Raw genomic sequence first — 276,055 nt, 5'->3', positions numbered from 1 at the left:
ACTGTGAATAATGGAATTACTGTGGATTAAGTAAAGTGTTAGTATGACATGCGGTAAGCACTCAGTAGATCGTACCCAACATCACAGAGTTTAACTTTCCTCTGACTTCCTATCTGTCTCTAGACACTACCCTACTTCTTAGGTTTTTTTTTTTCTCTAAAGATTTATTTTGAGAGAGAGAAGGGGAGAGTGTGAGCGCATGTGTGCACATAAGCAGGAGGGACAGGGGGAGAAGAGAGAGAGAACCCCAAGCGACTCCCCACCGAGCGGGGACTCCGCTGTAGGGCGGGGAGCCCAAAACTGGGCTTGATCTCACAACCCCAAGATCGAGACCTGAGCTAAAATCAAGAGCTGGAGCCTGAACCGACTGAAGCACTCAGGTACCCCCTTAGCTCTTCTTTATAAAGAACAAAAAGTCTTTGAAAGAAAAATTGGGGCAGCTTGGGTGACTCAGTGGTTGAGCCTGCCTTCGGCCCAGGGTGTGATCCGGGATCAAGTCCCACATCGGCTCCCTGCATGGAGCCTCCTTCTCCCTCTGCCTGTGTCTCTGCCTCTTTCTGTGTCTCTCATGAATAAATAAAAGCTTTTATAAAAAGAAGAAAAATTGGGTACCCCTAGTCTTCATTTATTCTCTCAGACCTTCTCCAACCTGGCTTTCATTGTCATTATTTTTTTTTAATTTTTATTTATTTATTTATTCATAGAGACACAGCTAGAGAGAGAGAGGCAGAGACACAGGCAGAGGGAGAAGCAGGCTCCATGCAGGGAGCCTGACGTGGGACTCGATCCCGGGTCTCCAGGATCACACCCTGGGCTGCAGGCGGCGCTAAACCGCTGTGCCAACGGGGCTGCCCTCATTGTCATTATTTTTAAGTAAACTCTACACCATTCAGGGGGCTTGAACTCACACCCCTGAGGTCAAGTCTCATGCTCTACCAACTGAGCCAGCAAGGAGCCCCTCTCCTTTCTTCTGACTCAGTGGCCAAGAGCTTAAGATAGTCCATTTTAGGTCTATCTAGGATAATGGTCTGCTTCTAGATTTTACTAGACAGTAGACCCAAAAATGACTTTGAAGGGGTATTTGCACCCAGGTTTCCCAGACTCTGGTCTGGGGGAAGGAGCCATTCTGAGACCAAGTAAAAGTAAGTCAGGACACAGGAACTCAGTTGGTCTCCTCACTTCACTGCAACAAAATTCCGGAAAGAAAACAGGACACACTTAGGATTTCACTCAAGAATGTGTCTTTATTGAAGAAACTGTAAGAAAAAAAGGATGGACCCTCTGTAAAAAGAGGAGATGTCGCCTCCAAACAGCAGGGAGGAACGAGACCTGTGTGGCTTCCCAGTAGTCAGTGTTCCCGGCACGAGACTCCTCCTTCCTGGCAAGCACGAGAGTGTCACACTACAACCAGCAATTCCTATCCACCCCATGGGCCTCTCCTCCCCCGTCCCACAACCCTGGATTCTCCACAGCCATTCACCAATGGTTTCCCGAAGGCCCAGGAAAAGACGGGGGAGGCTTGCCTCTGAATGGGGTCAAAACGGGTTTTGCTTTGGAAAATTCAAAGAGGAATGTAAAACGGTTGAGCTCTTTCTAGTCCAACCAAACATGGCCTCATCCAGCCCCTCTGAAGGGAACTGGAGCAAAGAGTTTCCCTCCTGAATGTGTAGGCTTGCGCTTGTGGGGTAAACAGACTATCTCAGCCTGGAGAATGGAAACAGTTAGAAGAATATGTAACAACCATGTTAGAGAGTCACTTAGTTCCTAAAGGCCGAGGGAGCTCTGAGGCTTCGGATTCCAAGCAGTGCTCCTGCTGGCTCCCCTCCAGTCCTGGGGATGGTCACTCCTCTCCAGCTGGGAGATTGTCCTCAATTCGCCTGATGAACCTCATGCGGATTTCTGTCACACCGTCTCCTTTCAGGGTGTCCTGGACAAACCTGGCCTCCACAGCCATCTGGACCTGGGGGACAGTGGGAAAATAAAGGGGCAGCTGCCTAGCCACAGGCTCTGGGAACCATGGGGGACGAGGCTCTGACTCATCCGCAGCAGTCCCAACAAGGGCGCTGCTCTCTGGCAAGAACAAGACTGCCAATTCCAATGCTCCCTTGTAGAAAGCAGTGGCCCCGACCCTAAGGACGGATTGAGCAAAGAACCACCACAGGTGAGATTGGCCCCACATGAGCCAACCTGGGAATGGACGGTCCTGGGCTTTGGGGGCTGATGGCACCACCGTCAGGGAGGGTCATCACCACGGAGAGGCATCCAACTTGGAACCTGTGCTCAGCAGCATCACATCTCAGGCAGCCAAGTGCTGAGGTGAGCCAGGGCCTTTCTTCTCTCTCTCTCTCATTCATTCAAACATTTACCAAGCCCCTACTGCACCTCGGGTGTCCCAGAAGGGAAAGAGCTGCACTCACCATCTCCAAGGCTCCCCGCAACACCCCACACAAGAGATTGGAATAAATAAGGGATGAGTGGTTATCAGGAAGTTCCACAAAGTCCACCAAGGGGTTATTTTCCAAAATGAGGGAGAATTCGTCACCAGCTGGGCTCCAATTGGTGATGCTTGGAGTGATGCCCAAGTACATCTTGAACGCCACCTGTCAGGGGACACACAACAGCACCGTGGGGGAAGGGCAGCAGGGAAGCTGCTGGGCCTGGTGAAGGAGAGTTAGGTGGCTCGGGAACAAAACTGTGGCCTCTGCAAACACCAGGGCTTTAGGTATTCAGGGCAAAAAAGGAAAAGCATCTTTGCATAATTCCACAGCCCGCTCCTTCAAGGCCTCATACGATCAGGGAACGCGTTGACCACCTCCACTTCTGACGGGGCTGGCTTCCCAGAACCACCATATGGGAGGCCCAGCCCACTGCCCTGTCCTCTGTGCTCTCCAGAACCCTTCTTGAAAGCAAATACAGGTCACTGCGGCACAATTACTCTGAAGACACCCTTCCCTCTATCCACCCTCCTAGTAACAAATCTTCACAGAGCTGAAGCTCTCTTCACTGTCAGCCCTCTCTATGATTTGGGCCAGCTTGCTCTACGACAGAAAGAATCAACCTTTAGGTGCCAGACGCCACAAAGCTAGAGGCGTTTTATCATTTATTATTAGGTCTACAAAATGTAACGCTACTATTATCAATAGCGACCATTTCCTACAAGCGTGCTACGTGAAGTGCATTCATTTCACCCGAGAGCTCATGCTTATTATTTCATTGACTCCTTACAACCACCCTGTGAGGTAGCTCCTAGTTTCTTTTAAAGATGAGGTAAGTGGTAATTAGAAAGTTTAAAAGTAACTTACCCTTAACTAGAAAGGACTGGAGCCAGAATATGAAGCCAGGTTTGTCTGAGTCCATAGTCTGTATTCTTTACCTCATACTACCCTACTACATCTTCGCAGTCAAGATCTGGCTTTGATTTCACGGGGGCTTTCATCCACCCGGATGATTCCAACCACTCTTCCCTCTTCATAATCTGTGCTATTCCCAAACCACCAGGAAGGCTTGTTTGGCCCAGACAGCTGCCTGACTAGTCTTTCGGAATACTAAGGGCCCCTCTAAGGGAGATGGAGAGAGTGGTAAGTAGTGCCTCCCAGTGACACATCCTTCAGCATAGCCAGGTGGCCCAGGATAATGACCTTGGCGATGACATCTGCGGTTTCCCGAAAGTCATGGCACCTCCCAACATTGGACCGTGCCAAGAAATCTTCAATCAGTCGGACTCCAATGTTATAGCCCCTGGGAGGAAAATGAGAGAAGAGACCATATCATGGAGTGTGAACGTCTTATGTCTGAATGTAAGGCTGCTGGTGGTACAGGGAAAATCAGGGACAATTCTTAAATATCTCAATAAATGAGCTGAGTGGAAACTATGTCGAAAATGTAGCTTACAAAAGAGGACCCCATTCTGGGCTCTAAAGGACCTTGGAGACTGTGCCCTGGGGAGCCCCATTCTTGTCTTTCCTGCAGAGGAGCTTACTCACATTTTGTCCAGCTGTTTATTCACATCTTCATCATTTTCATAGTCCTTGCACAGCTGTGTGACCAGAGCCCCGTAGGTGAGGGTGAAGAGCTCAGAGCTCTAAAAGAGATTCAAAAGGCAGTTAGGAACAAGAAGCGCAAAGAAAAAGTTTAATGAGTCTAGGTCAGCCTCAGCGCAGCTGTCCAGATTCCAAGGAAGGTCATCTGTGTCCAATGGGAAAGAATATCACTCCGTAGGGTGGCCAAGGAGGGCAGCCCCCCATGGTCAAGGTGGCAGGGCTTCAGTCATGAAGCCAAAGTCCAAGAACGGGTTATAAGAGGAAGGCAGCCATGCTAGCCACTATACCACCAATGCTCAAGAACGGGTTGCAAAAGGCACTTCGCACATGGAGCAGTCACTCTTCCAACACATCAAGGTGGGTTTCTGCTAACCCCGGAACCCCCCATAGCCGCCATCCACTGGATACCATGAAAGACAGACCTGGAGAAGACATTTACAGATTAGCTTTTTGGACCCATGGCTTCTCCACACCCAAGCATGTCTGCAGCGTCAGGGCCAAGAGTTCAACTGCACTCCCAGTGCCCTACCCAGGACAGCAGAGGACCCGGCAGCCTGGTCTGTGGGGAGGAAAGAAGTCCTAGAGTCCACCACACTGACAATGCCCCTCCTAAGTCACCAGCATAAGGAAAAGTAATGTTCCTCTTGACACAGAGCGAAAATGTTTCCAGGAAAGGAGTAACTCTGAAAGGAAGCCAATTTTTTGTGTACCTGAAATACAATACTGATCTGGACTGGTTTCTACTATGATCACAGTTAAAATCACAGTCTTAGATAAAGGCTCCTGTCACCTACCGGCCAAGAAACAGGGGTGTGGAAGGTGACAGGATGACTGATACCAAGACTGCAGAATGAAGGCATGAAGTGTGGGGCAAGGCACCATCAGAGCCAAGTAAAGGGAGAAACATGCTATCAGCACATCGGGACCAATATATTCGCATGGAAGTAATCACTCAGCCACTTCCTCCTTGTCACACTTGGAGCAGAGCACTGTTCTGTCCTCAAGTTTTCTGGAGAGCAAAGTCCAAATAATGTTGAGGCCCAGGCTCGCAGCGTGTCAGTGCCCCTCACCTCATCCCCATGCCCTGGTGACGAGGTCGCTGCAAGAATAGTACTGGGAGTGCCTTTGCTTACACACTACGTTCTATTTTTCATGATCACATTTTCCATCCCACAAGAATTCTGTAAAGCAGAAAGCGCAGGAATTAATCTCATTTTACAGGTGAGGAAATACAGACTCAAATGATTAAATAATATGTCCAAGGACCAACAGCTAATTATTGACAAAAGTAATTTTGGGAGACAAAAGCCAAGAATTCCTAAGCCAGTGTTCATTTTATCCTCTGTTCCCTACAAGTGCAATATTAATAACCCCCGCCCCCCCAAAAAAACAAAACCACAACAACCAGCAACGAAAAACTTAGCTGTACTAGGAAGTCAAAGAGAATCAGTTTTAGAATCAGGAAACTTTTTGAACTGAGCTAAAACAGTCAGATCAGGGTGTCTCCAAGAAACCATTTACCAAATATGGCAATTAAGGGGAAGCTATTAAGGAGCACAATGATTTTTTAGTAAAGTTAAGGGTTTGTCACTAGAATGGCTTAGACGTGAATGGATGGAGACAATCCAGCAGTTACCAGTCTACAGAGTTGGCACCACTGCATTCCATCAGGAGAGCTTTCCTTCCATTATTAACGAGCCCTTGGATGGCGATTCCAACAGCCTCGACCCACCATAATGCCAAGTAACAGATATACTACAATGTTATCGAGAACTTACACATGCAGCAGCCCCCAGTTTACCAATAACAAAAATCAAGGTTCTAGACAGATCTATCCATGGTCACAGTATCAATATGCTTGGGATCCGGAATGGGATTCCTGGCCCAGGCTCTCCAGACTCTCTCCTATTTTGCAAGTCTGTTTCCGTCTCTGATTATGAACCAAGCCTACTTGAAACAGTGCGCAATGCAAATATGTAACTTAAAGATCTTTATACTTAATATATATTTTTAAAGGTTTTATTTATTCATGAGAGACAGAGAGAGAGGCAGAGACACGGGTAGAGGCAGATGCAGGCTCCCTTCAGGGAGCCTGAAGTGGAACTCAATCCTGGGGCTCCAGGATCACGCCCCTGGGCCAAAGGCAGATGTTTAATCACTGAGCCACCCAGGCGTCCTGATCTTTATACTTTAAAAATAGGAGTGGGACTGTGGTATAGAAAAGTTATTTACTCAAAGTTTACCATGTTCCAGGGACTATCTAATAGAAGAGAAACAGATAATAATTTGAATATAAGGCTTGTCAGATGATAATAAGAGCTATGGAAAAAAAAAAAACAACCACAGACAGAAATCAGGGGGTATTTACATTCATATATATATATCTCGTCACCCGGGATGACGACCTGAGCCAAAGGCAGGTGCTCAACCACTGAGCCCCCCAGGTGCCCAAGAGATCAATTTTAAATTGGATACTCAAAGAAGACCCAGTAAGGTGATATTTGTGTGAAGACTTGAAGGAGGTAAGGATAAGCCATGAAGATATCCGGGTGAAGAGATCCTGCAAAGCAAGTGTAAAGGCACTGATGTGGGAGTATGTCTGCCATGGCTGAGAAACAGCTAAGAGACCAGTGTGACTTGAGAGGAGTGAACAAAAAAGAAAGCAGAAGAGGAAGACAAGTTACTGTTGACCTGGGTTTTCAGTCCGTGTGACCCTTACAACAAAAAGTTCCACGAGACCTTAAAGGCCAGCTCATTCAACGAATGCGGTTTCTTCACTGCACATAATAACTACATTCTCCCTCCCAGAAAAACACAGGAATCTCTTCTGCAACATTCCTACTTTCAGGTGCTTTAATTATGTTTAATCATAATGGCCATAAACATTTATAAAACCTTCAGAATGCCTTCACAGATAGTTTCTCATTGACCCTAATCACAACCATGAGAGGTTAGGAGAACAAACAATATTTATCCCCATTTTACAGGTGAAAGGTTAGGTAACTAAGACTCAGTCTTCTTCTTCTTCTTTTTTAAAGATTTATTTATTTATGATAGAGAGAGAGGCAGAGACACAGGAGGAGGAAGAAGCAGGCTCCATGCCAGGAGCCCGACGCGGGACTCGATCCCGGGACTCCAGGATCATGCCCTGGGCCAAAAGCAGGCGCTAAACCACTGAGCCACCCAGGGATCCCCCAAGACTCAGTCTTCTTATAGTTGAGCACCACCCTAAAAAAAGTTGTGATCTAGGCCATCATTTAATATCTTGGATTAATTTTTTCCCATCTATGTAATGGTGACAATATTATCTGTCCTTGAGGGTTCCTGTGAGATCCTAATGAGATACTGTTTGTAGGGCACCTGCTATACAACACCTACACAAGAAGTAGATATTGTTTTTTTTTTTTTTTTAAGATTTATTTATTTATTTATGATAGACATAGAAAGGGGCAGAGACAGGAGGAGGGAGAAGCAGGCTCCATGCCGGGAGCCTGACGTGAGACTCGATCCCGGGACTCCAGGATCGCGCCCTGGGCCAAAGGCAGGAGCTAAACCACTGAGCCACCCAGGGATCCCCAGATATTGTTATTTTTATTTTACTCATTTATTTTTTAGGGGGGGATAGGGGCAGAGGGAGAAGGAGAGGATCTTAAGCAGCTGTGGAGCCTGAAGCTGGGCTCAGTCTCATGACCCTGAGATCATGACCTGAGCCAAAATTACAAGCCAGATGCTTAACCAAGTGAGCCACCCATGCACCTGTTATTTTTATTCTTTTTTTTTTTTTTAAAGATTTTATTTTTTTATTCATGATAGAGAGAGAGAGACAGGCAGAGGGAGAAACAGGCTCCATTCCCGGAGCCCGATGCGGGACTCGATCCCAGGACTCCAGGATCACGCCCTGGGCCAAAGGCAGGCACCGAACTGCTGAGCCACCCAGGGATCCCCTGTTATTTTTATTCTTAAACTAGTTCTCTGTGGTGTGGTATGAGAGAGTACCCCGAGCCGGGTTCAAGAAGGGAGATTTTAAATCAACATAAAGAACTCCGTAACAACTAGTAAGACATACAGAAAGAATACTGGGTTTGTAGTCAGAAGACCTGATTCTGAGTCTGGATTGCCACTTACTAGCCGTGAGAGTTTACTTAAGTCACTTCACTTTGCATAATCTCAATCTCCTCACTCAAATATGGCGACAGTAAAATCTGTCACACTGATTATAGGATTGTTGGGAGGCTCTGAGAATAATGCACTTAAATATTCTCTTCAGAACAACCACAGGAGTGGTTTCATACTGGAATAGGTGATCTGATCTCCCAGTCCTACAGGCACAACCTGAGCAGAACAAGTTAAGCCAAGCCGTACTTCAGGTGAGCTACGGCACTTGGTGGTTTTCAAAAGGGTTTTCAATTAGTGCCCCAGACAAACAACAAATCTCCTTAAGGGGACTGATCTTTGGAGCTAATGCTCCAAGAGTCGCATTCACTATTTTTACCAACACAAGTAACTCAGTATGACTGCCCCCAACAGCTGGGAATGAAGGTCAGTTACAGGACGGAGTCCATCCCTGTCTCAGCCTCCGGCCTCCTGTCAGGGAGACTCTGAGTGCTATTACGAAAGTAGTATCTCACCTGAGCACTGGGGAAGAGAGCTGCTGGGGTTGGGTTACTAGTAACATGACACAAAATAAGGGAAGGTTTGATTGTCCATGGAATTCAGGAACCAAACACTATACAGACCCATAAAGGCTAATAACTTTACTAACAAGGATGCCTGCTGACTTTCACCGAGTGCCAACTACGTAACATGCACCATCACACTGCTAGCTTTTCATGCATTATCTCAATTCTTAGAACAACCCCATGAGAGATACTATTACTACATCTTCTAACTTATTTTTTAAAGATTATATTTATTTATTCATTCATGAGAAACACACAGAGAGAGAGAGAGAGAGAGAGAGAGAGAGAGGCAGAGACACCGGCAGAGGGAGAAGCAGGCTCCATGCTGGGAGCCCGACGTGGGATTCGATCCCAGGTCTCCAGGATCGCGCCCTGGGCCAAAGGCAGGTGCTAAACCGCTGCGCCACCCAGGGTTCCCTAACTTATTTTTTTTTAAACGGTGGAATTGATGCTTACGACAATCAGGACACTCGCCCAAAGTAACAAGGCAAGTAAGCAGTTAAGCCGGGACTCCAGGCCAGACAGCACTATGCCGCTGTGCTATATACTCTTCTGCCTCATACAATGTGCTTCTCAAGGTTAGGGACTAGGCCTGCATCTCTCAGAGCACCTAGACAGACCTACACATACAGTCAGGGCTCAGGGAAAGTCTGCCAGATATGTGGGCTATTTCTGTTTGCCCAGACTAAAAGCAGAGGTCTAGCTCCTCGGGCATATTAATCATTTAAGTCTTGGAATGTTTTAAGTGGGAACACAGCAATCAGCAGAAGGTAGGGCCAACGGGAAAAAGGGATGCTAGAGGGGGAGACTTCCTGGCAGGAGAAGAGCAGGTCAAAACCAGGTGGCCACAAAGAGGATCATGTGACAAGCCTTAAGCAGGCGCCAGCAGGGAGTGAATGAGAGGATGCACCAAACCTTCATGTCACTCTTTCACTAAATATCGATTGCCTAGGGCCAAGCATCACTCTAGATGCTAGGAATAGAGCAGTGAACAAAACAAATCCCTCTTCTGGTGGTTACATTCTCATGGGGGAGACTGAAAATAAACAAGTATGTAATTCGTAATGAAACAGCGCTATGAAGAAAAACAGTAGGGAAAACTAGTCACGGTAGTCAGGGAAGGCCTCTCAGAGAAGGTGACATCTGAGTAACTATGAATGAGTGGGGAGTAACTAGACGAGGATTAGGGTCACTCACTGGGGGAAGGAAGGATTTTTTTTTTTTTTTAAAGTAGGCTCCATGCCCAATGTGGGGCTTGAACTCAAAACCCCTGAGAATCCCATGGACCCTGAGATTTAGAGTCGCATGCTCCAGGCAGCCCTGGTGGCTCAGTGGTTTAGCGCCACCTTCGGTCCAGGGCCTGATCCTGGAGACCTGGGATCGAGTCCCACGTCGGGCTCCCTGCATGGGGCCTGCTTCTCCCTCTGCCTGTGTCTCTGCCTCTCTCTCTCTCTCTCTCTCTCTCTCTGTGTCTCTCATGAATAAATAAATAAAATCTTAAAAAAAAAAAAAAGAGTCGCATGCTCCATGGACTGAACTAGCCCAGCCAGGCACCCCTGGGGGGAAGAACTCTCTAAGCAGAGACTCTGGGAGTTGCAAAAGCCTTGAGATGAGGGTGCTGCTGTCTTTCCCTATTTCTCCCACTTGCCAGAGCTAAGTGAACACCGGGGGTCAAGGGTGGAACCTGGGGGTTTCTGCTTCAAACAGTATTAAACATTTCAGGAAAAAAAAAAATACCAGAGTAAGATATGAAAATTAAGCATGAAGACCTCTCATATCTGCTCCTATCTTAGGAAGAGGAGAAAGAAACTTTTACTATGCCCCATACATTGTACACTGTTATGTCACTTAATCCTAAGCTGGCATTATTATGCCTAATTTATAGATAAGGAAATTGAGGACTAATCAAGACATAATTCCAACAAAGTCCATGCTTTTTTCCCTATGTGACTCTGTTTTCTAACAAAATATAACTTTTTTCTTTTAAATTTCTGGTATTGCCTCCAAAACAGGAGAGATTTTTTTTTTTTTTTTAAAGATTTTATTTATTTATTCATGAAAGAGAGAGAGAGAGAGAGTGAGAGGCAGAGACACAGGCAGAGGGAGAAGCAGGCTCCATGCAGGGAGCCAGATGTGAGACTCGATCCCAGGTCTCCAGGATCACGCCCTGGGCTGAAGGGGGCACTAAACTGCTGAGCCACCCAGAGATCCTCTAAGATTTTTAAGTAATCTCTGCATCCATGTGGGGCTTGAACTCACAACCCCCAGATCAGGAACTGCTTGCTCCTCAGACTGAGCCAGTCAGGTGCCCCCTAAACAGAAGCTCTTAAGCTGTGATCCATGTAGGATCTCCAGGGAGCCCACAAATCCCCCCTCCCCCCCAGAAATGGAAGTCAACGTCTGTGTATACGTTTGTCAATCTAATATTTCTGGGGAGACGATCCATAGGTAGCAGCTTCTCAAAAGGGGTCGGAGAGAAAACCAATACTACCCTGGAGCATCAGGGCCTCCTGGAGCCCATTTTTGATGCAATTCCTGCTGTACGATGCCAAGGTGGGAGGGATGTTTAATCACCCTTCCAGAGCGGAGCATCAACAAAGGACCTCGGAGCTGGGTCGGCCTCCCCAACCTGCAACCTTGGATATTTAGTTTCTAAATCAGAAAACAAAGACAGCATGGGGAATTTTGGAGGAGGTCAGAACGCGGCAAAGAAGGATGGCTCCGGGGTTGAGCGCCTCCTTTCAGCCCAGGGCGTGATCCTGGAGTCCCAGGTTCCAGTCCCACATTAGGCTCCCTGCATGGAGGCTGCTTCTCCCACTGCCTGTGTCTCTGCCTCGCCGTGTCTCTGATGAATAACTACTTTAAAAAAAAAAAAATGCAAAGAAACGGAACACCTGCCAAGAGGTCTTCACTTGGAGATAAACGTCATCTGCGCTACTTTCCAGGCCCAGCTGCCACCTGCAGCCAACCTTTACGCGACGACTCGGTGTCCCACTCTTCCCAGGGCAGGAAGGAAGCGCCCCTCCCCCGCAGGGGCACCGCCACTTACTGCCTACCCTGGCCCACCTCTTACTCCTCCAAATCGGAAGTTCCTTTCGGGCAAGACCAGCATCTGGGCATCTCCGGCGATGCCTAAGGGGCCTAGCGGCTCTGAAGCCCTGGAGTTAGAGACCTGTGTTCCGAGGCTCCCTCTTCTCCCTAAGCTGCAAAAGTGGGCAAGTTATGCAACCTGGCTGAGCCATAGAACTGCGGTGACGCTGTCCACCTGAGAGTCACTTTGCGGATTAAAAAGGAGCTGCTACTTCAAAAAAAAAAAAAAAAAAAAGGGAGCTGCTGTGCATCGAGTGCCGGGCCCGGGGCGGGGACCGCCGCCGCCGCCGCCGCCGCGGGTGCAGCACCCAGCGGGCCGCAGGGCCCCGGGGAGGGGTCTCTGGGCGGCCCTGCCACCGGCCTCAGGCCTGCAACGCCCCCCGCCGAGACTCTGCCCCGCTGCCCCTCCGGCAGCCCCCCTCCCCTCCCCGCCCCCCGCCGTGGGAGCCCTTCCCAGCCGCGCCCCTTCCCCAGAGCGCCCCAGTCCGCCCCGCCCGCCGAGTCACGCGCTCCCGGTTACCATTTTCTTGCTCTCGGTGCCGCGGTTCGCCTGCCTGGACATGGTGCCGGCCGCCGTCCCCCGCCTCGCCGCAGACCCACTCGGCGACCCGTCCCGACACCGCGCGGCCCCTCAGCCTCCGGGATTGACCGGCAGCAGCTCACCGCGCCTGCGCGGCCCGCCGCGGGGCACCACGGGACTCGCGGTCTGACCTACGGGGGTAATTCCCGCCCCACACACGTCGGACTACAGCACCCAGCCTTCCCCACCGGCGGCACCGCTGGACTACAACTCCCAGGGTGCTTCGCGCGCGGGTCCGCGTGAGGGCCCGGCTCCCGCCGGGGCTGCGCCCTGGCCGCTGGGTGGCGTCCGGAGCTCGCGGTGATCCCGTCCCGCCCGCACGCTTCCTTCCCCCTCCGCCCACAACCCTCACCCTCGCAGATGCTCTGCCAATTCCTCTCTCGCGGGCTTGCTCTTGGAAAGTCCCCCTTTCGAACTAGCTGCTTCCGCTATTGCTGCAATTCAGAGCCAGAAGCTCCCAGGATGTGCTAGGACACTAGCTACGGCTCATTCGCGAATCTGGCTTTTTTTTTTTTTTTTTTTTTTTTTTTTACTGCAAAAATACTTAACAAGCTCCTCTGTGCCAAGCATTTCACTAGTGGCTTTCTTATCACACTGTCGTCTGTCCCCCAGCTGCAAAGGCAGCCAGTACCTGCACCCTACCACTGTGGCCTCAGGATGGGACATCTAGTCGGTTGCCTAAAACTCAGGCCACTTTGCTCCTCTCCTTCCCCAAGAACAGCTACCCTGCCTGCTCCCTGGAAAAGAAAGATCACCAACGTCGGTAACAGCCAATCCTGGATTTTAATCTCAGCTTTGCCATTTTAGGCAAGTCCCTGGACCTCCCCCAGTTGTTGTGAAGATTGGTGAGACACGAGTGCGCGGCAATTGGCCGCAGAGTGTGTCTCCCTTTCTTCCAGCTACTCTGTAAAAACAGCCCAACAAACAGGTCCCAGAGACACCAGGGGGTGTGCTGGCCACAGCCCCACCCGTCACCAGGGGGAAGTCCTGCAGTCCCTGACCATAGCTCTTCAGTTTCAGCTCCAGCCGTCCCCTCTGGCTGGTCAACCATGAGAGGCCCGGCCTGGGAGTGCCCGAGCATCCTCCCCTCCCTTGAGCCTGGAAGCCTGACTTGTAAGCAGCTGCATTCTAGCCCCTAGCCTTCACCATGACGACCAGCCTAGCCGGGGAGCCAGCCGGGCTGGGGGAGTCTGGGGGTGGGGGGAGCCCAGGCTGCCCCAGCTTAAAGCCAGTTCTCAAGATTTCCCCCAGTCTCTCCGTCAGGGTTCAGCACCCACGGTTAGTATACCCTTCTTCCAGTGACACAGACATTTCGGGGCCTCCCTAGAGGCAGTGACCTTTGACTCCTCCTCCCTCCAGGGTCAATGCCTTGGCTGAGAGTGCTGGGAAGGAACAGGCCGGCTGGCTGGGGTGGGGGAAGGAAGCAAGGGCCGGCTAGCACCCCTGAGGCACCGCACGGCCTGGGAAGGACCTCCCGAATTCCCAGGAGAGAGGACAGCTGAGGTGAAAGCTGCAGTTGGCTGGCCTGTCTTTCAGTCTGGGCTCCTCCCTGCCGGCTGCCCTTGGCTGCCCACAGAAACCTGAGTCACAGTCAGGGCCAGCCGCCCGACCCCACCCAGCCTGCTGTCAGGCAGGGTGGTTCTGGAGAAGCTGGAGGTGGAGCCTCTCCCTACCCATCTTCCGACCTCTGAGATTCTTCCTCTGTTCGCCTATGATTGTTCCTTTTGGAGTCTTTTTCGTTGGGACTCCTTCTTGCATCACAAGTTGTGAATCAAGGACAGGGGTGGGGTCCATTTCAAGCTGACTTATAGGGTCTCCTCCTTGCTCAGATGGGAAACTAAAGCTCCTTAGACCAATGCTCCAGGGGTTCTCAGTAAGGCTTCCGTCATCCCCAAATCCCAGTCCCTCTCCACCCCTGCTCAGGGCCAGGACATTTAGGAACACTTAGGCACCCCTTCCCTTCCTTTTCTCCTTCTCTCTAGAAAGGAATGCAGCAGGGACGCCTGGGTGGCTCAGCGATTGCGTGAGTGCCTGCCTTCAGCCCAGGGCGTGATCCTGGAGTCCCGGGATCAAATCCCACATCAGCCTCCCTGCATGGAGTCTGCTTCCCCCTCTACCTCTCTCTCTCAAATAAATAAATAAATAAATAAATAAATAAATAAATAAATAAATAAATAAATAAAATGTTTGTAAAAAAAAAAAAAGAAAGAAAAAAGAATACAGCAGGGACAGCTTCCCATTCCTAGCAGGGGCTCTAGACAAAGACCCCTCCCAAAAATCCAAAGCATTGAGCCTATTTGGTCCTGGATCTGCGTTCCTCCCCCCTCCAACTGTCCCTGTTCCTTCCTCTCCCCAAGCTGGAGGGAGGGAGGCCTTATTTGCAGCTGGTGTCACCACCGCCCTTGAGGACATTCTCCAACCCCAGCCCCAGGGAGTGGGCCTGGAGGGCTCCCCAGGAGAGCAGTGTGGGTTAGAGACCCATTCACAGTGCAGTGCCTGGGGGGCAGGGTAGGAGCGGGAGGCTGGTGTCTGTTCCGCCTGCTGCCCCCACTGGGGCCCTCCCACTTCCTACTTTGTAAGTGTGGCGGCAGCCTCCAGGGCCTTGGTCTGATTCATATCTCGGATCTCTGTCTGTCTCCCGGTGATTTCCCTCACCTCTCCATCAGGTTCATCCTGGACCCTGGCTCACCAAACCTAGGTTGTGAATGCTCTTGCTCCTGCTCCCCACCCCGCCCAGGGGGATCAGAAAGGGGACATATTTCTGATCCCTGTTCAGTGACCTGCCCTCAGCCCTGGCCCAGCCTCATGGTGAGAGGAACAGCTCATTCATGCCTGTTTCCGAGGAGGAGGGGACTGCCCTGGGCGGCTGGGGGGGCACAGGGGAGCTGAGAGTTCCCTGCCCCTGACCAAAGAGGGCAGGGCATCCTGTTGGGGCTTGCGGTTGGTCCCTGATGTGACAAGTGCCTCGCTTGTCCAATATTCAGGGGGCCATGTGAGAGGCTCCCACACACGGTCACCCAGGCCCGAACCCAGAGACACATACACACTCTAAACCTTCTCCGAGCATGGGATCTGCCAGGGATCCTGGTCAGTCAGGGCACAGAAGGAAAGGAGCCAACTCCATCTGTCCATCTGTTTGCTTCAACTTAATCAATCATAGGACGCTGCTCTCCTGGCTGCCCCTCTGCCATCCTCCCCAGACTCTCTCTGGACTCCTCAGTTGTACAGAAAGCCTGGGGCTTCCAAGAGAACTGTCCGTCAAGTTGGCTAACTCCCAGATGCCTTGTTGTCCCCACCACTAGCGTCGTGTGGGGGTATAGATGCCTCCACTCTCAGTCTAGGGAACAATTCCTCTGTGTTGGCACCGTTGACGTTTTGGGCCTAATGATTCTTTGCTCTGAGCTTTGTAGGATGTTAACGGCATCTCTGATGTCCAAGCACTAGATGCCAGGGACCCCCCCACACCCAGTTGTGACAACCAAAATTGTCTCTCCCAACGTTGCCAAGTGTCCTCTCTGGGGGCAAAACTGCATCTGGTCGAGAACTGCTGACGTAGGCTAATCCCACATTGTCTTTGCAATGACTCCTCCAAGTCAATCCCAGATCATTAGACACAGTAGAGAATTTCTAGTTCTAACGCACTGCTCACCCCTCCCCTTCACAACTCCCCACGATCAAGGTCATGCAGATCATGACGTCAGTTGGCATTCAGATCTTCCTATAGAGACCATCCCTGGCCTGTCTTTTCATCTTTAGCTACCATTTATTTTCCCCTCCACTCTTATTGAGGTCTAGCCCATGAAGGTATCCCACTGTTTCCACCCAGGGTCTTCATCCTTGTAGTGATCTCAAGATCACAGGGGTGAGGGGTGGTGGAAGAACTATCCCAGAGGGCTCCCCCACCTTTTTTTTTTTAAGATTTTATTTATTAATTTGGGAGGGAGAGAGAGAGAGAGAAAGAGAGCAGAAGCAGGGAGAGAGACAGAGGGAGAGGGAGAAGCAAGACTCCCCACTGAGCAGAGAGCAGAACATGAGGCTCGATCCCAGCACCCTGGGATCATGACCTGAGCAGAAGACAGACATTTAATCATCTGAGCTACCTAGGCACCTGCCCCTGTTGGGTTCTGTTCATGAATTCTGAGTCTACTCACTGCCTGGCTCAGGATAGGGAGGTTCAGCTCTGGAAAATGCAGGCCCTGAGCCCTCTGACCTCACAAAGCACAGTCCTGGACTCTGTCATCCACATGGCCCCTTCACCTTGCAGGTGGGATGGCTGACAAGAAAGATTGGGGGGGATGTGTCTGTCCCTCCTCCTAATCTGCTTTTATCCTTAAAGCTCCATCATCATCACCACCACCACCACCACCATCATCATATTTATTACGTACTTACATGCCAGGCTCTGTGCTAAGCACTTCATCTGCATTGTCCCATTTAACTTTTACAGTGACCCCATGACACATCATGGTACCATTGTTTTCCTGATTTTATAGGTGAGCAAATGGGGTTTCAGAAAAGGTAAGATACTAGCTGAAGATCAGCAGCTCCACTTGCAGGCTTTCCATCATCATCATTTTCTAATGATTTGGGGCCAGAGGCAGCACGAATCCCTCCCCAGGCCCTTCCAAGAGAGTTCAGCACCACCACCACCCCACTCACTCCTCCTGGGGCAGGCTGCTTCCAGGTTGCCTGAGACCCAGACCCTTTTGTTCCCTCCCCTCCCCCTTGAAATGGCTGCTTTCTGGAGCTGTTCAAAGAAGACGCTAGTGCGAAATAGGGCCAGGAGCCTAGCATCTCACTGGGCCTAATCTCTGGACAATGGAGACCAGAGAAATGACCTTCTAGAGGTCAGGACAAAGGGCAGGGAGGGGTGGCAGGGCCCAGCTGTGCCTCCTCTTTCCTCCCCTCGGTCAATCCCTGTAGCACCATCATCGATCCATCTTCCCAGCAAGCTTCCCCTCCATTCCCCCACCCCCACCCCGGGCTGCCCAAGTGTCCAGACTTGGTTTGGGGCCCCACCTCCGCTGGCACTGACAAGGAGACTTGGGAAGCCAGACTACACTACGGGGAGGGAAGTCAGAAGGGGCTGGCTCTCTACTTGACAGGCCACAGGGGAGCAAAATCCTTCCGGGGACCTTGGAGGGGGTCTCCCGACGGGGGTGGGGGGTGGGGGAGGTGCAAGGCCAGGACCACCCGGTTTGGAGCTGGGAGGGACCCAGCAGATTAGAGACCTGGGTAAAGCATTGGCGCAGGCCTGTAATTACCCCGGAGGGGCAGGGAAGACACCCACCATGGAATGCTGGAGGAAGGGCGGCAGCAGCAAGGCTCCTGGGCTCTCCCGGTGCCAGCCATCACCGGGGGAGAGAAAGCAGAGCCCTTTTAGGGGTCTCCTTGGGGCCCTCCTCGCGCTCCCTCGAGCTCTCCCGGGCGCATTTGGTTTGCAGTGGGATTGAGAGAGGGTTTCGCTTTGCACCCAGCGCCGGAGCCCCCGGGTCCCAGGGTGGGATCGGGGGCTCCCGGGCCCGCTCCCCGCGGCTCCCCCCAGTCCTGGCGGCGGGTGAGTCACCCGAGCGCTCCCTACATAGCCTCCCGGCGCTGTGGCGCGTACCAACGCGCGGCCGCAGGGGGAGGCGGCGGGCCCGGCGGCCTCGGGGAGCCCCGGCGCCGCCCCCCCCGCCGCGGCCGCAGGGGAGGCGGCGCGAGCTCGGGGGCCCGCGCCGGCGGGCGGGGCGCGGGGGGCGGGGCGGGCGGGCGGGGCGGCCCGGGCCCGACGGCGGCGGGGGCGGCCCTCCCCGCGTCCGCACTTGGTACGCGCCGGCGGGGAGGCCAGGCCCAGCCCCGGCGGTACAATAGGGCTGGGCCGCGGCCGCGACGGGGCCGGCGCCGGGCAGGGAGCGCGATCGCCGCCGAGGCCGAGGCCGAGCACAGCGGGCGGCCGGCCTCTCCGCGCCGCCCTTCCCGGGGCGCCCCGGCCTCCGAGAGTTGCCCGCCGGGCGGGGCCGGCCGTGATGCGCCGCGGGACCCGCGTCCTGGCCGCCGGCCGCCGCCGCCGCCGCCGCTGAGCCCCCGGCCCCGCGCGCCGCAGCCATGGAGAGCGGCCCACCTGCGGAGCCGCGTGCCGGCGCACCCCCAGGTATGCGCGGAGCCGGCGCGGCGCGGCGCGGCGGGGAGGGGAGGGGCGGGCGCGGGGCGCGGGGCGCGGGGCCCGGGGCGGAGAGGGGACCCCCCCGCCTGCGCCCGCGCCCGCGCCCGCGCCCGCGCCCGCTGACCGCTTGCAAGTTTAAAAATAAAGGCTGCAGCGGCCGCGGCTCCGGCCCCCGACGCATCCCCTGACAGCTGCCCCTCCCCCACGGCCGGCGCCCGGCGGGCTCCCCGCACCCCCGCCCGCGCGCGCCCCCTTTCCGCTCCGCCCCAGGCCCCGGGAGCCCCTCGGGTTGGGCCGGGCCGTCTCCGCGCCCCTCCCCAGCGCTGGGGGCAGCGGCGACTCCCGCGTGCACGCGCTCGTGGGGGGCCCCGAGCCCTGGAGCCTGAGCCCCGGCGCCCCCCACGCCCCGGCCGCGACCTCGCCCCCACCGCGGCTCCCCAGCTGCCGCGCAAAGGGCCTGTTGCGGCGGCGGGCCGGCCGGGAGGGGAGCGGAGGGGAGGGGAGGGCAGGGCAGGGCAGGGCAGGGGGAGGTCTCTAGCGGCGGCTGCCAAGGAACCCGCCGGATAAAGACGAGGGGGAGGGGGAGGCGGCATTGTTCGGGGCGAGGGCGGGAGCCGGGGAGCCGGGGAGCTGGGGAGTGGGCCGCCGCCTCCGCAGCCCGGCCTGCCCCACACCCCCCCCCAGCCCGATTTGGGGAGGAAGGGGCCAGAAGCAAACGTGCCTATACGGCCACGCTCCCCCCCAGCCTCTCCAGGCCCGAGACCCCGAGACCCCGCAGAATGAGGTGCAGGCTCAAGGCCGCGCTCCCTGGACCTGCCACATCATTCTCGGGCCTGAAGCTTGGGATGCCTACCGCCGCCCCCCTACACAGGCTCCAGGCCCCAGACCATCAGAGCTCCCCTCCCCTCCCCTCACCCCACCAACCACCAGTGCCCAGCACTTCTGCAAATCCCATTCGGATCTGGGAGCAGCTGATGAGGGGGTGGGGACAGGTTTCTGGTTGGGCCTGCTGTTGGAGGGAGGGATTTCTCTTTCTCTTTCTTCCTGGAAGGGACGGAAGAACATGATTGCTGAGGACCCAAGTTCTGTTCCCACTGACTCAGGGGGGAGGCGGCCCCAACCTCACACCTCCATAGAGTCCCAGAGCCTAATCCCTGCCGCCTCCCTGACCCCTGCGGCGTGGGCTCAGCACGAAACAGTGTCTGTGGGTGCGGAGAGCCCAAGACAAGGTGGAGCTGCTTGGCTGTGGGTGGGCTCCTCCCCATGCCAGCGTGGGCGCTTCCTGGGGACCCGTGGGTGTGGGAGCTGAAGTTCGCAGGTGGTGGGTGGCGGGAAGCTTCAGACTGTCGTGGGTGGGGAGGTTTGTAGGCTGTACTGGAGCACTGGCACTGGGGTCAGGTCAGTCTGGACTCCGCAGAGCCTGAGAGGGGACACCCACGGAGTGCTAGACTGGGTCCATTTCATCTGCTTATTGGCCCTCTGCGTCTGAGGGGCGCATGCACTGGCACATGCGTCAGGGCCTGAATGGGCCCAAATGAGTGTCTGGTTTATAATTAAGGCCCTTGGGTGGGATGCCTGACTGCACGTGAGGGCATGGGGGCCTGCTTGGCTGTACTGAGGGGCCCGAGGGGACGACTGCCTACAGGGTCTGGGGTTGGGAAGACTCTTCTATACACAGGGCCCAGATGAAGTTACATGAGAGCCTAGATCAGGCTGGTGGCTGATGCCTACACAGAGCGAAGGGGAACGGGACAGGGGCTTCCTACAAGCCAAGGGCTTCCGGGGACTAAAGGTGGTGCCCACTGCAGGTATCCTGTCGAGTTTGAGTGTGGGGCTGAGACACCGAGTGCGCATGGCACAATCCCTGCCATGCTTGAGTCCCCTTTGCACCCTGAGCATTTCCAGGAGGCAACATGGAGTGGGGGACAGGTGTGGACTGGAGCAAGTGACTTCCTCCTCCAGCCACAGTTTATGCCCCTGGAAAATGGAGGTCGTGTTATCGAACCCCGTAAGGTTAATGTGAGGGTTAGAGATGATACCTAAAGGAACCTGGCACACAGACGCCCGCAATACAGTGTCATTACCATTATTGTGGTTAGGCTCATCAGAACTGGTGCCAACAGGGAGGTACAAAATATGGGGGAGGTGAGGACAGGAGTTGGGAGCCAGCTTGCTTAAGAATGTAGACTCTGGAATCAAACATAACCTACTACTGTGTGACCTTAGGTAAGTTGCTTAACCTGAGTCTTAAATTTTCCCATCTATAAAATGAGAATAATGCTAGCGATGATTTCATGGAGATATTGGGATCATGAAATTAGATGAATACATGAAAGGCTTAGCCTAGGCCCGGCACAGTCTGTGGTCAATAAACTCTATTTGTTTTTTTTTTGTTGTTGTTGTTACTGTTTTTAATTCCTTTGGAGGCCTGAGTAGGAGGTGTGACTAATTAGGATTTCAGGAGGTAAATAGGGGACAGAGAGCCAGGGGAGGGGAGTTCTGGACACAAGTGAACCGAGGTGTGTCTGAGGAACGGAGGGGACCCTGTGCTTGAGGTGGGGCTGCGGAGGTGAGTGCAGATAGTCATCCAGCACCCCATACTGATGCCTGCCATGTCCCAGCTCAGTGCTGGTATGCAGATGGCAGAGAAGTTAATCAGACGGAGTCGCTCCCCTCTGAGCACTCCTGGCCGGATGAGGGAAGCAGAGGTGTTCAGGGCAGGGAAACCCTACAGGCATAATGGGCTCTGCTTGTGGAAGGCTTCACAGAGGAGGAGGCGTTTGAAGTGAACCTAAAAGGATGACTAGAAGTTGGCAAGACTGGCACAATGGGCTATGTCTCTACATACAGCAGCCAGCCCCTCTGGTGCCCCCCACTGACAGCTCTGTCCCTCCTTGGGCCCGTGGGCCCAGTAATGAGCCTCTAATGAGCTCCTAATGTGCAGTCATGCATATGCAAACGAGGAGGAAGGGGCACCAGGCCAGTTTACTCCCCCTGCCCTTCAGGATGGCATCAGCTGTTGGTGGGGCAGGGCTGAGGGAGGGGGAATGAGCTGAAAACAGGGCCCAGGACCAGAGTGTTGGCACTTGAGGGGGGCCAGGGCAGGTCTCAGGCCTAACCAAGGCTGGAAGTTAGGCCACCAGCAGCAGGGAGCTGCGTCCCAGGGTCCCCACTGGGCCCTGGGACGAGTGAGGGAGCCAAGGAGCCAGGGCCCAGATAATGCAGCTTTGTTGGCTGTGGTAGCACCGCCTGGCACCCCGGGCACAGGCTTCAGCGTCTCCTCCACCACCTCTCAGCTGCAGCTCTGCCCCGAGGGGAGCAGAGAGCATGGTAGGGGGTAGAGAGCATGGTGCTGCTGCCTCCATCAGCACTCCTCGCTTGTAAGAGGAGATGTGGCCTCTCACCAGGGATGAGTCTAACTTATCTCCCACTCCTATTTATCAAGGGCCTTCTCCGTGCAGGCATGATGCTTAGCAGGTCATGTGCATGGTCTCATCTGGTTCTCAAAACAGTCCCTGAATAGGGCCTAATATCATCCTCATTTTAGAGATGAGGATCAGAGAGGGAAGGCCTTGGCCTGAAGTCACGCAGCCAGGAATTGGCAGATGTAGGATTTGAACCCAGGTTCATCTGACTCTAAAGCCTCCGCACCAAACCACTCTGAGCCAGCGGGTGGTAAAGTCTGATCTGCTTCCCTTCTTCTCTACGTAGCTCGGTCTTAGGGACCCTGTGATCCTTCTCTAGCAGACAGCAGAGCGCGGGTCCCCCGTGCATCTTGTCGGGTTGGAGTCTGAGTGGGTCAGACCAGAAGGAGGCCCTGGCCCCAGGCGGTGGTGACAGTCCGAGCATCCTGGGCCTAGCGTGGGGCTGAGGGAGGACCCGTGGCGGGGCCTGGGCTGCGGGATGGGGTCATTTCCTGCCGCCTAAAATAACAGGAAGTGGGTGCTCCTGATTGGAGGCTGGGAACAATGGCCACCAACCCAGACGGGAGCTCCTTCAGATGTGCAGTGAGTCCTGGTCCCGGCTTACGGCCCGCGGAGGCGCGGCCTGGCCGCCTGGGGCCTGTGGCCCAGGTCCTTAGGGGGCCCGAGCCCCTGCCCCCTCCCAGGTCACTGCCTCTCAGAGCCCGCTGGCTCCCCTCGGGCCGGGAAGTGCTGCCCCCTAAGGGTCGCCTGTGTCCCAGCCCGGGGCGCATCCCTCCCCCTCCGTCTCCATCCGCCTGGCAGGGAAGCCCACGAGGCCACCCCCTTTGGGTGACAGCACAGGGACAGACTGGCAGGCTGCCGCAGGCCCAAACCCCGGCGTCGCTGCTCGTGGCTGTGCCACTTAAGCAAGTGTCTCAATCTCTCTGAATCTGTGTCTTCAAACGGGGCGACAACGTCTGCCTCCTGGGGCTGGGGTGAAGGTGACAGGGGCCGATGGCTCTGTGGCGTGGAGCTGGGCCTGACGGCGCACTGGCTGTGCCCCGTGAACTGGACTTTCCTGGGCCCAGGGGAAGGGGTGCCCGTGGGGCCTCCTGGAGGAGGCTGTACAGCCCACTGGGGACGTCTCAGTGGGGGGGGGGGGGCGCTGAGGCTTCGCCCGCGCCTCGCAACAGGTGCCTGGCCCCGCGTGTGCGTGTGCGTATGGAGTTCCAAACCCCACGAGGTCTGACTTCTGTGTATATAGGAGAGAGGGAGGGAGGGAGGGAGGGAGGGAGAGAGGGAGGAAAGATGTGCCTGGCCTCTCACCGTCCTTCAGGCTCTGCCCGCACCGTCCGAGTGCCTCTGTCCGTGGTGTGCACCTGTGCACCGTCCCCGTGTCCCTGCCCTCCCTCGGCCCCGTCGTCTTCACTTGCCGGGCCCAGCGCCGACCCCCGACGAGCTGCTGTGAGAGCCCGAGGGCTCATCTCCGTCCTGTTTCCTCTCCCATGCCTCGGCCTCTGCTTCCTCAGGCTGCCCACCCCGGGGTGCTGTCTGTATGCCCCCCTCCGCTGGCTCTCCCCGGTCCTCCTTGGCTCGGCCCCCCTGGAGGAGGGCCGCTCACCACCCTCCCACCAGCCCCTGCCCAGGTGCCTCACTTCCTGCCTCCTGGTGGCCAGCCTGGGCAGGAGCCTGCCTTTCCTGCATTCCTGCCCTCTGAGCTCAGTGCCTGCCTGCCCCACCTGCACCCTTCACCATCTTGGGGGACACCTCCCTGAGGGAGCCACCAAGTCACTTCCTTCTTCAGGGAACAGGCGGGAGCCTGGAGGAGGGGTGATGGGACGCCTACCAAAAACAGTGTGACATAAGGCTCTTGTCATCAGATAGCCTTGGGTTCAAATCCTACCTCTAATGTTGACTTAACATGTCTGAGTAAGTCTTCCCACTTGTGAAACAGGGGCCATCCATAGAGCTTTCCTTTTAGGGCTGTCCTAATGAGATGAGATGAGCAAGAGTGCTGGGCGTATGGGTAGGTCTTTTTTTTTTTTTTTTTTTTTTTTTTTTTTTTTTTTTTTTTTTTTTTTTTTTTTTTTTTTTAAATTTTTATTTATTTATGATAGTCACAGAGAGAGAGAGAGGGGCAGAGACACAGGCAGAGGGAGAAGCAGGCTCCATGCACCGGGAGCCCGATGTGGGATTCGATCCCGGGTCTCCAGGATCGCGCCCTGGGCCAAAGGCAGGCGCCAAACCGCTGCGCCACCCAGGGATCCCTGGGTAGGTCTTTAATAAGTTACCTTGTTTCCTTCCCTGCGTTTAGCAGCTGGCAGACAGGCGCAGGGTTATGAACAGGACCTTTAGGGTTAGGGAGGCCAGGCTTTGGGGTTTGACGATGTGTTGGTATGTGGTTCCCCAGGGGCCTCCCACCCGGTCCTGCATTTAGCCACCTGCGTGTTCCTTAAACAGACCCAGCATTCCCACTCTGTGCCGGCAGGTCCTGTATAAGCCCCGGGGCTGTGATGAGAAGTGAGACCCAGTCTCCTCTGTCCCTGAGCTCTCATGCTGGCAGGGACACGGGCCAGAGGCAAACAGAAAAGCCAGACTGTGTTATCAGTGTCGTGAGAGGACTGTTTGGGCCAGCAGCAGTTGTTGGTATGGAAGCGGGGGGCGGGGGGGGGGGGACCAGAGGAAGGGACTGCCAGCACCCAGAGGGTGGAGCTGGGGAGTGAGCACCCTGAGACATGTGACAGGTCCTCATGGGGGACTTGGCCCGGATCTTCCCGCAAACCCCCGGGGTACAGTCCCTGGGGGGCTCCTGAGAAGAAGACAAGCCTCACTGCCCCCTGCGATCCGCTTCTGCAGCCTTTGCCCGGGGAATCCTTTTGGTGCCAAGAAAGAAATACAAACTATCCGTCTCTTATCCAGTTCTTAGCAAATACTTCTGGTCCATATCAGCAAAATAAAACAAAACAGCGGTTAAAACCTCACCGTTTGGCACAGACCGAAAATAAAAGGCAGCGGCATAAGGATCACGTTCGATGAGTGAAAACAAGAATAGTCCGAAATCGGTCTAACCATAGCAGATCGGTGACTAACCACGTAGTTGATTTGGCCTACTGCAGATTGTTCTGGGCGGCACGGTCCCAGTGGCGTTTCATCAGCGTTGGCATACTTCTGAGGAAAATATTTGTCTTTAGGGTCAACAGTCCACCAGGTCAAAGGAAGAGCTCCAAATGTCCTGTTTGCTTCTCGAGAAGTCTTTCTCATTGACCCGCTGGAGTCAAACATTCGTTATTATTTTTAACTTCCATCTGAGCACCTTCGCCCAGGAAAGCTGCCCAAATCCAATTGAAATGGAGTTGTGTTGCTTCCCTTCAAGTATTTATCCCTTTCATAAATTATATGGATTTACTCTTCATTAGATTAAAAAAAAATCTTCTCTCTGCACTGCTATAGACGAGGGTGGCGTTCTACTAGTGCAGGACTTTATTCTCATTCAACAGCATCTCATGACTGTCTCTGCATACCTGGCACTGCGGTAGCAGCTGGTGACGTGGTGGTGAGCAAAGCAGGCCTGGCCCAGCCCTTGTAGTGCTTCGTCTCGGGCTAAGGGGAGGCTCAACAAAGAGAAGCACACGAGAAGGTTGAATATTGTGACAGTCAACGGTGTTCCAAGTAAGAGGCACACGAAGCCCTGACTGTATGTAATGAAGGAATTTATACTTTTTTTAAAAAACGATTTTATTTATTTATTCATGAGAGACACAGAAAGATTGAGACACAGGCAGAGGGAGAAGCAGGCTCCATGCAGGGAGCCCGACGGGAGACTCGATCCCGGGACTCCAGTATCACACCCTGGGCCCAAGGTGGGTGCTCAACTGTTGAGCCGCCCAGGAATCCTGCAAGAATCTATCCTGATCAAAGAGGCCAGGGAAGGCTTCCCTGGGGAAAATGATGTCCGAGTGAAGATCTGAAGGCCAAATGGGGCTTAACTAAGACAGGAGTAGAAAGAACATGTGCAAAAGCCCCGTGGCAGGAGGGAATGTGAGTGGTTATTGGAATTCAAAGGTCAGTGCAGAAATCAAGTGGGGGGCGTGGAAAGGATACTCAAGAGGTGCAGGAGATGGGGACGGGGACTTCAGACTATGCCAGACTTGTTAGACTTCAAGAATTTTGTTTTTAGAGCAATGAGAAGCCACTGAGAGGTTTCAAGAGCACCAGGATCAGATCTGCACCTGCAAACACTTACTCTGGCTGCTGCATGAGGATCGAAGCGGGAAGGGGTGCAGGGAGAGCAGTGGGGAGACTTTGTAGTCATCCAGGCAGGAGAGATGCTGCTGTGATATCAGCCAAGGCGGAGCTCATTGACTTACTCATTTGGCAGATAGTGGTGGAGCACCTATGTGCTGCCTGTTGGCCTTAGAACAGTTCACAGAACAGACACACGTGTGCCCTGCGGAGACCATCTCCTAGAGGTGGGAGGCAGTGTCAAAACAGTGTTCACAAAATAGAAAACATACACCTGGAAAGGGGAGGGAGACTTCCACTGCAGTTTGTAATTTTGAATAGAGTCATGGAAGGCATAAGTGAGAGGTGACATTTGGAGTAAGGACCTTGAGGAGGTAATGGGGGCGGAGGAGTCTGGCAGAGGGAACCTGGAAGGCGCCTAGAAGAGACTGAGCAGATGGGGGTTGGTGGGGGGGGAGATGAGGCCCAAGAGATGATGGTCTGAAGGCAGCAGGGGCAACGGTGGTGGGGGTCCTGAAGGTCCTCAGGGCTTTGGTTTTTCCTTCCCAAGAGATGGGGCTTCTTCAGAGGGTTTTGTCAAGAGAGTGACTGGATCTTTTTTTTTTTTTAAAGATTTTATTTATTTATTCATGAGAGACACACAGAGAGAGGCAGAGACACAAGCAGAGAGAGAAGCAGGCTCCTTGCAGGGATCCTGATGTGGGACTTGATCCTAGGACTCCAGGACCATCCCCTGGGCTGAAGGCAAGCACTAAACCACTGAGCCATCCAGGGATCCCCGATCTAACTTTTACATATATATATATATATTTTTTTTTATGATAGTCATAGAGAGAGAGAGAGAGAGAGGCAGAGACATAGGCAGAGGGAGAAGCAGGCTCCATGCGCCCAACGTGGGATTCGATCCCGGGTCTCCAGGATCGCGCCCTGGGCCAAAGGCAGGCGCTAAAGCGCTGCGCCACCCAGGGATCCCGATCTAACTTATTTTTAAACAGAATCACTCAGCTGCTGCATTGAGAAAAGATGAAAAGGGAACAAAAAATGGCAGCTGGCAGTCTTTTTTTTTTTAAGATTTTATTTTTTGGGGCACCTGGGTGATGCCTTTGGTGCTCCCCAAAAAAGATTTTTTTAAAGATTTTATTTATTTATTCATAAGAAACACAGAGAGAGGCAAAGACACAGAGGGAGAAGCCGGCTCCTTGAAGGGAGCCCGATGTGGGACTCCATCCCCTGACCCGGGGTCACGCCCTGAGCCAAAGGCAGATGCCCAACTGCTGAGCCACCCAGGCGTCCCCAAGATTTTATTTTCTAAGTAACCTCTTCACCCCATGTGGGGCTCGAACTCGCAACCCCGAGATCAAGAGCACGCTCCACCGACTGAGCCAGCCAGGTCAGGTGCCCCAGCAAGGAGTCTTTCTAAGGGATGAGAGTGGCTGAACCAAGAGGACAGAAGTGGAGATGGTGAGAAGTGATTAGATTCAGAATGTACTTTGCACATGGAGCCAAAAAGATTTACTGAGAGATTAGATGTGGGATGTGAGATAAGAAAAGATTCTAAAACAACTCCCAAGTTTTTTGGCCCGAGAAACCGGGAGTTGGGGGTTGGCGTTGACTGAGATGGGGAAAAATTGGGGGAGGAGCGGGGTTCAGGGAGAAGATTAGGAGCCCCGCTTGGGTTGTGTTCAATTTGGGGTGTCTGTAGGACACGCAGGGGTGTCAAATAGGGAGTTGCATGAGCGAAACTGGAACTCAAGGGAGAGGTTTGGGCTGGAGATACAAGCTTGGTTGTCATCAGCAGAGCAATGGTATTTAGAGCCATGAGTCTGGATGAGGTCACCAAGGGAGTGCATGCAGACAGGAGAGATGAGGTCCTCCACTGAGCCTGGGGCACCTGGCGCTAAGAGGTTGGGCAATTAGAGAGGGATCAGCAAAGAAGCCTGAGCAGTCACAGGCAGCAAGGTAGAAGGAGCACCAGGAGAAGTGTGTTGTCTCCACAGCCAAGGGCAAAAGTGTTTGGGGAGCATCTGAGGATCAGCCGTGTCAAATGCAGTCCCTGGCTTAGGGCGACAAGGACGGAGAGACAGTGGCTGAGTGAGCCATGTCCATTGGTGACCTTGAGAAGAGCAGTGTCATGGAGCAGCGGGAATGAGAGCCTGACCCAAGTGGGCTCTTAGAGCAAAGATCCGGAGAAGTGGACAGATTCCCCTGGGCCGGCGCCGCCTCCTGAGCCCCTGCCAGGTGTCAGAGATGATGTACCTACTCGCCCCTGGTGCCAACCACCCGGGAAGGAAACTGAAGCTCACGCAGGCTCAGGGCTGGCCCAAGGTCCCAGATCAGAGCTGCTGTTTTCCCCTCGGGCCTGTCTGATCTGAGGCCTAGAGCCTTCCAGGCCTGATCCCTCTTCCTCCTCCCAAGCTGCACATGCAGCTAGCCGGGACCTACTTGGAGATTCGCTGTCTTGCCCGATGGGTGTGATTTACCTAGGTGCAGACAAATAGCCGCCTACCAGTTTTCCTTGCAACACCCGCAGCACGCACAGGTGCTAGGAGGACGACAATAAACAGGCCTCACCCTCAGCCTTCGAGCTTGGTGCGCACACACCTAAGCTTTTTGGCCCCAGACAGTCCAGGTTCAAATCCTGCCTCTGCCACATGTTAGTTCTATGCCCCTGGGCAAATCACCTGGGTGAGCTTTGACTGTCTCATCTGTATAGTGGGGATCAGAATCTCTGCCTCCCAGAGCTCATATGAGGGTGCAGGATGAGGACACAAAGGCCTAGCTCCGTTCCAGGTATACAGTAAACACTCACTAAAGGATTGCTGCTGCTTATGTTGCCCACTGGAGGTGGGACAGAGTTTTCAGGTGTCTGGGAAGTAGACTGGTAGTGGCCAGGCAGCCTTCTGTGGCCTGTGCGGGGAAAGCAGGGTGGGCTACTGGCTGACTTGGACGGGCCTCGGGGAGACGGGGCCTCAGCCGGGGCTCTTGCCTGGAGCCCAGGAAGCTGCAAGGGAGGGAATGAGGGAAAAACCGTGAGCCTCAGATTTCATTGCATAACACATATTACTTCATACTGCCTTAAACAGAGGCAGGAAGCTGCAACTGGGAAGAGCACGGGCTCTGGTGACAGACGCTGGGTTCAAGTCCAGGCTCCTTCAGTTACCAGCTGAGTGACCTCAAATTGCTCTTCTTTTCCCATCTTGAAAAAAAGCTGTTTATTAAGTTACTTATTTATTTAAAAGATTCTGTATATTTATTTGGGGGCGGGGAGAGAGTGCAGGGGAGAGAGTGCAAAGGGGAGGAGGGGGCAGACAGAGAGGGAGAAGCAGGCTCCCTGCTGAGCAGGGACCCTGACGTGGGGCTCGATTCCAGGACCCCGCGATCATGACCTGAGCCGAAAGCAGACACTGGACTGACCGAGCCACCCAGGCATCCCTAAAAAGGATATTTGTAGTGCCTCCTTCATAATTATTGTCAGTGGGGGCAAAGACAAATATTGTGAAATGCTTTGAATATAGGAAGCTCTTGAGGAACCTATAACTGTTAAGGGCTGTTGTCATCACTAGAATCACAATCGTCTGAGATGGGTACTGTCCCTCTCCCATGGCAGGGGGCTGTGGCACAGAGACGGTCTGTAAGCAGCCCAGGGTCACACAGGTAACAGGGAAGCCTGAATTCACATTCAGATAGTTTGCCTTCAGAGTCCATATTCAGCCCCAGGACACCTGTCTCCCCAAAAAAGGTGTGCAGAGTCCCAAGCCTGGCTCCTTGGACTGTCCTCTCCCTACACACACGCTGTCACCCACAGGGCTGGGGACTTTGCCACCTCCTGGGGGGGGCCAGATATCCCAGAGGAGAGGACTTGGTCCGGTGGAGACATCCCGTGAAAGCGAAAAATGCTTCCTTAGAGTCACCTTGCTGCGGTCCTGGTCCTGCTCCCTAAACCTGGGTGCAGTGGCAGTGTCCCCATCGTCCCGGTGGCACCCAGTAGCAGCAGACGACGGGACCAGGACTCAACATGCAGGGCTTTAGAGGACCCTCAGGCGGGGGAGTGTTGTGCGCTGGCATGCGAATCCTGCCAGTACTTCTCTGACACCCCCACCAGCTTGGGCTCATCATCCCCATTTTACAGAAGGGAAAACTGAGACTTAAAAAAAAAAGGGGGGGATCCCTGGGTGGCGCAGCGGTTTGGCGCCTGCCTTTGGCCCAGGGCGCGATCCTGGAGACCCGGGATCGATTCCCACCTCGGGCTCCCGGTGCATGGGGCCTGCTTCTCCCTCTGCCTGTGTCTCTGCCTCTCTCTCTCTCTGTGACTATCATAAATAAATAAAAATTAAAAAAAAAAAAAAAAGGTTGAGTGGCTTCACCATGGGGAGGTGTAGTGCTGGGGAGGCGTGCCTTCCATGCCCCACGTTGGGGTGGTAAAATCAGAACTGGGCCTTCATCCAGTTGACGCCAAAGCCTGGCTTTCGGCTCCCCACACATGTGCCACGTGTGTGCATAGACAGCGCCATGCCCAGCCGTGTGGTCTCCTTACTTGGCACTTTGTTGTCTTCTACAGAGCTCTCGAAATACGATTTTTTTTTTTTAAGATTTTATTTGTTCATGAGAGACACCGAGAGAGGCAGAGAGACAGGCAGAGGGAGAAGCAGGCTCCCTGCGGGGAGCCTGATGGGGGACTTGATCCCAGGACCCCAGGGTCACGGCCTGAGCTGAAGGCAGAGGCTCAACTGCTGAGCCACCTGGGCACCCCGTGAAATATTATTGTCTTAATAGAAGAAATCTGTGGGTGTTTGGGAAAGGAAGAAGGATCACAGAGTGAAAGCCACTGGCTGCCCACCCCACCGGGGAGTTAGCACGGCATTGCTGGGCCCGTGCTCGTGTCCTTCCTCCCGGCCAGTCCCCCGTGCCCAGCACTGGCTGCCTCTGTGTTCCGGGCCTTGAGCTGGGCACTGTGACCCGGTGTCGAGCAGAAAGGCTGGGGGAGGCAGGCATGGAAACCAGCCATTACCGCTCACTCGGGCACTCGTCAGTGCTGCCAACAGCCCACGGTTTCTAATACACCCTGCTCCCTTCTGCCCCTTTGCAGATGCTCTTCTTCTTTCTTCTTTCTTCTTTCTTCTTTCTTCTTCTTCTTTTCTTCTTCTTCTTCAAGATTTTATTTATTTATTCATGAGTGACACACAGAGAGAGAGAAAGGCAGAGACACAAGCAGAGGGAGAAGCAGGGAACCTGACGTGGGACTCGATCCCGGGTCTCCAGGGTCATGCCCTGGGCGGGAGGCAGGCGCTAAACCCCTGAGCCCCCCAGGGATCCCCGATGCTCTTCTTTTTTTGCCAGAACCCCATCCTCCTCTGCTCTGTCAACTCCAGCTCCCCCTCTGGCTCCCAGCTTGATTACTTCTCCAGGAAGCCCCCCAAACGTGGGCTGACCACCTCCGCTCTGTTACCCCCAGACGTAGGATCCATCCTACGCTGTGGCTGCCTAGCTGTTTGTCTGTCCACCTGCCAGAAGGTAGGCTCCACAGACGCAGGGACCGTGGCTGTTTTCTCACCGTGGTATCATTAGTCTCTGGAACAGAGCCCGGCACACAGGAGCTCAGTACCCACGCTGTGTGGATGAAGGGATGGGTCAGCGGGATGAGGGACAGAGCGTGTTGAACTGACAACACGGCTACGCTCTCTGACTCTGTCTCCTCTCTTGTGTTGCTCTTCCAGCGGTGGCAGCCAGGACCCCCCCAGAGCCCAGACCTTCTCCAGAAGGGGACCCCTCCCCGCCGCCGCCACCACCACCTCCGATGTCAGCCCTGGTCCCTGACACTCCCCCAGACACCCCTCCAGCCATGAAGAATGCCTCTAGTTCTAAGCAGCTCCCGCTGGAACCAGAGAGCCCCCCAAGGCCCGTTGGGCCTGGATCAGCCTCCCAGCAGGAAGAGTCCCCTTTCTCAGAAGGGAAGATCAGGGGACCCACCCCACCAGCCACAGGCCCACGGGATGCCAGGCCTCCCCGAAGGAGCAGCCAACCAGCCCCGACAGTGATGCAAGCGTCAGACAGCCCTCCCACCAAGCAAGGTACATATGATGTCCCTAGGCCTGGGCCACACTCCTTGGCTCAGCCTTCCAGCCCTGGATGATGCCACCGGAGGGAGTCTCCTGGTGCCCAGGAGGAGATGGGAAGAGGGATGGGGATGAGGCCTGGGGGAGGGCCCTGAGGCTGACTCCCTTTTCAAGGGGGGAGCCTCCGACCTAAGTCTGTTCTCATTCTCTTGACTTAAGATGTAAAGAAAGCAGGAGAGAGACACAAGCTGGCAAAGGAGCGGCGAGAAGAACGAGCCAAGTACCTGGGTGAGTGCTGGGCACGCGTCATCAGCCCCCCCACCCTCACCATCAGTCCTTCTTCCACAGCACTCACACTTCTGAACACTTAATTACGAGCCCTGTGCTGGGAGCCATACACACATCATCTCATTGAATTCTCTTGCTCCCCTTCTGAGGACGGGTACACAAGGGCTCAGAGAGATGAAATTACCTTCCTAAGCCACACGCAGCCAGTGGACTACCTGAGGTCAGACCCAGGAGCCTCAGCTCACCCTCAGTCCCATGCTCTTAAGCACAGTACGTGAAAATCCGCTCCAAAGTCAGACAGGGATCTGGCCCCGAAGAACCCATTTCTCCTTTAGCACCCAGAGGCCATGAGAGGCCTGGAGGGGAGAAACAGACCTTCCATCAGGGAAAGCCTCCTCCTGAGGCCTGACCCTGTCTGCCGGAAGCCCTAAGGTTTGAGGCAGGGAGTCTGGGAGCCGAGGCACCGCCCCCCCATCAGCACCCCCATCACCACCACCAAGCAGGCAGAGGAAAGACCCCCCTGAAGCCAGGATCACAGGGAAGGCCACCTCCTCTGGGGAGATGCGCTTGGCCTGGCTGCTGCGGAGCCGCTCACACCCCCCGGGGCTCCTTCCCACAGCGGCCAAGAAAGCTGTGTGGCTGGAGAAGGAGGAGAAGGCCAAGGCGCTGCGGGAGAAGCAGCTGCAGGAGCGCCGGCGGCGGCTGGAGGAGCAGAGGCTTAAGGCAGAGCAGCGCCGGGCGGCCCTGGAGGAGCGACAGCGGCAGAAGCTGGAGAAGAACAAGGTGCGCGCCGCCCCGTTTCTAACTTGGGGCGCACAGGTCTGCAGACCGGTGCGCGCACACACGTGGACCCCGGCTCCGTGGGTGCGCACGTCTGGGTCCACGCCGCTGTGGCATCTACCCGGCAATATGTGCGCTCACACCTGCAGATGCATCTGAGTGGGCAATGTGGGCATCTGTGCTGCTGCAGACACGCCTGGTGCTGTGCGTGCAGGGGGCGGGCACCTGTAACCGTGCGCTGTCAGTATGCGGATCTGGGTGTGTGTCTGCGTGTATGCGGGTCTGTGTGAGTGTGCTGAGCCCCAGCTTGAGCCCTGGGGAGGAAAGGGAGGAAAAAGTGGCCTGGCCCAGTAGGGGGGTGGGGGTGGGGGTGGGGTGCTTAGGCTGCAAGGAAAACCTAGTCCCAAGGTCAGGACCCTCAGGGCCAGGGGGACAGGCCCCGCCTCGGAGCCCCAGGCAGGGAAGGGAAAGTCCCACCTCATCCTCAGAGGAACAGCTCAGACATCCAGGAAATGACTCAAGAACAGTGCAAAGCTCCCCCAAGAACAAGCTGGTCTTTAATCATAGCGGGGATCCAGTAACCTTGGTTACCTGCAGTGAGTCAGGGACAACTTCTTGGGTGTGGCGGCATTGTCACAGGAGAGAAAAGGGCCCCTTCTCGCAGGTATGGTCGCAGGTATGGTGAGTGATTCTGAGCCCAGACCTCTCCCCCAGGAGCGCTATGAAGCCGCCATCCAGCGGTCAGTGAAGAAGACGTGGGCCGAAATCCGGCAGCAGCGCTGGTCCTGGGCAGGAGCCCTGCACCACGGCTCCCCCGGACGTAAGACCAGTGAGTGGGCAGGAGGGCCTGGTGGGCGGGTGGGCGAGGCTGGCGCCCGGGGAGTGGCGCTGGGCGGGGGCAGCTTCATGCCAGGAGCTGCCAGCAGGTGTATGCCTGGCTTCGTGCGACCTGTGTCTTCTGGAACGGGCTCGTAAACCAAGCTGTCCCTTCCAAGGGCTTCTGCTGTCAATCAAGTCAGAGGTGAATCCTCTTCATTTGGTTTGCTCTTCAAACCTCTGTCGTTTTATTTTAAAGATTTTATTTATTTATTCATGAGAGACCCAGAGAGAGAGGCAGAGACACAGGCAGAGGGAGAAGCAGGCTCCATGCGGGGAGCCCAATGTGGGACTCGATCTGGGACTCCAGGATCATGCCCTGGGCCGAAGGCAGGTGCCAAACCTCTGGCCACCCAGGTGTCCCACCTCTGTCATTTTAAATTAGGCTGACCTGTCCCTGTTGTGACTACTGGTTGAGGACACAGTAAAGAATGCTTTAATGCCCCACAGACACTGGGTACTTAAGAAAACTGTCACCCCCTTGCGTCCGTGTCTGGGGAGGCGGATTTGTGTCTCTGAGTTTTGTTCATGTAGGGCCATCAGGATTTGGGTGTGATTCTTGGCCGGCATGCACGCACCATTGTGTGTGGATGTCTTTCTGTGATGGCAAAGCTCAGTATTTCCGGCTGTGCTCCTGGTGCGTGTGCTCGTGGACCCGTGCGCTGTGCGTCTTACTCTGTGCGTGTTTGCCTCCGCGCGGGCTCCCAATTCAGAACGGGGCTAGCATCCCGGCTCTGGCACTTGTGGTGTGACCTCTAACATCTCGATGTCACTCTCTTCATCTGTAAAATGGGGATAACTATGCTACTTGCCTCCGAGGTTGTAGGTAGATGTTTGGGAGGATCAAGTGAGGTAACATGTGTGTAGTGCCCAGCACAGTGCCTGGTACATGGTAAGCATCCAACAAACGTTAGCTGTTACGAGTATCACAATGAAGTTGCCTCGATGTGCTTGTGCCTGTGTGCATCTGGGTCTGGCACATAAGCTGTCAGTGTTTGTTTCTGTGTCTGCGCATGTCTGCTCACACGTGTGCATGTGGAAGTGTACCTTTTACTCCCTGTGCCCGTGCCTGCATGTCTTTGCCTTCGTGTGCCCCTAGGAACGTGTGGATCTGTGTGAGTGACTATGGCTGTGGGTTCTTCTGTTTGGGAATGTCTCTGCATTCGTCCCAGGACGTGGATGTCATAGCCATAGCACCTTGGTGGGGCAGTGCCAGCAAGTGCCAACCCTGGGTGGCTGGGGGGTGGGCGGGGAGGGGTTGCAGCGCCCAGCCCCAGGGAATGGCTTCCTGGCCAGGAAGGTGAACGTTTCTCTAGTTCTGCTCCATCCCGTTCCTCTGTTCTTGCTCCATCAGCTCCCCCAATCCAGGCTGTCTCGGGTCACCTCTCCTCCCCCTCCCCACCCCTGCCCCAGAGCCAAGACGGCCTCCTCCTCCCCTTCCTAGCCTGCCCACTCCTCCCTCTCCCGCCCTGCCCTCGGAGCATCCTGAATGGAAGGCCTCAGTGCCCCCCCCACTGGCTTCTGTCCGGCCCGGCCCTAATGCCGTGTCTTTTCCCCTCCAGGTGGGAGCAGGTGCTCCGTGTCGGCAGTAAACCTGCCTAAACACGTGGACTCTATAATCAACAAGCGGCTCTCAAAGTCCTCTGCCACGCTCTGGAACTCCCCCAGTAGAAGTAAGAGAAGGCCCAGCCCTCCTCCCTCCAGAGCCCCTTGTGGCCCCACTCCCCCAAGCCTCCTCCAGAGCTCAGCAAGAGCCCCAGGCAGGTCCCAGGAGCCTCTCCTACACCAGGTCTCCATCCCCACTCTCCCCACCCAGCGCTCTGTGCCCCTCAGAGGAGCCGGCGGGGCGGCGTATGGGTCTGGACCCTGAGGACAGAGGGGTCCCCTGCAGGGGAAGAGAACAGAGACAAAGGGCAGTTTCCCAGCAGACAGAAAGGAAGCCTGGCTGGGGCCTCAACAGCAGGTGGAGGTGGGGGCGGGAGTGGGGTCAGGGGTAGGGGTGGAGAGTGGGACAGGCAGGCAGCCTCATCAACCACAGTCAGCTGGCTTCGGCCAGCCTGAGGCAGGTGGCCTCGCCCCTGAGTCCTGGACTAGCCTGGGTGCTGTGTGTGCAGAGGGGGGCCCTTATTCCGGCACCACCCTGGGGGGCCCGAACACCCCCACCCTCTGTGCCTTCAGAGCCCTGGCCGGGGCCTTCACTGGCTCCAGAGTTGCGGCCAACCGGCGTGGCACGGCCCCTGTGCTCCCACCGTGCCCTGGTGCTCACATGTGAAGGGGCCGTGGTAGGAGTTATTTATAAGTTTCTCCGGCTTTTATTTGGTTGTTCTGTTGCCTAGCAACCAAATCAGCTGCTGTACCAACTCCACCTGACTGAGGCTTAAAAATAACCCAGCAGCTGAGGGGACAGAGCAGGGTGGCCCAGGCCTGCCAGGCCCCCTCGCAGCCTGTGTCTGGCATGGGACACCCCTCAGTCAGGAGCACAGGGACCCTCCTTGTCCCCAGCCATGGGGTCGTGCTTCCCCAGGCCAGCCCTCTGGCAGCAAAGGGACCAGGGCTCTGTGCTGGGATGCAGAGCGGACAGGGGCTGTCACCTAGGGAACGTGGCAGAGGGGGCCCTGCGGCCTTGCGGGGCATTGCCCTGGGAAGCGTCTCCTTGCCTGCGTCTCAGGGGAGGTCAGGCCCCGGGGCAGACCAAGGCGGCCCCACCTGATGGGGTAAGGGTCCTGGGGACGCCTCTCGGGGCTTGGCACGCATGGAACCCGGCTGTCCCTCCAGGCTTTTGCCTGTTGGCCACGGCCCCCCCCACCCGCTCTAACCTGCTGTGGCCTTGTCCCCCTAGATCGCAGCCTGCAGCTGAGCGCGTGGGAGAGCAGCATCGTGGACCGGCTGATGACACCCACCCTCTCCTTCCTGGCACGGAGTCGTAGTGCGGTCACGCTGCCCCGCAACGGCCGGGACCAGGGTAGGGGCAGCGGCCCTGGGAGAGCCCCCACGCGGGGCGGGACAGGGGCCAGCCTCGCTCGCGGGCCGCACCCCGACCGCACTCATCCCTCTGCAGCCGTGCCCGTGTGCCCGCGCTCGGCCTCCGCCAGCCCCCTGACGCCGCCGAGCAGCGCACCCCGAACCGCGCACCGCTGTGGCCCCACCGGGGAGCGTGGGGAGCGCCGCAAGCCCAGCACAGGGGGCAGCCCCGCCGTGGCCCGCCGCCGGCCTGAGGCCTCCCCGGTGAGTGGGTGTGCAGCTGGGGCAGGGGGCCGCGGGGCGCACAGCCCATAACCTCCGCACCCGCTCTCCTTCCCGCCCTGCCAGGTGCAGAAAAAGGAGAAGAAGGACAAGGAGCGGGAAAATGAGAAGGAGAAGAGTGCCCTGGCCCGGGAGCGCAGCCTCAAGAAGCGCCAGTCACTGCCCGCCTCTCCGCGCCCGCGCCTATCCGTGGGCAACGCCGCCGAGCTCAGGTGGGTCCCCAGGGTCCCCAGGCCGCTCGTTCATGGGTCCGTCCATCCAGTCACCAGTACCTGTTGGGCACCCGCCCCTAGAATGAAAGTGAAAGTTCCTGGAGGACAGATATTTTTTTTCTGAGTGTTTTGACGGCCGAAGTACCCTACCTAGTATGTAGATCAGTGCCTGGCGTCTGGGAAGTGCCCACCAAATACCTGCTGATAGAATGAAGGGACCTAAGTTCTTGCTCTTACTACTCTTACCGACTCTTGGTGAGACAGACGTCAATCAAAGACTCCTAAATGACGTGTGATTCCAAGCTGGGCTTTGTGCTCTAAAAGGAAACAGAGCCTACAAGGTGGGGGGTGCCGAGCTAGGCCGCGGGGAGGGGGATACTCTCCCAAAGGAATGACACGCTCAGATGCTGTGGTCCAAGCCCAGCTTTTCCTTTTCTCTCAGTCCCAAAGCCAAGGCCCGGCCATCCTCTCCCTCCACGTCCTGGCACAGGCCTGCCTCTCCCTGCCCCAGCCCAGGGCCTGGCCACGCTCTACCCCCCAAACCGCCATCTCCTCGGGGCACCACTGTGTCACCCAAGGGGCGGGTGCGGAGGAAGGACGAGGCCAAGGAGAGCCTCAGTGCCCCAGGCGTGGTGGACAAGAACCAGAGCAAGAGCAAGAGCAGTGAGGAGAAGGAGCCAGCAGCCCCGGCCTCGCCAGCACCCTCGCCAGTGCCCTCGCCCACGCCCGCTCAGCCCCAGAAGGAGCAGCCCACGGCCATCCCTGCAGGTGGGCAGGGCCAGAGAAGCCAACTTGGCCTGGGTGGGGGGAGCTTTGGGCCTAGAGGTGCCTGGGGACCTGGGGTGGGGAGCCGGGAAGGGGGCCGCCCGGCAGGCCCAGTGGGCGACAGAGGCGCGGGCGGGTCACCCCGAGGTCCCAGAGCACAGGGGCCTGATCGTGGAGGTGACGCTGACTCCTGGGCATGGGTCCCCCACAGACACTGCGGTCCTGACCTCGCCCCCAGCCCCTGCGCCCCCCACAACTCCCAGCAAGCCCATGGCGGGCACCACCGACCGAGAGGAGGCCACTCGGCTCCTGGCCGAGAAGCGGCGCCAAGCCCGGGAGCAGCGTGAGCGCGAGGAGCAGGAGCGGAGGCTGCAAGCGGAGCGGGACAAGTGAGCGCCCGGGGCGAGGAGGTGGGGGACAGCCCCGGGGGGAGCGCGCCCGAGCCCCCAGCAAGCGTCCTGTGCCCGTGTCCCCCAGGCGCTTGCGAGAGGAGCAGCTGGCGCGGGAGGCCGAGGCTCGGGCCGAGAGGGAGGCGGAGGCCCGGCGGCGGGAGGAGCAGGAGGCCCGCGAGAAGGCGCAGGCAGAGCAAGAGGAGCAGGAGCGGCTGCAGAAGCAGGTGCCCCCCGGGGGGCTAGGGGGGCAGGTGGGGGGGCACCTCCTGGTGGAGGGCTGGGGGTGCGCATCGCGTGGGGGTACCTCCTGGTGGAGGGCTGGGGGCGCTTCGCGGGGGACGCCTCCCGGTGGAGGGCTGGGGGTCCGGCCCGGAGCAAAGGCTGGAGTCCAGCCGCTCCGAGCTCTCTGGGGTCGCTCCGAGCTCATGGGGGTCTCGGGCAGAAAGAAGAGGCCGAAGCTCGGTCCCGGGAGGAAGCGGAGAGGCAGCGCCTGGAGCGGGAAAAGCACTTCCAGCGGGAGGAGCAGGAGCGGCAGGAGCGCAAAAAGGTGTGCAGGGCGGTGCTACGTGGGTGTGGGAGAGGCTGTGCCTGGCCTGGGGCTCATCCGCCACGGGTATGGGGGCACGAGGGGGTGAGGGGGGTGGCTGGGCCCTGCCTGGGGCTGGGGAAGGGCAGGCAGGACGGAGGTGGGGGGCGTCCTGGCTCCTGGCCCGGAAAGGACTGGTGGGGCGGGAAGGGCCCTGGAGGTCCGGCAGGCAGGAGGTTCAGAACTGGGTCAGGCCGGGAGCCTAACTGACGGGCCCCCCAACAGCGCCTGGAGGAGATCATGAAGAGGACTCGCAAGTCAGAGGCTGCTGAAACCAAGGTCGGGATCCCCCAAAGATGGTGTCGGCAGTGGGGGGTGGGGGGTGAAGGAAAGGGGGGAGCCTGGGAGAGAGGAGGAGGCCGCATCCCAATGGGGTGGGGCGCAGGTAGCCCTGGAGTCTGACGACTCTTCCAATTCAAAGCAGAAGCCGGACAGAAAGGAGACAACGAAAGCTAACAACTTCGGCCCAGGTGAAGGCCCTGCTCCCCTCGTCTCTGTCCCCTTTGCCGCCCGCCCTCAGACTCCCTCCTCTCCCCAGCCCCTAACTGATGGCCCTTCCTTTCGGGTGACAGACCCTGTGAAAGCCAGGGAGGTTCGGCCCTTGGGGCTACAGAAGGAGGCAGTGCAGAAAGAGGACCCGGCCGCCCAGGAGCCTCAGTGGAGGTACCAGCCACCGATGCCGGGGCCCTGAGCAGGGAGGCAGGACACTGGAGCTGTGGGCTGGGGTGCCGGGTGGCCCTGGGCCGGGAGGGGCCTGAGTCTTGGCCCTGCATCCACAGCCTGCCCAGCAAGGAGCCGCCAGGGTCCCTGGTGAATGGCCTGCAGCCTCTCCCTGCACACCAGGAGAATGGCTTCTCCCCTAAGGGGCCCTCTGGGGACAAGAGTCTGGGCCGAACGCCAGAGGCACTCCTGCCCTTCGCAGAGGCAGAGGCCTTCCTCAAGAAAGCTGTGGTGCAACCCCCACAGGTCACAGGTAGGAGTCCCCGAGTCCCTGACCCACAGTCCTCCCTCCCAGCAGCCTTCCCCGACCCCACAGCCCTGCCCTTTCTCCCAGCTGTGCCTGAGCCCCTGTCGCGCTCTGCCCTGAAGACCCCCAGACACCAGGGCTTGGAGGCGTCATTTGCCTTAACCGTTCCCCTCCTGCTTCTCCCCCGCAGAAGTCCTTTAAGGGGTGGCCTTGGATCCAGGCGCAGCTATGAGGGCTCCTCTGCATCATCCACCAGGATGCCTGGAAGAGAAAGAGACGGATCGAAGCCGGAAGTGGCCTGGGCCCCCGGGGGTGGGTCCTCTTGTTATTTTTACTCTGCACCTTATAGACTGACGTCTCTTGGGCCGGAGCCAGACCCCGCCCCTCAGTGCATTCGTGTGCTCACGCGCGTGGCCACCCCGCTCCCCACACACACATACACTCACAGCCTCTCTGGCCTCCTCCCTCGGGGGGGGGGGCGCCTGTAGTATCTGCCTTGGTTTGGTGGGGTACAGTGGATGTGAATACTGTAAATAGCTCGTGCTCAGACCCCTCTGCGTGGAGGGGGCGGGTGCAGGAGGCAGACCCTCCCGAGACTCCCTGGGGTGATCTTCCTCTCTCTATTTAACTGTAACTGAGGGGGCACCCAGGTCCGGGGGTGGGGGGCACCTTGGGCCACAGGAGACTGGTTGCTTTCGGGGTACCCACGCCCCCTGCCCTCGCCTAGAATCAGTGTTACTGCGTCTGATCAAATGTCTCCAGAAATAAAGTGAGGATAACTCTGCTGGTCCGGTCCGATGTATCCTTGGGGCCAGTGGTGGGCGGGGGCAGGTGGCCCCTGCATCCTAAGGCCTTCGGGAGCCTACCCCGACCCGGTGCGAGTCCTAGGCTCCCGCTGTGGTCTCCACCTCGTCATGAATTCATTGACTTCACAAGTCTGCTGGCAGCCAGTGGGCTACAGAAGCAGGGAAAGACGCCGCCTCCGTTCTCGGGGACTTCACAGTGGAGCGGACGGGTGTCCGAGACACCGAGTGGCTTCCTCAACATCCATCCCCCCTTCGCCCAAACAGATGATTTCGTTTAGGCGGCCGTCTTCCTCCCGGATCCCCCCCCCATGCCCACCCCCCAACCTTCGTGCTGCGGCCGAGGTGGCTCCCAAGCCCAGGGGTGCATTGTGATTGTCACGAGGCGAAGATGATGGCCCCAAACCCCTCATGAGTGGCTCGTTTAGGTACAGGCATGTGGCCCGACTGCGACCAGAACCTATAAAGAGAAGCCTTTTGGGCTTCTCCGAGAGGCATCCTCAATTTTGAAAACCATGAGGGCCTCCCAGTGTCCCCCCACCTTCTCACCTCCTCGTTCACACCCTGTGTGGCCCCTGCCCGTGTTGGCCCAGGGCTGGGCAGAGCGGCCCACAGGACACAGCAGCCGCGATGGCGTCACACAGGTGAGGTCAGGTCCTTGAAGACGCCGCCGCTTCTGTTTTGGGGGCCCTCTCATTCTTGGGCCCTCCCCCTCTGTGGAGGAAGCAGCTGCTCTACTGCAAACAGCCTGAGGAGCCCGCACGCCAAGGGGCCTGAAGCCCCCCGCCAACAACCACACGAACAAGCCTGGGAGCAGTTTCTCCGGCCTCAGGCCTTGGGATGACCACGGCCCCAGCCAACAGCTGGGCCATAACCCCACGAGAGATCCCCCACGGCACCAAGGAGCTAAGCTGCTCCTGGGTTTCCAACCCTTGGCAGCTGGGAGATCATAAATATTGTTTTACACTGCTAGGATGCGTGAGGCCTTGCACACAGCGATAGTTAACTACGGCCCGACAAGGGGACAACTCTGCCTCTGTGGCGTGGGGTCCACGGTGATGGCTGGCGTTGCCGCATCCATCCTGCTGAGCACCCTGAGGACAAAGCCGACCTCGAGGGTGTCAGGGCAGGGAGTTGGGGAGAACCCAAGTCCTTGAGAAGACCACTGAGCTATCAACCCCAAATCCAGTCCTACCACAGGACGACTGACTGCTTAAGCCAGTGGAGCTGGATTTTCTGCTTGATGGAACCGAAAGCTTCCAACTCAGCCAGAGACGCAGCCAGTAAGCAAATATAGACCTGCATTTCCATGTCAACGAAGGGAATGAGCTGGAAGGATAAGCCATCCCAGGGAAACCTCCCCAGGGAAGGCATCTTCTAAAGGAGCAGCGTCTAAACTTGACGTGAGGGACCCCTGGGTGGCTCAGCAGTTGAGCATCTGCCTTTGGCTCAGGGTGTGATCCTGGGATCCAGGGATCCAGTCTCGCATCAGGCTCCCTACAGGGAGCCTGCCTCAACCTCTGCCTGTGTCTCTCTCATTTTTTTTAAAGATTTATTTATTTACTTATTCATGATAGAGAGAGAGAAAGAGAGACAGAGGCACAGACACAGGCAGAGGCAGAGGGAGAAGCAGGCTCCATGTTGGGAGCCTGAGGCAGGATTCGATCCCAGGACCCCAGGATCCTGCCCTAGGCCAAAGGCAGGCGCCAAACCGCGAGCCACCCAGGGATCCCTGTCTCTGTCTTTCATAAGCCCTAGAGGACTAGGAGTGGGAGCAGGGTTGCTGGAGAGGGAGAGGTGGGGAGGGAGAGGTGGATGGGGAGGGAGAGGTAGGTGGGGCCAAGTTTTGGGATCCAGAGCTAGTCCCAAGGAAGGACTAGCAGCTTCTTGCCCCTCTCTCTGGTGACAGCTCCTTTTTTTTTTTTTTTAAAGATTTATTTATTTATATATTTATTTATTTATGAGACACAGAGAGAGGGAGAGAGAGGCAGAGACACAGGCAGAGGGAGAAGCAGGCTCCATGCAGGGAGCCCGACGTGGGACTCGATCCCGGGACTCCAGGATCACGCCCTGGGCTGAAGGTAGCGCTAAGCCACCCGGGCTGCCTGACAGCTCCTCTTCATACCCCTCTCAGCATCCAGCTTGGGCCTCAGCTCATATTCACCCCGAGGTGGGGGCACCATTTCCCTGGTGAGGCACCGTGCCCTCTGAGTACTGCTGCAGGGGAATAACTAACTCACTCCTTTATTCATTCGATATAGTGCAGAGCACCAGCTAAGCGGCAGAGCAAGACGAAGGTAAAGCCAAAAAAGCCAGATGTGGAAGCTCGTGCGGGGCGGGGGGGTATTAACTAAAAACCCAAACAAACAGAAAAACAAGAAATGCCTTAAGTGCTACAAAGACAATATAGGGAGCAATAAAAGCATCTCACAGAGGGACCCGGGTTGGGGGTCACATGAGATATCCCTGAATAAATGGAGTTTAATCTGAGATCCGAAAAAAATAAAATAAATTTTAAAAAAATCTGAGATCCGGCTGGGGAGTAGGTGTTGACTGGGCAAAGTCAGGAATGTGGAGAAAGGAGAGAGAAGCACTTTCCAGACAAGGGGCAAAGCATGTGCAAAGGCCCAGCGTGGGCAGGAGAGTCTGGAGGATTGTAAGCAGATCTGAAGGAGTCTGTTTTCACTCACCACTAAATCCCCAGGCGCTCAATATTTGTTGCATTAAGAAAGATCCGTTGAAGAGGTGGAGCTTGGCATGAGGTGAGCCCGACGGTACAAGTCCTTGTAAGGCTGTGTCAAGACTTCGCGTTTTATTCCAAGGGCCACGGGAGGCCGCTGAAGGCTGTGCGACGGGTAGAAAGGGTGACATACATGGTCAGGCCGGCATTTTTATTAGACCACTCTGGCCCTTGTTGGGGAAACTGGCAGTGGGTGACTGTAAACTGGGAGACCAGTGAAGAAGTGATCACCGAGGTCCAGCTAGGAGGTGACACAGGCTCGGGTTCGGGAGACAGAGGTGGAGAGAAATGCGCAACGGTCATTTGCTTATTTATTCAAGAAACATCGAGCCCCTAGTACGTGCCAGCACATGGACACTGGACACTTCCAGTGAGTGAAAACTGACACAGTCCTTACCCTCGTGGAACTTACAGTCTAGCAGAAAAAAAAAAAAAAAAAAACAGACGTTAACTAAGTAATACTGCAAACAAATCAGCAATGACAGCTATGACAAATATGTGAAGGAGAAGTGTGTGGTGCTGGGAGAGTCAGTCCCGAGGGATCCAACCGGGTCAGGGAGGCCGTGGAGTGGGCCCCGGAGAAAGCAACGCTGGAGCCAAGAGGTCTGAAGGAGAAGGAGTTAACAAGGCAGAAAGGGGGGCCGATTGCAGACGGAGGCAGAAACAGCAGGTGCAAAGGCCCTGTGATGAGTGCGGCCCATGTAGTCGGAACAAAGAGTGAGAGGGAGGGTAGCGCCAGAGATGTAGGAAGGACCAGGCCACGCAGGCCCTGGGGCTGGGGGGGGGGGGGCACTAGAAAGATTTCAGCAGGTGAGCAGGTGAGCAGGTGAGCAGGTGAGCCACACGATCAGATGGAGGATTTGAAAAGATTAGCAGGGCTGCCACCCGGAGGAGGGACGGCGAGGGATGGCGCCGCAAGGGAGTCCAGGCAAGAGCACCAACTAGGATGGGGGATGATGGGCAGGTGGATTGGCCGTCGGGGCAAGAACAGGAAAGGCGTCAAGGATCACTGGATCTTCCCAGGTTAAGTCACCAGGTGGACACTGGTCTCTGCGGAGAGAGGGGACTCGGGGAGGGGGACCGAGCAGGAGTTCGACCCCGGGTCTTGGGTGAAGGTCTCTTGCAGGTGCTGGGGGGCGGATCCCACGGACTGGGTGGGAGGAACTGGGGGAGGGGGGAGGAGTTCAGGAGCCTGGGGTCCGGGGGCTCGGACACTGGCGGAGACTTAGGAACGTCGGGCCTGCAGCAGGCCCCGGGGTGGAGGGGTGGAGCTGGGGGGTTGGGGGGGTGGGGGGTTAGGAGCTGGGGGGCGCGCCCCGGGGCCCCGGGGAGCCCTCTCTGCCTCCAGCGCGCCCCCAGGAGGCCGCCCCCATCCCAAGGCTGACACTCCGGAACCCCGGCGCCCTTGCAAACCCGCCCCAGCACACCCTGCTCCTTTACCGGGACCCCCAGCTGCAGGGCTGCGCCCCGAGCGCCTCCTCCCGAGGAGCAGCGGTCCCCCCCCCAACCCCGCCCGCCCGCCCGCCCGGCCTCCTCAGGGGCGGGCATCTGGCGCCCCCTCCCGGCTGGACGCGCACACGACGGGCTAGAGAGGCCGGGGCCGCGCGGAGAGGCGGGCGCGGGTGTCCAGCCCCCCGCCCCAGCCACCCTGCAGCCCTGAGCACCCCGGGCTCCGTGGGCCTCCACTTCTCACTAGTGACACGGGTGACACGGTCCTTGAGGTGACGCACAGAGTGAGAGTTGTGTTGGTGCAAGGCCTCCTCCCCTGCAGGCCCCCCCAGCCCTTCCACCGACAACCCAACCCCCGCTTCCTAGGCTCCAGCCCTCCTTCCAGGCTGCTGGGCCTAGAATTGGGGGCATGGGACACAGGGGAAGAGGTCAGGGACGGAACCGGACACAGGGTCCCCTGGGAATATAAAGGACAAGTACTTGATCCACCCTCAAAGGGGGAGAGAAGGTCAGGCAGGCTTCTTGGGAATGTCCTCAAAGTAAGGTTTGGGGGTCCCCCCGGGGGGGGGGAGCCTCAGCGGTTGAGGGTCTGCCTTCAGCCCAGGGCGTGATCCCAGGGTCCTGGGATGGAGTCCCCCATTGGGTTCCCCGCAGGGAGCCTGCTTCTCCCTCTGCCTGTGTCTCTGCCTCTCTCTCTGTGTGTCTCTCATGAATAAATAAGTAAAATCTTTAAAAAATAATAATAAAGTAAAGGTTGAGAAATTAAATGTGTGCAAAAGAGCAGCCCCTGGCATTCTGCTTCGGTCCACAGGTGCCAGGTGGAACGGGATTCCCATGTTGCTAGGAGTGGCCTATGGAGTGTGGCATGACAGTGGGGTCTGCTCTACTCAGGTATGGGCAATAAAGGTGCGTTGCCTGTAGAGAATGTAAGAACCATAATAAAAATAGGGGTGCCTATTTTTAGGTTAAGTGGCTGACTCTTGGTTTCCTCTCAGGTTATGATCTCAGGATTGTGAGGTCAAGCCCCACATCGGGCTCTGGGCTGGGCACGGGCTGGGCACAGACCTGCTTAGGATTCTCTCAAAAAAAAAAAAAAAAAAAGGAGGGCTACTATTTGGTCAGCTTTTTATTATTACCATCCATCAGCAATTTTAAACAGTATCAGCTTAAAAATGCTTCTTCCTCCCCAAAATATTTTATTGGTCTAAGTTCTAAATAGTTGCTACAAGGGGCACCTGGCTGGCTCAGTAGGTGGAGCATGCAACTCTTCATCTGGGGGTTGTGAGTTCAAACCCACATTGGCTGCAGGGATTACTCACAAAAAAAGATCTTTAGATAGTGCTATATAGATATTTAGTAATGTATATGTTAGCTTCAAATGAGCATAATTTATTACTCACCTTTGAGTACACTTTGTATCCTATGTGGAAGTTAATTAGAAAGAGAAATTTCACTTAAATAGTCATCCCTTGACACACACAGACTCAGATATGCACATTCATTTTGAAATCGCTCAAGCCTGTGTTACACTCCATTGGTATCTCCAACTCTGTGACACTAAGATCTCTGAGTCTCTCATGAATAAATAAATAAATCTTTAAAAAATAAAAACAGTGGGAACTGTAAGGTATAATATTTTTGTTTGGGAAGTGCAAATTATTCAAACATGAACTATTTTGCCACATTTATTTATTTATTTTTAAGGATTTTATTTATTTATTCATGAGAGACACAGAGAGAGAGACACAGAGAGAGGCAGAGACACAGGCAGAGGGAGAAGCAGGCTCCGTGCAGGGAGCCCGACGTGGGACTCTATCCCTGGTCTCCAGGATCATGCCCTGGGCCAAAGGCAGGCACTAAACCAATGCGCCACCCAGGGATCCCATATTTTATTTATTTTTTTATTTGAGAGAGAGAGCCTGAGTCAGGGGAGGAGCAGAGAGAGCAGGACCAGCAAACTCCATGCTGAGCACAGAGCCCATGTGGAGCTGGATCCCATGGCCCTGAGATTATGACCTGAGCTGAGGGATCCCTGGGTGGCGCAGCGGTTTGGCGCCTGCCTTTGGCCCAGGGCATGATCCTGGAGATCCGGATCAAATCCCACATCGGGCTCCCGGTGCATGGAGCCTGCTTCTCCCTCTGCCTGTGTCTCTGCGCGCCTCTCTCTCTGTGACTATCATAAATAATAAAAAATAAAATAAAATAAAGATGACCTGAGCTGAAACCAAGAGTCCGATGTTTTAACTGATTGAGCCACTCAGGTGACCCAATTTTTTTTCCAGATTAAAAAAAAAAAAGATTTTATTTATTTATTAGAGAGAGAGACACTGGGAACGAGTGAGGGTAGGAGGGGCAGAGGCAGAGGGAGAAGCAGACTCTCCGCTGAGCAGGGGGCCTGATTGGGGGGGTCCATCCCAGGACCCGGGGATCATGACCTGAGCAGAAAGTAGACGTTTAACAGACTGAGCCTGGGTGGCTCAGTCCATTTTTTTATTGTCGGAAAGTATCCATAGCAAAATTGACCATTTTGTTAAGTGTATAGCTCTGGGGCATTCACTGCATTCACATCACTGTGCAACCATCGCTACCACTCATCTCTAGGGCTATTCATCTTCCCCAACTGAAATTTTGTACCTATTAACAAGGAGAGATCACTCCCCGTTCCCTTCTCCACCGGGTTCCTGGCAATCACCACCCTACTTTTTTTTTTTTTTTTTTATGATAGTCACACAGAGAGAGAGAGAGGTAGAGACACAGGCAGAGGGAGAAGCAGGCTCCATGCACCGGGAGCCCGACGTGGGACTCGATCCCAGGTCTCCAGGATCACACCCCGGGCCAAAGGCAGGCGCCAAACCGCTGTGCCACCCAGGGATCCCACCACCCTACTTTCTGTGTCTACGACCTTGACCACTCTTGGTGCCTCCTCTAAGTGGAATCCTGTATTTGTCCTTTTGTGACCATCTTATTTCACCCAGCCTAATGTTTTCCATGTTCATCCATGTTGTAACACGTGTCAGGACACCATTCCTTCTTGGGGCACGTGGGTGACTCAGTCGGTTAGGCATCCAACTCTTAATTTTAGGTCAGGTCATGATCTTAGCGTCCTGAGATAGAGCCCCTCATTGGGCTCTGTGCTTAGCAGGGAATCTGCGTCCCTCTCTCTCAAATAAATAAATAAATAAATAAATAAATAAATAAATAAATAAATACATATTTAAGAAAAAAAATTTAGGGGCACCTGGGTGGCTCAGTGGTTGAGCATCTGGCTTCCATTCAGGGCATGGCCCCGGGGTCCTGGGATCGAGTCCCACATCAGGCTCCCCACAGGGAGCCTGCTTCTCCCTCTGCCTGTGTCTCTGCCTCTCTCTGTGTGTCTCTCATGAATAAATAAATACAATCTTTAAAAAAAATAAAAGAACTTAGAAAAGTGCCTGACACTTGGTAAGTGTGCAGTAAAGTCTCAATAAAGACAGAGTTTTCATTGTTGTCTTTATGCTGATGGCTCCCAAAGAGGAACCTCCAGTCCCAACCCCTGTTCCAAGGTTGACAGCCTATGGCCCATCTGCTGGACACCCTGGCCTGGGTATTTTGCAAGTACCACCAATTGGACAAGTCCAAAAGTGAACTTAGTGGGGCGTCTGGGTGGCTCAGTGGGTTAAGCATCTGACTTTTTTTTTAAAGGGAGCCACCTAGGCGTCCCAAGCATCTAACACTTTTTTTTTTTTTTTTTTTGCATCTAACTCTTGATCTCAGCTTAGATCTCGATTTCATGGTTGTGAGTTCAAGCCCTGGGTTGGGCTCCGTGCTGGGCGTGGAGCCAACAACAACAACAAAAAAAGTAAACTCAGAAACTCCGACCCAGGCAACATCGCCAGGATCCGATAGTCTGTGAAGCCAGAAATGACCTCAGAAGTCACTCTTCACACTGCCGCATCTCTAAAATATCTCTGATTCTGTCCCCAGTGCCCTCGCACCAGCCCAGGCTATCCTGGAAAGGAGAGCAAGGCTTCTCCTCCAATCTGGTCTCTGCCCAGCAGCCACAAATCCACCCACAGGCTTCCCTGCTTAACCCCCCCACCCCAGGCCTCTCAGTGACTTCCTGGGGGCCTCTCACCCTGGGCCTCTCACATTCTTCCCCTCTTCTCTGTGTTCCCATTATGCTGCATTTCTGACGCTTCTGGGTGTTTCAGAGCCTTTGTCATAAACTGTTTCTTTGGCCTGGGACGCTGTCCCCTGTCTTCCCCAAAGTCTCCCCCCGCCCCCCACTATCGAGGCTGTCTGAGGGTGGTTCAGTTCTTAAATACTGCTTCTTCCAGGAGGCCTCCTTTGACCCCAGTGCTCTGTACCTGCCCTAACACAACAGAGGCCTTATTATAACTATTGGTCTATGAAATGCTCTCCTGTCAAAACTCGAGTCCCAGGAGCATTTTGGTTCTGTCCTCCTAGCCCCCAGTGCTGGGTATACAGTAGGTGCTGCCTGTGTGCAGGGAATGTCCAACAGGGACATGAGCGAGAGGGTGAAGCCAGGGCAGTTGGGGGAGTGAGAAGGGAGACCAGGAGGTGGGTGGTGTTTCTCTGATGCAGGGGGAGCCCGCAGGAACGGGGCCAAGTGTCCCGGAAGCCGGGCAGGAATCAGGCACTGAGCTCGCCTCATGTCCTGGTTGGCCAGGGAGTTTGTTCCTTCTCCTTCGGCATGGACAAGCACAGAAGGTTTTTTTTTGTTTTTTTTTTTAAGATTTTATTTATTTATTCATGAGAGACACAGAGAGAAAGGCAGAGACGCAGGCAGAGGGAGAAGCAGGCTCCATGCAGGGAGCCCTACGTGGGACTCGATCCTGGGTCTCCAGGATCACGCCCTGGGCTGAAGGCGGTGCTAAACTGCTGAGCCACCCAGGCTGCCCAGCACAGAAGGGTTTTAAGTTGGAGGGTAACATGTTTGGAGGTGAAATGCCAGCGGCCTACAGGATGGAGGCAGGTGAACAAGACTGGAGGCAGGAAGACAGTTATGAGGCTGTGGGACTAAGATGTCTCTGGAAGACCACCAAGGAAGGGAACCAGGTGGCCAGGGGCAGATGAGACATTTCATTGCACATTCTTTGTCTCTATGGAAAATTTGAAGCATGTGACCGTACTACTTGGTCAAAATAGAATTTCATTTCATTTTATTTTAATATTTTTATTTATTCATTTGAGAGAGAGAGACAGTACCAGTGGGGGCGGGAGGCAGAGGGAGAAGCAGACTCCCCACTGAGCTGGGAGCCCAATGTGGGGCTCGATCCCGGAGATCACAACCTGAGCCAACGGCAGATGCTTAACCATCTGAGCCACCCAGGTGCCCCCAAGATCTCATTTTAAAGAGTGAACAAAAGGAGTGTGTTGCAATAATCTAGGCAAGAGGTGCCTGAGTGACTCGGTTAAGCATCTGACTCTTGATCTCAGCCCAGGTCTTGATCTTGGGGTCCAAGTTCAAGCCCTGCCCTGGGCTTCGTGCTGGGTGAGGAGCCTACTTACAAAAGAGATGAAGAGATGAAGAAAGAATCTAAGCAAGATGTGGTGTCTATAACATTTGACTTTTTTGTATTTTTTTTAAAGATGTATTTATTTATTTGAGACAGAGACAGAGAAAGAGCCACCACAAGCAGGATGGGAGGGCAAAGAGAAAGGGAGAAGCAGGCTCCCCCAGGAGAGGGCTGGATCCTAGGACCCTGGGATCATGACCTGAGCTGAAGGCAGATGCTTAACTGATGGAGCCACCCAGGTGCCCTGATTTTTGTGTTATATATATATATATATATATACATTTTTTTTATGATTTTATTTACTTATTCATGAGAGACACACAAAAAGAGGCAGAGACACAGGCAGAGGGAGAAGCAGGCTCCACGCAGGGAGCCTGATGTGGGACTTGATCCCAGGACCCCGGGGTCATTCCCTGAGCCAAAGGCAGATGCTCACCCCCTGAGCCCCCCAGGCGTGCCCCCAATTTTTATTTTAAATCCTCATTTGGACAATTTTTACTTAAAAGCCATTCAAATTTGTTTTAAAAATTGCCCTCCAACTTTTCCGCAGGGTCCCTGGCCTGATGCAGCGCCGACCCTCCAGCAGCACTGGCCCAGCGGACTGCGGCCTGGGCGCCCGGGGTCGGCTGGGTGGGTAAATGGGGGAGCCAGGGCAGGCAGCTCTGGCCGGGCACTGGGGGTCCCGGCGATGGGCACTGGTCACTGGGCCTGGATATCGAGCACGGGCTTCCAAGCACAGGATGCCCCGGCCTGGCTCTGAGGGCTGGGCCCCGGGTCCTGGAACTCTCCGTCACTGAGCAAGGGGCGCCGGGCTCAGCAGCAGTCCCGAGTGGTGTCCCTCACCACCCAGGGCGGGGCCAGGGTGGGGAGCTGCGTCGCACCCACCCGGCTGTTTGGTAACAGCTGCTGGCCTTGGCTAGAGGGGAGATTTAAGGAGCCGGGGGTGGGTGGGGAGACCAGGGGTCGGCAGACAGGGGAAGGCCGCTCAGGCAGGCTGCCCTAGGTCCCAGGCCCTGGGGCTGAGAGCAGGCTGGGGCTCTGGGCATCAGAGACAGACAGTGGGGCCCGGGGACAAGGGCAGGGTGGGTGGTGGGGAGACGGAGCCGTCGGGCTTCCCCGCTCTCCGCCTCCCCCTCGGCCAGCCTCCTGGCCCGGCTCCCAGGCCCAGGCCGCTGGAGTGACTGGCGTGGGCCGAGGCAGGCGGAGTGCCAGGGCTTGTCTCCGGCCTCAGAACACAAGGCTCCGGCTGGAGCAGATGGCACAACTGAGATAAGAAGGAGCGGCCTTGGGGCCACCTGGGTGGCTCAGCGTTGAGCACCTGCCTTTGACTCAGGTCATGATCCCAGGGTCCTGGGTTCGAGTCCCTCACCGGGCTCCCCGCAGGGAGCCTGCTTCTCCCTCTGCCTGTGTCTCTGCCTCTCTCTCTGTGTCTCTCATGAATAAATAAATAAATCTTATAAAAAAAAAAAAAGAAGGAGCGGCCTCGAGACACACAAGGCCGGACACTGGAGACAGGCCTGAGAAGCCAAAGTGGGGGACCCAAAGCCTCCTGGAGAACCGGGTGTCAGTGACGGGTTCTGAGCCAACAGGCCTTCCTGATTCTGTTCCCGGACCCGCCGAGCTGAGCGTCTCCTCACGGTGGGCGCTACCCCAGGTTTCTCCACCTCGGCACAGTTGGTGTTTGGGGCATGAGCATTTCTTTAATGGGGGGGCGGGGGGCAGGCCTGCGTTCTGCAAGAAATTCAGCTGCTGCGAAGCCCCTTTTCCCCAAATTGCGACAACCAAAAACGTCTCTGGGTCTTGCCAAGTGTTCCCTGGGGAAGGTTGAGTCATTATACTGTACGCCGGAAAGTAATATTACACTGTGTTAACTGGAATTTGAGGGAAAACTTTAAGAAAAACAACAAAACTGTGGAAGTGCCTGGTTGGCTCAATCGGTTAAACAACTGACTCGTGATCTCAACTCAGGTCTTGTTTTGTTTTGTTTTTTGTTTTAAGATTTTACCCATTTATTTGACAGAGAGAGAGAAAGAGAGACAGAGGGCACAAGTGGCAGAGCAGCAGGCAGAGGGAGCGGGAGAAGCGGATGCTCGATCCCAGGACCCCAGGATCATGACCTGAGCCAAAGGCAGATGCTTAACCGACGAGTCGCCCAGACACCCCTCGACTCGGGTCTTGATCTCAGTGAGGTCGAGCATGTGCTGGGCCCCGCGTTGGGCATGCAGCCTGCTTCAAAAGAAAGAAAATGTTCCCTGGGGAGGAATTGCCCCAACTGATGATCTTCCCTGCTCCCAGGTAGGCATCTGTGTGCTCCCAACCCCTGGTTTCTGGCTGGTTCTCCCATCAGCCCTAGTGCCCCCTCTGCCCCCCAGCACGCCTCGGAAGCCGGGGAGACCGGGGTGCACGCTCGTCTCAACAGGAGGACGGGGAGACGAGCCCCAGCATGGGGCTGGGATCTGGAGCAGCTTATGTGATACCAAGAAATAAGTAAGTGTGACGGGTCCCCACGTGAGCATTGTGGATAACACACATTGTGGCTACAAGCACCTGGTCCAGCTACACTTGGGGGCTCGTCTCCCCCTCCTCCTGTAGAGACAAGCATACACAGCCCTCACAAAGCACCCTCTCATCACCCTAAGATGCGCTTCTGGTGCCTTTGGGGTGGGCGGGGGGCAGCAATGCAGTGAGGGCAAGACTCCTGAGCGCTGCTGCAGCCTCAGTGACTCCCCGGTGTCCCCGGCTGCGGGACGTGCGCGGGGGCGCAGGACGCCCGTCTCCACCGCTGCAGATGCTCCCGGCTCGGGCGCTGGCGGATCGCGCCAAATGCCTGGGAAGCGATGCTCTTCCAGTTACGGCCAGGAAGTGCCCGCTGTTGGCTGCAGGTTTGATAACGTCCCCAGCCCCCGAAGCACCACGGATAACCCCGAGCTGTGCGTGGGGAGGACTCTAATCAGCAGGTACCTCGGCCCGAGCCTCACGACTCCGTTGGGCCCTGGCAGTGCGGTCATTTGCTGTGACTCCCGAGCCACCACCCTGAGCACAAGGACACCCATCCCTTCCCCCAGACATGGGGGCTCCGCGGGCCCACGGGGGTTGCCGGGAGGTCTCTGCGGGCCCACGGGGGTTGCCGGGAGGTCTCTGCGGGCCCACGGGAGGTGCCGGGAGGTCTCTGCGGGCCCACGGGGGGGGCCGGGAGGTCTGAGTGGGAGTGCTACAACGTGGCTATTATTCAAGGAGAGGCAGCCGCTTCAGCCACGACGCCCAGACCCGGGTTCACGGTCCCAGGCTTGGGAGGCCCCTTCCACCTCCTCTAACGGGCCACTTCCGCCCCTCGTGAGCCTGGGAGCCCGTTGCTCTGGAATAACCCAGAGCCATGTCTCCTAGAGCCCAGGCCATGGTCAACAAAAGCCCTGGCTGAGCGATGTCTCGCAGTGCCTGGCAACCTCTGCTGTCGGCCTGGCAGCCCCAAAGCCTCGGTCCCCACCCCCAGGCCAAAAGGAGGAAGCCTGCCCACTGCAAGGACACCAGAAAGCAAATAACAACCGCAGCATCGCCAGGCCACTGTGCCCACAACAACTGCTGAGGCACTGGACTAAGCAAAGGGAAGGGTCGACATTACAGGAGAGAGTCCAGCTAGATTTCCAGAAAGACCTCCGGACCTGCCTGGACACAAGGAAACACACACACTTGTGAGAATAAGTAGTGTCCTCCCCAGGCTGCCCCAGCCACCCCTCAAAGCTGACCTCGTCTTCTGAGCTCACATAGCATCCTCCCATAGCTCCCTATCCACTTGGGATGACGTCAGACGAGGAGCCTGGATCTTGTAAGGTAGGAGCTGTCCTATTTATAGATGAGAAAACAGAGGCTCAGAGAGGGTAAGTCACTTACCTGAAGGCACAGGGCTAAATGACTAGTCAAGGCTGGAATATAAAATCAGATCCAAAAATAAAAATAAAAATAAAATAATAAAATCAGATCTGACCCCAAAGCCTGTCTTCTTTGCATTGTGTGACCTTCTCTCATCCCCATCCATCCCTCTGCAGGATCCCCCCACCACAATTGGGGAAAAGAGAGCAAGCATGAATTTAGTGATAAGTTACCGAACAACAACCTTGTGTTAGTTACTGCTGGCCAGCCCATAGAATATTTCATTCATTCATTCGTTTTTAAAGATTATTTATTATTTGAGAGAGAGAATGCAGAGGGGCAGAAGGAAAGAGAGAGAGAGAATCTCAATCAGACTCCCCACCAACCACGGAGCCCAATGCAAGGCTCAATCTTCCAACCCTGAGATTATGACCTGAGTCCAAATCAAGAGTCAGATGCCCAACTGACTAAGCCACTCAGATGCCCCCATTTATATATATTTATTCATTTAAGTAATCTCTAAACCCAATGCGGGGCTCAAACTCATGACCCTGAGATCAAGAGACACGTATCCTTCCACCTGAGACAGCCAGGCACCCTTAGACCATAGAATATTTTAATGGTTAGTGCCACTGAACTTTTTTCTAAGCGAGATGAAGGATTTCTCAACTTTGGCACTTCCAATATCTTGGTCGGGGTTATTCTTTGTTGTGAGGGGCCGTCCTGCACACTCTAGAATGTTTAGCAGCAACTCTGGCATCTATCTACCCGCCAGATGTCGGTAGCACAACCCCCCCACCCCTATCCCAGATTATGACACCCAGAAGTGTCTCCAGACATTGTCAAATATTCTCTGGGAGAGAAAAATAGCTCCCAGGTGAGAACCACTGGGTTAGGCAAAGATTAAAAAAAAAAAAAAAAAGCAGTTGTCTCAAAGAAGCAGTTCTTAGCAGTAAACACAATGTGCCAGTGAAGAGTAACTTCCCTCTGTTCTGAAGTAGCTCGGTGTCAATAGATCAGTGAGGTCCAGGCCTCTGCTTCGGATGTAAGAGAGTGTGGGGTGAAGTGGCCTCTGAGGCCTGAATTCCTGTGTCAAGCAAGGCCTGTGGTGATTCTCCGAGGCCTGACTCTGACTTTCCTGGGAATAACTGGCTCAGAGCCCAAGAAGGGTCAACGCTGTTACATTGACTGCCACCCCAAAGGAGAACTTGCTTGGAGCCAAGGGTGGGAAAAGAGGAGTGACTAATGCTTAGTGTCACATCCTACTTTTCCCTGGAACCTATTCTTTGAGACTCTCTCTTCCTTCTGTCAGCGTCTGGTTTTGAGTGCTCAGGCTCAACTGATCTGCCCGCATGAGTAGACTGAGAACTGAAATGAAGCCCTGCCCTCTGGTTTACCCAGAGGGGTGTGTATCGCATAAAGGACAGAAGTAGGAGGGTCTGAAAAGGGAAGGGAGCCCCTGGTTTTATTTGCCTGTGGAAGCTTTAACTATCCCATAGATATTCCTTCTCCTCAGAGGAAGGGCAAGTGATTGAAAAGAGGAATGATGAGGAGGTACAGAGAGGAGTTCTCTGTGGTCTCTCTTGTAAGAGAGATTGGTAAGGCTCCACCATCATGACCTAATTACCTCCCACCAAAGACCTCACTTCCAGATACTAGCACATTGGGGATTAGGTTTCAACATATGAACAGGCGGGCACATTCACTCCGTAGCAGCAGATGTCAGTATAACTGAATCAGAATCTCTGGAAGATGGGGCCTAGACTTGGATATTGTAAAAAACAAAACAAAAGTCCCTAAGCTTTTTTTTTTTTAAAGATTTTATTTATTTGTTCATGAGAGACACAGAGAGAGAGAGAGAGAGAGGCAGAGACACAGGCAGAGGGTGAAGCAGGCTCCATGCAGGGAGCCTGACGTGGGACTCGATCCCGGGTCTCCAGGATCACATCCCGGGCCAAAGGCGGCGCTAAACTGCTGGGCCACCAGGGCTGCCCCCTAAGCGGTTTAACGTCAACTAGGTGGGGAATCTCTGCTTTGTAGAAGTGCAAGCCTTGGAAACAGGAGGATGGGGGCCTTTGTTAGTGGTTCTCAAACTTGTCTGCATGTTGGAATCAGCTGTGGAAACTCTAAACCTCATGGTGCCTGTGTCCCACCTTCAATGATCGTGTTTACTTGGTCTGGGATGTGGTCTGGGTGCCGGAATTTTTAAAATATCCTGAGATGATTCCAATGTGCAGACAAGTTTGGGAACCACTGGACTAGAATATTCCCTGACGGTAGATGCTAGCCAACTGGCTTGGGACTAACCAGCTGCTTCAGCTCAGCCATGAAGAGCTTCTTTTTGCCAGTAATCGACGAGAAAACAAGCAACTGTTACCCTGACCACAATGTTCGGTTCAATTCTTCCGCCAAGCAGAGATGGAGGTGAAGGCACTTTGGTTGGTCTGAACAACAGCAAAGCTAACCGCTCCTCTGTTCCACAGGTGGTCCTTCAAACTTAGAGGGTCACACACTGGCGCTGGTCCCTTCTGCTTTCCCTTCCCACCTTCCTTTCTGCTCTGAAAGCATCTTGTAAACCAAACATGGCCTCCAGTAGCTTCTTCCTGTTAGGACTCCAGCCTGGAGCCTAAGTCAAACATTCATTTATTGGCTCAGGCTCGGAAAAGTCTAGTAGTGCTAACTTCAGGAGTGGCTGAATTCAAGAGCGCAGCTGGCCTCGTCAGTTCTTTTTTTTTTAATTTTTTTAAATTTTTTAAAATTTTATTTTAATTTATTTATTTATTTATTTATTTATTTATTTATTTTTGGCCTCGTCAGTTCTAACTGAAATAGGTCCCTCTCAGCTCACGGCTCTGCTTTCCCACCTTGTTGGCTTTATTCTCAGGAAAGCTCTCTCCAAATGGTGGCGGAGATGACCGTTAGCAAGTCCAGGGTGCTCCCCTTCTGGTCAGGCCATCCCAGAAAAAAGAGGGCTCCTTCCTCAGTGTTTCAGCATAGGTGTCAGGCTGATGCTCATTCCCTCTGCTCGCCGGGTTTGAGCCACCTGCCAATCATTGCAGCCAAAGGAATGAAATGTGCTGATCAGTCAGTCACCTGCTCATCCTGGAGCCAGTGTGGGGGTGGGAAGGCTTCTCAAAGGATTATCAGAGTGCTGTTACCAGAGAAGGAGCAGTGGAAGGATGCTGGGCAGGCATAGCAACAGATGGTCACTCTATTTGTTCCCCGGTTAGAGGAAGAATGCGGTGTACAGAAATCACAACAATGCCAGAGAGAATCTGACACATGCAGAGTGGGCGTTGGGGTACTCCTGAGGGAGGAGGACTCGGAACTGATGAGATCAGCTTTTGGTAAGTGGGGCCCTGGGGACGAAGGGCATGAACTGGCACAAGGAGGGAGGAGGCCCAGAGGAGAGCCAAGACAAGCACACATGACGAGGACATTGTGTATGACAGCTGAGGCCGGTGAGGATGTGGAGGCCAGATGGTGAAAGACCTGAGCTTGCCCTTCATCCCAATGGCAACAGAGAGCCTTTGAAGGTGAAGGCGAAGCTGCTGAGACAATAGGAGGTTAGATCACATGGACCCTTGTAGACCACATCGAAGATTTAGGGTTTGATCTTGAGAGCACTTAAGCCAGGGAACAACACCATCAGAGTTGGGCTTGAGAGACAGCACCCTGGTTACCGTCAGCAGCAGGGCCTGGGTGGAAGAGGCAGGACATAGGAAGGCCAGGGAAGAGTCCTTGATCATAGCCAACACTTATATACTCCTTACTCTGCCCACCGTTTTTTTATTTTTTTATTTTTATTATTTTAAATTTTTTATTTATTTATGATAGTCACAGAGAGAGAGAGAGAGAGAGAAGCAGAGACAGAGGCAGAAGGAGAAGCAGGCTCCGTGCACCGGGAGCCCGACGTGGGATCGATCCCGGGTCTCCAGGATCACGCCCTGGGCCAAAGGCAGGCACTAAACAGCTGCGCCACTGGACCCCCCACTGTTTTTTTAAAGATTGATTGATCGATTATTTTAAAATTTTACTTATTGGAGAGAGGGAGAACACAAAGGGAGAGGGAGGGGGAGAAACAGACTCCCCGCTGAGCAGAGAGCGCAACGTGAGGTTTGATCCCAGGACCCTGAGATCATGACCTGAGTAGAAGGCAGATGTTCATTTCAGCCAGCTGGGCCACCGAGGCGCCCTCGGATTTATTTATTTTAGAGGAGTGAGGGAGGGACAGAGAAAGAATCTTAAGAAGACGCTCTGCTGACCACAGAGCCCAACGTGGGGCTTCATCCCAGGAGCCTGAGGTCATGACTGAGAGCAAAATCGAGAGTTGGATACTCAACCTACTGAACCACCCAGGTGAGGCCCAGGCACTGTTCTAATCACTTCACAGGTGTTAGGACTTGTCAAGACCCAGAACAGGGTGGTAGGAGATTCAAAAGATGTTTTAGGAGAAGCATACCCTGGACTTTGATGGATGGCCTATGGTGGATGAGATAGAAAGCCCGGATTCCTGTAAGACTTTGAACCTGAGTGATCAGAAGATAGAGGAGCCCCTATAGGAGACAGAAAGATGTAGCGGTGCCTCGGTGGCTCACCGGGTTAAGCATCTGCCTTTGGCTCAGGTCATGATCCCAGAGCCCTGGGATCGAGTCCCGCACTGGGGTCCCACTCAGCGGGGAGCCTGCTTCTCCCTAACTGTCTCTCTTTCTCTCAAATAAGAGCTTAAAAAAAAAGGAACAGAAGTACTAAGAAAAGTCCACACTTGTTTACTGCTGCCAGTTCTGTGCCTAGACTGCTGCTGAGATCTAGGAAGATGAACAGGGCCCTGGTTGCCTTCCAGGAGATGGCCTTCGGCAGGAGACACAGCCATGTAATGGATGATTCCAGGATGTTGTGATGCATGTGGGCCGATGGGTCCAAGCTGGGAGGGAGGGAGGCAGCACTAGCACTTCCATCCACACAGCTGCTCAAGCAGGAAACCGAGGCTTGACTCCTCCTTCCCTCATCCAGTCATCCATCAAGATCCGTAGATCTGATTTCCTAAATATCTTTGGAGAATTATTTGAATCTATTTTCTCTTCATCCCAGCTGAAGACACATGAGATCAAGATTTTGGGTCTTCTCATTTGAATTACTGTATAACCTCTTGATGGGTCTCTCCATTGTCATTCTGGTTTGCCCTAATCCATTCTCACACTGTGCCAGAATAATCCTTCACAAAAGGAAACCCGAATCCCTCTCCTGCTCATAAATCTTTCAATGGCTTCCTGTTGTTCTCAGAGTAAATCCAATAATCTCAACCTGGACTATCAGACCCAGCAGGATCTGGCCGGTTAGGGCCTCACCAGGCTCACTGGGCTTTAATTCCTATTACACTCTAGACTCAATGGCAGGCCTAACATTATTTAGGACGGGCCAAGTTCCTTCAGACTTTTCCATGTGTTGTCCTTCTGCCTGGAAAGCACTTCCTTAGTTTTCCGCCTGGTTAATGACAAATTTATGGGTTACTTCCTCAGTGAAGCCTCCTCTGACCTCCTAGCCTAGGCCAGAATCTCTAGATTCCACGTCAAGACTCAGCAAACGTTTTCTATAAAGGATGGAATCTATTTTTAGGCCTTGTAGGTCACACAATGTCATGGCTACTCAATATTTTTTTAAGATTAATTTTTTAAGATTATTTTTTAAAGATCATTAAAAGCCTAGGGATCCCTGGGTGGTGCAGCGGTTTGGTGCCTGCCTTTGGCCCAGGGCGCGATCCTGGAGACCCGGGATCGAATCCCACGTCGGGCTCCCGGTGCATGGAGCCTGCTTCTCCCTCTGCCTGTGTCTCTGCCTTTCTCTCTCTTTCTGTGTGTGTGACTATCATAAATAAAAAAAATTAAAAGCCTGGGTGGCTCAGTCAGTTGAACGTCTGCCTTCAAATCAGGTCAAAATCCTGGGGTGCTGGGATGGAGCCCAGCATCATCAGGGACCTTGCTCAGTGGGGAGTCTGCTTCTCTCTCTCCCTCTGTCCCCACCACCCTGTGCATGCTCTCTCTCTTTCCCTCAAATAAATAAATCTTAAAAAAAAAAAGATTATTTACTTAATTTTTTGAGAGATAGAGCAAGCCCAAGTGAGCGCATGAGTTGAGGGGAGAAATAGAGGGAAAAGCAGACCCCCCACAACACCGCTAAGTCGGAAGCCAGATGCGGAGCTCCCTCCCAGGTCCCTGAGAGCATGACCTGAGCTGAAGTTAGACGCTCAACCGACTGAGCCACCCAGGCACCCCGTTTACTCATTTTAGAGAGAGAGCTTGTGCACTTGCAGGCACTCTCCCCCAACACACACAGGTGTGTAAGCCAGGGGAGGGGCAGAGGGAGAGAAGCAGACTCCCTGCTGAGCATGGAGCCTGGGGCATGGGTGGGGAGGCTCCATCCCAGGACCCTGAGGTCATAACCTGAGTAGAAACTAAAAGTAAGGGCAGCCCGGGTGGCTCAGCGGTTTAGCCCCTCCTTCAGCCCAGGGCGTGATCCTGGAGACCTAGGATTGAGTCCCAGGAGACGGGCTCCCTGCAGGGAGCCTGCTTCTCCCTCTGCCTGTGTCTCTGCCTCTCTCTCTCATAAATAAATAAAATCTTAAAAAAAAAAAAAGAAATCAAGAGTAAGACACTTAACTGAATGAGCCACCCAGGTGCCCTCCCTGCAGCTTCTCAATTCTGTGTCAGCAGAAGACACATATGTGAAGTTATGAATGTTGAACTTTATCTATACTTTTTTACATGTCACGTAATACTAGTTTTTCAATTAGCAATAATCGTGCCTCGGATAAACCACACTGGCTGTGCCAAGGAGAAATATTAGTTAAAAAATTTTTTTCCCAGCCATTTAAAAATATAAAAACAGTTCCTAGCTTCTGGCCATACAAAAATAGGAGGGCTAGGATTGGCTTGTAGGCTATAGTTTGCCCACGTGGGTTCTGTTATCATAGCATATAACATACTTTCTTATGTTGCACTTACCACACTGGTAATTAATCATGCATGCAATAGACTTAATTTTTTTTTGAAGAAATTAAGAATCTTGGGCAGCCCCGGTGGCTCAGTGGTTTAGTGCTGCCCTTGGCCTGGGACGTGATCCTGGAGATCCGGGATAGAGTCCCATGTCAGGCTCCCTACATGGAGCCTGTTTCTCCCTCTGTCTGTGTCTCTGCCTCTCTCATGAATAAATAAATATTTTTTATTTTTTTAAAATAAAATCTTAAATTTTTTTTTTTTAATTTATTTATGATAGTCACATAGAGAGAGAGAGAGAGAGAGAGAGAGAGAGGCAGAGACACAGGCAGAGGGAGAAGCAGGCTCCATGCACCGGGAGCCCGACGTGGGATTCGATCCCGGGTCTCCAGGATCCTGCCCTGGGCCAAAGGCAGGCGCCAAACCGCTGCGCCACCCAGGGATCCCTTAAAATAAAATCTTAAAAAAAATTAAGAATCTCTATGCCCAACATGGGACTTGAACTCACAGCCTTGAGCTCAAGAGTCACATGCTCTATCAAGCAAGCCAGCAAGGCACTCCAGCAATAGATTTCTTTCTTTCTTTCTTTCTTTCTTTCTTTCTTTCTTTCTTTCTTTCTTTCTTTCTTTCTTCTCTTTTCTTTCTTTCTTCTTTCTTTCTTCTTCCTTCCTTCCTTCCTTCCTCCTTCCTTCCTTCCTTCCTTCCTTCCTTCCTTCCTTCCTTCCTTCCTTCCTTCCTTCCTTCCTTCCTTCCTTCCTTCCTTCCTTCCTTCCTTCCTTCCTTCCTTCCTTCCTTTGATTTTATCTATTCATGAGAGACCCATAGAGGCAGAGACACAGGCAAAGGGAGAAGTAGGCGCCATGCAGGGAGCCTGATGCGGGAATCGATCCAAAGACACATGCTCAAACACTGAGCCACCGGGGAGCTCAAGATGTTCTCTTTCCTGAGGGGGGCTCAAAGTTTAGTGGAGAAAACAGACATATAAATGGTTAACTACACAATTAGGTAATGCTGTATTGGAAGGAAAAAGAATTCAGATTTCAGTAGGATTAGTTTGAGAAGCCAGTGGGAAACTCAGGGTATGGTGACTCCGGAACATCTGGAACGATATGAGTTGATGCCAAGATGTTGTTAAGGGAGTAAAGTGCACAGAAAAGATGTAGAGTTTGAGAAGCCAGTGGGAAACTCAGGGTATGGTGACTCCGGAACATCTGGAACGATATGAGTTGATGCCAAGATGTTGTTAAGGGAGTAAAGTGCACAGAAAAGATGTAGAAACCACCTGAGTTGGCCAGCTCGCTCAAGGAGCGGGGTCTCTCAGGGAGAGAGAGACTGATGAGAAGAGAGAGAGGAGGCCGGAGCTGCAGGGTGGGTTTTGGGCCAGGCAAGGAGTGGAAGTGGGAGACAGGTAAGAGCTCCAGCATGGAGTATTTCAGAAACCGGGAGGAATGATTACATATTTTTGTATCCCTCTAATTCACCATTGTGTTCCTAGTATTTTTCACTGGGCACCATGGCATACAGCAGTCCAAAAATCTGTGAGTTGAAAATGAAGTCGAGGGGCACCTAGGTGGCTCCGTTGGTTCAGTGTCCCTCTCTTGATCTTAGGATCATGAGTTCAAGCCCTGTGTTGTGGAGCCCACTTTAAAAAAAAAAAGAGAGACAGAGAGAGAAAGAAAATTAAGTTGAATCAAAACCTTTCAAGAAGCCCTACACAGCAAGCAGGGAAAGGCTCAAAGAAGGAAGAAAGAGTATGCAGCCTGGAAGGAAGGCCACTGAGGTCAGCAAGGGTGAGGGCTGACATGACATGGTCCCAGACTTGAGCTGGTGAGCTTTTCTTGCAGGAAGAACAGACTTTTTTCTCCCACCCCCTCCGCAATCTTAATTCACATGGACTTTCTTAACTTTGCTGTGGGGATGCAGAAACCCACCCGAACTAATTAATCTCTGCTCTCAAATAGCTCAGTTTGGTGGGGAAGACCGGTACAGGCCTGATAATTATAAAATCAGGCTCAAAGAAAAAAAAAATCATGTGCAAAGGTGCTGCAGGAGTAGATATGGGGATGGGAGGTGGGGGGTGTGTGGGAAGCTAGTAAAGCCTCGAAAGGCTTCATACAAGAGGAGAACATTTGGGACACCTGGGTGGCTCAGCGGTTGAGCATCTGCCTTTGGCTCAAGGCATGATCCTGGAGACCCAGAATCCTGGAGTCCTGCATCGGGCTCCCCGCATGGGGCCTGCTTCTCCTTCTGTGTCTCTCGTGAATACATAAAATAAAATCTTAAAAAAAAAAAAAAAAAAAGAGGGGGTAACATCTGAGCTCAGTCCTAAAGGTCGGAGTTCACTGGGGCAGGAAGTCCAGCGGAAAGTAGCTTGTGCACAACCCTGATAGGTGCTGGTGGCTCCCGAACCTGCAGATGCAGAAGGACGTTCGTTTATCATGCAGATTCCAAGCCTGCCCGGGGAGGGGGCACTTGTGGTTTGTTTAACTGGGCGAGTGGCATCCATTTTAAGGAGCTTCAGAGGACTACACTTTTTAGACCGTCCCTTCCTGCGCTCCCACGGTCGCGGTCGCGGGCGGGGGATGGGGCCACGCGGGCCCGGACCCACGGGGCTCCCGGGCGTCCTTAGGAGGTGTCCGATCACCGCAATGCAAACAGCTCCATTTTGAGTCGCGCTTTCAGGGCACCGGCCGCCCCCACGGGCCTCACTTTGTCGGACTCTCGCAACAACTCCGCGGCGTGGGGACTGCGGGCCGCCCGCCGGAGCGGGGACCCCGAGGCTCCCGCAGCGGAGACGCGTCGCCCAAGGTCACCAAGCGAGCGCGGCGGCCCGCCTCGCGGCCTCCCCGCCCAGGGCCTCGGCGACGACGAACGGCGGCCGCCGGCGGGTGGGGCTCTGGCCCTCCCTCCAAGCCGAGTCCAAAATGGTGGGGGCAGTGGCGTCAGCAACGCCCCCGCCCCTTCCGTTCACCTCCCTCCTTCTTCCCCAGGCCACCCAGGCGGGGGGAGGGGATGGCGACGCAGCGCCCCACGTGACTGCCGACAACCCTGCGCGTGACGCAAAGCGGCGGGCCCAACGCTCGCCTCGCCTTGTGGGAAACGTAGTTCGGCGCACCGCCGGCTGGGCTAGCAGCGGGCGGGCCGGGCACTACATTTCCCAGGAGTCAGCGGGGGCGACGCCGCCGCTGCCGCCGTCGGAGAGCGGGGACGCGGGGCGCGCTGTCGGGCGGGGGCGAGATTCGGGCCGGTTGTGCCGTTGCGAGGCTGCTGCTGCGATCGCTGCGGCGGGCCCGGTGAGTGGGGGCCCGTGATGGGGATCAGGGCAGCTCCCCCGGCTCCGGCGGTGGCGTGTTTTACCCTCTCTCCGCGGCGGCTGGGTCGGGGTCCCGGGCGGGCCCGGCGCGGGGCCGCTGCTGCGCCGCTGCCCCCAGGCCTCCTCCGAGCTGGCCCCGCTCCCTCTCCGGCTCCTCCCCCTCCCCGCCCTTCAGGGTTTCCCCTCGCTCCGGCCTAGCTCCCGACGCTCCGGGGCCGCCTTTTCTCTCTCCCCCTCCCCCCCTTAAGCTGCAAGCCTGAGGCCTCCACCTCTTCCATCTCCCCCTTTAGTCGCAGGAACCCCATTCTTTGAATTTCTCCTTTTCCCGGAACTCTGAATGCAACTCCCCCTCCTCCTCCCCCCCCCCCCGCCCCGTCTCCATTGGCCTGGTTCTGTCTTCTAGGGCGCATGTGGCTGGCACTCGGTGAATGTTAGTCCTCCTTCCCTGCTTGCGGCCAGAGGAGGCATAGTCCAAATCCAATCTGCCGCTGGAACATCTGTGCGCCCACTCCTATCTCAGCCCTCTCGGGTTGGAGGTGAGGCCGACTTGCCTTCCAGGGGGTCGCCGGCGCGCGTGTGTTGTGGCTGTAGGAGGCAATTTTTCTTTTTTCTTTTGCCTCCCTTTGCATCTCAGCAACTTTTTTTTTTTTTTTTTTTTTAAGTCAGCTCTTCTGGTCGCCTTTCTAAATCTCAGGGGGTGGAGCCTGACGGCAGGAGCAGGCGAGCAGCGCCGGTGCCCGGGAGTGCGAAGCGGTCGGTGGTCGTAGGGTGTCTACGGGGGTGGGGAGTGGGGGGGGGGTTCATTGGATCGGAAGGGGAGCCTCCGGGTGCGGCAGAGCCTTGGCGGGCGAGAGCCAGGGAAGCTTCTGGGGGCAGAACAGAAAGGCGGATGGCGGGGCCAGCTTGCCCGGGTTCAGGTTTTGGCTCCGTTAAGCTTTTGATTTTAGGTCGAGGGGCTTCTTCGCTTCCGGGTGCCTCAGTTTCCTTACCTGCAAAAGAGCGGTAAGTAGCCGTGGCAACTTTAGAGCGTTACTGCGAGGATTAACGGAGATAAAACTGAAAACTCCTTAGCTCGTTACCTGACATGGATTAGGGTGCATTGTTACTATCATCCCCGCGTGTAGGGTATGTAGATTGTGGGCCCAGAGTGCAAAGGCAGGTATTAACACCCGCATTTGTATTTCCTTTTTTTCCTTTTCGATGCTCCCCCCTTTTTTTTAAAATGTGGAAATACTGTATACCCGCTTTTCCTTTTCCCATTTTTTTCCTTTCGGATCCCCCCCCCCCCGCCTTTTTTTTTTATGTGGAAATATTGTCTGTTCGGTTATCTGGACGGCTTGATGTGTGTATCATTGAGCAGAAGCCTGTTACAAGGAGTCAGAAACGGTTCCTGCCCTTGAGCAACCTGTGGAACAAATCGAGCTCAGTTTGCTCTTTGCTGGGAATTAATGTTTTGTGAACCAAGGCGCACACTTCAGCAATATCAGAAACGGATTTATTCTGCAACCATTTGGGCTTGGTTGCATCTTGTAAAAGGTGTATTGAAGTTTCCAGAAGAAAACTGTTCCACTAAAAATCTTTGATGTCCAATGCAGGCCTGTCGCCTCGTTCTTTAACCCTTTTGACACCAGTGACGGGTCTCCGGTTTTGGAAAGACTGATTTCTAGTTCTGCAGATGTACATACAGTCCCGTTTTCCTGGTGGTGGTGATAGTGGTAACAGTATCGACAGTAGTTCTTTAGCATATTCATTAGCGTTAACACCAAGTTACAGGCATCCTTTGAATTTGGCTTAGCCAGTGAAATAATGGATTACAAAAAGAGTGTCCTGTTTTGTCCCGAGAAGTTGGAAGGAGGAAGCTTGGAATATTGTGGAGATTAGCACCCAGGTGGGGAGAGATACTGCTGGCAGAGAGGGAGCAGAAGACAAACAACTATTGTTTACTTATTTATTTTGAACGGATAGTCTCAACCACTAAGAATCTCAAGATGCTAGCCTATTTCTCGGGCGCAATGACCTCCCGAATTGAAGGCAAAGTGGTTAACGCTGTTCTCTCAAATGTTAGATTTTTTTTTTTCCCCAAATGTTAGATTTTGATGGATTGCTTCACACACTCATCCTATAAACATTTAAGTTGAGTCAGTTCAGTATTTGGCTGATTGATTCAGCAATCAGTGCCTGAGAACATGCTCTACCGCCTGGCTCCTGCACTAGGCTCTGGGAGTACGTGGTGGGGGGGTTGTGAGACCCAAGGGGTCTTGCATTTGGAGAACTTCTAGTAGAGTAGGGGAAGATACAACCGGTAAAATAAATGACAAATTGAGAAAAGTGATAAGGGAATATCAAGCAGGGACTCTAGTAGACACTAACAAGGGAGACCTAAGGTTGGTCAGAGAAGGTCTTTTGGGCATGATGACAGTTTTGTAGGAAAGCACATTCCATATGGAGGGAACAGCAAGAAGGTGGGGAGAATTGTGTGCTTTCAGAACTGAAAAGAGGCCCAAAGTAGCTGACACAGTGAGGAGAGTGGTGACAACAGCTGGACAGGTAAGGTGGTTTGGGGGAAGCCATTGAAGCCTTCTGATTTATATTTTAAAATAACCCTTGGGGCACCTGAGTGCCTTGAGCATCTGCTATTGGCTTAGGTTATGATCTTGGGATCCTTAGATCAAATCTCACATCGAGTCCTGCATCGCAGCAGCATCATCATCACCACAGCATTGGGCTCCCTGCTCAGTGGGGAGTCTGTGTTTCCCTTTGTTCCTCCCTTTCCACTTGTGCGTGTGCTCTCTCTCTCTGTTCTCAAATAAATAAAAATCTTTAAAAAAGATTACTTTTGCAGAGGTATGGAGGATGGATTATGGAGGATATCATTTAAGAGACTGCCGTACTGGTCCAGACCGGTTTTGGTAGTTGCCTGTGTATTGGTGGGAAGAAGTGGGGTGTTTGGAGACGATGTAGGTTTAATATTCTTGGGATCAGGCCATTCTTTTTTTTTTTTTTTTAATTTTTATTTATTTATGATAGTCACACAGAGAGAGAGAGAGGCAGAGACACAGGCAGAGGGAGAAGCAGGCTCCATGCACCGGGAGCCCAACGTGGGATTCGATCCCGGGTCTCAGGATCGCGCCCTGGGCCAAAGGCAGGTGCTAAACCGCTGCGCCACCCAGGGATCCCGGATCAGGCCATTCTTAATCTGTAGTCCATGGACTATAGGGAGCCCATGAAACTAAAATTTTTGTGAGCGACTGCATTTTCTCAAAGGTTTGATAACTTCAATTAATTTCATTAGTCTCAGAATTTTTTTTTTTTTAAGATTTTATTTATTCATGAAAGACAGAGAGAGAGAGAGAGAGAGAGGCGCAGAGACACAGGCAGAGGAAGAAGCTGGCTCCGTGCAGGGACTGCTGGGGACTCCAGGATCATGCCCTGGGCTGAAGGCAGCGCTAAACCTCCAAGCCCCCTGGGCTGCCCTAGTCTCAGAATTTAAGAACCAGTGTTCTAGAGCTTGTAATGCGGGTTTATAACCCATAAAAAAATAGTTGCCCATGGCTTATCAGAGTTGAGTCGTGGGTACCCTTTCTAAAAGATTGCTTTCCTTCATCTTTTTTTTTTTTTTTAGGTAAGCTCTACACCCCACGTGGGGTTAATCTCACAACCTCTAGATCAAGAGTTACTCCAAGAACTGAGTCAGCCAGGCACCACATTTCTTAGTCTTTAATGGGAACTTTTTTAAAAATCAAGTTTAGATGCTGTGCCATAGATCTTTTAGTCTGCAAGTTACAGGCTGATGCACATATTGAAGAAGTCAGACATTAGCTCAGTATCATGAAAGTCCATTTCTGAATGTTTTTTTCTACTGGAAGAAACTTAGTATTTTAAGTGGTGCAAATGGAGTACCTTAGTATATGAAGAGCAAGACCATCATCTTGCTTTTCTTCCATCAGGGGTTTCAGATGTATATTCTTTTTTTTTTTTAAAGATTTTATTTATGATAGACATAGGCAGAGGGAGAAGCAGGCTCCATGCCGGGAGCCGGACATGGGACTCGATCCTGGACTCCAGGATCATGCCCTGGGCCAAAGGCAGGCGCTGAACCACTGAGCCACCCAGGGATCCCTCACATGTATATTCTTATTTCTTGTATTATATTTTTACATCTTAATGTGTGAATGGAAACATAAGGTGTACTTTGTACCCCAGAGGTAGAGCTGTACCACTGAAAGAAAGGTGTATTTTTGTTTTTACAGCAGAGGTTGAAAACTGAAGGCTTGTGGACTAAATCCAGTCTCCAGATGTATTTTGATACAAACATCTTGTTCAATGTCTTGAACAAGGCCTTTCTTTACCACTCTATCTGTGGGGTACTCCTCTCATCAACCCCTCCTGACTCCCACATTATTACTGTGGAACATTATTTTTTTATTTTTTAAGATTTAAGGGGTTTCTGGGTGGCTCAGTTAAGTGTCAGCCTTCAGCTCAGGTCAGGAGCCCGGAATACACACAGCATTGTGAATTTGAATTAGTTGTCAGCATTTAAGAAACAAGGAGATTTTATGTAAAATTTAGATTCAGGCTACTTTTGAAAAATCAGTTTTGGCAGCCTCAGACCTGTGTTTCTGCCTCATCTGCAGCCATCTTTTATGGTTGGGCATGTCCTTTCCAGTTTGTCAGAGACCTCACTACGGCCTGACATGTATCCCTGACGTGGAACAGAGTCACTTGATATTATTTTACACCTTTAAATTACATGTCTGCAGGCAATTTAATATGGTGTCTCTTTTCTAGGTATATGATATGGGTCTCTAATGCCCTCGCTTAAAGTCTGTTTTCTGTCTTAACATTATATCACCATTAGAGATTGTTTTCTGCCTTGTTGCCTTATTTTTTGCAGACCAGTGAGAGAAATAAGCCCAAAACATTGAATTATTTTGTTTCTGAACCCAAGGGCTTTTATAAAGCATAAAGGCTTTAATCTGACCCCCTGCCCATGCCTTTTAGTTGGTGTCTGTACAGTGTCCTCATTTTTGTTTTTCCTGATTTGCTTTTTAGCATCTGGAATGTTGTAACTGCATAGCTGGGCTTGTTTCAGAACATAGAAGGCCAAGCAAAGAGAAATTGTTGAATGTCTAATTAGAAGACTTTTGGTGCTTGTCTTCAGGCTTAAGAACCAAAGTTGAGTGTGTGTTTAATATGCCTGTGTGAAGTCCATTGCTTTGCTTTCAGTAATTGTGTGTGAGCGTTTTTCTTTTCTTTTTTCTTTTCTTTTCTTTTCTTTCTTTTCTTTTCTTTTCTTTTCTTTTCTTTTCTTTTCTTTTCTTTTCTCTCTTTTCTCTTTTCTCTTTTCTCTTTTCTTTTCTTTTCTTTTCTTTTCTTTTTTGAGGAATGACTCCTCAATTTTTTTCCTCTATTTTAATTATAAAGACAGGATAAATAATTGATAGAGGCCGTCTAAGAGATGAGACTGCTTTCTAAAGCTACCCAGATTTTTCCACTCTAGGGCTCCATTATGGTAGGCCTTCAGAGAAGATGGTCCCAGTGTGTCTAAAGGATGTGTCCTACAGTCTTGACTAATACCTTTATCTACCAGACTGTGGGCTATTGGGAAAAAAAAAATTAAAAGAGATTGAGGAAGTTGGTCAGGTGCCAGATTGGGGTTGCCCAGAAGAAAAAATTGGGTAAATTTCTTAAGATAAATTAGTTTCAGTTATAATAAAGTGATGCTTTGTGTACTCTTAAGTTTGCTTTTTTTTTTTTTAAGATTTTATTTATTTGAGAGAGTAAGAGAATGAGCATGAGCGCGGGGAGAGGGAGAAGCAGACTCCTTGCTGGACCTGGAATCCAACACAGGCTTGATCTGGGGCTTCAGAATCATGACCTGAGCTGACAGCAGACACTTAGCCCAGGTGCTCTTACTCTTAAGTTCTTACTGCTTAGCCATTAAGGAGTCAAGTTGCTGAACCATTTTTTTAGGTTTGGTAGTTTTGATGGTCCTAAGTATGCTTGTATCACATTGGGAAATGTCTTGAACAAGGCCTTTCTTTACCACCCTATCTGTGGGGTACTCCTCTTATCAACCCCTCCCGCCTCCCACATTATTCCTGTGGGACATTATTTTTTTATTTTTTAAGGTTTAAGGGGTTTTGGGACACCTGGGTGGCTCAGCGGTTGCACGCCTGCCTTCAGCTCAGGGCGTGATCCTGGAGACCCGGGATCAAGGTCCGCATCTGGGCTCCCTGCATGGAGCCTGCCTCTCCCTCTGCGTATGTCTCTGACTCTCTGTCTCTCTCTGTGTCTCATGAATAAATTAATAAAAAAATCTTAAAAAAGAAAAAGATTTAAGGGGTTTCTGGCTGGCTCAGTTAAGTGTCTGCCTTCGGCTCAGGTCAAGATCCCGGAGTCTCAGGATTGAGCCCCCCTACATTGGGCTCCCTGCTCAGTTGGTAGTCTGCTTCTTCCTCTCCCTCTGCCCCTCCCCCTGCTTGTGCTCTTTTCTCTCTCTCTCTCTCTCAAAAGGGAGAGGGACAAGCAGACTTAGTGCTGAGTACAGAGCCCAACATGCAGCTCAACCTAAGACCCTGAGAGCAAGACCTGAGCTGAAATCAAGAGTCGAATGCTCAACTGACTGAGCCACCTAGGCCCTCCTGTGGGACGTTTTTAATCCGCTGTGTCTTCACCTCTTTAGAGAGTAAAGCAGGGATTTGTTTGATTCATTGCTGAATCCCCATACCTAGGATTTTCTCTGTTACATAGAAGAGGTTTAGTGAATAAATAAAGGATGAATTAATACTGGAAGAGATATGCTGACTGGTTGGCTGTCTCTGGAAGTGCTCCCACTATCAAGTTCTGATTTACTCAGATTCTGTTAAGCTACCAGTTGAAAATGATTTGTTTGGGGATAGGTGAGATTACAAAGGAGCGGGAAGGTACTCTCTGGGGTGATAGGAATGTGTATATATATACACACACACACACACACATTGTGTGTGTATACACACACACACACACACACACATATATATTTATAAAGGTTTTTAATTCATGAGAGACATCAGCAGAAGGAGAAGCAGGCTCCCTGTGGGGAGCCCAATGCAGACTCCATCCCAGGACCTCGGGATCATGATCTGTGCCAAAGGCAGATGCTCAACCACTGAGCCATCCGGCCCTTTGTGTGTGTGTGTGTGTGTGTGTCTGTGTTTGTGTCTGTGTGTGTATTTAAAGTTGAATGCAGGGCTTGAACTCCAGTACCTTGAGAGCAAGACCTGAGCTGAGATCAAGCGTCAATCGCTTAACTGACTGAGCCCCCCACCCCCCAGGTGCCTCTGAAATACTCCATATTTTGGTTGGGGTAGTGTTTCACAGTATATTTTGTCAAAACTGACCAAACTTAAAATGTGTACCTCTTTTGTAAGTGAATTATGAAGTTGATTGATAAAAATTTGTTTTCAAAAGCCGTTCTCTAAAGGCTGTTCTGTAAAACTGAGATAACTGTATAAGTAGGTTGTGATGATTTTTTTTTTTTTTTTTTGTGATGATTGTTTTTAGTAAATTTAGCCGAGTATAGATTGGACAGGAGATTTTAAAATCTTGTTTGGAGTGAGGCGGGTGCCTCAGGAACTATTGAGGGAAGAGGCTGAGCTGGGAGGACCCCAGTTCACTCAAGAGCAGTTCTATACTGATAATTTTTTTACTTTGGGGTTCTGCTTAATATATATAAATATATATGTAAAATAAAAATTTTAGTTATTTACTTAAAAATCTTTAAAGACATGTATTTTTTAAATTAAGCCCATGCCCAGCGTGGAGCTTGAACGAATGACCCTGAGATTAAGAGTCCCTTGCTCTACTGACTGAGCTAGTTAGGTGCCCTGAAATTAATTAATTAATAAAGATTTTATTCATTTATTCATGAGAGACCTGGGGTTGGGGAAGGGATAGAGAGAGGCAGGGACACAGACAGAGGGAGAAGCAGACTCCATGCAAGCAGCCCGATCCTGGGACTCCAGGATCACATCCTGAGCCAAAGGCAGGCGCCAAACTGCTGAGACACCCAGGGATCCCTTTGTTTTCAAAGTAATCTCTACACCTGGTGTGGGGCTCAAACTCATGACCCCAAGGTCAAGAAGAATCAGATGCTCTACTGACTGAGCCCACCAGGCACCCTGACGTTTCATTTTTAAAAACTTAAAACACCACTGAGTTCCCTAACGCCTTCCTGCCCCTACCCCACGATTTAGTTAAATAAGGCACAACCCGTAAAAACCCTTTTGGGCAGGTCTTTAAAAGTTTTGTTTCCTTGCTCACAGATGGTGCTGGTTGAAAAAAAAAAAAAGACATTGCAGAAATACGTAAGGTAGAAAGTAAAAGTTTCCCATAATGCCATCTGTTTAGGCCAGTGTAAGCAGTTTGGGTACATAGAAGAGATTTCTACTGTTTTGGTTTGTTGTACATGTGATTTTTTTTTCCTTGGGTGTTGGATGAAGGTATTTCTAAATAGTAAAGTTAGTAAGGAGCCATGGAGGAAGTAGAGACAAACCGCTTTGGTTTATTTATGAAAGCTGAATCCTTAAAACATTGCTCTGTTTAGAAGGACTTAAATTACAACAGTGTATTTGTGATAATCTTGTTTTCTTGGAAAATATAGAAGATGATATGTTAATGGCTTTAATGGTAAGTACTTTTCCTTTGTTCATAGCATAGAATTTAGCTTACCTGTTCTCTTCCTTTGTTTCAGGATTATTAGTTACATAAATTTTTGCTGGACATTTTACCTTCAAGTATGAGTTGTTTGACCATTCAACCAGCCATGGTAGGGGATTAAAGTGGCCTTGAATGTGGTGCCACTTTGAATGACAATATAGGATGAGGAAGGAATATCTTATTGCCTTATTCTCTTCCTTTTTTGCTATGGAGGCTACTTAACATTGAAGGATACACGTATCATGAAACTTGTTTGATAGAGAATGTTTTCTGTTCCTTTTTCAGCAAAATATTTTCAGCTACAGTGCTAAATCAATAGGGCATGCTCATGGTTGTATATGATCTTTGGTGCCTAGAGGCCTTGGTTATCAGAAGAATGTGATGAGAAATGGAAGTCCTTGCTTCCTCTTCAGAAGCCTTTTTTTTTTTTTTTTTAGCTGAGACCCTGGAGTAAGTTGCTTAAGGCTTGGGAGTGTATCTGTTCAATTTCAGATGGAGATAGAAATCTCCATTCCCAATTTTCCCACATCCTTCGCAACACTTACTTTCTGTGTGTATGTAATGTTTAATGGTAACTGTTAAAACCTATTAGAATGGCTATTTTTTTTTTCTTTTTTTAAAATTTTTTTACTTATTTTTGATAGTCACAGAGAGAGAGAGAGAGAGGCAGAGACACAGGCAGAGGGAGAAGCAGGCTCCATGCACCGGGAGCCCGACGTGGGATTCGATCCCGGGTCTCCAGGATCGCACCCTGGGCCAAAGGCAGACGCTAAACTGCTGCGCCACCCAGGGATCCCTGTTAGAATGGCTATTATGTGCTTGTGGCTATTTGTATATTTTTAGAGAAATGTCAACTCAGGTCTTTAGCTTATTTTTCATCTTACATTTTTGAAGCTTTTTTCCCCCTTAAGTAGGCTCCAAGCCCAATGTAGGGCTTGACCTCACAACCCTGAGATCAAGAGTCACATGCTCCACAGCCAGCCAGGTGCCCCACATTTTTGAAGCATTTTAAAGTAAGTTTCAGATATCAGTACATTTCACACCTAAACACTTCAACATGCAGATCATTAGCTAGAGTTCGATATTTGTTTTTGATTCCCTTTTAAGGGAGAGAGGTAAAATTTACAGACTAGAATGTGATTGTCATTTAATTTATAAGTGCTTGCTTGGATGGAGAGGTTTTGGGTACCATTTTTTAGCTGAAATAGTTTGCTTTTCCTCTGATTTAGTGATGATGTTTGTCTTGAGTTAGATTTATTTTTGTCAAATTAGCATTGTGACCACATAATTTTATTTTTTGAACCAGGAACACCACTGAGAGAGAGGATGCTGTTAATAATATGCTGGTCCAACAGGTGTAAAATATCTTGAGCAAACTTAGATGTAATGTAAGGTCAGTTTAAATATTGAAGAAGCATATTTATAGATTGAATTTTTTTTCAAAGTAAGTGCTTAGTTAAGCACTTCACATGTGTTGTCTCATTTAAGCCTGTACCTCAGGAGGTTAGTGAAGAGCCTTTTGTTTTACAAATTATGAAGCTGAGGCGCATGGGATAGCCTAGGAAGAGAGGATTTGAACCTGGATCTGCTCTAAACCTCCCTCCTCGCCGCGGTGCTGTACTGCTCAGAGTAAGAGTCCAGGGAGTAGATGGGTCAGTAAAATAAAACAGAGTCCTCAGAAGGGCCCTGGGTGGCTCCGGTAGGTATCTTCCTTTGGCTCAGGTCCCAGGGTCCTGGGATTGAGCCTGAACCTCGAGTCCCCTGTTGTTAGGGGAGCCTGCTTCTCCCTCTCCCTCTGCCTGCTTCTCCCCCTGCCACATGTGCTCCATCTCTCTGTCAAATAAAATTTAAAAATTGTTAAAAAAAAAAAGAGTCCTCAGATAAAAATCTCCATTTTGTTACTGTCATGCTTATTATATGTGAAGTTATTTAACTCTTAGAAATAATAGGCTTGAATTCAGCTGACAGACTTTGTGACTGATTCACCTTGCTGCAAATAGAATGACAAGATGTATTTCAGAATTGATAATATTTGCCTAGTTTTTTGTATGTTTTCATTTTTGAAATGAAAGTATACCTTCCTTCCTTTGAGAGACTTAATATACGTATTTGACATGAATATAAAGAATATGAGAAAAATTGTGCAGTTCAATATCTTATGAAACTTAATATAGTCCCATACTGTCATTTCTTTTATTATAAAGTGGTTATTAAATGGTTTGGATGTGTAAAAGTGATGAAAATCCTGTCTCCTACAAGTTTAGGCATGAATGGAACCAGTGATCTCTAGTGCTGTTTTGACAGTTGAGTAAACAGTGTTGGTTGAGCACACTAGAAATTCTCAGATGTAGGTGTTTTAAACTCCATTTGAGTTTAGCCATTTCAGTGAATAATCTCTCAACCAATAGGACTCTTGGCTCAGAAGCCATTGCTTTGAAATTTACTGGATGAATGATACTTAAGAGGGTCATTTGGGTCACCTGCCTGGGTGACTCAGTTGGTTGAGCTTCCTATTTCAGCTCAGGTTGTGACCTCAGGGTAGTGAGATCGAGTCCTGAGTTGGGCTCTGTGCTCAGCATGGAGTCTGTCCTCTCTCTGCTCTGCATCCGCGGTCGGGCCTGCGCACACTCCAATAAATAAAATCTTTAAAAAAAGCGTCGTTTAACTGTTGCAAATGCTTTGTCATACTAATTATGACTATTTTTTTGTATTTTTGAACATCTCTTTTGGAGAATGAAACTTAGTGAAGTTTTTTTTTTTTAAGATTTGTTTATTTGAGAGAGGGCGAGAGTGTGGGAGAGAGCACCCACAGGAGCAGGGAGAAGGAGAGAGAATGTTGCAGATTCCCCACTGAGTACAGAGATCAAGGTGGGACTTGATCTCACCACCCTGAAATCTTGACCTGAGTTGAAATCAAGTGTCAGAGGCTTAACCAGCTGAGCCACCCAGGTACCTTGAAGGCGTTTGGTTTTTTTTTTTTTTTTTTTTTTAATTCTTTAAAGATTATTTATTTGAGAGAGAGAGCAGAGGGCAGAGGGAAAGAGAAGCAGACTTCTTGCTGAGCTGGGAGCCTAAATCGGGGCTTGATCCCAGGACCCTGGGATCATGACCTAAGCCAAAAGCAGATGCTTAACTGAGCCACCCAGGCGCCCAATTTTTATTTTTATTTTTTTTACTGAAAAATTATTTAACATGGTTCATTCAAAGTGCCAACTTCCTGATAAAACCTAATACCCGCTCTCATCATTGAGTTATATTTGCATACATGAACCAGGAATGTAGTAAAAGATAACTTAGTTTCAAAGTTGTCATCTGAATTATTGCTGTGGCTATTTGGAAAATAAGATTTATGTGTTAGAGTATACATAAACTGTAACTTTGTGTACACTGTTATTCAGCTGGGATTTTGACTTGCTCTTCTCTGCTTATCTTATTCTAGTAACTAATCTGAGAGCTGCCAACAAGAAATAAAGGGTTTCTGAGGAGAGAATCTTTGGTTTCCTTGTTGGGTATTAAATATCACTGCAAAGCTATAGGGATACAGGCTTTGTCTTCTGGATTGGTCATCCTCCTTCCTTTACTCCTTTTAGTGAATGAGAAACCATTGTTCAAATACATAAATCCTGGATACACACTTTTTGTTGCATGTCTCCCATCATAAAGTATTATGTATGCAAAACTTGGCTTTTCCTATAGTAACTCTTGAGTAATCTAGTTTCCTGTTGAAAATACTCCTTTTTCCTGTTGAAAACTCATTTTATCAGGCACCTGAGTAGTTCAGTCAGTTAAGTGTCCGACTCTTGATTTCGGCTCAGGTCAGTCTCGGGGTCATGCCATCAAGTCCCCAGTGGGGCTCCCCCATGCACTGAGCTTGGAGGCTGCTTGGAGTTCTCTGTCTCTCCCTCTGCCCCTCTTCCTGCTCAGCAGTGTGCATGCATACTCTCTCTGTCTAAAAAACAAGAAACCCAAAAACTTACTTTTTCTTGGGGTGCCTGGCTGGCTTAGTCGGTAGAGCATGCAGCTCTTAATCTCGGGTTCATGAGTTCAAGCCCCACAGTGGGTGTGGAGATTACTTAAAAAATTCTTAAAAAGCAAACTTTCCTTGACTTTTATTATAAATTTCTTTAAAAAAATATTTGTTCATGAGAGCGAGAGAGACACACACAGGCAAAGGGAGAAGCAGGCTCCATGTAGGGAGCCCGACGTGGGACTCGATCCCAGGTCTCCAGGATCACGCCCTGGGCTGCAGGCGACGCTAAACCGCTGTGCCATTGGGGCTGCCCTTGGCTTAGTTTTTTGAAGATGATTCTGGAAATGGTTACCTTTATGGATTTGATTTGTTGTTTGGTGATTATGTAAACACTTTGCTGGGGGGATAGCCTCTCCCAATTTTCTGGATCCCCCCCCCCAACTAACCTTTTAGAGTACCGTGTGCAATGTGGTTTACATATGTCAGTTCATTTAATTTTACATTAGATTATAAAATTAGTGTATCTACTCTTTAGAGATGAGGAAATTAAGATTATACATCTTATCAAGCCTGCAGAGAAGTGGAGTCACGATGCTAATCCATGTTAGTCTTGTGTTTGCAAGGCTCTTATTTTGATATGCTGTATTCAACCGATAGGTGCTTATCGTTCAATAAGGAGTTGTTTCTTTGATTTGACCCTAAGAGAATTGCTTTATGAATCCTATTCAGTCTTTAGAAGTGTTTGCAAAAATCTGAATGTGTTTGACCAAGAAGTTTTTGAGGTACCTGGGAATGCATGTACTTTTCTGTCCCTATCCTAGAGAATTTTTTTTTTCCCCTGTCTAGAGACTGGGAAAGGGAATCTAAAAGGGAGCACAATCACAGCGGTTAGCAATGTATAAACCTTTTTTTCTTGCTTTAAAAAACATGCACTATGAAGACATCCAAAAGAATAATAAAAGCAGTACTCATATTTAAGAGATCAATTTAATAAATGTATGAAATAAAGCTCTCCTACCACAGTTTAATGCCTCCTAACCATGTTTCTGATTTTTTTTTTTAAAGATTTTATTTATTCATGAGAGACACACAGAGAGAGAGGCAGAGACACAGGCAGAGGGAGAAGCAGGCTCCATGTGGGGAGCCCAATGTGGGACTCAATCCCCGGTCTCCCGATCACACCCTGGTCCAAAGGCAGCGCTAAACCGCTGAGCCACCCAGGGATCCCTGATTTTGGTGTTTGTAAGATACCTGTGCATTTTTCTAGATTTCTCTTAAGTATGTATGCTTTCCTAAACAAAAGACAGTACCATTTTTGTGTGATTTTAAGCTTCATATAAGTTGTTTAAAGATTTGATTTATTTATTGAGAGTGAGAGCAAATGAGCCAGCGAGCAGAAGCAGGGAGGAGGGGCAGACTCCTGCTGAGCAGGGAGCTGGATGCGGGACTCCTCCCCAAGACTGCAGCAACCTGACCTGAGCAGACTGCAGAAGCTCAACCATCTGAGCCACCTGCATGCCCGCCCCCCCCAAGTTGCTGTTTATTACCCATTAATATTTGTAACTCTTTCTGCTCAGGCTTGTGTTTGTGGGATTTCTTTACGGTATATTTGTTCTTCATTTTCACTGGTATGTAGTATTCATTGTATGAATAGATCACTTTATCTGTTTTTCTGTTGGTGCTCAGAGAGTGCTGCCAAAAATACTTCAGGCAGACTCCCTGCTGAGCTCAGAGCCCTAAGTGGGGCCCTGCCTCAGGACCCTTGAGACTTGAGATCATGACCTGAGCTGAAACCAAGAAAAATCTTCCAGGTAACTGACAGAGCCACCCCACCCCCATTGCTCTAAAAAATAATCTTGTTTATATTTTCTGCTGGCTTGGGAGAGTTTCCCTTGGGTTTATACCTAAAAGTGCAATGGCTGGGTCATAGGATGTGCACATCTTTTTTAAGTAGGCTTTACTCCCAGTGTGGGGTTGAATTTATGACTGTTAGATCAAGAGGCTCATGCTCTCCTGACTCACCAGCCAGATGCCCTGGGATGTGCATATCTTTAACTTTATTAAATACTATCACAGTATTCTCCACAGAGATTATGCAAGTATATAGTCCATTAGAAACATTTCTGTTGCCATGAATCTTAATGACATGATATTGTTGGACTTTAAAAATTTTTGTTATTCTTACGAGTATAAAATACTGTAGTTTTAGATGGCCTTTCTCCAACAGTGAAGATTAATCTTTTCCTATGTATATCAGTTGTATAGGTTTCCTCTTTTTTGAATTGCTTGTTCATCTTCTTTTTTTTTTTTTTTTTTAAGATTTTATTACTTATTCATGAGAGACAGAGTGGCAGAGACACAGGCAGAGGGAGAAGCAGGCTCCACGCAGGGAGCCTGACGTGGGACTTGATCCCAGGTCTCCAGGATTACACCCCGGGCTGAAGGCGGCGCTAAACCGCTGAGCCACCCAGGCTGCCCCCTTGTTCATCCTCTTAGCCACTTTATTTTAACACTTATTGTTTGATATGCAATATACAGTTACTTGTTTCTATGTGTCACCCCACCAGAGAGGTCAGACTTTCTTTGTCATTGTATCTGTAGTGCTTAGGACACTGCCTGGCATATGGTAGGCATTCAGTAAGTATTTAATGAGGTAATCTTTATTTTTTTTTAACCTAAACAATTGAAATTTTTAGTGTTTATTGATTTGTAGAAGTTAGTATGTAGTCTAGAGTCTAGATTTTACACGACTACTGGTTTTCAAGGAAATAGAGGTTTAAATTTTTAGGAAGTGATGACTTGCAAGTTGGGCATAAGGATTAAAAAATGACAATTTCTACCATTTGAGACCTACAGTTTTGAGAATTACTGCTCATTAAGGGTTTATTCCTACATGGCCATTTGCACTAAATACCTTTGTTAATAAGCGAATGATGTAGAATCAGAGTTGGCAGACTTTTTCTCGAAAGATCCAGATAATTGGGGGCCAAGAGGTAAAACTGAGGTTATTATATAGGTACTTAACAATAAAGAAAACAAGTATTTATTATTGTTTACTTACTTATTTTTATAGATTTTATTTATTTGACACAGAGAGAACCTGGGGGCAGGGGAGCAGGCTCCCTGCTCTGTGCGGCCTGGGAACTTGACCTGAGCTGGAGGCAGATGCTTAACTGACTGAGCCATCCAGGTGCCCTAAAGATAGATACTTAAAAAGAGTTTTTAAAAATCTTGCTAAGTAATCTCTCTACGCCAAACGTGGGGCTTGAAGTCAGTACAGTGAGATTAAGAGTAGCGTACTTGGGGATCCCTGGGTGGCTCAGCAGTTTAGCGCCTCCTTCAGCCCAGGGCGTGATCCTGGAGTCCCGGGATCGAGTCCCCTGTCAGGCTCCCTGCATGGAGCCTGCTTCTCCCTCTGGCTGTATCTTTGCCTCTCTCTCCCTCTCTCTGTGTATCTCATGAATAAATAAATAAAATCTTTAAAAAGAAAAAAAAAGAGTAGCATACTCTATGACTGAGCCAGCCAGGTGTCCCTAGGAAACAAATGTTTTATTGGCAGAATGCAAAATGTAATAGTTGAATACAGTTTTTGTAAGGCAAGTGTGTTACAAGAGTGGAATTCACTTTGGAGGATAACATTTCACATCACTGGGGTTCAGAGTTAGCTTTTTCTATCAAAATGGATGGCAAATGTTCATCTGTTAATATTAGCTGAATTCTGTAGTGCGATTGTCAAAGATGACATATGTCATCTTTGAAATGCCTTCACACAGACTGATACTGCTGAATATTTTAATATTAATCCATGAGCACATGATTTTTTTGAGCATATGGTTTATTTGAGCACATTCATCACTTGGAAGGCATTTAAAGAATTCTGTTAGGTTCATTTCTTGATATTTGCCTTTTTGGGTACCATTACACTGCAGACTAATCCTTTCCAATGGAAGATTAGATGGAAGTTTTTTCTTTTTCTTTTTTTCTTTTTTTTTTTTAAGTAATCACACCCAACGTGGTGCTCAAACTCACAGCCCCAACCAAGATTGAGAGCCACACACACCACTGACTGGGCCAGCCAGGCACTCCTAGATAGAAGAGTCTCAGTTGCACAGTTAGATAGATTTTGAAAGATGGAGATTTATTTTGCACTTCATTAAGATTGAAAATATGCTGGAAGTGTAGTTTGAATTAAGAAAATACGTCTTTCGGGGATCCCTGGGTGGCTCAGCGGTTTGGCCCCTGCCTTTGGCCCAGGGCATGATCCTGGAGTCCGAGGATTGAGTCCTGCATTGGGCTTCCTGCATGGAGCCTGCTTCTCCTGTGTCTGTTTCTGCCTCTCTCTTTCTCTCTGTCTCTCATGAATAAATAAATAAAATCTTAAAAGAAAATACATCTTTCAAATTTTTAAAAAATATTTTATTTATTCATGAGAGACAGAGAGAGAGAGAGAGAGAGAGGCAGGCAGAGACACAGGCAGAGGGAGAAGCTGGCTCCATGTAGGGAGCCTGACGTGGGACTGGATCCCTGGTCTCCAGGATCACGTCTTGGGCTGAAGGCGGCGCTAAACCGCTGAGCCACCCGGGCTGCCCATACGTATTTCAAATTTTTGTGGGAACAGCGATCTCATTGCTTGTGTTAGCTTTGACAGTACAGGTAGTGAATAAAGTAACTTGACATTACCTGAGGTTCAAACAGTGTTTAGTGTTAAAATTTGCCATAGTCTGTTTTTCCTAAAAGTGCTCTTTTGCTTTATATTTTTTTATTGAAATCATTAGGAAACATTATCAACTCTAAAAAAAAAAAGCTAATTTCTAAAGCCTTTCAGTATTCATTAATAATGTTTAAGGGTGGGGAGCCTGGATGGCTCAGTGCCTTCGGCCCAGGGGGTGATCCTGGAGTCCCAGGATCGTGTCCCACGTTGGGCTCCCTGTGTGGAGCCTGTTTCTCCCTCTGCCTGTGTCTCTGCCTCACTCTCTCTCTGTCTCTCATGAATAAATAAGTAAAATATTAAAAAAAAAATAATGTTCTTCAGAAAATTTTCAGATTAAAAAACTGCAATAATTAATTTTGCTGCTAAGCTGTTGAACTGCTGTTTGGTAGTACAAATGAGGATGCACTTTCTATTTCTGACAAAAATCCACAGAACTGATGATGGTTAAGTCTACAAAAGTGAATTGACAGTAACTGAAGGTCAGTCTTGATAATACTGGCTCAACATGTGATTAAGTTCTTGGCAGAGTTCCTGCTGATGAATAGTACAGTGAATAACCATATGTTTGAAACACCTTACATTCCCTCCCTCCCTTCTTTCCTTCCTTCCTTCCTTCATTTAATTATTTATTTGAGAGTGAGAACATATGAGTAGGGGGAGAGGAAGAAGCACACTCCCTGCTTTGCAGGGAGCGCAATACAGCGGTTGATCCCAGGATCCTGAGACCATGACCTGAGCCAAAGGCAGCTGCCCAACTGACCGAGCCACTCAGGTGGCCCAACAACACCTTACATTTTCACAAGCTCTATCCAATTAAGCCCTACACATTCTTACCACCATCATTTGTGACACATCTTAGCAGATTCAAGTTCAGGTTGTATTAGTGTTCTAATTGAAAGATTAGAACATTTGAAAGATTCTCACCTAACGATCCACATGACTATTCATAGAGGCTAACTCTTCATTTTATTTTTTCTTTTTTTCTTTTTTTCTTTTTCTTTTCTTTTTTTCTTTTTTTTCCTCTTTTTTTTTCTTTTTTTTTTTTTTCATTTTAAACCCAGCATTGACTTCCCCACTAAACAGCTATGCAATATATCTGTCGTATCTGTTGAATCAAGAGCCAAGGAACACCACTGAAAATCATCACCCACCCACCCCCCACCTTTTAACAAATGTTCTGTTGTTGAGTGGTTTCAGATTTACAGAAAATCTGAGAAAATATGAAATGTTCCTGTGAATACCCCCATACCCATTTCTCCTGTGAACATATTAGTATGGTATATTGGTCCCAGCTCATGAACCAATGTTGATGTATTCTTTTTTTTTCTCTAAAGTCCTTGTTTTTTTTTTTTTTTTTAAATTTTTATTTATTTATGATAGTCACAGAGAGAGAAAGAGAGGCAGAGACACAGGCAGAGAGAAGCAGGCTCCATGCACCGGGAGCCCGACGTGGGAATCGATCCCGGGTCTCCAGGATCGTGCCCTAGGCCAAAGGCAGGCGCCAAACCGCTGCGCCACCCAGGGATCCCTAAAGTCCTTGTTTTATTCACATTTTCTTAGTTTTTACCTAATACTCCTTTTCTGTTCTAGGATCCTGTCTAGGATATACATTTAGTTGTCATGTCTCCTTAGATTCTTCTTGGCTGTGACACCTTTTCGGACTTTTCTTATTTTTGATGACCTTGACAGTTTTGAGGAGTGCCGGTTAGAACATCTTCAAGTGGGATTCTTGTCTTGAAAAGACTGGTGTTACGCATTTTAGTGAGAAAGACCACAGAGGGTAATAAGGTATCATTTCATCACATCATATCAAGGAATACATATTATCAGCATGATTTATTGTTGATGTTAATTAACTTTGATCACCTGGCTAGGTTTTTCCAGGTTAAGTGACTCCTTCACCTCCATACTGTACTTTTTGGAAGGGAACCACTAGACTAGACATTCTACTTCTGGTCTACCTTCTGGAGGGTGGAGTATATACATAAATTATTTGGGATTCTTCTGCATGGGAAATTGGTCTCCATTTATAACAGTATAGATTCATAGATGTTTTATACTTCAGGTTATCCATTACTACATTTTGTACTTTTTTTTTTTTTGGCTCTTGAGAACTCTTTCATTTGGACAGGAGGGTCCTTTTGACATATTCCCTTCATTGTGGTGGTTTTTGTATGTTTGTTTTTTGTACTTCCTTTCTGGCACTGCAGGATACTCAGGTTTATCCAATGTATTCCTTGCCCCAGCCCTAGAATCAGTCATTTCTCCGAAGAGGTTTGGTTTCTTTTTTTGGAGAATGTTATTACAAGTCAAAGTGTGTGGGTGCTGGGTGTGCTTATTGCTACTGGAATGTTACTGTTTATAGGTCTTCTCAGCTGACAAAGCAAGGAGATGTGTGTGTATATACATACAGGAAATATGTGTATATCAAGACATTTCATATACGTATAGAGAGATCTGTAAATATGTCTGAGGTATCCGTGTGTATCCATTTGTATTAGGCTAAACAGGAGCTTATACTGGTATATCCATTTCTAATCCAGGACCACCTGGACCATTCTACATTCTAGCCTTTCTTTTTTGTCTCTGGCTCCCCACTCCCAACATTGAGAGATTTGGCTCTTCCCATCTGCTATCCGTTTACTTATTAATTCCAGTATGCATGTATAATAGTTTCAGAATTGTTAACCCACACCCCTGTGGGAAACAAGTTTAACATCTAGGATACAGTGATGTGCATTTCCTTTTGCTGTTAGTTTTTCCTGTTCCATTCATGTCCGTGGTTGCTCATCTGCTTTTTTTTTTTAAAGATACATTTATTTGATAGAGTGCACAAGTGGGAGGGAGAGATCATCTCAAGCAGACTCCCTGCTGTGCACAGAGCCCAATGGGAACTTGATCTCATGACTTTGAGATCATGACCCCTGAGGTCACAACCTGAGCTGACACCTGAGCTGAAACCAAGAGTCGGATGACTGCACCACTGGGGTGCCCCTGCCTTATTTTTTAATTGATTACTGATGTTGCTCTCATTGTCCTCAAGTTTTCCAGTCAAGAGGCTAATAGTCTTTTTTTTTTTTTTAAATAAATTTTTATTTATTTATGATAGTCACTCTCTATCATAGAGACAGACAGTCAGAGAGAGAGAGAGAGAGAGGCAGAGACACAGGCAGAGGGAGAAGCGGGCTCCATGCACCGGGAGCCCGATGTGGGATTTGATGCCTGGTCTGCAGGATCGTGCCCTGGGTCAAAGGCAGGCGCCAAACCGCTGCGCCACCCAGGGATCCCAAGAGGCTAATAGTCTTAAATTCATTTTCTCTGTACGCTTTTCTTTGGCTGCCACAAACATTTAATCAACTCACTGTAAATACATGGCTTTCTTATTAAGCTAACAAATGAACCACTCAGAAACTTAGTTTGGTTGCAGCTTCGTTTCTATTTGTTTTTTTTTTTTTCTTTTTAATTTTTTTTTATTTATGATAGTCACAGAGAGAGGCAGAGACACATAGGCAGAGGGAGAAGCAGGCTCCATGCACCGGGAGCCTGATGTGGGATTCGATCCCGGGTCTCCAGGATCGTGCCCTGGGCCAAAGGCAGGCGCCAAACCGCTGCGCCACCCAGGGATCCCTCTATTTGTTTTTATGAAGATTTTCTGTTGTGATGAGATACTCTGTTTTAAGTTTTCTAATTTTTTCTAACAGAATCCTGTTAGATAGGGCAGCCCTGGTGGCGCAGTGGTTTGGTGCCGCCTGCAGCCCAGGACGTGATCCTGGAGACCCTGGGTCGAGTCCCATGTCGGGCTCTCTACATGGAGCCCGCTTCTCCCTCTGCCTGTGTCTCTGCCTCTCTCTCTCTCTCTCTCTCTCTCTCTCTGTCTCTATGAATAAATAAATAAAACTTTTTTTTTTTTAAAAGAATCCTGTTAGCTGTGCATATTGTGATGAGTACTTAATTTGGTAATGTTGAGGGGGCAGCCCGGGTGGGTCAGTGGTTTAGCGCTGCCTTCAGCCCAGGGCCTGATCCTGTAGATCCAGGATCGAATCCCGTGTCGGGCTCCCTGCGTGGAGCCTCTTCTCCCTCTGCCTTTCTCTCTCTCTCTCTCTCTCTCTCTCTCTCTGTGTCTCATGAATAAATAAATAAAATCTAAAAAAAAAAAGTAATGTTGATAAACATTCTTGGCACAGTTTCATTTTTTTCATAATAGAATTTTGCCACCTAAATCATTAACAAAATAATCTACACTGTTTCTTATTCTTTAAATGGGTAATGTTCAAAGTTCGCTTCTTGTTTTAACATACGGACATATGCTGGTAATTTAAAAATAGTAATAAAATGACAGTGCATGGTACTTGAACTATGGAGCTTAACTGCACCACTGCAGTCTGTAGCAGTGCAAAGTGATGACCACATGCAGTCTCTTTCGCAATCTCTCAACTCTGCTGTTGTGTGAAAGCAGCTATCTGTAAACGAAGGAACATGGCTGTGTTCCAATAAAACTATTCATAGATACTGAACTTGGAATTTCATAGAATATTCACACATTCTGAAATACTCTTTTGATTTTTTTTCGACCATTTAAAATTATAGAAACAATTCTTAGTTCATGGGTGGTAATAAAAAAAAATAGGTTGGGCTAGATTTGGCCTGCGTGCATCATTTGCTGACCCCTTAATGTAGAAGGCCCTGTATTTGTGACCGACTCATTTGGAAGTATTTTTTTCTCCACAAAGCCATTTGTAGTAATTTCACCAGCTCTGGATTCAGTGTCGATTCCTGTTGATGCCATGGAAGAGACTTAGAACAGACATTGCACAGTTTTTTGTGGTAAAACACTAAAGGTTTATTTGCCTTGCTGTCATAATCTCCTCAATCCCTAGTATTTTTTTCAATGGAAGTAGCTATGGTTGAAAAAAAATTTTTTTTTTAAGATTTTATTTATTTGAGAGAGGGAGTGTGTGCAGGATGAGGAGCAGAGGGAAGAGATGGACAGACTGTGCTGAGTGTGGAGCTTGACTCGCGGCTTGATCTCAGGACCTCAAGATCGTGACTTGAGCCTAAACAAAGAGTCAGATGCTTAACTGACTGAGCCACCCAGGCACCTCTAAATTTTGTTTTTTTGGTGGATATTTTGGGTTAACTTGAATAGAAGACACTGTTCTTTTATTCTCTTTTATGGGTATCTTACTGTTGACACTATAACACATTAGTCTTTTACAAGCAAGTTATGCTTGGTGGTTTAAAGAACTAGCTTTGAACTCAGGTTCATAGGAGCAGGCAGGGTCATCATTCTTGACTTTTCCTCATGTTCTTTATCTCAGGAAAAGATTACTGTGGGTTCTTGAGGTGAGATAAAAAATTCAATGGGATACCTGGGTGGCTTAGTGGTTGGGCAACGCATCTTCATTCAGTTCAGGGCGTGATCCCGGGGTCCTAGGATTGAGTACCCATTGGGCTCCCTGTGGGGAGTCTGCTTCTCCCTCTGCCTGTGTCTCTGCCTCTCTGTGTGTCTCTCATGAATAAATAAACGAAATCTTTAAAAAAAAAATTCAAAACTTTAACCATAGGGGGGTACAAAAGCTATGGTCCTAGAATATTTAGGAGCTATGTTGTCACTTAAGGTCTGGTAGTATTTAAAACGTGGGAGTATTCCGAGGTACATTGTGGTCTAAGCCACTCCTTTCCTTTACCTGGATTATTATGGGCAATATGTACCATTTTTTTCTGATTGTGCCCCATTGAAATCTGTTCTACACTCAGCAGCCGAAATGATCCTTCTAAAATATAATTTTGGTCATGTTACTCTTCTACTGAAAACTCTCCATTGGCTGCTCACATTTCCTGAAGAAAACCAAAGTCCTTAAGATGGCTTGCAAGGCCGTATCTGTTCACTCATGTCTCTGTACTTTCATCCTCCCCCTAGAATATGACCTCTAGGAATGAAGAGATTATTCATGAGAGAGATGGGGGGGGGGCGCAGAGACACAGGCAGAGGGAGAAGCAGACTCCTTGTGGGGAGCCCGTTGTGGGACTCAATCCTAGGACCCCAGGATCATTCCCTGAGCCAACTGCAGACACTCAACCACTGAGCCACTCAGGCGTCACAAGAGATTTTTAAATTAGTGAACCACCAATTGTCTAGAATAGTACCTGGCAGTGTGGTCGGTACTTAATAAATTTTTTTGTTGAATAAGTGGACAGTTAGAAGGGAAATTATGTAGAAAGGGAAAAGCTATATTATCAGCAGTGCCATGGTATTCTTGTTAATAATCTGGTATTTGACCAACCGAGGTTTGGAGACAGGCTGAAAAGTATGCCTATAACTGTCCAGATGACACAGGCAGGACAAGTTGGGGAGAGTGCATAAGAACTAGTGGAAGGGTTGACTTGGCTTTAGGAGTCTCCTTACAGTCACAGAATAACTAAGGGCTATATCCTCTGATTTGCTTCTTCACCCATTGCAACAATGGAAGATTGAAGACTTGTAGGGTGATAAAATTTTTGCTAGTCTCCAAGAGGAGATTAATTAATAGGAAAGAAATCTAATGGAGTAGTAAAATGGAAGGTTTTGTGTGTGTTTCCTAGCTATCTGGTTAGAATCCTAAGAATGGGTGTATCAGAATAGTTCATTTCTTTAATACAGTACATTGTAGAATAAGTGGTTCTCAGTCCTGGAGTAGTCATTGGGACTTCGTCCAGCTGACATGAGCCCCTGCATCTCCACAGTGAGAAACACGGAAAAAAGTTTGGGTTGATGTGACCTAGGTTATGTTCTAAGAATATGTGGAAAAATATTTTGCAGGAAAGATTTTGAAAGTCCTATATTTTTACTATTTATCAACTAAGTAAATGTAAACACTGTCATCAATTTGGTATAGGGTCTGACCAAATACTAATGTTATCTGGATAAAATAGTCTTACCCTGTTAGTTTTAAGAGTAGGTTTTTATTGCCTCTTCCTAATGTTGATTACCTGATTACCTTTGGTATAGGTCAAGATTTTATTGCTTGGGTTTTCAATTTACTTAGCAAACACATATCAGCATTAGGTATATAGAGTTTGCAGTCCTTTGAGGGAAATTGACCTTAGTAGATACAATGAGTGTAAGGAGAGACGTGTCTAGGGCAACATCAAGAAGTAGTCCTGAACTCAGCCTGTGTGCACAGGGACAGCTTGCTAGGGAAGGAGATCCCTGGAGGAATGAGTAGGCGTTTGCTTGGTGGGAGGAGAGGAGGCATAGGCTGATGGTTCACATGTATCAGGACACCGTAGCTTGAGGAAAATACAATCCTTTTCCTGGTTAGGTGGGCAAGGTTCAGCTATGTGCAAACCACAGATTTCAGGGAAAGCTAAGATGGGTGTTCTTAATTGAGTAAATGAGTAAATTGAGTAAATGAGTGAAGAGAGATTGTTAAAACCGCATCTTGATACTATTTGAATCTTGGGTACCGTCCTACTGTAGAGCAATATGAATGAATGGTACAGCTTTAACGAGCTAGCAGTAAGGACATTACATACTTGGTGATCTTGGAACTTTGTGTTCCTATTTGTTTTGGATAACACTACATAGCTTTGGTGAAAAGCCATGTTAGTGGTGTTTAGGTCTGAGAATATTTAAATAACTGGATCAGAAGGATTATTTAGTGTCTTGAGGGATTGAAGTTGGGGAGTTGTTTTAACTTGAAATGTGTCTGTTGAATTCAGTTCAGCATACCTCAGTTACATTTTTTTGTTTGTTTGTTTGTTTCAGATCTCTGATTCTTCTGAAGTAATTGTCCAGGTTAAATTATGGAGTTTGTGAATTAGTCTTGCATAATGCAAACCGTAGCACCTGAAATATTGCCAGTGAGAGTATCAGGTTATAAGAGGAAGGTTTTAGCTTTCCATTCTGCAGCTTTACTGTAGGGAGTTCGATGGATAAAAAAGTGTGAGACAGAAGATCCTAAGGTCAATATGCTTTGAGAGAGAAGCCTCTGTCCACTGGAGTGAAGTTGAGGGTTAAAGTGGAGTTTTTGCTTAGAGATTTCAAGCATCTATATTTCATGATACAATTTGCAAGGTTTGGGTAGTTGTCTTATCACTGCTTGTTTCTTCTCGTTCCAGAATTGTATCCTGACTTTGTAAATTGGAGAAGCCAGTAACACTGCCAGTGTTCTTTTGTGGTGGTGTCTGGGATCCGGTGCAAGTTGAATCATTGTTCAAATAAGGTAATTGCATGGTGGTAAAAGGACCTAATAATAACTTCATTGGCTTATAAAACCAGTCTTAGGTTAAGGGTTGTTTATCTAGAAGATTCCTTAATGGTCATTCAGGGTTCTTATTAAGTGATGTTTATTTTTCAGTTAAATAAACAAACAAGATGTTAAAGTAGCCCTCTTCTCTCTAATTTTCTTCTTAAGTTGTAGAATCAGCACTTACCTTTTTTATTTTAGCTGACTTCTGAGTTCTTTAATAACATGTTTTTTCAGTAGGCAGTATTGAAAAGATCATCCATAAACTTGACATATATATAGGCATCATTAATATTTTGGTGAATAGTCTCTTCATGCCTGTGTTATTTGGATATGTGTGTATTTAATCAAAATTGGGGCTAGACTTTATCTTGCCTGGTTCTTGTTCACATTCCCTGTTTAGATTTTTTCTTTTTTTTTTTTTTTTAATTTTTATTTATTTATGATAGTCACAGAGAGAGAGAGAGAGAGAGAGAGAGAGGCAGAGGGAGAAGCAGGCTCCATGCACCGGGAGCCCGACGTGGGATTCGATCCCGGGTCTCCAGGATCGCGCCCTGGGCCAAAGGCAGGCGCCAAACCACTGCGCCACCCAGGGATCCCCCTGTTTAGATTTTTAAACATGGCATTTCCTCATGGATGTGGCATGTAATTTAAAATAATCTAAAAAATAAAAATGAAAAAAGTTATTTAAGATCCTTTTTGGTAGACATTTAGGCTCTTTTGCATATCTCCCTGTCTGGTAATGATGTGATAGACATGAATAAATTTATGTATACATTTGATTTTCCCTCAGTGTAGTTTCTTAAAAAGCATTTTATGTATTGTGTTTTGTTTTGTTTTACTTATTTTCTTAATACATGTACTAAAATCTTTCCTAGTCCCTTAGAAGGAATCATTTCCAACTCAGTTGCTTCTTTTGTTACTGCTTCTATGTACTCTTATTTTCCTACTTAATGATTTTCTAGTTTTTAAGATTATCTCTTTATTTCCCACCGTGGATGGTATTGATTTTCTGATAGAATTCCTGGACCATCTCACATGCTTCTATTTACTGTCACTGGTTATAATGTAATTCTGGTTAGTGCAGTATTCACTGTTACAATGTTATGACTGTGTACAACTTACAGCCAAATTGTATTACGTGTTATGGTTGATTTTCCTGTTTTGCATGGCTTTTTATCTTCTCTGTTGTTAATACCTTTTTTTTGGTCTGTCTTGCTTAATTTATTTGAGAGAGAGAGCGTGGGAGAGAGTGAGAGCACAGGCAGGGGGAGTGGCAGAGGGAGAGGGAGAAGCAGGCTCCCTGTTGAGCAGGGAGCCTAATGTGGGGCTCAATCCCAGGACCTTTGGGATCATGGCCTGAGCTGAAGGCAGACGCTTAACCAACTGAACTACTCAGGTGCCCCAGTAATTAATCTTATTTTATTTTATTTTATTTATTTATTTTTTCAGTAATTAATCTTTAAAACTCTATCCAGAAGTGTAAATCTTCTCAATACTTTAAAGATTTTAGCTGTTAGTTTTATTTTCCTGGAGATACCTTCTGATCTGTTCCATTTTGGATGTTCTCTAGGCAGCTCCCCGGTTGTCACGCTTCTATTTCAACAGCAGTATGCTCATGACTTTTTTCCTATGTCTCTTGTACTAGGTCCTGTTCTCTTTTCCCATATCCTTTCCTTTTTTTTTTTTTTTTTTTTTTTATATCCTTTCCTTCTTGATTGAATCTCTTGTTTTGGAGGAGCACATTTCTCCCTTGGTTTCCTTAGAAAAGGATATGCAAGAGGTGTAAATGGTTTAGACAATCTTTGACCTCAGAAACTTTAGAACTTCTCTTTACCAACATTCTGAAATTTTATTTTATTTTATTTTATTTTATTTTATTTTATTTTATTTTATTTTATTTTATTTATTTATTTATTTATTTATTTATTTATTTATTTATTTATTTATTTATTTATTTATTTATGATAGTCACACACAGAGAGGGAGAGAGAGGCAGAGACACAGGCAGAGGGAGAAGCAGGCTCCATGCACCGGGAGCCCGACATGGGATTCGAACCCGGGTCTCCAGGATCGCGCCCTGGGCCAAAGGCAGGCGCCAAACCGCTGCGCCACCCAGGGATCCCTGGAATTTTATTTTATTTAAAGATTTTATTTATTTATTCATGAGAGACAGAGAGAGAGAGAGAGAGAGAGAGGCAGAGACACAGACAGACGGAGAAGCAGGCTCCATGCAAGGAGCCTGATGTGGGACTGGATCCCAGGACTCTAGGATCACACCAGGGCCGACGGCAGGCGCTAAACCGCTGAGTCACCCAGGGATCCCCCTGGACTGATCTTTTAAATTTATCTTTTTTCTGTTTCCATCTCTATTTTATGGAAGATTTTCTTGGTTGCATTTTCTAGCAACCCTCCAGCCCTGTGACAACCACCATTTCACTCTGAATCTATGAGATAATCTGTTTGTGATGCCTCATGTAAGTGGAATCATGCAGTATTTGCCTTATTGTGACTGGCTTATTTCACTTGGCATCATGTCTTTCAGGTTCATCAGTGTTGTTGCATGTTGCATAATTCTTTTTTTATTAAGGCTGAATAGTATTCCATTATGTGTATATACCACGTTTTTTTTTTTTAAAGACTTTTAAATTTATTTATTCATGAGAGACACAGAGGCAGAAACACAGGCAGAGGGAGAAGCGGGCTCCACGTAGGGAACCCGATGTGGGACTCAATCCCAGGGCTACAGGATCACGCCCTGGGTCAAAGGCAGCGCTAAACCGCTGAGCCACCCGGGCTGCCCTACACCACGTTTTCTTTATCTATTCTTCTGTTGATTGACATTTAGGTTCTTTCCACATCTTGGCTATTGTGAATAATGCTGCAGTGAACGTGGAAGTGCTAATAATCTCTTTGAGATCCAGATTTCACTGCTTTTGGATAAATACCCAGAAGTGGAATTGCTGGGTATATATTCTTTTATTTTTAATTTTCAGGAGCTCCCTTTTGTTCTCTGAAGCAAAGAGGTGAAATAATAGAGTATTTAAGATTGTGGATAGTTTCTTAATGTGTAAAATGAGAGTAGTAATAGTGTGTACCTCCTAGCAGGGTTGTTGCTTAAGTGAATTAATGTAGGTGAAGCATTTGGAGAAGTGCCTGGTATTACTATATTATTATGTTGCTGTCCTTTTATGATGGATACAGTATCTTTTATCTCTGAGAAAAAAAATTTTATCTCTGAGAAAATTAATAAATAGGCTCTCACAGGCCTGCCAAATAGACATTAATATTTTCTTTTTCAATGGCTTTTTATCATTTCTTTAATATATCAGGAATTTTATTTTGTTTATGGTAAGAAGGAATCTAACTTTCTGTGCCAAATTGTTTTTTCTAATATTTTATTTATTCATGAGAATACACAGAGAGGAGAGAGAGAGAGGCAGAGACACAGTCAGAAGGAGAAGCAGGCTCCATGCAAGGAGCCTGATGTGGGACTTGATCCCGGGTCTGCAGGATCACGCCCTGGGCTAAAGGCGGCGCTAAACCGCTGAGCCACCCTGGCTGCCCTGTACCAAATTGTTAATTAGTTGTCCTGACTACTGATTTATCCTTTTATCTAGTGATTTGAAAAGCCATGTTCCGGGAGTACCTGGGTGGCTCAGTTGGTTAAGTGTCTCTTAGTTTCAGTTTAAATCGTGATCACATGGATTGTGAGATTGGGCCATGTGTAGGGCTCCATGCTCATTGAGGAGTCTCCTTAAAGATTCTTTCACTCTGCTCCTCCTCACAACCTGTCTCTGTCAAATAAATCTCTAAAAAATAAAAAATAAAAGGGTGCCTGGGTAGCGCAATTGGCTAAGTGCCTGCCTTTGGCTCAGGTCATTATCCCAGGGTCCTGGGATAGAGCCCCATGTTGGGTTCCCTGCTTAGCAGGAAGTCTGCTTCTCCCTCTCCCTGTGCCCTGCTTGTGCTCTCTCAGTCTCTCTTTCTCAAATAAAATCTTAAAAAAGAAAAGCCACCTTTGTAAAATGTGTCTTACAGGATATTTTTTGGAAGGGTTATATTTCTAAACTTTATATTTTATTTCTCTAATCTTGTACTAATACTGTGTTTTTATTGTAGCTTTTATTTCATCTTTTACTTAGTGATGCAAGCCTTTCTTTACTTTCCACCCTCAGCAAACAAAATATAATTATTTCCATACTTTGTATTTTCATCCATAGGGAAATATGACATTTCTTCAAGAAACTTAAGTATTGGTAATAGAAAATAAAGACTAAAAGGATATGTACTTAGGAAATCAATTGCACAATTTTTTTTTTTTAAGTTTATTTATTCATGAGAGACAGAGAGAGAGTCAGAGACACAGGCAGAGAGAGAAGTAGGCTCCTGCAGGGAGCCTGATGTGGGACTCAATCCCGGGACCCCGACCTGAACCAAAGGCAGACGCTCAACCACTGAGCCACCCAGGTGCCTGCACAATTTTTTTTTTTTTAAGATTTTATTTGTTCATGACAGACACAGAGAGAGAGAGAGTGGGGCAGAGACACAGAGGGAGAAGCAGGCTCCATGCAGGGAGCCCGATGTGTGGGACTCGATCCGAGGTCTCCAGGATCACACCCCAGGCTGAAGGCGGCGCTAAACTGCTGGGCCACCAGGGCTGCCCCAATTGCACAATTTTTAAAATAACCATACTGGATGTTAACCTTTTAGGATTATTATCTTTGTCTTTGAAGGCTGCTTTTGATTTTTTTTGATTCTTTTGATTCAGTCCATAGATGTTTGAATCCTTGTTACTGTGTCTCCCCTGTGTGTTGGGGATACTGGCTGTGAGCCGGACAGACAGGACCTGTGTTCTTGGGGAGCTTACTTTCTAGTTTGGGGAGGCAAATAAGATGATTTCAGATTATCCTAAGTGTTCGGAGAAAAATAGAACTACCAGAGAACAGTGGTGGGGGATCAGTGAGGTTTCATTAGACAATACACTACAGGAGGCCTTTTTAAGTAGCTGAGATTAACAGGATGGGAAAGGAGCCAGCCATGCTCAAGGGTGCAGAAGAGTATATTTGGAGACAATGGCAAGTGGAAAGGTGCTGAGACCATAAATGCCTTCCTTGTTCAAGGAACAGAAAGAAGGCCATTGTGGCTTGGAGAGAGTGGCTTGAAATGGTGTTGGACAATTGGGCAAGGACCACATCAATCACTTCGTATTTTGAAACTATTGCAAGCCAGATCTTTCATATATAAATCTGATGAAATCAGTTTGTTTGTTTATTAAGGAATATGTATGTATATATACATGAAAATGATGTTCTAGGGAATAGATTTGTTTCTACAGATGGTTTATATGCTGTTGCTGAAGGAAATCCCACAGAGGAGCTGCACTGCTCACATATATCTGAACTTAGTTCTGGTTGAGTATTTGGATCTAACTGGAGTTGGAGTAGTTGTGTCTTTAGATGTAGAGAGCTTTGAAGAGTACTTTAATTAATTTTTATAATTTTTTTTTACCTTAATTAATTTTAAACAGAAGTGACAGGTTGGGTTCTTCTTGGTTTCTTTTGTAGATTCAGGGTCTTTTATAGGCTCAGGATAAAATCCAGAATGGTAGATCTTGAAATCATTTTTGGTTTCTTATGTAGAATTGTGTGTATATTTAAGACACTTCTCTTTTCCCCCTCAATGTGTCTGGTAAAGTGCAGCTACAAATGGAAAGCCATCAGGTGGTTATATGAACAGAAAAATCTTAGTAGATAGGATCTGTAAACTGCAAAAATAAATGATAAATTTATTTTTATTTTATTTTAAATATTTTATTTATTCATGAGAGACACAGAGAGAGGGAGGCAGAGACACAGGCAGAGGGAGAAGCAGGCTCCATGCAGGGAGCCTGATGTGGGACTCGATCCCGAGACTCCAGGATCGTGTCCTGGGCCGAAGGCAGGTGCTAAACTGCTGGGCCACCCAGGGATCCCCATAAATGATAAATTTAAAAGTAACTAAATAGGGGCTCCTGGCTGTCTCAGTCAGTAGAGCTTGCCATTCTTGATCTTGGGGTTGTTTGAGTCTGGTTGGGCATAGAGGTTACTTTTAAAAAAAGTAAATAAAAATAAAAGTCGCCAAATGATATAATATTGGACCAGGTTTAAAACTTGACCATTCAGGGATCCCTGGGTGGCGCAGCGGTTTGGCGCCTGCCTTTGGCCCGGGGCACGATCCTGGAGACCCGGGATCGAATCCCACGTCAGGCTCCCGGTGCATGGAGCCTGCTTCTCCCTCTGCCTGTGTCTCTGCCTCTCTCTCTCTCTGTGTGTGACTATCATAAATAAAACAAAACAAAACAAAAAAAAAAACAAAAAAACAACTTGACCATTCAAAAAGACATACATAATCATTGTTGTCCCATAGGACAGCACTGTCCAAAAGAAGTCCAGTATGAGCTATATGTAATTTTGGATTTTCTAGCAGCCATGTTACCAAAAAAAAAAAGGAAATGAAATTAATATATCCAATACTTTCTCATTTCAACATGTAATATAAAAATAACTAGTGACTTTACTTTTTTTTTTTTTAAAGATTTTATTTATTTATTCATGAGAGAGACACAGAGAGGCAGAGACACAGGCAGAGGGAGAAGCAGGCTCCACGCAGAGAGCCTGATGTGGGACTCGATCCCGGGTCTCCAGGATCATGCCCTGGGCTACAGGCGGTGCTAAACCGCTGCGCCAACAGGGCTGCCCTGTACCAAGTCTTTGAAATCTTGTATTTATTTTCTTCCTGTGGCTCATCGCAGTCTGGACCTGTGACATTTCAGTGCTCAGTAGCCACATGTGTATTGGACCATACGGTTCTGAAATCTCATACATCTGAGAGAACGGAAAAATTAATACAATTTAATTATTGAATTATACACTCCCATCTTCCAAATATAATTTAAAGCAGTGAAAGAATAACATAATGAAACACACTTATTATGACTTATTACCGTCATCCTACTCCTTGTAATCTGCAAAGTGTCCATAGACCACTAGTTTTGAATCCCTTTCCAGGTATCCTCAAAAAGAATTTTGGATAAATTCTGGATTTATCCAGAATAAAGAATGGATTGCTTTAAAGGTGATTGCAGTGTGTGCCACTGGTTTCGCCCAAAGTATTAGTAATGATAATTTCATTTTAAAAAAATGGTTAAGTGTCACAATTGGATGTTCAGCTTTTAAAGAGGTTTACCATAATAAGAGCCGAAGGAGGCTTTATGTCATTAGTCAACATAGACTATAGTGTCTTTATTGAGTTAGAAAAGCTGAGAGTTCCTCTAAAAAGTAAAAAGATACTCCCCAGTGGCAACACGTACTCATTTAAAACTGGAACTAAAATTGTTGTTAACCCACCTGAGGGATAGAGGAGAACAGCCTCTGGGGTGAATTGGAGATTATTTAAGCTGCTGACTATGCTATGCTATTCATTCTGTTTTTCTAATGATGAAAGATTAATTGCCTAGATGGTCCTGAGCTTAGTAGACCCCCACTGAGAAAATTCTCAAGAGAAGATGCCGTATGGATTGCCTGCACTGGGAATATTGTGATGAACAAGTTCCAAATGAATGGCCCCTCAACTTGATGTTCCCTGCTAACATCCAGCAGCAAAGGGATTCGTTCTCCAAAGGTCATGACCTGAGAATGTGACCTTTTCTTGCTTCTGTATACCTCTCAGTGCAACACATGCTGATTTAGCTAATGAAGATATAAAACACTATTGTTCCGTGTAGGAAGATGTCTGATTATTTACTACTAATGGCAAGAAAATAGAATTCAGTGGTGAAACCTATTTGCTCGCTGAGAACTTCCTCAGTATGTCCTCCTCACCACTCTGGGGTTGTAGCTAAACATAGGTTGTGGTGTGAACCCACCAGGCATATGCCAGGCAGTTAATGTGCACTTACCTAGCTCCTATGGTGGTTTTGTGAGTGGTAGGTTACTTTTGGAAGATTGGGAATGGGAAGTATCTTACCCAGCTAATGATTGCAGGAGCCAAGAACCTAGTTCTTTTTTGATGCCAAAGTCATGACTCCCTCCAGAACCTGGCCCAGTATTAGAAAGTGACTCTCAGGAGTGCTGTCTTTTTGAGACAGGCATTTTGTTTATTTATTTTTACAGATTTTTTTCTTTTCTTTTTTTTTTTTTTTTATTTTTATTTTTTTAAATTTTTTTTTTTTTTAATTTATTTATGATAGTCACAGAGAGAGAGAGAGAGAGAGGCAGAGACACAGGCAGAGGGAGAAGCAGGCTCCATGCACCGGGAGCCCGATGTGGGATTCGATCCCGGGTCTCCAGGATCGCGCCCCGGGCCAAAGGCAGGCGCCAAACCGCTGCGCCACCCAGGGATCCCCTTTTTCTTTTATTTTTAAGTAATCTCTATACCCAGCGTGGGGCTCAAACTTACCACTGGGAGATCAAGAATTGCATGCTTTACTGACTGAGCCAGCCAGGTGCCTGGGGATGGGGCATTTTATTTATTTTTTATTTTCTAAAAAAATTTGGGCAGGCCGGGTGGATCAGCAGTTAAGTGCCTACCTTCGGCCCAGGGCGTGATCTTGGAGTCCTGGGATCGAGTCCCATGTCGGGCTCCCTGCATGGAGCCTGCTTCTCCCTCTGCCTGTGTCTCTGCCTCTCTCTCTCTCTGGGTCTCTCATGAATAGATAAAAATAAAAAAAATTTTTTTTAAAGATTTTATTTTTATTATTTTTAAAAAAATTTTTTTAATTTATTTATGATAGTCACAGAGAGAGAAAGAGAGGCAGAGACACAGGCAGAGGGAGAAGCAGGCTCCATGCACCGGGAGCCCGACATGGGATTCGATCCCGGGTCTCCAGGATCGCGCCCTGGGCCAAAGGCAGGCGCCAAACCGCTGCGCCACCCAGGGATCCCAAGATTTTATTTCTTTTTTTTTTTTTTTTTTAATTTTTATTTATTTATGATAGTCACACAGAGAGAGAGAGAGAGAGAGGCAGAGACACAGGCAGAGGGAGAAGCAGGCTCCATGCACCGAGAGCCCGACGTGGGATTCCATCCCGGGTCTCCAGGATCGCGCCCTGGGCCAAAGGCAGGCGCCAAACCGCTGCGCCACCCAGGGATCCCAAGATTTTATTTCTTTATTCATTTTGTCGCAGGCCCTGAGCTCAGGGCCCCATGGGGTTGGGCTCTATGCCCAGCGGGGAGTGTGCTAGAGAGTCTTTCTCCCGCTGCCCCCTCCCTCCCAGCGAAAATAAATAAATCTTTGGTGGGGGGGGGAAGCACTTTTGGGGAAAAAATGGCAGTGTCAAATATTTCCCTAAATGCCGGATAGGTGAAGTGAGCTCCCAGTTCATACAGTGAATTTTGGACTCTTGTCGACTTAGAATCAGCCTTAGCTTTTGGGGTTGCTAATCAAACGCATAGTTTGTTAATATGTATTTTCTGCTCTCTCACAGTGATTCTGTCAGCTGTTAGAAAGTATTCACACTTCTAAAAACAAGTTGATGAAACAGCCCACAACGGGAATGGTATTTTGGACTACTCACATCCTGGAATCAGGAGATAGCTTAGGGTTGCACTTTGGAATTTGCTTTAAATGTGTTTGAACGTAAATTGGAGTGATTGTTGTTTGCTGATAAATAGTTATTCCTGTGGACTTCTTTGCAGAGCACACATGGAGAAGCATGTAGAGGTGAGGGATTTGGGTGTCTTCATTGCATATCTGAGTTTGATTTTTTTTTTTTAACATTTTATTTTTAAGTGGGGCTTGAACTCCCAACCCCTAGATCAAGAGTGCATGCTCTACTGACTGAGCCAGCCCTGTGCCTCTGGGTTTTGTGTTTTTGTTTGTTTTGTTTATTGAGGTATAATTGATATACTAGATTCAGGTGTACAACTTAATGACTTGATATTTGTTTCTGGGTTTTTTAATATAAGGAATCTCTGCTTTTTTATGTTTTTTGTTTGTTTTTTAAGGAAAAAGATAACCGAAAATAGCTGCAGAGACTGGCTGTATCTACCCTTTATTAGGATTTTGACCGTAGAGCCACGTGCAGAGAACTGATAGGTTTGGAAGCTGGATGATTGATACACTTGGGTTCTTTACGCTCTTCATTTCTAGAATTGTGTATGAATCTGATAATAAATTAATAAATGCATTTTGAAGAAGTAGAGCACAGTTGGTTAAAAGGCTGACCTTTCTTAATCTTCTTTTAAGTTTTTTTTTATTTTTTAAGGTTTTTTATTTATTCATGATAGAGACAGAGACACAGGCAGAGGGAGAAGCAGGCTCCATGCAGGGAGCTCGACGTGGGACTCGATCCCTGGTCTCCAGGATCACACCCTGGGCCAAAGGTGGTACTAAACCACTGAGCCACCCAGGGATCCCCTTCTTTTAAGTTTTTTATTATTATTTATTTATTTATTATTATTTATTTATTATTATTTTTTTTTATTTATGATAGTCACACAGAGAGAGAGAGAGAGGCAGAGACATAGGCAGAGGGAGAAGCAGGCTCCATGCCGGGAGCCTGACGTGGGATTCGATCCCGGGTCTCCAGGATCGCGCCCTGGTCCTAAGGCAGGCACTAAACCGCTGCGCCACCCAGGGATCCCTTCTTTTAAGTTTTAAGAGTAAAACAATCTCATTGTAATAAGGTTTCTCCAAATGGACTTTCAGTAATTACAACACAGCTTTATTTATTTAGGGTCATGGAAGTTACTATTTTAGATTTTAAAAGATATCTTAGAAGAAGGCAGAAGGATGTTTGATTCCACATTAAATATAAAAGAATCAACCCATTAACTCTGGAATGTCAACAACTTTTATTTTTAGAATATAGAGGGAAGTCATCTGTAAAATGAACAGCTAAGAGAATTATATGTAAAGTAAAAAAGCTGTCATCCCGTCTCTCTCATTTTGTGTCTCCTTTCTCCTGCCCCCTTCCTCTTGATATCTTGCTTCCTGCTCTGTAGATGTAACCACTGTTAACGGTTTGCTGCATATGCTTATATAGGGTATGTCTTATATGTACATCTGTACCTAAAAATTACACATTTATAAAGCAGTTCTATAGAATTCAATATTTAAAGTTTAAAAATTTTTAATATTAACTTCAGAATAGATTTTTTATATTTTATTTATTCATTATTTTTTTTGAATTTATTTATTCATAGAGACGGAGAGAGGGAAAAAGAGGAAGGGAGAGAGAGAGAGAGAGAGAGGCAGAGACACAGGCAGAGGGAGAAGCAGGCTCCATGCAGGGAGCCCGACGTGGGACTCGATCCAGGGTCTCCAGGATCACACCCCGGGCTGCAGGCGGCGCTAAACCGCTGTGCCACGGGGCTGCCCAATTTTTTTTTTAAATAAAGTGAGCTCCATGCCCACATGGGGTTTGAACTCATGACCCCAAGATCAAGAGTCTGTGCTCTATTGACTGAACCAGCCAGGTGCCGCCAGAATTATTTTATTTTATTTTATTTTATTTTATTTTATTTTATTTTATTTTATTTTATTTTATTATTTTATTTTACTTTATTATTTTATTTTTGATTTTATAACTTAGGGCAAGGCCAAGCCTTTTGTTTATTATATCTTTAAATTATTCAAACAATAATTGCCATTTTCCCCACCTTTAGGAAGGTGTTTAATATACATGTATTTTTATAAATTTTAGGACCTCAGAATTGAAATTAGTATTACCTTTACTGATTTACTTAATAATTTATGAGAGCCACTTAACAATGAATTATTAGAGAAATGAGTGAATATGTTAATTTCAGTTTTGAATTGAAATCAGAGACCCCTACATTGTCATTCTCCCCAAAGGCCTCACCCCCATGGAATTTCAGTTTCTTTAGGGATCTGAGTGGGGTGTGAAGCCTTGGCAAAGTGGTACCTTAGACCCCCCAGCTGCTCTTGATTCTGTTTCCCTCTTTCACTCAGGAGACGGATAATCTCCAGAGAAAAGCATAAAATAGTAAACATGTTTAATATTTCACCTGAGTTTTGCTTTCCTACCCTGAACTTACCCAGAGGTATACAGAGTACAGATGAGGCCATGGCTTTGTCCATAACGGATTAAGAATGGTGAAATTTCTCTCTCGGTATTTTTGCATCTACCTTTTCCTTATTTTGCTCATTTTGTGTCTAGTTCACCAAGAATTTTCTAATTCTTACCCTAGTGACTTTTGAAAGCATGGCTGCCTTGACTGAACGTGGCTCTGGTGGAGTTTGACTCTAACCTGGTACTAATGAAGTGTGAGTGTCTCTCTAGCACTCAGTCAGTTAGTTTGGCCTTCTGTGCATTGGTGTAAGTTGTAGAACAGACGAGAGTGATCTCAACTCCCAGTTTTGCAGGTGTGATTAGAGCTGTGGTGCATACTGAGTTCTCTTCCCGGATTGTGTTGTTAATATTTGATGAACTGGTCTTTTATTATTCCTGCTAGTGTAGTGGAGAGGAGAGCATGGAGAATGAAGAGGAAGTTTGAAAGAGACAGTTCATTTAGCGTGTGAAGTGTCCATTCTGTGGCTAAGCACTGTGCAGAGTGCTGAAAATACAATGGAGAGCAAATCAGATGTCGTCTCTCTCTAGTTCATTTTATAGCCTCCTGGTTTTGGTATCCTGAATTGTTAAACTAATTTGGTTAGCACTCTCATGATACCTTACGGTCATCAGATGTAGTGTCATCTGATCTGACAAAGTGTGCTGTCCTCTTGGCAGAGCAGTGACTTAGGCCAGGAGCCTGCCTGGGCAAAGGACTGCCAGTGCCGGGCCATGTGGAGTCAGTCTTCAGGAACTTTTCCCATTCTTTTAGGGTTATGGTAGCGATCCATAACCAGCTAAGGTTAATTTTAAGACTTGTTTTAAAAGCAGGTGTCTGACAACAACAGTTGAAGACCAATTAATGTAATGAACCATATAAATAGAATAAAGGACATGATCTCAGTGACACAGTAAAAACATTTGAAGAAAAAATCCCACACACGTTGGTAATAAAAATATTCACATTAGGAATAGGAAGAGACTTCCTCAGTCTGATGGACCCCTGTGGAAAACCTGCAGCTATCATCATACTTAAAAGATGGATGGAAGCTCTATAGTAGAGAATCCTCCCAGAAAGAGGCTGGTGTTGAGCTGCACCTTTCCAAGCAAGGACCATTTTTTAAAACTCTTTGGTCTCATACTTTCAAGTTTCTTTAGATGATTGTTGTGGGTCATTAACTCATAGCTTTCTCTGTCTTTGAACTTCAAGAAGATAAATTCCTATGTTGCAGTTTCCTGCTTTCAGTATTTATTCATGACTAAAACTGGGCTTATAAACTTAAATCCTAGATGTTTTATGCATTTCAATACTTCAGTGTATCATATGGTGTTGGCATTTTTTATTTTTTATTATTTTTTTTTTTTTGGTGTTGGCATTTTAAACTAGGGATGTAACCTTAAAGAATTCTAATAAACCTTAATGCTAGTAAGATTCTTGCATTTCTTTTTTGGAGAACTGGTTTTGGGGAAGATTTCCATAGGTGAGCGTTCTGACCATTAGTTTTGACCATTAGTTTTCCATAGGTGATTGTTGTGACCAATTGTTTTGACCATTAGTTTTCTCTTAGTTTCCACTGAGAGGGTGATTTTTATTGAACCTGTGCTGAAATTACCTAGGTTTAGCGCTTACTTGGGTCCTGTAACCCAAATTAAACATTAAAATAAATGCTCATTTGTGACACTCCTGCTTTCTTGAATCAACACTTGGCTTTTCTGTCATGAGTAAGGATTAGTAATGAAAATTTTATGTTGTTAATAAATTCTAATAATCTAGGAAAATAAGATATCCCAATATGCTTCATTGCTGTAGGGAAGCTGCTGGTGCTAGAAAAAGAGGCTGGTTTTTATCAGGAGAATACCTTGTACTTTGGTCTTGTAATTGGTTGTAATGTGTACATTGAAATGAGAGTTCAAAACCGTGTGGAATGTTGACTATGCTTTTTAAGGTACGTGAGATCTCTTGAAGAAATTGAATATCTTGTGAGATAGTAAGTTTGATATGGAAGTGAGAAAAGAAAAGGTGTAGTCTGCTCAGCACAGCCGTGGAAGCATTCAAGCAGTTTGGGTGCAGATATCCAGAGATCAGACTATTCATCATAGGCATTAGTCTCTCGTGCACCTCCATTTTCGTATCTTTCCATGGGTTTAGAAAGCTTTAAAGGATTTAGGTTTGAATTGTTTTCACATATCAGGAAGGCTTTGGGTCTGCTTCATGTTACCATTTTGTTTTCAGGTTATAGCATATTTGTCTTCTGTTTTTGTTTGCTTGACTAGTAAATTCTCTTTCTATAAAAACAAAGTCTAAGAAGACCTTTTTTTTTTTTTTTTTTTTTTTTTTTAAGAAGACCTTTTAAAAAATGAACCGAGTATTTATGGATGAGGGATAGTTGTGTGGTTTATATGTAGCTGGTCATTTGATGCTGCCAAGATCAGAGCCCCAGTGTGGCCTTTTGAGGTTATATATTTGGCACTACTTAAGCTTTAGTAAGCCAGTCTCCTGCTGGACCTCTTGGTAGACTGCCCACAGGGTTCTGGCTGGGGGTATATACTCCCATAATGTTTGTTCTAGTGAGTTCAGCAGGTACCTAACAATTGCCAAGATAATACTGGCATAATGACTGCGGACACTGAGAAGAAACCTAATCTGGGGTGAGAAGGGAAAAGGAATAATTGAATTCTTCCCTCTCTTGGAGAGTTTTAGATTTAGAGAAGTTTGCTTTGGGTTTGTCCGCCAATATTATTTCTTTTTTTGGAGTTGAGAAGTAAGATGTGTTTTTAATGATATAAAAGCCATATAATTACATATCTTAAGACCTTTGTTTTAAGTAAAATGCATCTGTTCTCCTAAGACCTGTTGTTCTGCTTAGTGATTAGAGAAGTGTGTTGTGGGGAAGAAAGCTTGGGCTTTGAAAAAGCTGATGGCTTTGGGAACTGTACTACTCTCAGGTGGCTCTGCAGGAGTAGTGTGGAAGTGCACCCTTGCTCCAAATGACAGATCGTATCTGAAGTAATTTCATTTTTTTTTTTTTTTTTTTTAATTTTTATTTATTTATGATAGTCACAGAGAGAGAGAGAGAGAGGCAGAGACACAGGCAGAGGGAGAAGCAGGCTCCATGCACCGGGAGCCCGACGTGGGATTCGATCCCGGGTCTCCAGGATCACGCCCTGGGCCAAAGGCAGGCGCTAAACCGCTGCGCCACCCAAGGATCCCCTGAAGTAATTTCAAAAGGCGGTTTAGGACGCCCGGGTGGCTCAGCCGCTGAGCATCTGCCTTTGGCCCAGGGCATGATCCTGGGGTCCTGGGATAGGGTCCTGCATGGGGCTCCCTGCGTGGAGCTTCTCCCTCTGCCTGTGTCTCTGCCTCTTCTCTGTGTCTCTCATGAATAGATAATTAAAATCTTAAAAAAAAAAAAAAAAAAGACTTTGAAATTCTTCTCTTGGGTTTTCAAGAATATGTAGGAAAAAAGAACTAGAATAATAGTTGTATAAGTACAGGATGGTTGAGGAGGACATCTCACAGCCGCAGCAGGGTGTATGAGGAAAGACCTGGGTCGGGCTTAGTGACTTCAGGCTCACTCCCAAATCAGCGTGTGCTTGGTATGGCTTTCCAGAAGGAGAAATTTTCGGGTGCAGTAATACCATCTAAAGAGTTCTGTATTAGCCACATTTAGAGAGTTACTTTCAAGTTCTGAGTATCCCAGTGAAGGAAGACAAATGAATTGATTTTGGGGCAAACATGTTTAGGTAATAATGTGGGTAGGATACCCACATTATCTGAAGAATGTTGGACAGTTGAAGATATTTGGAATTTAGGAACCAGGTCTTCTATTTCTGCATCCTTAACATGCCAGGCACATAATAATGACCATTGATTGCTACTTGTTTCAGTTGGTAGATTCTTTTATAATGATGTAGGAGGATGACTGCCTTACCTTAATTGTGAGAAATTTTTACCCAAATTGTGTTTAAGGGGACATGTTTTTAGCTGAGGCACATTTCATAGTCATGAGCTATTATGCCATAGTTCTTCTGTAGGGACTGGACTCATTTAAGATATTCTAAATGAAACCTCCTCTCCAGGAAGAGTGGGGTTTGTTGAAGAAGCAAAACTTCTTTTGGGGAAAATTTTAGTTTGAACAGAAATCAAATGCTAGGTACTCATAACATGTAAAAAGGTGCCACATTGATTTCCAAGATAGTGTTGGTCTTTCTCACTTCCCAATATATTTGTAAAACACGTAAAACATGGACACAGAAGAAATGGTAGAAGTGGGAAGAGGTATGTGTAATCACAGTGAAGTCTAAAAGTCATCAAAAGAGAATTGATAGGATGCGGATGCCTGAGTGTGAGTGGCCTTGCGGTTGAGCATCTGCCTTTGGCCCAGGGCGTGATCCCAGAATCTGGGATTGAGTCCTGCATCAGGCTCCCTGTGGGGAGCCTGCTTCTCCCTCTGTCTCTTTCTCTCCCTTTCTCTATCTCTCAAGCATAAATAAATAAATCTATAAAATAAAAATAATTGAGAGTTCTTTTATATTTTGAATATAAAATAGTATATGTATGTATATCAAGAGAAGAAACTTCTCAATCTGGGATTGAGTCCTGCATCAGGCTCCCTGTGGGGAGCCTGCTTCTCCCTCTGTCTCTTCTCTCCCTTTCTCTATCTCTCAAGCATAAATAAATAAATCTATAAAATAAAAATAATTGAGAGTTCTTTTGAATAAACGTTGCTTATTTGATAAAATGGCTTTACTTAGGATTACTAAATAGTATATGTATGTATATCAAGAGAAGAAACTTCCTGTCTTTTAGGCACTTCTTTCCCTTTCTCTTCAAAGTGTAACTTGCCCTTTTTTATGTCTTCAGGTGACAGCTTAACTGCCACCTCTTGACTATCTTATCTAAATTAGTCACTACTACACTCTATAGATTGATAAACATTATATGGTCTTTTTCTTTGAGTACCTACCAGAATTTGTGATTACATTTTTGCTTGGTTGCTTATTTTATTTTTCCTCAGCACCTCTAGACTATAAGCTCCATGAAGGCAAGGATTAAATCTAAATTTTTTTTTTAAGGCAGGAGGTGGGTTGAGGGTAAGAGAGCATCAAAAGTAGGCTCCATACCCAGTGTGATCCATCTCAGTCCTGAGATCATGACTTGAGCTGAAATCAAGAGTCCAGCTCTTAACTGACTGAGCCACCCAAGCACCCAAAATCGCTTTAATTTTAACTATTTATCCACTAGCTACCATCCTCTCGAATGAGTTAAATGAATCATTGGTTTATTTCCAGCTGTGTTTTGTTTTGTTTTTATTTTTTTAAAGATTTTATTTATTCGATAGAGAGCACAAGAGCACAAGTGAGGGGACAGGGAGAGGGAGAAGCAGACTCTCCTCGATCCCAGGACCCTGGCTGGGATCATGACCAGACCTAAGCGACTGGGCCACCCAGGCGCCCCTCAGCTGTGGTTTTGTATCATCCAAAGTTATCCCATTTATTTTTTAGGGTATAATTTTTTTTTAAGATTTTATTTATTCATGAGAAGTACAGAGAGAGAGGCAGAGACACAGGCAGAGGGAGGAGCAGGCTCCACGCAGGGAGCCTGACGTGGGACTCGATCCCGGGACTCCAAGATCACGCCCTGGGCCAAAGGCAGGCGCCAAACCACTGAGCCACCCCAGGGATCCCCTAAAATTGAAGATTGGGTAGAGATGTTATGAGGCAGACAAAGATAGCCCTGAACTTGTGACAGAAAAATACCATTTAGGAACACTGAATCTAGGAAAACCCAATATATTTTGAAGGCCAACCAGAAAAACAAAATGGATTTTCCATACTCAATTTCTGTAAATTGCTCAGTTGCACCTCCACCTCCTATACCTGAATAATTTAGTCCTCTACCCTGGCTTTGCACAATGACCCTACTGCCAAAAATCAGCTTCCAATGGAAATCTCTTTGACCTGGCTGAAGCACACAACAGTTCAGTACCTTTGGGAGGGTCTAGGCTCTAGGTTTATTTGGATGGCATCCTCATTTAGGAGTCTCTTATTCATTACCATTTGTCTTTGGCTTCCTAACAGTTTCTCCATCCTCCTCTTAATTTAGACCTAATTTGGTGTCCTTTTCATGGTTATGGCTATTATCCCTTTGGCGTGGAACTGTAACAGCTTCCCAGACTTCCGTGCCCTTATAAAAGCTCTTAAAATTCATATCTAAAACTTGGATATAATTATTAGAAACAAATACCACCTTTCATCTTGTCTGTATCTTGGTTGTGTGGATTTGTGTTCATTCATTGCAAAGACTGTGAATGCTTTTTGTGTGGCAGACACTGCTCTAGAGAGACCGTATAAGAGGCAGTGGTTAAGAACGCTGGCTTGGACCCAGGTGGCCTGGGTTCAGATCCCAGCCCTGCCGCTTAAAGCTGCCCTTGGACAAATTTGTTACCTGTCTCAGATATCCTCATCTGTAAGATGGGAAAGAACAATGCGCTCCTTGAGGGTAAGATAATAAAAACACTGTTTAAGCTTTCGCTGTTCTAGGCATTGAGAATACAGAGATAAGAAAGATGAGATTTCTGCTGGTGCGAGCTTACAGTTTAGTTGGGTACAGATGGGATAACAAACAAGATAGCCTCAGGAACTAAATGGCAGTTCTCTGATTTAAAAAAATAAAAGATTATGATACTGGACTAGACTCTAAAGAAAGGCCTGGGTAGCTACTTTTGATTGTGTGACCAGGCGAACCTCTGAGGAGATGGCTTTTGAGTTGAGAGCTAAATAACAAAATCCGAAAAGGGAGGATGAAATCTCTGTTGATTAACATTTTCCCCTCATAAGCCAAGGGCAGCAGCATAAAAGAATCTTCAGGAAAGCAGTGAGGCACTGAGATGTGATAGAATAAGCCTTGGAATTTTGGCCTGGGTTGGCTATTAACTAGCTTTGTGGGTTTTGACATATCTCTTGTTTTCCTGGTCTTTGATAGACACGCGCTATAGCACTTCAATTTTTTGCTCCTTGGAAGATGTCCAAGATCGGAGTAGGGTTTAAAGGAAAATAAGTGAGTTGGCTTGCCTTGCACACTTCATAGACCAAATCCGGCAAACTTGTCAGGGCAATGCTTAGGCTCTCTATTCAGTATTGCAGAGGAGGAAAGCAAAGGAAAAAGACAATTTTGTTTTTTCATGGGAAAATGACCCTGGAAGAAGGTGGAGTTTTCATGCTAAAGAAGAGCTAGCAGATGTGACAGTTGTTTACTTTGTAAATTACTTTAGTGCTGTGTTTATGGGTTGATATCCTGTATTTTACAGGATGTAGTATATGCCGCCAGGGTATTAGAGTATTTGAGAATACCTTTTTTAAAAAGATTTGTTTGTTTAGGAGAGGAAGTGGTTGGGGGAGGGGCAGGAGAGGGGGAGAGAATATCAAGCAGACTCCTCGCTGAGCACAGAGCTCAAGACCTGAGCCAAAAATCAGGAGTGGGACACTTAACCAACTGAGCCAAAAAAATGAGAGGCACCTTGCATTTTTAAAAAAATTCCAGTATAATTTACCTTCAGTGTTACATTACTTTCAAATGTACAACTTAATGGTTTCAAAAATTCTCTTTCTCAGTGCTCATCATGATAAGTGTGCTCCTAATCCCCTTCACTTATTTCACCCATCTTCCTACCCACTTCACCTCTGGTAACCATCAGTTCTTTGTAGTTAAGAGTCTGTTTTTTTGTTTGATTTCTTAAATTTCACATGGGTGAAATCATATGGTATTTGTCTTTCTCTGACTTCTTTCACTTAGTATTCTCTAGATCCATCCATGTCGTTGGAAATGGTATGATTTCACTGGCTGAGTAATACTCCTTTCCACCACATTTTTTTAAAAAGATTTTATTTATTAGGGGGAGGGGGGCAATGGGGGGAGGGGCAGAGGGAGACGGAGAAGCAGACTCCCTGCTGAGAGCAAAGCTCCACATGGGACTTGATCCCAGGACCCCAGGATCTTAACCAGAACTGAAGGCAGACACTTAACCGACTGAGCCACCCAGGTGCCCCATCCAGCAATCCTCTTTATCCATCTGTCTGTGGACACTTGGGTTACCTCTATATGTTGGCTATTGTAAATAATGCTGCAATAAACATAGGGGTGCTTATGGCTTTTTGAATTAGTGTTTTTATATTTGGATGAATACCCAGTAGTAGAATTACTGGATCTCATATGGTAATTCTATTTTTAATTTTTTAAGGAACCTCCATACTGTTTTCCACAGTGGCTGCACCAGTTTGCATCCCCACCAACTGCACACAAGGGTTGCTTTTGATCCACATGCTCGCCAACCATTATTATTTCTGGTGTTATTTTAGCCATTCTGACAGGTGTGAGGTGATACCTCATTGTGGCTTTTGATTTTCATTTCCTTGATGATTAGTGATGTTAAGCATCTTTTCTTGTGTCTGTAGGCCATCTGTGTGTCTTCCTTGGAGAAATGTCTGTGTCATCTGCCCATTTTTTAATGGTGTTTTTTTTGTTTTTTACCTTTTTTGATGTGGAGTTGTAGGAGTTCTTTATTGCATTTATCATTTGCACATATCTTCTCCCATTCAATAGGGTTGTCTTTTTGTTTTGCTGATTGTTTCCTTCACTGTGCAGAAACTTTTTATTTTGATGGAGTCCCAGTGGTTTACTCTTTTGCTTTTGTTTCCCTTGCCTCAAGAGGCCTATCTAGAAAATGTTGCTATCGCCAACATGAAAGAGATTACTGTTTGTGCTCTCTTCTAGGATTTTTATGGTTTCAAGTCTTACATTTAGATTCTTAATCCATTTTGAGTTTATTTTTGAGTTTGCTGTAAGAAAGTTGTCCAGTTTCACTCTTTTGCATGTAACTGCCCAGTTTTCCCAGCACCATTTTTCTGTCACACTTTTTAAACCATTTTCTTGGAATTAAATATTAAGAATTTGCCTCATGACTAAGTAAGGCCCAGAGAGTAGAAAATGGTCGGATGTTGCCATATATTCAGTAACCAAGATACCATTGCAGAGAGTTTCTTTTCTTAGAATTGGGATACCTGCCTCAGGTCTTCTCAGTACTTTTAGCAGCTGACTTAGTCTGAAGAATTTCCTTATTGAGAAAAGACTGTATGCATCAAATTATTGGTAGCTCCCTTCACTTTTGTCAGTGTTTCATTGTGTTCTCAGGTCAGGGCTACACGTCAGATTTTCCATTTGCTGCTGTGACTTGGTCTGTTTGGGACTGTAGTGTTTAGAAATCCCTCCTTTATTTGTAGTTTTCTTTTTTTTAAGATTTTATTTATTAGAGAGCATGAGCGGGGGGTGGGGGGGGAGAGGGGCAGAAGGAGAAGTAGACTCCCCGCTGAGCAGGGAGCCTGATGTGGGGCTCAATCCCAGGACCTTGGGATCATGACCTGAGCTGAAGGCAGATGCTCAACTGACTGAGCCACCCAGGTGCCTCAGAAATCCTCCTTTAAAATTTTTTATTTATTTATTTTTTTAAAAGTAAGCCTCCATTGCCCATCACAGAACTCACAGCCCGGAGATTGAGAGTTGCATGCTCTACCAGCTGAGCCATCAAGGTGCCCCTGAAACATTTTTTTAAATTAAAGTATGATTAACATAGAAATTCATCTTGATAGAAGGGCAAAGTGTTTTTATCAGTCATTTTATCTTTTTTTTTTTTTTAAGATTTTATTTATTTATTCCTGAGAGATACACAGAGAGAGGCAGAGACACAGGCAGAGGGAGAAGCAGGCTCCATGCAGGGAGCCTGATGGACTCTATCTTGGGTCTCCAGAATCATGCCCTGAGCTGAAGGCGGCGCTGAATTACTGAGCCACCCAGGCTGCCCCTCAGTCATTTTATCTGTTTTTTTTTTTTTTTTTTAAATTGTTTCTAAATGTCCAGAGAAGCTCAAGTTTGCAAAAGTATTCTCTCATCTGTTTGAATCTGTTTTCTTATTTTAGGTATAATTGAAAAGTGACCCTCTCTTCAGAGATGTCAAAAACAAACAAATCCAAGTCTGGATCTCGATCTTCTCGCTCAAGATCTGCATCAAGGTCTCGTTCTCGTTCATTTTCGAAGTCTCGGTCCCGAAGTCGATCTGTCTCTCGTTCAAGGAAGCGCAGGCTGAGGTAAGGGGTTTGTAATTGCATATCACAATAACCATTGCACTGGTCATTGTGGGTCTCTGGAGATCTTTTGCTAGACTCTCTGTATCAGCTGGAGTGAGTTGACCTAAGTTAGAGGGTTGGGCTGTAAGATATTACGGGTCTCTTCAAATGCTGCAAATCCAAATTACCTTTGATTGCCATGCTGTTTGCCTAATTCCTTTTTTCCTCTGCCAGCATGTACCATTTCTCATCTACTTTGGAAGACAGTATTTTGTTTTTTTATCTGAGCTGCTTGCTTCAAATCTTCTACACCCGATTGTTTTTTCCTGAAATATTTTTGGAGGCTTTGGACCAAAGTTTATATGCATCATCGGCAAAGAAAGAATAGCTAAGAGGATAATAGTATGATCAACATTGCGAGGAGAGAAGCCTTGTTAACGCTACCATAATTAAACCTTAAAAACTTAACGAGAGTCATTTGTGTACACCTGATGTGCCAGTTACTAACAAGCTCTATTTAGTAAAATTCGGCAAAGCTATCTAGAAATCACTCTTGTAGACATCACTGTGCCTAAGTGTACAAATAATTCTTTTAAACTGATTATCACTATTCATTAATTCAGTCAGAATTCACATCTTCAGCTGGATTTCTTGATTTCAGTTCTGTTTTAGAAGAAGATGCTGAACCTCCAGTGCCTTTCCTCTTTTGATGTTTGGGAGTTGGGGTTTTCTTTCTTTAAAACTGTTTTAATTTTCCTTTGTGAGTAGACAAGAGCTTTTTAGTATATACAAGTTTCTACATGTGAATGTCCGTATATTTAAATGGGGGTAACGTGCATAGTTTTGTTCCTTTCGTCATAATTGCACCAGGCAAGGAGATATACTTTGTCCAGTCTCTCCAGTTTCACCACTTGGAAACCACCCCCTGCTCTTTATTTCACCTGAGTATCTAGAATTTTTTTGTTAAATGAACTGATTATGAAATTTAAACCTCAGGAAAAGTAGTTATTAAGCTGCATTCTTTTTCCCATAGTCCTGTGTAGTCCTTCTAAAACATCTTAAAGAGATGTTTGGTGGGATTCTTTTTTTTTCTTCCCGACAAGAACAAGGTAATTCTTAAATGGAATCTGTGAGAGGCCTGGCTAAAAGTTCATTTGAGACCAGAGAGTGAGTAAAAAGTTGGCATGCACAAATATTAATGAATCTGATATAAAGTAGAATATAGGGAGTCTCTCCCTCAAACAAAAACACTATAGATCTTTTTATTTTTAAAGATAACATTACACCTTGAGGATAATGAGTCATGGCCTCTTCTGTTTTTTGAGCATGCGTTTTTATACCAAACTTAGTTCAAGCCGTAGGCTAGAGATTGTTGCCCAATTATGTGAGAGTCTATATAAGTAAAAATCTATCCCACTTTTCACCTCCCTGAAAAAAGAATAGCGAAACCTACTAAATATATTTATATCTATCTTAGGAAGTTGCTATCAAGATATGGAGTTGAACAGTGACTTGTAGTAACTCCTCCTCCCTTGCACCCAGAGTCTTTGGATTTGGGCCACTTAAATTTCAGGTTAGCTGAGTTGGTTCTGAATGGTAACACTGTAAAACTTAATCGAGTAAATGGAAATTAAGTAATTGACTCAAAAACTAGAAGCTATACAACCAAAACTGAGTGACAGAATTGAGTGGACACAAACCAAATTGAATAATGCCAACCAGCTCTGAAGTATCTGTGATAACTGGAATTCTGGGCAGATCTGTCTAGATAGATCTCTTCTTATTCTACAGATTATTTGGCATGGTCATTGACTTGGCAAACGAGGGAAAAATATCTTGGGCAGTATGTGTTGGGGTAGTTCTTAGAGCCACTTTACATGCTATCTTATGCTGAGAAGACTGTTATTTTGGAGGATTTTCTCCACTAGAAAACATGTTTTTATACTCTAGTCTGACATCTCTGTTTTTTAGAAACAGATAAATTTGCCACTGGATGTTCAATTTTTATTTTGGCTTATCTGTTCCATGATTTTTTTTTCTTTTGTTTTCCCTCTCCTACAAGGAAAGTATACTATCCAGAGTTTGAGAAACCATGCCTTTAAATTTACTTAACTGCTGAGTTCTACAGAATTGGAGAAAACTGATTGTTTTCCTTGTATTTCACAGACTGTATCCTTTTAAGTGACTTCTCGTAAATAACTTCATTTGCAATCTGCAGAGACTCATGTTCCTGCATCTGTGCAATGACTGCGGGTTTTGGATGCAGTATGCCACAGGGCCCTCACTAGTAATTGGTGACAGAAGCAGCAGTAGCCTCTGAGGATGGGAACATGAATTAAACCCTCCTTAGTGCTGGTGGTGCATCACCTCCCTCAAGTATAGCCATTTAATCGGGTCATGGTCAGTTTCATAGCCTGCATCTGCCTCTTCCTTCTTTTCTTATATTGTTACTGTTTTCGAATGAAAAGTATGGAAGGTAAGTTTTTTTTAATTGTACTAAAATAGCAACTGTTAACAACCAGCAGTAGGATGCATTTTTTTGCCAGTGTGACTGAGCACCATGGGTAATAAGCAGTGGAAGATCAATCCCACTTTGTCTCCTTCAGATTAAATTAAATGTAAATTTCTTCATAAATAATAAACATCGTTTGTTAAGATCTCTCACATGTGCTGAATGTAGTTATTTATAAAACAAGCAAACAAAATGTAACATATGTTTTTAGGTCTAATACTAAAATACATTAGATACATTAGTTAGGTCTAATACGAAAAGTTCTGATTAACCGAAGGATTTTTATTCTAAATGTGAAAAAATATTTTTGGAAGGAAGTAATTTTTACGTAATTACTCAGGAAGAATGGTTAACGTGAATGATCTGTATCATAGTTGACAAGGCACATCAGGTATCCAAAGACCCCAGGAGATTTTTATACCAACAAATAACAGTTTTTGGCTTTCTGATGGAAACAAACCTCCTGGTCATTGACAGGCCTAGCGTTCATAAACATGTAATTTTTACAATGTTAGGTCACTGCTGAATCCTGGTGGTCCTGAAAATGTGCCTTTGCCCAGTTATAGATCCATACTGTTGAATGAAGAACACACCACTAGGCCTTAGGTTGACTTGAAGAAAGATGTGTGGGTAGTGATATGGGAAGAGGGGTGATTTTGTAGTTTCTTTGGTGAATAACCTGGTGTGTCCTTGGATGTCTTATGGTCAGATGGTGCCCTCTTGTGGCACCTAGGTAGGATCTTATAGATCAACAACAGAAACTTGACCTGAGTGGTGAGACCATTTCCAGGTCTTCAGTCAAAAACCATTATTTCTATCTTTTGCTGACTTGATTACAGTGAATTATTTTAAGCTTTGAGCAGTTGCATTGTCCAAGTTCCTACTTAAGTGTTCTTTGATTAGAACTGTGTATTTACAATCCTGGGTCTTAGTGGAATCTAAGAAAGTAACTGCACAGACAGGGCCGAATAGGATGAGGAGTAGGGTGTTACACCAGTATAGAGGCCAGAAGACCTGCACAGTCTGCAGCTGTGTCTACGGACCCATGCTTGTATTCTTCTGACTTCAGTGACCAAGGGATGTGTACAGTCCTCTGTGAAACTAAGCAATTTGTATAAAGTGGTTTTACTTACTTAGCTACATTAAGAGCATTTGATATTCTTTTAGTCACTGTAGAAATATATTTGTTTAAAATGTGCTACAGTATTAATGAAGCAGTCTCAGTGAATCATTTGTTTAAGTGATTCTCAATCTATATTTTTGTACTTAATGTGGGTCAGCAGTGGGATTAAGTATTTAAGTTTGTGCCCTTTCTTTGAGAACAAAACTGGAAATATATAAGGACAAGATTTCAAATTATTATATATCTTTGTTGGCAGGTATTTCTTAAAAGGCTTGTGTCGAAAATTCAAATATTTCCCCCATTCCCCTTTTCAGTTCTAGGTCTCGTTCCAGATCATATTCTCCAGCTCATAACAGAGAGAGAAATCACCCAAGAGTATATCAGAATCGGGATTTCCGAGGTCACAACAGAGGCTACAGAAGGCCCTATTATTTCCGTGGGCGCAACAGAGGCTTTTATCCGTGGGGCCAGTATAACCGAGGTGGCTATGGAAACTACCGCTCAAATTGGCAGAATTACCGGCAAGCATACAGTCCTCGTCGGGGCCGTTCCCGATCCCGGTCCCCAAAGAGAAGGTCCCCTTCACCAAGGTCCAGGAGCCATTCTAGAAACTCCGATAAGTCTTCCTCTGACAGGTCAAGGCGCTCCTCATCCTCTCGTTCTTCCTCCAACCACAGCCGAGTGGAATCTTCTAAGCGCAAGTCTGCAAAGGAGAAAAAGTCCTCTTCCAAGGATAGCCGGCCATCTCAGGCTGCCGGGGATAACCAAGGTGATGAGGCCAAGGAGCAGACGTTCTCTGGAGGCACCTCTCAAGATACAAAAGCATCTGACAGCTCGAAACCATGGCCAGATGCCACCACTTACAGTGCTGGTTCTGCATCACGGGCCTCTGCAGTTTCTGAGTTGAGTCCCCGGGAGCGAAGCCCTGCTCTCAAAAGCCCACTCCAGTCTGTGGTGGTGAGGCGGCGCTCACCCCGTCCTAGCCCTGTGCCAAAACCTAGCCCGCCACTTTCCAACACATCCCAGATGGGCTCAACTCTGCAGAGTGGTGCTGGGTACCAGGCTGGAACACACCAAAGTCCATTCGATCATGGCTCTGGGTCCTTGAGTCCATCCAAAAAGAGCCCTGTGGGTAAGAGTCCACCGGCCACTGGCTCCACGTATGGCTCGTCTCAGAAGGAGGAGTCTACTGCTCCAGGAGGAGCAGCCTATACAAAAAGGCAAGTATCTCTTTTCCCTGCCTGGTTATGTTTTTATCTCACCAGCCGGCAGTTTAATTGTAATGTGATCTAAGTTAGAGTTCTGATTAATGGTAATAAGGTAATCCCCGTCTCCTAAACTCTGCATTAGCAAACTTGAAAAGCACCACTCAAGGAAAACTTTAGCTTAACACTAGCTTTCCTACCTTCCTGAATTTGTATTGCAGCATAAAGTTGCTTTAGACTGCTCTGCAATGATGTTTTCACATTTAAAATTTGCCTTGGATTCTACCAATGTAAGCCAGAGAACAGTAGAGATTTGTGGGTCAGCTATCAAAAAAAATATGGTCTTTGCCAAAATGAGTGGCCATTGGAGCTGTTAGACCCTGTAGACCCACCATCTACTGTGATCGATCTGCATCAGCCCACCATGGTGAAGAGCTACACCTCGTACCCTCACACCCTCCAGTTGAGGAGACTGGGCAGAATGGGAAAGCCCGAGGCTTAGTCCAGGAAGCCCTTGTTTTAAAATCACAAGGTGGGTGTGTGTCCCAGTAGAAGCCAACCAGGCTGCGTGTTAGGAGAGGACGGGACCGTGCTTCTGTCTTTCTGCTCTGGGGGACACGGTGAGTTGGAACCTGAATCTTTGTTTGTGTGGTTGGATGGATTGGGATGGCAGAGATGGAACAAGGAAGTTGCATTGGGACCAGGTTGGCAAGAGGGATTTACGGGGCAGGTGGTTCCCCTCCCCTTATTAGCATATTCTTTGATTCCCTCCTATCCCTTGCCATAGTAATGCAGCTGTAAATTAATTTGACTTTCTTCATTATGGTACAAATGAGATGTTCAGCCTCTGAACTTTTGAGCCTTCAGTAAGTAACTCTGCGTTAAAGTGTAAGTGTGGTTCCTTCCGGGACGGGAGTCTCATTAGGAGACTCGGGCATGAGCTCTGCTTTTCCGTAAGAACGAGTAGGATGGTTTTTGCCCCCTTCCCCCATTAACTTGTATTTTGTTTTTATTTGTGTTCGCAGTATATTTCATATTTAGATCTTCTAGGTGACTTGAAGCAAACATGAAGTCTCTTTTGAGACTTGTATTTCCAAATGTGAGTTGTATAAAAGCAAAAACAGTCCAAGGTTGAACATTCTATATTAACTTTGCTGAAAGCAGATTTTAAGTGACTGAGTGAAGGTTGGATAAGACCTTAATTTTTTTTTTCCTAGACCACTTACAGGTAAGTAGGTTTTTGTTTTTTAGTATCCTAAAAGTTACATTTGCTGTTTTCTTTTTGGTTGCTCTTGAAAGACAACTCCGCGGACCATGTATTTTTCTCTTAAATGGCATCCAAGTTCATAGATCTGTGGAGGACCACTTTTCAGAAATTACTAGAAAGTAACCAAGTAGAAAATCCTTTGGTAACATTGGAATCCACAAGATGTTTGTTCAGAGAATCAAAAACACAAGACCAAATGGTGCTGTTTTAGATCAGGTGCTGAAAGAGCCTCTTTTGTGTCTCCCTTGTGTTTTCATAACTAGGTACCTAGAAGAACAGAAGACAGAGAATGGAAAAGATAAGGAGCAGAAACAAACCAATACCGATAAAGAGAAAATGAAAGAGAAAGGGAGCTTCTCTGATACAGGCTTGGGTGATACAAAAATGAAATCTGATCCATTTGCTCCCAAAACTGATACCGAGAAGTCTTTTCGGGGTAGCCAGTCTCCCAAAAGGTATAAGCTTCGAGATGACTTTGAGAAGAAGATGGCCGACTTCCATAAGGACGACATGGATGATCAAGATAAGGACAAAGCTAAGGGAAGGAAGGAATCGGAGTTTGATGATGAACCCAAATTTATGTCGAAAGTCATAGCAGGTGCAAACAAAAACCAGGAGGAGGAGAAGTCAGGCAAATGGGAGGGCCTGGTGTATGCGCCACCAGGGAAGGAAAAGCAGAGGAAAACAGAGGAGCTGGAGGAGGAATCTTTCTCTGAGAGATCCAAAAAGGAGGATCGGGGAGGGCCCAAGAGAACCGAAAGTGGGCACAGAGGGTTCGTGCCTGAAAAGAATTTCCGAGTGACCGCTTACAAAGCAGTCCAGGAGAAAAGCTCGTCACCTCCCCTGAGAAAGACCTCTGAAAGCCGAGAGAAGCTAGGAGCCAAGGGAGACTTTTCCACAGGGAAGTCTTCCTTTTCCATTACTCGAGAGGCCCAGGTCAATGTCCGGATGGACTCTTTTGATGAGGACCTTGCAAGGTGAGATGTAGTCCTTTACCCTTGGGGCTTTAGTGGTCCAAGGGGCATCTCCTAACCCCTCTCCCTGGGGATGTTCTGGAGCCAGGCCAGGTCCCCTCCTGTATTTCCCCTACTATCCCAAGTTTCGGTGCTGATAACGTCCACCTGTTTTCAGTGGAGGAGTGCATGTCACTGAGCAGTTACATGTCAGGGGCAATATCCTGGGGATGGTAAAGCACCTTTCAGTGTTCAGTGCCAGGCTTTCTGGCTGTTGGGTCCCCACCTTTATCCACTACCCCACTCCCTGTATCATCATGCGCGCCCCCCCCCCCGCCGCCAAGTGCTTAAGGTGATTTTGCCTCTGGAGCCTTCCAGAATCTATTTCTCCATTCTTAGCTAGGTTACCAAAGTCTATTATTATAGACTCCCATCAAATAGCATCCCAGTATTAACGTCAGGACTGAGGGGGGGAGGGGTACGTGGCCAAACTTGAGAGTGTTCGGGCGCAGGCTGACATCCTGTTGGAAGTCCACCCAAGCAGCATTCTGGTCATGTCTCACTCCACTGTGTCCCTTCACTGAGCCAGTGACCCTGGCTGGCCAAACTAGTTGATCTTTAAAATACTTTTCCGTTTGTCGTGTGTGTTAAAACCGCTGTGACTTTGAAAACAGTCCTTGAAGTTCAGCACTTTGCCCAGCCTGTCTGTTCCTTCTAAAGACTCCCAGGGGGAAAAGGAGGGAGAGAGATTTTGGATATCTTTTCCTACAGTTAATGGTCCACTGAGGTTACTTTGAACTTGGGTGGGAAGTAAGAAGCAGCTTTGGGGATAAGTTTAAAACTCAGGGAAAAAAAGCATTGCATTTTTAGGGTTTAAATGTTTTGACTTTCTGTATATCTTGTTACACTGGGCCTCCCTATGTTTCTTTTTCAGACCAAGTGGCTTATTGGCTCAGGAACGCAAGCTTTGTCGAGACCTAGTCCATAGCAACAAAAAGGAACAGGAATTTCGTTCCATTTTCCAGCACATACAGTCAGCTCAGTCTCAGCGGAGCCCCTCTGAACTGTTTGCCCAGCATATAGTGACCATTGTTCACCACGTAAAAGGTGAGTGCAGACCCAGCCTGCTGCCGGCTCCCTCTCTGTGGCTGGCTTCCTCTGCCACAAGCAGAGGGATGAGTGGCTGCGTAAGGGAGCCTTTGGGGACCCTTTATCTCATCAAAAAGGCCTTTGAAGCCAAGGACTGGCTCAAAGGAAATTCCTTCCAAGGAGTTGTTTCCATTTTTTTAATTACACAGTTGAACATTTCGAAATGCTAGTAACCTGTGATCATGAGAATAGGTAAAAATCCTTCACATAAGGTTCAAAATGCTTGAAGAAGGAAGTATGAAAAGTGACATTTCCAGCATCTCTGTCTTTTTTCCTGTCTAACAGCTGGAAAGCCTCTAGAGGTCTCTCAGAGACCTTGTGTGAATTTTTTCTCCACCTTATCCTACCATGTCCTGGGCACAACTGAGGTGGGCAGGTTGGGGAGTGGTGGGAAGAAGTGATAACAGCAGCCGGGTTGGGCCAGTTACAGGTTCTACCTGAAACTTAAACTCCAGTGGGAGGTGGTGCTGTGAGTCACAGAGAAGTAAGCTGTAGGTTTCCTTGTATCCACGTCCTAAGACAAGGGAGCAGCAATGGAAATCTAGTGGCCGATGCTGGATTGTATCTGAGCCAGCCGTTTCTCCTTCCTTTTTTCAGTGTGTGTGTGTTACATGGATTTGACTACTGGAGTCACATCTCTGTGGCTGCAGGTTCATGCAGAACAGTTGAATATTGTGTCTGCCTTTGGTAGCATAATATGTTCTTTGAATTCCCACAGAGCATCACTTTGGGTCCTCAGGAATGACATTGCATGAGCGCTTTACTAAATACCTAAAGAGAGGAACTGAGCAGGAGGCAGCTAAAAACAAGAAAAGCCCAGAGATACACAGGTGAGGACTTTGGCCTTACAGTGGAGGTAGCCACAAAAGATTGCTCATTAGATAATAAACTCAGCTTGTTTTTGTTAATGTGAGGTGCCTTAGCAGCAGAATTTAGGGTAAACGTTCTCCAGACTTTAGGATAGCAGTGAGCGTTTGTAGTTTGAGTGGAAAGAACATGTCAAAAAAAGAAAAAGAACATGCCTTGATGACTAGTTTCCCACTTTGGGCCTGAGGAAGACTGGCCTTTTGATATAGATGAATCCTTGTATTCTTGGGAGCTGGCAAATGGTAACCTGAGACCACTGTGAACTTTCCATAGGTGGAGTAAATGTTAAATTTCTTTAAGCAACACATGTGTTCCATATACCAGTTCTTCCTTTGGAAGAACTCCAGTGGGTGGGAGAGCACGTAGGATTTTTGTCTAAGGGTTCAAAAGCCCAGGAGATTTAAAGAATACCACCGCCGTTCAGTTGTGTGAGGGTTTTCAGCAAACAGGGGCTTTGTCTAGAGACACACTTGTCTCTATCTTTAATTTCGTAATAGTCAACTATTAGACCTGTTGGCAGTAGGTAAGAGAACCATGTTTCTACAACAGTCTTGGGTTTAGGGTCTTTGGGATGCATGTATGTGCCAGGCGATTTTCTTACCTAGGCCTTATCTCACAATAAATAATGGGCCATTATATTCTTATGCCCAAGACGAAAACTACTCTTTGAGGTTAGCAGGGCATGGATAATCTTGATGTGAACTTGAGATTATAGGCGTGGGTGTAGGTGAGTCCTTCCTGGCTGTAACAGTGCTGGGAAGGAGTAAGAAGTTCCTTCAGTTTGAATTTGACTGAGAAGTTGGGGTGTGTGTGCACACAAACATGCCTATGGGAGAGTCTAAATATATAAGCAAAGAATGTAAGTTATGTGTACGTGTATGTGTGTAAGTTATGAAACATAATCAAATGGAAAACCAAGGATTCTATTACCCTACTGAGGAACTAAAATATCACCAGTAGTATATTCACATTATGGGATGTTAAACAATTTTTCTGTTTTCAATTTTCAGGAGGATAGACATTTCTCCCAGTACATTCAGAAAACATGGTTTGGCTCATGATGAAATGAAAAGTCCACGGGAACCTGGCTACAAGGTGAACTGTTGCTTTGATCGTAATTCCAACAAAATGAGTGCGTTGGGCATGAACTTGACAGAAATGTGTTTGTTTAAATTACTCTCTACTTAAGTTTGTGTTTTTCTTTTAAGGATGGGCATAATTCTAAAAATGAACTACAAAGGGTTAATTTTTATTAAATGTATCAACAACCTTTGTGAAGTGGTTAGAATATGGTAAATGACCCCAAAGTCTATTGAGGTGAGCTTGAGAAAAAAAAGAGAGGAGTTTTGGAACAAGTGCCCATGATGAGAGAAGAAACTTTTTGTGATATTTTTCTGCTTGTAAGTATTATCAAATCAACTATATTACATGCACTATTTCCAACCATGATTTCAAAAAGACATGCATGTCAGAGGAGAGTGAAATATTCATATCTTAACATGGTAGACTGTTTTAAACAGCTAGTCCAGTTTTTTTTTCTAACATTGTACCATATTTATCATCTGTCAGTTACTGTTACTTTAAAGCTAAACATTATTTTGATAGCCCAGCTACATTTGCAGTGATGTGCACGCAAAACATAGTTATTAAGAGGTTACAGCTTGTATGCAATCTTTTACTATGAAATAATAGATTTGGTTGTTTTTTTTAAGTCTCTTAGTATTTATTGACTTTCATTTACATATGCAGTTGAAACTTAAAATTAAAGATGGCTCTTGCAGTGCTGCTAAAACCTTTTCTAAAGAAACTCTTCAGGTCTTCAAACGAATTTGTCTCGATAGTTGAATGTGATGAGAGGCCCTCTGCACAGTCTCTCTTCTCTCCCGTCCCCCTTTTCTTTTTCTCCACGTGCCCACCAGGTTGGCACTGACCCTGTGAAATGCAAGGCTTTGAGACAGCAGAAAAGCGCTTACCCTCTGAGCCTCCTGGGCCCTCCTGGGAGTAGGCACTCCATAGAGGTGCTGTGGGTGCACGGCCTCAAAGCAGCACCTGCCCCTTTTCTGGGTCTTTGGAGGGTACAGAGTCCTCATTCCTTCTCAAAAATGAACACGATAAAATTAAACTTTATTTCATCAAAAAGCTTAGTAGTTTGTGTGAGATGTTAATATGGAGTGAACTGCCCATTCCTTCTTCTTTTAGGGAGGTTTTACTTCTTCTGAGGCAAGTCCTCGTGCTTAATGTCCCTGAATCCACCTGGCCTTCTGAGCTCTGAGTGTCCCTAGGGCTGTGGAAAGCACTCGCTCTGGTTTGGGGCACACAGTGCTGCTGTTGCTGTATCCGCAATGCACAGCCCTGGGGGGTTTGACTTACTAAGGAAGTCAGCAAAAAGAGAGTTTGCTTTCCCTTTTTTGCTGGTGTTTTTTTCCTTTTTAAGACAAATGTCAACCTGGATTGCCACTTGTGAATTCTCCCTTGTGATTTTTGAGATTCCCTGTTTTCTAAACCAATTTCTCAACATAACTAAGTATTTTGGAAGGTTGCCAAAGAGTCCCACAGTCTGTTGCAGAGCTAATTCCAAGGAGAGGATAAACCCATGGTGGTTGCCACAGTGTAGGTAGGGAAGGATGACACGACACCAACATTTCCACTTTTGGTGGTGACTAGGCCTGAGTCAGCCTAACCAGCCACCTTCTAAAGCTGATTTTGGCCTACTCAGCGTGTAGGCTAGCCAGTGTTATCACTGGGCCACAGAGGAAACCAGGCAAGATCAGTGTCTTAGCATTTTCAGAAGGCAGTCATCATCATTTTAGAGAACTGGTTTGGATTCTGTGAGGGACCTTCAGGAAGGGACATCTATGGGATATCTTGTATCCCTCCCAAGCTTGGGTGAGGTGTTTCACACTTGTAGTGCTTCCTTTGCACCGCTCCATTGGAGTAGAAACCACAACTTGTAGGGTGGTTGAATTGGCAGTCCTGAATCCCAAAAACCTTAATTTTGACGTCTCTTTTGGCAGGCTGAGGGAAAATACAAAGATGATCCTGTTGATCTCCGCCTTGATATTGAACGTCGTAAAAAACATAAGGAGAGAGATCTTAAACGAGGTAAATCAAGAGAATCAGTGGATTCCCGAGACTCAAGCCACTCAAGGGAAAGATCAGCTGAGAAAACAGAGAAAACTCACAAAGGATCAAAGAAGCAGAAGTACGTAAGCCCCTGTTACTTCATTCAGACTCCTCCTGAGTGAGTTCTCTTGTCTGCTCCTTCTGGGCTGTGTAGCAGACCACCCAGGCCAGAGAAGTTCAGGGTTAGGGATGATAGCAGTGTCTTCTTTTATACCATGTACCTGTCAAGTAAGGTTCCTGCTTGAAAACAGAACTTCTGCATCAAAGTAAGCCCCCTAGGAGATGGGTATTTATTTATTTATTTATTTATTTATTTATTTTTAATGATAGTCACACACAGAGAGAGGCAGAGACACAGGCAGAGGGAGAAGCAGGCTCCATGCACCGGGAGCCCGAAGTGGGATTCGATCCCGGGTCTCCAGGATTGTGCCCTGGGCCAAAGGCAGGCGCCAAACCACTGCGCCACCCAGGGATCCCGGAGATGGGCATTTAATTTGGCTATAGGGACAGAGTGGAAAAACACTTGGGCATTTCTTTTGGGTTGTGTTAGACATTTTCTTTGATAGGTTCTTTTTCATCACAAATCTTCACGGGGAGATTGTTTTAGAAGTGGCTCGATGCTGTTGGCTAGTTAATAACATTGTTCTGTCAAAGAAATAGGATGAAACTAAATAGGAAGATTGGTCATCTTTTAAGAACTAGTTTCACAGACACTTCCAAGTGAGGTGTTCCAAATATTTTTTAAACAAAGGTAGCATTGTCGAAGTTCATAGGGCAGCATTCATGCCAAGGTCTTGTCATTTCTGTTTATATCTGTGAACATGCCATGACTTTTCAGTCATGTCTCATTAAACGTGGAAGAGTTGAAGCCCTACACTTTGAGTAGTGTGAAGCAGCACCACTTTTGCTGTTTGTGAACTTCGGTCGGAAACCACTTTCGTGCCCATTTCCTGATAACAATCCTTTGAGATAAGTTGGACACTTGGTGTGGTACCCATTTTGCCCATTGGAAAGATAAGCTCATGATGATTTCTCGAAGATGACACAATTCTCAGCTGACATAAAACACAGATGTTCTGTTCCACTTTGTCTCCCTGTCTGTGTTGTTCCTTGTACCTTGGGAGCCCTGGCAGCTTTCAGGGCTGTCTGTTGATAAGGAACCTGATAATGGTCAACAGGGAGCGGAAGTGGTGGTACAGTAGTCCTAAGCGCTGCTTTTGGTGGAAAAGAAGCAGAACCCCACAAACATCTCCGGGTCGGGTCTGGATTATTGATCCTTATTCCTTTCCCTGAAACACTTGCCTCTGCCTCTGACTTGCTGTGTAACCTTGAAACCTTAGTATTCTCTGATTGGGGCAAGAAGAAAGATGATAGTTCTCATCATGGGTCATACCTCAGTTTACAAGAACTGTTTCTCATATGACTGAAGAATAATTCAACCAAGGTCACACAAGTAATAAAAGGTGGTGCTGGGACTCAAATCTAGGGCCATTTGGAGTCTTTTTTCCCCCTTTCTTTTAAGATTTTATTTATTTGAGAGCAAGAGCATAAGCTGCGGGGAGGGGCAGAGGAAGAGGGAGAAGCAGACTCCTTGTTGAGCAAGGACCCCAACTCGGGGCTCAATCCCAGGACCCAGGGACCCCGGGATCATGACCTGAGCTGAAGGCAGACGCTTCATGAACGGAGCCACCCAGGCAACCGTGGAATCTTCTTTATTAAAACCTCTTAAAATAGCACTGATTTATAGGGGTCAGGAATTCCACATCTGAGTTATAAAAATCCTATGACAATAACTTTGAATTCCCCAGTTTGTGAGAAAATGCTAGAAAAAACCACTAGGGTTTCAGTATTTAAGTTCTTGAGTTTCTCAAATGCCGGGGAGTGTGGTGGGAGAGAGGGCTGGCAGGATGCTTTGCATGATGGAGGAGGACGGTGAGAGAGAGAGAGGTTCCTGGCACTTGGCCAGCTTCTCCCTGTACGTCGTCCTCTACTGCTGGGAGCTTGGCCTTCCTGCCACCTTACAGGCCGCCAGTAACCTCCATTAGCACATGGCAGGGCTGGCACCGACTCTAGTACATAGACAGTGACTCATTGTAATAAGCTCATTTGCCCTAGTCTGTAATTTCTCTCCGATGAAGGGAAGGGAGGGAAATCTCTCTGGGAAGAGTTTGGCCAGACCCGGTTTGAGCTCAGTGAGAGATGGTATGTGGAGTCGTGGTACAATTAGAGCAAGGTCTGAACCCGGGCTCTCTCTGCTCTGCTCAGCTCTTATAAATACTGGATAACCGTAGTTGCCGTTTACTGCCGGCCTGCTGTGCCACTGTCCTGTGTCGGAGCATGTCGTTGCTTCAGTCCTAAGGACAGGCCATCAGGCAGATAGTGTTCTGTCTATGAGAACTAAAGTAACAAAGCACAAAACAAGTGGCAGTACAAGTGGTTCCAGATACATCGTGGCTCCTGATGCAGTGTTAGCGTCCTTCTGCCTTTCTGGTTCATGCGTGTGTATTCTACGGGGCCGGGTTGTGTTCCTCTTGCTGTGCATGTCCCATGTTCACCGGCTGACACACAGATGCATCACGGGACGTGACTCAGGATTGAGAGGGTGGGTACCCTGGGTGGGTGAGTTGGGGGTTAGTTTGGAGATTGCTCGTCCTCAGTGTCCTCATCACAGATGTGCTCCGGACTGTCCTGTGCGGCTTACCAGCGAGGCCCCGACCCCGACCCCGACCCCAGGCTGTCCCCTAGCACCGAGTGATTCCAATCCCTGGCTCTTCTCTTATAGGAAGCACCGGAGGGCACGAGACCGGTCCAGATCATCCTCCTCTTCCTCCCAGTCGTCCCACTCCTACAAAGCGGAAGAGTACACTGAAGAGACGGAGGAGAGGGAAGAGAGCAGCACAGGCTTTGACAAGTCAAGACTAGGGACCAAGGACTTCGTGGGTCCAAATGAAAGAGGCGGCAGGGCTCGAGGGACCTTTGTAAGATCCTGCCTCTCCCTTCTCTCAGCCTCTGCTCCTCCCCACTCTAGTTCTGTGTCTGTCAGATGACTAGTTTTGTTCCCCCTGTGACAAGGAATCCACGCTGTAGATCCCAGAATCTGGTGCCCCCTCTTCCCCAAACTTTCTGTTGGTAGTTATTTTTCTGTTCGTAATGACTTAACCTAGAAAGCCTGTTTGGAGGCTTTTGGCCTCCAGATTTCCCCACTTACCTGACCGTTGCTACCTCTGTGGCGAGGGCCTTGTGCCATCTCGTCCTCTGTCTGGGCTACAGACTTGAGCCGATAGGGAATGGCTAGAAGCCAGTCGACTAGTAGATCGACTAGAGGACCACTGTTCTGTGCCAGAAAAGTATTTGAACAGAAGGCAGGAGGTGGTTTTTGTCCATTCCTGACACAGTCCTTTCTTCTTTTCCCCACTTCTTGCCACAGCAATTTCGAGCCAGAGGGAGAGGCTGGGGCAGAGGCACCTACTCTGGTAACAACAACAACAACAGCAACAACGATTTTCAAAAGAGAAACCGGGAGGAGGAGTGGGACCCTGAGTACACACCCAAGAGCAAGAAGTATTACCTGGTATGTGTCTGGGATAAGCAGGAGGGGGGCCAGAGGGCCTCAGGCGCACACCGTGGCTTGATCCCGAGGCCCTTTACTAGGTCTGTCCAGAGCCGTGATGAAATGCGTGTGCAGGTGTATTGCACTGGGGGTGTGTACTTGTGGGACAGTACAGTGCTGGCAAGAGGAACGTTCTCCTGGCAGGTGGTAGCCGGGCCTTGTCTGAGACGTGTATGGATTCCAGGACACAAGAAGGGTTGCTCTGGCATTTTGAGCCTGTGAGCTTGTCTCATTGCTAATCTGCCCTCGGCCTCCCTCCAGCCTTTATCCAGGGATGGAGTCAGAACCCTCCCCCATGTCCCCAGTTTACTCTGTCACTCCCTAGTGCCAGAGTGACAAAATAAGACCGCTCTGGATCTGTTCGAGGGAGGGAATTTATCTCCAGAATAGAAGTCACCAAGGCTTCTCTTACCTGAGCTGCTGATCACTCCAGGTAGCAGGCACTTCCTGCCCCCCCCCGCCCCATGTTGGGGCTCCTCTAGGCTCGGCTGACCTTGCCAGTGAGGAAGTCCTCTGCCTTACTGTATCAACAAGCAGGCTCAGGTCCAAGCAGATGGGACTCTGAGTGTTGTAACCAAGGTAAACTTGCAGCTGAGCCTTCCTCACCCACAAGAAGGGCTGGTGTGGGTCTGTGTTGTCAGTTGCACAGCTGGGAAACCGGTTTTGTAGACGACGGCACGGCCACCTTCACTTTTCTGGGGCGGCTGGAGCTGCTCTGAGACTCTGAGAGGACCCTTGGCCCTGTCTCTGGGGAACAGTTGGTGGGGCGCAGGGTAGGTGCCAGAGTGGCACTGCCACAGGGGGAGACATTAACGGCCGTGCTGCTCCTCCTGGTCCCCGTCTGCCACCCGAAGGAGCGTTGGCGGCCTCCTGCCATTTAGGCTGTTGAGCAGCGGTCCTGGTAGGAAGCGGCTGGCCCTCTAGCTGAGTTGGTCCCTGCAGCCTGAGGGTATACTTGGGTTGGTCTAGAGTTTTTGACGGGCTGACGTGGTAACAGCAACTCCTAGTTTTTAAAGTGCTTTCTCATGACTCTCATTCTCTCGTCTCTCTGATGTGCCCATCGGAGCAGGATTGAGGTGCAGGCTGGGTATTTTTCCACTTTGCCACCCTACCTCTTTGCATGAAATTGCAGAGGGGAGAGCGGAGATGGGCGGCTAGCTTCTGGTCCTACCTTTGCCACTCCTGGGTCTGAGGCCGTGACCTGGTTATTTGCCCTTGGTCTCACTGCCAGTTGTTGGCCGCGGGGATGTGAAATGACGTGGAGTCACCCGAAGTTCCTTTGCAGAGTGGAGGGTGACGATGATAGGGTGGTAGATACGAGGATTACCGGAGAGAGTGCAGGTGACGGCCTGTCAGCGCTCGGCGGTTTTACCATGGTTGTAATGCCCACGCTACTGCCTTAGGATTCTTTTTTTTTTTTTTTTAATTTATTTGTGATAGTCACAACACACAGAGAGGGAGGCAGAGACACAGGCAGAGGGAGAAGCAGGCTCCATGCACCGGGAGCCCGACGTGGGATTCGATCCCGGGTCTCCAGGATCGCGCCCTGGGCCAAAGGCAGGCGCCAAACCGCTGCGCCACCCAGGGATCCCCTGCCTTAGGATTCTTAAGGCCTCAGTGGAATATTCTCTTGGATCTGAATCAGTAGCATTTTTGGAGTAGGGACCCGGGAGGACAGAAAAGGAGCAAAAGGTGGGGTGGGGAGCATAGGTGGGTTTGAGAAAGTCCCATTTAGAGGAGAGGAGGGTTCTGGTTATGCCTGTTCACTCGGGGATTGATGGCAGTTTTCTTTTCTCTCAGCATGATGACCGCGAAGGTGAAGGCAGCGAGAAGTGGGTGAGCCGGGGCCGGGGCCGAGGAGCCTTCCCCCGGGGTCGCGGCCGGTTCATGTTCCGGAAGTCCAGCACCAGCCCCAAATGGGCCCACGACAAGTTTAGTGGGGAGGAAGGGGAGATTGAAGACGACGAGAGTGGGACAGAGAACCGAGAAGAGAAGGACAATTTACAGCCCGCAACTGAGTAGGGGCCACTCTGATGGGAGCCCCTGCCCAGGGGAAAGAGGGCGCTGGGAAGATGGCTGGTGAGGAGCAAGACAGAGGAGCCTCAAGATTGCAAAAATCCCACCCCTACCCCCACCAGCCAGCCGCGCAGAATCCTACTCCAGCCGAAAGCATCCCTGGCGCTGCGTCCCACTGGACAGAGGCGGCCGGCTGAGGAGCCTGGGGTCAGGCCCAGCTCTTGAGCAGAACACATTGGGCTTTAGCTGTGTTTCTCATTTGTTGTTGGTGTGTGGGGTGGGGGCTGGGGTAGGGAGGGGAGAGCGATACTTGGATTTTGGTTTGTTCCCTATTAGAAACCACAGTTTTGTTTTTATTTTCATTTGGAGCTAAGAGGACTAATTTGATAATTTTCGATCTCTTCTCCCTTATCCAGATTTTAAAAGCCCTTCTTCTTCTTCCCTCCCCCCCCCCTTTTTTTTCGTAGGCATATGTAGTAATAATAGAAAGATTTAATTTGGGCAACTTTGATTCTTCAAAGAGAAAACAAAGCATGTGAATAAACATTGAAGTGTTCACCTCAGTTTGGGACCAAACTGCTTGGATCTTTGTAAAAATCGGTTTTGTATGTCGAGGAGGAGTTCAAGGCCTTTCTGACCACCTTGTGTTCCCCTTTTCTGCGCAGCCATGTATCCCATGGTGTGCTGCTAACCACACCCCACGTGCCCCCCCACCCCAATATTTTCTGAGTTCTTCTGGGCTGGGCATCCCATTATCCACCAGCAGCTCCAGTATCCCAAACTTTATAGTCCTGCTGATCCTCTCAGCAACAGGGGTGGAAACTGGACGGCAGTTTCTGGTCTGTTTTCTAAGAAACTTCTGAATTCTATTATCTTTACAAATATAAGATGAGAAAATAATTTTTTCAATATTTTTTATTAATCTTTTTATAAAATGAAAAGAAACTCCTATGATCGATTAAGGAAGGTGGTTATGGCTGGGTGGTTTGTGGGGGTTTGTTTTTTCTTTTCCTTTTTTTTTTTTTTTTTTTTTTTTTATTAACCATAAGCTTTAAGTTGAAACATTCTTGGATGTTTGGGGGGAAAACATCCTCTTAAAATGGGTCCTTGTGCTTGCCTTCTGGGGAGGCGGTCCTGAGCAGGTGAATCATATGGCATTTATGCATATGTTATATGCGGACTGCACCCACCTCTGCCCCCCCCCCCAACCTTTGCCTCTTGGGTTGTTGTGCTTCTTTCCCCTTACTTTGCTACATTTCTATAGTTAAGTTGGTTTTACTTGAATGATTCATGTTTAGGGGAAAAAAATGAAAACACCTTTAAAATTTGTTTCAACTCCTCCTGCAAATAAAAAAATAAATGAAGAAGGCAGATGTAAATGGACTCTGGTCATTGTCACCCTTAGCATGTGTGTGTGTTGGGGGGGTGGGGTATTGGCATCTACTGGAGCAGCTTCAGGAAACCTGAAAGCAGCTGGAGCAGCTTCAGGAAACCTGAAAGACAAAATGTCTCCGAGAGCTGTTGCTTAGTCCTGTCCTCATCGATGCCACACGCAGTTCTGGGAGGAGACTGAGCCACCCCAGTGATTTCGCTTCATCCTGTATCTTTGGACGCCCCGAGAGAACCAGATCCTTTCACTGTTGGGTTATGGGCAAGGACTTTGGCTTCCAGGGTGGTGAGGCGCAGGGGTCAAGGGTCGTGGATCACAGGCTCTGCTCTGCTCTGCCTTCTGTGTTCACCACTGGGCAAAAAGAGATGACCAGAAAGCCCAGCCAGGATGGGACTGGCCTGGATGGGCCCTAAACTTCAGGCCTTGCCAGCTCTGCCCTTGGCTGTGAGCAGGAGCCTTGAAAGGTCCTAAAGTTACTTTCTCTTGCCCTTTCCCGAGGGTACTGTGGATGTATTATGAAATCACACACGGAGGCAGAGGTCTTTACACTCCTGATGACCTGGGGGTGGGGTTCTAGGGAGAACGTGCTTTCCAGGGGGAGCAGAGATTTGGACTCTGAGTAATCGCTTTGAGCGCCCAAGAGCGGCCGCCCCTCCACCCAGGGCCTGCCTCAGAGCAGCTGCTGCCTGCTAGGGGCCCCGCCCAGGTATGTGCCTCTCCCACTTCTTCCCCTGCAGCTCGAAGCTTGCCAGTCAGGAGACAGACCAAGAAAGACTGTGCCAAAGGTGGGTGGGAGCCTTAGGGCCTAGGGCCGCGAGAGGGAGGAGAGGCGGCCAGACTGGAATTTAAGTGACTAGGCCAGGAGGAGCGCGTGGGGGAGCTGGGCCCCGGCACTGGCCTGAGACCCTGGGATCTTCCTCCCGGGGCTGGGGGCCGGACCTGCTGGGCCGGGCCACCCCTCCCACACCCACTCCAGCACCTGGGGCCGACCTATCGGCTGGCGTCTCCGCCTCCTCCGCTTCTGGGCCTCGCAGCTCGTCCCAGCCCACCCGGGCCAGTGCTCGGCCGCCCGCCGGACAGCGCCGAGCTCCCAGCCCGGCCCCGGAGGAGGCCCGGAGCTATGGGTATGTGCGGAGGGCCCGGCGTGGCGGGAAGGGCAACCGGGCCTGCGCCCCCCCCGCCCGCCCGCCCGTCCTCTACGCGGAGCCCGGGACTCGCGCCTAGGCCGGGGTGCCCAGACCCGCCCTCCGCCCGCAGACGTGCTGGTGCTGGCCGGATACCGCGCGCAGGAGGAGGGCGAGCTGAGCGTGGCGCCCGGGGACGTGGTGCGGCAGGTGTGCGAGGGGCCCGCGCGGGGCTGGCTGCGCGGACAGCTGGGGGGTCGCTGGGGTCTCTTCCCCGAGCGCTCGGTGCAGGTGAGGCCGGGCCCCCAGGTCGCGGGGGGGAGGGTGTCTGCGCGCCCCCAGGAGCTGAGAGCCGGCCCGCCCGGGTCGCCACCGCCTGCGCTCATTTGCAGGAGATCCCGGAGTCTCTGCGCGGCGCGGGAGGGGCGCCGAGCCCGCGCTGTGCGCGCCGCCGAGGTGAGCGCGGGGCCGGCCGGGCGGGGAGGGGGGCTGCGGAGCATGCGCGGCTCTGGGCGGGGCGGGGGCGGGGCGGGGGGCGGGACCGCGGCGGCCCCGCGGCCTCTGATTGGCTCTCGGGTACAATGCTCCGCCTCGGGGGCGGGGCCTGTCCCGCCCCGCCCCTCGCCCAGCTCGGCGACCCCTCTCTCCCGTCCAAGCGCAGGTCGCCCCGCCAAGCCTCGGGGCCCCCAACGATGGTGCAAGGTGAGCTTCAGCTACAGCCCGGAGCAGGCGGACGAGCTGCAGCTGCAAGCTGGGGAGATTGTGGAAGTGATAAAGGAGGTGAGGGGACAAAGTGATGAATGAGGCTTGGGGCAGAGATGCTGGAGCCCGTCCCCGCTTGAGGGGTGTGCGGAGAGAGGGGCGTTGGCGCTGGTGGGGGGCGCAGGGATGGGAAGTTGAGGGGGCAAAGGGGAGGGGGGCCATCGGGCCGAAGCGGGGCAGAAGCGGGGGAAGGCTTCCCGAGAGACCCTTGGGGCAGAACCAGATGGCCCTGCGTCCTCCTCCTCCCCAGATTGAGGACGGCTGGTGGCTGGGGAAGAAGAACGGGCAGCTGGGAGCCTTCCCATCCAACTTTGTGGAGTTGCTGGACAGTGGGCCCCCAAGTGAGACCTGCACCCTGTGACCCCGGGAACCCCTGTGACCTTCCCGGTGGCCTGAGCCTGCGATCCACTCATCCCGACCCCGCGACCCCGTTGACCTCTCCCGTGATCTAAACTGAACTAGCCCGCCCCCCTAACCTCCCCACCAGGCCTCGGGAGCCCGGACATGCCTGCAGTCGGCCCTGGACCCCAGCGGCCGCCCAAGGTAAACTGGGAAGGGGGGGCACGGGCCTGGTAGGTTCCCGTTGAAAGGCGGGTGGAGGCTCAGCTTGTTCCTCTGCGCCCCCCCCCCCCCCCCGTCCCCACCAGCTGAGCAGTCTGACCTATGACAGCCCTCCAGACTACCTGCGGACAGGTGAGCACCCCGCTGGAGGGTTCCTCGGAACCCCCTCCTGTGAGCCTAGCCCACTGGGGGCAGGGGGACACCCCACTGAGCGAATGGGGGAGGGGGTCCCCAGCTGGCCTGGGGAGAGAGAGGCCTTGGCTTCAGCGGACCCACCGGCCCTGCAGTCTCCCGCCCTGAGATCTACAGAGTCCTGTTTGACTACCAGCCTGAGGCCCCGGATGAGTTGGCGCTGCGGAGGGGGGACGAGGTGAAAGTCCTGAGGAAGGTACAAGGCCCGGGGCAGGGAGGTGGCTGGGGGGGGGGGGTGCCTGGGCCGCAGGAGCACTGGCATCTGGCCCACCTCCCTGTGCTGTCTTGCTCCCCCAGACCACAGAGGACAAGGGCTGGTGGGAAGGAGAGTCTCATGGCCGAAGAGGCGTCTTCCCAGACAACTTTGTGCTCCCCCCGCCCCCAGTGAGTATGGAGCTGGGGGCGGTGGTGCTCAGTGGGCAGGGAGGCCGCCCCCCGGTGACGTGGGCCTGGAGACGGGGGACCCCAGCTTCAGATTCTGATCACTTTCTTCTTCACAGATCAAGAAGCTGACCCCACGGAAAGTGGCGTCTCGGGCATCAGGTGGGTGCCCGGGGAGCCTGGGATGCGGGCGGGCGTGGGTGGGGGCCTGGGGGATGGCATCTTGCTCTCTGGGTCGCCGCCACTTTAGTTGCCCATAAACGCCCACAGCTCCCCAGTGGTGCAGGACGATAGGTCCCTCAGCGGGCACCTCTGCGAGCGTTAAGGACCCGGTAGGTACGTGTGGGTCTCGGGTCAGTTCATGCGTGTTCCTATTGCTTTGTGTGGCTGAGAACGTGGCCATCCGCACGTTTAGACTTGTTTCATTTTCTCAGGAAGTTTGTGGATCACGGTGTCTGTCTTTGACGTGGTGCTGTGTGTTCACGGGGCATATAACCCTGTCGGTGAAAACTTTAATATGATTTTAAAAGATGAATGAAACTTCCAGGGGAATGTTTCATTCATCTTTTAAAATCGTATTTCACACATGCGAAAACTGTACATAAGTGCTTTGTAACTTATAATGGGGGGGCGCCTGAGTGGCTCAACGGTTGAGCGTCTGCCCTGAGCTCAGGGCGTGACCCCGGGGTCCTGGGTTCGAGTCCCCATCGGGCTCCCTGCATGGAGCCTGCTTCTCCCCCTGCCTGTGTCTCTGCCTCTCTCTGTGTGTCTCATGAATAAATAAATAAAATCCTTAAAACAAAACAGCTTAATAATGGACACGCGTGAACATTCATGACCTGTCACCAAACCCAAGAACTGCAGTATTGCTAATGGTTTACGTAATGATCCTTTTCTTTCCCATTCTGCTACCTACCCTCCCCCCCAAAAGGTAAAGGCTATTGGGAATTTTGTTTTTATGGTTCCCTTGAGTTGTTACATTCATTTACTTATGTGCCTAAATAATGTAGCAAATGATTTTTGCTTGTTTTTGAGCTTGATAAAAATGGTATCATGTTTATAGGCTTTTGGGACTTGCTGTTTCCAATCAACATTATATTTCTTTTTTTGAATTATATTTCTAAGATTAATCCATGTTGTATATAGATGTAAGCTCATTAGTTTTTCTCTGCTGCATGATATTCCTGGCAGGGAATTTACCACAGTTTATGTATGTATCTGGTCTTCTCCTGATGTTAGACATTTTCATCGTTCCTAGTTCTTGGTTTTTGTTTTGTTTTGTTTTGTTTTTTGGTTTTTGTTTTAAGAATTTATTTATTTATTCATGAGAGACAGAAAGAGAGAGGCAGCCCGATGTGGGATTTGATCCCGGGACTCCAGGATCACGCCCTGGGCCGAAGGCAGATGCCCAACCACTACCCAGGCGTCCCTGTTCCTGGTTTTTGTTACAAGAAATATGGCTGCCGTGAACATTCTTGTGTTCTGCTGTGCACGTCGAATCATTTCTCTATCCTAGGAGTAGCATTCTAGATTATAGGGTATGTGAATGTTCAACTTTTATGAGATCTAGTCAGTTTGGTCTTCAAAGTGATCATACACTTTAACATTCCACCATCAGTGTAGGAGATCCTATTATTCCAATCCTCTTCAATACTTGGTTTTATAGATTTTACTTTTTTGTGTTTAAGATTTTTTAAAAAATTGTATTCATGAGAGATACACAGACACAGGCAGAGGGAGGAGTAGGCTCCATGCAGGGAGCCCGATGTGGGACTCGATCTTAGGACCCCAGTGTCATGCCCTGAGCCCAGGGCAGACGCTCAACCGCTGAGCCACCCAGGCATCCCAGATTTTACTTTTTTTTATATGTGAATCCAGTAGGTACAAAGTAGGATCTCATTGTGGACTTCATTTGCATTTATGTGGTTGGTTATAATTAGTTTGAGTTCTTTATATATACTGAATACCAATCCTTTGGAGGTTATATGACTTACAAATGTTTTCTCTCATTGTGGCTTGTTGTCTTTTTGGTGTAATGGTGTTCTGTGATGAACAGGAATTCTTTTTTTTTTTAATTTTTTATTTAATTTGGATTTTATTTTTTTAAGATTTTCTATTTATTCATGAGAGAGAGAGAGAGAGAGAGAGAGGCAGAGACACAGGCAGAGGGAAGAGCAGGCTCCATGCAGGGAGCCCGATGTGGGACCTGATCCTGGGACTCCAGGGTCACGCCCTGAGCCCAAGGCAGACGCTTAACCGCTGAGCCACCCAGGGATCCCATGAACGGGAATTCTTAATTTTAATGTAGATGTGTCAGTCTTTCATGGTTAGCAGGCTTTTCCTTGTCTAAGAAATCCTTCCTGCTCCAAGTTCAGAAAAAGTCATATTTTCTTTAAAACTTTTAAAGTGCCTTTATCTTTGTGGCATTAATTTTTTTTTAACATTGATTAATTATTTGAGAGAGAGAGTATAAAAGAGCAAGCATGAGTGAGGGGCAGAGATGGAGGGAGAGGGAGAAGCAGGCTCCCCACTGAGCAGGGAGCCCAATGCAGGGCTCGATCCCAGGACCCTGAGATCATGACCTGCAGGCAGACACTTAACCGACTGAGCCACCCAGGAGCCCCTGTGGCATTGATTTTTAGTGAATGACCAATTATACCTTTTCTATAGGGGCAATGAATTGTTCCAACACCGTGTATTACTTTCTGCTTGTGAGTTTTACACAACTTTTTAAAGATTTTCTAAGATTTATTTCTAGATACCTCAGATTTTTGTGTCGTGTCTTTTCAAAAATAAGACAGAGGCACCTGGCTGGCTCTGTCGGTGGAACAGATGACTCTTGATCTTGGGGTTGTGAGTTTGATCCCCGTGCTGGGTGTAAAGAGTAAAACTAAAACCTTAAAAAAAATAACAATAGAAAAGTATGTATCCATTTGTTTATTTCAGGAATATAGAAGTGCATTGGTTTTTGTATATTGATTTTATAGCCACTCATGGTGCTAAATTCTATGTCTATTTATTTATTTATCTATATAGCTTTTTTAAGATTTATTTATTTTATTTATTTTTTTAAGGTTTATTTTTTCATTTATTTATGATAGACATAGAGAGAGAGAGAGGCAGAGACACAGGCAGAGGGAGAAGCAGGCTCCATGCAGGGAGCCTGAGGCAGGACTCGATCCTGGGACTCCAGGATCGCGTCCTGGGCCAAAGGCAGGTGCCAAACCGCTGTGCCACCCAGGGATCCCCGGGTTTATTTATTTTAGAAAGAGCATGAGCAGGAGGGGCAAAGGGAGAGGGACAGAGAATCTCAAGCAGACTCCATGCTGAGCGTGGAACCCAATGCAGGGCTCGATCTCACAACCTGAGCTGAAGCCAAGGGTCAGATGTTTAACCGACTGTATCACCCAGGCCCCTCTATCTGTAGATTCTTATTAAGTTTTCTACGAAGCCAGTCGTGTTATCTGTGACTTACAATAATTTTGCTGTATCTTTTCCACTTTATAACATTTTTTTATTTTATTTTTTCATTTTACTATAGTGGCTAGGGGCTCAACCCACTCTTGAATAGAAGTCGTGTTGAACATCATTACCATGTTCAGTGGAATGTTCCCAACTTGTCTCCTTTAACAGTGATACTTAGATCTTTTCTTAGATGCTTTTTTGTCAGGCTAAGAAAGGTTCTTTCTTTCTTTTTCTTCCTTCCTTTCTTTCTGATTTTATTTATTTATTTATTTATTTATTTATTTATTTATTTATTTATTATTTTTTATTTTTTTAATTTATTTATTTATGAGAGACACAGGCAGAGGGAGAAGTAGGCTCCCTGTGGGGAGCCCGATGCGGGACTTGATCCCAGGACCCCGGGGTCACGCCCTGAGCCGAAGGCAGATGCTCAGCTGCTGAGCCACCCGGGTGCCGCAGAAAGGTCCTTTCTATTTCTAGTTTATTTAGAATTTTTATTAAGAGTGTGTGCTGAGTTTTTTCAGATTGTTTATATGAATCTTTTGAAATTATTCTCTGGGTTTTCTCCTTTGATCTGTCAGTGTGATAAATGACATTTGTAGAACTTTCTAATATTAAGCCACCCCTGCATTTTTGGGATACATTCAAATTGGTCATGGTTTTATTATCTTTTTATGTGCTGTTGGAATATTTTCCCAGTTTTTCTTCAGATTTTTGCATTTATTTCTACTGTCCTCATCTGATTTTGAACATTATACTGGCCCTGTACATGAGTTACGAGGTATATATTTAGTTTTTAAATTATCTGGTAGATCTTATATAAGATGGAAATCATTGTGGGGGTGCCCGACTGGCTCAGTCCATAGAGTGTGTGACTCTGGATCTCAGAGTCATGAGTTTGAGCCCCATACTAGGGGCAGAGTTTACTTGGGGAAAAAATAAAGAAGATGGGAATCATCTTTCCTTGAGAGTTGATAAAACTTGCCTGTGAATCCATCTGGCCCTGTTTTTTTCCCTTACGGGAAGATTTTAAACTATTTAATTTCTTTAATAGTTATGAGAATGTTTGAAATTCTTTTTCTTCTTGTTTTGTTTGGCTTAAATCAAGAGAAGTGTAATCTCTCACAGTTCTAGAGGCTAGAAATCCAAAATCAAGTTGTTGGCATAGCCATGTTTTCTGTGAAGAGTCTAGGAGAAGCATCTTTCCTTGTCCTTTAGCTTCTCTCTCTCTCTCTCTCTCTTTTTTTTTCTTTTTTTAAGATTTTATTCATGAGAGACACAGAGAGGCAGAGACACAGGCAGAGGGAGAAGCAGGCTCCCTGCAGTGAGCCCCATGCAGGACTCGATCCCAGGACCCCAGGGTCATGCCCTGAGCTGAAGGCAAACCCCGTGAACCCCCCAGGTGCCCCTGTCCCTTAGCTTCTGGTAGTTCCTGGCAGTCCTCGGCTTAGGGACAGATCTACCGCTCTTCTCTGCCTGTCTTCACATTGTCTTCTGCACTGTGTGCCTCTGTCCATATTTTCCTTTTCTAGTAAGGTCACCGGGCATTGGTTTAGGGCCCTACTAGAGTGTGACCTCATCTTAACTTGATTCCATCCACAAAGACTCCTTTACAGCTGCTGTTCAAATGGCTTTACCCTGGAACTCGGAGGAGGAAATCTTGCACTTTGGGAGTCTTGCACAGACAGCCTTCTGTCTCCTGGTCCCTGGGTAATGATAGCTAGCCAAAAATCTGGCTAAAATTCTTGATCCCTGGGTGGCTCAGCGGTTTAGCGCCTGCCTTTGGTCCATGGTGTGATCCTGGAGACCCGGGATCGAGTCCCACGTCAGGCTCCCGGCATGGAGCCTGCTTCTCCCTCTGCCTGTGTCTCTGCCTCTCTCTCTCTCTCTCTCTCTCCCCCTCTCTCTGCATCTCATGAATAAATAAATAAAATCTTTTTAAAAAAAATAAACAAAATCTTAAAAAAAATTCTTGAATCCATTTTATCTTCGTATTTTATTTTATTTTATTTTTGCTTTATAGTTACTTTTATGTTTTTTATTTTTTAATTATTTGTTTTTTAAAGTAATCTCTATGCCCAGTGTCGGGCTCGAACTTAACAACCCAGAGATCAAGAGTCCCACGCTCCACTGACCGAGCCAGCCAGGCACCCCTAATGAATTCTATTTGTGATTATCCATTTCTTCAATGTTTTCTGATTATTTATGTAAAGTTATTCATAACATTCTCTCATAATCTGTGTCTGTACTTAGTCTATTTTTTATTTTTAGTAATTATTTGTCCTCTCTTTTTTCTTATTCAGTCTCATCAGAGTTAAAATATTCAAATACATATATATTATTTTTTTCTTTTTTAGAGAGAGGGAGGGAGGGAGAGAGAGAGAGAAGGGGCAGAGGGAGAGGGAGACAAAGAGTCCCCAGCAGGTGGCTCGCCCAGCATGGAGCTCCGTGCAAGGCTCAGTCTCATGACCCTGAGATCATGACCTGAGTTGAAATCAAGAATCAGTTAACCAACTGCGCCGTCCGGACACCCCTGAAAAAACAAAACCTTTCTATCTTACCTTCTGTTTTGAAGACTCATCCAATTTCTGGTATGTGTTGTGCTTCATTCCTTTTTGTTGCCCAATAATATTTCCATTGTGTGAACGAACCACGTGTTACTCATCTGTTTGCTGGTGGACACATTGGGTTGGTTTTACCTTTGGGGGCATAAACTCTCGTGTACAAGATTTTGTGCTGACGTGTGTCCATGTCTCTTGGGTGTGTGCGTGGGAAGGGGTTTCTGGGTGCCGGACAGCTCCGTTAGCGTGGGGAAGAGCCGTCGCACTGTTTTCCAAAGTGCTGGTCCCGTTTTCTCCTCCCACCAGCGATGCGTGATGGTTCTGCTTCCTCACATCCCCTCCAACATTTGTCACTTTTTTATTATAATTATCCTAGTCAGTGTGAAGCGGTAGCTCATCATGGTTCTGCTCCACTTTCTTGGACGCCTTAAATGTTGAGTGTCTTTTCGTATGTTTATTGACAATCTGTGTGTCTTCTTTTGGAGAAATGTCTATTTGGATTTTTTGCCTATTTTTTAAATTGGGTTATTTGACTTCGGACTATTGACTTGTAGAGTTTCTCGTATATCTTGGGAAAAGTCCCTCACGGGGCATATACTTTTGCAGATATTTTCTACCATCCCATCTGTTGTCTTTTCACTTTCTTGTCCTTTAAGGCCCCAGAGGTTTCCATCTCAAGGAGGTCCCATTTTTCTATTTTCTCTTCGGTTGCTTGTGCTTCTGGTGCCCTACCTATGAAACCAGGGCCAAGTCCAATGCTATAGCCCAGATCGAGTGACCTCCCTTCCACCGTGGCAGAGAAGCGCCAGTCTTTGCAGCCGGCCCCATGCTGCAGAGCGTCTGCGTGGACCAGGCTGGCAGGGCAGGGGCGGGTGCAGGCCTGGGAGACGATGCCATCAGCACTTCTCAGGTTACCTTCTGCCTTGGGTCAGCTTCCAGAGCACGGAAACGGTGGTTTTGTCCAGCTTTCTAGTTGCAGTGCCAGGTAAGGATTTGTCAACCACGTCGTCGAGCCATAGTCACAGCCCCTGTCACCATCCGCTCTTCTTAGCGCCGCTTTCAGGGTTTCGGCTCCTTGTCTCTGTGCTTTCAGCCTGCCACTTCTCTGGCTTTTGGCTGTGCTTTACCTGCTACTTAACCTGTATCACATTTGATTTCTTTCTAGAATGCTATTTTTCATCTGCAGTCATTCAGTTTTCTCCTCCGCCCGGATTTGCCTGTTGATTCCCGACGGGCCCTGTGTCGCAGGCTTCTGTCGCAGGCTCGGGCCCCGATGCCACCCCGGGGGAGCTCACGCCTCGTCCTCCAGAAAGGACTTGCTTCTGCTTCTGCCAGGAGCCAAAGGGCGCCGGCCAACAGACTCCACCGCAGGCTTCTAGAAGAAAGGGGTGTGCAGGGTGCAGGGCTCGCGCTGCTGCGCAGTTTCCACGCGTGGGGCCTGCGGGGGGCTAAGGGGGGTCGCCCCTCATCATGGGCCTCAGTAGTGCAGTGCTGTCCTCTCGCCGCCTCTCTGGCCTCCGTTCCTCCTTTCTGGTGGACCTCCTCCCGCCTCCGTGAGGTCCGGCAGGGCCTCGAAGTTGGGTCCCAAGGAGGATGTACTTGCTCCCCGACCGGGCACCTGATCGGCCAGAGCACAGGAAGCCAAGGTCAAAGTTCCCTTCACTGAGCCTTGACCATATGCCCCATAGTCCTCTGAGCACCTCACATGAGCAAAGTCACTCAGAACTCGCAGGAGCCCCAGCAGGTCTCACGGGTGAGATTCTGGGGCACAGGGAGGGGACGTCGTCGCATTGCTGCACGTGGGCAGCAGGACGTCGGAGCCTTGCATGGCTGCAGGACCGACCTGGCCTGCGGTGCAGATGCACCAGCAGGTGCATTGAGTGAACAGAGTGGCCCTTCGTGTGCCCACAAATACGAATGTCACCCAGTGTGACTGTTCGCTCTGATGTCACCTTCTCTGTGGCCTTCTGTGGCCCCATTTAAAGTGGACAGTCCCCTGCTTATTCTTCCTCGGCGACACCCACTATATATTCTGGTTTTGCCTATGTCCGCTTCCCAGTAGACCCTGAGCTCGCGGCGACTGCGGGGGGGACGTGCCTGCAGGGGGGGAGCTGCTGCCATGGTCCACATGGTCCCGGTGGAGATGCTGGTGCCTCGCTCCAGTGCTTAGTGGCAGAGGGGGTGACAGGTGGCGGAAATCAGGCCCCGTCTGAAGGTGGAGCAGTCAGGTTACTGCAGGTTTGGATGTGCAGCACGAGGGAATGAAGGGGGTCACAGATGACTCATTTTGTCATCTGAGCAAGTGGGTAAGTGGCTGAGGTGGGGAACGCTGGTAAAGAGGCGTTTTGGCGGGGGTGAGAGTGCAGGTTTGGGTATGTTCGATGTGTGAGGCCAGTTAGCTCCCCAGGTGGGAACAGAGGACAGAGATGAGCGTGTGGGAGTTGCTGGCGCACTGGTGCTAGTTAAACCCGTCACACGGGGTGAGATCTCTTAGGGAGTACGTGGGGTAGAGGAGGCCTAGAAGTTCTAGGGCAGGTGACTGGCTTGGGGAAGGTTACTGGCGTGGTCTAGGGAAAAGAGGAGGGTCTGAACCCCGGAGGCAGCCACGGGCACTGAGCAGGGGACAGGTCGTAGAAAAGTCTGGGCAGGGGCACCAGCTGGCTTAGTCCGGAGGGCATGCAACTCTAGATCTCAGGATTGTGAGTTTGAGACACACGTGGGGCACAGAGATTACTTTTGAGAAGAAAAAAAAAAGGAAAGAAAAAAGTATGGATAAAAAAATCCTGGCAGGATTTGAAGCCATGTCCCCTTCAAAGCCTTCCCTGACAACGGTGTCCTGCTAGGTGTCCCCTACTCGCTCCCACAGTTCCCTAGGCCCATGCGGCCCGAGGGCGTTCGGCTTCCCCAGAGTTCGGAAGAGGCAGAGTCAAATGTTCATCTCCTGTCCCCAGTCCCCTCTGCAAGGACAGGGCCAGCAACTGTTGGACGGATGGATGCCACACTCCCTTCTCCCCTCCCAGCTAAGGAACCAAAAAAGATGATGGCCAAATCAGCCCTCCCTACAGTCAGGAAGCTGGTGACAGCCCCCAGTGGACCCAGTAAAGCCAAGTAAGGAGCTGGGGGAGGGGATGAGGAGGGGGGAAGGAGGAAGGCACGAGGGAAGTGCTCCTCCCCGCCCCCCACCTCCTGGTCTGATGGGGGTATGTTCCAGGCCCTCTTGGACACCCGGCGGAGACAGTCAGAAGCGCCCCTCTCGAGACCTGGGTAGGTCTCCTTGCCTCCCTCCAGTGGGGCAAGGAATGGGGCACGGGGATAGGGTGGTTGTGCTGAAGGACAGAGGTGGGGAGAGACCCGGGGTCAGAGTAGCTTGGACCCCTGAGGTTCTGCTCTCATAGGCTCTGGGAGCAGCTTCCTCAGCGGGGGTCCGGGCCACCCTGGTAGAAAAGGATCGAAAACCCACGCTCCTCGGCAGCGCTCTGCAGCTAGTCAGGTAGGGGGCCCTGCCTGGTTCCTGGGGGGTATGGATGGTGTACAAGGGTGAAGGCCCCCAGGTACCCATCCCTCGGCTGAGACCTCGTCCCCAACACCACAGGAGGAAGAGCAGAACAGCCTAGCAAAGGCCTCTCCTGTGAATAAAACCTCCACTCCAGACAAGACCCCCAGCCCAGAGAAGACTCTATCTCCGGATAAGGCCTCCACTCCAGAGGAAGCCCTGACTCCGGAGAAGGCCCCCATCTCAGAGGGATCCCTGACTCTAGAGTTCAAGGTCCCAGCCCCAGAGAACCCCACCCCAGAAGAGGGCCTGACCCTGGGCAAGGCCCCCAGCCCAGACAGCGTCATTTCTGGGGAGGAGGCCCCTGTCCCTGAACTCCCACCGGAGGATGAAGTCCCTGGCCCAAAGACGGTCCCTCCTGGGGATGAGGCACCCACCCTAGGGAAGGTCTTGACCCCTGAGCAGGTGCTCTCTCAAGAGGCCTCCACCAGGGACATCACTCAGTTCCACTGCTTCTCTCTGGAGCAAGCCCTGCTGCCGTTCAAGTCTCTTGTGGCCAATGAAGCTCAGTCCCAAGGGGTCCACACGCCAGAGGAGCCCCATCTCCATCAGAGGGGCAGCTCCCCATTCCAGTCTGAGTCTGAGTGCAAGTCAGGGTCCGTGCCTGCCCTTGCGAAGGCGACAACCCCCCTGGAGAAGGCACCTGGGGAGCATGAGGGGACCCAGGAAGAGGCAGTACTCCCCAAAGAGGAGGTGTCCCCCAAAGAGGCAGCCCCTGCTCAAAAGAATCCTCAAGCTGTCAAGGCGACTCCAGACCCCCAAGAGGCTCCCGCCCTACTTTCCCTGTCTCCGCAAAATCTCACGGACAGCAAAAGTGACAGAGGCGACATAACGAGGCTCCAGGACGAGTTGGAGTCTTTGAGGAGGTCGCTGGAGCGGATGGGGGTGCAGCTGGAGTAAGTGGGGCGGGGCGGGGGGGGGGGGCCCGGGCTCGGCCTGCACAGCCCACCGCTTCCCCTCCGTCCGCAGGAGGAAGCTCGCCGACCTCTGGGAGGAGCTGAAGAGCGAGAAGGAGAAGCGCCTGTCGCTGGAGGTGGGTGGGGTGGTGCCCCCAGGGGCGGCGGGCTGGCCCCCTCCCCCCCCCCCGCCTGCCCTGACGCCCTCTCCCGACCAGGTGCGGATGCAGCGGGGGACTCAGGAGTCCCGGACGCGGGGCTCCATCCACGCGCAGACGCAGACGCACTGAGGGGGGGCCCGGGAGGGACTGCGGCGGGGCCTGGGGGCGAGTCGGGCTGCGGCCACCCACGTCCTGGCACACGACTCCGAGAAACGCAAGAAAGTAAACTGCGGTGTACGCGCCCGCCGCGCCTGCCTGGTCCGTGCGGGGGCGGGGCCGGGGCCGGGGGGCGGGGCCAGAGGGGGCGGGGCCGGGAAATGGTCGGAGGAGGGGGCGGGGCCCAGGGGCCTGGAGGGAGGGCGGGGGCGGGGCCTCCGCATTCCTGACGGTCTCTCCCGGGCACATCTGGCCGACATGTGGCTCCCATTACCGTTCCCAGGGCCCGCGCGCCGCTATTTTTACCCACCGGATGGCGGGGGCGGGCGGGGGGCGTCTCCCTCCGACGTCTGCCGGGGCCGGGAGCCCGGAGCCCGGAGCCGGGAGCCCGGAATCCAGCTGTGCGCCCAAGGAGGTGGGCGGGCCTGCCCTGCCGCCCCGACCCCTCCCGGGGGCGCCCGCCTAGCCCGGGCTGTCGTGCCTTAGCGTCGAGGTCAGGGCCCCGGGCCTGGGGCGCGCGCGCGTGACCCCGGAGCTCCGCGGGGAGCGGGCGGGGTGCGCCGGGCCTCGCGGGTGAGGAATGCGTGTGGGGAAGGCCTGCGAGTGACAGCTTGCTCTGCTTTCAGTGTGAGCGGGAGGAGGCCTGTGTGCGGAGGGGCTGGTGGGTCGGGACGCCGGGGGTCAGCCTGGTACACGAGTCAGGGGGCATCTCCATCCGGGGCCCCTGCGTGGCAGGAGCCTGGGGCGCACGGGGGGCAGAAGCAACAGAGGGACACTGAGTCATTGGAAATGCAGTTTTCATTGGTCCCTTCATCTCTTAACCGATCCCAGGAGGGGGGCTGGGGTCCCCGCGTCCGGGCCTTCCCCGCCGGTTTTCTGGCAGGACTGGGGAGCCCGGAAGGTGGGGGTCCAGACCCCGGAGCCCTGGGGTAGGGGGGAGGCGGTGGGGCGGGGCCGTCCCAGTGGCCTGGGGCCGCTGTGAGTTGGCGCGCAGGGTGCAGTACGCAGAGCTCCTCGCAGCGGGAGCGGGCGGGTCAGTAATAGTGCATGCGCCCCAGGGTGCCAGTGGCCGTGGGGCCGGGCCCCAGGGTGCCGGAGCCCAGCAGGTCGGGCTGCCCGGTGCGCCAAATCTCCCGCAGGATCCGTTCGCGCTCCTCCAGGCGCTGCGCCCGCTCCAGCTCCTCCGCCGACGTGAAGACGTTGACGCTCAGGGGCCCGTCGGGCTCGGCGCTGAGCTCCGGGCCGGGCAGCGTGTCGTCGGGGCCCAGCCGCGTCACCGTGTCCTCGTCGTCGTCGTCGTCGTCGTCGTCGGGCTCCAGGGCGCTGCTGCGGGGGTCCCGGCGCGGAGCGGGGCCGCGGGGCCGCGCGCGGGGCGCACAGGAGATGCTGATGACCAGCAGGCACAGGGTGAGCAGCAGCCCGAAGCAGACTCCCAGCACGAAGTAGAGGCCGAAGCTCTCGGGGTTAGCTGCGGGCGGAGGGCGCGCGTCGGGGGGCGCCCCGGCGCCTGGGGGGTAGTCCCTTCGCCCAGGAGCCCGGGTTCTAAGGTGGGGGGGGCGGGGGGAGGGCGGGACTCCTTACCTGCAAGACCCAGGTAGCCGCTAGCGGGGGGGGCGGGAGGGGGAGAGGGGAGGAGGGGCTGGGGGCGGGGGGAGGGCGGGACTCCTTACCTGCAAGACCCAGGTAGCCGCCAGCGGGGGGGGGGGGGGAGGGGATGGGGGCGAGGGGGAGGGTGGGACTCCTTACCTGCAAGACCCCAGGTAGCCGCCAGCGGGGGGGGGGGGATGGGGGCGGGGAGGGCGGGGGAGGAGGGGAGGGAGGGGCCCGGGCCCCGGGCCCGCCCTCACCGCGGATGTGCGCGTAGGCCGCCAGGCTGTTGCTGAGCAACTCCATGTCCCTCCGTGGGGCGTCCATGCCGCTCTGGGGGCGGAGGGGCAGCCCCCCGTCAGCCTGCGGGGTCGCAAGGTCGGACCCCCCCCAGCCCACGGCTGACCGCGACCCCGCTGCCTCCGGAGCAGCTGACCCCGCTGCGCGCGCTCCACCCTGCAGACGGCGGCTCCCTAACGTCGTTACGGCCCCGGGCCCGGCCTGGGGGGCCTCTTCCCCGGCGCAGACGCCCCTCCAAGCCGCGGGAGGCTCCGCCGCGCGCCCGGGAAGCCGCCGCGCCCCCCGCCCCGCCGGGACCCACCGCCCGCAGGCCCCGCGCTCGCTCACCGTCGGCGCCCCGCTTCCCCGCTGCCGGCCCCGGCGCGTCCGGCGGCCGCATACACCCGGGCCCCGCCGCGCGCGCCCCGTCCGGTCCCCGCCGCCCCCTGCCCCGCTCGGCTCCCAGGCCGCGGCAGCGCGGGCCGGACGCGGGCCCAGGACCAGCCGCGGAAAGTTCCTCGGAGGAAAGGGGCGGGGCGGGGCGGGGCGGGGCGGCGGGCGGGAGGGGGAGGCGCGGAGGGAGGGGGCCGGGGAGGAAGGGGAGCGGCGGGGGGGCTCGGCTCTCCCACAGGAAACCGCGGGGAGGCGGGCGCAGCGACCCGCCCCCAAGCTCCTAATAACAAAATAATGATAATAATAATAATGCGGATGAAGTTCCGCTTCGGTGCCGGGCAGCGTGAGTGCGGGTGCGCGTGCGGGTGAGGGTGCGGGTGTGGGTGAGGGTGCGGGTGAGGGTGCGCGTGCGGGTGAGGGTGCGGGTGCGGGTGTGCGTGCGGGTGAGGGTGCGGGTGAGGGTGCGGGTGAGGGTGCGGGTGTGGGTGAGGGTGCGCGTGAGGGTGCGGGTGCCGGTGAGGGTGCGCGTGCGAGTGAGGGTGCGGGTGCGCATGCGGGGGAGGGTGCGGGTGCCGGTGAGGGTGCGCGTGTGGGTGCGGGTGCGAGTGCGTGCCCTTTGAATATTCTTTCCTTTAACTCTAACACCCCTGCGACGCGGGCACTGTTGTTGCCACTTGGCAGAGAAGTAAACTGAGTCAGGGAGAGGAGGAGGGGCCCAAGGTGGGCGACACGCTTGACCAAAGGGTCAAGATTTGAACCCACTGCCCTCTGCCCCTAGAGCCCGTCTACACCTTGCTTTCCTCCCAGGGGCGCCTCCCTTGGACCCTCAATTCACAAGGGAGGGAACTCCCCTCCCGGGGCATCCAGCTGGCAGAGCTCTGTCACACGGGGTGACTGAATGTTAGAGCCCTGCAGGCCTCCCCCCCCAGCTGCCCCCAGCTTCTGCGGCCCCTGTGCACCCCACACCGCCCTGCACCCGCACCCCAGCCACGGCAGACGTGCACTTTGCTCCAGGCTAAACGTGCCCAGCCCTTGCATCCACCTCCCCCCAGGCTCAGGGCTCACGTGTGCAGTGTGTCACAGGGTCCACGCGTCTTCCTGCCCGACTCTCAGCCCCCACCCCTCCCGGGCCCCCCTTCCTGCGGGGGCCCTGGGTGAGGGGGAGGCCCTCTTGGCGGGAGCCTCAGAGAGGAGGAGGGAAGGAAGGGGGAGAGGAAATTGCAGGCATAGCTGAAGGCGCGGCCTGAGGCCTGTGGGCCCGTGACCCCCCCTGTGTCCACGCCGGAGACCCCCACTCCCAGGGCTGAGCCTGGGTTCAAGCAGAGGGCAGATCTGGAAGGAGAAAGGCAGACTGGCCCGGGGACAAGCAGGGACTCCCAGTGTCTTGGGGATTGTTGGGTCTGTTTTGTGCATGCGTGTGCAGGCGTCCCTGCCCCTCCGGGTACTCGTGTGTCCACTTCCATGTCGCATGGGCCGCAGCAGGGGTGTGGCGGGTGCACCAGGACAAGCCGCTGCGCATCGGGTGCTACCCCAGGGCCTGGCCTGGGCCCCCGGGCATGGGCGCCCCTGGTCCGAGCGGGCCGAGCGACAACCCTGCAGGGGGAAGGGCCGGGTGCTAAGCGGGGTGTACGCAGCGGGCTTGATCCGTGTGTCCCGGGCTGTCGGCTCGTGTATGCAGCACACTTGTGTCTGCCGGACTGTGTCCCGGGACCCATGTGCCCCGGCTGTGGGCCTCCCCCCGCAGCACGCCCGTGTGCCCTGGGACCCGCGAGCCCTCCGTCCTTCTGAGGGCGGGCAGGAGTTTGGATGTTTGGCTTCTGGTACCGCCGCCTGCTGACACGGGTGTCCGTCTACGTTGCTGTGTCACGCGTGCTTGGAGAGGGCCAGGTGTGACTCGGCCCCGGTGAAGCTGGTGGCCGCGCTGAGCCACGTGGGGGTCGACGTGCTTACGTCCCTTCAGAGAGGGGGACACATAGTGGCCGGCGCGTTGCCTTCCCCTAGGGGCTGCGTGTGGCCAAGCCCTGGACGGTTGCAGAGAGGCGGGGGGCGACTCCTGGAGGCCCTGGGTGTGTCCCTCTGGCCCACCAGGGCGGCCGCCACGGGCCTCGTGACCGCCTGGCCACCTGTTGCCTGTGGATGTCCCCGCTGCCGGCCAGCAACGGGCCTGCTGCCCGTCCAGCTCCCTGCCCCCTGGCTGGCCGCCTCTCCGCTCTCCTGGCCTGTGAGACTAGACATCTGTCATCTGGGAGGCACAGAGAGCGACGCTAAGACAGGAAAGACGGGTCTTTGTTCATGAGAGAAGTTAGGACACGTCTCGCTGGGAGGTCGGGGCGAGGGGCCCAGCGCCCCTGGGAGGCTCGGGGGGTTAGGCTCCGGGCCCAACGCGGAGCCAGCTGTGCTCCCCATGGGGGCTTCGGTGCCGCCTAGGTCTCCGATGGAGGGAAGAAGGCGACACTCGTGGCCTCCGTGGACCTGCCGCCACGTCGTCTGAACGCTCCCAGCCCGGGCCGGCCGGCGACACTCCTGGACGTGGAGGGCCTGCTGGCGCTGGTGCCAAGCGTGCTTCCCCCGCAGCCCCTGCCCGTAACCACGGCGTTTGTAGCGGGACTCCCACCTCACGGGGGAAACTGAGGCTCAGGCTGGGCATGTGCGCGCTGTCTCGTGGAGGTCAGGGGCGCGGCCCGGATGTGACCTGAGACCGGAGTCCCCAGCTGTCTCCCGGCGGCGCCAGGCCCGGGGCTCCTGCCGCTGGGCCCAGAGCTGCCCGGCGGGACACTGTCGTCTCCTCGGGGACTGACGCCGGCAGCGCCCTCCGCAGCTGAGAGTGGGGGCGCCTCCAGCCCAGCCGTGACCCCGGTCCCCGCAGGGAGCCGCCTCTCCTGCCGCTGTCTCCGCCTCCCTCTGTGTCTCATGAATAAATAAACACAATCTTGACAAACACGTATATAAAGGCAGGAAGGGCCAGGGCGCCGCTGCAGGCGGCAGGCGGTGGCGGCTCCGAGGGTCCTGGATGCCCGGGGTCTGCGTTGATGCCCAGGTCGGAGCTGGATCCCGGCTCCGAGGCCACAGGCTCCTCGGACAGCGCCCCCGTTCTGATGGGCTCCCCCCCCCCGCTCCCCCCCCCCCCCCCCCATCCCCGCCCGGCGCCCGGGTCCTGCCCCGCGGACTCGTGGGAGGGGGGGTGCGCCCAGGCCAGAGGAGCGCAGAGCTGGCGGGAGGCGAGGCCAAGGGTTCAGGGCCGGCCGGGAGGTCACAGAGGTCACGGAGGTCACAGAGCCCCAACACCAAGGAGCCTTCCAGAAGGCCTGGAGGCAGGCGGCCCGCGGGACTTCCTCTGGTGAGCAAGGTCCCCCGCGGCGGGGCTGGGGCGCCTGCGTGTGGACATCGGAGGGGCACCAGCAGGGGACGCACGGGGCCCATCCTGCTGCCCTGTGGCTGTTTGTGGGGGGGGGCCCACAGGCAGGGGAGCAGGGGGGTGAGAGGGGGCAGCGGGGGCTCAGGCAGGGTGGGAGTGGGGAGGGGGGCTCAGGCGGGGTGGGGGCGGGGAGACGGTGGGGGACTTGGGGGGGTGGGGAGGGGGTGCTCAGGTGGGGGGGAGACGGTGGAGGGGGGCTTAGGCGGGGTGGGAGTGGGAGCTGCCGGGTTTGCACGTGAGGTGGCAAGAAGTCAGGCCCCGAGACTCGGTCCCCCGACCCCCACCCCTCCCGCCCCCACACCCCCCGCCGAGAGCCGGGCAACTCCAGGGTGCTTCTCTCCCTGAGGCTGCGGGGCTGGTGGAACCGTCTCAGTTCATGTTTGACTGCTCAGGAGCGGAGGACAGAGGACACTGTTGATCATCCCCTCCCCCCACCTTTCTGAAATGTTCCCCTTCCGTGGCTCATAATAGAAACTAAAGAGCAGGGATGCCTGGGTGGCTCCGTGGCTGAGCGCCTGCCTTTGGCCCAGGTCGTGACCCGGGGTCCCGGGGCCGTCCCCCATTGGCTCCCTGATGCTTCTCCCTCTCCTGGGTCCCTGCCTCTCTCTCTCTCTGTCTCATGAATAAAATAAAATCTTTAAAACCAAAGCTGAAGAGCCGTCTAGTAAGTTGAGCTCAATAACCCCCGTTCGGTGGGCGAGCTGCGTGCCCCGCAGGCCCAGGGGTGGAGACGCGCCAGCCAAGCGGGTGGCCGGGCAGGGAACAGAGGGAGCAGAGGCTGCTGGGCGGTGGGGGTACCATGGGGGGTACAGTGGGGGTAGGGAAGGAGGTGCCGCCACTGGCAGGTGGCAGTGCCGGGGCCCAGTGGTGGTGCCCTGGGGGTGAGGGCGCCTTCTGGCTGGGGATCCGGGGGGCTCCCATATCAGGGGTGGGTCAGTGAGGTGTGACACGCGAGTGTAGACTTGGGGGGGCAGGGAGGCAGGGCCCACCCGGCTGCTGGGTCGTGAGGAGGTGGGACCGGGCAGCTCTAGGGCCCGTGCAGCCTGGGCTCCCTGTGATCCGCGCGTGGGTCCCCGCACAGGGGCGGGGTCCGCGGGGCTCCGTGCTGCACCCAGGGGTGCCCGCCCACCTGCAGCGCCGCCAGCGTCTATATTTAGGCGAAGGAAGGAAGGGAAGGCAGGCGGCTGGCAGGCTTCCCAGGGGGCGCGGGCGCGTGGGCACGGGGGCAGTCGGGGGGAGCCCAGGGCCCCGACCCCAGGTTCGGCTTGCAGGGAGAGGGGGGCGACACGCTGGCGGCTCCGGTGCCTCCCATGGGCAGGGCTGGCTCAGCGGCCACGTGGGAGGCCCCCTGGGGGTGCGGGGTGTGGGGAGGGAGGTGCGCTAACGGGTTAGGGGCCTGCTGGGTAGGTGTGGTCCCTCCCCCGGGTGGGGGGCTGGGGGGCTCCCAGGGGGCAGAGGCTGAGCTGCAGGAAGCCTGTCCTGCGGGCAGGGGCAGGACGGGGACACACAGAGAGAAGGGCAGGAAGAGGCCACACGGGCTCCAGGTCAGGAGTTTTATTGCTGACATGCAGGAAGAGTCCCCATGTAGTACAAAAATAGGTCTTTATACAAACTTTTTTGTGACTTTTTGTTTCGTTTTGTTTCTTTACAACAGGACCTCTCAGTGTGACACCCGGTGAGGACAGGCCCGACCTCCTTTTTTGCTTTGCCGCAGGCGTAGGGTCAGAGCGGGCCGATGTGGGGCGCAGTGCCTGAGCCCACAGACCCCCCGCGCGGACCCCCGAGGGTATTGCTCTGAGAAGGAGGGGGAAGGCCGCCCATGGCCGCGGGGCGGGCACAGCTGAGACCTCAGGGAGGACAGCGGGCTGAGCCCCGGCCACACTGTGCTTTACTCCCTCGGGAGACTTCTTTTTGAAATAAATATAGAAAAGAGGACACCCCGGCCCCCGCGGCCCGGCACCCCGGCTCCCCGCGGCCGCCACTGCTGCCAGGCCGCGTGTGGTGCTCCGGACAGTGAGCGCTGGGCTCAGGCGGGCTCCCGCGGCCCCACTGAGGCAGAGGCATGAGGCGCCCACGTGCTGGGATGGGGGCACGGGGAGGAAGGGGCATGGGCGGCCCTGCTACTGCTGGCAAGAGGTGGCCCCATTTTTTCAGATGGGGAAACTGAGGCACAAGGAGGTTTGGGAACTTGCCCAAGTCACTCACAGTGAGTCAGCTTTTGGGGAGGGGGCAGCTCGCACTCTGGGAAACTAGGTCACACAGGCCTCGGTCGCCTCCCCACCGGGGAGCAAGGACAGACGGGAAGGGGCTGAGGGCCCAGGGCTGCCTGGAGGGGAACACAGCCTCTCCAGGGGGGCCGGGGGGTCTGCTCGGCACCGGGTAAGGCCAAGTCCAGTGAGGGAGGGGGGCGGGGAGCGCATTCTGGTGAGAACAGTGTTTCTGGCAAGACCGGCATCCACTTCAAAATCTCGGCTCGAAAAGGGCAGCGGGGCTGTTCTCAAGCCAGGAGTCCTCCCCGCCAGCCCCGCGGCCCCGAGGAAGGGCCCTGGCCGGGCTCTGGCGGTGGGGACCCCACATCCACGAGGCGGCAAGAATGGGGGGGGTGGCCCAGCCTTCGGTGAAACCGGGGCGCCCCGCAGCCTCCACCCCCGCCGCCCCTCAGGCACCCCTTTCACATCTTTGTCAACATCACCTCGGTACCGCGGCGTGGGGTGCAGAAAGAAACCAGGGTTAATGCGAGGGGACAGCACCTCAGAGAAGCCCCTGAGATGGGAGAAGGAGAGCCAGGTCTAGGAGGGCCTCCCCATCACCAGAGGCAGGGGGGCCTGGTGCTCTGGAGCTGGGGGGCCCGATGTGGGCGCTGGGGGCAGGGGGTGGCCGCGGGCCCAGCCACCTGGAGATGGGGAGAAGTTGGCTTCAGTACAAAAATAAATATATTTGAATTCTGCTTAAGATGAGGTGAAGTCTTCCAAAGCTCAGACTGCGGGGGGCGCGAGGAGGCCCCTGGGGCTGGGGGCGGGGCAGGGTCCTTCGGGGCCAGCAGGCGGCCGGTCAGCTTATCGGTGAGCGCCCCAGCGGCCGGGCCCTCCTCCCGCTTGGGCCAGAGACCGCGGGGTAAAGCCGGAGGTAGATTAAAACGTCATGATTAAAAGCAGATTAGTTATCTAGGCTTCTCAGATTAAAAAACCAAACAATCAAGCAATCATTACCCAAGTAGCTTCGTGGTACGTCCGCTGACCCCGCGTGTGACCTGCGCTGTCCCTGCGCTGTCCCTGCCCCGGCCGTCGGGGGTGAGGGGGGTGGGGGCCGCTACCTGGGGGCTGGAGGAGGTGGCGGGCGGCCCGGGCGATGGGGCTACTTGCGCAGGTAGCGCTGCGCCAGGATGGCCGCATCCAAGGGGTTCATGGGCTGCGCGTCATGGCCGAGCCGCCGCACGGGGGGCACGCTGCCCAACTGCCGCTTGGGCCCCCAGCTCCGGGCCTCGTGCACTGAGCTCTTCTCCTCGGCCAGCAGCAGCTGCTGCCGCATGTAGTTCTCAAACTCGTACTGGGAGCACTCCTCCGTCACCTTCGCCTGGGGGGGAGGGGGGAGGACACAGAGGGGGAGGGGAGGAGGGAGAGAAGAGGGGAAGGGGGAAGGGAAGGAGAGGAGAAGGAAAGGAGGGAGGGGGAGGGGAAGGAGGAGAGGAAGGAGGGTGGGGGAAGGAGAGACAAGAGGGGGAGGGGAGGGAAGAGCAGGGAACCAGTGTTAGGTGATAGGTGGGTGGGCGGGCTCTAGAGGCCAGTGGCCCAGAGCGAGGACCCCAGCCCCCCAGCCCCCCAGCCAGCAGGGACCTAGTGCGGGCTGCTCTGCTGACCACAGGCCTGGGATGGCGCGCACCCCCCTCCTGAGCACTGGCTCCGAGGGTGTTCGCAGGACCTGGAAGCCTTGGCTCCCTGGGCAGGGAGGGGGGGCAGTCATCTCCCCTGGGCCGGGGCAGGGTGGAGGCTGTGGCAAGCAGACCAGGGAGCTGGCGCAGGCGTGCTCACCGTGGGGCAGCAGGCCTGGGTGCTGACCTGGGAACGTGGGGGCACCTCCCTGAACCTGTCTCCTAGCGAATGGAGGCTGCGAGCTGTGGGGTGGTGGGGGCCCCCCCGGGGGCCTCCTGCTCCCACCTGCCCCGGGCTGGGGAGGCGGTCCCTCCAGCCTCCTCCCAGTCGCAGAAGCCCTGCCCTCCAGGGGGCGCCCTGAGATCACCTGCCAGCGGCTGCCCCCACCCTAGGCCGGCACTTTCTCCCGGGCAGGGAGCAAGAAACGAGAGAAAACTGGGAGAAAATGAATCATCTGGAAAAGGACGAGCAGAAAGGCTGAAAGCGCCCCAGTGAGTCAGAGGCAGGGCGAGGTGGCTGTTAAGAGGCCAGGCCAAGGCAGGAAGCGGCAGCTGGGAGGGGGCCCCCCAGCACCCCCAGGCCCCCTCAGCACCCCAAGCCCCCAGTCCAGCCGCCCCTACTCACCTCCTGGGAGCTGTCGGCGCTGCTCATCTGGTCGTCGATGTCGGGAACCACCTGCAGAGGCCCGCTCAGTGACGACAAGGACTGCCTGCGGGGAGGCGGAGAGTCAGGCCACCCCAGGCCCCGGACAGGAGCCCCAGGACAGGAGCCCCGCGCCGCCCTGGGGTCCAGCAAGCCCCCTCCTGACAGGAATGACTTAGTTTTCTCATCTGATGATGGGGACGTTTCTACCTCGCGGGCTATGGTGAGAGAATGCCAGCCCCACCGTGGGCATTGACTGGCATGCGCGGTGCGCGACCCTGAGTTCTCACCATCTCGCCCGTGGAGAAACCTGGGAATTGGAGTCTGTCTGGCAAAGGAAGAGCCGAACCCCAGACCGCTTCCTGGGTGGGATGGGCGCGGGCGGGACCCAGCCTTCCACCCAGCCCGGCACCCGCCCACTCACCACGACGCGATGATGGCGCTGAGGGCCTCCAGGACGTCGGCGGCGGCCAGGCGCTGCTGGGGGTCGAGGACCAGCAGTTTCCGGATGAGACACACGGTGTTCTCGGAAACCCGGCCGTCCCTGAGGCGGGAGAGGCACGGGCTCAGGGGCTGCGGGCTCTCCCTGGCCCCCCTGCCCGCCCCCCTCTGCTGCGTCCGTCCCTGCGGGGAGCGGGACTCACTCGGGGATGGTGTACTCGGCCGCCTTGATCTTGCGGAAGAGCTCCTGCGGGATGCTGTCGTAGAAAGGGAACTGGCCGTAGAGCATGGTGAAGAGCACCACGCCCAGGGCCCACATGTCGCTTGGCTTGCCCCGGTACGGCCGGCCTGTGGGGCGCATGGACACACACACTCAGCGGGCCGGGAAGAGCGAGGCCCCGGGGTCCCCTCGGCTGCCTGCCCACGGGACCCCGTGCCTTGTCCCCCTGCCCCACTTCCGCCCAGGATGACGCCCCACCACGGAGGGACCTTGGCCCCTGGAGGACCCATGGAGGATCCATGAAGGAGAAGGGTCCTTGGCCTCGTGCAGGTCGGCCACCCGCACACCAGCCCTGCTCCGCCACACGTGAGCCCTGCGCACTGGGCCTATGCTTGTGGCCCCAGCGGCTGGCAGGCAGCTCGTGGAGCCGGTGCCAGGAGCGTGTACGGAACTGAAGAGCTAACCGGCTCTGGAACACTCAGCCACCCCTGCCCCTGTCACTGTCCCCTTGCCCCCAGGGCCTCAGCCCAGTCTCTGCTGCCTCGCGTCTCCCCTACTGGAGGGAAGTTCTCAGAAGCAGGTGCCTCTCTGCTGGGCACCCTGCCGGGCTGGGGCGGCCTGGCCTCAGTATTTGCAGCAGGAAGGACCACCCATGGCCGACACCCTGCGCTAGTTTCCTCCCCTGCAGATCGGAGGGCAGCGTGCATGTAGCCAGGCGGCCGCGCTGGGACAGCACCCATGTCGTTACGTGCCCACCCAACTCCAATTAGATCCTTTCTGTTTTTCTGAAATGAGGCACAGGGATGGGAGTTGTCCAGGGCCGCATGGCTGAGTGGGGCAGCCCCGCTCCTCCCACCCCCAGGGCACCGTCCCTCTATCCATTTGTACTAGGGCTCCTCGGGCACGCCAGCCCCTGCCCAACCCATTCCCACAAGCAAAGTGGAGCAGCTCAGCCCCTTCGAAGTTGCCCGCCCGGCCGGCCCCCAAGCCACAGGTGTCTGGCCTGGCAGCAGACGCAGCAGCGGCCAGGTCCCAGGATGTGACCCATGCGTGTGGGGCAGATGCTGCTGGGCACCAGGCAGGGCCTGGACACCAGGATCCCTCCTGTGGGCCCCAAAGCCGCCTGGGTGACCCCAAAGCCCTTGGGGTGGGGGTGCCTGTTCTAAAGGGCTCTCCAGGCCCACTGGAGGTCAAGCTGCTTGACCAGTGGGTGTGCACAGCACACGGGCGTGGACGTTTTGCTACAGGCCTTAGCCGGTGCTTCCAAAAGGTGTCTCGGGCCGCCTTCACCTAGCCTACGACGTCCTCTGTGACATGGGGCCGGGACGTTGACCTCACAGGGCTGCTTGGGGCGAGAGCTGCCTTTTGCCCCGGCTGGTACAACAGGCCATGTTGTGCAGCTGACCCCACGGGCAGCCCTGCTCTCCTGGACCCTGCTCTACCACGTGGGGTCATCAACAGAGCCCAGGGGGTTCCTGCCGAGATGCCCGGGACAGACCAGGGGCCACGTCCTGCAGCCTGAGCCCCAGGACGCCTGCCCCGACCTGGATGGGGGATGAACAGCCCCCTCTAGCAGATAAGCCCCCCGGGACCTCAGCCTGCGCAGGCCATCCCGCCTGAGTGCTTCGAGCCTTCCTTTCCGCACCAGTAATGCCAGCTAGCTAATTAGCCAGACAGCAGGTCAAAGGCCTTTCCAACCCACAGGACCTCATGAAGCGGAGGCTGTTACCATCCCTGTTTTATAGATGTGAAACTGCAGGCCCAGAGAAGTCACTAACTTTTTCGAGGACACGGTTATTAAGCAGACTATAAACTCTATGCGGGCAAGGTCCTGTTTGCCTTTCACGGCTCCACCCCGACACCTGAGGCTGTGCTTGGCGCATAGGATGACCAAAGTGGCAGACCTTGGCTCAGAGCCCACACAGCGGGACTTGTCATTAATCATCCCGCTGCAACCTCGTAACCATGTGGGGAGGCAGCCACGCGTCTGCTGTTAACCCGTGAGGCAGTGGGTTCCTCTGTTTCAGCCTCTAAGACTGGCCTGAGTCTGGAGGAGCCAGAGACAGGCCACAGGCAGCAGCAGGAAGAGCACAGGGAGGCTCCCCGAGCCTGGCGTCCCGAGGCGCCTGACCAGAGCCAGCCTGGGCAACCCCAGCTCGCACAGTCATGGGCCCCACCCACAGGCCTGGGCTGGGGGAGGAGCCTCTGTCACCCACAGGGATGCTTTGGGGAGTATGTGGAGGGGTTCCTGGCTGGGCTGGTCCCTGGGGAGCTGGGGTGCAGCCCTGGCACCTGGATCCCTCTCGCAGAGGCCACAGTGACTCCAGTCCTGGGGAGTGGCCCCACCTCAAGGGGTGGCAAAGGCGCTGGTGAGTGACCGCAGCCTGCTCCCCCCGGGGCTGTGCTGCCTCTGTGCGCAGGGGTGCAGAAGTACATGCTGGGGATGGTGGCAGATGTAAAGCCCTCGGCCCCCTAAGGATCAGGACAGAAATACCCAATTTGGCAAAAGACACAGGGAGAGGAAAAAGCATCCTGGGGAACTGCCGGAACATGGGCTTGGGCGGGAGGCGGCCTGGGCTGAGCCTTTGTTCTCAGGTTTACTATCAGTTAGGACTTTGGGGTTTTGTTGTTATTTTATAAAAGATTTTATTTATTTATTTGAGAGAGAGTGAGCAAGTGTGGGGAGGGGGTCGGGAGAGAGGGAGAGGGAGAAGCAGGCCTATGCGGGACTCGATCCCAGGACCCTGGGATCATGACCTGGGCCGAAGGCAGATGCTTAACCACTGAGCCACCCCGGTGTCCTCACCTATGGTGAGAGATTTGATCTGTCCCAGCCTTGCTTTGCTCACTTGCACCCAAGGGACTTCAGGTCTACCTCAAGGGTGTCCCGCGCTCTGTCCAGAGCGGGGACTCGGCATGAGCATCCCTGGGTGAGCTGTACAGCTGCTCCCCCCACCTCACCGTCAGCCCGCCGCCTGTGGAGGTGGCTACGTCTGTCTGCCTGTTCACTGCTGTATTCGAAGCGCCTAGAACAGGGCCTTCTACACGGTAGCCCTTGATAAATCCAGGCAGGAGGGAGGGAAGAGACGTTCTCAACGGCGCTTCCCTGGGCCTTGCTGGCCTGGCCGCTGCCCACCCTGTGGCTCCCCTGCACCAGGCTCCCTCCTCCAGCGCCCAGCCTGGCCACACCCTTGTCCAGGCCTTATCTGTCCTGCCAATCACAGCTCAAATGTCACTTCCTCAGGAAAGTCCTTCAAGTGCCCATTGTTCACACTCACAGAAATACTGTCAGAGAGGCCCAGCCCGCACCGGTGTGAGGAGGACCTCCGTTCCCCAAAAGACCCCAGATTCTGCACACAGAGGGACGGCGCTGGTCTGGACCAGCCCTGCAGCCCCGTACCCAGGCCAGGCCTGCCCCGGACACGCTCCGCCCAGCAAGTGAACTGCTGGGGGCCCGCCGCACCTACCGCTCAGCACGTCTGGGCTGATGTAGGCGGGGCTCCCCCTCTGGTCCTTCAGAAGGTCCCCCTCGCTCACGAGATGCTTCCCGAGGCAGAAGTTGGTGATGGTTATCCGATGCGTCCTGGGGGGGGGTTGGGGAGAGAATGAACAAACCGCGCGTCTGCACCCGCGGGCGCCCAGCTGCCCCCCATCTTCCCAGGGAGCAAAGGGATCACCCCCACTTCCCTTTCTGCTCCCCGGCTCCCGTTGCCTGCCCCGTGGCTGATGCTGGCCACCCTCGGCTGCCACCACCCTTGGTTGCTGCCTGCTGAGCTGTCCCCTCAGCACCTGGGGTCGGAGGAACCTCAGTCACTCAAGAGGGGCTCCCGGAACCTGCCGTCCTGGCTGAGCCTCGGGGCCACGGCTTAGAACGCAGAACAACGTGCAGAGATTTCCCAAAACCACCTCGCAGAACACCTATGTTTGGAATGACCAGAGACCTAGCTCGGCCCCTCCCTGACCTACAAGGAAAGTCAGCCCAGCAGGGCTCCAGGGCCCACACGTGGGAGTCGCTTTTGTCCCCCTCGGCCGATGGCTTTGGCCATCACCCTCGTTGCTGGTAGGCAGCGCCCTGGACTAGAAACGAACGCTTAGGGCACCTAGCGGGTGCGGACCCTGCCCTCCGTGTCTGATGCAGGCTGTCCGCATTCGAGGGCGGCTTTCTGACGGCCCTGTTTTCACAGTGATGGGTTCAGGGACAGAGAAATGGAGGGACTCGCTCAGGGCCCCACAGCCAGTGAGCAGGATCTAGGCTCGGTCAGTGCCCAGCCCCTGAAGGTCCCTTCGGCTCCAGCGAGGCCAACTCCACCCTGCGCTTCAGACTCTCCTGGCCCAGGAGGCCAGAGACTCCCCCATCTGAGAGTCACAGTGCACGTGGCTTAGGGATCCGATCCTTTCATGCAGCTCACAACGTGCACAAGAGGAAGCAGCCCAGGGTGGATGCCTTACTCCACACCGGACGGGGTGGGCGGCAGGGGGCAAGGCCCCCTGGGGAGGGCGGGGGCCACCCACCAGGCTGTGTGTCATGTCGGCTGGTGTCAGCTGGCCAGGCAGAGAAGCAGGAGGATGGCGGGAAGGCAGCCCCTCGAAGAGCCTCCCACCGCCTCCCCTGGCTGAGGCGCAGGGTGAAGAGGGGGTCGGCTCGGCGGCGTGGGCTGCGGGGCCAAGCGTGGAATTCCCCAGGAGCCGTGACCAACGGGCTCCGCGAGCCCGTCAGCTATGTCGGGGAATTCTGCTGGCAGAGGGCTTGGTGCGAAACAAAGGTTAGTCTGTCCTGTGCACTCCGAACGGAAACTCGACTGGCTCTGCACACAGGCCTGCCCTGTCAGATGCCAGTCTGCCCGGTGGCCCCAGGGCAGTGGGGGCCTGAGCGGGCAGGCAAGGGGCCTGGCCGAGGACAGCATGGCGAGAAGCCACGCTCCGGCTCCGAGCCGCCCGGATCACCACCCTGAGTGTGGGACTGCGCATCTGCAAGGCCCCACCGGGTGGAGGCACGGCACCCTCGGCGCCCTCCCCATCTCCCCACCTCGGACGGCTGCCACAGCTGGCAGGGTGTCCCGCGGCACTTCCCGGGGCGCAGGACGCTGGCAGGGGACGGTCACGGCGGGGTCCCGTGGGCTGGGGACTTGGATCCAGCCCACGGGATCCAAGTTCCAGACCCAGCTTGGCCATCCCTTGGCCTGTGACCGCGGGCACCTTTTTAAATCTCTTATTAAACCTGTTTCCCCATCTGTCAGACAGAGAATATCAGCACTCAACTCCTGGGACTGTGTGAGGACGTGACAGGAAGATGACCCCAGGGAAGGCAGGGCCGGGTCCTGGCGACTGGTGACTGATGGCTAACCCCACACCAGGGGGCGGGGAGTGGGAGTCCCCAGGAAACCCCATTGAGGGTGGTGGCCACAGGCCCCAGAGCATGCAGCGTGGGCTCTGCTTCCCTCCCGTCAGCTGTACTGCCGGCCTTGTGGTCCAGGGCACTGTGTGTGGCCAGGCGGTGGGGCCTGGGTGGTGGGGCCTGGATGGTGGGGCTTGGGCGGCAGGGCCTGGGCGGCAGGGCCTGGGCGGCAGGGCCTGGGTGGCAGGGCCAGGGCAGTGGGGCCTGGGTGGCGGGGCCGGGGGAGCAGGGCTGGGGCAGTAGGGCCTGGGCAGTAGGGTCTGGGCGGCAGGGCCTAGGCAGTGGGGCCTGGACAGTGGGGCCTGGGCGGCGGGGCCGGGGGAGCGGGACTGGGGCAGTAGGGCCTGGGTGGCGGGGCCGGGGCAGTGGGGCCTGGGTGGCAGGGCCTGGGCGCCGGGGCCAAGGACCCTGGATGCTGTCCCACAGGAAACCCACACGGTCAGCTCCAACACCTCCCAAAGCTTGGCTCCACTCCCCTGCCCAGCCACTACCCCCCAAGTCGGTGGTGGCGCCCAGAGCCCCGGGAGCCCCAGACCCCCCGGGCTGGTCCTGGCGGCAGGGGGCAAGGGCAGCGGGGGTGAAGGGAGGTGGCTCTGTGTCAGCACGATCCGCTCCGCATGAGTCACTGGTTAGTTATGGCCCTTTGGGCGACCAGCATTTTTCTCCTTTTCTAGGAACTTGGTATGCAACTTGCTTACCCAAAAAGAAAGAAGGAAGGAGAAAGAACCCACAGGAGACCTCACATAACCCCAACAGGGTATTTCACATTTTAACCCTTGCCATTTCTCCCCAGCAGGGCGAACTCCAGGAGAGCGGCCTTGCAGACACACCTCCGTGTGTCCTCCCGGGCCGCTCCGTTCCCCAAGGGGCAGAGTCAGCCCTGCAGCTGGACTCGGGCCGGCCCGGTGGGCAGGCGGGGGCTGGAGTGCCGCCAGGCAGGCCTCCACCTCTGCAGGGGTGCAAGCGCGGAGGGAGGGGGTGTGACGCGGTGTGACGTGGGCAGCGGGGCCTGTGCCCCCACCTGGAGCACCTGGGAGTCATGCGAAAGGAGTCAGAACCTCCGTCTATCCCAAGACCCAAGAGAGGGGATCATCCAATGAGAGGCCATGCAGCGAGACACGGGGGTTGAGTGGGGTTCTGGTGTTCCTCAATCCGAGAAACACCTCCGTGGGCACACCCGCAGACACACGGAAATGCACAGGCAGACCCCGGAGCTGCGGGAGAGACACTGTCGTTATTCAAGAGCCGTCTGACTTCCCGACTCTACTACCAGAGCAGGGTGGCCTGCAGGAGTGAGGGGAGCAGCCCCGCCACGGGCACCCGGAGGCCTGGGGTCCTTCTGGGGTCAGCGGCGCACAGGTGCGCTCCCACAGCCACCGTCAGGCTGCTCCGCGCGGAAGGCTGGAGAGGACCTGGGCTCCGCAGCCAGATGAGCTGAGGTGGTCCAAAAATAGGCCCTGCCGACCAGAGCAGGATGGTCCCGGGCCAACGTCCCACAGGAGGCCAGGGAAGACGGCAGGCTCTCAGAGCAGGCAGGGGCACAGAGCTGTAGCTCGGAGCTGCAGCCGAGGCCCTCTGCACCCCTGGGTGCACCCCTGGGGCCCTCACCTGCCACCCAACCCCCACAGGCCTCGTCTCCCAGGAAGCGGGCCACGGGCCTAGCAGCACGGGGCACACGTGGGTGGGCCCAGCCTCGGGGGCGGTTCCACATCTCAGGCCACTGTCTGCAGGGAGGCTTAATCGCCTCCACTGCCCCGAGGAGACGCAATCTCGGGGAAGCCCTGGCTTCTGCAGCAGTCCCTCAATATGCTGCAGCCCCTCGATTCGCAGCAGCCCCTCAATACGCGGCAGCCCCTCAATACGCGGAGGAGCCAGCCAACCAGCACACGCTCTAGTCAATTCCCCCAGCCTCCAGGGAAATGAGGGTGCTGGGCTCTGAGCCGGGTCTAACCCCAACTCCTGCTCCTGCCCGGCCTCCCCAGCTCCCTCCCTTGGCCTCAAGGGTTGACAGCCCTGAACTCTGGCTTCCTTCCCTCCTCCCCGTGGAGCAGGACAGGGTCAGGTTTTCAGGGCTTCACTTTCTCCAGCTGGCAAATCTTGACTCACCCTTCAGGGAACTGACTCAGACGGCCAGTCTCTGCCCTCACCCGCGGGCCCCCAGCCAGGGCTTTCTGGTCGGCACCCCGTCGCACAGGGGCTCTGGGAGACTGTGTCCACGGCACGGGTGCCAGGTGGTGTTGGCAGGAGGGCGGGGATGGGCTGAGCTGCTGGGTGGGGTGGCACCCTCCCCCTGGCATCTCAGGCTGGCCCCCCACACCCTTCCCAGGGCCTAGCTCCCTGCAGCTGCTTCTCCTCCCAGGCCCCTCTTGAGCTGGTGCCACATCATGGAGCAAGTCACTACCATGCCACTTCTACCGTGAGATGGGGGCCTGCCCTCCGCGAGGCCTCGGAGCCACTTCTACACCTGGAGGCGAGGGGCTGGCAAGGGTGAGCTGGCCAGGGACGGGGGTTGGCGGCGAGCCCGTCCCAGCTCTGTATCCTAGGGTCGTGGGGGTGCCTGCTGGCTGTCCTGGGCCCTCTCCCCTGAGGGGGGTGACCTGACTGTCCGAGGGTGCTAGGGTGAGCCGCCCAGAGCCCCTCCAAGATCGATGCACTGTCTCCCTCGTGTCACACTAATGGCTTCTGACCCCTCGTAGCTGCACCCTTTTCCAGGAAGCCCCCTTAGCCACAGGAAGCTGCCCTGGCCAAGACTACCCCACCCTGGCCCGGGCACAGCCTGCAGTCTGAGGCTGGTTGCAGTGGGGGGCCAGGGCCATGCACCCCGTTTGCCTCAATCTGGGACATGTGAAGGGCCCTCTGGCTCTCAGGTTTCCAGACCGAGGCCCCACTGTGGCTGCCCCACAGCCGCACTTCTCCCTTGGCCCGATCCCACCCTTCTCCCTGACAGCATTTCCTGGTCAACCTTTTCTTTCTTTTTTTCTTTTTTTAAAGATTTTATGTATTTATTTATGAGAGACAGAGAGAGAGAGAGAGAGGCAGAGACACAGGCAGAGGGAGAAGGAGGCTCCATGCAGGGAGCCCGACGTGGGACTTGATCCCAGGACCCTGGGGTCACGCCCTGAGCCCAAGGCAGACGCTCAACCACGGAGCCACCCAGGTGCCCGCCTTGGTCAACCTTCTGCACACACACCTCAGAGTCTGGTTCCTGGAACCCGACCTCTGACGAGGCCTCATTTTGCTCACCCATCATTCCTTCACTCACTGAGCCCCCACCAGACACATCAAATGAGTGGCCCAAGGAGGGTCTCTGGAATCCTTCCCAGAGCTCCCTTTCTGCGGCCTGCGACCTTTAGGAATCCCCTTCTCCTTCTTCTTTTTCTAAGTAGGCTCCTCACCCAGCATGGCACCCGACGTGGAGCATGAACTCATGGCCCTGAGATCACACGCAAGCCGAGCTCAAGAGTCAGACACTCAACTGACAGAGCCACTCAGAAGGCCCTAAGATGCCCCTTGTAAGCAAGCACCTTATTCCCATGCGGCAAAGGGCAGAGGCAGGCATCCCATCCCCCACCCCTGGGATTTCCGGGGGACCTGGGGGCGCTGGGTAGTTGTGGCAGGTAGCCTGTGCCAGCTCCGAGGTTACATCGTTGAAGAGACTCTTACCTTTTATTGAGCACCATGTTTCCAAGCTTCAGGTCCCTGTGCACGATGTTTTTCTGGAAGAGCAACAGGCACATGGTTCGGACCGGGGACGACAGAGCCCGGGTGGGGCCCAACCTGTCACACGTGGGCTCTCCGGGTGTTTGGGAAGGCAGGGAAGACTCTGTCTCGTCGGCTCAGGCCTGGACTGCTCAGCCACCCGAGGCCTCCCCAACCACGGCTAGGGATGGGGCAATAGGTGAGCCCAGGCGGTCTCCGCCCCTCTCGGGGTGGCTTCCCCAGCTTTCTCCCCTCAGGGCAGCAGCTGGTGGGGAAAACCAGTCCTCACTCCCCCTCCAGCAAACATCCTGACAAAGCCACTAGCATCTGCCTGGATCTGCTGTCAGAGAGGAACCGTCACAGCTCTGGTGCTCGAAGAGTACAGGTTCTGCCCAAGGAGTTGCGTGCCCAGAAGAGGCCCTGGCTCTCCTCCCCTGTACCTCGGGGTGCCTGACACCCCAACCCTAGGAGGAGCTCAGAGACAGGCGGGGGCTGCCCCGAGGCCTCACTGTCATCCCCTCTGCTGGGAGGCTACGGGGCAGCCTCTAGACAGCCGGGCAGCTGCCTCCTGGGCCCTGCTGGGCCGCCCGGGCAGCCCTGTGCCTCTGTGGGTGCTCAGGTCACCCAGCCACTTTCCTGCAGGCTGCTGTGGCTGTGCAGCACACCAGGGGAGGTTGCGGGGCCGGAGCTGCTTGCACTGAGCAGCAGCACGAGGGTGGCCTTCCACGGCTGCAGGGCCTGGAGGCCCCTCCGTCACCGGGAGCCAGGATAGGCCAGCCAGCGGCGGAGGACGTGCAGAAGGGCAGACGTCACCTGGTGCAGGGCCTCCACGACGCGCACCACGTCGTAAAAGATGACCACGGTCTCCCGCTCACTGAGCCGCTTCTCCTTGATGACGTAGTGCTGTAGGTTGATCAGGTCGGCAGTCTTGTCGCTGAAGTCGTGGGCACAGAGGCAGTCGAGGACAAGGCAGATGCGCTTCTTCATCTTCTTAACCATCCGGCTGGATTCCGTGTCCTCAACGATTTCACAGGTGCGGTCCTGCGAGGCAGGGGCAGACCAAGGCTTGGCTGGGGCCAGCGGCGCTGGGGGCTCGGGACGCCCCCCCCCACCCAGAGTTGGAGGCCTGGGGCCTGGACCTGGGGTCCACTGCGGAACACCCGGCTTCCTCCGTGCCAGGGCCCAGCCCAGCTGAGGCCTCAGATTAAATGCCTCGTGATCTGGTCCTGATGCACGGGGTTTGGATCGGGGCTGAGCATGAAATGCCAAAGGGACGCCTGAGCCCAGGGTGCGGGTGGCAAGCCCAGGGCTTCCAGTCGTGACCCAGGTCCCGAGATAATAGAAGTCAGGTGTCCCATGGGCCCAAGACAAGTGCTTTCACACAGATGCAGGACCCCTGGGCAGCCGCGAACCGTGGGTCTGTTGGGGTTCAGGCTCCGGCTTGTTCCAGCTGTGGGACAGGGGGCAGTTCACCTCACTTCTCTAAGTCTTTGGTCCCTCGTCCGTCAAAGGGAGCTAGCACCCTCCCTCACAGGCTGTCCAGAGCAGACAGCAACCCGTGCCTGTGCTCAGGATGTGGGTCCTGCCACCAGCATGTGTTGGGCCCATTTTCCTTGCCAAAAAGATATTTCTTTTTCTTTTCTTTCTTTCATTCTTTTTTTTTTCTTTCTTTCTTTCTTTTTTAAGATTTTATTTATTTATTCATGAGAGACACAGAGAGAGAGAGGCAGAGACACAGGCAGAGGGAGGAATAGGCTCAATGCAGGGAGCCTGATGTGGGACTTGATCCCCGGGACTCCAGGATCACGCCCTGGGCCGAAGGCAGGCACTAAACCACTGAGCCACCCAGGGATCCCCATCTTTTTTTTTTTTTTTTTTTTAAGATTTTTAAGAAAGTAATCTCTACACCAAATGTAGGGCCTAAACCTACAACCCCTACTGATGAGCCAGCTCAGGGAGACTCTCAGTGTCATCCCCAGCAGACCGATGCTTGGCTCTGGGGGACTGCGGGGGGCTCTAATCACCCACGTTCTGTTATCCAAGATGATACGGGGGGCGGGGGGCAAGCTCTGGCAGGCATCAGAGATCATGCACTGTGGACTCCCCATCACCCTCGGTGTGGTTTCACGTGGAAGGGAAACACTGATTCTCAGAGTTGGCTCTAATCGCACACCTAACAATAAAGCCCTCGGTAGGGCGTGTGGGGTCGGGGTGGGTTGGGTTGCATTTTGCCTCGATTTTACCCAAGAACTCAAGCTGATGGGCAAGTAAGTGCAATGAGCACGTAGGGACAGCTCGGGCCGCGCACAGGCATGCTCACCCTCCCGAGCCCCCTGCGAGCGAGCAAGGCAGGCATCCGTCACTGCCTCCATTCTACGGATGAGGAACCTAGGGACTGGACGTGACTTGCCCCAGGTCACACAGCCTGAATCTGGGGCCGCCGGCGCTGAACCTCTGTGCCTCCTGAGTGCGGGTCCATCTGGCGAGAGTGGCCCTGGCCAGCGAGTCTAGCTGGGGGCCCCGCGGAAGCTCTGCTGGGGGCCTGAGCGGGAGGCCTCCCGGGCGCCCTGATGCGGGCCTTCCTCATTTCTGGAGACACCAAGTCGGTTCAGCCCCGAGGAGGGCTCTTCGGGCTGGGAGTTATTCACTAGTGCCTTCCCTATGGGACCTGGGAATCCGGGCACACTGGGCAGGAGGCTCGGGGATACTTCTCAACAGCTGGTATACCTGGGCAGGCCGGAGGATGGCTGGCACCCAAACCAGGGATCCACGGGTGGCCCTCAGGGCACGTCCCTCCTCGTCGCCCCTCCCACCCTGGCCTGGCCCACTCCTGACACGGCAGGAAAGGGCCCGGGATTGACATAACGTCATGCTTTCCCCCTTTCTGAGGAAAGTGACCCTGCCAAGAAAGGGGCACTCCCAGCAGGCCGCGAGTGCTACCGCAGGAGAGGCCAGGCCTGACCTCCAGCCCCCCACCCAGGAGGTCCTGGTGCACCCGGCGTGCCGGGCGGGCTGCTGGAGGGACCCACCCCCCGGGGATGGCCCCTCTGCCACTCACCTGGAAGAGCCCGTGGTGGTGAACCACGCCGTCCTGCGTGTGGAGGAGGGAGAGCAGAGAGTACTCGGTGTGTAACAGCATCTTGCCTTGCCTCTCCTCCTGGCTCTCTATTCCTTGGTCCCCCCTCTCCTCAAGGGTGAGGATCTTTAGGGAGGCACACACGCAAAAAGGCCAAAAATCCAAAAAAAAAAAAAAAAAATCCTGACTTTACAAAGCTGACTAGAACAGGATGAGCCGGGGCGGCGGGGGTGGGGTTGGGGGGGTGCTCAGGTCTGGTACATGACACCTGCACGCACACTCTCACGGGCACGCACAATGTGCAGGGCTTTTCTCAACGTGACAGCAGTGTGACTCTCGCTCATCGAGCTCTCGAAATCAGGCGTGTTCGCAGCGAGACTGCGTGAGCCCGAGTGAGCACTTCCCGGGAAGAAATGCTGCTACTTTGGTTTGCAGGTGGTGTGGGTGTGAAGCTGGGGAGGGGAGAGCAGCCAGCGGCCACCCAGGGCGCCTCACTCACCTTCAGCTGATAGAAGTCATCCGTGCCGTCCTTCCTCGCCAAACACTGCACGATGCTGGGCACCGGGGAGTTGCCCAGGCGAGGGCCTACGGCACACAGAGCTGGGCTCACTTCTACCCCCCCGCGTCTCGTGGACCACGTGGTCTTTCTGCACCCCCCACAGCAGCTCACGGCCACCAAGCTGCCCCCGCCCCCAGGTCTCCCGGGAGATCCCCACAGTCTCCCCTCCAAACATGGAGGAGTGTGTGCGACCCCCCGAGGTCCACCTGGCTTCTACGGGCATGTTTCTCAAACATGGGGGTCTCCGACAGGGGTGTGCACCAGCACCTGAGGAGCACGTGTTCACAGAAGGGGGCCCAGCGGCCACCTGGAGCCTGAGTCGGCACCTCCAGGGCGGGGCGGGGGGGCGGGGCAGGGGCGCTACAGCTTTGGTGAGACCCCTCGCAGCGTGGGGTGGCCGCCGGGCCCCCCTTGGACAGGCCGGGGAGCTTCTGTACTTCAGAGATGTCCATGCTCCTTTTCCCTTGCCAGCGTCCCACCCAGGGCTCAGAGCAGAAGTCACGTGAGGTCACTGTGTCACTTCACCGTGCGTCACTGCTCTTAACATACAGCCAAGGGCCGGTAGGACTTGGTTCCTGCCCACCTCCCTGGTTACGTGTCGTGTCCCCCCCCCCCCCCCCGCCCCGTGGCCATGCTCCAGCCACACAGGGCACCTGCGTACTAACTTGGGAAGCGCTTTCCTGCCTCTGGGCCTTCGCCTTTGCACTTCCTTCTGTGTGGAATGCTTTTCCCCTGCATTCCCCACGGCTGGCTGCTCTGCAGCTGTCAGCCCAAACCTCCGTCCTCGGACAGGCCTTCCTGGTCTCACATGGTCTTGTTTACCTCCTTCAAGGCCCTTACGGCCCTGTTGGTGACCGTGTGCGTTGTTTACCCTGTTCCTTTCCCCCAATAGCCTCTTAAGTTCTCTGCGGGCAGTTCTGGTCTTTCTTGTCCACGGCTGCGCCCCTAGCGAACAGCCTAGGCCCGGCGCATGGCCGATGCCACCCTGTGTCCCTGAGTCTGAGACGCCGCCTCAGGGCGAAATTCACACTGGGTCTCCGGCTGATGGAAGGGTCAGGGTCCTCAGAGCCCACTTCACCCCTGCACCCTGAGCACAGCAACCCTGGTTCCTGGGGCCTCCAAGGCCTACGGCTCTTGTGGACCACAGGGCACACCCAACTCCACAGGACTTCTGTGCCTTATATAAGAAGTCTGGAGGGCCGCACCAGATGCCGGGTGGAATGAACTGTGCCCTCCAAGGATGGCCAGAGGAGTGCCTTGGATGATGGGCCGTGGGTTCTGATGCAGCTCGTGTGCCTCCCCTGTGCGCCATGGGGGGCGGGTGCAAACGGGGTGCTCTGGGGGAAGAAACAGCCTAGCTCTTGGCTGGAGCTGGTCGGGACTGGGGAGGCTACAGCAACAACGGCAACTCGGGCGCAGCAGGACCTTGAGGCTCCAGGTCCCCCACGGGCACAGCGGGACCACACTCAGAGCAGCAGGGCTCGGGCCGCCCCACGCTGGGGGCTGTGGCACTCCCCCTGCACCTGCCCCCCGCGCCCCAGCCCCCCGAGGCTTACCCAGGATGAACGGTCCAGCTCTCTTTGCATTATTTCCGGAAATGCCACCTCCTAGAGCCTTGGCCCTGGCCGACGTTTCCCCAGCTCCTCTGTCCGATGCTCTCCGCTTCATTCTCAGCTCTAGACAAGAAGAGGAGGCCTCCTCACTAAGCAAGGCAGCGAGTTTCCCCACGCGAACCCAGCCTGCGAGCCTCTGACTTGGGGATGCGTCACACAGCTGCGGCTGCTGTTCTCCGCCTGCCCCCCTCCCAGAGGAGCATCAAAGGTTCCCAGTGACAAAGAGCCACAGCTCCTTTCCTGGCATTAATCAGGGGCTCGGGGTGGGGGGGGCGTCCTTCCAGGCAGCATATACTGGCTACCGAGGTGGGCAGCCAGCCTGCGTTAATGGGGCCAGTCAAAGGCAGAGGGGACGACGCTGCTTTGTGCAGAAGCAAACTGGGGTCCCCAACGGACCACCCCAGAGACAGAGGAGACATGGCCCGGAAGCTGTTCCCAACACGAGGCCTTCCCCCGAAGTACCTGCAGCTGCGTGGCCTGAAGTAGTGAATCCTGGGCCCTGTATGCCCCCACTGATCCCTGGGGCGCTGCGGGGAGGGGGCCGGGGACTTGCCTGCCCCCCGAGTGGGAGCGGATGGCTGCCTGAGGGTCTTCTCCCTCAAACTCCCCTAATGAACACCCATAAAGTGTCAGTGGGGTGGCGGATTTACTTTCTCTTCCCTTTCTCCTATTTTCAACTTTTTCTTTAATTACTTTGAAAGAAGACACATTGTACATTTAAGAGCCGGTGAAAGGATGCTGATGGAGGTCACTGAGTGCCTGGGTCTCCCCGGAAATCCCTGTCCCCTCCAGGGTTAAGATAAAAGATGGACACAGAAGCCAGATTCTAGAACATAACCTCTGGATGTGGAGTAAATACGACAAGAGAGTTGCTCCTTTCAGCTGCCTACAATTCAGGGCTCGCGGAGGCTGTGTCCTGGATGTGGGGCAGGGACACGGAGGGACACAGAGGAGATCCACACAGGGAAGGCAGAGGGCCACGGGCTGCCAGGGGAAGGCCAGCTGCCCAGCCCTGAGGAGGGCCCTTGGGCTTCAGGCAGCTCAAGGAAAACTTCCCCGAGGAGGGGATGGTGGTGTGGGCCGGGGGAGGGGCAGGCCACTCCAGGCAGGAGGACCTGCTGAGCGAACCCGTCACAGGGAAGCAAAGGCACGTCACAGGGAAGCAAAGGCACGTAAGCAACAATCTCCAAGGACTTTGTGTTGCTGGTGGGAACAGCACGAAGCAGGGAGGGGTGGCAAGACGTGACCCAGAGGGAGGGACAAGGGTGGGATCTAGGGGACCTGATGGCCAAGTTAGGAGTGTAGCTTGGGGACACTGAACCATAAACTTCTATAATTCTTTTTCTTTGTACAGAAGTAACTAGCATTCCCTGCAGTAACATTAGAAAATGCAGATAAGCAAAAATAAGAACACAAGGTACCCATAATCTCAGCATCCAGATGTAGTCACTGTTAACATTCGGGCAGGCTTTCCTGTATGTTTACGTGTGCACGCTTCTAGTGTTCATTATTACAAACATTTGGACCACACTGTGATACCATTTTGTAAGCTTCCTTTTCTCCCACCTAAAATACATGATGAGGGTGAATTTTACGGTAGGGGAAATATATCTCAGTAAGGCTGTAAAAAAAAAAAATCATTAACATCCCATCCCTACATAACAGTATCCTGCAACATCACCTGAAATACCTACGCAGTCTCCCTGGTAAGAACAGATCATGATTTAATGGTCCACACACCTATCAGGGACACCCGGATTTTTTCTTTTTTTCATCCATCCATCCATTCTTTTTTTTTTTTTTAAGTAGGTTCCATGCCCAGTGTGGGGCCCAATATGGGGCTTGAACTCACAGCCCTGAGATCAAGGCCTGAGCTGAGATCAAGAGTTGGATGTTTAACTGACTGAGCCCCCAGGCACCCCTTTTCTATTCTTTATTAACTGTTACTCACAGACATCTTGACATACTTGTCTCCCTTCCTCAGGACAGATTCCAAGAAGGGAACCACCAGGTCAAACAGAACCCACACTTCCAAAGGTATCTGACATACACTGTGAAGCTGCGCTCAGAGAAGCTGTGCCCATTTATAACCCCTCTTCCTCATTTCTAGAAACTGCCAATTGATGGGTAATAAAAAGAATTATTGTGGTTTAAATACTCAATTCCTTCACTATTCATGATGCTGAACTTGTTTCACAGACTTACTGGTTGTATATATTATTTCTCTATGAATTTCCAGTTTATTTATTATTTAAAAAAGATTTTATATATTCATGACACAGAGAGAGGCAGAGACACAGGCAGAGGGAGAAGCAGGCTCCATGCAGGGAGCCCGACGTGGGACTCGATCCCGGATCTCCAGGATCACGCCCTGGGCTGCAGGCGGCGCCAAACCACTGCGCCACCAGGGCTGCCCTCTTTTTCCATTTCTTTACTGCTTTGTATTAGGTCTTACTGATTTTTAGGAACTCTTTACATACTAAAGTTACATAGATAACATAGGATGAAGATTTTCTTAATGTTTTAATATTTTGCTAATTTATTATTATTATTAAATATATTATTATTATTTGGGGGGGGATGGAGGGGCATAGGGAGAGAGAGAGAATTTTAAGCAGGTTCCACACCCAGGATGGAGCCTAACACAGGGCTCCATACAACCCTGAGATCATGACCTGAGCCAGAATCAAGAGTTGGATGCTGAGCAGCCCGGGTGGCTCAGTGGTTTAGTGCTGCCTTCAGCCCAGGGCCTGAGCCTGGAGACCTGGGATCGAGTCCCACATCAGGATCCCTGCATGGACCCTGCTTCTCCCTCTGCCTGTGTCTCTGCCTCTCTCTCTCTCTGTGTCTCTCATGAATAAATGAATAAAATCTTTAAAAAAATAAAATAAAAAAATTAAGAGTTGGATGCTCAACCGACTGAGCCACTGAGATATCCCCCTAATTTTTATTTTTATTTATTTTTTTAAAAATTTTTATTTATTTATTTATGATAGTCACACAGAGAGAGAGAGAGGCAGAGACACATAGGCAGAGGGAGAAGCAGGCTCCATGCACCGGGAGCCTGACGTGGGATTCGATCCCGGATCTCCAGGATCGCGCCCTGGGCCAAAGGCAGGAGCCAAACCGCTGCGCCACCCAGGGATCCCTCCCCCTAATTTTTAAAAAAAATTATTTTTAAAAATAATGTCTACCCCCAAAGTGAGGCTTGAACCCATGACCCCGAGATCAAGAGTCACATGCTCTACTGACTGAGCCAGCCAGACACCCCAACATTTTGCTAATTAAAAAAAGGCTTAAGTGTTTACGTCGTCAAATAGTTCTCTTTTCCTTTAGTTTTGCTGTTATTCCTGGAAGGTCTCCCCTTCCTACTCTGAGACAGGTGCATATTCGCTAGTTAGCTGAAGTCCCCACGGGCTGCCATCCTGGTGCTCATCCTCAGGCCAGGAGATGGGCTCCGGCGGTGACACGGCAAGCAGGAGAGCCGGCCTGGCACACCTCCGTCCCATCTCCCAGGCTCGCCTCTTGTCGAGACCCCATGCGTTCTCAGAGTCGTGGCCCCAAGTTCACCTGAGAGTAACGAGGACCTAGTCCCTCAGTCGGCGTGACAGGCCCCATGACTTCTGCCAAAGGGGCTTACGGCGGAAGCAGTTCAAAGTCATTCATATAAAAGCAGGGAAGAATGAAACTGCTTCTAGACAAATCTTAAGAAGCTGGGCAGCAATGTGTCCAGAACAGCGTTCCCTCCCTTTGCCTGCTTAGCTTCTACTCATCCTTCTCGATTTAAACATCCCCTCCTCAGAGCAGCCTGCCTTGATACCTCTCCCAGCGCTGGGTCCCAGTTACCCTCACTATCATGGAATTTCCACTCATAGCCCTTTCCGTGTTTTGTGACCATGTATTTGTGTGTTCACACGCTTAATGTCTTTCCCCACCACTAGACTAGAAGTCTCACGAGGAAAAAATATCATGTGTCTGAAGCCCCTGCACCCCCAGCTCCTGGCCCAGCAGGTGCTCCAGGAGCGGCTGGACGCCCCCACTCCGGATGGCGGTGTTTCTCACTGGATCGGCAGGCCTGGGCCCCTCCCGACACAGAAGCCAGTTTCTGACCCTGCTCGCCATCTTCCCTGGAGCACTACGCCCCCCTCGTGCTGGTTCCCTGGAGAGCACCACGGAGCCTCCTGCGTGTCTGTGTAGACGCTGCCTGGACGCCTCCGCACAGGCATGGTCTAGACAACAGTTTGTCGGGAGCAGCTGCAGCACAGACAATGAGTGGGCTCGGCCTGACCCCACCCACCCCACTCAGGATTCAGCTCAAGCAAATGGCTCGGGAACTGCTCCAAAATGTAGGCTGACAGAAGGATGGGAGCAGACGGGCAGGGAGAGGGAGAGATGCTGGCAGGGGAAGCGGTAGCGAGGCTGTCTCCCTTCCTGAACACGCAGGGCTGGGGGAGAAAAGGAAGCAGAATGAAGAGGCAGGCCTGGCAAGTGGAAGCTGCTACAGGCTCGCCAGAGGTGTGAGCAGAGACAAATCCCCAGGGGACAGGCCCTCCTGCCCCCCACCCCCTGCTGACGCACACGGAGGGGATGACCCACCCTCAAACCATCCTGGTGGGTCCTCTTCCAGAGACACACCTGCAAGTGGTCCTCTAGTGCTCCCACAGGGGAGGCTGCTTGGAGGGATCCCGGCCTCATGGTGAGACCTGCCAAGGAGAAGGTCTAGGCTACCCTGGTCTAGGAGGCCTTGGGGCCAGGCCCCTCCAGAGACACTGGTCCTCAGGCTGAGGTGGAGGGCCCTGGCCCAGTCTGGCTACAGGGCAGCCGTGTGCCTGGGTGTTTCCTGGGCCTCCGGCTCAGCTCTGCAGGAACTCAGCCATCCTGGCTTGGAAGTCTCTGGAGCTTTAGTCTGTCAACTACTCCGTGTGCTACCCTCCTAAGTCAGCACCAGCTCCCTTAGAACCTGCACTCAAAAAAAAAAAAAAGAACCTGCACTCACCAGGAAGCTCAGTGAGGCAACAATAGGGGTGAAGGGAGGAGGCTAGAACCAGCCTGGCACCCCCCTCCTGCCCCCCCCATCTGCCAGCTGTGGGCCTCCATCCTCAAAGCTGAGGGTTCACTTGCTGGACCCAGCTGGGGAGTGAGTCGGCCTGGGTGCTGGAGGGCCGAAGCTCTGTGACAGCCACCGTGCCTGCCCAGAGGAGGGGGATGCCTACTGTACTGTCAATTTGGGGTTAAGGTCACTTCAACCCAAAGCTGCTGGGCGATAGGAGCCCAGCTTTGCCAGAAGGCAATGAAGGCTGGGCTGTTAGCAACACATAAGTTTCCAAGGCCTGTGATGCCTAATCGCAGGGGTGCAGCGTGGCACGTACAGCACAGCTGGGCAGGAGAGGGCCAGGCAGGACATGGTTCAACATGGTGGACGTACGTCAACCACGGAAGGAGGTGGGCAGCAAAGAGAGATGGTGCTGGGCCCCCAGCCCCACCCCGCCCAGCTCGGCCTTCCCTCCGATCCACCCCCTACAAAGCAGCTGGACCCTGGCCGGACCAAGGAGAGGCTCATAGCTGGCACCCAGGAGTATATCCTCCACAGAGGTACCCGACGCCCCGGGCAAGGACACACATGCGGAGCCAGAGCGAGCCTCCCACCTCCACAGGCACGAGGGGCCGCGATGGAACCAGCCCTCTGTGCAGAAAGTTCTGTACTCAACCCCATCTGGGCTTCCTGCTGCAACCTCCGGGGTCCTGGAGAGGTGGGTGACCCTGCACACGGAACCAGGGAAGGCAGGGGGCAAGGTCAGTCTGCGCAAGGAGCCAGCAGCAGACCCCAGCTCGGTGCGCTGCTTGCTGTGTGTGTCTGCATGCGTACGATGACAGTGGCAGCTGGTAGCCACAACGCGTCAGCAGCTTCCAATGGAGCCAAAGGACTGTGTCTACACTGCAGGGTCAGGCTGAGCCGATAGGGTCAAGATTCAAGCTGGCCCTGTCAGCAGCCCCTGCGCCCACCCCCATGTTTCCTGGCTCTGTCAAGACAAAATAAAACCAACCAACCAACCAACAAAAAGTCCCCAAGTGGTGCAGACTCTGTCTTGTGGACTTTACCTCTGGCCGGGCCTACTGAAGGCAGGGACCCTGCACCTCTGCTCAGCTCACATGCACCTGGAAGTGAGCACGGAGCTCCCCCCATCTCTGGCCTCGACATGAGGGGCCACACGAGTGTTAAGGGTCTGTGTGCCCAGACCCACACCAGACCCCAGGAGGGAGCAAAGAGTCTCGGCTGAGAGGACACTAAGGGAGCACAATGATATGGTTAGAAGAACCGGCCTCGGGCTTCTTCACAGCGCAACACAGACACAACCGTTTGTACGACACTTGGGAGTACAGGAGCAGGGGCCCCCGGCCATCCTGCGCTGGCCCTGTCACCTTCAACCTGAAGGGATCACCATCTTGATCCACATAACCCACGGAAACCTCTGAGTCAGAGCAAGCGTTCTGGAGCAAGCCAGTCCCCGGTTCCAAGGCCAGCACCGTCACTTGGTGGTGATAAGATCTCGGGCAAGTTCCTTGTTCAGCATCTACAGAATACAGAGCACAACACCTACCTTCCGAGGCTGGGCCAAGGATGAAGTAATGACCCACGCAGAGCACCTACCGGCACACGTAAGCACTTGGTAGCTCATGCTACTACCAGCTTAAACACAGCAGCTATTTCTCCTGCCCACAGGGAAGGGGACTGTTACTCACTAGGCACTAACGGGGGGGGGGGGGGGGGGGGCAGACCAAAGAGGGCACCTGAACTTGCCACTGGGCTCTGGGCCTGGAGGCCAGGGGTCTCTGATGGCCAGCTTCAGCGACAAGCTCGACAAGCTCGGCTCAGTGTGGGGAGGGGAGGCGGCCCAGAGGGCTAGCCAGCCGAGCTGGGGAGGAGGGGAGGAAGGGAGGAGGGGGTGCGGGGCGGCAGGAGAGGGCAGACGCACCCAGCATCTCACGCTCTTGCTCTGCTCACAGGTCTGGGGGAAAGCAGAGGCTGGAGCACCAGCTGGCAGCTACTGACCTGGGCCACAGCGAGGGACTGCCCGGGAGCCCAAGATAAAGACCTGGTGCCTCTAGGCCGGGATGTGCACTTGACAAAATGACTGAATTGTCTAATTAAAGGATCTGTGGAACTCACCGTATCGATAGCTCAATTTTTTTTTTTTTTTAAAAAGCACATTTGGCCTTAACCAAATGGTCCAAGTTACTATCACCAATAACAGAACTGACATCATATTACGCCGGATAGAACACTGACTTACGTTATTTGGCCCCAAGTACAGCCCGACTGTGGTCCTGAGACGAACACAAACTGAGGAACACAAAACAGGCCTGTACCCTTCAAACCAATAGTGACGGATGAAGACTGAGGAGCCAGTCCAGATTAATAGAGATCAAAGACATAAGACAAGCAAATGCCACGTGTGATCGTGGGGTGGGGGAGGCATAACGGATATGGCTGGGCAGCTGACAAAATCTAGATACGGACCATACGGATGTTACACTTCCTGGGTTTGAAAACTGCACTGTGGCTACGTGGGGAGCAGCTGCTTGCTCTTAGGTGACAGGTGCCGAAGGGTTTGGGGGTGAAGGGTCACGATACCTGCAATGGACTCTGAGGTCAGACGGGAGAAAGTGTAAGCTGCTGGGGAGAGCAGCTCCAAGGCCCTGGAGGAGTCACGGATTCAAAGGGACTCCTTGCGGGCGTCAGTGCACAGTGGCAGGATGGGGGGGGCTCATCCTTGTTGGGCGGAGCCAGGCCCGCAGGAACAGCAGTTGGGTCCTGAATGCCACCCCCCACCCCACAGGCGGGCTGAAGAGCATCCATGCCAATGACCAGGTCTGCCACCTGGTGGCGTCTTTCTGCAGCTCCCGTTCCAAGGGTTCTCCCTGCCCCAGGTGTGTGGGGGCGACCTAGCTCTCCCTGGTTGATGGGGAAGGATGCAGGGCCACAGGGCCACTCCGTAGAAGCCCCCAGCTCAGCTACCTTGGTAACTGGGGCCTGGACCTTGCACTTTCTCCTCTGTTCCGGGACCTGGGCCTGCAGTGGCTCTGTCTGTCTCCGCGGTGGGGGTGCCTTTCTGGTCTGCAGGGGGAAGCCCTAACCCCTCCGGGAGCCAGGCCAGACCCAGGCTACCTGTCCAGCCTCACCAAGTGACTCACACAGTTCCCGGAGTGTGCCGGGAACACGCTTGCCCTGCCCCCGCTCCTGGCTGGCTCATCCTCTTCCTCAGTCCTCACTCCAGCAGCCAGGGCACCTGCGTGTACCTCTGTCCCCTCCCGTTGTCCCTGTCCGGGAACCACTGCTTTATCTGACTTCCCCAACACCGAGGGAGCAACTCCAATTCACAGCTGCTTCCCTGCACCCTGCCCAGGGCCTGGCACACTGCTGAAGGGAAGACCGAGTGTAGAACTGTTTGTTAGGCACCCAGAATGCATTAAAGCCATACCGCGGGGTGCCTGGATGGCTCAGTAAGTGTCTGCCTTCAGCTCGGGCGCTTGGGTCATGATGTCACAGTCCTGGGAACCAGCCTGCTTCTCCCTCTCCCTCTGCGCACCCCACCCCCTCGGATGCACAGTCTCTCTCCCCTTGTCAACTAAATAAAATCTTAAAAAAAAAAAAAGCCATATTGGGGCAGGGGACGGAGATCACCCAAGTAGAGGCCAGGGTTGGAGTGGGGTCCAGAAGGAAGGAGGGATGGACCACCACCAGCTCATGGCAGGAGACACAGTCCGGGATCAAAGAGACAGGGGATCACAGCTATAGGTCACTGGGCTGCAAGAACGCTGGGAATCATATGTCCAGGCAAAGTCCCATGTCAGAAATGCTGGGATGCCTGGGGCAGGGAGGGTTCCAGGCTGGCTGATCGCCAGGTGTTGTGCTTAGACAGTGTCTGCTGCCAGAGAGCAGCCTCCACCGAGGAGTGACTCTCATTCACAGCGCGCCTGAGGCTTGGGCCCAACCTCTCACTGGCAAAGGGGCAGGCTGGCCCCCTTTTGGCTGAATCCGGCAAAAAGATCTGCTTTCCTGCAGCAAGATGTGGGCACATGTGAATGATGGCGTGGCCTGCCCCCTCACGCCAGCGACGGGTCCTCTGGGTCACTCCAGGCTCATAGTGGGAAGGTCCTTCTACTGGTCAGATATAGTCCCAGCACTCCTGCTGCCCCCAGAGAAGAGCGGCTCTGGCTCAACTCCGAACGCTGACTACCCCTGGAAAGAAGCGCCAAGGCCTGAAGTGAGCAGTGTGAAATCTGAACACATGACCCAACTGAGATCCGCTTTGTAGACCAGACCCCTCCACACTAGAGGTCTGCCAATTCCCCCGAAGATTCCCCAGGCTCATTCCTGGACGGTGAATTTTGGACTCAGAGCCCTCAGAGGAGGCCCACACCCTCACCGGAACTCCCACAACAACTAACTTTTGCACACAGCTCTCTCGCTTACAAGGCACTTTCCAGGGGCACCTGGGTGGCTCAGTCGGCTGGGCGTCTGCCTTTGGCTCAGGTCATGATCTCGGGGTCCTGGGATGGAGCCTCAGCATCAGGCTCCTGGCTCAGCACGGAGTCTCCTTCTCCCTCCCCCTCTGCCATTCCCCCTGCTTGAGCTCATCGGCTTGATCTCTCTGTCAAATAAACAAATAAAATCTTAAAACAAAGCACTTTCCAAGACATAATTGTAACTGATCCCCCTACCCTCACCCCGCCGCTACCACTACCAAACATAGCATTTTCTAGAAAAAGAAACTGAGACTCAGAGATACTGAGAACTGCCTAAAGTTACCTGACCAGTTGCACAAAGAGGGGGGATGTGGACACAGGTTTCCCTTATTTTTTCTACTTGACCACACTGCTTCCTCGACTGATCCTTCCCCACCTGATGATGGCTACGGTCCTAGGAAAGTCAACCGCAGAGAGGACCCTCTGAATTTCCTTATAAGCAATCATTCTCCTGGAACCGAGGAGCTGCTTCAGCCCCCAAGCAGGTCTCTTTGGAGAGAGGGGCCGACTTGAGGCGGGGTCACTGACATATCCTGCCACCACCCAAGTTAGTGACCCAGTGACTCACATGCAGGTGTTTCTGACAGTGCTCCCACCTTCTCTATAGACCTGCTCTCCAACCACAAAGTCAAGTCAGGGAGCCAAGAGGGATTAGCAGCCCAGGGAACCAAGTGTTTCAGACCACAGACCAGTGACCCAGATGCCAGTTGGAAGAGCAGGATGGATTTGGAGGTCGAGGAGGTCTGGGTTCAAAGTCCAGCTTCTATCACTCACTTGCTCTGCTTCCCTGAACGAGTCACCTACCCTCTGTGAGAGCGAAGCCTAGGCACCCCGGCCAGTTTACCAGGCCCAGAGGAGGCTGCCTGAGGCCCATTCTCTTCTACTCCTGCCAGCTGGAGGGAAGGGGGCTGTTTGTCAGCTTTTCCTTTGAGTTTTCATGACAGCCACCCCCAAAGTAGGCCTGAACCCTGTCCCTGGGAGCCTGAAGGCTATAAGGAGCCTCTCCAGGAGCCCACTGGAAGCCATTTGCTTCTGAGCTCAGGATGGAGCTGGGGGATGGGGAGGCGGATTAGTAATCCCTTGGCTTCAGCCAGGACTCCCTGATGACAAAGATTCATGCATGCGCTGTCATCTTCACTGTTCCAAAACAGTGTGATGATTTTGCTCATTTTTAAAATGCAGGATATGTATAGCTCCAATTTGTCAAGAATACATAACATCACATCATTCCCTAAACGTCGTGCTTTACTGCCTCGAGGGTACCGAGTGAAGCGGCTTCTAACCGAGCCAGCGTTGCCCAGGGTGAACCCCACCCCCTGGAGCCGTTCTGCGCTCAGGCATGTGGGAGAGTACCTGCAGCAGCCAGAGAGGAAGTGACTCAGCCCAGTGGGAAGTGGGAGGGGCGGTCAGAGAGAGGGCCCTGGGCCCAGCCTGCTCCCCCTCAGCACATCCGCCCCAGACCCGTCCTCCGTCCTCGTCTCTCCCCAGTAGGCCTACAGTGTGGCCAGCACAGCAGTCCTGGGGGCCCCAGGGGCTCCGTGACCCCATGGCTCGTGGGAAGCCCAGGGCGTCTGCAGTTCGGAGGTCTAGCTCTGGTCTCCTTTAGGAGGCAAGATTCACATACAAGGAGATTACGTAATCAGTGATGTCCTTCTTCACCCAGCTGCCCTGAGGAAGTCCCCACCAGGCTCCTCTGTGGCCTCCATGTGGCCTGTGGGGGAGGGGTAGGGGAGGGGGGGAGAGCCTGGAGGCCAGAGGCCCCTGGCCAGAACCATGTGTTCCCCAGTGGCTCTGGGAGAGAGGGCTCTAGGGCTGTGCACAGAGGTGGGCCCGGGGCCCCTCTGGGGAAAAGACAAGTGGAAGAGAAACCAGTCCCTGCAGATGGGACGAAGGGCTTCACCAGCAGCTCCTCTGAAAGCCACCAGAGCAGAATCCAGGGCAGCAGCGCCAGCCCCGCCACCAGCTCACCCCTCCCAAGGGCCTCCGGAAGCAGCTGATGTGACAACAAATAATCCGTCACTGTGTGTGGGTGTCAGAGGAGGAAGGGACAGACTTAATAGCTCTTTCTTGGGCCATGCTGCTCTGGTATCTCCTATCCAGAGAAGGAGCCTGGGGACGCAGCCAAGCACCCTGGCCTGGGAGAGATTCCTGGTGGCTCCGCAGCTCTGTGGGGGTGGGGGGGTGGGGGGCCTCTGCCTTGTGCAGTGAGCCCAGACCAAGTCACCAACAGCCCTCCCCGGTCATGCCAGCCTGCCCTGCTCTAAGGGGACCCCCCCCCCAATCAAACCATCAGTGACTGCCTCGCACAGTGACTCAGCCAGGGAACCAGGCCTGCTGCAGAGTCCCACATGGGGATTGGGTTCTTGCCGCCCACGATGGCCCAAATCACGCAAGGAGAAAAGAGCAAGTGACTGAAGAAAGACTGGCTGAGTGTGAGAGCCGCGTTTGTGTCCACCGTGCAACCTGAACACATGTTTCTCCGGCCGCTCACCTAGCGGGGAGGGACTGCGCGGCCCCACGTGGGGTTCCTTGAGGACTGCTGGGAGCCTGCGAGGGGGAGGCGCTAGACAAATGCTGGGTTTCCTTCCTTCCACCCCAGATTTCCAGAGCGACAGACAGGAAAGCCTGGGCCAGGCCCAGGTACATGTGATTCCTCTCGCTTTATACTGTTGTTGTTGTCGTTGTTGCTTTGCAGGGGGCGGGTGTGCAGAGGGAGATGGAGAATCTTAAGCAGGCCCCATGCCCAGCCCGGACCTCAATTTCATGACCCTTGAGACCACGACCTGAGCCGAAGTCAAGAGTTGGATGCTTAACCAAGTGAGCCACCCAGGCACCCCTCTCTTTTTATACTGTTTTTAACAGCAAAAATCACTATACCACCATCCCGTAAGAAAGGTACTTTTTTAAAAATATTTTATTAAAAAAAAAAGATTTTATTTATACACGAGAGACACAGAGAGATAGAGGCAGAGACACAGGCAGAGGGAGAAGCAGGCTCCATGCAGGGAGCCTGACGTGGGACTCGATCCCGGGTCTCCAGGACCATGCCCTGGGCTGAAGGCAGGGGCTCAACCGTGGAGCCACCCAGGAATCCCAAGAAAGGTAATTTGGACTGGGGTCAGCAAACTGCCTTTCCTTAACTGCCTCTATAAGAAATTAAATTCAATTAAATTTCACAATTTTGACAATGAACAATACAGTTTACAAAGGCTGCTGGCTGGGGCTGCTCGGAGAGGCAGGACTGCAGACGCTGATGGCAGGCACAGCCAGCACAGAGCCCCTCAGGGAGCCATTCAGAGGGTAGGCCTACACCAGGATCTCACCTGTTCTGAGCCTCTGAGAGGCCAGTCAGGGCCAATCCTGAGGTCCATGAGCCACCAACGACAGACACTCGGGGCACGCATGGGCAAGAGCATGCTCATCACATGCCTGTGTCTCTTGAGAGGGTTAGCTCCTAGGAGCAAGGCCTGGGCCTGGGCCATTTCAGAATTCCCTGCACAGGCCCGGCAGGTATACGGAAAGTATCTGTTGAGAGCTACCAAAAGCCAATAAAGTAAAAGAAAATGCAGGCCTCGAGCCCAGCCCTTCATTTCTAGGGACTTACCCGACACATATACCCACACAAGTTCACAAAGATAAATGTGCTCAACAAGGGTCCCCGTAGAACCATGTGTAGCCAAAAAAAGAAACACAAAAGATAAAACCTCAAAAATCAAAACTCTCTCTCTCTCTCTCACACACACACACACACACACACACACACACACAGATATCCAGACAGGAAACATTCTAAATGTCCACCAAGAAAGGACTGGTTCACTACATCATGTTCCATCCCATGGAATACTGTGCAGCCTAGAATTTGAGGTCAACACCTGTGACAAAGATGCCTAGGATATATTACGGTTAAAAAAAAAAAAAAGCAAACCAGTACTATTTGTATAATATGATCCCATTTGGGTAAAGGAAAAAAGACAGGGGATCCCTGGGTGGCGCAGCGGTTTGGCGCCTGCCTTTGGCCCAGGGCACGATCCTGGAGACCCGGGATCGAATCCCACATCAGGCTCCCGGTGCATGGAGCCTGCTTCTCCCTCTGCCTGTGTCTCTGCCTCTCTCTCTCTCTCTCTGTGACTATCATAAATAAATAAAAAAATTAAAAAAAAAAAAAAAGGAAAAAAGACAATACACACCCTCAAATAGGCAAAGGAAATTTCTAGAAGAAACTCAACGGTGGATACCTCCAGGCAGGATGCGGGGCCCAAGGAGGGGAGGGAGAGTTTTATTTTATATTCTTCTATATGCTTAACTATCTTACCATACACTACTATAACAATACACTTTTTTTTTTATCTAAATTTTTTTTTTAACCCACTAGAATCGTTAAGAGTAGTAACGGGCTCAAGGGAAGACTCAGGTGAGGGAGCACGACACGAGACACGTGTGGAAGTGGAGGTGTCCCGAGCGTCCCAGCCTGGCCACCTCTGCGAGGCTGCGTCAGCAGAGTCTGGCGAAGGGACAAGACCACCACTCCTGGTCCTCCTAGGCTGTCTCAGGGAGCTCGCAGACATTCCTATAAGGAACCTCCTGCTTGCCAGCAGGTACCCACATAGGCTGGGGGGACCACCAAAACGTTCGCCCTGGAGACCTGGAAGCTGGCTCTGGATGCCTCTTTCAGAACACGCACAGACCTGCTAGCAAAGAGGTTACAGGACCTGGGTCCTGACAGTACACCAGGCACTAGGCTGGACCTGCCACAGACAATAGCACCTGCTGTCTCACCCCCATTACTATCTGAGGGGCAAGGAGCATTGTGTTCATTTTACAGAGGTGACGAGATGAAGACAGGCAGTGACTTGCTCAAGGTCACTCAGCTAGCGAGCGGCGGACGCGGGTTTTGAAGCCAGGTATGATAGGAGCTTAGGCCCTTCACTTCTAGGTCTTATGGCTGAAGGTCTCCTTCCCCACTACCCACAGGGCAGGAGGGCGGGGGACCTGCCTCCCAGAAGCGGCAGTTCCATTCTTCTGGCAACAAAGGGACTGCTTCAGCTTTGCCAAAGACCCTTCCAGCTCCACAACTCCATGAGTCCAAGATTCCGTGTGGGCTGGACTCCTCGGGGCCAGAGCTGGCCCGGCATGAACGGCATGGCCCGGACTCCAGAGTGACACAAGTGTAGGTTGGAAGTCTGGCTCTGCTCCTGCTTGTTGTGAAGCAGCAGGCAGGTTACGTAGCCCCTCTGGGCCTGGGGGTCCTCCTCTATAAAACAGAGGCAGCCCTGAGAACTCCTTCAATTCTGAGAAATAGTCAGCATGTACTGCGCAGTACTTAGCAAAGGACCTGGAAGGTGGTGGTAATCTGCCTTTTCTGGCTGGTTTCCTTCCTGTTCCTTCAGGAGGGACGTCGGGAGAGCGGTCAGGAGAGAAAGCACCCTGTAGAACTCACTCCCTACACGTAACTCCAGGAGCTCCAAACCTACTGCAAAAAGTAGCTGGACTCTTCCTCTCTGGAGCTGGAAGATGCCAGAAACGGGGTTCCAAAAGCTCCACAGGATTTTGGGCTAGCTGGCCAGTCCTAAGGTCTCCCAAGGACCCAAGCTTTTCCTAGAAGTACCTGCTGTTCCCTCATCACACCCCAAACTAGCTCTGGCCCAAATCCAAAGACAAATGACAGGCCCATCAGTCCTGCTCTTGCCAATCTCCGCTACAATGTCGAGGCCCCCTTTCCTGGATGCCTGGGTCACAGACTCCTCAAAAGCTAAACATCTTCTCTTTTGCCAAGTAGGTGGCAGTCTGTAAACACAGAGGGGATGGCTTCATTCTGAATGACAAGAGCCCTTCTCAGTTTTCTCTGGGGCTTTCCAACAAACAGTTCCTCTGAAATCAGGTTTGTGTATTACTGGGCTGTGTGAGCTCTGGGGAGCCTGAACTCATTCCCAGGGCAGACTGCCATGAAGAGGATGCCCACCACGGGGCTGTGGCCTCTTAAGGGTCAGGGGTCCTCAGTGCCCCCTCAGGAAGGGGCACCTCAACCCAAAAGGATACCTTTGTTTGCTGGAGCAAAATCAGAGTGCTCCAGGTTATTAAAAGGGGACTTATAAATTCTTTAACAAATAAAAATAATAAAAGGTACTCTCTTTGAAGCAGCAGCCTCTCTTCTAGAATCCAGCAGATTCCCAAAGATCCTTAAGGTGGGCAAAATCATATGCACGCAGATGGTCACTACAGCTCTGTTTGGAGAGCAAAAGACAGAATGACCGAAGTTCATCAGTACAGAGCTTGCTGAATAAATCATACACGCTCATAATGAAAAATGACCCAAACATCCACAGGCCAGAATGGAATCACCTCTAGGGCAGTAAGTAAATCAGAGCAAGCAGTACCATCCTCTCCCCTCCCAGATCTTATTACTGATCCTGGGAGGATATGCAGGGTTGCTGTGGGTCCTGGGCCACCCACAAGGCCCCAGTCTCACCTGAGCAGGTGCAGGAGGAAGAAATGCTCTTGTTTCAGGCCACTTTCTCTTCTGCCTTCTTTACCCCACAAACCCAAGGACAAATCCTGTGAAAATCTCCGCAAGTTCTAAAGGGCTTGTTTGGAACCCCGTCCCCCAGCACATCCTCTCCACAGCAAGTCAGATTCCGGTCTAGCTCTGCACTCCCACTGGGCTCGAGGGGACAAGGGCATGGGGGCAGCTCCTTCTCACCTCTCTGGTGGCTCTGAGTCCTAGCTGGCCTCTGGCAGACACCTCTCCTTGAGAAGAGGGATGAAGTGCCAACCCAGCTTAGGAAGTCAGCTCAATCTCAAGTTCTCCTCTCAGATAAGATCTCCAGGGAGCACTGGGACAGCCCTCTCTCCCCTGAGGGTGAGCTGCCCTCCAGGACCCCATCAGCTGCAGCAGCGTGGAGGAGAGCCGCTCTGTAGGGCCATCTGAAGGCTGCAGAAATCATAGGAGCTTTGCAGTTGAGTTTCTGAAGCAGTGCACAAGGTCACCTTCCTGGGCAAATCTGGCCAGAGGACAGGTGAGGGAAGGGAAGCTGCCTTTCCCCCAGATGCTGACTCAGGCATCTGGGAAGGAAGCCTGGCCCGAAGCTGGACAGGGTGCCACAGACTCAGTAACTGATCCTCTCCCGTGAGACGCGCTCAGGTCTTACTGAATGGAGCCGGCAGATGTGACCGGCCACTGTCTTCTAAGCCACCCTACCTCTGCACTGTCATTCGCTGTCACCCAAACCAGGAACTTCCCGGTCACCTGCCATCGCTGCTCCTCCATCAACCATCGCTTCCAAACATTGCCGGAGTCCAGCTGATTCCTCCCCAAGCAGCTCCGATCTCCACCCTTCCTCTCCATCCCAACGGCCTCTGCCCTGACCCAGGCCTGTGCTAGCGTTCACTCTGATTATCGCAACAGCCTCCCACTGGACTCCAGACTCACTCTCCCCAGCCCACCCTTCCCCTGCAGCTAGAGGGCTCTTGGGAAGATGCAGATCTTCTCAAGATGCAGAATGAGAAGTTCAAGCATCTTAGACTGGTGCCTGCCTCCCCAGCACATCCTGCGGCCAGGTCCCTTCACACTCTGTGCTAGAGCCCCTGTGGCTCCTAAAGCTGCACACACACCAGCACGCAAAGGCAAAGGAAATCCCAAGCCTGTGCCAGGCTGCTCCCCTGCCTGGGGTGCCTTGGGGGCGCTCGGAAAACTCTACTCACCCTTTGGGAGCCAGTTAAGCTCTAAGTACCCTCCAAAGTTCTCCCCAATCTGCTCCTCCCGCTGTGGAACTGCTCCTTCCTCTTGGCCCCACTACCTGCTACGCGGACTTCTGCAAGAGACTTGCCAAACTTCACAAGTGTTAAGTGGTTAGGAGGCTGCTTCGTCCCTGCTGGACCACAAGTTCCTCTGGGGCAGGGGCTGCCTCCCCATTCTCCTTCTGCCTCTGGCACCCAGCACACCCCCAGCCACAGATGTGTGTGCTCATGGGTGTGCAACGCGGGGCTCCGGATCTCGAGCTACTACACACATCAGTGTGTGTGACGCTTCTCGATGATACTGATTCAAACACCAGGCAAGGGTCACTAATAGGGGACACACACAGAAGAAACTCAATACCTTCTCTCTTGTGAATACTTTAAAATATGATTTTTTTTTTCCTCAACACTCCTTCTATTTAAAAAAAATAAAAAAGATTCTTTTAAAGAGCTGAGCTGAATCATCCGCATGGCTCCCATACAGACTGGGTAAACTCCCCACAGATTTCCTTTTCAGAAAGAATACAATAAAATGCTGTGATCTTGTGATCCCTCAGGACACTTCTCTGACAGCTCAATGGGATGCAGTTCCAGTTGAGACTAATTGCTTCAGGTCTTTCTTGGAAGTTCTTTCTTACAGTCTGTAATAACACTTAGCAAGTGTTTCTTGCTCAGTGTGTGCTAGATGTTCAACCTGCAGCATCTTGCTCAATCCTCCCCACTGCCCTTCTAGGGAGGGACCTTACTGGTCCCACTTTACAGGGGAGAAAGCTGGGCATGGAGAGAAGTCCCTCTAGTGACCAGCGGAGCTGGGACTGGAACTCAGACGTGTCTTACTGCAGAGCCAGGCAGGCTCTTAATGACAAGTCTGCTGCCTTCCCAGGTTGAATGAAGGACATGGGGGAGCAAGTGCAGCACCCCCGAAGACAAGCCTGCTGAGAGGGTAGTAGCCTTAACTCCCCAGCTGCTCAAGTGACCTGCGACCCCAGGAAGAGAGAGGCATGCACACCAAGCACTTCTGTGTTAGGCTGAGGAGCTCAGAGCCACGCAGGGAGCTTGACACCTGCCACCCTTTGCATATGGTGCTTGCTCAGCAAAGGTCCACCACCTTGGCACCAACTCTCCCCGCTCAGGGGCCCGCAGTGGCCTCTTGAGAGGACTCCAGTCCTTTAGCTACCCCCTCCTCTGCTGGAGTTGACTCCAGATGGAACATTCGAAAATACGGATCCAGTCATATCACTCCTCTGCTTAAAAACCTTTTCACTGCCCTTGGCATAAAGTCCTAACTTGTTAACGCAGCATTTCCTCGTCAGCCTAGATTGCCTTACCTTGCACCAGGCTGACTTGCATACCACCACACGGAACAGTCTGAGGTTTCTGGAATAAACTATGGGTGTACTCAGGGGTACCTGGCCAGCTCTGTCGGTGGAGCCCACGACTCTTGATCTTGGAGTCCTGAGTTTGAGCCCCATACTGGGTGCAGAGATTACTTACATAAAACTAATTAAAACTTTCAATTTAAAAAACAAACTATGCGTGTAGTTGTCTCTAAGCAGAACACCTTACCCCTTCATTCCTATTGGCTAAGCCTTCCCCTCCTTCTAGACACAGCTCCAGTGTCATCGCTCTTGCCAAGCCTTCCCAGGACCCGCCCCCCGCACCCAGGCTGGGCTCCCGCAGCCCTCTGTGCCTGCTGCTTCTAGCTTTTTTAGCTTCCTTACACCTTATTTCCACTACTTGTTTATAGGTCAGTCTCCTTTAAGCAGACCACAGGCTTCTTGAAATAAGAATAGGGATCTCTGGGTGGCTCAGCGGTTTAGCGCCTGCCTTCAGTCCAGGCCCTGATCCTGGAGACCCGGGATCGAGTTCTGCGTCGGGCTCCCTGCAAGGAGCCTGCTTCTCCCTCTGCCTGTGTCTCTGCCCCTCTCTCTCTCTCTCTCTCTCTCTATCATGAATAAATAAATAAAATCATTAAAAAAATAATAGCTAACATGTATCATGTGACGGACATGGTTCTGTGTTTCGCATGTATTAACTTTCTTTTTTTAAGATTTTATTTTAAAGTGATCTCTACATCCAGTGTGGGGCTTGAACTCACAACCCTGAGAACAGGAGTCACGAGCTCAGGGTGCCTCGATGAAGCATCTGCCTTCGGCTCAGGTCACGGTCCCAGGGTCCTAGGATGGAGCCCGTTGCATGGGACTCCCTGCTCAGCGTGGCGGCCTGCTTCTCCCTGTCCCTCCACCTGCTGCTCCCCCTACTTGTTCACACACATTCTCTCTTTCAAATAAAATAAAATCTTTAAAAAAAAAAAGAGTTGCAAGCTCCACTGACCAAGCCAGCCAGGCACCCCTACCTGTATTTACCTACTCTGCTGCAAAAACTCTTGTGTTATTACCCCCGTTTGACCCATGAGGACGGAGTGGCACAGAGAGGTCGTACCAGGCGCCTACTGTCACACAGCTAGAAGGCTGCAGCACCAGGATCTGAACTCAGGGAGTCAAGGCTCCAAAATCCACTCTTCACCACCGTAGCAGGGGGTACCTGCCTCTTCAGGCGAGGACACCGTTGCTGTCATGTGTGGGAATGAATGAATAAATGAGGCCTACCTCCGCAAACCACCGGCCTGGCAGGGCGGTCCGGGGCCCTGCAGCGGCTCACAGGCACTGTTTACAAACAAGGGTTCCATGTGGCCTTACAATGGCAGATGCTGCTCCCCCTTCCCTCCTGCACAACCACGCCAGGGGGGAAAGAAATGTGCGCGGCCCGAGCGCCTACCTTCTTCCCCACGGCTCTCGCCGCCGCCCAGCGAAGCCAACCGGGTTCTCCCGTGACTTAGAGCAAAGTCTATCCCGCCGCCAAGGGCAGCTGTCATCTCTCTTCCTTCCGCCAACAAACGGGCATCGAAACTCGGGAGTGGGGGGTTGGCAGCGGCTGCGGCGGCGGCGGCGGCGGCGGGGATGGGAGAGATGGGAGACGCCAAGCTCTCACCTGCCGGCCCCACGGGGTGGCCCAGCCAGCGGCGCGGAGATGGGCGGGCCCGGGCGGGCTCGGCAGGTGAGGCTGCCCCTGAGGCGTGCCCCCTTCCGGCCCCGGCCGCACCTAAGCGCCTCCCCCATGCCGGGTGCCCCCGGCGACCACGGGAAGCCCCGGGAGCCCCGGGGTGTCTTCTGGGGGAAACCCGGCTGAGCCCGAAGGCCGAGCCCTGGCGCACCTGCCGAGCGGCCCCGGGCGAGGCTGGCAGGCGGCACCCGGGTCCCCGCGGCCCGAGACGCGCAGCCCCAGCAGACGGAGCGGCGCTCGGGCTGCCCCGGGGCCCCCGCCCCGCCCCGCGACCCCCGCCCTCACCTTCCCCCGGTGCTCAGCGCTGCTCGCCCATAGTCCGTAGCCCGGAGCCGGGACTGCTCGGCGCTCCGTCCCGGCGGGGGCCGGGGCCGGGCCGGGGGCGTGGGAGCCGCTCACCGCCGCCTCCCAGCGCAGCCGCCGGAGCCGCCGCCGCCGCCGCCGCCGCCTCCCTCCATGGCTGCGGCGCCGCCACCTGACAACGGAAGTGACGCACCGCCCCCTCCTCTCGGGCCGGAGCCGCAGCCCCACCCCTCTCCGCGGGCCCCGCCCCCTCGCCCGGGGCTGCGGCCTCCGGATTGGGGCGCCATCTTGAGGCCGGGCGGAAGCCTTCGGGCGGGAGGCCGGAATCCGGGGCGCCGATTGGCTCGGGGCGGGGCCTGGGCCGAACCCTGGCGAAACGATTGGAGGCCGAGACCCTGGGGGGGCGGTACTTACCGCTCATCTGCGTCCGCCGCGAGGCTGGGACGCGCACACCGCCCCCGCCCAGACTCCGCGGGACCTCGCGCGCCCTACGCCCGCCCCGCCGGCCTAGGAGAAGCCTCCCGCCGTTGGAGGGTCGGCCGGTTGTGGCGTATTTGTTAGAAAAGTGGCTCCTCCTCGATCCCCATTTCTCGGTTTCTGGAGCTCTGGGCGGAGAGCGCTGCAGCTGGGGGTCAATAAAGCGACAGGGATTCCTGTCCCAGCCCCTCACAGTGTATTTTGCGCCGGACCCCTCTCGCGCGTGTAGCGACCCCGCTTCCACCCGAAGATCCCTGCAGCCTTGCCCGAGGAGGTTTACAGTCGGGAGGTCCCATTAACGATTCCAGCCCTGTAACCTCTCAGCCCCTCCTGCTGCAGTTTCGGTCCCTTTCTCCTCCTCCTCCTCCTCCTCCTCCTCCTCCTCCTCCTCCTCCTCCTCCTCCAGCAACCACGCCCTCCATGAATCAGCTTCTTGCACCAGCAGATGAGCCCTTTAAAGGGATTGCATCAGGCGGGTGACTCACTGGGGCCCTCTGAGCCTGGCTTCCCTCCTCTGGCATCCAGAAGCAGCTAGAAGGGCTCGGTGGCAGCGGCGCCGGTGACCGTGGCCCCACTCCTTTGTCTCGGGGTGTGCACCAGTGTGCGGGCCGCGTGCGACTGTAACTCCCGGGTGTCCTTCCAGCTGCCGCCTGCGTCACGCGGTATCCGAGTGTGGGCGCCCGTCCCCGAGCCTCTGTGCGCTGCTGGGTTTTCCTAGGGGCGTGTGGCCCGGTGCTTCCGTGTCTGTGCACTTGTCATCCCCACGCAGGCAGTGCCACGGCAGGAGGATGGGTGTGAGTTGAGTCTGGCTGCCTCCTCCCGTGTCCACCTCTTTGTCTCTCCGAACGCCTGGTGGGTGAGCTGCTAAGTGACAACAGGAATCAGAACGGCTCCCTGCTGTTGTCACATGCTGCGTTCGGCACTCGAGAGGCCTCAGTGTTGGGAGTCTGTTTGCAGAAGCAGCAGCTGCCAGAGCTCTGAGAGGGGAGGTGTCCTCTCCCGAGACACACAGCCAGTGACCCCGTGGCTGTGATCTGAACCAAGTCTGGCAGATGCCAGGAAGGTTAGATCTGAGTCCTTGCTGCGTCTCTCACAAGCCGAGTGGCTCTGAGTAAGTTCCCTGACCTGGCCGTTGGGTCAAAATAGGGATCCCCTTTTTGGGATCACTGTGAGGACCCCGTGGGGATGCAAACAGCTTCTCGAAGGCCGGCCAGACAGAGTGCTCACGCGCACTCTTGTTCAGGGCTTCAGGAAAGCTGGGCGCTGGAAGGCGGGGACAAAGCAACCAGGCCACGCGGCCCCCCAGCTTCTGTCTCTGACAAAGGGAAAAGCCTAGGGATTCCGGAAGCCCCGACGCTGCCAGGAACGGGTTTTGGGTTTTCCAGAGCTCTCTAATTGTCAGCTAGATGAATCACTTGGAGCTGACACCGCCATCCGCGGCCCCCAGACACTTTTAGTTGCTTCACAATATAGGATTTTAACAAAGAAGAGGAGGAGGGAGAAAAAGAGGGGAGAAGAGGTAATGAATAGAAACAAAAGGTGCCAGCCAGAGGAAGTGGAAGACTGTCGTCTGGACACCAACACGAGGAGACTGGCTGCACCACACACACACACACACACACACACACACACACACACACACACGGTGACACACGTTCCTGCTGCCGGCTGGCTCTCCAACTTCGGGCACCCTGGCAGATGGCACTGCCATAACAAAGTGACGCCTGTCACAACAGCAGGGATGCTTGCTTGACGAGGTCTAGGCAGATCCGCCTGTCACAGAAGGAGAGGGAGAAACCTTCAGCCCTGAGTTGCTTCCTCCGGCGTCTGTAACCAGCACGCGGGCCTTCCTGCTGCCTCCGGCTTCTCCTTGTGCCCAAGCCCCTGGCCCGGCACGGCCAAGTTTTGGGTGCCAGCCCCACACCCGGGGGTACCGCCACCGAGGTACGCCGCCGTGGGGCGTCGGGAGCACTGGGAAGCAGGGCAGTGCAGTCGTAAAGGTTTGAGTCCTGCACACTTGGGTTCAGATCCTTACTGCGCTGTCCCCTCCCTGGCTCCTGGGTCTCGAGGTCTTGAGCAAGTCACTTAGCCTCTCTGGGCCTGGTGGCCCCTGTAACATGAGGCTCCCTTCCCTTTCTCCTTTCCTTCCCCTCCCCTCCTCTCCCTTTCCCCTTCCCTTCCCTTCCCCTCCCTTTCTCCTTCCCCTCCCCTTCCCTCCCATTCCCCTTCCCTTCCCTTTCTCCTTCCCTTCTCTTTCTCCTTCCCTTCCCTTCCCCTCCCCTTCCCCTTCCCCTCCCCTCCCTTCCCCTTCCCCTCCCCTCCCCTTCCCCTTCTGTCTCCTCAGCTGTAGAATGTGGAGTTAGATCAGATCAGTAGTTCCCAATCTTCTCCCTGTCAAAGCTTCTCTTAGTATTTTCCCTCCACACGAGCCTCGTGTTTGGTAAGATTTTGTCTCCCATACAACCTACATCAAGTTATTTCTTCTTTTTTATTGACTATAAGCCTCGTTTTATTGATGCTAGGGCTTGTGATAGGAGCAAGCCAGCGTGACCTCTGACCGCTCTGCTAGTGTAATTCCAGCCCGAGGCAGAGGACACACCGGGCTTGGCCACCCTTCACGTGCGGTGCGGTGTGCGGTTTCTGTGGGTCCTTTCTGCAACATTGACAGGAGCTCAAGGGACCCCAGCTGCCCTTGGGCGGGGGCCCTTCAGCTGGAAATGCCAGACTAGAACTCCGCGGGCTGGATGCTCTTGTCCCTGTCCCCCAGGGAGCTCTGAACTTGGAGCTGTGCGCCCACCCCGGCCGTCCTCTCACCTGAGTGAAAGACACCCCCTGTGCTCTTCGCTCTAGGAGGGCAGGCCAAGATGAGACCCACCGGGGCCACCTGAGCCATCAGAATTTCTGGGGCCTCTCTTATCAACGGGGCCCCCCATGTCAGCATACACTAGTGCTTGAGCAAAGGCCATGGCCACGAGCAGCAAAACCCCATGTCCAGCGGGGCGTTAACATTTGGAAATATGTTTTTGGGCAGCCCGGGTGGCTCAGCGATTTAGCACCACCTTTGGCCCAGTGTGTGATCCTGGGATCGAGTCCCATGTCAGGATCCCTGCATGGAGCCTGCTTCTGCCTGTGTCTGTGCCTCTGTGTGTGTGTATGTGTGTGTGTGTCTCATGAATAAATAAATAATTTTTTTTTAAAGGAAATGTTTTCATCTTTCCCTGGGTGTCCCTCCCTTCCCTTATGCGGACACTCAGGTTACTCTGCCTTCGTGACTTTGACTTTGGGAAATAAACCATAAAGCAGAACGCAGAGCTCATTTTTAGCTTCTGAATTCCAAAAAGCTTAGTCTTCAGGGAGGAATGGAAAGAATTTCTGTGCACCTACAAATTTAGAAAACTGTGCAACAAGGGGGATCCGGGAGACTGAGAATTGGGTTGGGGGAAGGGGGTGGTCCCTGAGAATAGATGGGCTTCTCCTCAGCCTGGGGGCTGGAGGGGGTCAGCCGGGTCTAGGGCCTGGGCAGCACCAGGGCTGGGCTCCTGCCCCAGGGGTGCCAGCAAGTAACAAAACCCTCTGAAGAAACAGCTGCGTGCTGCATTTGGGCGCACACGGTCTAACCAGGCCAGGAGCCGAAGAGTTTCCTGGGCCAAATACGGGCTGGAAAAGTAGGCTAAACATCTGAACGCCGAGAGGGGCGTGGGTTACTCCTGCAGGGGTGTCAGGTCAGGACACCTCAGCGGCAGCCTGGGCGGGCTGACCACAAAAGGCCAGACCACCGGGCGACCACCTTCCCCACGCAGGCCCCCTGGAAGGGATATGCACTAGAATCCAGGGAAGGGGCAAGCTCCGCATGGGCAGCATTGAGTTTCCGCCACTCTGGCTGAATGGGCTGAAGCAGGAGCTCGGTGGAGTTACGACGAATTCAAGTTCTATTTCTCATGCACTGGAAACTGGGACCAGCTACACTCCTCACCCTCAAGGCCTGGTATCGTTTGCCCCAGCCCCATCCCTAGCCTCATCTGCCTCTCTCCCCTCCCATGGTCACAGTGGTCCACCCCCAGGGCTCCCACCCCAGGACCTTTGCACTGGCAGTTTCTTTTTGCCTTCTCTTGGCTCTTTAAACGACAGCCTCCTCCTCGGCTTACATTTTGCTTCTTCAGACCACACTTTCCGGAATAAAACCACCTCTGTGTTCTCTCTCAGGTACCTTGTTTTTTTCCTTCACGACATCTGGAAGAATTATCTTTTTTTTTTTTCCACTTTTTTAAAAAAGATTGTTTCCCCCCGTGAAATGCCAGCTTCCCGAGGGCAGGACTCTGGTCCATCCGGATGTTCTGGGACTAGAGATGCATAGTGGAGTGGACGGTGGGCAGCAGTTGGGGAAATTGGCTCGCCCCGGGCTGGTGGGCGCTGCGCGCCCCCACTCTTCCTGGGCCCCGGCAGCCTGTGCCAGCAATCCAGGACCAGGTGCCAAAAGACCTGATCTCTAGGGCTTGAAGATTTGGCTGCGCTCTATGCCGGGGGTTCACCGTCAGTGTGTCTCAGGTGGCCTGTCTCCCCTCCTCCTGCTCCATCCTTCCGGCGCCTCACGTAGGGAGGACTGTGGGCCTGTGGGGCCTGCCGCGCGGTGCTTATGGAGTCAGGACTTGGTGCTGGGGTCTCAGCCATCCACGCTAGCCTGATGGCTTCCCTCCCCAGCCGGGGGGGTTCCCTCCTGCTCCACTGAGGCTGCAGAAGCCTCTGGCACACCATTGACAGGAGCTGAACCTCTGCTTCAGCTCCAGACCAAACCCCCAGCATAAGCCCTCTGCAAGTTCGGAAACACCTGCAGGCAGTAGGGGGGGGAACGCCTGCAGTGGGTGCCGCTGTGGGACTCACTCCAGACAAGGTGGCCCTCCCCGCCTCTTGCAAGTACGCTGACCTCTCCATGGTGAGGACTTCTTTTCCGTGTCTGCCCTCTGGCCTCTCTGAGCGGCCGTCACCTTGTGGTGTCGCTGCCCTGAACTGTAGCTGTCAGAGGGGCCTGGAAATTCCAGACTTGGTTTTTTTTTTTTTTTTTTTCAGACTTGTTTTCGCCCCGCGAGGACCCACTGTTCTCTCCTGAAGGCAAAGGCCAAGTCTCAGGGACTTCAGGGACCTTTAGGCCAGGACATCAGCAACATACAACAGAATTGTGGGGTGTGGGAGGGTGCGTGGGGGTTAGTGAGGCAGGTTCCTGGGGGTGATTCTGCATCACATCTAGGGAAGGGGGAGCCAGCAAAGAGGCGCTTCCAGACACATCCTGGTTGGTTCTGATGAGGTGGCCCAAGGACAATACTCAGACAAAGACCAGGAGGGAAGGTGACCTTTTGGGCAGCTGGTGCCCAAGTGGACAATCCTCTCAAGTCTCCCCGGAGAGGTGAAAGGCCTGCCTTGCTCGGGACTCTAGGGCGGCAGTGCTCAGGCTGGATTTCAGCTCGTTGGTCCTTGACCACCTCCTCCGCTAGACCGTAAGCCCCCCTCTGAAGGGACCAATCTAACTCGACAGCGTGTGCTCCGCAGGCCTGGCACACGGCCACCAGGCCACTGCTCTGTGGATGTTCGAAGAGGGCACAGCCGCTTTCGTTGAGATTGTTGTTGCCCAAGGCAGGACTGGTATGGCAGCAAGGCAGCGATGACAGGGACTTGGGTCCTACCCCCGAGAGCCCCTTCTTCTCTGAGGACCCCCAAACTCCTCAGAACCGGAGCCGGGTTTCTGGCTGTTGGGTGGCCTCCTGGAGGGCCCAGGATCAGCTCAAGCTCTCTGGTTCCGGGAAGAGCAGGGAAGCGAGCAGCCTCTTCACCAGGGAATCTGAACAGAAGAGCCACTTCCCATCCGGCCAGACTGAAGCACTCACCTACAATTCTCAAACTTTTGCTGCCTATTAGTATCACCTGAGACTTACGAGAATCCCAGTGCCCAGGCGACACCCCATACCGATGAAATCTGAACGGCTGATGGCAGGGCAGGCGGACTGCAACGTGCGGCCAAGTCTGTGCATCACTGCGCTTCTGCGGAGGACCCACATGGAGCCTGGCACGCATCAGGGAAAGCATGAGGCATGGACTTGTTTGCATCCAAGTTTTATCAGAAAGCAAACACAATTGTGAGACAGCACGACACTCCAGGGTGGCTTCAGTGGAGCACACTTCAAAAAAAATTTTTTTTAAAGATTTTATTTATTTATTTGAGACGGAGAGAGAGACAGAGAGACAGAGAGAAAGGGTACACCGAGGGAGAGGGAGCAGACTCCCTGCTGAGCAGGGAGCCCCAATGTGAGGCTTGATCCCAGGACCCCGGGGATCATGACCTGAGCTGAAGGCAGACGCTCAACCAACTGAGCCACCCAGGCGCCCCACGCTGGGTACACTTGATAATCCTCACTGGGAGAGGGCTGAAGACTATTTGGCAGAGTCCCTAAATCAGTAAATCAGATTCTATTTGGCAGAGTCCCTAAATCAGTAAATCAGATTCCGACATAAACGATCAAGGCCACGGACAGGTAAGTAGGATCCCAGAGACAGTCTAGGAGATGGCACCCGGTGAAAGGCAGCTGTGACAGGGGGTGTCTGTGGGAGACACTGGTTTCTGGGCTGGCCCCGCTCACTCTCTCTCCGGGCTCAGGGCAGGGAGGGTAGCAGGCAGTTGACTCAGTAGAACTCTGGGGAAACCTATGCGGGGACAGGGGCTCGCTGGGGAAGAGGCTCATTTATACTTTTTGGACGGAAATTCACGCCGGCCTTGGCCCTTGCTGCCGAAGTTGCGCACCCGGTGGATGACCTGCAGCTGTTGCTCAATTGTCGCCGTGATGTTCACATCATCGGGGATGTGGACATAACGGACATTACGGCCCGTCACGAAGAGGTCGTCCAGCTCAACCTGGTGGCCCCAGCGGTCTGTGTAGGTGACGTTGGCCAGGCGGATGTTCATGAAGGCATCGACATTGTCTATGCGGCCGCGGGCCACGCTCTCGTCCCGCAAGTCCACGGTGGTCACCTGGCCCTGGAGGCCCTGCAGCAGGATAATGAGGCTGTTCTCGGAGATGGTCCGCTCCTTCACGGAGTGGCTCACTGCCATTCTTCCACACCGAAGGGCAGGCGGCTGTGGGAGGAGCACACAGACGGGGGCTGGAGCAGGTCGGGGCGAGGGCCAAGTCACCTCCTCCAGGCTCTAGCACAGACTTCTCCAAGTCAGCCTACCTCCCCAGTTTCTGCGTCTGTGGAACACCCTTTGGTGCCAGCTGATGGCACAGAATCCTTACGCTACACGGCAAGGCAAGAATTATAGTCATTCTATAAATGAGGAAAACATGACCAAGAGATGTTAAGGGACTTGCCCACGGTCACACAGTTGACAAGTGGAGCTGCCGGACTTCAAACCTACCGCTGCTACCCAACCCTCACTGCACGTCAGAGTCACCTGGTGAGTTTCTACCCGCTGCCACCGCCACCGCCACCCCCACCCCGCCCCAGAGATTCTGATTCATTTGGTCAGGGGTGGGGCCCGGCTGCCTGACTTTCACAAGTTCCCCCAAGTAATTCTGATGTGTGTCCAAGTTTGAGAACTGCCGCTCTACAGGGCGTAGCTTACACCCTGGCGACTCAAAGTCCGGTCCGAGGGGCAGCGCCTTCACCGGGGCACCTGTCGGGAATGCAGAATCTCGGCTCTCACCCTGCATGGGCCGCAGAATCTTGCACTTTATCGCGACCCCTGCATCAATCACCAGTTGCCCTCAGACCTTAGTGGGCCTCGGAATCACCGGAGCACCTGTCAAAGTGCAGGATGCTGGGCCTCCGACCCAGATGCAAACTTGGTAAGGGTGCCGTGGAGCCCAATCATGCTCGTCTCTAACGTGTTCTCCGTTAACACGGATACTGCTGGCCTAGGGCCCATGCTCCCAGGATGACTGGTCTACACCAGGCGGCTGTCATCCATGTAAGTGCAAATTCTGGTGAATTGGGAGAAACCCCCGTCACCACCCACCAGGACAGCGTATCCAGCACACAGGTTTTGAGGGGAGAGAGAAATCGGTTGGACTCCTCACTCCACCCACAAAGTCGGCCAACTACAGGACAGTTAGTTAACATCTCTGAACCGGTTTGCACGCTCACGGAGATCAAGAGAGTCTCCCCACACGTGATGCCCTCGCTTTCACTACCTCCCGGGGCTGCATCAACACGACTGGTCCCCGAAGAGCTCGCCCAGTCGCTGCGCGGGCCGGCAGGGCGGCGTGAAGCCTGGGGCACCGCAGGGACCCCACCCCCGCTTCACCCGAAGGCGCCCCGGCCAGGGTCCGGGTCCGGGTCAGGGTTGCCCGGCGGCTGCACAGGGGCCCACCCGGCTCGAGGCCAGGCTGTGCCCCACTCCCCAGGAGGGTGGCCTGGGCGAGCGGCTCAGCTCCCCCAAGCCACGGGGAGGGGGAGGACCTCATGCTCCCAGGGCGGTGGGGGTGGACGCGGGGAGACGAGGAGGGGGAGGCCCCCGTGCTCCCGGGGGTGGGGTGGGGCGGGGAGGGGGAGGCCCCCGTGCTCCGGGGGGGGGGTGTGGGCGCGGGGAGACGGGCTTCCCCCCCACACACCCGGCGCCCCGCGCGCGCCCCGCCGCTCTCCCGGACTCGGGGCTCCAGGACCCACCGGCACCGCAGTCCCTCCGCTTCCCGGGCCGCCTCGCCGCCCGAGCTAGCAGCCGCCTGGCGAGACCGCCCACCTCCGGCCGCGGGCTCCGGAAGCCATGGCAACAGCTGCGCCGCGCAGGCCTCTCGGAGCACAGGGAGCGTGGCCGCCCCAGGCCCGCGGCCGCCGCGGCGCATCCGGAACTACAATCCCCAGAATGCCTCGCGGGCGGCGTGCTCGCGCTCGGGCGACCGCGCGCCGTGCGCCGTGCGCCGTGCGCCGGTGGGGGGGAGGGGGCGGGCCTCCCGGGCGGGAGTGGTCCATCCTCCCGGAGCCTCCGCCGCCCTGCGCGGCCCCGCGGGCTCCAGACTCCCAGCGGCGGCCCAGGACGCTGGCTTCCCGATCTGGAGACCCGTACGTCTACTTGGGGGCGGGCGTCCGTGAGAAAACCAGCAGGAAAGTGAAGATACGTGAACAGTCCTTCGGAGCATTAAAATAGGGAGGTTAGGGGGCGTGACCCCTGAGGCCCGGGTCGAGTCCCGCGTCGGGCTCCCTGCATGGAGCCTGCTTCTCCCTCTGCCTGGGTCTCTGTATCTCTCATGAATAAATAAATAAAATCTTTTAAAAAATAAAATAGGGAGATGAGGGTGATGGGATGGGTGGCTTTTTATGGGATGACCAGGAGTGTCCTGAGAAGGTGACAGCTGAGCTGAGGTCGATGGCATGGAGACAACCTTGTGCAAACCAGGGGAGGAGCAGGTGATCAGAGGGGACGGGGTGTGCAAAGGCCCGGGTTGCACGTGCGCTCGCCCATCTGGGAAAGCGGAGAAGCCGGTAAGCACGCTGGCAAGCCGGGAGGTGGGCGGGCAGGCGAGAGCCCGAGCACCTGCGGCCCCGCCAGCCCGGCTGCAGGCTTTGGATCTCCCGGTTAGGGACGCCGGGCCCGGCTGCGGATCTCTCTGCCAACGGACTTTCCACGGGTGACTCGACTATTACTAGAAAAGTGCAAAGATGGGTTATTAAGGGGTGGGGGTGGGGAGAGAGTTGATGTCACCTGATTTACCTTTTTTTTTTTTTTTAAAGATTTTAATTATTTATTCATCGGACATACACACAGAGAGGCAGAGACACAGGCAGAGGGAGAAGCAGGCTCCGTGCAGGGAGCCCAACGCAGGCCTCGATCCCGGGTCTCCGGGGTCAGGACCTGAACCCAAGGCAGGCGCTTAACCACTGAGCCACCCCGGCATCCCCGATTTCCATTTTTCAAAGGTCACTCTACAGCCTTGGTAAAAGCCTCAATTTCCTGTTTTCGTTTTCGTTTTCTTTTTTTTTTTTTTTTTTAAGGTAACGTCTGTCTCAGAGAATTGACCTTCATTCCTATGTGAAAGCACCTGGCTCCACAAAGAGGAAGGCTTGTTTCATTCCTTCACTCTCTCCTTCATTGATTTCCAGTTCCGCCAGGAGCCTTTCTTTCCCTTTTCCAGAGGATCATAGTTGGTCTCTTCGCATCCTACAAATAGAAACTGCCTCTGTTCTCCCTGCAAGCTGCCCTTGTAGCTTCTCCAGGAGGCCACTACCCTTGTGGTTCTCCTTTTTCCGACTTCATATCTGTGCGAGGCTGGGTTTTCTTTTACTTCAACCAAAACAGCAGGTCACAAGGGCTGAATGCAGAAGCAGATATGAGAATCTGGCTGATTTCCATTATGACAGGCATTACAGAGATTTGCAAAAACATAAAACAGTGTCACTCTTCTCATCAAATTTTTTCTTTTGGAAAAAAAGTATTTTTAAAAGATTTTATTAAAAAAATAAAAGATTTTATTTATTTATTCATGAGAGACAGAGAGAGGCAGAGACACAGGCAGAGGGGAAAGCAGGCTCCATGCAGGGAGCCTGATGCGGGACTCTATCCTGGGTCTCCAGGACCATGCTCTGGGCTGAAGGCGGCGCTAAACTGCTGAGCTACCCAGGCTGCCCTGGAAAAAATATTTTTATATAAAAATATGTTAATGGGTCTATTATTGTTATTTTATTTTATTTTATTTTATTTTATTTTATTTTATTTATTTATTTTATTTTATTTTATTTTATTTTTTCAGGATTTTGGGAGAGCCTGTGGGGGTAGAAGGACACAGGGAGAAGGAGACTCCCCACTGAGCAGGGAGCCCAATGTGGGGCTGGATCCCAGGACCCTGAGATCATGACTTGAGCCGAAGGCAGATACTTAACTGATTAAGCCATCCAGGGGCCCCTATTGTTATCTTTTAAAAATGAATTAATATTAAAATTTTATTTCAACTTCATATATGTGTGAGATATATATCATAACAAATGCTTTTTGGGTTTTTCTGTAATTTTCAAGAGTATAAAGGATTTCTGAGATCAGAAAGTTTGAGAACTGTTAGTCTATCCTGAGAGCTCTCATCTACTCACCTCACTATAATCTGGCTTCTGCTCCCAACACCCCACTAACTTCTCTGGCAGGGGTAACTGATGGTCCTTGCTCATAAGGAGAACCTCTCTCTCCCCTCAGTCCTTCATTATCCTTCTTAGTGCTTGACTATATTGACCATTTTCCTCCTTGGTAGTTTTTTTTTTTCCCCTGGGGCATTGTATTATTTGGCTTCACAGATTTCTGATTTTGTCTTCATCTCCCTCCCTCTTTCTCTCTCTCAGTCCCATTTCATTCTCCTGCTCCCTAACATGCGTGCCTTCTCTGGGGCTCTGTTCCCGGCCTCGACTCTACTTGGTCAAATCTCCGCTGCCTGCTACTACATACTGAGCTCCGTGTCTAACTTACCAGCCCAGGCTGATCTATGGAACTCTGTTTTCCAACTCTCTGTTGCTTATTCCCACACGTCTTAGTGGTGCTTGAAAGTCAGCATGTCTATGAGGCAGATTAGGTCCTTCCCAAATTTGTCGTTGCTCTAAATTTTCCCATTCTGTAGTTGCTACCATTTTTCAGCTACTCAAATAGGGCATCTTGAATAAACATAACTCTGATTGTTTCTTGATTCCCTACACCCGTCAGTCACGGAGCCCTGCAAATTCTTGGAAGAAGGGTCTCCCACCCTTCACTTGCCTTTTCTTTCTGACTGCCGCCAACCCAGTTGAGACCTTCTTTCTCTCAGTTGATTCATTATAAAAACCATATTACTGGTCTTTGTGTCTCACGATCCTTTGCCAACAGATTCAAAGTATAGTTATGATATTATTTACCTGCTAAGAAAACTTTTGATTCACTAGTAGAATAAAGGTTCCAGTGCTGACATTGATCTGATTCCAACTCACGTTCCAGCTGGATCTCTTTCAGGTTCTCTACTCTTCCAACCAGCGTTTCTTAAATCATGGCATGGGAACAAGTTGCTTTAACAAAAGGCTTTGTTTCACGGAATCAAAAGTGGAGCTCGGAAATCTGCACATCCAATCATGAACGCTCAATTTTGAAATCCAGTGCCCTCCTCTCTAGTTAGACCTACCTGCTCAAAAACTCAGACAAGTCCCGCACTCTTGCCTCTGCCTTTGCTGTCTTGCTGCAAAGGCTTGGATCCTCTCTTGTTTATCTTTGGATGTTAAGTCCAATCTCTCTGTCAAAGCCTGCCTCAATTGCCATACCTTTCTGAAGTCTTCACTGATTATCCCATTTGGGAGGGATGTCTCTCCCTTAACCCCATAACATACTGCTCGCTGTATTTTTGCTTGTCCTCTGCAGATTCAGCATCCGGTGACAGGGATCTGAATGAAGATGGTGGCAGTAGGAAGGGAAAGAAGGGCTGAATATTAAAAGAAGGAAACAAGCTAATCAGACTCCCTGAAGACTGATTAGATCTCGAGTTGGAATGGGAGGAGGAGGAATCAATGACTAACATTTTTTTTTTTAAGGTTTATTTACTGGGGCAGCTGGGTGACTCAGTCGGTTGAGTGTCTGCCTTCCGCTCAGGTCATGATCCTGGGGTCCAGGCTCCCTGCTCAGTAGGGAGTCTGCTTCTCCCTTTTCCCTCTGTTGCTCCCCCTGCTTGTGCTCTCTCTCTCTCTCTAATAAATGGATAGATTGATTTATTTATTCGAGAGAAAGAGTGTACACGCTCGAGGGCAGGGGCAGATGGAGAGGAAGAGAGAAAAACCTCAAGCAGATTCCCCACTGAGATCATGACCTGAGATGAAATCAAGAGTTAGATGCTTAACTGACTGAGCCACTCAGACATACCTAAAATAGTTTTTTAAAAAAGATTTTACTTAGAGAGAGAGAGAGAAAGAGAGGGCAGAGAGAGGGAGAAGCAGGTGCCTGGCTGAGCAGAAAGCCCCTCGATCCCAGCCACTCAGATGCCCCAAGAATTTTTTTTAAGTTCATTTTTTTAGTAACATCTATACCCAGCGTGGGGCTCGAACTCACAACCCCCAGATCAAGAGTTGCATGCTCTTCTGACTGAGCCAGCCAGGAGCCCCTCAGTGATTTAAATTTTTTTAACTCTGGGTATCTAGAGAGATAGTGGAATGACCCTGTGGGGGATATCTCATTTTTTTGGCTACTCAGCCACATTTGGGGGAAGTCTGACATTCTATGCATTTCGGTGGGAAGTGGGGGTTCTGCTTTGGATGATTTAAGGGCCAGATATGATCTCTGATCCATGTCAGCTATGGCTGTGGGCTTGTGACCTAAACTCAGGCATTATCGGGCCCTAAATCTGGAGCAAGTGACACAAACCAGCAGGGACTGTTTAGGCTCCATCCTGGTGTCTGCACCACCGAGGCCTCATGGCTGGGGCTGCTGCTGGGGCTGGAGTCCTCTGCGGTTCTGTCAGCCTCCCTTGGCTCCTGGCTCTTCTCCCACATTTCCTGTCTTCCTGACAACTGTGAATTGCCTGAAGCCCTTTTAAGTAGTTTTTCTCTAGTTAAGTAGCCAGAATTGGTTTCTTTCTTTTTTTTTTTTTCAACAAAAACCTCACCTTAGTACTGGGCCCACTTGAACTGTGTTGATTTCAGGAGCCTGGCATTTTCCTGGTCGCTTTAGATGAGCGGTTATGGCTCAGTTCTCAATCGTCAGAGGATCACAGAATCCCGAGAGGGTAATTCCCAGGTCACTTGCTCCAACTCAGCACCCAGGGCCCAAGCCCCGCTCCAGTCACTTGCTCCCAGGCGTTTGACTCCATCGTTAGCATGTTTTTGGTGACTCTTACCCATTGCTTCTAGTTCCTTTCTATGGAAAACTGTCCCAGTCTGCATTATATTTAAAGATTTCTTTATGTTAGAGAGACAGGGAGAGAGAGCATGCTAGAGCTGGGTGGGGGGCAGAGGGAGAGGGGAGGCAGCCTCCTTGCTGAGCACGGAGCCCCACTCAGGGCTCCATGTCATGACCCTGAGATCCCGACCGGAGCCGAAACCAGAAGTCAGATGTTAATTGACTGAGCCACCAAGGTGCCCCTGTGTTATATTTAATTTTAGAAGTTTAGGGCAGCTCGGGTGGCTCAGTGGTTTAGTGCCGCCTTCGGCCCAGGGCGTGATCCTGGAGACCCGGGATCGAGTCCCACATCGGGCTCCCTGCATGGAGCCTGCTTCTCCCTCTGCCTGTGTCTCTGCCTCTCTGTGTCTCTCATGAATAAATAAAATCTTAGAAAAAAAAAAAAAAGTTTAGCCTTTTGAAAGCGAAGAAAATGTACCAAATAAGTAAAAATGTTGTGGGTGTTGGACATGGAGTAATGAGGTGATGCGGGCGATCGCAAGGAAACTGAGCCTGCAGTCCCGGTGAGGAGGGGCCATAGTAATAGTTGAAAAGAACAGTCTGTTGGGAAGAAAGTGATGCCAACACTTCTGGGTGCTGCAGGGCGCATGAGGGCCTGTGGTCTGTGGGGAGAGAAGCCAGGGGCAAAATAGGGACCAGCTGGCAACTGACTGGCCATTTTTAAAAAGATTTTATTTACTTGAGAGAGATTGAGAGAGAGTGAGCATGGGATGGGGGTGAAGGGAGAGGGGGCGCAGACTCCCTGCTGAGCGTGGAGCCTGCCCTGGGGCTCCAACCCAGGGCCCTGGGGTCGTGACCCGAGCTGCAGGTAGACGCCCAACCGACTGAGCCACCCAGGCCACCCCTTGACAAGACTTCTAAAACTGGCTACAGCACCATCTGCACCACGCAGGGCACTCCGCAGTCAGGAGCCACTGAGGCAGGGAGGGGAGGCGTGGTCAGAAGGGAGGAGGGGAGCCACCGTGGTGACGGGGGAGAGAGTTTTAGGCAGAAAATGGACTTAGGCCAGGCCAGGAGCCTTCCAAAGGCCCAGGGGCCTGGGGAAGAGAGCAGGCCTTTGCGTGGGGCCGAGTCGCACAACCCGCACAGCCCACAGAGAAGGCAGCAGGGGCCTGCGTAGTGACTCTAGTGACCGGAGCTGCGTAGACCACTCTAGTGCATGGCTGGGGGCAGGCGGCCAGGGAGCCGATGGAGAGAAGCAAGGACGGCCTGCAGAAGTGGAGGCCCCAGCTGTGGCGGGAGTGGGTGGGCTGGGAGTTCGTCCTCCGCAGGTTGGGATTCAAGTCTCAGGTGCAGAAGGAAGGTGTGATGGAGGGGAGGAAGGGTACAGGTAAGAGGTGTGCTGAAGTGGGCAGGGGATGAGGGCAAGCACACGAAGAAGCTGTACCTGAAGCTGAGAGGTAGGTCTTCAGGACAGGACATCTAGGGGCAGCCCAGGTGGCTCAGCGGTTTGGTGCCGCCTTTGGCCCAGGGCGTGATCCTGGGAGACCCGGGATCGAGTCCTACATCAGGCTCCCTGCATGGAGCCTGTTTCTCCCTCTGCCTGTGTCTCTCTGTGTCTCGCGTGAATAAATAAATAAAATCTTTAAAAAAAGAAAAAAAAAAGGACAGGACATCTAGGATGACCACCTGCTGCAGGTCGGGGGGTCCTGGGCTGACACCATGGCTCCCCCTTGAAGACCCGAGAAAACAATGGCCCCAACGCTTCAAAAGGAAGTTAGAGAGCTTTATAAAGACAACCGAGGGCAGAGTGATCAGAGGCTAATGTGGGCCTCTAGGATTTAGGAGTCCTGGGTCTGTGCTGGCGGTGTGGCTTCCTCGTGACTGATGCAGTTGGGGTTTCGTGGAATTTGGGGAATTGACAAAGGAGGTAATGCTGTTTGTGTCAGCAGAGGCACCGCTGGTAGTGCATGTGTGCGTGTGCGCGAGTACTGGATGGGGTTGTTGATCAAATCATCCAGAGTAATTTCCGTTGGCGCTGGATTCCAAGGATTTTGACATTCACATTTGAAAAGGGGGAGTTCGGATCTGAGAACTCGCTTCACACTCAGTCACAAAGCTATGAGGGGAGGATCCAACTGTGATGGGGTTTCCTTAATGCAACCCCCCCCCAACACCTCCTCTAACCCCCTCTACCGCCAGCTGTCCAGGAACCCGGCCTGAAGAGCCAAGGCCTTGTTACCCAAGGCTCAACACAAAGGGAGTGAAGGTGAAGTAGAGAGTGTAGGAGTTTTCAGATCTTAACTCGGGTCTTTAGGATGAGGTACTATGGCAAATCAGTATGTTTTCTGAAGTTTGCGCTTCTCTTTCTGTGGTTTCCCGTGGCTTCAGTTGGCCTCTGTCCTGGATAAGCCGGGGATAACCCAGTACAAGTGGATGAGGGAGTGTGACCCTGTTTAGACCTGGGGATCTCCAGGACCTGGTTACCGCACTGGGGCGGGGGCGGAAAGTGAGTTTACCTTTAAGAATCGCTAGATACCTATGTGGACGAGGGTGGGGTGGCTTTCCTCTTAAAACTGAGGGCTAAATACACTTTCCCCCCCTTTTCTTTTTCTCCTCCACTCTCACTTTTTATACCTTTCGTCTGGGAGCCACTAAAGAACTTCCATCCAGAAGACTTTTCTAGAACTTTGCCTCCTATAATCTGTAGGGCACGCCAACACTTTATGAACACAGTGGAACGTTTTGAAACTCAGTGGAGAAGACGTTAGTCAGTCCCAGGAGAGCTGGAAGACAGCCAATGTACCCCCAAAGCATGGAGTGGGGTAGTGGTGGCATGGGTATAAATCCCAGTTCTCAGCCCCCGCTGGGGTAGGGCCTGCAAACTCAGCGTCGTATCCGGGTAAGCCGGCTCTGAGCCCGTGAGCTAGTTGTCGTTCTTCCAGACGAGGGAACTGAGGCTTGGGGAGAGTGACTGCCCTCGAGGCTGTGGGGCCCGGGCCCAGGGGCCTGACTCTGACACTGACGCAGCCTTCGTCCCCAGCCCACGTTCTTGCCAGAGCCACCCCCGTCTTCTGTTTTCCTCGCCTCCTCCTGCCTCCCCTGCTCTCTCTGCGTGCCCTCAACCACTGGGCAGGTACACTTGTTTTTCTCAATATGTGTGCAAGTCTAGAGACATGAAAGTCAAAGGTTGCTTCATCACAAGGCGGCCCTAAGGGAGATCTGTATCTTGTTTGTTTACAGAGGGAACCGAGACATGTTTGAAATCATCCGCAGGGCTCTGGGATAGGCGAAGGGAGGAGGCTGCTTCTCAGCAGCTGGAGGCCCACGTCCAGGGCCCTAGGACAGGCTCGGAGCAGGCCGTGAGGTCTGGGTTTGCAGCGGTGCGGTGGGAGCTGACTTAGCACAGGACTGAGCCTTTCCCTTTATCTGTCACCCTTTCAGACCACCCCAGCTGGTGGCCAGATTGCTCACAGGAGACCAAGACAGAGGGCCCTTTGTAAGCTGTGAGAGGAGCATACCGCGCCACGGGCCTCTCCTCTGGGGGGTTCTGCAGGTGAGGAAATGACAATTGACTTTCCTTGGTAGGAAGCAACATAAGTTCATCTGCTCATTTCTCTTTCCGCATCCAAATGCCCTGACTCGGGCAGGCTAAGGACGGCTTCCTTGACCCTCGCCTTCCAGAACCATGTCTGCCACCACTCTTGCTGCCGTGTGAGGAGCCACAGTGGTCGCTGGGGTTGGCTCAATCTCGGGCAATGGCCAGCTCAGCTCCGTTTCTCTCGTGCCTTCTGCCACTCGGGATATTCCTTCCGTGGGACTCGGTGGACCTTGGCCTCTAGACGTTGGCCGGCTCTGAGCCTGCCAGTTACTCAGTCCATGGTGAGCACGTGGTGGGGGGCTAATGCTCCTTCCTGAAGTAATTAGGACAGCCCTGGCCTGAGATATTTTACGTGGATCTTAATTAGACGTGGCACCCTGCCAAGGGAAGTACCTCCTCTGGTTCGTGGAAGGGAAAGTGGCACACCACGCATGCCACCTACGTATCCCCCTCGCTTAAGGCTCTGCCCGCCACTGAGGATGAAGTATAGATGGAGGAGGGTCTCTAGAGGCAGGAACTCTAAGTGGCAGAGGAAGACTCTGGGGGTGAGGAGTCCGTATCAAGCAAACTATATCCTCGGTACAGGTTTCCATGTGGGATAAGCCCACACCACATATGGGACCAGCCAGAGGTGCAGAGGACGCCAGACCCCTGCTTGCTCTGCGTGGAGCCCAGCTGCATGTTCCCTGTCATGGCCTTGCTTGCTCCACCCCTGCGGTTACAATTTCCAGGGTGCCAGGCTGAGGAGGACTGTCTGAACTGGGCCCCGACCACCTTTCCCACCTGTTTCAAACTCACTCACAGGGCCGCGTACATCCCAGGAAGCTCTGAAGTATCGTGATGATTCACAGACGGGCATCTGTGGGCTACATGTGTCCACGGGAAAGCTACAGGTGAAAGCAGCAATGAGGGCACCCCCTTAGTGACTCTGGGGCTTGAACCTGCGGCCTGGGAGGCCTTGGATGGTTGCCGTAAAGCCAGAAGAAAACGGAGAAGGTCCAATTGAAAAGCTGAAAACATGTATATGTGTGCGCCTTCCAGACTGGAAGGAGCCTCGCATGGTTCTTTACAACACAAACAGGAATGGGAGGTAACCACTCACTCAGTAGAAAACTAGCAGCAGCCTCGCTCGGTTTGCTGCCTGGGGCATCCCCGGGGTCCTTATGGGGCGGCCCACCCCACAGGGACCGCGGGGTGGGGGTGCTCGGCCGGCACAGCTATAACTCATCCATCATGGCCAGCAAGTCATCCCCCTTGCTGGTGCTTGGCCTCGGCTGCTCGGTGACCTCAAACTCCCCCATGATGCGAGCCAGCTCCTCGTGCCTTTGCTGGTCCTGGTGGAGAAACAAGAGGGCAAGGCAGTGAAGGGGACGGGTGGGCACAGCTGCTTCTCCGCGCAGGGGGTGTAGAAGGTTTGTCCCCCGTGGTGCCGTGTGTCAGAGCAGGGGCTCTGGGTACAGGCTGATTAGAGAGAAGGGGGGCCTGGGGAGTTCAAAGTTAGCAGATGAGGAGGGGACCGACACGTGGCTTGTGGGGTCACCCACTCACACCCACCTGAGTAGCCTGTATGTTGATCACCTCGTACGATAGCTCCTCTGGCCTGGTGAGCGCCGCTTGTCTGCAGGAGGCGGTAGAGAAACGGGTCGAAGGTCAGGGCTGTCTCCTTGCCAGCGTGGCAAGCTGGCACATCCAACAACTTGGCAGCCTATTTTTTATGCCTCGCCTCCTGCCCCTTCCCTTCAGCTTTCTGTTCTCTCCCCAAGCAGCGCACCCTATGCTCCAGAAAGTCAAGTCCTTTTACGTCTCTGCACCTTTGCATGTAGCTGCACTTGGCCAAGACTGTTTTTCCCCCTTCCTCTCCTTGGCAGCCTCCGAGACCAAGCCCGGATGCCAGCTGCCTCCATCTGCTGGTGCAGAGTCAATCCCCGCGTCCTCCGTCAGAGCGTTTAGGACCCGGCACTGAAGGGACTTGTGTCCGTGTGCATTCCCTGCCTCCTACCCTACGAGCTCCTGGGCACAGGCTCTAGGTCTTACCCTCCATCTCTGTGTCCCCAGCACTTACCATGGCACCTGTCGCACAGAAGTGCACAAAAGGTTAGGTCCATGGATACGGAAGCAGAAGGCGGCCCTCGCTGCAAATATTTGGTTGCAAGGAGGATCACAGGAGACCATGGTGTAAAAGTGCTATACGAACCATCAGGCTCTGGACAAATCGGGGTGGATTACTCTCCCCGTTGGTTTTGGGGGAAACTGGTTTATCCCAAAGTCATCATGCTCTGGCTTCCCTCTGGTTTCTTAACAGACTTTTCTCACTATGATTATCTTGACTTCTAATACTTCTTTGTTCAGCTCTGCTTTGCTAAAGTAAAACCCTAGAACTATCTCTTGAATGAATCCAGAAGGTTCAGGCCATTTAATACTGGTGGATTCCTCTTTAACTAGGTTATTGAATTTGCTGGGTTTTCCTCTGTGACCTTTACATCTATATAAGTGTTACTGGCTTATCATGGCCATTTTTGGGTTCTTTTCACGGTTAGGATTTTTTACATATGCCTTGTAAGAAACAGGTTTAAAACGTACTCCTCCTCTTCATCGGTGGTGAAGAGATTCAACCGGAATCCTGGCTCGGGGCCACTGGCTTTCTTAATCTCCATCCCTCCCATCAGCCTGGCCAAGAGATTCAGCTCTTCTTTAGCAAGAGGGTTTGGAACAATGCTTTCCTGCAGAAACAATTTCAGGATTTTTAGCCAGGTGCAGGTGATCACATTTCCTGCTGAGACCCCAGAGCCCCAGGGTGGCATTACAGAACAAGGCAAAAACAACAACCGTTTAAGTTATCCTGGGCAGGACTGTGTCCAGATAAAGTATTAGAAAACATGCTTAACTCAAACAGAAACCATCCACAATCAGAAGCAGAAGGGCTCTTAGCAAACCCGAGATTCTCACACTTTCAGGATGAGTGGAGGGCCCCAGGCATCCCCGTTCTCAGGAGAGCTTCCTCCTTGGAGGGGAACACTGCTTCCTCTTCCAGGAGTCTAGGTCCTCAGGCCACTGCAAGTAGCCTCAGCAAATGCCCCAGGGCCAGGGGCACAGCTTCCACAGGAGCTACCACACTGCCCTCAGGTGGTGCCTGTGGCGAACACACCGGGGAAACTGCCTCCCAGGGGTCTGGCTCCACTCAGCCTCCACTCCTCCCCTGTACCCCACCTCCAACCCAGCCGCCCCCTGCCCTCCCCTCCTGCCGTCTTGGTCGGTCACTCTGCCACCAGTTATCTAAAGTAGAGTCCTTCTCTCCCTCCTTCCTCGCTTGGGATAAAAGCCCTCTGACACTTGCCTAAATGGCGAAGTCTAAATTGCTTAAGCTTCTTTGGAATCAGTCCCCAGGGTCCTGGTGTGGGCAAATCTGGCCACCAGGCCTCAGTGACTACGGTCTAGTGGTGTGGAGAGAAGCTGCCTCCCTGCTTCCCCCAAATGCCGCCACGCTCTTCCATCCCTTGGTGCCTTTTGCTTCTACTGACACTTGGGTCTGCGTGCCCACCTCTCCTTGTAAGCCAAGCTTTGTGTCCCTGGGTTCCCAGCCCATAGAAGTAGTTCGATCAACGTGTGCCAAATCACTGAATATTTCCTGGTCTGTCCTATAGCTAGCTGCCGCTAATTCTGTGCAAATTTAAAAGATGGAATTCAAAAAATAGGGATCCCCGGGTGGCTCAGCGGTTTAGTGCCTGCCTTTGGTCCAGGGCGTGATCCTGGAGTCTCGGGATCGAGTCCCACGTTGGGCTCCCTGCATGGAGCCTGCTTCTCCCTCTCCCTCTGCCTGTGTCTCTGCCTCTCTTTCTCTCTCTATGTCTATCATAAATAAATAAATAAATCTTAAAAAAAATAAAAATAATAAATAAAAGATGGAATTCAGAGAATCTAAACCCCCCTTGTGACCTTAGCTAGCGCGTCGTTGTTCGGGTAGCAGTGTAAAGGGATGCTGTAAGCATCACGATGCACAGGAGTCCTAGACTCAGCAACCGCAGGCCTAAGTGGCGCTGGCGCAGCACTGTTTCACGTGTCCTGGTGTGAGGTTCCAGCTTAATTATGGTGGTTGAGCCAAGCCTAAAATTACCTAATTAGTCAGATCACTGCAAGTCTTCATGAGAAACTACAATTAAAAACCTTTGTACTTGTAAGGCCGAACCGAGAAAATTGCAAACAATGAGGGAAGCGCTGGCTGGCTTTGAAGTCTAGAGTTTCCACCCTCCTCTCCATCTAGATTTCTGTGTCTAGAAATAAGCTCTGAAGATGCAGAAGGGTGGCAGAGGCTCACCTGTGTACGTGAAGCCAAGTTTTTTGATGCTCCAGACATATGCGTTTCCACGGGCCGGTTAATGCTGTACCTGGTATCAATGGAAAACTGTGAAAACACCATCTAGGGGATCCCTGGGTGGCTCAGCGGTTTAGTGCCTGCCTTTGGCCCAGGGCGTGATCCTGGGGTCCTGGGATCGAGTCTGGAGTCAGGCTCCCTGCATGGGGCCTGTTTCTCCCTCTGTCGTGTCTCTGTCTCTCTTTCTCTCTCTCATGAATAAATAAATAAAATCTTTAAAAATAAAATAAAATCCCATAAAAGAAAAAATCAGTAGTAGAAACATTAAAAAGAAAAGAAAACACTGTCTAGCCTTTTTACACACAGACTTCCTCTAACTCACAACTACAGCACCTAACTTTTATCTTGAGATGTTAAAAAGCATCCAGAAATGTCCTGGGAGTACAAAATTTAACTAAGTGAGTGTCAGCATTCAGATTTCACGTTTTCCCAAAGAAAAATACCTGTGAAGCTGTGTGGCAAAGGCTCTTCTCGCAAAGTAGTTACTGAAGAAACTGTGAGCGATGCGTGAAGGCCACACCTTCCTGTGTCTCCACCGTGACAGAGCTTTTGGCTAGTTCTCGTCCATGGTTAGTTAAAATGATTTATCTTTTCAGCCTGGTGAGTTGCCTTATGTTTGGAAATCTTGGGGGCCCTTTGAAAATGTCAGGGCTCACTAGAAGCCCAGGTGGCTCAGCGGTTTAGTGCCACCTTCAGCCCAAGGCCTGATCCTGGGGACCGGGGATCGAGTCCTGTGTTGGGCTCCATGCATGGAGCCTGCTTCTCCCTCTGCCTGTGTCTCCTTCTCTCTCTCTCTCTCTCTCTCTCTGTGTCTCATGAATAAATAAATAAAATCTTAAAAAAAAAAGAAAAGAAAAGAAAAAATGTCAGGGCTCTGCATGCCTTCTACCTGAGGGGAAGTGATTCCCCTTGTCTGTAGAGGTTTCCGTAGAGGAGGACATCAAGCTGGTTTTTTAAATGAAGTGACCGCCCTTGGACTTGAATTCATTCAGAGAGGGAGGATTTGCTTACATATTGGTTCCCAGTTTCAGGACTCGGTCTCCACAAAGCTCAAAAGAACCTTCTTTGGGGGCAGTGACATAGTGTCCACCGTGCTTGAATTCCACCTTCTTCACTTCTTTGCCTTTGTTGTTGAACATCCTAGAATACAAATATAACATGATGGGATGTTCTCCAAGCTCGGGGGAGTCCCGGAGGCTTCTTTATTCTTTGTACTAGGGGACAAAAAGGAATCCGTGCACTCCTTCAAGGTAAAGATGCTGGTTGAGGCAATAATAATAATAATAATAATAATATTAATATTTACTAACTACATGTTATGTGCCAGGCGCTGAATGAGCACTTCAGAGCATTAGTATCTTATTCATCCTCACAGCAGTCATTTAATAGATGAGGAAGTGAATCCTGAAGAACTGGGTGGTTGGCCTCAAGTGTCTGCTAAGCGGCACAGCTGGGATGAGAACCTGGCCTTCTAACTGCTGTGCTTTACCGAAGGAATTGCGGGGGGGGAACCCAGCAGTGCCATATTCTCTCTGGTGGCCCACATGGTGGTTTCCTGGCACCCCCGAATGCTGGTCTGACAATTACAGTTGAGAATTCACCTGATGAGTCCAGGAACTTCAGTTCCCCAGGGAACAGGCCCGGACACCGGCAACACAAAGCGACCATTAGAATTCTGAACTCTGTCCTTTAGAAATATGGATACCTGGAAAAAATATATATACTTATTGTTATTTTTGGGGGGTATATTTTCCTAGACACAAGCACTCTGAGGATGGAAAATGTGTAATGGCTTCGGGATACTACCTAGTAAGTCTATCATAATGAGAGAGAAAGGGACGCCTGGGTGGCTCAACGGTTGAGCATCTGCCTTTGGATCAGGGCATGACCCTGGGGTCCTGGGATCAAGTCCCCACATCGGGCTCCCTGCATGGAGCCTGCTTCTCCCTCTGCCTGTGTCTCTGCCTCTCTGTGTGTCTCTCATAAATAAATAAATAAATAAATAAATAAATAAATAAATAAATAAATAAATAAAATCTTTAAAAAAAAATGAGAGAAAGACTCAGCATAACTAGCCCAGCAGAGCTACAATGTTTTCACAAACATACCTTCTTTTGAAGAAGCAAGTCTTCCAGGTGAACTGTATTACCCCCATTTACTTCTATCTATCTATCTATCTCTATCTATCCATCTATTTATTTAAATTAAAACAATTTCTAACATTTAAGTTCAATTTGCCAACATAGAGAATAACACCCAGTGCTTTTCCCACCAAGTGCCCTCCTCAGTGCCCATCACCCAGTGACCCCATCCCCCCGCCCACCTCCCTTTCTGCACCCCTTATTGTGTTTCCCAGGGTCAGGAGTCTCTCATGGTTTGTCTCCCTCTCTAATTCTTCCCCACTCAGTTTCCCCTCCTTCCCTTATGGTCCCTTTCACTATTTCTTATATTCCATATACAAGTGAAACCATATGATGATTGTCTTTCTCCAATTGACTTATTGCACTCAACATAACATCCTCCAGTTCTATCCACGTCAATGTGAATTATTACTCCTATTTTAAAGATGAGGAAGCCAAGGCTCCCACAGTGAGGTGACTTGCCCAGAGAGAACAGTAAGAGATGGGGCCTGGATTCAAAACCAAGGCTGACTCCAAATTCCACACCATTCCTAGGTTCCCTGCTGATTTCCCATACAGCTGTGAGGCCTATCAGAACCTCCATTTTACAGATGAAGAATTGGTAGCTCAGAGGTTGAGATACTTTCTTAAGGGCAGCTAGTTCGTAAGGGGCAGAGCTGAAGGTTCAACCCTTGTGTTTCTGGCTCTGCAGCCCAAGCTGCAGGCCATGTGCTGGACAGGTTGGTGGGAAGGGGCCACAGCAGGTAGATCTGGTTGGCACTAGAGTTTGAAAGTCTTTTTTTTTTTACTTTTTTTTTATTTATGATAGTCATACAGAGAGAGAGAGAGGCAGAGACATAGGCAGAGGGAGAAGCAGGCTCCATGCACCGGGAGCCTGACGTGGGATTCGATCCTGGGTCTCCAGGATCGCGCCCTGGGCCAAAGGCAGGCGCCAAACCGCTGCGCCACCCAGGGATCCCGAGTTTGAAAGTCTTCTAGGTGACTGCAAACACCACATTATGCTTATTTCTACTCCCTGGTTTACGTACTTTTTTTTTTTTTTTTTTTTTTTAAGTAATCTCTATATCTATACCGAACTTGGGCCTCAAGTTCAAAACCCGGAGATCAAGAGTCACATGCTTTACCAGCTGAGCTAGACGGGTACCACTGGTCTGTATACTTTGTGTGGAGATCAGGGTCTGATTAAATCTCCTACAGGTTGTAGCAGTTAATCAGTTTGATTAGCTCTTAGCTTCCTCATCTGTAAAATGAGATAAATTTGAAGATCCCTTCAAACTCAAAAATTCTACAAGATTATATTCGTAATATCCTCAAAAAGAAGCATCTGTTGGGCAGCCCGGGTGGCGCAGGGGTTTAGCGCCGCCTGCAGCCCAGGGCGTGATCTGGAGACCCTGGATTGAGTCCCACGTCAGGCTCTCTGCATGGAGCCTGCTTCTCCCTCTGCCTGTGTCTCTGCCTCTCTCTCTCTCTCTCTCTCTCTCTGCATCTCTATGAATAAATAAATAAAATCTTAAGAAAAAACCCTCAAACTTAAAAAAAAAAAGAAGCATCTGTTGTGTGCAAACAAGTGACAATGCAAACCAGTAGGAATCCATAAGCTGACAGCTTGGCATGCTGATGTGAGACTGTCTCAGCTCATGCTTCAGCTGGGCCACTTCTTGGCTCTGGGTTTAGGGGCAAGTTACACAACCATTCTGTGCAATTAGTTTTCTCTTTGGTAAACTAGGGGTAATAATTGCATCTATTCAATGGATGAGCGTTACCTGTTAAATCAGATAATGAAAAAGTAGTTATCACAGAGTCTGACACATAGTAAGGGCTCAGTACCCGGCAGCTAATACTCTCAGGATTTACGTTCTAATTGGACACAGGAACCAAGCATGAGACGGGGAAAAGGAATAGGATAAAGCAGGAGATGCTGGTAGCAGACGCATTGTTGAGTAACCTACTGAAGAGAATGACCAAGGCATGGGGGTAGGTAGGTAGGGGTCTGGAGCTGGGCCTAGAGGGAGGTGGGTATGGAGACACTTTAGAAGCAGAGACGGAAGGGCACAAGGCATGTTTTGGGGGTAATGTGTAACCTGAAGCGTAAACGGATTTGATTGGACGGTTTGGCAGGACAACCCTTAAGGAATTCTTAACCTTGAGATTCTGTGACCAAGGGATGTGAATGCAAGCACGGAGAAAGAAATCCGAAGTGGGAATATGTATATGTGTGCCGGACCCTCTGTGAGCGTACTTCTAACAAGGCTGACTATGTCACAGCTGGTCTGAAATGTCCACACTTCAGTTAAGTGTGTGGTTGTGTTTCGCTCAACAACCTGCCCTCGGCTGGACAGGACTGTGGGTCTGTCTGCTTGCCCGGCCCCTCTGCTCACCTTCTGCTGTAAGCGTGACTCTCCCCTTCCTTCTCCTCTGATTCCCCACTCTTTTCTCCCAGGTGATCTCGTCTGTTCCCAGTGTTCACCTCTGTGCTGATGGCTCTCAGATCTCGAGTTGCCACTTAGCCTTCTTCCCCGGGCATCCGATGCATCTATTCCATTGCCTATTAGACAGGTTCCAATGGATGCACCTCAAGTTCACCCTGCTCAGAACAGGGGGTCATCATTTGTCTTCCCAAACCTGATCCTCCTCTAGTGTTCCCGATTGATGGTAGTGGAGGACACCACCAGGGCACCAAGCCAGTGATCAGAGTTTCCCTGACCCCCACTTTCCCATGCAGTTGCCCAGCACCACCTCGCCAGTGATCACTTCTTGTATCTGGCCCCTCGTCTCCACCCTGGTCCCTAGTGCAGACCTTTGTCATCTCTAACTTGGCCACTGCAGGTGCCTCCTAACTGGCCTGCCTGCCTCCCCTCTCATCGGCTGTGATGCATCCTCCAATCTGCTGCTGAAGAGACTCTTCTCAACTTATATCTGATCCTGTCCCTCTCCTGCTTCAAGGACCTGCCAGATAATGTCCAGTGGGCCCTTGTTCTTCTCTGCAGCCATGTTCCTCCTTAAGTCCTATGTTCCAGCCATACCCAAACGCTTGCAGCCTTCCGCACCCCCTGCACCACAAAATACACTAGGTGGTTATGTACCTCATGTCTTTATTGAGATGGTGTCCTCCACCCAGGTGTCCAGGTAACCCTTCCCTTTATTTCCCTTGGGCCTGGTAAAACCCATTTAAAAAAAAAAAAATATCAGGCCCTCTATGAAGACTTTTTTTCTTTTTTAAAAATTTTATTTAAATAATCTCTACACCCAGTGTGGGGCTTGAACTCATGACTTGTAGATCAAGAGTCACACGCTCCACTGACTGAACCCGCCAGGCACCCTGACTTTTCTAATTCTCTTAGGGTAGAACTGACCGCCCTCCCGTTTTGTGTCCTCTCTCTTTATACTCTTCTGTTTTTAAAATCAAACATCTGGGGGCACCTGGGTGGCGAGCGGTTGAGCATCTGCCTTTGGCTCAGGTCATGACCATGTCGTTTTCCCACAACCCCCCAAGCCTGCTCCTCCCTCCGCCTGCATCTCTGCCTCTCTTTGTGAGTCTCTCATGAATAAATAAATAACATCTTTGAAAAAAATCTGTAAGGCACTTAGTGCATTCTCTCCTCCTCTAATGAGTTCCTGAGGGTAGGAATCATGTTTCCTATGGAAAGAGGAAATGAAGGTCATAGAGCTGTGTGGGGTCGGAGTGCTGGATGAGGCGGGGGGGGGGGGGGGGGGGGTCCTAGAGCATTCACGTTCCCCAGGGTGGTGGCAGTTCTCTGGTGGCCAGGAGGAGAGTGAGCCCAGGATATAAATGCTCCGGGAATACGGGCGAGTGGCTTGGCAGTCAGTTTTAGCAGTGAGTGATGAGCGCAGGGCTTTGCGTGGTGCTTGGTTGCTGGTCTGGGCTCACTAGAAGAGGGCCACGTTGACGAGGGCAGGAGAATAATGATCTGAAAGTGAGGGGGGAGGTGGCAAAATGCTGATGGTGCCTCAAACACCCCACCTGGGGATGAGGGAGAGTGCCCAGCCTCCACCAAGAGGCCAGAAGACCTCAAATGCCATCTCTATCATGTGTGCAGATAACCGCTCCCCTGGACTCTCGGTTTGCATATTCAGTTGCTTATTTGACATCGCTACTCGGACGTCTAATAGTCAAATCAATGAATTTTTCTACCCAAATATATTTCCCTTGGTCCTTCCCCTCTCGGCCAATGGCACTGGGCACCAGCAGCTGCTCAGGCCAGAAGCATAGGAGCCCTTCTCCATTCTTCTTTTCCTTCCTCCCCATGTTCAGTGTCTCAGTAAGTCTTCTGCTCTTGCCCTGAAGGGATTCCCCAGACGTGGCGACTTCTCACTCTCTACTGGCAGCACCAAAAACTTTCATTTTCTACCTAGATTTCTGCAGTCATGTCCTGACTGCTGTCCTACCTCCACCCTTGCCCCATACTGTTCATCTTCCAGATACACATCAGATCATGTTACCGCTCACCTTAGGATGCTTGAGATGTTTTCTTTACTCTTAGAACCAACTGCTCACTAGGTATGGAGCTAAGTCAGCGGGTAGGTTATGACTGGCACCTGTTCTGGTTGGTTAGTGCCCGTGCTGCACTGCTTGTCAACCGCATCATTCCTGCCTAGGCAGGCTTCACCCACACCGGTTTCCTCTCTGTCCAAGGAACGCATCGTGCTTTTTCCATCTCAGGGCCTTTGAACTTGCTCTCCCTTCTGTTTAGATGCGCTTCCCCGAGATCTTCTTTAGTCACATTCTCAATAAAAGGTCTATCCTCAGAAAGGCTGCCCCATGGGGCAGAAAGAAAGAAAGAAAGAAAGAAAGAAAGAAAGACTGCCCCTGACCCTCTCATCTAATTCCATCCAGTAGCTACTAGTCAAGGGTGGAGATTAAAATTAAATTACAAATTCAGTTTCTCAGTCACGCTAGCCATATTTTGAGTGCTGCATAGCCACATGTGGCTAGTGGCTATCATATTGGACAGCACAGATATAGAAGATTTCCATAGACAGAAAGTGCTATTGGACAGCGCTGGTCTAATGCAACATCCCCTCCCTGTTGCCCTTTATAACTTTACCTAATCTTGCCATCTTTCTAGAGTTAACAGAACAAGAACATGACTTACTTATCCTCCCTGTCTCTTCCTCCTAGTGTAGAAGAACCTCCTTAAGGCAGGGCCTCGGTCTTGTTCACTTACGCATCTCAAGTGCTGAAAACAGTGCCTGGAATGTTTTCATGGCACACAATAAACATGTGTTAGACTGACCGGGTCTTACGGGTTGAAATATTTCCAGGCGGAGCAGATGATGGAGGGGAGGTATAGGGAACATTCCATGGAGAGGTGAAGATGGAATGATGTTTTCCAACAATGGAAACAATGGGAAGGACACGAGGGCAGTCCACGAGGGAAGGTGGGAGAGTGAGTACAGGAGAGGGTGGGGGACCAATTGGAAGAGCTCGGGAGGGCTGAAGGGGCTGTAAAGAGCACTCAGGATCCCAAGGGGAATGGGTTTTCAGGCAGTCTCTGGCCAGGCCTGAGGGCAGGTCAGGGCCTTGAGCCCATTAAAACCATGTCAGGTTGTTTCTTGATACCACAGAAAGCTCTGGATATCCAGATGAGGCGTTTTGTATTTGCTTTGTCTAAACAATAAGCAAGGGAGTGTTAGATCAGACCTATGCTTTCTTGATTGAATTAGTTGGTTTTACTAACTAATCTAAAAACTGTTAAGGCTCTTTTGAACACAGAGAAAATCCGCATAGGCAATCACAAACTGCGGAATTACCATTAAAGACCAGACTCGAAGCCCAGCCAAGCGTGACGGAACAGTGGCTGAGTATCGTCAGGATATGTGATTCCTATTTTTCTTCATGAACATCCTGATGTTTCACTGCTGACCTATGTAGCAATTAAAGCTTAATATATTTTGTAGTTTAATATATTTTAATGATTTTGTTATGAACTTATTATTGAGAGTGTCTTTTCATTATAATGAATTTTATCTGGTCAGAACTGGGAAATCAATATAGCTGCTCCTATCACTACAACCCATAAAACAATGTCCAGATAATCATCGTCTTGATAAGAATCTGATGCCGAGTTTTCAATATTTTAAAGCAATACAGAACTTGATGTCATTTGTACTTCATATATTTTATTTAATCAATGTCTATTAGAGATCCTAATTTATACTGGTGTTATTATTACTCGATCCATAGCAAATCAAATTATTCATGAGGGTTAAAAATTAAATTGGCTTCCGAGTTGAAATCTATTTGTCTTCCCTGGCCCGTAAAAGGGAAATAATAATCAGGTACTAAGCGCATCCTACTGCTTCCTTTTTTTTGAATTTTATTTTACTTTATTTTTTAAGATTTTATTTATTTAATCATGAGAAACAGAGAGAGAGAGAGAGAGAGGCAGAGACACAGGCAGAGGGAGAAGCAGGCTCCCTACGGGGAGCCCGAAGTGGGACTCGATCCCAGGACCTCGGGGTCATGCCCTGAGCCGAAGGCAGATGCTCAACCACTGAGCCTCCCAGGTGTCGCTGTTTTGAATTTTATTGTGTGAATACGTTACACCTGCACAAGTACAAGATTTAAAAGGTTCAGAGGGTATACAATGGAACACAAGTCTCTGTCCTATTCCCATCCTCCTTGCAGTTGTCTACAGCCAGGAGGTAATCACTGGGACCAACTGCTGGAAGGAAGCACTCTCGCCTGTACACATACAAGCAAATACACACGTATTACACATGCATCGGCTATTACTCGGCTATACTCATGGCATTATCATGTCCAGTTTTCAGATGAAGAAGTAAGGTTCAAGAGCGGTAATCTGCCCCAGGTCACAGAGCTGTGCTGGAGCTGGGATTCAAATGCCAGGATGTCTGACTCCAGAGCCTGGGCTCATTTTGCCCTATCACCCATCCTTCCCATAGCAGGGAGTTAAGTTATGCAGAGGAACAAAGTGCTGCCCAAGAGAGACGGGCCCCACATTCAGAAGCTCAGCAGTTAGGTGGAGAATTGTCCCGAGCAGGCCTGAAGGGAGGAGGCAGGGTCAGTTGGGAGCAAGAGCCGATAAGCAGAGGAGGGCCCGAGCCAGGCTGGGACCAGCAAGCAGGGAAAGGAGGACGTGGGCCCTGGCAAGGCAGGCTCGGTAAGGCCGTCAGATGAAGATCAGAGAAGGAGAATCAAACTGAGTGAATGAAGACGGCGCCTTCAAAAGCAATCGGGAAGTCAGCAGCGGGGCAGGACTGGAATTTTGGAGATGATTTTCACTGCAGACCTGGCGCCTCCTCAAGGAGAGTTCAGCAAGCAGGTGGAGCTGTGGGTCTTGGTGGCAGGGCTGGGGCAAGGGGAGGGTGTAGGTTAGACTCCAAAGTCCCAGGTGGAGGTGAAGGGGGGAAGGACTGAGGGGGCGCAGAGCCAGGAGGCTGTAGGGCAAGGCCAGGAAGGTCTGGGGCCACAAAAGGCCAAGAGAGGGGCTTTGTGGGGCGGGAGGGCAGCCTCCCGACATTGTCTGCTACTGGAGAGGTCAAGGATGCTAAGGTTTGAGAGAAGGCCTTATAACTGAGATCAGGTTGGGACCCTTGGGACCCCATTTCCTCCAGAGAAGAGAATAAATCATATTTTAAAGAAACATGGGACTCCTAGGTGGCTCAGAGGTTTAGCACCGCCTTCAGCTCAAGGCGTGATCCTGGGGTCCCGGGATCGAGTCCCACATCGAGCTCCCCGCATGGACCCTGCTTCTCCCTCTGCTGGTATCTCTGCCTCTCTCTGTGTCTCTCGTGAATGAATAAAATCTTTTAAAATGGGTCAGCCCGGGTGGCTCAGCGGTTTAGCGCTGCCTTCAGCCCAGGCCATGATCCTGGAGACCCGGGATCAAGTCCCACGTCAAGGTCCCTGCGTGGAGCCTGCTTCTCCCTCTGCCTGGTCTCTGCCTCTCTCTCTCTGTCTCTCATGAATAAATGAATAAAATCTTTAAAAAAAAAAGTAGAGAAACATAACGTAACCGGGAAGGAATGGTGGCATTGTTTTCTTCCTTGGTCCATTTACCAACTGCTGAGATTTGTTATTGGGAAATTTATGGTCATGGAGCCAAACTCGGGGGAGTCACTCCCTGGGCACCCTCAGTCCTCTTCTGCTGGCCGCTTGGCCCCCCCTTGCCCCAGGACAGTGGTGCAGGGTGCTCCTGGGCCGCCCACTCACTCACCCGGATGTGCAGGTCCTGAAAAAAGCTGAGGAGCGTCTGGCGGATCAGCTGGAACTCCCCCGCCGAGAGGCCCCCGTATGTCTGCCGAGACAGGGAGAGGCTTCAGCGAGACAGGGAGAGGCTTCAGCGACAGGCAGGGCCAGGCGGGCACCCGGGGGACAGGGCAGCAGGACAGCCAGCGCGGCTCCCTCCCCAGGGGACAAAGCCCCAGCGTGGCCCACAGGAGCAGGGGACACATCCACTACCAAGTCCCTTTCAGAAAAGTCAGGAAGAAATGGCTGGGCTCCGTGTCTATGCTTTCCTGACGCCAAGGTCGACAGTAGGAGGGTAGATCCATTACGTGGCCAAAAGGGATACTTGGAGATTTCTAGAATTTTGGGGGAGAGTGGCAGGCTTTGTCATCCCTCGTCCTGTTCTATCTGTCATGAAATCTGGCTGCTGTCAGCAGGGGAATGAGAATAAGAATGGGGCTGGGATCTCATGGGCTGGTGACCCTCTTACTTCAGTCAGCTGCCGGAAGGTCTCCTCCACCTGATGCAGGATGGTTGGGGAGTCTTGGATGAAACCCTTGATGGTGTCTAAATGATTGAAGGTGACCAGTAACACATCCTTGGGGCGGGGACACAGCAAGACTTGGTACTTGAAAGCCATAGTCATCAGGTCATAGAGCTGAACAAAATAAACAGAAGCAGACATCAGCACTTCCATAGGATCGATCGGCCAAGCGTTTCCAGAAGACCAGTTCGGGGCATCTCCTACAGCTCGCGTGACCATGTCAGTTATCCCTCAACCCAAGAGTGTAAAAGGGGATGATATGAATAAATAAGCCAGGACAGCAAGAATAAACCAGGGTATTCCTGGGAAAACCAGGATTTCCGGTCAGCTTACATGTGTTGCTAACGGAACATGTTTGGAATGGTGTCAGCAACCGTGGGGTCCTGGACTGGGTGCTGGTCTCACAGAGCAGAAATTCAAAAACCAGCCCTCCGCTGCTGCGGCTCTCGTGTTGTGGATGGCCCTGGCCATGTCCCTTTGCCTCTCTGAGCCTGAGTCTTCTCATCTGTAAAAAACTCTCCCTGGGGCGGCTGGTAGCTCAGTTGGTTGAGTGTCCGACTCTTGATTTTGGCTCAGGTCATGATCTCAGGGTCATGGAATCGAGCCCCATGTCGGGCTCGGTGCCCTAGCAGTGTGGAGTCTGCTAGAGGTTCTTCTCTCTTCTCCGTCCCCCTGTTTGAGCTCTCTCTCTTTCTCTCTCTCTCAAATAAGTAAGCAAATAAATATAATCTAAAAAAAAAAAAAAACCAAAAACAAAACCTCCCTAGCTTCCGGTCATTGCTTAACTGCTAAGAGGAGTCAAGGAGAGAGTATGCGTGTGAGTGGCAAGTGTGAAGTCCTACAACTGTGTAAGAGCAATTTTAAATGCTGAACCATACTTAATGAGCTATCAGCAAGCCCCATGTGTGGTCTGACTGTCCACGAATGATCAGAGATAAGACACTGGTGAGGACTGAAGTGGTCAGGATAGGTTTTGTGGGAGCAGAAGGCTGCAGTCATGGGCTCACACTGACTGAAGGAGGGGAAAGGCGTTCTAGTTGAGGGGAACAGCATGCAGAGGCCTTCAGGCAGCAGTGAGCAGGCTATTTTCCTGGGACAATGAGGAGAACAGCCTTATTAGAGAGGGTGGCTCGTGTTGGGGTCTGTGGGAAACATGGTTGGATACGTATGGCACAGTTAGAATATTAAAGGTTTTAGAAAGACAGGCAAGGGCAGCCCAGGTGGCTCAGTGGTTTAGCACCGCCTTCAGCCCAGGGTGTGATCCTGGAGACCCGGGATGGAGTCCCACGTCCGGCTCCCTGCATGGAGCCTGCTTCTCCCTCTGCCTGTGTCTCTGCCTCTCTCTCTCTCCCTGTGTGTCTCATGAATAAATAAATAAAACCTTTAAAAAAAAAAAAAAGAAAGGCAAAATAATTTAGACTAGATGGTGGGGTTTGGAGGGGCTACTAAAGTTTTCTGAGCTGCCGTGATGAAGTGGTGGTTAAGCCAGATTAGTGAGTCTGGCAATGATGAGCTGGGATGGAAGGGAGACTGGAGGTGGCGAGATTAGCTGGTACCTGGTTCCTGACAGGTGTGTAATGACATCTAGTGACTACAAGATTGAGAGAAACTCTGCTGGAGTAATCCAGAAGTAAGGCCAGGAATGAAGACGGAGGGCAGGGAAAAGGCAGGGAAAAGAAGAGCATGTGATTCTTTGAATGAACAACTGTCACATATGGCATCTGCCAGACTAGGTTTGGGGCCGAGGATGAGAGCTGTCCAAAACGATCAGTGTTTTCCACCTAGGGCGTGGGAGAAGGCTGACACTCTCAGTGGCAGGCCAGCCTGGGGGTGGGGGGACATGAGGAATCAGTCTGGCACAGAAGCTGTGGGCACGTCCGAGGCAGGATGGAGACTATGGCCACGGATGTAGTGCTGAGCACCACTCTCGTAGATCACCTGGTCTGGTCCCATGTAATGTTGACGGGGACTCTATGATGAAGATGCTAGCCTCAGTTTAAGAATGAAGAGACTTGCCTAATTCCACATAGCTTGTAGTAAGTGGCAGGGTGAACTCTGACCTCAGGATGGTCAGATCCTGGCATTTGCTAGAACCTTCTACATGATCCTACTTCTCCAACATGCAGCTAAACATTCCATTTAGAAAGCGGCATACCCAGGACCTGGGGTGTGTGTGTGTGTGTGTGTATGTGTGTGAACATATAATGCTAAAAATTTAGATCTGGGACTCTCTGCCACCTTTATCAGATGCTAGGCACTTGATGTGGATAGGACACCGTGAGAGGAGTAAAGGATAAAACCAGGTAAAAGATAAAGACAGGAAAGTTCAGAATTAGTAAATTGAGTCTGCAGCTAATAACTGGTAGAGCTAAGACCTGAATCTGTTTTATTTTTTATTCTAAATTCTGTGTCCTTTCTCCGTGGAAACCTAAGCCTTCTTAAAGGTAGAGGGAGGAGAGAGCAGAGATGATTAATGTTGACTGAACATCTACTATGGATCAGGCCCTGGTGTACTATGTTATCTCACTTAATTCTCCCAGAACTGATGAAAAACTGTTATTATCCTCATTTTATAGATGAGAACATGGAGGCTCAGAGAAATAAAGTAACTTTCCAGAAGTCAGTGAGAGGAGGTAAGGGCAGAGTTAAAGGCAGCCCATCTCCCTGAGGTTGTCGGGCACCAGCTGGAAGGGAGTATGGATTTTGAGCGCCTCCGTTTGGCTCAGGGCGTGATCCCGGGGTCCTGAGATGAGTCCACATCGGGCTCCTGCATGGACCCTGCATCTTCCTCTGCCTATGTCTCTGCCTCTCTCTGTGCGTCTCTCATGAATAAATAAATAAAACCTTAAAAATATTTATTTTAAATTCCTTTAAAATTATTATTATTATTAAAAGTAACTGAAGTCTATATTTTATTCAGAGTTCATTAATTTTCCCCTAATGTCCTATTTCTAACCCAGGACCCCACGTTACACGTGGTCATCAGGTTTCCTTAGGCCTCTCTTGGCTATGACGATTTCCCTGTTCTCCTTTTTGGTGGCCTTGGGAGTTTTGAGTCCTGGTCAGATACCAGGAATATGACCTCCAACTGTTATCTGTCTGATGTTTTTCTCACTGGGGTTATGGGTTTCAGGGAGGAAGACCACAGAGGTAGAGTGCTATCCTCATCCCACTGTATCGGGGTACATACGATTGACATGACCGTTGATGTTGACCCTGTAGTGTTTATCATTTCTCCACTCTAAGTTAGCTGTTCTCTCCCCTTCCATACTGTCCCTTTGGAAGGAAGTCACTGACTGCCGCCCCACACAGGGAGGGGGGAAGTAACTATATTCTGAACAGGAGAGTCTTCTGAACAGGAGATTTGTCTATTCTCCATAATGATTATTATTTTTAAAAGATTTTATTTATTTATTCATGAGAGACACAGAGAGGAGAGAGAGAGAGGCAGAGACACAGGCAGAGGGAGAAGCAGGGTCCCTGCAGGGAGCCTGACGTGGGACTCCATCCTGAGTCTCCAGGATCACGTCCTGGGCTGAAGGTGGCGCCAAACAGCTGAGCCACCCGGGCTTCCCATAATACTTTTTTTTTTAAAGATTTTATTTATTTATTCATGAGAGATACTGAGAGAAAGAGACGGTCAGAAAGACAGGCAGAGGGAGAAGCAGGCTCCATGCAGGGAGCCCGACGTGGGACTCGATCCCGGGTCTCTAGGATCATACCCCGGGCCGAAGGCGGCGCCAAACTGCTGAGCCACCCAGGCTGCCCCATAATTATTTTTTTAAAAAGATTTTTATTTATTTATTCATGAGAGACACACACGGAGAGAGGCAGAGACACAGGCAGAGGGAGAAGCAGGCTCCCTGCGGGGAGCCCAATGTGGGACTCGATCCCAGGACCCTGGGGATCACGCCTAGAGCCGAAGGCAGATGTTCAACTGCTGAGCTACCCAGGAGTCCCTATTCTCCACCATTATTTATTTGGATTCGTTATTTTAAAAATCAGAGTGGCCCAATCATTTGTTTCCCAAAGAAATAGGTATGTTCATGTTCTAAGTAAAGACTGAGCAGTTTTGAGTTTGCTTTCAAAATTCATCACACAGGCAGCCTGGGTGGCTCAGTGGTTTAGTGCCGCCTTCAGCCCAGGGCCTGATCCTGGAGACCTGGGATTGAGTCCCATGTTGGGCTCCCTGCAGGGAGCCTGCTTCTCCCTCTGCCTGTGTCTCTGCCTCTCCCTCCCTCTCTCTCTCTCTCTCTGTGTGTGTGTGTCTCATGAATAAATAAATAAAATCTTAAAAAAAAAAAATTCATCACAGGAGGGCAGCCCAAGTGGCTCAGCAGTTTAGTGCTGCCTTCGGCCCAGGGTGTGATCCTGGAGACCCGGGATCAAGTCCCATGTCGGGCTCCCTGCATGGAGCCTGCTTCTCCCTCTGCCTGTGTCTCTGCCTCTCCCTCCCTCTGTGTGTGTGTGTGTCTCTCATGAATAAATAAATAAATAATCTTCAAAAAATAAAAATAAAAATAAAATTCATGACACAGTTGTGTTTAAGAATGAAGTATAATTAAAAGTTTTTAAGGGTTTGGCACTTGTATTGGTTTGAGGTGTGTGTTCCTACATGTGGGCACCAACGCCAGCTGCCCATATGGGCAGGTGGAATGACACAAACATCAGAGGGGCTGGGATGCACGACTTGAGGTCCCTTCCAACTCCGAAACTCAGTACCAAGAACTGCTACCTACAAGCGCCTTTTTCTGGGAAGGCACCAGTGCATTCGTCATCTCATTTGACCCAGTCTGTGCTCATGTGCCAAAGGGACAAGAAATGCAACCGAGGGGAGGAGGCAGCTGTCTACTCACCTTATCCATGCTGGCCTGGTTCAGTCTCATAATGGAGGCATGAGCCAGGCGGTCGTAGACCGTCCGCAGGGCCTTCTTGGAGTAGAGCTCTTGGGGTTTGAACAATTCCTCCATAAACTTTCGATTGAACATGGTGGAGATGATGTCATTCAGAACTGTAGGGACAAGAGAGAACAGAGCTGAGCAAGGGACCGAAGGAAGCTTGGATCAGGAGATGCGGGCTATGAATGGAATGGAGGAGCTGGGTCCACGCGCAGTGGGGATGCTGACGTGCCGGTGAGATCTGCTCCCTCGGGAGAACCCACACAGGTGTCCCCAGAGAAGGCAGGGTCCAGGGTGCTTTATGAGGCTGTCTCAGAGCAGACATAAATGTGACAATGTATGAATGTGTTGTGCTCCAGAGGTTATTTTTATTTTTTATTTATTTATTTATTTATTTATTTATTTATTTATTTATTTATTTTTATTTTTTTTTCTCCAGAGGTTATAAACCACTTTTATACATATGTTATCTCACTTGATGATAGGGGAAATGTATCTTTAAAAAAGATTTCTATGAACATTCTAGATTAGATCTCCTCTTTAAAATGAGAAACAGCAAAATAATAATAATAATAATAATAATAAAAATTTAAAAAATGAGAAACAGCACTGCTCTTTTTGTGGTCTTTTTAGCTAATCTATAACGTTTTTACACACAATTTCATAAAAATGGGACCATTAATGGTGACTGATTCTTTTTAAAGAAAAAAAATTTTTTTAAAGATTTTATTTATTTGAGAGAGGGAGAGAGAAAGAGTGAGAGCATGAGCTGGGGGGAAGGACAGAGGGAGAAGAAGCAGGCTCTTCACTGAACAGGGAGCCCAATCCCAGGACTCATGACCTGAGCCAAAGGCAGACGCTTAACTGACTGAGCCGCCCAGGCGCCCCAAGAAAAAAACATTTTATGAAAATAGACAAGTTTACCCACTGATTAGAGATGAAAACATTTCTAATGTTTCTACAAGACATGTACTTCAGATTAGCACCATTTTAGAATGCCTTAATTTCTATACTTGACCTATAATATTGATGATGTTACTCTGTGGTGATATGTCTCATATTGTTGTTCGATTGGAAAATTTCCATCTGGTGAGAATAAAAATCCTAAGGCGTGTGTAAACCAAAGTGTCTGTAATTCTAGTTCTCCATTCACTCACTCATTCAGACATTTTGTGCTACTGAAATAACATTAGTTGAAGGCTAGGAAAGCTCTTTGGTACAAGAGATAGGAAGAGGTATGTATGAACACAGATTATGCTTTTTTTAAAAAAATATTTTATTTATTCATTTGAGAGAGAGGGAGGGAGAGGATGAGTTGAAGGAGGGGCAGAGGGAGAGGGAGAAGCAGGCTCCCCACTGAGCAGGACCCTGGGATCATGACCTGAGCCGAAAGGCAGACGCTTAACTGGCTGAGCCACCCAGGCGCCCCAAACACAGATTATTCTTAATTAAGCCAGATATATCCTGGCCTAAGGGTGACAGTATATGGACGCGGAGAATATACATTCATAGTTAATTAAAACTTGAAAGAAAACTGATGACTTACAATAATTATACAAAATCAATCATTGTTTAATGAGTGACTCATGTTTATGAGTGGCTATCACCGAAGGATTCAAATGCCCCTTTCTCTTGCCAAAGGTTGCTGGCACCAGGTGATTGGTTGTGATGGTGTATTTTAGAGATGGAAGACAAGGTAGCTCATTCAGGTCATGGTTTCAGGCACCCTCTCCAGCTTTAAATAATTGACAGAAGTAGAAGTACCCTGGGGTGAGGCCAGCATCAGGGTGCCTGGCTGGCTCAGTTTGTAGAGCATGCGGCTCTTGATATTGGGGTTATAAGTTTGAGCCCTACTTTGGGTGTAGAGATTACTTAAAAAAATAAAATCTTGGGATGCCTGGGTGGCTCAGTCAGTTAAGCATCTGACTCTTGATCTCAATTCAGGTCTCATGAGTTCAAGCCCCAAGTTGGGCTCCATGCTGGGTGCAGAGCCTACTTAAAACAAACAAACAAACAAATAAAATCTTAAAAAAAAAAGGCATCTCAAAGAGCATTTTGGGAGAGAAGGGTGAGCTGAGGGCTCGTTGTATTTAAATCTTACATGGGGGACACCTGGGTGGCTCGGCGGTTGAGCGTCCGTCTTCGGGTCAGGGCAGGATCCTGGAGACCCAGGATCAAGTCCCACATTGGGCTCCCTGCATGGAGCCTGCCTCCCCCTCTGCCTATGCCTCTGTGTCTCTCATGAATACATAAATAAATGAAATCTTAAAAAAAAAGAAGTCTATCTTATAAACAAATAAAAAATAAATCTTAGGGATCCCTGGGTGGCTTAGCGGTTTAGCGTCTGCCTTTGGCCCAGGGCATGATCCTGGAGTCCCGGGATAGAGACCCACCTCGGGCTCCCTGCATGGAGCCTGCTTCTCCCTCTGCCTGTGTCTCTGCCTCTCTCTCTCTGTGTGTCTTTCATGAATAAATAAATAAAAATCTTAAAAAAATAAAAATAAAAATAAATCTTACATGGAAAGGCTATGGAGCGAGGGGAGGGGATCCCCCACATTTAGACACAAAAGAACTAAATGACTGACTCCTTATAGAAGTGTTGAACTCATACTTGCCCTTTCAACTTTACCTGAGGCTCCATCCTCTTTGTGAGCAAGAACCAAATCCATTACCAACCCAGGGTACCTCTCACATCTGACAATTTGAACCCATTGCAGCTTGCCATTAATGTTCACTAACATTTCCCCAGTGTGGACAGCTTGGAGACATATGAGCTTCTCTGGGTTTGTTTCATGAATAGTCTTTTGTCTCTGAACTAAGCAAGCAGGTGGGTTTTCTCCCTTTGTCTTAGGATAGCCTGTATCAAATGCAGAACTTGCAAGGAAGTAGGTACAAACGAAAAGCCACACATAAGGCCTTGAGAGAAAGAATTTGAAGAATTTTCCATGGATTTATATTGGGCAAGGAGGAGTGCCAAAGAGGAAGGGCTCTAGTGGAAGGATCACATCAGCTCCCATTATGTCAATGCTTAAGGAAGCTGCCATTTGCCTGGGTGCTGAGCCATTTCTCCAGGGTCTTTGAGTCCCTAGCAGTATCAAGGAAAATAGCTTAGACCCAAATACATCAATTCTAAGAGAAAGAAAATTGCAGGGTGATTGTTAGTCACTCTGGCAAAGTTAAAAAGGAAAACGAAGCCTTTCCCCCTGGGAAGTGAACAGGCTATATCACCACGGCTCCCTGCCCCCTGACAACCAGGAAGCTTACCTGTTGTTAAGAGTACAGCACGCCCTGTCCCTGTGGGCAGAGCAGTGACACAAGTGACCCCAAAGAGAAAAGTGGTGGTTTTATGATTGGACCCTGGTACCCAGAGCTCCCATCTCTCAAATGTGAGTCTGTGGAAGGAACATGGGGGCAAATGCTGACAAGGTGTATGTCTCACATCGTGCTTTACTTAGCACTTGGTTGAGGTGGCCTAAGTCTCTACTAGACGGGAGATAGACACCAGGGCACAAAGAGGACGTGACAGCTGTCCCTGCCCTGCAGAAAGCATCCCACTTCGTATTTCAGTTCAACCTGAGAAATGATTTTAAGCAGACCTGCTGGTCAGCCTTGGGGTTAGTTTTTGGCACTCATGGGAGCTTTGCATGATTTCATGAGGCAGGGATGCGCTGGGAGCCAGGTTTCTGCGGGCAGAGACTAAGGGCAGGGAAGGATGTAGTTTTTCACGGGTGCATCAGAGGCGTTAGTAACTGAGTTCTTAACATACCACGTTGCTCGTCCTGGTCCTGACTACCAAGTCGGTTTCTGCTCATTATTTTGTAGTGTCTAAGTTCAAATAAATTCCAATGATTCAATTATGTCTGCGAACAGCCTTCATAATCCACACTTCTTGCCTGAAATTCCACCCTGCGTCAGGAGGTGGGCCAGACGTTGCTCACAAGAGGTGATAAAATATAGTTAAGGGTGTATCAGGCACTTCGGTTGGGTTTTCCTTTGAGCCTGGCCTGATGAAAGGATTCTCTTGATGCAGGCAACTGAGTTTTTACCAACTACCTCTGCTATACGTTTGTTTCTTGGGAACATACAACTTGGAACCAAGGGTAAAAGGGAGAAGCTACTACTTCTGGATGGTTACTACTTTTGAATTCTTACTATGTTCCAGGCACAAGGCTTAGAACTTTCCACGCATTCTCTCATTTAAATCCCTCGACAACTTTGATTTACTCTCCTTATCCTGTCAAGGAGGAACACTGGGTTTTAGAGAGGTTAAAGTCCAGGGTCACACGGCAGGTGGTGGAACTGAAATTAGGATGGGGTATTGGATTTTAATGCCCATGCTCTTAAATATTACATACGTCATCTCCCCAGCATACTTGGTATACCGAGAGCATGGAAAATATTGAGGACGATGGCTGGTGACATGTGTAAACAGTACCCAAATGTCAAGTGATGGAAGGAACTTGTGGCATTGAAGGGTAAGAAAGGCTAAGGTTTTATTCTGAGGAACTGGCCAAATTTTCAGGTTTGCTGCTAATTGTGGGTAAAGGGGAAACTGAAGATTTGGCACAATAAGGCCACAGTACATGCATGCTTCGGCCCACAGGTCTGGCAGCCAGGCAGCCACAGGCTTCTAGTTTTCTCCACTGCTCAATAGAGATCTCTGTGTGCTAAGGAGAATGGCTCAGGGAGGAGCACTGGTGTCGGAGCACAATTCTTTGGCTGCATGGTACTGTCTCAGAATTGTTTGGACTACCAAAGAGGACGGCCACCCAGAAGTGTAGCCGTTAACCCCGGCGGTCCCTGCAAAACTTGGAACTGATGAAGAGACAGATACCTCAGGTGCCATATGATCCTTTGGCCAAAGTTGGCTTGGTTTTCATCCTATATGCTGCATTTATTTAAGTAAGAGATTCCAATGTATAACCAGTCTCTTGGCTAAAGAGAAACTCAATGCCTAGGTTTTTCCTTGGAAATAACTTAGAGAGGTCCCCCAGTAAGCCCAATGATGAAGGACCGAGTGAGCCTGTGGATGCAGACTGAACGCATGCAGCCCAAAGATAGCATACCTCGTTTTCTGTCCACCTCTGTCCATTCATCTACATGAAGCATATAAAAAGAAAACACCAGTTCATGAAGCAAGAACATTCTTTTCAAGAAGGCTTTAAAAAACACCAATTCCAATGACCTGGGCTATGGTACTCCACTTTGCATGTTTGCATTAATGTCTAATGCAAATCCTCTGCCTTCCACCTGAACCTTTGAAGAGGATGATGCGTAAATAACAATTTCCAAAAAAGCCCTGGAGAGGCTATACCTTCCAGAGAGGGGCCTTGTGGGAGGGAAATGCAGGACTAGCTCCCCTGGGGTTTATCCTGAAAGTCCCGAGAAGCTATGAGAACACACATCATTCAAAATAAGGCTTTACAAGGGGACCCCGGGGGGCAGGGTCAGTTGAGCATCTGACTCTTGGTTTCAGCTCAGGTCATGATCTCAGAGTCTTTTTTTTTTTTTTTTTTTTTTTTTTTTTGATCTCAGAGTCTTGAGGTCGAGTCCTGCATCGGGCTCCACGCTCAGTGTAGAGTCTGCCTGAGTTTCTCCTGCCTTCTCTCTCTGCCCCTCCTGCTCCTGCTCTCTCTCTAAAATAAATGAATAAATCTTAAAAAAAAAAAAAAAAAAAAAAAGACTTTACAAACACTGACTTCCTTGAGGAAGACTCCCAAGAGCAGGGAGAGAGAGGATTTTCTTTTTGTACCACCTGGATTTTTATTAATGTTAGGATTTCCCTTTCTAGAGTACAGATTGAACTGCTCCAGTTAGAAAACCTGAATTTTTTTTAAAGATTTTATTTATTTACAGGAGAGAGAGAGTGAGAAAGCAGGTGAGAGAGAGCAGGAGCAGGGGGGAAGGGCAGAGGGATAAGCACAGTCCCGGTGGAGCAGGTACAAGGGAGCCTGATGCGGGGGCTTGATCCCCAGGACTCCAGGATGGAAACCCGAGCGGAAGGCAGGTGCTTAGCTGACTGAGCACCTATTGCCCAGAAAACTTGAAACTTGAAATAAAAGGAAAAAAAAAAGTTCATTTGTTTCTGACTTACTTTTCTGATATACTGATCACTGTAAAGAAAGCCCTTGAGGACAGAGGCAGCGAAGAGGAGAGCAAATGAAGGAAAATGTGCTTGGCTGGAGGAATCTGTGAGAACCAAGACCCTTTGTGGTTTGGGACCTGGCTCTAGCCTTTTCCTAGCTATGTAACTTCCAGCAACTTGTTGGACCTCAATTTCTTCATCTGTAAAATGGGGATCATCACTGCATCTCTCTCATGGGGTTGCTGTGGGGGAGGAAATGGATGACACACACTGAGCACTTACTTAGCTGGCCTCACTTAGCTGGCTCTGCTTTCTCTACATCACAGCTTTGGACCCCCTCCATAAAGGTTGAAATATGGTCTTTCTTTCTTTTCTTTCTTTCTTTCTTTCTTTCTTTCTTTCTTTTTCTTTCTTTCTTTTTTTTGCGGGGGGGGGGGGAGAGATTTCAACCTAGAACACCAACCCAACCCCATAAATAGGGTTCTAAACACAGCCACATTTTAAAAACATTTTGGGGCAGGGCAGCCCGGGTGGCTCAGCGGTTTAGCACCTGCCTTCAGCCCAGGGCGTGATCCTGGAGACCCAGGATTGAGTCCCACATCAGGCTCCCTGCATGGAGCCTGCTTCTCCCTCTGTCTGTGTCTCTGCCTCTCTCTCTCTCTCTCTCTGAGTCTCCCATGAATAAATAAATAAAATCTTAAAAAAAACAACAACAAACATTTTGGGGCAGCCCAGGTGGCTCAGCGGTTTAGCACCACCTTTGGCCCAGGTCAGGATCCTAGAGATCCGGGATCGAGTCCCACTTCGGGCTCCCTGCGTGGAACCTGCTTGTGTCTCTGCCCCCCCCCCCCATGTGTGTGTGTGTGTGTCTCTGTCATGGATAAATAAATAAAAATCTTAAAAAAAAATAAAAACATTTTGTAGCTAACAGTCCCTGGAAGCAACTGCCCTGGATTGTTTCGGAGGGGGGTTTCTGAGGTTGTAACCAGGTCAGGCATCCGGGCGCCTTCAGTACACCTGAGACACCTGTCTGAAAGCCCTGCCCTGCCCTAGCTGGCGGCAAAGGCTTCCCATTGCCAGGTCAGGGGCTTTTGGAGAGGGAGCCCTGGGGAAGCTGCAGCAAGGGCCAGGCCTTCTTAGAGCAGGTGCTGGATTCTTTGGCATAAAATCCACAGCTTCTGATTCGGGTGGAGTTTATTTTACAGGCGGGTCCGTGGGAATTCAGAGGGGTGCTGCCACAAGGGGCTGCCGGCGTGGGGTGCGGGGACAGGGGCTCCCCGCCAACGACCGAGGTCCCCCAACGCGCTCCTGCGGGCAGTGACGCTCAGCTCCGGCAGAGGGCGCCGCAGCGCCGCGCGGGCCTCCCGGGGCTCCGGGGCTCCGGGGCAGGGAACCACGTCCCGCCCTTCTGTGCTGGTGCCCCGGGGGACTTGCCTAGGCCCGCGTCGCTTTAGTTATATTCCGAGTGGGAGGAAGGCCCAAGGCTGCCCAGAGCTGCCTGTGAAGCTGGAACTAGAAAAATAAAAACTGAACCTCACCACCGTGTTTGGGGGCGTTCAGGGCTTCACTGTGATGTGCTCGTCCTGGGGTGGCGGGGGTGGGGTGGGGGGTGGGATATAAATCACTTACCGGCTGGGTGTCTCAGGTTCCCCTTCTGTAAAATGAGGAATGTAAATGGAATGTAATAGGGTCTTATTTAGGAGGATTTCTGAGAGGCCACAAGTGAGGCCTGAGTGAGGCAAAGGCCGCTCTTATTATTCTTGCTATTGCTTAAAAAAAGGGAGGGGGGGGACGACATTCCTATGCAACACTCAAAAGTTGCCCCACGCGGAGAGAACTTCCTTTCTGTTGAATGCTAAACTAGAGGCTGCACTGTGGTGGAAACGGCAGGATCCTCACTGGCCTTGTGGGACAGGCCTGGCCTCCGGGAGACCAATTAGTCCTGTAAGATAATGAAAACACCTAGAAAAGATATGATTTCCATTCACAGTATCGACAAGGACTTGCTTACCCTGTTTGGTGTTTTATAGGCCTCTGGGCACACTAGCAATTGTCACAGTGACTCCTGCAACTACGCCAGCTCTCAGGGGTGGGATAGATGGGGGTTTCTCAGCTTTCTGAAGCCTACACCCTGGACCCTGTTTTCTGTCTTCTGCAAGTCCCCATGAGCCGCTTACTTTCTGTCATTTCTTTCCTGAAATCAGTGGGTCCACTGGACGATGTTTTTTCAGAGCTCTCCCTCTCTTTCTGACCTCCCATCCCCCTCGCCCTCAAAGATTCTGATACAGTCCCCCCAAATATGGAAGTAGGGTCCAGTGGTGAAGGACATATCTGCTAAGAGGATGAGCTCTGGAGCCTGATGACCTGGGTTCAAATCCTTTACTCTTCCTCTCTCTCTGGCTATGTAACCCCAGGCAAATTAACTTCAGTATCCCCATCTGTAAATTGGGGATAGTATGACCCACATGATAGTATAGTTGTGGGGATTAAGGTCGTCAGAGGAGTCCTTGGTACACATTAAGTGCTTAATATGTTTGTTGTTGTTGTTAGGAAGGTATGTCCCCCACCTTGAGAATCATTACTAGATGACATGGATCCAGAGCCCTACTTCCAGTGAATGCACAGAAGGGCTGCAGCAGGCTCCACCCAGCATCTCACATCATGTCTCACACTCACCTACACTACAGAAGGGAGGAATGAGTGTGTGAATGTGAATTTCTAAAAATGGTCGAAACTCCCTAAAGTGGCATTTAGCAAACCCAGAAGGACTATAGCTCCTGAAGACAAGGGAAGCCAGTCCTTTCGTATTCACAGGGTCTTGCTCAGATCCCCTCTTGAAAGCCAACACCTCTTCATCGTGTTAAACATGGTGAATACATTATCTCATTCAATTCTTACAACTTTGCTGTCTGTATGATGCCCATGTTATGGAAAAAGAAGCAGGCTTATCGAGGGTTTACACTCCAAGGTCCCACAACTAGTAAAATGGCAAAGCTGTAATTGGGACCCAATGGTACGACTGCAGAGTATGCTCTTAATGGCTAACTTAACGCCGCTTTCCAAGATGCAGACCGCTGGTGCAAGGACTACCTGCCGGCTCACTGGTGCCGGCCGTTAGCCTGAATGAAATCACAGAACATATGTACCAAGGAAAGCAGAACCCTCTTGAGGACGAAACGGCAACATCATATAAGACAGCCAGTTTGGATCATCAGTTGAACAGACATTGACTGGACATCAATTTATTCTGGTCTAGGCACTGTGCTAGGTACAGGAGGACGAAGCTGAGTAAGAGAATCATGGGCGGGGGAGACACCCACAGACCAGTGAAAGGTAGGGAGAGGCAAGCATGGGGTGCTATGGGAGTATTCTCAGACCCTTTCCTGGTGTGGGGAGGCTTCCTTGAAGGAGCTGATTCTCAAGCTGAATAATGCAGGATGGAACGGGAACTATTAGCACCGAAATGGGACGTTTGGGGTAGAATGGGGATTATTAGCACGGAAACGTGAATGAACATGTTTACATGTAGACCTACAAGCCGTTTGGTGTTATTTTTTTTTTTAATTTTTATTTATTTACTTATGATAGTCACAGAGAGAGAGAGAGAGGCAGAGACACAGGCAGAGGGAGAAGCAGGCTCCATGCATCGGGAGCCTGATATGGGATTCGATCCCGGGTCTCCAGGATCGCGCCCTGGGCCAAAGGCAGGCGCCAAACCGCTGCGCCACCCAGGGATCCCCGTTTGGTGTTATTATGATACAGAGCAGGAGGCAGGCAGTGGTGGGAGGTGGGACTGCAGAGGTGGGGAGAGATCAGGTCAGCAGGGGCCCTTAAACGTCCTGCCAAAGACTTGGTCTCCATCCAAACAGCAGTGAGAGCTGACAAAGGGTTTTGAGTAGCAGGGAGTATGGACAGATTTGCATTTTAGAAAGCTCGTGGGCAGCGCTGTGCAGAATGGGGATGGTGGGGGCATTCTACAGGGAGTGCTTTTCATCTCTTTGTGCGTGGACTTGGGCTCCACCGCACAGACACAGCAGTGATTATCTGAATATGTATGCTTAACATCTGAATGCGTTCGTTTAACATCAGTTGAGCGTGCGGACTGCTGGAGAGGATTAAAAGTTTAATGTGGGGTTGTATTAGTTTCCTTTATACCAAGTTCTCTTTCTCTACCTTGGAATACATAGTTCTGGGGCGCCTGGGGGGGGGCTCAGAGGTTGGGTGTCCGCCTGCAGCTCAGGTCCTGATCCTGGGGTCCTGGGATCGAGTCTTGCATGGGGCTCTCTGCAGGGAACCCAGTTCTCCCTCTGCCTCTCTCTTTCTGTGTCTCTCATGAATAAATAAATAAAATCTTAAAGAAAGAAAGAGAGAAAGAAATGTAAGTAGTTCTTTCCTACTTCATTCATCCCAGGAGGCTTGGAGGAGGAAAAGGCGGCAGAGTTCTGGGTGGTCATTTGAACCGAGGGTTAGGTGCGGGGGTAGAGGGGGCGACGCATCTTGCGTTTTGGAAACTCTCAGAGAATTATCTCCAGAACTGCCTTCTCTTCCAACCACTATGAAGGGAATAATGTGACTTTCGTATGTTTTCTTATTAATCTGTTATTTCAGAGCCCCACCTTTCTAGAAATGGCTTCTGAGATCAGCAAGCCTGGCCTCCAGCTCGGGAGGAGGGTGGAGAGGGGAGGAGGACGGGGGGCTCGGCACCTGCTGGGGGGTGTCGGCGGCGGAGGCTGCTTGCACTAGCAGCGCGGGCCGCCCGGGGGTGGGTAGCTCGGTCTCCTACACCGGGGGGGGGGGGGGGGGATCGGTGGTCGAGGTGGGGGGTCATCCCTCCAATGCGAGGCGATGGGGAAATAGACGGGGTGGTGGTCAGGTCCCCTAATGACACACCGCAGAGCGGGCATTAAATCCTTCTGCTGTGAAAAAACAACCTTTTGGGGCATTTGAGCCCCGAGGGGCCCGCGGCTTTGTGAGAGGTCCCCGGCTGCGGGCGCGCGGGCGCAGGGGTGCCGGCCGGTCCGCGGGGCCAGGGGCGGGGGCGGGGGCCGGGCGCCTCTCACCTTTGTGGGCCTTGTCTCCCGGGATGTTCTGGGCCCGCAGCCGCTGGTCCAGGATGTAAAGCATCTCCCCGCCCAAGTTCAGGAAGAGCAGCGGTAGTGTCCGCACCGACATGGTGCCAGACGCCGGCGGAGCCCGGGACGCGGGGCGAGGCGGGGGAGCCGGGGGCCTGGTTGCCCCGCGGTCCCGCCGTCGCGTCCGATTGTCTGGTTGCCGGGGCGACGCGGCCGGGCGGCAGAAGCAGCCAATCAGCGGGCCGTTTGTTGGGAGGCGCTCGGGGGCGGACGCTGATTGGGCGGGCGGGAGGGGGCGTGGCCTCCGCCGGGGGTGGGGCCGCTGGTGGGAGCGCTGCTTGTGCCTCCTGCGCTGGCTGCAGGGCCAGGTCCCGGCCCCGGCTCCGGCCCCCGGCCCCCGGCCCCCCGCCCCCCCCAGGCCCCGGCCCTCCAGGCCCCGGCCCCGGCCCCCCGCCCCACCAGTCCCCGATCCCCCGGCCCAGGCCCTCCAGTCCCCGGCCCCGGTCCCTCGCTCCCCCAGGCCCCGGCCCCGGTCCCCGGCCCTCCGGCCCAGGCCCCCCAGGCCCCCCCAGGCCCCCCGACCGGCCGCCCGTTTCTCCGCTCCCCCTAGGTCCTGGCCGCCCAGACCCCACGGTCCTCCCAGTCCCCCGGCCCCCCAGTCCCCGGCCCCCCAGTCCCCCCATCCCCGGCCCCCCAGACCCCCCAGTCCTCTGGCCCCCCAGACCCCCAGTCCCCCGGCCCCCAGACCCCCCATCCCCGGCCCCCCAGTTTCCCGGCCCCCCAGACCCCCCCGGTCCTCCGGGCCCCCGAGTCCCCGGCCCCCCAGGCCCCCCATCCCCGGCCCCCCAGACCCCCGAGTCCCCCGGCTCCCCAGACCCCCCAGTTCCCCGGCCCCCCAGACCCCCGGCCCCCAGACCCCCCAGTCCCCCGGCCCCCCAGTCCCCCGGCCGAGAACGGGGAAGCTGGAGCAGGACTCCGCCCGTCCCTAGCGGCGCGGCCCTGGGGCCCTGGGCAGGTGGTGGAGGCCGGTCCTCCCACGCACTTAGGTGGAGGGAGCCCCCCCCGCCCCCCCCCCCGGACTGCACGAAATGCCCCGAAATGCTCCATAAATTGGTAACGGACGTTTCTTTGGAACCGGGAAAGGGCCCGAAGCCCTTGACCTTGCGTTTCTGCCCCAAGAGCTGCTTGGGGTGAAGCAAAGCCGGCGGGGGGCTGCCGGCGCCCCGTTACTGCCCTGCTCGTTACTGCCCTGCTCGAGGGCGGCGGCCCCTCCCTCGCCGCCCGGAGCCCCGCGTCCCCTCCCGGGCGCCGGCTGTGCGGTTCTTCTTGGACGAGCAACCATTTCTGCGGATTTCAGTACTTCTGAAACCTGCGAATCCTCCCCCTCCGGGCATCGGGGCGACACCTGGGCCTTGGCTCCCAACTCTGTTTCCCCGGGCGCTGTTACCAGTCACCCCTTCTGCTCCCCCAAATCGTTCTCACATCCATCTCTTCTGCCCGCGTTAGGATGCTCCTCCCTGCTCCTGCCCTTTCCCTCCAGCACTGGCTGCTCGGATGAATTTTAGCAGTTGCCGTGGTCGATGGGAAGCATCCCTTGGGTGGCTCCCAACTGTCTGCGGGGTCACAGTCTAAATGCCTCAGTGTGGCATTCGACGCGCTCTACTCGGCCTCCAACTCCCCTTCTATTTACTTTTTCTTTCCTTTTTTTTGTTATTTATTTATGATAGTCACACACACACAGAGAGAGAGAGAGAGGCAGAGACACAGAGGGAGAAGCAGGCTCCATGCTGGGAGCCCAACGTGGGACTCCATCCCGGGACTCCAGGATGGCGCCCTGGGCCAAAGGCAGGCGCTAAACTGCTGCACCACCCAGGGATCCCTATTTACTTTTTCTTTAACGTTGCTTCCGCAGCTATTGTGGAGCCCAACGTGGGGCCTGAACTCACAACCCTGAGATCAAGACCTGAGCTGAAAGTTGGATCGCTTAACCAGCTGAGCCACGCGGGTGCCCCTCCAACTACCTTTCTGGAGATCATTGCCCCTAATCCAGCGAAACTCCTCTGCCTCGTGGGCTCTGCCTCCTCAGTGGCACATCACCTCTTCCCACCTTGCCTACCTCGGCAGTTTTGCCCTGACGTTGCCCAAGCTCAAGTCCTAGCACACCTTCTCTGGTCCCCTCTCCTTCCCAGCCAAGTTTTTAAGGGCAGTCTACAGTCACCACCTGCGTTTCCTTAACACCTTCACTTCCTACCTCACTGCAACTAGGAGTCAGCGCGCTCCATCCCACCGAAACTGCTTTACCACGAAGACCTTTTGGTCCTTAACCATCTCAGCGTTAGATGCTATACAGTAGTTGAAGGCCGGCAGTCCAGGGCTTTAACTTGATTTTGCCTGGTCCATGCGGTTTTGAAAGGGACAATAACGGGGATCCCTGCGTGGCTCAGCGGTTTGGCACGTACCATCGGCCCAGGGCGTGATTCTGGAGTTCCGGGATCAAGTCCCACATTGGACTCCTGCATGGAGCCTGCTTCTCCCTCTGCCTCTGTCTCTCATGAATGAATAAATAAAATCTTAAAAAAAGAAAAGAAAGGGACAATAACTAGGATAGGAATGTATCGAGCAGCCCGGGTTCACACTTTAGGTTAAGCTGCCGATAGCTCGTTGCTATGCTATAGTACAACTCCTCCCATAGCGGCTCAGGCCGCTTGTTGCCCCCAGGCAGTGTGGTAGGATGAGCAGAATGCAGGCTTGGAGTAAAGACAGGTGCGGCCCAGATTCCTAGGTCTGTCTCTAACCAGCTGTGTGAACTTGGACAAGTTACCTAACCTGTGAGCCTCAGTTCTCACACGGTAAACTGAGAATAACCATGCCAAGAGGGGGTGGATGGGGGAGGAAGGTGGCCTTAAGGATTAGAGATGCTGTGCCTAAGGCAGCCCTTACGATGCCTTTCCTGTAGGGCCTGCTCCATGGGATCCCTTTTCTCACCTTCCCTAGCACCCACCCCCCCACGCCATGATGGCACCTGGCCCTCCAGTGTGGGATCTCCACATAGCTGCGTCCACTCAAAGGCCTGCCCCATAGGCCTTCCCTAGTGTTCCTGGAGGTGACATCCGAACAGCGAGGCTGGTTTTGAGCCGTTCATCTCACTTCTGATTCCACAGGACCCCAGGCTCTGTTCTCGTCACATCACCTCCCCCCGCCCCCAGCTGCTCCAGAGGCAGAATATGCCTGGAGATCATCCTACCCATTCTGACATGGCCCTTTCTTCCTTTACATGCTCTCCCTGGGCAACTTCACTCAACACCCGTGGCTTCAATCACCATGTAAACCCAAGCCCTGAGCCTGTCTCCAGCTTAGGCCTTGCTGCAGTCCTGGATGTTTCCAACTGCTCTTTGGATGCCACTTTAACACATCTTCCCCTTATTTGGGCTTTCCTTTAAGAATGAAGTCCAAAGTCTTTCCCCCACTGTTGTGACTGTTTGTGTACATCCTCAAATTCATGAATGGAAGCTCTACACCCCAACATGATGGTATTTAGAGGCCTTTAGAAGGTATTAGGAATTAGGGGAGGTCATGAGGGTAGGATCCTCATGATGGGATTAGTGCCCTTATAAAGGGAAGAGATCTTGTCTCCCCTTGCATGTTGAGGACATAGAAAGCAGCCACCTGCAAACCAGAAGATTCCTCACCAGAAACCGAATTGACAAGCACCTAGACCTCGGACTTCCTAGCCTCCTTAAGCCAGTTTTTTTTTTTTTTTTTTTTTTTTAAGGTTCTGGAACAGACTGCACATGTGTGAATTGTCTTTTTTTTTTTTTTTTTTAAGATTTTATTTATTCATGAGACAGAGAGAGACAAAGACACAGGCAGAGGGAGAAGCAGGCTCCCTGCATGGAGCCTGATGGGCTCAATGGATCATGCCCTGAGCTGAACAGGGTGCTAAACCGCTGAACCACCCAGGGATTCCCCACCCCCCTTAAAATATTTTATTTATTCATGAGACACACAGAAAGGCAGAAACATAGGTAGAGGGAGAAGCAGGCTCCCCACAGGGAGCCCCATGCAGGACTCGATCCCAGGACCCTGGGATCACGACCTGAGCCAAAGGTAGACACTCAACCATTGAGCCACCCAGGTTCCTCGCCAGTTTATGGTTTCTAACGGCAGCCTGAACAGTCTAATACCTCCAGAAAACTCTATATTCCGGTGTCTGCTTTCCCCTCTGACTTCATCTCTTCCTAACTCTTCTCTTGTTCACTCAACTTTAGACACACTGTCTTCTTTGGGTTCTTCAAACACGCCAAGCATACTCAGACACCAAGGCTTGGACACTTGGTGTGAACGGGTGAGCTTTGCAAGAAAAGAGGCATCCGGAACTCCCCAGAATTTATAAGGAATGTTTTATGTGTGTGCAGTTTCTTGTGGGTAGGACTTGTAGCTTTTTATCAGATTCTCAACCTGAACATCAGTACCCCTGAACCCAAAACAATGTCTGCTCCTCCCATCTACCCTACACTGCTGCTGCTTAACCATCTAAAACAGAGACTTGGTGCAGTCATCACTCCTTCTGGAAGGTCTCCCCACTCCCTAGAGGGCAGCCAGCATATCGAGCCTCTTGCACCCAGCTTCGGCTTACCCATCAAGCTTTATTTCCTCTTCCCTCTGCCCCTTGGATGTGCACCTGTTGACGTCTTTGCCTTTGCACTCGCAATGCCCTCTGCCCAGGTTGCTTTCCCATCCCATTTCTGCCTGCTGAACTTCTACTTGTTCTTCAGGGCCCAGTCCAGAAGGCAACTCTTCCAGCTGGCCTTGTCACCCGGCAGCCAGGCCACAAGCCGGCCATCTTCCTCCGTGCTGCTAGGCGCTCAATCTTACTTCTGCAGGAATGTCACTTGGACGACAGTGTGTTTATGCATGTGTAAGGTGTGTTGTGAGAGTGTGTCCTCTGGTGTGAGAGGGCAGAGGCTCTGCCTCCCACAGCCTGGGACCCCAGAGCTGAGTGAAAGAACGAGTTCCTCTTCCTCCTCCTCAGGCCACACAGAGCCCCACCTGCTCTCCTATTATCTTTCAATGCCGGAAGACAGGACTCTAATCAATTTATTGGTTTTCTTTGACTGCTTCTGGTTCAGCTTTGGAAGGGCTCTCTGGGTTCTTCTGGCCTTGTTTCTGGGCTGCTGCTTTAGCTTTTAAGGCCCTTTTTTGCTTCTTGAGCTTCTGTGCCTCCTGGAAAACCTGGAGATGAAAAGGGAGCAGGAAGAGACTATAATCTTGTGCAAAAACCTCAGGTTTGGAGCAGGTGGGGTGAGACGAGACCTCCCTGGATGGTCAGGCCAGCCTGTCTCTGTGAGGGTGATGGCCTGTGAGCCTCCTCAAGGCCTTGGGGCTAGATCCTTGCCTAGGCAGGAACAGACAACCCTCCCTTTCCCTCTCCCTACCACAGTCCCAGAGCGGAGCCAATCAAAGCAGCAATTCTGACTCGTACCCGAATGCACAGGGCCTTCTTGGTCACCCAGCGTTGGTGGCCTTTCCGGTGGTACAGAGGGGGGAAGGTGTACTCAATCCCTAGCTCCTTGCATGTCTTCTCGAAGACGCTGTAGTTGGTCTTACGGAGGTTTTTGAGCAACTTTTTCCTTTGGTCGATGCTCATCAGCAGATAGCGCTTGTGCACTTTGTCCTGCGAGAGAGTTGGTGTTACTTTCAGTGTTATACACAAATAAGCGGTGTGCCACTTTACAGCAAAGGATGGTCGCTTTATCATCTCACCGAAACCTTCCAACAATCTTATACAAATATTAGTGCAATTCTGAGGTGGGTATTGTCTTTGTTATCCCATTTTATAGATGGTGGGGGGAAAGGCTCAAAGATGTCACTGAATTCATAGAAGGCTCTAGAACTGTATAGGGTAGGACCTTGTGTGAGGTCAGGTCTTGAATCTGTATCTATGGGTCTCCCTCCAAATCTCATGCTCTTTCCCCTACACGTTCAGCCTCCCCAGAGCTCAGCACACTGTCAGCTGAGGTGGAGAGAAGGGAAGGCCTTGGGCTTCTCTGGGAGGATTCTCTGCAGTGGGACTGCTGTTCCACAGGCCGAATGAGCGAAAATCTCATCTCCGAAGAACAGGCTCAACTGGCTCCAGGAACTCTGGGGTGCCACCCCTGCATAGTGCTGGACTAGTCTGTATTTACCATGATGTGTTTATATTAAGAATACCCGCAGTTGCCTAATTACGGCAGCTCTGTGCCCAGTGCTGTGCTGGGATATGGCATCATGGTTGAGAGTATGGGCCCTGGAGCAAGACCACCTCATTTCAAGTCCTAGCACATCATTTCCTAGTGCTGTGCTCTGAGGAATAACTTAATTACCCCCTGCCTGGATCATTCATCTGCACAACGGAACAGAAAGATGGCTAGAAGGGCTAAATGAGCTGATGTATGTGAAGAATTCAGCACAAGGCCTAGTACTTCACATGACCGTGCTATGCTGGTGCTTTCATATTTTAGGTAGTCCTTGCTATCCTGCCAGCGAGTCCTGCTACGATCCCCACTTTATAGACAGGAGAACTGAGGCGTGGGCACGTAAAGCAACTTCCCCAAAGTCACACATCTGTCGGTGGAAATGGCAAAGCTGAGGTTTGAACCGAGGCCAACGTGACCCCATTTGTGCATTCAAGAGATACCTACTGAGCACCCGCTATGTGTCAGACACTGGGGGCACGCCTGAGGTTTGTGTTCGTGCCCCCTGGTGACCACTCAGCGCAGCCCTGTAAGGCTCCCATTTTTCTATTGGAGGCAGGAGGGAAAGGTTTTTCCCACTGCAGCTGAGGGGTGGACACCCTGGTGTTGTAGCCACTTGGCTTCTCCAGCTGCTCCTCTGGACCCAGAGCCCTTCACCCCTCAGATTCCTGTCCCCTCCGCTGCTGTAGTAGCTGTGAGCGATGCCCAGGGTTTACCTTTCGGTGTTTCTGCATGTGTTCTTCAAAATTGCGGATCTTGACAGTCAAGGCAACAACTGAAACCACAAACCACAGAGGATGAGAGCTGGCACAGAGGAAGGAAGGGCCTGGGGCCTGGGTTATGTTTTAAGACCTCAAGGAATAACAATCATCAATGCTGTGGTGCAGCTCTCTACAATTCCCAGAGCACTTGGAGTCCAAGATCTTAAAAGACTTTGGATTATCTTTCCTTTGGAAGGCAAAACCTAAGGAAGGCACGTTCCTGAATCTTCTAAAGGAATCCTGTCCAAACCATAGCAAGTAGCCTTCTTTTTTGTTGTTGTTGTTTAATAAAAGCTTTTACAGTGTTATTTATTAAAAACAAATACCTGATTATTGAAATTTTATAAAATATACATCATCATGATAGAGAAAAGATACACCAAATATCACCTTTGAGGAAAAAAATAACTAAATTCTTCCTAATGCGCGTTTTCATGTATTTGTGCTTTCACAAGAATAGAGTTCATACTACAGCAAACGGCATTCTTAATGGCAAAACTTCAGAACGTTCCTATTAAATTCAAGGATTAGTCTAGATACACACCGTCATTGTTAATGATTCAACACGGCGCTGGCAGTCCTAGCCAATGCAGGAAGATTAGATTCTAGAACTGTGAAGGGTCTACCCCTTCCTCTCCCTTCTCAGCTGCCACCCTTAACTCTGTGTTTTCCCTAATAAGTTTTCAGAATATCAGCTCCCGCTCATCTCCCAAAGCCCTGCAACATCCTTCCTGGGGAAGCCTCTTGTTTGATTCCTGCCTGTGTTGCAGACATGGGGGCAAAGAAGAGGCCGGTGGCCCCAGAGAGACGCTCACCCCACTGCAGGCCCTTCCTGCACACACAGTTGAGTTCTGGCAGCATTGCAGAGAGCGAGGTGGAACCTTGGCCCTGACCTCCTGGCCCCTTCATACCACCTTAGCTGCAGAGTAGAGACATGGAGACAAGCTTTGGTTCCTGAGGACACTTGCCTGGGCTCACCACAGAGATATGAGGTGGGACCTGGATGCTGACTCCAGCCTCACAGAGTCCAGTTTTTATTGTCCTGGGTCCTTTTTGCCTCTTGCTTCATCAAACCACATCTAATACCCGGTACCCTTGTAGACAAGGCACCTGGGCCAAATACCAGCTAGTTGACTCCCTCGCACTCCCACTCCCCAAGGGCCCCGACCAACTTCGAGCCTCTAGGGAGCTGGTGTCCTCAGGGTTTGCCACAATCTTGCTCATCAGCTGCTGGTGCTTGATTTTTAGCTTCTCCTTCTGTTGAAGATAGAGACAGAGAATCCGTGAGGTCTGCTGCTCCCTAAGAACTAGCTTTATACCTTGAAGGCCCTGGCTGCAGCCATAGAAATGAAGCCATAAAGCTCCGCACCTGGCTTCACTCTGTTCACCAGGCCTTGGCCATTGGTCAGCATATGGCCATTCACGTCTAGGTGAGCCTAAGGCCAATGACAGGTGACACAGCTTGTTAGATGAGTGTCTCCAAACGGTGCTCATTCATTCAGGCATTAGATCATTATTGAGTACCTACTGTTTGTTGGGTGCTAGGGATACAGTGAGAGAGCAAGACCGTCCCTGCCCTAGAGATAGATGCTCGGTCTGGGGGATGGACAAATGGACACAGAATGACAGCGGGATAAATATTGTGACTTGAGAAGCACAGGATAAAGTGTTACCATAGTAGGAGGGCATCCCAGAGGAGAGGACTGGGAGAGGCTGAGGTTTGGCACAGGTACTCACCTGGCTGGCCATTTCTAAAGACAAGAGTCTTCTCACGACATCGTCAACCCTGTGGGAAAACCAGAGCAATGAGACTTGTGTGGGGGAGAGGGAAAGGGGAATCAGCGCTGTTTCCATTTCAGTTTGAAAAGCAAGGATGACTGAAAATTTCTGTTGTAACACAAGAGTCTCTGTGGAAGTGGGAGCCCCTTCCCAGGGCTTAGAAGTCAGCACGAATTGGATTTGCTGTGCCAAGAACATGGGAGTGATGGGACAACTGCACAGAATTGGGGCTGTCAGCCTGACTGTTCCAGGCTCCTCACAGGGAGGGCAGGGGGAGGATTTTCATTTCGGCTAGAATATGGTTCAGTCTGTCTTGAGACATTTCAATTCTAGAATCATTGTTTTTTTTTTTCTCTCCTGACACTGTACAGTGGAAGGGACTGCCCAGTTCCCGCTGTACAGGGCAGGGGCTGAGCAGAAGGATCCTGGTTTTGGTGTCTTTCAGCCCTGGCCCCTAGAAGCCGTATGACATTGTGCAGACATTAGTCATCTATAAAATGGGGACACTGTTTCTTCTCTCACAGGCCTTTTGTGAAGATCAAAAGATGAGACATCTTCAAAGACCCGTGAGGCACGTTCCCTCCGTATAAAAACAAAACAAAACAAAAAAAGGCAAGCCGTTGAGCTCCACAAACTCTAATCTGCCCCTGCTGCCCCGCACCAAGCCTGGGCTTGGGCAGCTCTCGGCCCGATTCTATCACCAAGCTCCAGATACAGTGCGCCAGGCCTCGGAAGCTGCTATCTTCCCTCTCTCCTTCCCAATCCTCCTAGGGCCCCCTGCTTACTTCTCAATATCAGGAACATTCTGGTAGTCTTTGAGCAGCGTCGAAGGAGGTGGGTCATCTTGGGTGGGCTGGACTGTCAAGCGTAGGGAAGGAAAACACCCAGAGTCAACTCTCACTGCCCATCCTCCCTGTCCTGGCTCTTGTCACTAACTGTCACAGACACCCAGAGCCTCAAGCAAGGCACTAGAGATCTCCGCGCTCTGCCTCTCCTCTGCAAATCCTGCAGGCAACGTCTTGATAGTTCACGTTGGGAGTAGATGACTCTCCTAAGATCCTGTAATTTGTCTTTAAACTTCTCACACCTCTTAAGATCCCCCATTGTGATGGGTGCTCTTGTGGATGGCCTGAATTTTCCCCTCCCCCCTCCCCCCCAATCTGGTCCATGGCCTCTCATAAAACACTCAACAAACACTTGCTGGCTGACAGCATGAATGAAATAAGGGGTTGAGGAGGAAACCCTAGTTTTAGGACATGGTAAGCACCGAGCAGAGACCCCATATAGGAAACCCTCAGCCTTGGGACGCCCCGGTGGCTCAGCGTGTGAGCGTCTGCCTTCGGCTCAGGTCGTGATCCTGGAGTCCTGGGATCGAGTCCCACATCGGGCTCCCTGCTTTTCCCTCTGCCTCTCTCTGTGTCTCTCATGAATAAATAAAATCTTAAAAAAAAAAAAAGGAAAACCCTCAGCCTTTGTGTGCGTCATACTCCCTTGGAGGTGAGAAGAGGCACGAGGAGGGATCAACTGGTCCTCTCCACTCTGACCCTGCTTTGCCTTTAGGGAAATCACAGCAATACCCGCTGATAGACACACGTGTGGCACCCGGTGCTGAGTGTGCTCCCTTCTCGGGTTATCACTGATTCCTAACCCCCAGGCTCTCTAGGAGACACTCCTAGGAGTGTTTAGAAGAGACTCAAAAAAAAAAAAAAAAAAAAAAAAAAAAAAGAGACTCTAAGGTAATCTAAGGTAAGGTAAGTAACCTGCCCCCCATCATTACTCAGAAGCCGGGCTTCCACCACGCAGGAGGCCCTGGAAAGGAAACCAGCCCCCCAGCTCGGAGCAAGTGTCCCCCTGAACCCCGGGTCGGCCTGCGCATCACACCCAGTGCGCAGGCTCTAGCGCCCCCCCCTCAAGCTCCAGCACACTCCCCCCTGCAGGCTCCAGCTCCCGGCCTCCCGCAGGCTCACGCTCCCCCCCAGGCTCCCGTCCCACACCCACCACAGGCTCCAGCTCCCGCCACCTCCACCGCCCCCCCTCCGCAGGCTCCAGCCCCCCCCCCCCCCCCCCCCCGTAGGCTCCAGCTCCGCCCCCACGCAGGCTCCAGCTCCTCCCCCCCGTAGGCTTCAGCTCCCCCCCCCCCCCCCCGCAGGCTCCAGCTCCTCCCCCCCCCCCGTAGGCTCCAGCTCCCCCCCCCCGTAGGCTCCAGCTCCCCCGCCCCCGCAGGCTCCAGCTCCTCCCCCCGTAGGCTCCAGCTCCCCCCCCCCGCAGGCTCCAGCTCCTCCCCCCCCCGTAGGCTCCAGCTCCCCCCCCCGCAGGCTCCAGCTCCTCCCCCCCGTAGGCTCCAGCTCCCCCCCCAGTAGGCTCCAGCTCCCCCCCCCCCGCAGGCTCCAGCTCCTCCCCCCCCCCCCGTAGGCTCCAGCTCCCCCCTCCGCAGGCTCCAGCTCCTCCCCCCCCGTAGGCTCCAGCTCCCCCCCCCGCAGGCTCCAGCTCCCCCCCCCGTAGGCTCCAGCTCCTCTCCCCCCCGTAGGCTCCAGCTTCTCCCCCCCCCGTAGGCTCCAGCTCCTCTCCCCCCCGTAGGCTCCAGCTTCTCCCCCCCCCGTAGGCTCCAGCTCCCACCCCCGCAGGCTCCAGCTCCCCCCCCCGTAGGCTCCAGCTTCTCCCCCCCCCGTAGGCTCCAGCTCCCCCACCCGCAGGCTCCAGCTTCCCCCCCCCGTAGGCTCCAGCTTCCCCCCCCCCCGTAGGCTCCAGCTCCCCCACCCGCAGGCTCCAGCTTCCCCCCCCCCGTAGGCTCCAGCTTCCCCCCCCCCCCCCGTAGGCTCCAGCTCCTCTCCCCCCCGTAGGCTCCAGCTTCTCCCTCCCCCGCAGGCTCCCGCTCCCCCCTCCCCCCCCCCAGGCAGGCCTTCTCCGCCGTCCGTCCCCCACGAGGGCTCCTACCTGCCTTCTGGGTGGCATATCCGTGCCCGGCCGGGACGATGACACCTGCGCAGAAGAGCGAGGGCCGAGCCCCGAGTCCTTAGAGCCCCGGCTCGCGCCCCTTCCTCCTCCCCCCGCCCGCCCCCCATCATCTGCCGCCGGATCCCCCGCGTCCGCCCGCCCCGCCTCCCGACGCCCCACCTCGAGGACAGGGAAGGCCCCAGCGGCGGGAGGGAGGCCTGGGCGCTCCGCCCGGCAGCCCGGGGACTGAGGCCCGGGCCACTGCCGGGGCCGCGAGCGACCGCAGGGCCCTCCACGCCGTCCTCAGCATGGCGACTCGCGCCCCGCGGCCCGGGCCCGGCTCCCAAGGGCGCCGCCATGCTGCCCCAGGCTCGACCAATGGAGCGCGGCGGCGAGGCCGGAGCAGCCGATGGCCGAGAGAATGGATCGGGAGCGAGAGCCGCGGCGTGGGGGCGGCTCGGGCTGCTCCGGCTGCGCGGGGCGGGGGGCTGCGCCCGGGTTCGCGGCGTGCGGGGCTGCATACCTTCTCAGAGGTCGTTATTTTCGTGGGCCTGCGCCCCCCCCCCCCCCCATTACTCCCGCTCTGTGCTCCTGGCCTGGAGCCCTGGCCTTTTGGAGGCTTTTTGCAGGGCCTGCAGTAGCCTTCCCCCCCTACCTCCTCTTCCTCCATCCTCCTGGATGAGGCTCCCCTGAGAGCTGCTGGGTGTCAGCCCCGTAAGCCTCGAGCTGAAGGTCGCGGATCTTGGAGTGGGACAGCCCTGGGCTGGGATGGAAGCTCAGCCATTCATTTACTCACTGTGACCGTGGGCAAAGCCAGTCCCACCTTTCTGGGCCGCGTGTACTCGTTCATCAAATGGGGGTGGTAATAGCAGTATGTGCTTTTTTTGTTTTTTGTTTTAATATTTTGTGTATTTATTCATGAGAGACAGAGAAAGAGGCAGAGACACAGGCCTAGAGAGAAGCAGGCTCCATGCAGGGAGCCTGATGCAGGACTTGATCCTGGGACCCCAGGGTCACCACCTGGGCCAAAGGCAGACGCTCAACCACTGAGCCACCGAGGTGTCCCCAGTATCTGCCTTTTAGGTTGTTGGAGGATGAACCGAGGTGAAGGATGTGCTATATGGTACACACTCAACAAATATTTGCTGTGATGATTTTTGCAAAATGGGGGGATGTAAGGACAAGGACAAATGCAAAGCAGGAAAAGTACATTTTTAATGAAATAAAAATAAAATTTTAATTTTCCCTTGGTGCAAAAAGGGAAAAAAGCTCTCCTCCCCCTCACTCTTCTTAAAGCATATACTTTTGGAAAGTTGTCATTGTGAATTCTTTCTCTGCCCTTTTGAGACAGATGTAAATCTTTTCAAAAAGCTAAATATGCCTCTTGCCAGTTTTGCAGCACGCTGATATTCTCAAGGATCTAGGATCTAGGAGCCATCTCTTGAAATGCAGTGATTAAGGAAGACAGTTTCTGCCTCACTCTAAGATGCGAACCTACCTCTTCTCATAAAGAGAAATTTAGTTTTCTTTGGGATAAAGACAATTAGCAAACAGGTGTCTACCCCGTTTACCAGGTGAATTTAGGATGAACTCTGTGTGACGGATGGTGCCGTGATGTCCTTTTGCTTGAGGACTAGGTATCATTTATCTTGCGAAAATGTGTGCAGTAACCTGTATCTGCTTGGCGGTAAACAAGGGTAAAGTTTCTTTCTGTCTTTTCAAGGTTTTAGGAAGGTTGGTGATGATGCCCATCACATTTTGGTTAATGTTCATTCAGTAATAAAACTGATTTCATCCTCTTCCACCCTGGTGGAGAGGTTTTCTAGGTTGGCAGGAGATTTTGTTTTTTAATGTTTTATTTATTTATTTAAATTTTATTTAAAAAAATTTTTAATGTTTTATTTTTAAGTAATCTTTACAACCAGTGTGGGGCTCAAACTCACAACCCCAAGATCAAGATTTGCATGCTCCACACACTGAGCCAGCCAGGCGCCCCAGTAGATGGTTTTATTTGTATTTCTCCAACACAGCAAGGATAGTCTTTTCTGAGGTCTCTTCTCCTGTCCCACAGCACTTTGTGATCCCTGCCTCAGTCCTGGCCACTCTGCCCTAATGGGCAGTCTTCGAGTCTCTACCACTAGAATGCGAACTCTTTGAGGGCGGACTGAGCCAAGTCATTTTTGAATCCCCGCTGCCAGCACAGGGCCTACATGCTGGGTGAGGGCTGGGGGGATTAATGAGCAAAGGAAGGAATATGCAAATGAACACTTCTGATAAGTACCCCCATCACTGCTAGGGCCCTAAAAAGGAAAAGGACAGAGGTGCGGGCGTACTCAAGAGTTTCTCAAAATCAAACCAAACCAAACCATGAACCAGTTTAAGAGACTGAGATTACAGGAAATAAGCACAAGAGGCTAGTGGGCAGGGTTGGACGAAGCATTCCGTGGCCACTAAATTAAGGGCCCAGCCTGTGGGGACTGGAGAGAGAGACGAAGGATGCTGGGGGCCAGAGATGGGGAGGAGACCCTGTAGCCTTACTGCCCTTCTGGGACTAGGTGGTTTTTTGCATGATGGGCTTACTAATACTCTCCTCTCCTCTGGATGGCCCAGACCTCTCAAGAGACAGGCCCAAGTGGGGGTCCCAGGGGATGCTAGATGCCCCCCAGCCCCTCCACCCCATGGACCTGGAGCCCTTGCAGGAGGGGGAAGTCAAGCAGTGGCCCAAAGACACAGTCATCCTCCTGGTTTGGGACGAGGGGCTCTGGGGTGCCCAGGGGGCTGGTCTGGAACCAGAGGTTCTCATAAAACTTGGGACTGGGAGTAAGGCCCCCTAAGAGGGGCTGAGTAGAGTCACAACGGAGGTAGTGCCCTGGACCTGGGCTGGTGGGGCTGCCCAACACCTTCCCGTAGAGGACCTGGTCACTGGTGCCGGACTGGGGCTGGGTCTGGGTGGAACATGCTCTTGGGTCCCCCTGGAGCACGTAGGCCTGGACCAGGGTGGGGAGGCCACAGGTCCCTGAGCTGTCATTTGACTCCCAGGGCCCTGGCTTCTTCTCCTCTTCCTCCAGCACTGTGATCTTGGTGATGGGTGGCATGCCAGTGTCCCGAAGGCTGGGCAGCTGGAAGGTCTCCTGGACACAAGGACGGGGGGTGAGGACGTGATTCATCTGAGACATTCGTCCCAACCAGTGTCCCTTCCTGAGTTGGGGACAGTTGAGATATTCCTGCTGCGCTCTGCTGGAACCCCTGAGGATGATGCTTGTGAAGCACCTCATGCTTTTCTGACACCTGCTCTGCACTTCAGACTTAGCTTAAGGTGCTTGTCCCCAAGGATTGTGTGGGAGATATGTCCCATTTCACAGTGAGATGGCCGAGGCTTTGAAATGGGTAGAGTTGGGATCCAAAGTGAGATTTGCTTTACTCCGGAGGGAGGGGACCTTGCTAGGAAGTGATGGGAAGGCCTGAGTCCTCATCCTTGGAGGGGTTTCCTTTCACTTGGATCCTGGACCAGCACCCCCCGGCCCCATTTCCCTCTCCCTCTGGGGTTCTCACCTCCACCATGATGCTCGGCACCCAGGAGCCCAGGCTGCTGTGGGCTGGGTCTGGGACACTTGGCCAGAGAGGATTCTTTCTGCTGCAAAAGAGGACAGGAGAGGGCCAGGTCAGGCTTGCCCTCCATCTTTCCATCCTTTCTCTCACCCACTCCCAGCAGCGGAAGGCCCCTTGGGCAGAGAGGAGATGGTGCAGTGCCTGATCCAGACGTGGGCCCTGAGGCCTGTGAGGGCGAGGAGGGACTTGGATTGGCCCACCCCAGCCTGCAGTTCCCTGTGGGCAGGGGCAGGTAGGTATTAATTCTCTTAAAAGGACTCACCTGAAAAAAAAAAAAAAAAAGGACTTACCTGGGTCTGCAGCAGAGCCGGGCAGCCCCGCAGAGACAGATGAACAAGAGCAGGAATCCAAAGAGGCCCAGGAGGACATGCAGCTCAGACTCCTCTGGGGTGAAGGGAAAGCCAGAAGGGGTTAGAGTGCACGCAAGGAAGGCTGGGCCTCTTCCGTCACACTGGGCTCTGAGGGCAGGATTGGGCCTCCTCCCTCAGGCTGAGCTTCATGGGCAGGTCTGGGTCTCCTCCCTCAGACCAGCGGATCCAGGCAAGGCCTCAAAATGAGAGATCCGTTGGCCGAGGAACCTTCCCAACAACCTTGTCTGGCCGGCCCCCTTCTCGCCTTACCTAGGGCCAAGGTCATCAGGGTAAGGCTTGTGCTGTTGGTGGCGCCGGCCTTACTGGTAGCCCTGAGGAGGACGTGGTACAAGCTGGCGGGCTCCAAGCCGTGGAGGACCAAGCCGTGGGAGGAGGCATTGAGCACAGTGGCTGGGAGTAGAAGAGAATGGTCAGCCTGGGCCCAGATGCCGAGGCTCCCTCTGCGGCTGCTGAGCGCTCCCCCCGAGGCCTTCTGGGGCTGTGGGGTACTGAGGATAGACTCACAGAAGGACTGGCCCCGAGCAGAAGACGTCCAGAAGACGGTGTAGTGGGTAAGGGGGCTCTTCCCTAGCTCAGAGGGCAGGGGCACCCACTCCAGCCGGGCCCAGGTCTTGCCAATGTGCTTTAGATGCAGCTCTGGGGCGCGGGAGGGGGCTGCCGGGAGAGAGAGAGGTACAGGGGCTGCCGGGGAGCTGGGCAGAGTGGGGAGCCCAGCTGGACACCTCGCGACTCCCCAGACCCCAGAACTGAGACACACTGTGCTGAGGAGTAAGGAAACGGCCCCCCTGGTGTTGCCGGGACCTTCAGCTGCATTCCATAGACTGCTAATAAGTGGCCAGGTCGGGACTGGAACCCGCTTCTCTTTGCTTCCGAAGCCTCACCACCCCACGTCCACCGGCTTGGTTTAGTTGGGCTCGCTGTCTGATTTCTGCCCCTCGCCCTCTGACTTTATGCCAGGCCCTCCGTCTAATTTCTGCCGCAGCTGACACTTGATTTCTTTCAAGGGTGATTGATGGACTTTTGCCAGACCTGCTGCCAAACTCACTCCCTAGTTTCTGTCACCCGGCCGCCTGACCTGTCCGGCTGCAGAGGTCTGGGGCTAGCCTGGGGTAATGTTGGGGTTGGGAGAGAGCTTCTTTGGGGCCAGGGGTGGGGGGATGTTCCCTCATAGTCCCAATGGCCGGGGCCCCAGCAGGCACTGAGAGGAGAGGGTTCTGGGGAGGCCTGGTGGCTGACGCACCCATCTCTTGGGAGTAGGCATAGATGTGTCGGGAGGGCCCCACGCTGTCCTGGTATAGGGGGGTCACAGTGATCTCGTAGAGCTGAAAGGGCCTGATGTTCTCTGTGGAGAGAAAATGGGGTAGGGCGCCCCGGTGAGGGCCTAACCCCCCCGTGGATGATCAGGAGCTGACCCCAGACCCCCCAGGCCTCAGGCTGCAGAGCTAGCTGCTTCTATCTCTTCTGCGGATCATTTGATGGGAGGGAGGGCAGAAAAGTGGGGAGAGCTAGAAGGGTGGGAGGGTCAGGGCTGTGAAAAGAGAAGATCTGGTTACGGGTTACGGTGAAAGAAGAACTTCCTGATTCTGGGGATGGGAGAGGACAGTAAAGGATCAAGAAAGAGTGAGGAGTCTGCTTCTCTAGGGTGGTTCGGGTGGCCCCTCGCTTCCCGTCAGACAAGTGTTGCCTCCCTGCTTCCCAGGCCCTGCTCACCTGCCCGCTCCATCCCCCCGGCCTGCCTCACCCTGCAGTAGGGTCCCAGAAATGCTTCCGTTATGCTCCATCTTCCAGGTCTTATTGCTGCCGCTGGGGCTGGGGGGACCCAGGCCCCACTCAATCACATAGCCCTGAGGTTGAGGGCTGGGGGGCTCCCAGCCCACCCAGAGCCTGTGGGGATCTTGAGCCATGGTGTGGAGTCCGGCCAGGGGCGGACCTGGAGACCGAGTGGGAGGCGAAAGAACAAAGCGAGAGGAATGCAGGTGCCAGAGCCTGGAGCCTGGGTTCAAATCCTGACTTTGTTACTTACAAGCTGGGTGGCCTTGAGTGAGTCAACCTCGGGACCTCAGTTTGCTCATCTGGATGGGTTCTCTGGTGCAGATCAAATGAGATGACGTACAGGATAAGCCTAGCACAGTGCCTGGGCGGAGGAGTGCCTGACAGTGATAGAACGAGTGCCTCTCTCGGGCCTCTTGGTGGACCCAGTAAGGTAACACGTACCAAGGACCACGACGGCACATGCCACAAACCACATGATGTTAGCATTGATCGCCATCAGGCTTTCTTCCTGTCTTTCCGGCAGAATGGGCTGTGTGTGTGTGTGTGTGTGTGTGTGTGTGTGTGTGTGTGTGTGGTTCCTCCACCAGCTTAACTTGGTTCTGGCTCAGATGATAATAGGAGCTGATATTCCGCCTGTTGAGCAGGAACTTGGTGCCAGGCCGTGTCTGAACGCACATACAAACCTCATAACAATGCCTCGAGCTCAGCAGCGTATTGTTCCCCTTTGCTAGGCCAGGGAGGTTCGGTCACTGGCCCTGGTTGTGCCGTCAGCAAGTGACAGAACTAGATGTGAACCCGGGCAGTCTAGCTTCTGAATTTACATGCTTACCCACTGTGCTCTGCTAGCCACCGGCCCCCCTTACCTCTGCTCTCTAGGAAGACCACTGGGGTGGGATGGGAGGTCCCGGCTGTGTTATAGGCCACAAGGACCACCTCCCGGGCTTCTGAGGGCAAGCGGAAGGTGCAGCTCAGCTCTGTGGTGTTGCAGAGGGGTGGGCTTGCCCCTGCCGGGCCTGCTGGTCTGACCAGGTATCCCTGGATCTGCCCGCTGTATCTGTCCAAGGGCGTTGGCTGCAGCGGGCACGGGAAGAAGGTGGTCAGAGGGATGGACAGCTCGTCCTAAGTGGGGGAGGGCTTCTAGATGGCGGATGGGTCACACGAGCTGAGCCCCACAGGCTGGGGGCCAGCCTTCCTCCCTCTCTCCCTTCTTTCCCTATGCCAGGTCCTAGGAGGGAGGAAAGGAAGAATCCAGTTGGCACTTAACTATTCCCTGAACCGACCCTTTGCCTTAGGCGAGGCCTCCCTGTCGTCTCTCCTGAAGGGCACTACTCAGCGGCCTGCACATGCAAGGTGCATGCAAATCACCTACAAATGCATCCACACCTTCCAGACCCCTCGGAGTCCTGAGCCCCAGACCACAGGCATGTGTCTGGGTTGGAAGAAGTGTCAGGGGTGGAGGGAGGTCAGGATGGGTCACCTTCCAGAAGAGCTGCATGTCCGCCGTCCTGGGGTCCAGCTGCCTCTGCTGCCACCACGTGTCCAGTCTGACGATGGGGGCTGTGGAGGGAGGGAGAAGAGGGTCAGGGGGAGCCCCAGATGCTGGGCTTTGTCCTGATCGCTGCTCCCGGCCCCTCGCCCCCCTGCTTACCCCGTTGCGCGGTGGTCAGCGTCAGGCTAGGGCTCCAGTCGCTCCACTGGCCAGGCAGGGGCCAGCGGGTGCAGCGCATCTGCAGGGCGTAGGCCGTGGATGGGAGGAGCCCGCAGAGCTCGTACTGGAGGGTCTGGGAGAGCAGGGGGCCCACCTGGTGGGGCGGCCGTGGCTCTGAGCCTGTACCCCGTGGCCTTGAGGCCGGCCCAGCCGCCCTCCCCTCAGCCACCCCCACCCCAGGCTCTTGGGCTTGACCTCCGCCTTACCAGATCCCAGCTGGCTTCCCCCAGCCGTGGCTGGTGGCGCAGCTCGCACTTCTGCTCTATGTACAGGCTTGGCTTCCATGGCTCCCAGCGCAGCAGCAGGCAGCCAGGCTGGGGTGGGGCTGCCTCAGGACTGGGGGGCAGGGCCCACAGCGTGGGGGGCTCCAGCTTCACTGCAAGGAGAGGGGCTCTCAGAAACCTGCCCTGCCCCGTCCCGGAGGGGCCTGCCTTACTCCTGCTTTTTTCCCAGTCTCTGCCCTGGGTCGCCATCCCTGTGGGTCTCTGTCAGTCTGTCTCTCTCTGTCTCTGTCTCTCTGTCTCTTCATCTTCACGTCATCACGTCATGTTTCTGCAGGCCTGTCTCTAGGTCTGGGTCTCTGTTTCATCCTCTTGCCCCAGGGCCTTTGCACTTGCAGTTCCCTCTGCCTGGCGCTCTCACTCTGCAGGTACCCAGGTAACCTGCCTCCCCTTTGCTCGCCCATCACCCTTCCCGTCGCCTGACATCCTATTTTATCTTTTCTGCCGGCTGGAACGTAAAGCTCCAGGGGCAGGACTTTTGCTCGTGCGTTTAGTGCCGCATCTCTGGCACCTGGAGCAGTGCCTGGTGGTTAGCGGGAGCTGCAGGAAGCTTGCCGGAAGAATGAATGAGTGAATGTGCCTCCTTGGCTCTGTGTCTCTATTCCCACCTGCAGTCCATCTTGTCCCTGTTGCTCTTGTCTGCCTGGGTCTTCCAGTGTCTCTTTGTCTGACCCTGGGTGTGTGATTTCCTCTCTGTGACTCTCTGAGTTTGCCCCTTGTGGGGGGGCCTGTCCTGTCCCCCAGGCCTGGCATCACGCACCGACATCCATGGGAACGAGGCACAGCTGTGGGGACTTTGTGGTCCCTAGCGCGTTCTCCGCCTGCACCCAGATGCCCATGTTCTGGTACAACTGCAGGTGTCTACGTGGGATGGAGCAGTGGTTCTGGCCGTCGCTAGGCACGCAGTCGAGGATAGAGTCCTCCTGGGTCTGGCAGTTGCCACGGCTCCTGCCAGGCAATACCAGGCTTGGGTGTCTAGCATCAGTGGAAGAGAGCGAGGCTCCCTTCTCCCTCCTGTGCTTGCCTCTGGCTCCCCCACCCCCACAGTCCTGCCCCCGCCCCCACCCCGGGACCCAAAAGAACGGGGCTAGCACACAGACCCTTACTTACTTGAAGCTCTTTAGGGTGAAGTTGGTGGGCAGGTGGCTGTTGGGTCCCGGCTCCCACTGACAGATGAGGCTGTTGGTTGTGAGGTTCATGAGGCAGGACAGGTTGTGGGGTGCGGCAGGAGGGTCTGCACATCGGGTGGGGAGAGTGTGGGCTTTGAGTAGGACCTCTCTGGAAGCTCTGATTGGAACCAGTTAGCTTCATTTCCTTGCTCTGGGTTGTTCCTCCCCGGAGCTACCCTATTTGCTCGTCTCCATATATATGTAGGGTGACCCTGTGGGGGCAGCCCTGGAGAAAGTCAAATGCAGGCCTGCACGGGGGGGGGGGGGCAGCATCACAGAGTCTCTGACACTGATGGTGTAGACCTGGCTTTCCAACCTGGTTCTGACAGGGATTCACCGTTGTGATCTTGAAGTCACTGAACTGCCCTGTGCCTCAGTCTCTTCATCTGTGAAATGGTGTGATGGCCACATGCTTACTCCCCTGGGTTGAGAGGGCCAAGTGACTTACTGTGCACACAGTGCTCAGAGCAATGCCCGGCACCTACTAAGTGCATTAGCTCTACTGGCGACTCTTAGACTCTTAACAAAGAAACTTTGTCTTAAGGGTTTTTCTTAGGCGTTGGCTTGGCATAAAACCTGGCCCCTCGGTTTGAAAGAAGGCTGAGACTGGGGTGGAGAGAAGCTAGGAGCAGGCCCAGGGGGTGAAGGGTCCTCCCCGGGGACACCCCCCAGTGGCCGGGTAGTTGGGCTTGACTCGGCAGCCCTATGGAGTGATGGTTACGACGCTGCCTGATATAAACCTTGGCTACACCCTCAGTTTGTGACCTTCACCGTATCATGTAGTCTCTTGAGCCTCAGTTTCCTCGTCTGCAACATGGGGCTAAGTAGCATGATCCACTGGTAGGGCGGATGGTCTGATAACCAACCATGCCCAAGACGAGCTTACGGAGCACGAGCTCAGTAAATAACAACAGGTCTTATCGGTGTTGGCAGGAGGGCAAGGACAGCGGGTGGCTGGCGGCCGGGACTTACAGCCTGCCTGCACCTCGGCCTGGTCCAGCATCTGCAGGCTGTGGCCCCAGCGCAGGTAGCAGGAGAGCAGGACCCGCGGGCTGCTGAGGCGGGGTATGGTGACCGTGAATTCCTGGCTTCCGTCTTCCAGCCGCTGTTGCCTCTTTCCGGGTTGAGACTCTCTTCCTACTTTCCAGACAATCTGTGTCTCGGGGCCCAGGTGGCTGCAGTTGGGGCTGATGATGCAGGAGGCTGTGAGGGGATCCCCCAGGTGGACGGTGGGGGTTGGGAGGTTGATGCGTCCGCACTCCTCCCGGCCTGGGGTGGAAGAGAAGGGGCGGCGGAGCTGAGCTCTGCACCTCGGCCTTTGTGCTCCTAGCTTGAGCTCGAGGCCCTTACCTTCCCACCAAGACTGGTTTTCAAGCTACACCAGTGGGACGTGAACGTGACCTTGGGAGGACAGGTGTGCACCGAGGTCTCGCGAGCCAGCCCCAGCACCCCACCAGACAGAGCCCAGTCCCCGCCGCGGCGCCCTCCCCTGGGGTGGCGAAAGCAATGGTTGGCATGATAAGAACCCTGTGGCCACAGCCCTCAGAGTTCAAATCTGATTGCGTTACCCCATCTGTACCACAGCCCTCCAGCACGTCGGCCGTGTGGTGCATAAGGCTCGGATGTTGGAACAGACGGCTTGGGTTTACAGCCTGGTTCTATTGCTTATTATTTTACTTTTATTATTCTATGAGTTTGAGAGAGAGAGAGAGAGAAATAGAGAGGGAGAAGCAGACTCCGTGCTGAGCAGGGAGCCCGACATGGGACTCGATCCCAGAACCCCGGGATCATGACCTGAGCCGAAGGCAGACAGTCACCCGACTGGGCTACCCCGGCGCCCCGGCACCCTGGTTCTATTGCTTATTAATCACGTGACCCTGGTATGTTAGTGAGGCTTCCTGTGCCTCGATTTTCTCATCTGTACGTGGAGGAGGGACGAGAACTAGTCCCCTCCTTCCTGTGGCGGGAGGGATTAGATGGGCTAGTGCGGGTAAGGCACTTAGCACAATGCCCGGCATGTTAAGTATCTGCTGCCCTAAGATAAAGACCCGGGTCCGGAGCCCTGTGACCTTGCCCACGCTGCCCCTCCCAGTTCTAGCTCAGACCATCCTTTCCCAGCTTCGTTGCTCTGGCCCTCTTGCCAGTCCTTGAAAATGCTTTGATCTCTCCAGCCTCCAGGTCCTTGGACCTGCTGCTGTCCCTTTTCCAGGGGCTCCTTTTCCCGGGGTGCCTGGTTAACATTTAGCATCTTGGGGGAACCAGACCGGACCCTGATCAACCAGACCCAAGCCAAGTGCCCCGAACTTTCCCAAAGCTTTTATTATCCCTCATCATTACAGGCTCATGTGACCAGGTGCTTGTCCGCCTCCCCAGCGAGACCAGAGGTTCCGTGGGGCTGGAGAGCTCGGCTGTGTGCCTCCTACTGTCTTCCCCAGAGCCTAGCGTGGACTAGGCCCTTGGCGTGTGTTTAGTGTGTAAACATTTAAGTAAGCAGTGAACTTTGCCCCCCGCGCCTCCTTTCCTCTGTCTCCTGTGTTCTGAGGCCTGTTTTGCTGAGGCCGAGGCCCCAAGAGGAGAAGGAATTTGCCCAGGATCACAGGGCGGGGTTCACAGCTTTTAATGTGGGGCTCCTGTCGCTTCCCAGACTCAGAACTTCCGACTGGAGGGAACCTCGCAAAACTGTTTACTTCAAGACTCCCCTCTAATCCTGCATCCTCTTTAGCCGGGCCCGGGATGGCCCGTTTTTCGTACGGCCTGCCGGCTAAGAATGGGTTTTAGATTTTTAAAGGGTGACTGCGGAACAGAAAATAGGTAAGAACACGCAGCAGAAACCGCAGGTGGCCCGCAGAGCCTAAATGTGACTCTATCAGGCCGTGTTTGCTGACCCCGGCTATGCAGCATCCCTGTCCGCCCCGGCCTCAGCTTGCATACTCCCAAAAATGGGACGCTCGGCTCGAGCTTCCTTATTCCGGGATGAAGCCTGCCTCCCCGGGGCTCCCACCCTGATCCCTCTGTTGCCCGTGAAGGCTGCACAGGGGACCCAGAGCTTCCTTCTGATAACCTGACGGGGACCTGCGGACAAGACCTGGGTCCCCCGGCCTTTCCCAGGCTGAGCAGCCCAGGCCCTTCCGCATTCCTCCCGGGTGGTGCTGTGCCCACAGAGGTGTGTGGGCAGGGGCCCAGCGACCCAGCCACCCCTCATCTGTGGCCCAGGAGCAGTGAGGCAGGGCAAATGGTTCCCTCCTCCCCCCCCTCTCTCTCCCTCTCCCCCCAGCACCCCTATGGCCATACTCACTTCCGGGGAGCAGCAGGGCGATCAGGGCAGCTACGCTCAGACTCCAGGATCCTAGCCCTGCCATTGTGCCTGTTTGGTGTTCACCTGGAGGCAGAGGGGGATGGTGAAGGTCATGGGCTTTGGAACCAGAACTGAGCTTAGCCCTTGCTCTGCCTCAGCGTGGCTTTGGCCAGGTTACTTGATCTTGCTGAGCCTCAGTTTCTTTGTCTGCAAAACGGAGGCAACGAGAGTTGATACTGCACAGGACTTTGGGAAGAAGACACAAAATGATGCAAGGCACACAGGAAATGACTCTGTAAGTGACGGCCACTGTTGTTATGTTTGCCTTCCAGGAGAGAGCAGCAGGAGCATCAAGGAACGGCCTTCTTCCCCCTTCCCTTCTATCCTAGCCGGGCTAGCATGCAGATGGCTTATTTTGGAAAGATCCCAGGAACAGACTGAAGGGGTTGGGCGGAATGGACAGGTGAGGGAGGAGGGAAAGCCAACAAGTGTGCGTCACGGAGTTGGTCATCTCTATGGACAGCTTGGGCTCCCTCCTTCTGGAACCTTCCAAGGAGCTGTGAGAAACATGCCTCAGGACACTTGATCCCTTGAACAGGAGGGAGGATGGCAACGTTTATCTACCGACTTCCGTTCCCCATGGGTCAAGGGATGTTCTTTGGGGGTACTAGCTTCCTGACACATCCAGGTTACACACGCATGCCTGTGAGGCAAGTTCTCTGGGGTGAGCAGGGCCTGAAGGGTCAGAGACGCTCCCTGGCAGAAAGGGATAGCTCCATGGGGTAGCTGGGCCAAGGGGCTCGGGCAGCTGGCCTCCATGGTGATGGCGGGAACGGGAGGGCGCAAGGGGTCCGACACCCCATCCCCGCCCCCTGTTCAGGGCTCGGGCCTCCAGAGGTTTTTCTGGGGTCAGGTGTCCTGTAGTCACGGTGACAGCATCTGGATGTGGAGAGCGGTAGTTCCTGCCTCAACACCCATGCAAAATTGTCCCACTGGGGTGGGCTCTGGCCTAACCCTGCCTCCTGCTCCCACCGGGATCTTGGGGACCAGGCACCAGGGTCTCTGGCACTGATTGGCAGTCTTGGCAGCTGATAAGTGTACACAGGAGCATGACGTGTACTGGTGCCCTGTCCTTGGATGGGGAAGGCTGCTCTCCCTTTTCTCCCCGGGCTATGCACAGGTGTGAACAAGAACTGCCTGACATACAACCACTGTTCCCTCTCACGGGGGCCGGACCCCAAGCCCTGGGCGATGATCCATCTACATTTCCGGATCAGGATGCCAGGGGACTGCTCGCCTGTGAGTCACATTTTGGCAAATCAGGAAAAAAGTGCCCCTTCCTCTGGACAGTTGCAGCCCCACACCAAGACCTGGCAGCTGAAGAATAGGTTGGTTTCAGCCTCCACTTGCTCCTCAGCTGGGCAGCTTTGTGCAGTGAGAAACCCACACAACTGTTCAGGGCATCCCCGTCTACCAATCAGTGGTTGGCAACTGTCTTACTGCTGCGTACCAGTTTGATCGTCCCCCATGCACACTGGGTGGGGAAGATGTGGCCTCCTAGGCTCAGGCTTTGAGGCACTGGTTTCTATTCCCATGTGCTTTGGATCATACCCCAGCCCTGCTGCCCCAGTGAGGGTCAGCATGGGGCCCAGCCTGTGCCCTGCAAGGTACTGCTTCATCCCTCTCCTCCGGCTCCTGTCCGGAATAGGCAACCAGACCCCCCCACTCGAGAGGCCCCTGCGTTCTCCCCCTGGGATGCTGAGCGATGGCATGTTTGGCACCAGTTCCTGGTCGCCCACAGCAGCCCGGGGCGCCCCCCACCCCAGCTGGGTGTGCTCGGGGGGACGTGTGGGAGCAGGGCCTCGCTGCGGGCTGGCTCTAAGCCAGACCACCTGCTCTGAAGCCCGGCTCCACAACTCACCAGCTTCGTGACCTTGGATGAGTTACTTCATCGTTCTGAACCTCGGTTTCCCCATCTGTGAAAGGGAGAGGACGTGAGCACCCAGTTCCCGGGGTCGTAGTGAGGAGGCACCCAGGTGGGCTGGGACGGAGGTGCTCAGCACGGAGCCTGCACGGCAGGAGCTCTCAGTGACCATGAGTGCTTTCCACGCATGACGATGTGGGTCGCCGTGTCATGGGATCCAGCATGTGGCCTCGTCCCCTGCTCCTGGCCTCCTGGGACAGCCACCTTGCTTCTGTCTGTGTCACGCTTCATGGCTTCAAAGTCCTGTTCTGGGGTCCCCTGCTTGCAGCTCCTTGCCCCCCACCCCGGGTCCCCTTGGCTCTGGCCATCTCCTCGGTTCTCCCGCTCGGTCCAGTGGAACCTGCTGCCTCCCGGAGGCCATCGCAGGCCTCTTCCTCTCTCCTCTCCTCTCCCTGCACTCTCCCCTGCTCTCCCTGCCCCAGCTCGCACCCTCTCTGCCCTGTCGGGTCTCCTCTCCCATGGCGGGGGGACGCCCACCCCACCGATGTTGGGCCGTGAAAGGGGGCGCACAGCCGCACAATGAGGGAGAAAGTGAAATAGGTGTGCGGGCGGAGAAGGCTGGGCAGGACAGGTGCACAGGGAAGAGCCCAGGGGGAGACACAGGTGCTCGAGGCCAAGAAGCCAGAGGTCCCCAGGAGAGTTTAGGATTCAAGAGAAGGAAACGTGAGAGACGTGGAAAGGCACAGAAAGATTCAGATGCAGGAGAGGGAGACCCAGAGTCTGGACTGGCCAGGGAGAAACAGGTGTGGGGGTGGGGGACGCAGAGAGGGTTGGTGATTATGCCCGTCCCAGAGCCCAGCTCCATGTCCCCAAGGAGATGGCTGGCTGTTTGTGACCTCCTCGGTGAGTACCCCCCAAAGTGGGGGCAGCCCTGCAAAGGAGCCTCCGTGTCCCGGGCTCCTGGTTCCCAGGGACCAAGGCTAAAGGCAGGAGCCCTGGTCCCGGGCCTGCACACGGGCACTCGGCAGAGCTGGGGCAGTGGACGTGGGGTCGAGGCCCTGGTGCAGCACCCCCCCCCGCCACGGATCCTCTACTCACGCTGGAGGCTGGAGCCCGTGGGGCCCCTGCCCGGCCTCCCCGGCCTCTTCTCTCCTCTCTGGGCCAGTTCCTGAAAACAGCCACCGTCGGGCTTCTCTCCCCAGCCCTGTCGTTGATGGCTCTGGCTCGGCCTGTGACAGGCCCAGGGGCTGCGGATTGCAACACCTGCCCAGCCTCCTTCCCTCCCTCGGGCTGTCACTCAGGCGCCAGGCACAGGGCAGCCCCTTCCTCCCAGGAAGGAGCCTCAGAGGGAAGCCGGTGAGGGGTGAGGCCGGGCAGCCTTCCTGCCTCGGGGGTCTCATCGGGGCTGGGGGATGTGGCAACGGTGTCCCTCTCGCCCGCCTCCGGATTTCCTGACCTCAGAGCTTTTGAGTCTGGCCAGGGCCCAGGCCTCAGGGCACTGGGGTGCCATTCCGTGCCCCTACCCCTGGGACAGCATGGGTGGGACACAGACCCTGGCTCGAGTAGCCTCGGGGCCCTGACCTCACGGGTCTCAGGGGGAAGCCTCCAGGTCAGGGGAAGGTTTGTAACACGTACCTACTCGCCGGGCCCCTCATCACCGCATGTCTTCCACCATTGACAGGCGATGGAGAAATGGGGACTCTGGGAACAAGCCCCGGGGATGACCTGGGAGGCTCGGGGTCTTCGAAAGCAGCCTTGAAGTTACTTAACTCACAGCGCTTCTGCTACCCTGACCATGTTCTGACTGAGTGCACTAGGCTACATTGTGTCTCTCCTTGTCTGTATCCATGAGTTCCCTGGAACGGTTTATAAATAATTTTCTGTGCATTTTTTTCTTTTTCTGAAGATTTTATTTATTTATTCACAACAAACACGCACACACAGAGGCAGAGACATAGGCAGAGGGAGAAGCAGGCTCCATGCAGGGAGCCCAATGCGGGACTCGATCCCAGGACCCCGGGGTCACACCCTGGGCCGAAGGCAGACGCTCAACCACTGAGCCACCCGGGTGCCTCTGTGCATTTTTTTCTGAAGAAGGTTCAGACTGTCCATAGTCTGTTGGATTAATGACCTACTAAGGTTAGGTACCAACCAACTAGCAGAGTGTCCATAACATATGATCCTTTTTAGTGAGAGATGGCTTCCGAGTCTGGTGTGAGGGGCAGACCTGGGTTGCCCTTGAGGGTCCAGATGCAGATATCTACCTGTTTGTGACGACCTCCCCAAGGTGTCCCATAGGCCCTGCATGCTCAGCATTCCTGTTTCAAAATATAACCAGAATCTTGGGTAGGCAGGTATTCCCCTTATAGTTCAACTTGGTTGGCTCTGGGTTTCAATGTTTTCATGATAAAAAGTTAAGAAAATAGAAATATCACTTAAATCAATACCAGTCGGGGCTACACCACCATTATCTCGTACATAGATGGTTGCAGTCGTCTGCTTCCTGGTCTCCTACTTCATTCATCCCGGTCCCCCCGCCCATCTGTCTATTGTACCTTCAGCAGCCAGTGTGATGCTGACCAAAAAAAGTGAGTTCATGTCAAGTCAGTTCATGTCATCCTCTGTCCCAAACCCCCAATGGTTCCCATTTCACTCAGAGTCAAAGTCAAGGCTCTTTGGGATGCCTGGGTGGCTCAGTGGTTGAGCGTCTGCCTTTGGCTCAGGGCGTGACCCTGGGGTCCTGGGATTGAGTCCCCACCGGGCTCCTTGCAGGGAGCCTGCTTTTCCCTCTGCCTGGGTCTCTGCCTCTGTATGTCTCTCATGAATAAATAAAATCTTTAAAAAAACCCCCCAAAAAACAAAGTCAAGGCTCTTTGGATGATCTACAAGTCCCCACTCAACACCAGGGCCCCATTTCCCCCCCACCCCTCTCCTATTGTTCTCCCCCTGGCTGCTCTGCTCCAGCTACTCTTTTTTGTTGTTATTGTTGTTCCTCAAATTTGTTAGGCTCCCTCCTGCCTCAGGGCCTTTGCACTTGCTGTTTCTTTTGCCTGGATACTCCCCCTGCCCCCCAGCCCCAAATAATAACACGGGTCCCTCCCTCTCCTTCTCTAGGTCTTTGCTCAACTATCCACTTCTCATTGAAGCTTTCTCTGCTCACCCTTTACAAAAATTGCTCCCCCTAACCCCATCTCGCTTTTTCCCCCATATCCCTTTTCACCATCTGTCACTGCTTTCCCCACCCCCCTACCTCCCACCAGAATGGAAGCTCCAGGAGGGCGAGGGTTTTAGTCTGTTCTGTTCAAAACTATCTCCGCTGCCTACAGCACTGCCTGCCACGGAATGAGCCCTTGGCACCTACCGAATGAAGGATCGAATGGATGAGTCTTCCCCCCACTTTGCCAGACTTGTCCCCGATCCTCACAGGCCTCATCTGGTAAAGGGTATCACCATCCACATTCCCCCCCGAGCTCCCCCATCGCAGGGGCCCAGGAGTCCTTCCTCACACCCCCTTCTCCACTCCCACATCCAACCAGTCCACGATGAAGGAGAATGGGCCTTGGGTTCATCCTGCAGAGAACATGTTCCCAGAGCAGGTATGAGGGTGCCATGGTAACCAAAAGCAGTTTTCTTTTTCTTTTTCTTTCTAAAGGTTTTATTTATTCATTCATGAGACAGAGGCAGAGACACAGGAGGAGGGAGAAGCAGGTTCTGTGCAGGGAGCCCGATGCGGGACTCGATCCCGGGACCCCAGGATCATGCCCTGAGCCGAAGGCAGATGCTCCACCGCTGAGCCACCCGGGCTGCCCCCCAAAAGCAGCTTTCATTCCTGTCTTTGTGGAGCTCTCCGTCTTGTCCACAGCTCTCAGATTCATCTGCTCTTTGTCAGGTCTCCCCTCTGTCGCGTGCTCCCCGTGGGCTCCCCGCCCCAGGCTCTCTCCCTCCAGCCTCTGTCACCACCCAGCAGCGTGAGCTTCCCTACACACAGGCGTGGCTGACCACGCCAGTCCCCTTTCTTCAGCAGCCCTAGGACGCACCCCAATCCCTTAACATCACAATCAAGGTACCCCACCAGCTCCCCCGCCTCCCTGTCCTGCCTTGTCTGCCTCTACTTCCCCAGACACACTTCTTCAGGCTGTAGTCACGCAGGCGGCTTACGTGTGCCCACCCGCCCCAGCCTCTGAACACTGACCCCAGTGCCTCCGGCTGGCCGGTTCTGCCTCGGGCCCGGCTCAGACTTCCAGCCTGCCCTGAGCATCTTTCCAGGGGGGCCAGGTGCCCCCCACCCTTGCGATCCTGGACTCCCATAGCGGGCTGTTGGCTGCCTGCCTCCTCTGTTGGCCTGTGGACTCCTCGAGGGCAGAAACCACGTTCTCCTCGCTGCCTCCAGCCTCTGCGTGGAGGACCTCCGGGGCCACCGAATCTCCCTCGCAGGCCTCCGTCCAGTGCCCTGTGGGCCACAGGGCTAGTCACCCCTCCCAGGGCTCGTGGGGACCCTGTGAACTCTGGGAGGTATGAAACCCAGCATGGTAGGTGCTCCATAAAATTCCTTTCCTTCCCCCGACGCCTCCCAGTGAGTAGTTCAGTATTTCTTTTTTTTTTTTTTTTTTAAGATTTTATTTATTTATTCATCACAGACAGAGGGAGAGAGAGAGAGGCAGAGACACAGGCAGAGGGAGAAGCAGGCCCCATGCAGGGCCTGATGGGGGACTCGATCCCGGGTCTCTAGGATCACACCCTGGGCCGAAGGCAGTGCTAAACCGCTGAGCCATCCCGGCTGCCCAAGTTCAGCATTTCAGAGCGAGATTTTACTGATCTCCATTCTCCACCAAGGACCTGCTGCAGGAAGCCAACCTGCAGCGGCTGACATGACAGATTTAAGAAAGGACTCTCTTTGTGTGTGTGGAGAGACGTTAGAGACCTTATATAGAGACCTTATATTGGTGTTGAGAGGTTAAGAGTGGGGCTGAGCGGTCAGGCTGCTTGGGTTCGCTGTTTACTCGCCGTGGGCTGCTGGGCAAGTTGCTGGGCCTCCCTGAGCCTTGGTGTCGTCATCTTTCAAATGGTGATAGTAGTGTTCGCCTTATGAGGTTTTTGGAGAAATCGGTGAAATAATGCGTGTGGGGCGTGTGGCACTGAGCCAGGCACAGAGTAGATGCTCACTAAGTGTTTACTCCGGTGAGCTGGGAAGCACGAGGCAGATGTGGTCACCCCCTCCATCACAGCCGGTGTCTGCCCCACGGGGACTTCCTCCTGCAGCTCTTCTGCCCCTGGCCCCCTGCTCTAGCCCACGGAGTGCCCTCTGTGGCCTGGAGGGCCGGGTCAGGGAGCCCGGGTTGGGGGGACCCCCTTGCTGAGGGCCGGGCCGTGTGAGCCTCTGTTGCGGCCTGTGGGGCTCCCGCGGGGCTCAGGGCCTGCCGACTCCCGGGGGGGGGGCGGGGGTGGGTGGGCCAGCCGGGCCGGTGTCCGGAAGCCCAGGCTGTGCTCATCTGCCGCGGGCTGGTTTGGCTGGAATATAGCAGTCGGCTGAGATTGTGCAAACGGGTCATTGTGCAAACACGTCCCTGTGTGTGACCTCGATTGTGCAAATAGGTGTTTACTGGAGGCTGTCCGGCTTGGACGGCCGCTTACAAAAAGTGCCTGAGCTGTTGACTCAGAAAGAAACCAGAATCTGGACACTCCTTCTTCCTTGAACACACCCTGAACTGCGTGCCTCCCGGCCTTTGCGGGGTCCTTCCTGCTGCCCGTTCCCGCTGCCTGTTCCCGCTGCCCGGACGGCCCCCTCCGGCCTTGGCTCCATGGGCTCGGGCTGTCCCCAGTCTTCAGGGCTCAGAGGAAAGACCCTATGCCTTTCCCCATAAGCTTGGTCCTGGTCTGCGTGCTCAGGGGCTTCGATACACCTCGAGATCAATGGTCCTGTTTTACCTTGTGGCCGTTTCTAGACCTTGAGCTCCCTGGGGACTTGTTCACCTCAGACAGGTTAGGAAACTGGCACCCAGAGAGGGAAAGTGACCTGCCCCGTGTCACACAGCCACCGGGTGGCAGAGCTGGGCTCTGAGTCTGCTCTCTGCACTTTTTGTCAATCCCCATCGGTCCCTTTTTTAAATATTTTATTTATTTATTTATGAGAGACAAGGCAGAGGGAGAAGCAGCCTCCCTGCGGGGAGCCTGATGTGGGACTCCATCCCAGGACCCCGGGGTCACGCCCTGAGCCCAAGGCAGGTTGAGCATCTGCTCAACCACTGGGCTGAGCCACCCGGGCGCCCCACCATTGCTCTTTTGAACTGCACTCACCTCTGAGGAAGGGGTGCTTGGGGCAGGGGAATGGCAGGACCAGAGGCACGGAGGCTGGAACAGGAGGAGGGTGCATGGAGGCCATCAGCGAGCAGCGGGAGGCAGCGGTGGCCCAGGGACAGTGGCAGGGCAAGCTCTCACTCTGGACACCGAGGGGGATCGTCTCTGTCCACCCCGGGGCAGCCCCTGATGGACCAGTCCCCTTGGAACTGCCCCCCGCGCAGCGCCTCCACTTTCCCCTGACCACCTGCTTCCCTGTCCTGGTGAACGGCGTGCAGACACCTGGCCCTGGCCGGGAGCCCTCGCTGTCCCTTTGGCCCCACATGCAGCCCGGCAGTGGGGTTGCCTAGTGCGGGTTGGCCCCTTCCCTCCGGCCCCCCCACCACTGCGGGGTCAGGACCCCCACCTCCAGAGTGTGGCTGTCCGCCTGTGCATCCCCGTTCCCGTCCTGCCCTGCTGCCCTTGCCATCCTCGGCTGGAGGGCTGCTTCCAAAACACAGCCCCGGCTGGCCACTGTCCAAGTGAAAACCTGCCACTGGGGCCTCCTTGCCCATGGGATAAAGTCCCAAGCCCTCCTCGTGATCCCTGAGGCCCTGCAAAACCTGCCTCTAACCCTTCCTGGTGCTGGAGCCTCATGTCTTCACGCTCCCTTCCTTTTCTTTTCTTTTTCTAAATATTTTATTTATTTATTTTAAAGATTTTATTTATTCATGAGAGACAGAGAGAGAGAGAGAGGCAGAGACACGGGCAGAGGGAGAAGCAGGCTCCATGCAGGGAGCCCGATGCGGGACTCGATCCCGGGTCTCCGGGATCATGCCCTGGACTGAAGGCAGGTGCTAAACCGCTGAGCCCCCCAGGCTGCCCTAATTTATTTATTTTAGAGACTGAGAATGTGTGAGCGAGGGCAGGAGTAGAGGGAGAAGGAGAGAATCTCAAGCGGACTCTATGCTGAGCCCAGAGAGCCTGACGCGGGTCTCGATCTCACACCCTGAGATCATGACCTGAGCTGAAATGGAGAGCTGGACGCTTAGCTGACTGAGCCACCCAGGCGCCTCCTTCATGTCTCCACCCCACCCATCTTATTTTTAAAAAGATTTCATTTATTTGTTTGAGGAAGAAAGTGAGTGAATGAGAGCGCAAGAGTGTGGGGGGGAGGCAGAGGGAGAGACAGCCCCCCCACCCAGCAGGGAGCTGGTCACGGGGCTCGGGCCCAGGACCCCAGGATCATGACCTGAGCCGAAGGCAGCCACTTAACCAACCAAACCACCCAGGAGCCCCTCATGCTCCCCTTCTAAACCTCCTTTTCCCCTTCACGGACCTGACCCCCCACCCCCTGCCGCCTCAGTTATCAGCACTGTCCACTCTTGTGCTGTTTTCTTCAGCTCCCAGACTTCTCCACGCTGTTCCTTCTGCTTGGAATGCCCTCCCCCTTATTTTTGTGTCTGAAGAAATCCTTTGCATCCTTTAAAACCCCGTGGAGGGGGATCCCGGGTGGCTCAGCAGTTTAGCGCTGCCTACGGCCCAGGATATGATCCTGGAGACCCGGGATCAAGTCCCACGTCGGGCTCCCTGCATGGAGCCTGCTTCTCCCTCTGCCTGTGTCTTTGCCCCGCACCCCCGTGTCTCTCATGAATAAATAAATAAAATCTGAAAAAAAAAAAAAACCCTGTGGAAATGCCACTTCCTCTTCGAAGCCTCCCTGAATTTCCCAGGCCGGGTGAGCTGCTGCTCACCTGGGCTCCGGGTGTTCTGTGGGGGCAGGGGGCTTGATCTGTGGGGACTCCAGTGCCCCGCGAGGGACTCGGCATCTGTGAAAGGATGCCGGATGATTCGGATGCTGGCCCTGGGTCTTCAGGTCTGAGGGCTCCCCAACAGCTATCAGGTTTCCTGCCAAGAATCCAGAGGAGTCTCCTCCACATGGTGGTCGCCAGCACCCCACTCTCCTGCTTCCCCGGGTGCTCAGATTCACAGAATTGTCTCCCTCTGACCGGTGTCCCCCAAATGAGAAAGGAGTCAACTGGACGTAACCAGCACTGGATGCAGGAGGGAAAAGTGCGGGGCGCGGGCTGTGGAGGGGCCGGGGTGGCTGGCCAGGAGCTCCCCTGGGGCCCGCCTCTAGGGAAGGAAGCGGGACTCAAGCTCTGGGTGGGCCAAGGGGAAGAGCTCCCCCAACCCCCGTTGTGGTCTGCTGGCCAGGACAGCTTATCTCTGCTCTCCACCGTGTGGCTGGGGAGGGGGTACAGTCCTGGGGGCTGCATGTGGGGGGATCAGAGGCTGAGGGGAGCTAAAGCTCAGATACTTATCTTCGCCTGGAGGAAACCTATTCCTTCTGCAACCCTGTGGCTGGCAGGCCAGTCGGGGGGCAGCCAGGCCCCGGGCCGGCCTAGCAGCGGCCCTTGTCGTGGGCTTCCTTGGGTGGGGGAGCCGGATCAGGCCGTTGGGGTGGGCCTGTGGGAAGGACGAGACAGGGGCATTTGTCCTAAACATCTTGCCAGGAAGGGTGTCCAGGAGAAACCGGATGACTTGTTCCAGGCGAGAGAGAAGAGAGGTGAAGGCGGATCTATAACTTCTGATGAGAACCGGGGTCTGTGCCCTCCCCTGCTTCCTGGGGTGCGAGAGCTGGATCCCGAGAGTGAAGAGGGGTCCCCAGCGATATTCTGTGCTCTCGTGTGCCGTGGCCCCTGCCCCACCGGCCTAGATGCAGGGGGCCACCGATGGGGGCTTCTGGCCACGGTTCCCTTTGGGCTGGGGGGGCACTAGGGAGCAGAGGGATGGTGGCTTTTGCGACCTCCCTGTGCTTATGATTGTTCTTAGGAGGGGTTTGGACTGCTGGGGAAGGGCCTGATGGGTCACCCCTGTCACCTTTCTGACCTCCCAGGCTGGCCTCTGCTGTTTCCTGAAATGCCCAGTTTATTCAATCCGTGCATTTGTTGATTCACTCACCCCCGTGCCCCACCTTCTCACTCTTTTTTCTGTTCATCCCCTTACTCACCGACCCACCCACTCGCCCGGCTCTCCACTCACCTCTCGCACTTACCTATCCACCACCCACCCATCCGTC

General features: G+C 52.3%; 10 protein-coding genes and 4 long non-coding RNA genes across 46 annotated transcripts; 6 read left to right on the top strand and 8 right to left on the bottom strand.

Moving 5' to 3' along the window:
- Positions 1-1,224: 1,224 nt before the first annotated feature.
- On the bottom strand, positions 1,225-17,979 carry TRAPPC3 (trafficking protein particle complex subunit 3). Of its 3 annotated transcripts, XM_049093894.1 has the most exons (6): positions 12,330-12,479; positions 11,786-11,922; positions 3,984-4,081; positions 3,639-3,738; positions 2,418-2,600; positions 1,225-1,960 (listed from the first exon to the last, which is right to left on the bottom strand). In XM_049093894.1, coding segments are annotated over exons 3-6 (405 nt in total). In that variant the 5' UTR covers positions 3,986-4,081; positions 11,786-11,922; positions 12,330-12,479; the 3' UTR covers positions 1,225-1,840. The 3 variants fall into 3 exon arrangements, with proteins under 3 accessions (XP_048949851.1, XP_025275715.1, XP_025275714.1); XM_025419930.3 differs by lacking the exons at positions 11,786-11,922; positions 12,330-12,479 and adding an exon at positions 17,680-17,979; XM_025419929.3 differs by lacking the exon at positions 11,786-11,922 and having other exon boundaries at positions 12,330-12,539.
- Positions 17,980-18,246: 267 nt separating this feature from the next.
- On the top strand, positions 18,247-41,126 carry MAP7D1 (MAP7 domain containing 1). 7 transcript variants are annotated; one of them, XM_025419923.3, is made up of 18 exons: positions 18,249-18,522; positions 31,895-32,248; positions 32,453-32,521; positions 33,141-33,304; positions 34,016-34,130; positions 35,740-35,850; positions 37,017-37,139; positions 37,236-37,402; positions 37,487-37,632; positions 38,075-38,400; positions 38,609-38,786; positions 38,875-39,013; positions 39,232-39,336; positions 39,601-39,654; positions 39,800-39,845; positions 39,948-40,038; positions 40,155-40,348; positions 40,533-41,126. In XM_025419923.3, exons 1-18 carry the CDS (start codon positions 18,477-18,479, stop codon positions 40,541-40,543), a joined length of 2,439 nt encoding a protein of 812 aa, XP_025275708.1. In that variant the 5' UTR covers positions 18,249-18,476; the 3' UTR covers positions 40,544-41,126. The 7 variants fall into 7 exon arrangements, with proteins under 7 accessions (XP_048949847.1, XP_048949848.1, XP_048949850.1 ...); XM_049093890.1 differs by having other exon boundaries at positions 18,247-18,522; positions 34,016-34,121; positions 37,017-37,402; XM_049093893.1 differs by lacking the exon at positions 35,740-35,850 and having other exon boundaries at positions 18,248-18,522; positions 34,016-34,121.
- A 23,741-nt stretch (positions 41,127-64,867) lies between these two features.
- Positions 64,868-132,012, top strand: THRAP3 (thyroid hormone receptor associated protein 3). 4 transcript variants are annotated; one of them, XM_025419900.3, is made up of 14 exons: positions 64,899-65,005; positions 65,429-65,561; positions 65,688-65,778; positions 90,507-90,610; positions 112,662-112,829; positions 116,758-117,663; positions 119,179-119,892; positions 120,803-120,975; positions 121,736-121,847; positions 122,895-122,979; positions 124,899-125,086; positions 127,790-127,985; positions 128,435-128,578; positions 130,418-132,012. In XM_025419900.3, the coding sequence occupies exons 5-14, from the start codon at positions 112,693-112,695 to the stop codon at positions 130,637-130,639; spliced, it is 2,877 nt and encodes a 958-aa protein (XP_025275685.1). In that variant the 5' UTR covers positions 64,899-65,005; positions 65,429-65,561; positions 65,688-65,778; positions 90,507-90,610; positions 112,662-112,692; the 3' UTR covers positions 130,640-132,012. The 4 variants fall into 4 exon arrangements, with proteins under 4 accessions (XP_025275683.1, XP_025275685.1, XP_025275684.1 ...); XM_025419899.3 differs by lacking the exon at positions 65,688-65,778; XM_025419898.3 differs by lacking the exons at positions 65,429-65,561; positions 65,688-65,778 and having other exon boundaries at positions 64,868-65,005.
- Positions 131,827-132,608, bottom strand: LOC112642400 (uncharacterized). Its single transcript, XR_003125227.3, has 2 exons — positions 132,127-132,608; positions 131,827-132,096 (listed from the first exon to the last, which is right to left on the bottom strand). It is a non-coding gene; the product is annotated as an uncharacterized LOC112642400 (long non-coding RNA).
- Positions 132,609-132,629: 21 nt separating this feature from the next.
- Positions 132,630-145,926, top strand: SH3D21 (SH3 domain containing 21). Of its 11 annotated transcripts, none has more exons than XM_025419908.3 (17): positions 133,008-133,147; positions 133,281-133,357; positions 133,540-133,603; positions 133,809-133,927; positions 134,160-134,250; positions 134,397-134,452; positions 134,557-134,602; positions 134,758-134,858; positions 134,960-135,046; positions 135,163-135,205; positions 135,314-135,379; positions 144,021-144,177; positions 144,281-144,333; positions 144,465-144,559; positions 144,662-145,518; positions 145,592-145,655; positions 145,737-145,926. In XM_025419908.3, the coding sequence occupies exons 1-17, from the start codon at positions 133,144-133,146 to the stop codon at positions 145,806-145,808; spliced, it is 2,052 nt and encodes a 683-aa protein (XP_025275693.1). In that variant the 5' UTR covers positions 133,008-133,143; the 3' UTR covers positions 145,809-145,926. The 11 variants fall into 11 exon arrangements, with proteins under 11 accessions (XP_025275690.1, XP_025275689.1, XP_025275692.1 ...); XM_025419903.3 differs by having other exon boundaries at positions 133,281-133,438; XM_025419905.3 differs by lacking the exons at positions 133,008-133,147; positions 133,540-133,603 and adding an exon at positions 132,630-132,808 and having other exon boundaries at positions 133,281-133,438; positions 144,662-145,488.
- Positions 145,927-146,615: 689 nt separating this feature from the next.
- Positions 146,616-148,226, bottom strand: EVA1B (eva-1 homolog B). The gene is made up of 3 exons (XM_025419919.3): positions 148,050-148,226; positions 147,683-147,755; positions 146,616-147,303 (listed from the first exon to the last, which is right to left on the bottom strand). The coding sequence occupies exons 2-3, from the start codon at positions 147,747-147,749 to the stop codon at positions 146,870-146,872; spliced, it is 501 nt and encodes a 166-aa protein (XP_025275704.3). The 5' UTR covers positions 147,750-147,755; positions 148,050-148,226; the 3' UTR covers positions 146,616-146,869.
- Positions 148,227-153,048: 4,822 nt separating this feature from the next.
- STK40 (serine/threonine kinase 40) lies at positions 153,049-192,996 on the bottom strand. Of its 6 annotated transcripts, XM_049094127.1 has the most exons (12): positions 191,637-191,845; positions 172,445-172,589; positions 170,967-171,086; positions 169,351-169,436; positions 168,834-168,977; positions 166,589-166,816; positions 165,740-165,792; positions 160,149-160,264; positions 156,665-156,809; positions 156,445-156,564; positions 156,003-156,087; positions 153,049-155,082 (listed from the first exon to the last, which is right to left on the bottom strand). In XM_049094127.1, the coding sequence occupies exons 2-12, from the start codon at positions 172,446-172,448 to the stop codon at positions 154,864-154,866; spliced, it is 1,320 nt and encodes a 439-aa protein (XP_048950084.1). In that variant the 5' UTR covers positions 172,449-172,589; positions 191,637-191,845; the 3' UTR covers positions 153,049-154,863. The 6 variants fall into 6 exon arrangements, with proteins under 6 accessions (XP_048950084.1, XP_025275702.1, XP_025275699.1 ...); XM_025419917.3 differs by lacking the exons at positions 172,445-172,589; positions 191,637-191,845 and adding an exon at positions 192,617-192,996; XM_025419914.3 differs by lacking the exons at positions 172,445-172,589; positions 191,637-191,845 and adding an exon at positions 192,069-192,460.
- Positions 175,319-178,190, top strand: LOC118350682 (uncharacterized). The gene is made up of 2 exons (XR_004804937.2): positions 175,319-177,680; positions 178,029-178,190. It is a non-coding gene; the product is annotated as an uncharacterized LOC118350682 (long non-coding RNA).
- Positions 192,997-198,310: 5,314 nt separating the features above from the next.
- Positions 198,311-200,976, bottom strand: LSM10 (LSM10, U7 small nuclear RNA associated). Of its 2 annotated transcripts, none has more exons than XM_025419897.3 (2): positions 200,784-200,976; positions 198,311-199,251 (listed from the first exon to the last, which is right to left on the bottom strand). In XM_025419897.3, the coding sequence occupies exon 2, from the start codon at positions 199,225-199,227 to the stop codon at positions 198,856-198,858; it is 372 nt and encodes a 123-aa protein (XP_025275682.1). In that variant the 5' UTR covers positions 199,228-199,251; positions 200,784-200,976; the 3' UTR covers positions 198,311-198,855. The 2 variants fall into 2 exon arrangements, with proteins under 2 accessions (XP_025275682.1, XP_035554647.1); XM_035698754.2 differs by lacking the exon at positions 200,784-200,976 and adding an exon at positions 199,822-199,846.
- A 72-nt stretch (positions 200,977-201,048) lies between these two features.
- On the top strand, positions 201,049-203,065 carry LOC125752536 (uncharacterized). The gene is made up of 3 exons (XR_007402319.1): positions 201,049-201,176; positions 201,846-202,048; positions 202,862-203,065. It is a non-coding gene; the product is annotated as an uncharacterized LOC125752536 (long non-coding RNA).
- A 7,479-nt stretch (positions 203,066-210,544) lies between these two features.
- OSCP1 (organic solute carrier partner 1) lies at positions 210,545-241,076 on the bottom strand. Of its 3 annotated transcripts, none has more exons than XM_025419894.3 (11): positions 240,852-241,067; positions 229,665-229,819; positions 224,755-224,922; positions 224,254-224,353; positions 218,431-218,597; positions 215,513-215,616; positions 214,923-215,051; positions 213,855-213,924; positions 212,123-212,262; positions 211,097-211,160; positions 210,545-210,876 (listed from the first exon to the last, which is right to left on the bottom strand). In XM_025419894.3, exons 1-11 carry the CDS (start codon positions 240,961-240,963, stop codon positions 210,760-210,762), a joined length of 1,326 nt encoding a protein of 441 aa, XP_025275679.1. In that variant the 5' UTR covers positions 240,964-241,067; the 3' UTR covers positions 210,545-210,759. The 3 variants fall into 3 exon arrangements, with proteins under 3 accessions (XP_025275679.1, XP_048950119.1, XP_025275681.1); XM_049094162.1 differs by lacking the exon at positions 218,431-218,597 and adding an exon at positions 234,773-234,802 and having other exon boundaries at positions 224,254-224,334; positions 240,852-241,064; XM_025419896.3 differs by lacking the exon at positions 218,431-218,597 and having other exon boundaries at positions 224,254-224,334; positions 240,852-241,076.
- A 4,866-nt stretch (positions 241,077-245,942) lies between these two features.
- Positions 245,943-252,933, bottom strand: MRPS15 (mitochondrial ribosomal protein S15). The gene is made up of 8 exons (XM_025419893.3): positions 252,751-252,933; positions 252,571-252,615; positions 250,422-250,494; positions 249,595-249,643; positions 249,030-249,114; positions 247,813-247,871; positions 246,346-246,537; positions 245,943-246,095 (listed from the first exon to the last, which is right to left on the bottom strand). The coding sequence occupies exons 1-8, from the start codon at positions 252,878-252,880 to the stop codon at positions 245,961-245,963; spliced, it is 768 nt and encodes a 255-aa protein (XP_025275678.1). The 5' UTR covers positions 252,881-252,933; the 3' UTR covers positions 245,943-245,960.
- Positions 252,934-254,424: 1,491 nt separating this feature from the next.
- On the bottom strand, positions 254,425-267,938 carry CSF3R (colony stimulating factor 3 receptor). Of its 4 annotated transcripts, none has more exons than XM_035698752.2 (17): positions 267,799-267,938; positions 266,698-266,752; positions 264,777-264,983; positions 262,454-262,750; positions 261,423-261,546; positions 261,073-261,260; positions 260,238-260,407; positions 259,972-260,125; positions 259,801-259,880; positions 259,187-259,394; positions 258,292-258,480; positions 257,791-257,931; positions 257,055-257,204; positions 256,800-256,940; positions 256,470-256,563; positions 256,123-256,204; positions 254,425-255,701 (listed from the first exon to the last, which is right to left on the bottom strand). In XM_035698752.2, exons 3-17 carry the CDS (start codon positions 264,838-264,840, stop codon positions 255,222-255,224), a joined length of 2,562 nt encoding a protein of 853 aa, XP_035554645.1. In that variant the 5' UTR covers positions 264,841-264,983; positions 266,698-266,752; positions 267,799-267,938; the 3' UTR covers positions 254,425-255,221. The 4 variants fall into 4 exon arrangements, with proteins under 4 accessions (XP_035554645.1, XP_025275675.1, XP_025275676.1 ...); XM_025419890.3 differs by having other exon boundaries at positions 264,777-264,860; XM_025419891.3 differs by having other exon boundaries at positions 257,791-257,892; positions 264,777-264,860.
- Positions 255,624-267,802, top strand: LOC112642389 (uncharacterized). The gene is made up of 3 exons (XR_003125223.3): positions 255,624-255,886; positions 256,280-256,411; positions 265,109-267,802. It is a non-coding gene; the product is annotated as an uncharacterized LOC112642389 (long non-coding RNA).
- Positions 267,939-276,055: the final 8,117 nt, after the last annotated feature.

Source organism: Canis lupus, chromosome 15 (assembly GCF_003254725.2).
Source record: "Canis lupus dingo isolate Sandy chromosome 15, ASM325472v2, whole genome shotgun sequence".
Lineage (NCBI taxonomy): Eukaryota > Metazoa > Chordata > Mammalia > Carnivora > Canidae > Canis > Canis lupus.
The sequence above is the reverse complement of the archived record's forward strand: the minus strand, read 5'-3'. Positions and strand labels throughout refer to the sequence as shown.

What these genes read in the sequence shown, in the direction of transcription:
- TRAPPC3 (XM_025419929.3), bottom strand. Translation starts at nt 12,371, where the DNA reads ATGTCCAGGCAGGCGAACCGCGGCACCGAGAGCAAGAAAATG. An exon ending in GCACCGAGAGCAAGAAAATG is followed by an intron (nt 4,082 to 12,329) that starts GTAACCGGGAGC and finishes AATCTCTTTTAG; the next exon opens with AGCTCTGAGCTCTTCACCCT. An exon ending in TGCGGGGAGCCTTGGAGATG is followed by an intron (nt 1,961 to 2,417) that starts GTGAGTGCAGCT and finishes ACTGTCCCCCAG; the next exon opens with GTCCAGATGGCTGTGGAGGC.
- MAP7D1 (XM_025419920.3), top strand. Translation starts at nt 18,477, where the DNA reads ATGGAGAGCGGCCCACCTGCGGAGCCGCGTGCCGGCGCACCCCCAG. An exon ending in CAGCCCTCCCACCAAGCAAG is followed by an intron (nt 32,249 to 32,452) that starts GTACATATGATG and finishes TCTTGACTTAAG; the next exon opens with ATGTAAAGAAAGCAGGAGAG. An exon ending in CAGAGGCTGCTGAAACCAAG is followed by an intron (nt 39,655 to 39,799) that starts GTCGGGATCCCC and finishes AATTCAAAGCAG; the next exon opens with AAGCCGGACAGAAAGGAGAC.
- THRAP3 (XM_025419898.3), top strand. Translation starts at nt 112,693, where the DNA reads ATGTCAAAAACAAACAAATCCAAGTCTGGATCTCGATCTTCTCGCTCA. An exon ending in TCAAGGAAGCGCAGGCTGAG is followed by an intron (nt 112,830 to 116,757) that starts GTAAGGGGTTTG and finishes TCCCCTTTTCAG; the next exon opens with TTCTAGGTCTCGTTCCAGAT. An exon ending in AAAGGATCAAAGAAGCAGAA is followed by an intron (nt 125,087 to 127,789) that starts GTACGTAAGCCC and finishes CTTCTCTTATAG; the next exon opens with GAAGCACCGGAGGGCACGAG.
- SH3D21 (XM_025419902.3), top strand. Translation starts at nt 132,732, where the DNA reads ATGTGCCTCTCCCACTTCTTCCCCTGCAGCTCGAAGCTTGCCAGTCAG. An exon ending in GCTGGACAGTGGGCCCCCAA is followed by an intron (nt 134,251 to 134,396) that starts GTGAGACCTGCA and finishes CCTCCCCACCAG; the next exon opens with GCCTCGGGAGCCCGGACATG. An exon ending in AGCGCTCTGCAGCTAGTCAG is followed by an intron (nt 144,560 to 144,661) that starts GTAGGGGGCCCT and finishes CCAACACCACAG; the next exon opens with GAGGAAGAGCAGAACAGCCT.
- EVA1B (XM_025419919.3), bottom strand. Translation starts at nt 147,749, where the DNA reads ATGGACGCCCCACGGAGGGACATGGAGTTGCTCAGCAACAGCCTGGCG. An exon ending in GGCCTACGCGCACATCCGCG is followed by an intron (nt 147,304 to 147,682) that starts GTGAGGGCGGGC and finishes CTCCGCCCGCAG; the next exon opens with CTAACCCCGAGAGCTTCGGC.
- STK40 (XM_025419913.3), bottom strand. Translation starts at nt 191,163, where the DNA reads ATGACAGCTGCCCTTGGCGGCGGGATAGACTTTGCTCTAAGTCACGGG. An exon ending in ATGACTTCTATCAGCTGAAG is followed by an intron (nt 168,978 to 169,350) that starts GTGAGTGAGGCG and finishes GCCTCCCTAAAG; the next exon opens with ATCCTCACCCTTGAGGAGAG. An exon ending in GCGCCGACAGCTCCCAGGAG is followed by an intron (nt 155,083 to 156,002) that starts GTGAGTAGGGGC and finishes CCTCCCCCCCAG; the next exon opens with GCGAAGGTGACGGAGGAGTG.
- LSM10 (XM_025419897.3), bottom strand. Translation starts at nt 199,227, where the DNA reads ATGGCAGTGAGCCACTCCGTGAAGGAGCGGACCATCTCCGAGAACAGC.
- OSCP1 (XM_025419894.3), bottom strand. Translation starts at nt 240,963, where the DNA reads ATGTCGGTGCGGACACTACCGCTGCTCTTCCTGAACTTGGGCGGGGAG. An exon ending in TTCAGGACCTGCACATCCGG is followed by an intron (nt 218,598 to 224,253) that starts GTGAGTGAGTGG and finishes CCTGTCTAATAG; the next exon opens with GCAATGGAATAGATGCATCG. An exon ending in ACTTGGCTTCACGTACACAG is followed by an intron (nt 212,263 to 213,854) that starts GTGAGCCTCTGC and finishes TTGTTTCTGCAG; the next exon opens with GAAAGCATTGTTCCAAACCC.
- MRPS15 (XM_025419893.3), bottom strand. Translation starts at nt 252,880, where the DNA reads ATGCTGAGGACGGCGTGGAGGGCCCTGCGGTCGCTCGCGGCCCCGGCA. An exon ending in AATGTTCCTGATATTGAGAA is followed by an intron (nt 249,644 to 250,421) that starts GTAAGCAGGGGG and finishes GTTTTCCCACAG; the next exon opens with GGTTGACGATGTCGTGAGAA. An exon ending in CAGCTCCCTAGAGGCTCGAA is followed by an intron (nt 247,872 to 249,029) that starts GTTGGTCGGGGC and finishes TTGTGGTTTCAG; the next exon opens with TTGTTGCCTTGACTGTCAAG.
- CSF3R (XM_035698752.2), bottom strand. Translation starts at nt 264,840, where the DNA reads ATGGCAGGGCTAGGATCCTGGAGTCTGAGCGTAGCTGCCCTGATCGCC. An exon ending in GGTCTTCCTAGAGAGCAGAG is followed by an intron (nt 258,481 to 259,186) that starts GTAAGGGGGGCC and finishes CTCGGTCTCCAG; the next exon opens with GTCCGCCCCTGGCCGGACTC. An exon ending in TTCTGGGACCCTACTGCAGG is followed by an intron (nt 257,932 to 258,291) that starts GTGAGGCAGGCC and finishes CGGGGGGGTTAG; the next exon opens with GCCCTCACCGGGGCGCCCTA.